Here is a 288,358-nt window from a genome sequence, read left to right on the forward strand (position 1 = left end):
TGTAGGTGTTATAACTGCAGATTTGTTGCTTTTATTGTTAGATAAATATACATCAGGAACAGAAGTTCAAAACCAGCCACAATCAGCATAAAAGTAAGTGGTTTTGGTCCTGATTATCATTACTACCAAACACCACAGATTTTTGAAGTTTAATTTCCCCATGGATAAATGCATAAGAATTAGGCATGGGAATTGCACATTTCTAAAGCAACCAGAACTAAAGAAGTGACATTCATATTTATCTAGCAGGATTTCACCACAGTATATTTATTTGACTGTCTAATGAGTCTCTCCACCCGGTCACCTGTTTAATCATGTGACAGCAGAGAGGCCCCTGACAACCTGGGTTGTACCTTATGTCTTACACCTCAGCAGCAGGAGCAGACCAAGCTACCAGTTATAATTAAAGAAGCCTTATCATAGGGCTACAACATTTGCAAGAATCAGGGGCTGACTAGTCTGCACATCAGGCTCACTAGCCCACTTCATTAACATTCAGTTGAACTGGAAGGGGAAATAATAGAGAGAATTGTGCTAGCTCATCTTGATGTGTGAAACCTTAATTTTTTGGTTTTTAGATCCTTCAACAACAACTGGATTTGTTTCAGGCACTTTGGCAACACACTCTGGAGAACATTAACATGGTAAAAGCAGAACCTAAAGTACACATACAATAAGGGAAAAACCTTTGATCTAAAACTCAGCATACTCGCCTAGTTCTTAGATTCTGTCCTCAGTATTTTAACTAGTTTTAAAAAATCAAACACATATTTATTTGACAAAACTCAATAAAGTAAAATAGCTTTTTAATAGTAGGTGCTGTATTCAAAATCAAAAGTTATACTGATTTGCTGAAAATGAATTTCCTAATTATTATAAAGTGAATACACATAACTATTGACACAGAGCATTGTCAAGAGCCAAAATATATATTTATCCCAAAACACTAGACCCTAGTATTTGGCTTACTATTGCTATTTTGAGCTTACTGTACATGTTAAATCTGCACTTATATAAATTTCATGTATGGTGATCACCAGAAAGTAATTTATTCTGTCTGTTTGTCTAGGACTTTGTACTGCTCCAGTCACTGTGGAGCCTGTGTGTCAAGCAGTACCTGAAAACAGGCCATTGTAGAAAAAGGAAGTGGATAACAAAGAAAAAGAGAGAGGATCAGTTTCTTCTTTCATTTGCATTGGCATAAAGGAGCAATTACTCCATTGACTTCAAATAAGTTACTCCTGATTTGCATCAGCATAAGCAAAAGCAGAATCCATACTGTAGTTTTAAACTGCCATGTCCCCCAGATGATGAGCCACTATTACAGAAACGGTTTTCTGACCTTTCAATAATTTTAGCTCATTTTGTCTAAGACCCCAATGCTGCACAGACTTACACATATACTTAATTTTATTTTCCAAGGGTAGTTGCAGTGAAATCAGCAATTTTCATTCCCATATGTCAGGGCAAAGCAGTGCACTGCTGTCTAACCCATCTTTCATGAGGAGAAAAACCCTTTGTTAACAGGATATTTTCCAAAAATGAAATATTTCTGCAGGTATGTTTTTATGTATGTCTTTGAAAGAAAAACAGTCTTAATACTTCTTTTTCAGGTACAGTCCGAAATCAGTGAGATAACGAACAAAAGTGTAATTGATGCGACAACTTCACAGGGTAGCTCAGAGAAGTTTCTGATGACCAACTCACCTGCCAAAACACTTGTGAGTATGTTACCCAACCCTTATCACCACAGAAGTTATATATAAAAAGACAAAGCACTACAATCAAAACCAAGGGTTAGTCTGTACATGAAAAGAAGCCACAACTTCCTCACTAATAATATATACTTACATGATGTCACCATAATTCTGTCTTAAAAGAACCGTTATTTAAGTCAACAAGGAAGATACAGCCAGGCTGAGGGACTTAACAAGGTTTTTCTCCAATATGGTGAAAGCTCTGTTCCTTTTTGTTGTAGATAAGACTTCAGCCAGGTCATCCAAACTATGTTGAAGCCCTAGATCCATAGATGTTAGGGTCGGAAGGGACCTCAATAGATCGAGTCTACCCCCCTGCATAGGCAGGAAAGAGTGCTGTGTCTAGATGACCCCAGATAGATGCTTATCTAACCTCCTCTTGAAGACCCCCAGGGTGGGGGAGAGCACCACCTCCCTTGGGAGCCCGTTCCAGACCTTGGCCACTCGAACTGTGAAGAAATTCTTCCTAATGTCCAATCTAAATCTGCTCTCTGCTAGCTTGTGGCCATTATTTCTTGTAACCCCCAGGGGCGCCTTGGTGAATAAAACCTCACCAATTCCCTTCTGTGCCCCCATGATGAACTTATAGGCAGCCACAAGGTCGCCTCTCAACCTTCTCTTGCGGAGGCTGAAAAGGTCCAGTTTCTCTAGTCTCTCCTTGTAGGGCTTGGTCTGCAAGCCCTTAACCATACGAGTGGCCCTTCTCTGGACTCTGGACTCTCTCCAGGTTATCCGCATCCCTCTTGAAGTGCGGCGCCCAGAATTGCACGCAGTACTCCAACTGCAGTCTGACCAGCGCCCAATAGAGAGGAAGTATCACCTCCTTGGATCTATTCGTCATGCATCTGCTGATGCACGATAAAGTGCCATTGGCTTTTCTGATGGCTTTGTCACAGTGCCGACTCATGTTCATCTTGGAGTCCACTAGGACTCCAAGATCCCTTTCCACTTCCGTGCCACCCAGCAGGTCATTCCCTAGGCTGTAGGTGTGCTGGACATTTTTCCTCCCTAGGTGCAGCACTTTGCATTTCTCCTTGTTGAACTGCATTCTGTTGTTTTCTGCCCACTTGTCCAACCTGTCCAGGCCTCCTTGCAGCTGTTCCCTGCCCCCCGGCATGTCCACTTCTCCCCATAGTTTTGTGTCATCCGCAAACTTGGACAGAGTACACTTCACTCCCTCGTCCAAGTCGCTGATGAAGACATTAAAGAGTATCGGTCCAAGGACCAAGCCCTGCGGGACCCCACTGCCCACACCCTTCCAGGTCGAAACCGACCCATCCACCACGACTCTCTGGGTGCGACCCTCTAGCCAATTCGCCACCCACTGGACTGTGTAGTCATCCAAGTCACAGCCTCTTAACTTGTTCACCAGTATGGGGTGGGATACCGTATCGAAGGCCTTCCTGAAGTCTAAGTATACGACATCCACCCCTCCTCCTGTGTCCAGGCGTTTCGTAACCTGGTCATAAAAAGAGACTAGATTAGTCAGGCACGATCTGCCTGCTACGAACCTGTGCTGGTTTCCCCTCAGCATAATTTGTCCTGCCGGGCTCTCGCAAATGTGAGCCTTGATAATTTTTTCAAAGATTTTGCCCTGGATTCTGTTCAGCGAACAACTATTATGTTGTTAGGGTGGGATGGTCAGATAGGTGGCTTTAATTCTGTAGCATGATAAGTAAACCATTACATAGACTCAGAACCAAATCCTGGTTCCATTACAGGATTGTCATGGGTTCTGTGGGTTCCCTAACCATTCTAGTCCAGTAAGCTGCTAGGCATGAGTGGACATTTGACCTCAAAAGACTCTTAGCTCACTAGTTAACTTGTCTTTCCCCAGCTGCAAATGTCCCTAGAGAACTCAGTGGGATAAGTCAGTACTTTAGGCTTATTCCAATCCCAATTAGGGTCATTGGAAAAAACAGGCCATGGAATAGGCCTTTTTCTAAAGCAATGGTTCACCTCTCAAGGTTCTGATAGGGTCTTTGCACTCTAACAACATTTTAGCATCTTAACAAATATTAGTAGGCTTCAGGAAGAAAACAAAAGACCTAATTAAATGAAATATGGCTCATAATATGGTTTCTTAAATTTATTGACATACTCAATTCTCTCCTTATTCATTTTCTTTTCCTTATGTTAGAGATAAATTATATTGGCATATATAATCGGTAACTGTTTTGCAAGATGCATCATAGACTTGGCAACCATTTGGCTGGCTCTTACCTCTAGAATTGTAAACAACAGTTTTTACAGAATGACTGTTATTGGATTATTTTAGTTTACAGAGTCCACAATCACCGTTTTCTATGAAGGAATTTCAGTAGGATCAGAAACACTGCACCAATCAGCCCCTGGAAGCAAATTCTAATATTTTCCTTGAAAAATGCAGTCAGTGATGTAAATATTTCTCATCAGATTTCACTAAAAACTGTAACAGCTGGAAAGATTGAAAAACCATTAGGACCAACTGAAATCAAAACTATGAATACTCCAAAAAATGAATATTTTTGAGGGATTTTGCCAAACCTAAATGTGTTATACCTTGCTCTAGTATGGAAGCTGAAAGTATTACTACTGCTAATGACAAATCCATTTTGGATGAACCTAAAGCTCCTATGACTTTCCTTGAATATGATGATGAATTTCATTTAACAGACTTTAACTATTCTACCAAACAATTGAAACAAGATCTCCAAAAGCCTGATGAACAGAAACTAGGACAGATGATTGAACTTCAGAAAGTTTCCTGTAGTCAATATAATGATTCTGGTTATATGTCAAAACAAGAGCCAAAAATATCAACTCTTTTTTTTATCTTGCAAGAAATTAAGTGGGGACTCAAAATCAATAGAAATTTCAGAATCTGAAAAAACAGTAGACACATCACATATTACGCTGGTTGCTCTTCAAGGAAATAATCTGAATCTTGATAAAGAATTTAATAAAGATTCTAAATATGAAACATTTTGGAATTTTGCCCTTAAAAGTACATGCAGTACCCAAGGAGAAGCTGAAAGCAAAAAGAAAAATGAATTTTATAGCACTGTCAATGGTGTTAAAGGGTTCCAGTTCAATGTCTTTTCCAAAACAATAAAGGATAAGTTACAAATGTTTGATCACATAGAACAATTGCAGAGAGAAAAAGAAGACCAACTGCATATAGTAAGCCAACGAATACTAGAGCCTGGAAATCCTCAATTCAATGACATCAAAGCTGTGTCACAGTACTCTGGAAAAACTGAAGGGTCACAAAATTCCGCCAAATATTCTGAACACTTGCAGCATTTTATTTTGCAACTTGAAAATGAAAACGTAACTTTCAAGGCAGAAGTGAAACATCTTACTATTATAATATAGTCTCTGAGAGAAAAAAGCTCAAAATATGAAAAGCAAATTAAAGCTCTGGCTGAAGAAAAGCAAAACGTGAAAGGCAGGTTAGTTAAATCAGAAGAAGACAGCAAGGAATGTATTAAAGAAGTGAAAAGGTTGTTACAAAAATGAAAAGAATTTGAATTTCAGAACCACAAGAAAACTCTCCAAGAAGAGAGGAGCCAACTCTGTATTGAAACTCTGTATGAGGCAAACATTAGACGACTTTAAAATTAAGGATCAAGAAGCACAAGAACATATGAATGCTGCTACCAGTGAAAAAGATAAACTTACTGTGGTACTGGATTCTTTGCTAAAGGAATCTTCAGTCTTTCGAGAAGCACATCGGAAACTAGAAACAAAAACATCCCAGCTCATGCGAGAAAAAAACCTCGCTTGAAAAAGAACTTGTACAAAATCAGATTGAAATAAAGCAGCTGAAAGAAAAAGAAAATGTAACAAAATCCGAACAGGAGACTCTTCTTCAATCAGTGCAGTCACTTAAAGAAAACAAAGTTTAACCTTGAAATGACATTGCAGGAATGTGCTAAAGTGAGACAAATGCAATAGAAGGAGCTTGAGAAAGTCCAATCAGATAAAGTTTATGCCGAGGAGAAACTCCTTACTGAATTTAGAAATGCAAAAGCAGGAATTGACTCTTTGAAGACTAATTTGGCCAATGTGGACAGAGACTAGGAGAGGTTATCAATTGTTGTCAGAAACATCACAGAGGAAAATCAGCTACTTAAAAAAAGAAATACAGGACCATAAACATGATGTTTCCAAATATCAAATTAGCATCAGAAGACTAAATGAGGACCACTTACTAATGGAAAACCACCTGGAAACTACAGAAAATGAGAGGGATGTATTGCAATTTGAAGTCCACCATTTGCAGAAGGATTAATGTGCAGGACCAAATCACTGCCCTGCTTAATGAGGAGTGTAAATACAGGTATATTTCAGGGAGTCAGGAGAAAGTTTGCTCTACATATTCCACAAAAATTTGTGAAGAAATTTCTGATTACAAGTGTACAGCTTTAGTATATAATCCACGAGGTGTGCATTATACTTTACAACATTTTACCACGCTAGTAGTTTTTTATTACCATTATTTTTATTTATCCAAGTTTGAACCTAAGTAGCTTTTCAGATAAAATTATTGACTAAAAGTATTAACATATCTGAATACTTGAGTTTTCTGACCAGAGAAGTTAAGTTCTAAGACCAGTATAAGATTTGTTTTTCTAATTTTAAGAATCTCTTGTTTCTAAAAAAAAAAAAGATTCTACGTAACACAACATTTTTTTCTTCTGATACAACAGACCCACAATGAGGACATTATCCAAAACTTCTTGAAAGCCTGGGAGTTTTTCTTTTGATGTAGATGGCCCTTTGAATGGACCTTTAAAATGATAAATTGTGCTTTCAAGGCCATTCCCCATTTTTGTCCTAATTATGACCTGAAAGAAATTCTTGCTGCTATTTTAAAAAGAAAACTGTCTTTCTTTTTCAGGCAATTCCAGCTAAACTGCAACACAGTCTCTTGATTCAGAGAAACTGTAATAAACATTCCTTCTTTTAAACCAATTAAAATTTCTACTGTCCAGTTATTTCATTACCACAGTGACCTTTTTGTTTAAAGCTTTTGTTTACAGTCAGCATTTTCCCACATGCTTTTTTTGAATGCCGGACTCTTGGCTGCATTTCATTTTTACTAAAAGAGATTTGCTGCAGCTGTAAATTGTTATAGCACCAATAAAGTCAAAGAAGCCATGACTATTTATGCTACCTATGGTTCTCACTCACAAATTTTAAGCCTAGAAGGGAGTGTTAGCTTTTATAATCTGACTAACTGCTTAACAGAGTCCAGAACAATGTGCATAGTTATTCTGGCATCTCGCCCAATAACATGAATTTGAACTATGCATCTTTCATTAAGACATTCAGTCTTTCTTATGGTTAATGATACCTAACCCACACTTTTAATCAACATTTTCTTTGTTTTCACAAGTAATGAAGTCATATTTACAAATGTTTTAATTAACAACTGGAGATTTAAGACATTTGCTAATACATCTTATTTTTCCAGTGTAGATATATGTAGGCAGAAGGACATAATTTTGTAGGGAGATTAGAGAGAAAAGTAGAATCCATTACTGCAGAACTAGTCTCCTCATCCTATGGAGCTGGGGAAAAGAGGAATGTCACAGAAATTTTTCTTATGTGATACTTCATCTATGCGGATTAGTATAATGGCTCTGTAGCCCCAGAAGGAGTACTGTAGTTTACTTCTTCACTCTACTGTATTTTTCAAGGGATCATTTTAGTTACCTCAAAGGCACTACTGCCAAATCATTTCATGAAAGAAAAATAAAACAACAAACTGGAGTTCCCCGAATCCCTTCTATAGACTTGTATTTGCTTTAGTAGGATGAGATACACTCATTAGGGTACATCTTTCACAGGCCAGAGGCATGAGAGGTAACTTCCTAATGTTCAATAAAGCATCAAGGCACATAACAGCTCTTTTCTAGCATTTGTGACTGCGCTTCCCATATAGATGAGACGCTGCAGTGCTGCTGAGTCTAATAGCATAGACAGAAGCTGTGCAAACAGTTCTATACAGCTCCATTATTGTACCTTAACCCTCACAAGAAACATTATTGATCTTGCCTGGGAATTTTTTCCTAGCCATTTATAACAGTTGCATATGGTTAGGTCACGGGTGGGCAAAATGCGGCCCAGGGGCCAGCTGTGGCCTGCCAGGCCATTCTATCCGGCCCATGGGGCCCCTAAAAAATTTAGAAAATTAATATTTATCTGCCCTGGGCTGCCTGTCATGCAGCCCTCGATGGCTTGCCAAAACTCAGTAAGCAGCCCTCTGCCCAAAATAATTGCCCGCCCCTGGGTTAGGCTCTTCTAGTACATGGTTGTATAGCATGAAAGATCAAGTGGAGTTGCTGGGCACAACTGTAAATGTAGTCTGCGTATATTTTAGAATGTTTTTTGTACAAATAAAGTCTGCCCATTCCGATGTAAATATTTCCACATGCTTAGGAGTACTATTTGTTTGGCTAGTGACAGAAAAGTCCACTGCCTTGGAAAGCCCAATTTAGAAGAGACCTTAAAAGATATATTAATTGATGCAGAAGGTCTGCTTTTATTTAATACTGTTGTAAATATAGAATAACTTAATTGGCTTCAGTGAAATTGCTCCAGTTTTTTTGTTGTGATACTTGGATCAGAATCTGGTCCAAAATGTGTTATGAACGTGCTATCAATTTTTAGTCAGAGGGTGAAAAGAAAAATTACTTATTGTTATTTTTTGTACTTTGTAGTGCCTTTCATCCTATCTACCCTGGATAACAATGAAGCCGTATTTAAAGACAGATTCTAAGAAAGTTCCAAATTCTACCATTTCAGTAAAATGGAGAGAAAAGAAGGGAAAGATTAGCAATAGAAATATTATTTTCTGTATCCCAGTAGCACCTACAGACCCTAACCAGAATTGGGCCCCATTATAATAACAATCAGGAATGACTGCTTTCTGCTAATACAAAGGCAAGCAAAGACACATTTTCTGCCCCAGAAAACTTATAGTATTAGGCAGAAATCTGTACCTCTTATGACTAGAATTGAGGCTAATCCACACAGCCTAACTATCTTTACTGACAAAGTCCAATGGAATTTTTAAACATTAATCTCTAATTAAGACTTACAGTCTCCAATGTTTCCGCTTTGTTAGAAAATGGAAAGATTGCTGAAATACAAAAGAAGCTAGAAGAGGAAGAGTTACAAAAAGGGAAGATGCACAAGGACCTGAAGAAATATTATAGCACTATTTCAGTCAGCTGTTCTACATCTGTAATCACTCAGGGAGTCAAGATTTAGAATTGCAGGCAGGAAGAAATGCAGCACAGTTTGCTTTGCTACCTAGTAATTTGAACCTAAAGAGTTAAGCAATGGAGAACATACCCACGTTATTGTGTGTATATATATATATTTTTCCTGGTATTTATTATGAAGAGGATGCCAAAACATCAGTTAGCACAATCACCAATACCTATTTCACAATATAAAACCAGAGAATCTAAGAAAAAAAAATCTCTTTAGAAAGGTCAAGTACAAAAACTATTATACAAATGAATTTTAAAAATATGCTGCTGGGGCATGTTTTGCAGTAACTTTTGAAGACAAAATCTCTATTGATCTCAGTGGGAATTTTTTAAGAGCTTGCCAATAATTTGATTCTCATTTCTATATTGTCAAATATTAGAAAATGCGGTGTTTAGTCAGAATATTAGTACAAATGTTCACTATCAGTTGGTGAAAACCAATTGGTAGGACATTCTTAGAATCTCTATGGGTACTAAAATGAGTCCACTAATAAAAGTTGTTACAAAAGCATTGCCTTAATGTAATATTATTTTATATTTAAGTGTTCAAAATGGAGCATTTTGTGAATTTTTTATACTAATTTAACCTTGATATACCAAAATGCTACTCTGAATACTTTCAACCTCATACAAGTGCTAGATAAAGAACTAATTAGATGGGAGAAGGCAGGGCAGAATGGGGTTAGGTATGTAAAGTGCTCCCCTGCCCGGTCTTCTCCCTAATTTCAGACTAGCACAGCTAACTAACTGCCTTTCTATTTTAGGATGGGAGTTATGGTTTGTATTTGTACTCAAGATCCTAGATTAGAAGAGCTATTTTTGAAGGCACATTAGATTCTTCATGAAGATGACAGAACTTCATGCCTTCAGGAGGCCAAGAAGAACAACGTGAAGTGCTGATTAATGGAACTACTGGCAGTCTTTACTAGGAAAAGCTTGCGGCCTCAATCCCTTTTGGATCTTTTTGAGAAAGCTGTCTTAATTGAGGATATATCCAGATATTTCTGAAGATAATCACAGAATCATAGAATATTAGGGTTGGAAGGGACCTCAACAGGTCATCTAGTCCAAACCCCTGCTCAAAGCAAGACCATCCCCAACTAGATCATCTCAGCCAAAGCTTTTTCTACCCGGGTCTTAAAAACCTCCAAGGATGGAGATTCCACAACTTCCCTGGGTAGCCTGTTCCAGTGCTTTACTGCCCTCCTAGTGAGAAAGTGTTTCCTAATATTCAACTTAAACCTCCCTTGCTGCAACTTAAGACACTTGTTCCTTGTTCTGTCATCTGCCACCACTGAGAAAAGTGTAGCTCCATCCTCTCTGGATCCACCCTTCAGGTAGTTGAAGGCTACTATCATATCCTCTCTGAGTCTTCTTTTCTGCAGACTAAATAAATCCGGTTCCCTCAACCTCTTCTCAGAAGTCATGTACCACAGTCCCCGAACCATTTTCATTGCTTTGCAATCAAAATACAACAATACATTTTGGCATCCTTAAGATACACGTCAAACTTCATTATTTCTACAGGAAAATGTTGACCTTATCTTCAACTTGAATAATATTTCTTCTCCTTGGTTAATATATTGGTGATTACTTCAAAAAAGGCAATGTCTGGTTATGGTTGCCACCACCATGAAGTGTATCAAATGTAACATCTAAATGATACACACTAAAAAATGTATTACATATATAAATTGTCCCAACAATATAAGCAAACTATATCATCCAGAGATCTTAATTTATATCAAAATAACTTACTTACAGATTTTATAAACATCTGTAAATAACATATGTATTTCTGTTTATAAATTTATAAAATATAGCCTTCAAACAGGATGCAGATAAACTCTGTGTTGCCTTATTTGACTAAATTCCATCTTCCACAAAACTTTTATTTACTTCATATATTCATTAATTACTGAATTGCTACAGTTTACAGTCTTAGAAGGGTGTTCTTAATCATGCTGCTGGGAGCTAATATTATGTCAGATGCGCAGTCTTGTAGTTCATTATGTTTAATGATCTGAAATGAGTCAAGTGAAAAGAAGTTTCCATTAGATTTATCATATTTGCTTGAAAAAGTTTTCTCCCCCACCATTTAATACGTGGAAAAATGTCTCTTGAATGGATTTGAGAATGAGGCAGTAGGAGGTAGAAAAGGAAAGGGGCTCTAGATCTGGCCCTATCCCAGGGCTGTGGCCTGAGTTACAACTGTGGCCCACCCACCCACGCCTCTTCCCCCCCTACCTACCCTGTTGCCTCTTCTCTGCCCCTCTCCCCTCCCACTGCTTACCCTCCACTGCCTGACCCCCTACCACCTGTTTACTGCCCTGCCTGCCCCACAACCCCTTCCCTCATCCTCCCTACTGCCACTCCACTGCTTGCCCTGCTACTGTCTGCCCCCCTCCCACTATTCTTCCTACTGTAGCACTGTGGGGAGAAAATTTAAGATGATCCTCCAATATTTATATTCTATACATGGAAAATTATAACAAATTTATAAATCTAACAGAATCTAATTATTGAGGGTCATGTTGAATTGGAGTAAATACAGTGTGTCAAATATCACTGTGCAAAATGAGTTTATGAGTTGGAGAGAGAACTTTTTTTAAACAAAATAAACTAGTCCTCTAGTTGCATCTACTATAGCAGGGGTCCTAGCACATATGCAAAGACCTTTTTATTTCAGCAGGATCCTACATGATTACAAGAATTCTAGGATATCAGACCATGGTCTGAATATTAGCATATAAGCTTTGCAGAAATAAAAATTGTGAAGAGCTGTAAAGCACTGTAAAAGTAGATGTTCTGGAAAAAAGTATTCATCACATTTCTTAAAGGTCATGAATTATGACTTCCATGTTTAAAATACATTCGGTTCAATAGACTTATCCAATTAACTCAAGAGAAATCACATTGAGGCAAATTAAAATTTGATTGTTTAAAATCCTAAGGAATTCCTTAAAAGGGATGTCACAGGGGGGGGGGGAGAGGGGGGGGTGTTCTGAAAAATACTGCTTTCTACTTCCCTCTGCAGGGCTTATCACAGATTTGTGAATCTATTCCATCTATTTCGGTATATAAAATGATTCAAATCATGACTGCTCTTATGTCACTACCAGTTATGCCCCCTTTCAAATTTAAGGCCTAGTATGCACACACACTTCTTATATCAATAAGTATGTTTCACTTTGGAACATGAATTAGTTATAAGTAAGTATACTGGTACAAGATCTACTGTAAACACAGTATTAATTACAAAGATGCCTTATGCCAGTATCTCTTATTCCTGTTTCTACTTTTGGTATATAGGTGGTTTGGTATCAAGGCACCTATATAACTGAGTAGACATTGAGGGGGGTTCTACCATTTCAACTATATTGGTACAGCTAAAGCAGTATAATTTCTTTTTACTGCAGACCTTGCTACTTGCTAATTTTGGGTGGCTCCTGGGGCTTTTAACCCCTGGACTGTCCACACATTAACACCTTAAAGTTGTTTTAAACACTTGTTACACAGGCTCAAAGCAAGGGCAACTGGTGCCTTCTGAGTCTGGGGGCGCAGTGGCTGATCGCTAAGCTCAGAATCACCACCGGCGGTGAAACCAATGACAGCAGAAGTGCACTTCCTTTGGCACTTCCAGTTTCGTGGCTGGCGCTTCCAGGGGGTGCACAGCCAAACTCAGGGGGTGCACATGCACCCCCTACGTGTTAATGGCTCAAAGTTATGCCACTACAGGGCAGGATTATCTCTGATCTGCACTACCCAGTTCCTGTTCCATTAAAATGTGTCCATCCAAGTTGAAGTCCTCCAGTATGCCAGGATCTCTCATGCACAGTGGCAATGCATAGGGGGTACATAGGAGTGCACGTGCACCCCCTGACAGCCAGCACTCCTCACTTAGGCGATGGGCAGGGTGCCCCCCCGTGAGCGCCAGCTGGGGAGTGGGAGCTCCAGGAGAAGCGCAGCTGGTGCTTCCCGGTTGGCAGGATCGGCCACAGGGGCACCCCCCCGGTCAACGAGATTGGCTAACTGGCCACTGGGGGGGCATGTGCCCCCCCCAACTCAGGAGGCACCAGTAACCCATGCTCATACACCCTCCTGCCCCTCCCGCCCTTCCTTTCCCCACCCTCCCACCTGCCCATACTTTCATAAACAGGGATAGCAGCATGAACAGGGATAGCAGCCTGTTCTAGCTCACCAGCTGTGTAGTGGCAACTCACAGGTACAGCTCCTAGTCCTGTCCCTGCTCACCAGGCCTCTAGTGACAAGTCACAGCTGTGCAGGTAGGGGGCCAGAGAAGATTTCTAGACTAAGGGTATGACTGCTTCAAACTCCAAGCTAGCACTAAAACCAATCAACGTTTGTGTGGCCCTTAAATACACTAAGCTAAGCCCTTAATTTCAATGACTAATAGATAATGTGGAGCAACAAATGGCTTATGGTTTGGTCTTGCCAGTAAAAGTCAAAACTTTAAAATTTAGCTCTGCAACCAAAAAAGTGCTGCTTAACTACAGCAAACAGCCACATAGTAATAAAAGATGGTAATCAGAACAGTGCTGAGGAGCAAGAAAATATTATATGCTTTCAGCATGTAGTTTAAAAAACAATCTAAATAACAGATTTGACAGAGGAAATTAATTTCAGGATTTACTCCTGGTATCTTTGATACGTGCAGATTAATTTAAAAGGAAATATACACCTCTGTGTCAAGTTCTTAAATGATAAGCAGGTAAGAGGTGCACATCTTTCAGATTCCGCTAAGTATGCAAAAGCTATAACTCTATGTGCAGTTCAGTGGTTTGTGTGTATTGTTATAGGTCTGTATTTGAAAATCTTTTCTTAAATAAAAAAAATATAAAGGATACAATCTAATTTTGTCCCCACAGTGTACTGTAACTGCTCTTGAAATTTTGGAAGATAAGAATTAGGAGACAAAATTGATTCCAAATATAAAAAGCCCTGAATTAAAAGGAAAAAAAAAAAAAAAAGGGATACATCCACAGGTACATTGAGGGGGGTGTATCCATATATAGGTATATATAAACACTGCTAAAGGAGTGTTAATATTGAAAAGCAAAGCAATCTTAACCTAGTAACTACCAGATCCTAAAATCTACCTATGTTCTAAACTGCACAGACTTTGCTTAGCTAGTATTATTACAGGTAGTATCTTGGCCACCAGAGGGAGCCAACTCTATTACAAAAATTTAGTAAAAGCACAAGTCTGGTTTTAGTAAGACACTTCCTGGGTTGTCCATACACTATAGCAGGTGCAGGGAATGTCAAAAAAAGTCAAAATCATTAGGTCAGTGGCATATATACTGTACCATTCTTAAGGCCAGTGGGGTGTATATTTCCTTTTAAATTAATCTGCACGTATCAAAGATACCAGGAATAAATCCTGAAATAAATTTCCTCTGTAGGTTTCCTATCCTTTTGTCATTTGCCCATTGGTTAGAAGAGAGAGAAAAAAGTTGTTTACATGTATTTAGTGTCATATTTTAAAAACAGGCAATCTTACTATTTTAAGCAGTAGTGAATTGCTTTGCTGTTGCTTGACAATAAGCATGAAATATCAATATACATGTCAAACACGAACCTTGTTATATTTAAAGCCATTATACTCGTAACTGGTCTGCTTTTTGGTCCAGGAGAAGGGTGAAAAATCCGTCCTTCTTTATTGGTTGTGATGGCTTTAGAACGTTTGATGACATAGGGATCAGCAGAATGGGAAGGATAAGGATCAAATGTGCCGGCTTTCATGCCACCTGGCTGGGTTAAAAAAAAGAAAAAAGTTCCCAAGTGTCAGATTCTAAAATAATTGTTATAATTAACATTTTTTTAAAATACGAGTCACACAGAACACTGCCTGGCAGATCACATCCAGCTGAGTAAATGTAAGATAAATATACCAAAAGTCAATCTATAACTTAAAAAATGTGCACATCAGATAATCATAGAAAATCATGGAAAAATAGAGTTGCAGAGGCCTTTCAGAGGCCATCTGGCCCCAACTGATTCTTCAAGGTAGGATTGTGTCAGACTGTCCCAGACAAATGTTTGTTTAACCTGGGCTATGAGTAAAGAATCTTAAATATAGAAAGAGAATTGTAAAAATCAAAAACATTAAAATGTGTGGTTAGATTGTAGCAAAGATGAAAACTCAGAAGTCACTACTGGTTTGAAGCAGTGCACCCTTGCTTGTGATAGAAATAGTAGAAAATGCAGCATATCGCAAAGCTCAAACATTATCATCATCTCAGGTTATCTAACAATGCCCACAGCAAGACAAGAAACACCACTGGCTTGTTTGTATAAGTCCTCCCTCTAATACTACAGAAATTGCCATTTTAACTAAAATTTCCCATGTTAAGTCAGTGTTTGTGAATTTTGCCCAGCCACCTAGTTTTGGAAGCTGTTTGAAACCATTAAAGGCCAATAGCCCTCTGTGTCAAACAAGTCCCTAGCACACAGCTGGACAAAATATGGCCTGTGGGACTAATCCAGCCCTATTGATTGCATCTGGCCTGCAGCTTTCCCTACAGTACTCCACATGGGACCAACCCCACCCGCTGCCACCTGGGGCAGCCCACACTGTACTCCAGCTGGCACCTGCTCTGCACCTGCCAGTGGCACGGCAGCCCCGGCCCCAGCCAGCGCACACAGCTTCCCAGTGGGGCTGCTCCCACTGCTACAGCAGCCACCCAGGTACTTCTCAGTTCCACCCCACCAGCAGCTCCTCCTCCTGCCCCCGCACCACCACTCTGGGTAGCATGTAGGGTGGGTAAGACACGGGGACGCATGCCAGGCACCAGATGCCTAGCCATGCCTGCCCCAGCATGCCGGGCTCCAGCTCCCAACCACCTTCCATCCACTCGGCTGCCCAGTACAATGAGCAGCCACCTGTAGGCAGCTAAGTGGGTGGAAGGCAGCCTGGCCAGGAAGCTGCGCATGCTGGCCAGAGCTGTGGGGCCATCAGCAGGCATGTGGCGGGGTGCAGGCAGGAGCGTAGCACGGGCTGCCCCAGGTGGGAATGGGTGAGGTTGGCCCCATGCAGAGTGCTGCGGGAGCAGCTGTGGGCTGGATGGGGGGGTCAAACCACACCTTCATCACACTGCCCAGGAAAGCTCTGCTGCATGTACCCTCTGCCCCTTTCCCCCCCATCCCTCTCCCCCTTCCTCCACCACCCCCACCTGGCTCCCGGGACTTAGTATGCAGGCAGCCCCACCTCTCCCACACATCCCCCACCCTTCCCCTCCATACCCCACCAACACACTCACCCTACCACACCCCTCTCCACATATCCCATACAAGAGTAAGACTTTATTTTTATCTATTATGCAATTGCTTCTATATACACAATTAAAAAAACAAAATCAGGACAAAAATATTTATTGAAATTAAAATATGTTATAGTAGATGTTTGATTCTTCATATGTGATTTGTTTTTTATCTAAAATTTATTAAAATGATATCTCCTGAAAGATGTTGTTTGCAGCCCTTGACAGCTCACCAACTCATAAAGTTGTCTGCCAGCTGAAATAATTGCCCACCTCTGCCCTAGCACAAATTGCAATGAAGCTTAAACAGAGATAAACTGGGCTTAAGGTATACTACTGCAGAAAGAAAAAAAAAATCTATAAATATATAGGAGTTAAGCCATTTATACTTGATTTTTACTGCCTGTGGAACACAAAGATGTAATTTGCTTTTGAATTTCAGTAACATTCTATCAGTTGTGGAAATTTTGCTTTGTCCTATCTATCATACAGCCTTCATTTTTAATCTTTTGTTTGGAATATGGTTATCAATAGCTTCTGCATCTGTGTAAGATCAAACTGGTTTTCATTGTTTCATAAATTGGAATCACAGCTGATAAAGTATACCCATCATACCTTGCATAGATGAGGAATATACATGTACCTCACTATATAAAGAATATGCATATTCCTCACTTAAACACCATCTTCGCCTAACCCACTTCAAAGAGGATCAACTTAAATGAATGGCTTGCATTCAAAAGCTTGTCTAATTCTATCCCAACTATGCAGTTAGTCCACTAAAAGATACCACCCTAAGAAATCCTTGCCTCTCACTACATAAAAACATTTCCAATAAAAGACCAAGAAGTTGCTTTGCATCTTCTACATATTATGAGCAAAATTTTTTTATGTGAACAGCATGAAATATTTGGATATTTATATTGTGCTTATAGCAGAATATAGTAGAATAGTAGGTGGAAAATAAACTCACCTTTTTAGAAGGAGAACTTGGTTTAAAGGGTGATGCAATTGGCTTTTCTGGGGGTGGCTTCTTAACTGGTGGCAAAGGTTTGTCATCATGATATGGATTCACATCAAAATACTCCCGCGGATAGAGACTGAGCTTGAAAGGCCCTCCTTTAACTAAATTCTGATGTACTTCATGGGCTTTCTGTAAATTAAATAATTATTTTACTCTTGCTATTTTCCTCAGGAAAAAAAGAAATTTAAATTTAGTCTTGAAGAACACCTGCTATAGCTTCCTCCGCTACTGGTTTGCAGTGGTTTTCACAAATCAGAGGGTCCACTATAATTCATAATGGCACAACCCAGTAAGCATAAAACATGCTATGGAACAATGGAGTACTTAAGATTTTTCTACACTGTGTGGCCTATCTGTCCTGCTTGCAAAGCCAACCACCAGGCAACCTCACCAAAGGGCTGCACATAATCTCTACCCACATCCATACTGGTAATGTAGTTATACAGGTTTCATGAAGCAAGGTCATAATTAGAGGAAGGGAAGCTATCTATTAGATGTCACATCTTTCATTTAATTTTAGAGCTTTGAAGTGATGCCATACTAACAACCCAAAAGGATGAGCAAGAAGCAAGATTTTTACTAATACCTTTTATTAGATTGCTGGAGATATTACACAAGCTTTTAGTCATAAAAAGTCACCTCTCATGTCCCGTAGCTGGTTCAGCAAGAGATATTACCAAGCAAATCCTGCTTCTCACATCCCCTGGACCATCACAGCAACCCTATCTAGTACAAGAGGATGAGGCCCTTTACTTATTCTTGGGCTTCTCCAAAGGACCAGCATGCAGTGTTTATCTTTCAAGGTCTGGAGGATGCCTCAGATTCAAATCCATTCATGGCACTTCCCTTTTCTGTTTTACTAGCATAGCAGAAAGTTTGTAAGAAGCAAGGTTTTGATCCAAGCCTGGGTACCACAATACTAATAAAAACTAATTTGTGTCTCCCTAAATTAGGTGTTTTGGCTCAAACTGAGTGATAGGACACATGCTGGAATGTTTCCTGATAATAAAAAGGGAAAAGAAAATAATCATATTCTTAATGTAATTTAAAAAAAATAAAGCCAATTATCTGTGGTCTGGTTTGCAAATAAATAAATACTGTTCACTTTTTGATAAAAAGCAATCCCTTGGGATTTGCAAATAACAAATAAAGAAAGACACAAAGTAATTTTACCTTTGCATTTATCCTTCCTATTTCATATACGTCAGCTGAGTGTGGATACTGTTTACCTATGGTAAGATTTGGATATCTGTATGAAGAAAATGAGTAATGAGGATCTCATAGCTCAAAAGCTTCAAAGGTTTTAAATACCATGAAATAGTTAATGAAATACCATTCTGGAAGTAATACTGAATGTTTTACCCATATCCAGTCCCTTTCTTTCCAGGATTTGTGTACAAATTCTTTCCAGGAGGAACATATCTCTCTATGGCTTTTAGCTGAGCACTGAAATATGGAAACGGACCTCCTATGGTTCCAAAATAGCTACCCAGTCCACATCTGAAATATAAAATAAATACCTAATTAATATTTATACTTTATAAATAATTAGCAAATATTTTGTGCTTTCTGGCTTGAAAATGAGGAAATTATAGTAAGTGAAAAATAAGCAAATAAACCTTGCAAATAAATTGTCCTTTTTGCATGTACAACACTGATTTAGTGTGTAGTGTGGCAGCAGCATACAAAAGAAGTAAATGGGGACAGAGTTAAAGTTTTGAGGTAATTTAATAATGAATGTCCACACTTAGCAGGTCTTGGCTGTCGGCTTGTTAATTTTAACCTAACCTTGTTTTCATGTTTTTTAATGTCGTATTTGTTTTGTAAGATTTTTCCCTTGTTAGATATCTACAGTTGTTACTCTGTTTTACCATTTTTTTGTCTTTGAATTTCCTACTCCAGTTTGTTCCAAAAGTTTTCAAGGTATCCCCAGGGCCAGCTACTCATTCAGGAGAATGTTGTCAAGCTTGCGTGAGGAAGTCTGCAAGGAATTAAGTTCAGCTATACATGTCCCCAAGATGCATTTTGCCAAAGAGCCTGTAGGCTTTGATGCATGTTTTACAACAGCTCATTCAGCCATGTGTGTTCTTATAAACTTATAAAAACGTATCTTAATACATATACACTTCCCCCAATACTCCCCAAACTAGTGAAAGGCACTACCTATTATCAAAGGCAATAGCAAACATTTAGGATTTTGCTCTTAGAGGAAGAAAATTTGGAATTATTTTTAAAAAGTGAAAAAACCTCTCTCATCATCCTACATTTCATTTAAAAAAAAACCCCACCAGGTCTAAATACTCGTTTTGAATTTGGCCTCATAAAGTTACCTTTTGAGAGAGTGTTATACGGCTCAGACCAAAAACAATTATATCTCTTCTAGGAGGAGGCAAGGAACACAAGCCAATCTGTAGTAACTGTTTTGTCTGTCTGCTCCTACCCTGTGATAAACTAAACCAAGCAAGTTACCCCTGAATGAGGCAGATGATAAATTTTTGTAGTTTAGCTTCAACTTTCCACAGGACATAGCAGAGGTGAAATAGTTACAGTGGATTCAGCTGACCCGCAGTAAGCCCTCCACCCTCCCCCTTTTTCAGCTCATATAATTGTTGCATCTATCTATGTCCATCCACAAATAGTTCCATGTAGCATGTACAGAGGACATCTAACACAGGTTTTAACAAAAACCTAATCCCAACTAAAACGGTATTTAAACTACAGATTTAAACACACACACAAAAAAATCAGAAGTCTTACAGGAAGCTTAATTTGCTCATACTGAAATCAAATGGTCTTAAGTAGTGGTGCACAACCTTCCAGTCTCACAAGCTTGAAGAGTGGATTGGGGCTGGTTTGTGGGCCAGATCCCATATGCAGGGTCAGCCCATAGGCCGTATCATGCAGGGTCAGTTTGAGTCAGATCCTGAATGGGGTTGCTTCACAGGTGAGATCTGATGTGCTGGCCCAAACCTGCATGCCTAGATGCAATCACACACTGGTCAATCCCCTGCACCTGAATCCAGCTGCAAAGCAAATCTATGTACTGGACCAATCTTGCATGCAGCATCACTTTATTGGCCCTCCAGAGCTCCCCGTAGGCATGGAAATTTGGCAGCAAGGGAGAAGCACTTAACACTACCACTACTCCTGCACTGCCAAATTCCAGACCTAGGGGGAGTCCTGTGGAATGGATGACATGGCTCCATGAGCCAGAGGTTGATTACTGCTGCTCATCTTTGTATATTTGCAAGCCATATGATATACTTAGTAATATAACCCCAAAATTTTCTATTGATCAGCCCTTAGCTAATAAATCAGCATAGCTCTATCAAACTGGCTGAGGACTTGGTCCTAGTTAGGCTAGTATAGTTTAGCTCAGTCCCTATCTGCTCCTGGCTGGCTGCCTCTCCTGGCTTCAACTTTAGTTAGTACCAAGAGCTGGCAGACATGTGGCCGGTGGCTGGAGCACCGCCCAGTGCCAACAGGGGCACATGGCAAGGTGCTTTGATCTGGGACTAAATTTAGTCCCAGGATGCCTGCACATGTAGATGCTGGCCTACTCCCACTTACTGTACAGTAAATTGAAGCCAGCATAAACGCATGTGTAGACAGTCTCACAGTTACCCAAATACCTATATGAACATAATGACCATCATAGGATGAGAAGGGTATCCCTTTGGTCTAGAAAAAGGAATAGCACACCATAGCTGGCAGAGTGGGAGAATTCTAGATTAATATAATGTGCACACTTCAGAAGCTATTCCATAAGGCTTTACCTGCCTCATCTTGGCCCTGAAATAGCACAAGGGAAGCAAAACCTGCTGCAATAAATCTGTGACTGACAAATTAAAAAAGAACCCCAAGTGAAATGGTTTAATGGGGGACCTCTAACCTGCTGGTGATAGAAGCTAAACTAAATAAAACTATGAACCAGGATATTCAGAAGGCACTATAAATGTGGAAACAGAAACTGGAGCATCCTTAAAGGTATTGGCGGTTCACTCCGAGGCTCAGGGCAATTCAATACGATAAATACATATTTATTTACATCTTTACAATACATAAAGAGCAAAGGCACACCTGGCATCATATTACCATATTTTCTCACAAACAACATGCCCTGAGATATAATACATATCTTGTTTTTGAAAGGTAGAAAGAAGGAAAAAAGACCTTTCCTTGTAGTAACTGAATTACAGTAGCTAGAAAACAAAGCCTGCTCAGTGTTCTCCTCCGAGTCATGTGCAGAAACTGTTTTTACTGTATTTCTCACATATAATGCACACTGCAATTTCCAGCAGCAGTTTTTTAAAAAAAAAGAAGTGTGTCTTGTACATGAGAATGTAGCAGAAAGCCCCCTTTTCCTCTTGCCTGCATTTGCTCTCCCCTCTTTGAATGTTTTTCCTCTTCTACCTTTTCTTCCTTCCTCTTTCTTTCACTTTAAGATAAGGAATTGTGTTTTAAAATTTGTGTGCGCGCATTTTGTATCTCCCCGTGTATTTTGGTATTTTTATCTATTTGTGTGCCATGGCATTTGTAGCTTATATTTTATACTCCTCACCTTTCAACTATAAATGTGTTTAGTAACAATGTTAACAAGGGCAGGAGTCAAACTGCCACTTCCCTGTATCAGGCGGGCCCTTGAAAGAGCAAGTGAATCAGTGATTGAATGTGTAACACTGTAGCAGCAGACAGCAATTAACACCTAAAGAAACCGCAGATCAACCAAGGGAAGAACTCAATAGAAGACAATGTAACAACCGGGAAATCTCTAAATGTCACTGATCAAGGGCTAGAAGCCCTGGCCTGAGTTAATCAACACCGGGGACCAACTTTTGGGCTGAATATCTCCAAATCGACCGCTCCCAGAGCCCTATTCAAAATTCATCAACAGACTCCCAAACCTGCACGTACATGCGGACAACCCCTGGGGCTGACAGATGCCATCCAGTAGCCACCGAGGGGGAAGTCCCACGAGGGTCAATGACCCCTGGATTGGGCAAACCTGAAAACTGGGGAGTCACCAAAGTCTGCCAAGGACAGATAAAAAGCAGTGAAAAGTGACCCGCAGTGGCACCCTCTCGATCTCCAACTTGACCAGCACCCTACCTGTCCAGCCAGAAGGACCAGCCGGTGACCCCCTTCTGGAAGATAAAACCACACTGAAAGAAGCCTCGGCGGCAGACTCCAGCGCTTGTAGGATAGGTATACCTGACTCTTGTAGCTTGCTACTGTGTGTGTGTGTGTGTGTGTGTGTAGACCAGCTCCAAGGTTTATGATTTAACTTCATTACAGTGTTTCAATCTGCCTAATAAACTAGAATTTTAAGGATCCCAAGTTGGACATTTGTAGCCAACAAGGAAATATGATATTCTGTACAGATGCATCACTACAGCAGTCCCACATCAGATCAACACAAACATAAAGAAAAGTGACAGTATCGGCATGGCTTTTTTTGGCTGATATGGCCAATAATTGTCCCATGCATGCGCACAGCCTCAGCACAGCACACAGATGGCAAGGAGCGCAGCTCAGCAGCATGGAGAGAAAGTCTGTTGTGAGGGAAAGGGTATAGGGGAAGGGAAGGAGTATGGGTCGGAGGGGGAAGATCGAGGCCCCACCGGTGAGGGAAGGAGTGGGGCTGGGGCAAGGGCAGGCACTGCACAGTTGGGGTGGGGCATGGGATGGGGCCGTGAGTGACTCATCCAGGGGCGCGGGGCGGTGGGCAGCTCCTGCTTCTGCACACACCCTGGGAGAGCATGAGGGCATGTGTCCCCAGATCTGTGTGTGGGGCAAGGGCGGGCTACCGCTGCAGGCTGGGATGGCACCGGACTCTTCCTGGTGGGGGGCTGAGCCAGGCTGCGCTAGGGGCGGGCAGCAGCAGTGCTGGGAGCAGAGGCTACAGCAAATTTGGGGGTGGCTGCAGCCCCCCCCCAGCGCCACCACCTATTATATATTTATATGTAATGTGTTTAAAAATTCAGTGGTACTGGAAATCTTCCAGTTAAGATAGAGAACTTCAAAGAAGCTGATTCTGTCAGTCCCCTTCCCCAGGATGTAAAACTGCACAGCAGTACTGTTAGCTTCATAAAACATTCCACCACAGAACTTTAATGTCCCAATACTGTGTTTTAATGTTTCTTCTTTACAATGTACTCTAGATATCTTCTCATAAAAATGATACTCTACTGTCATTAAAGGTTTTAATAGGGAATTTAGGAAAAAACTGTGTTTGAAAGATTTTAAAAATCCTTTTCTATCACTTACGGCAATTTGTCTCCATTATTGGGAAGAAAAGCTTTGCCCAAATTTTTCTTTGATTCTGCCAATCTATATCGCCTTCTTAGCTGAACACGGTTTGAATAGGCTTCACCTTCAAAAACCCTCACAAACTGGGGCTCAAAATAACCTGCTTGAAGAGCTGATAACATTTTGCTGCCTCCAGGTAATATCTGCTTGTTCTTGCTTGCAGCTTCATTAAAAGGACCTTTAAAGACATGAAGGGATCATAAATATTAACTCAACTATACACTTTTTCAGTTTTCATTTAAAAATGAAATGTTCTAAATAGAAACACTGTGGATCTCGATGGATCAAAAGAACTGATACTGCAATACAGAATTTTTCACCTGTAAATTCTATGGGTAAGTTGGTAGTGACAGAAGACTGATACTCAGTCAAGTTTCTAGGGAATGTGTACGGAACACAAAAAACCTTTTGGAATTAGTACCTTTCAGGGGAGACCATAACTATTTTGTATTAACATCACTTCAAAAGAGCAGAAGTATACTAAATGTCAAATGCTGTTACCCTTTACCATTACGAGTAATACTTTGAGTATCTATGATTAATTCTACTGAACAAACATAGTAAGGAAAGAAAAACCAGTCATAAATTTAAAAAAATTCTCTCTCATCTACATAGGTCAAATCAGAACAGAGGAATAAAACTGAATGCCCAATTTAAACTACTGAGAGTATAATCTTACAAAATAAGTTCCTGCTGAAACTGCACATTAATAAAAATACTACCCATTTTCGACATCTCCAATAGGACACTCCAAATACTGTAGACAATTTACAATGAGCCACTTAAAAAAAATAGCAAACTAACTTTTTATTTTCTGTAAGTATAATGTACAAATGATTTAAAGGGTCTACATTTCATAAATTATTGATTTCAGAAATAAGGCTGTAACTCAGAAATATTAAAATATTGTGTGTGTGCATGCGTGTCTGTGCTCTCTCTCACTCTATATATATACCATGTATATATGCGAGAAAGAGGGAGAACACACACGCATGCACACACACACTTATTTTACATATATCCTACAATGAAGGATAGGCTAATATAATATTGGTAATAGCTTTACCTCAGGGCTGTCCAACTGGAGGCCCCTGTGCAGCCAGGGAGGGCCCAAGGGGTGCTATGTGTGATGCTGGCGCTGCCCACACAGAAGGGGAAGTGTTGCGGACACCTGTCCCCACAGTTTATGACCCATGTGGCATGTGGCCTGGGGACTGCACACAGATGCCACATGCAGCCCTCAACCATATTGAAGTTGGACAGCCCTGCTTTACCTGGTGTATCTTGGAGGTTTCTTAAATTGCAACTGGCAGCCCAGTTACCAAATGTTATAAAAATATGTCTACATAGCTCAAAACTCACAGCTATTAATTGTATTCTGACTCATTAGGGTTTACCAATATTAAAAAAATGTTGCGTTATTTTTGAACGTGCAAGCCCTGGAGGTTGGCAGTCTCAGCAAACTGACATTTGTAAGGGAAAGAATGACCCAATACTGTACAAATTAAATCAGTGCTGATGCAAATAATAAAATGTGCTAATGTAAAATAAGTCCACTTGCAATATCAGCATGCAAAGAGCCACTGAACTATCACCACCGCCACCCTATATCCATCCCATTGTACTGGGGAAAAGCCACGGGAACTTTCCACAGCTATCACAAACAAGGGGAGGAGTCACTGGGGCAAGATTTACCCCCCACATCAATTGGTAAGGAAATACACCCTTGTAATTTCAGTATTATAATGTATAGGTAACTTAAACAACAGTCCTGCAACCAATATTGTTATTAAACTACATTTTTTTCAGTTTTGCCAGTTTTTCCTTCATTTTATATTTATTACAACACACACATCTGTTAAAAATAGATTATGCAAGGAAGAGAAAGAAAAAGGATTAAAAGATACAGTTGTCTCCAATAGGAAAATAGTAAACTGGAAAATCAGTATAAAGACAGACATGCTAGAACTTATCCTTACTGGTAAATAGTGAATGAAACATACGTACGCATATAATGCGAGGCATATTTATCACCAATGGTAACATATTCCATTTCACTGAAGAGGCCAATCCTCTCCATATCGGTTTTTCCTTCTGTAGGCATGGCTGGTTCTGTGTGACAGCACACTTGGCTAGATAATGCAGATGTTTCTTATGCTCTTCTTCAACTGCAAATGCCTAACAAATGAAGTTACCATCAAAAGCTGAAACAAAACGACTTCACTATTAAAAAGAACACCTACCACTTTCGGTACCGAATTTCTGTCATTCCAAGTATTAGCATTCCTTACTGGTACTTTTCTACTGTACTTACAGGAAGACTCTCTATAAAGCAAGTCATAGGTTGAATAGAGGAAATATAAATGGGTCTTCAGTCGGCTAGTCAGGATAAAGGCAGAATTTCAGCATACTTTACTAATATGAATGCTGCCTACTTACATAAAAGTGCATAATGCTTTGCCAGTCCCAATTTGTTTTCTGTTGCTTACATCCTATCAAACTCCTGCTATGCACATACCAATTCAATGAATGACAACAACAACTGCCTAATTACATGGCATGTTTCAGCCATCTACTTTAATTGCCCTCTAGTTAACTGCATGCAAACTCTGTCTCCTTTGAATGCAATTCCCTTGAACTGCACCTGAAACATCCCAGGGGAAGCAGCTTTCAAACAGCTGCTACCAGAAGCCTAAAAAAATGATACAGCAGTGTTAAGAGTGATGTTGTAGTCGTGACACTCCAGAAGTTAAGCAAGAGTTTCTTTGGGTGAGATTTTTTCTTGGATCAACTGCATAGGTGGGGTAGAGTTAGCCAAGCTTTTGAACACGTTGCATTGGACAGTGGCGTCTCTAACTCTATCCCACATATATGCTTTATTGGTCCAAGACAGGATCTCACCTAAAGAAATCCTGGCGGCTTTCCTGAACCGGTCGATTCCCAGCTGCTACCTGCCCTCATCCTCAAGCTTTCTAACAGCAGCTCCCAAAGGGTGGCCTGGAGAAGAAAGAGCTGGTGGGTCTCAGGGCTGGCAAAGAAGTGCCACGGGGCTGAGAGGGCTCACTGGCTAAGGAGCACCGCTTACAGACGAAGGGGGGGGGGGAGGAGCAGCAGCTGCCCGTGCCCAGCCCTGCAGCAGACCGCGCCCGCACCCGTGCCCGTGCCCAGGCCGCGCGCCCGCTGCCGGCTGGGCCCCACGACCCACGCGGAGCCGGGCTCGCCCGGGAGGCCGTGACATCACAATGCGAGGATTCGAGGCGCTGCTGTCCCCGCGCACACTCCTGGCCCGGCTGCGCAGGCCTCATTGTTGACACTGGTCGCCCAGGATTCGGGCAAGCCCAACCCCTCCTATGTCTCCACCCCATATCTGCTGAGACTTGGTACGGCCCAGGCCAGATGCGCCTGCGCCTTGCCGCGGTGCGGCTTGGGAATTGCAGTTTCTCCCCTTGCCCTCTCACGTGACCTGACCAGGCGGTTCAATGACGCGTCAGCTGTTCGGGTTGGTCTTGCAGCAGGGGAGGGGCCGGGCCGGGCCATGCAATGCAGCCGGGATTGCCCCTGCACGCGGCGCTGACGGACGTGGTGAGTCCGCCCTGCCGTGCTCTCGCGCAGCGCGGCTCCCAGCCCTGAGCTGGCTTCGGGGCCTGGGAGCCCCTGCTCAGGCTGGGGCAGCTGTTCAACATAGCTGCTGGCTCAGGGGCGACAGCTTTTATTAGACCAACTAAATCCAGTAGTAGCAAAACAATCCTTTCTTTGCATTTTGGGTACTGGGGCGCAGGGTTCTGCCTGGGAGCCAGGGGGGAGCTGGGACTGGTGCATGCTGGGATGCTGGGGAACTGCAACTTGCTTTCTCTCCTGGAGCAGGCTGGAGTCACCCGAACATGAGTGCACTGGCCTGGGCAGACCAAAGTTTGAGACTCTGGAGGGACTGGGTGCGAGTTAACAGCATCCATGTGCAGACTGTTTTAAATGCCCTTAGCAGTGTTTAAGGGTCATGTATAACTTCAGCCGCCAAAGTGGCCTCTTTCCTTAGCTTCCACCTGGCTTCAGACACATGCGACTTATGCCCTCGCTAGGGTTCGAATTACGGGGGAGCTTGAAGGACTGTACCCCCCATAATAGACAAGAGCCCCCCCTATAAGATTTGAAAATCATAACGTGGGCAGGTGTGTAATTTTATTGGGTCATTGTGATGGGCAGCCTAATTTTTTTTCCAGGATCCCCCCCTCCCCACAAGAATCAAAGTGTAATTCAAACCCTGTGGAGGGAAACACCAGCCCAGGGACTGCTTCTTGCAGCCCAGGGACTGCTCCACCTGCCAGCAGCTCACCCTCCCCTCCCTGCTGCTGGAGAGGCAGGTGTACACAGGGGTTTACTTCGCCTTAAATTGAAGCGGTGTTGTTAAAAACCCACCGCTTCAATTTAGGTGCCCCGTTTTGTCTACACATGCCCAAGAGCCAAAAAAGAATTTGAGTACCTAAAGCAGGAGGATTTAGGTGGAATGTAAGGTAGGACTCGCCTAGAATGGGGACAGGGGAAAGAGGGGGCTGGATTTTAGTTTATACAAATTAAATTTTACAGTATTTCATACGTAATGGTTATTGGATAAAATGCACACAATCTTTGAATCAAGAGCTGGTGCTCAGGCTTCCAGCCTCCCATATGAGTGGTGCAAGTGCTCTAACAGTGAAGCTGCAGTTATACTCATCTTTTTCATCTTTCTGGCCCTCAATCTTGGCACAATTTTGCTTCTTGTAGTAGCTGCCATAGTATGTGTTGCTGCTGAAGGCTAATCAGCTCAGGTGAGAGGCAAAACTAATTGAAATAGAATTGAAAGGGCCAAGACACAAGGCTGATGTTCCCTCTGTAAGTCTACAGTGCTTTGATCGGGTCTGTGCTGCACAGTTTTGCCAAAAGATCTGTAAATGCATCCATACTTACAGCTCCCCTGTGATGGGTTCTCCCCTGTGATGGGAGAACCTCTTCTCTTGGCTGGCAGAAAAACACCAGCTCTGAGTGGTAGGTTTCTGCCATGGTATGGCACCACAACAGAAAGGTGCATCCATCTATTTGCACTATGTTTTCTGTGAATTGCTGTGGCCTGTTTAACAGCTAGTGCCTCCTAGAGTGCTCTGTGCACCCTTCTGGTAGAGATGCTGTATTGAAAATGTACATGTGGGTGTGTGTTTGCTTCCCTGCTGTCTGAACAAAAGACTTGTATTGTAGCCAAGCCTTTTGTTAGCCAAGAGAGGTGTGTTAAAAGGTCTTCCTCTGACTACTCTTTGAAACTGTTTAGGAGCAGCTGACTGGCCGTTCCTTGGTTCTCTGCTCCACAGATTTTTGAGTTCCTTTTCCTTATTTGTTTTGTAAGTCCCATGCTAAAATGAACATTTAGAGACAATACAAGCAGAGCCAATTTTTGCTGTCTGCTGCAGTGTCCCAGCATAGAAAATTGATGTACTCAGCGCCTTATATGTTCTGCTAAGCTCAGCATAAGGAAAGCTGCTACAGTCCTTCCTTTAGCTACAAAACAGTTGGAAAAGATAGGAAACATAACATGTCATTTAAAGCAATAACCAAGACATTAACATGGTATTCAGAAATGCTTCTTAGATTTAAAGGGTGTGATCAATTATTTCCAGTTCTTAAAGCAATCCTGTCCTAGTGAGCTGTATTTACTTGAAGCTTTGCGGGGACTTAAGTAATATAAACAGGCCATTTGTTTCTATTAAATATATAACTTTTTCCTTTCTCCCCACAGGTTATTCTAGAAGCCATGGACATACTTTTTAGAATAAGAGGGGGCCTGGATCTAGCATTTCAACTTGCTGCTACTGATGGTGTGTTTATAAGAATACTACATGATCCTCTCAAAGAACATGAAATCTGTATAGAAAAGAATCAGCCAGCCACACCAGAACTCATTATTTCTTTACTTACTCCCCCAGAATTAAGGATTTCTCCCCTGGTCTCATAGGTAGGGATTTCTGTAAATCACACCAGAAGTGCCCCCCTACAGTGGCTCCTTTAATATTTTTTGTTTTGCTGCTTCCCCACCCCACTTCTCCCCCTCCCCCTATTGGTGGAGGGACCCCTCCAGCTTACTGTCCACTTGTATCAATCTGTATTCTTTCTGAGTCATACACTATAATTAGCAGTAAAGAGTCCCAAAAAATGTATTTTGTCTTTGTTGCCTTCTGTATAATTCCATTAAGGATCATGGGGTTGCAAAGATGCATGGAGGCCAAAATTTGATTCTGTTGTTGTATTAATATAGGCTATGATTCTGTAAAGGTTTAAGCATGTGTATAACTTTATACTTATGAATAGTCCCATTGAAATCAATGCAATATTTATCTGTGTGCTTGAGGCTTGCAGGAATTGCTCAGTAAAGAAAAGATAAGTCTGAGCACAAGTGTGTCTGGAATGAGAGGTTTGTTTAATAGTACTTCTATTACTTATTTGTCAACCAGAATAAAAGTGAGCTCAGTCTTTTTTTAGTAGCATTTTTGGCTCTGTAAAGCTTAGTAGGCATAAAAATTGATATTGCCTTTGTGTATTGTTCAAATACTGGCATAAGCAGAAATTATTTTGAAGACTTTGAGCAAAAGTTTGAATAAATAGCCGAGTGAAATCTTAGGCCCATTTAAGTTAATGGGTACCTTTTCCATTTAATTCAAAGGAGTTAGAATGTTCGCTGTATTTACCTGGCTATTTTTCTGATTATAACTTATCATCCAGGACAAAATGCAACACTTTTGTTTTTGTTATGTTTTGTAGCTTGTAGTGAAAGTTGGGGGGTTACCTGAACAATAACTATATCCCTCTTCTGTTTCAGAGGCATCAACAAAAAAGGCATTAAAATATGTTTTCAGTGACCTTTCAAACAAACTGTCCTCAAATGTTATGGTATTAAGAATTTGCCATAGTTCAGTGTACATATGGCCTAATAGCGGCATGAACACAGTTCCTTCAGAACTGACTGATGATTCTGCTTGTAAGGAGATAATGCGATTTATTCAGTAAGTATGTTTACACATTAGGAATAAGTTTTTCTTTTAATAGATTAATTTTTATATTATAGACGTTTTCTTTTTTTGTTGATATTTCAGATATGACCAGGAAGCTGAGACCAAACGCAAACTTACTAAAAAGAAGGATAAAAAATTACAAGACATGGTATATTTTTCTTCTGTATTAACAGATTATAGCAAGTAAAATGCAATTAAAATTCATCACACAAGTGGACCTTTGCAGCCATGCAGAAATTCTTTGAATCCTCAGGCTTATCTGCATAGATCAGTATGTAGGATTGGGGCCTTGGTCTTTAATGCTGTTGAGCTATCTCAGCCATTTGTTACTGGCCCTGATTTTGTTCAAAAAATGTATTAATAGTCTATTTTATTTTGAACTATTACCTTTAGCCATTTCATGGACCCTTAACGTTCATGAGACTTTTGAATCGTCTTATCCTTTCCCTTCTTGGTGTATATATTGTTGGACCTCTTCTATGTGCATTGCTAGTACATGTAACCACCTCTGTTCTTTGCAGCAGCAGGTAGTAAACATAGACTTTATGTTGGAAATGACATCACCTTCAGCTGCATTAGCCCCAGTCATTGAAAAGGAAAATGAAGAACACCACTACGTTAGCATGACCTTACCAGTTGATGTTGTTGTCTCTATTTCTCCAGAAGAAACGTGGAGGAAGTAAGTATGTTACCTCTGGAGTTGTATTTGTGAATTTGTTTTACATTTTCCCTTGTTTCCTTAGAGTGGTGCTTTTAAATAATATAATTTCATTATCCACTATTTTATCTGGTTTTTAGCAACTGTTAATAAAGTAACATACAATACTTTGTGACAAACCAGGAAGTAATATTTGTAATCTTCACACTGGGTGAAAGCTTTTAATAGAGATTCCATAGTTTTGATGAGCATTACTTTATGACACCTAATCTCCACTAGCTGCAATAAAGTCAATTTTATGCTGGGTTAATGTACTGGTATGTTGAAGTAGTAATACTTACAATTTATTTCACGTAAAGGTTTCTATTATGCCCAGTTAAGGGGGGCTGAACCCGATGATCTCACAAGGTCCCTTACAGCCCTAAATTTGTGTGAATCTGTGGTTATCCTGTTATTATCCAACATCACAGTGTTCCATCTCCATTAATTCCAAAAACCCTAAAAAGCATTTAACATATATAATGACTGATGGAAAGGTGACTTGTTATCATTTTTTAAGAAACGGAAAATGCCAGAAAAATTTTCAAAAGACGTACCAGATTCCTTTTAATTATAGTATAGATGCTGGGCTGTGTGTGTGAATGAGAGAGATGGTGACTGTGATTAACAGCCTCAAACTCCTCTGTAGGGACTGCTGGTCTTCAGGTGGCGATGAAGGGGAGTACAGAGGCAGACCCATAGATTTCTTTTTTTAGCGTTTTGACTTTGCAAGGTCCTCAGAATTCTGGACTGCAGCCAGCAAAGCACATGCTTAGCTTTACTTGCATGAGTAAATGGTTTAAAACACTTGAGTCATAGGACTGAATCATTGAAGAGTAGCTTCCACATGCAAACAAACTGAACAGAGCATGACAAGGCTGCGACCAGATCTGCTAGTGTGGGTTGAAAGAGAAATGAGAACAGCAGGTATACCAAACTGGTTGTGGAAGATGATGAGCTATGAGATTAAATCAGCACTGCTGCTATTGTAGTTCTTAAATATTTTCCTTTATACCTTACAGTGTACAAAATATCCTAGTTAACGCAGTTCATAAACAACTAACCGATATGGAAAGGTGCATTATGAAATATATGAAGGGAACATCTATTATGGTACCTGAACAATTTCACTTCATGTTGCCGGGAACAAGACACCTTGTAACAATTTCCTATCCAATGGGTGTTCCAGATGATCAACTGGAGAGTTACAGAAAGGTAAAACCTACCATTTAGTTGATGTAGAGCAAATACAGACAGATCCCAATTTCAGATTATAAAGAATACTGAATGTGTGCATGTGAAATTTTTGGAACATGTTTTTGCAAGATCATCAGATGCTTTTTCATAAAGGCTAGGGACAGACATTCAAAAAGCCTGAGCCTGAGTTGATTCAATCTTTGTAGGTTAGTCTAACCTGCAGAGCTTAAACTGATTTTGAAGTTGGATAGACACTCGCCTTAAATCAAGAGATGCAGGCACATGCATGCAGTGGCTCAGGATAGAAGCTGGTGGGCGCTAAAGCAGCCCTTCCTTCCCTTGCATAGTGCTGAGCTGTGGGAGGGTGTGGCCATGTCCTGACAGGATGCTCTGATTAGGTAGGGGTTTAAACTCCCACCCTGGCTTGCACAATCCACAGCCCAGTGTGTGCCTGGAAGGGGAGGGGGAAGCCGCCCTCACCAGGCTTTTCCCAGCTTGCTGCTCAAGGGGCAGGAGTGTTGCCAGACCCCAGCTCCCAGCTAGCACTCTGAGGCACTCCTTTCTTCTTCATACTGTCTTCAGCAAACCTGACAGGAAAGGGAGCCAGCAGGGGGCTGATAACGTAAAGTTTATCAGCCCGTCAAGAAAACAAAAGCCTTTCTCATTAGTTAAAGCTCTTAAACAGCTTTATCGAAGGAAGGAACGAGGGACATCAACCAGCTGACCTGTTGATTAGCTCCAGAAAGGCCCTAGTGGACACTATTGTGCCTGCCTCTCCCAGTGAAACTGGAGAGGGACACGGAGACCTCTCAGCATTAGCTAGCATGGGGGTGGCGTGATCATGACCAGATGCCAGCTTAGGGTCCATGCTGTGGGAGAGGAGAAGAGGGTGGGGATCCCTGCTTGAGCGCCAGGGGAAAGACAGGCAGAGACTGCTGTGCCTGTAGTCTCCAACTCCTCAGCTAGCCCTCACTGCTCCAGCTAGGGAGCAGAGGGGAGGGGCCAGCCCTACTCTCTGGAGCAGACAGCACAGCCCAGGCCAGGGCTGATTTAACTTAAACCAGGAAGGGGTCTGGGACAGGAGTTCCATAAACCAGTTTTGACTCAAATCAGTTTAGTCTGATACAAACAGTCCTCGGACTTAGGACACAATTCGTTCCTGAAAACTGCATCTTAAGTCAAAACATTGTAACTCAGAACTGACTTTTCCTTTTGGAAACAATGTTATAAGTGGGGGATTCGTTCCTGAACCAAGGCCCAATACCCTATTTTCACCAAAAGTAACCTAGGATTTTGTACTGAATCAATTATAGATGAGCAATATAGCTACATTAATGTATTTATATTGTAAATAGCAATCATATTGATTTGGCAGGACTTCTTTCAGGTGACTTTGCTGGATTTTTTTGAAGGGCTCTTGGTTGGACTTTTTGAAGGGTTCTTGACTGGTGTCTTCTCAGGAGTCTTGGCTGCTGGTTTTTCTGGAGTCTTGGCTGCTTTCTTAAAGAAAGTGTCCGTGGAAGTTTGGACAGATGTTTTCCAGGGAAATGGGCAACACAGCACACTTGTTCACTGATGTGGTGTCACATTGGATCAAGCGTTGTAAAGTCTAAACTGACATTAGAAAGCTGAAACAAGGTGTCAATTTATAAATGTTGCAAGTGCAAAGTGTTGTAACTCGAAACGTTGTAAGTCAAGGACTGCCAGTACTACATTCAACCAGGTTTATCTTAAGCCAGTTTCAGCCATTTTGAAACTGGTTTATGTGCACTGAACTTCTGTTCTGTTACAGGTTTAAACCAGTTTCTGATCACTTAAACCAGTTTATGTATAACTTCTGTCCCTAGCCAAAGAGAGTGTGCATTTCTAATGACTTGCATAAAAATTTACTGTAAATACAGTACGGATCTTCATTTGCTAGATGGTTGTGGTGTTCCCTCTTGACACTGGTATCTGAGTCTACATATCTCTTCCTAGTCCCGTCTATCTTTAAATTGTATTATATACTAGACAGTCTCTCTATTTTGGGTACACTGCTCCAAGTGCTTAAGGTATTTAAAACACAGAATTTGCTTAAGTTGTATGCTCAGTCTCTTGATTTATCACTACATGTCATGATTAGCAAATAGAGAGAGATTTTCATGTTTCTTTGTTCTCAATATAACTCAAGATTGTGTGATATTTTTATAAATTTAATTTCCTTTGATTTGTTTTCCGTTTAGGCCCCAGTTCTGCAAGGACACTTGTAAAACAGGGCTTTCTCTCACCACATTGACTTCTGTCAAGCTGTACACAAGCAAAGGAGTTCTGTCTTCCTAGAGCTCCTTGCAGTATTGAGGGGACTAGTATAAAACCTACTTGTTCAAAACTAATAATTTTAGAAGTTTTCTATGAAAAATGACTAACCAGTTATATTAAAAATATTATGTTATTAAAAACCTTCATCCTTATTTGGAGTAAAAAATAAATTGACTTATTTTGATTCTGCCATGTATGTAGGAATTGCATGGACTCTTCCATCTGCCATCTGATAGACCATATTTCAGAAGAGCAAACGCGTATCACTTTCCAGATGAACCATATAAAGATGGGTATCTCAGAAATCCACACATGCATCTCCATCCACCTGGTTTGGAGTCTGGTCTGGTGAGTTTGACTTGAAGCATGTATAGGAAAATGCTTATTTTTATGAGAGTCTTGTTATAAGAACTATCTCAAATAATTTACAAATCTAGTATCATGCTCAGCTTTACACTTTCATTCAGGGTGGATTTAATTTAAATCACTGGTCAGGAAGGCTCAATTTAATCATTGTTTTCTACAAAAAGTCTATTCTTGTTGTTTGATATCCTTTATTCATTTAACTTCTTGGAACTTTGCACTTTTAGAGAAATGTAAGGGCTTGGCTCTGTGTACACAAACTTGCAGAGAGACAAAAAGGCTGATGGGTAGATAATCAGGTCTGTTATCTCTCCTCTCCATATACTGCTGTTAATTAAGATGTTCTATCTGGAGACACAAATCCACAGTTCGAGAACTGAAACTAAGCATCACAGAGATGCTGGGATCTTCTAAACTGAACACTGATCTTTACTTTATAGAAGAACCTCTGGAAACCCCATAAGATTAGGCTCTTAATATAACTAGTTCATGGCCTGTTGTGATCTATTTATAAAACTTTTCTAAAAAGGTTACATGAATATATTGTCTCAAATAATATACAGTTAGAAGTTATTATCCCTATTCCATGATGATATCTTTGAGCTTTAACAAATCTTAAATTAAAACTATCTATATATAGGGGTGGGTTTTTTTTGTAAAAAGCTTCTTGAAAAAAAATATACAATTAAATAAAAACATTCTAATTGTTAAATAAAACATCCGGTTTTTAATTTTTTTTTTAAATAGTTGAGTTTTATCCACCCTGCTTTCATTTCATGTGGTCTATCTTGATTATCTGATTACTTGACTGAAATATTTTGATATCTAATAAAAAACAAAATTAATCTGGCAAAACAGTTAAAATAATGCAGAATCTGACTCATCATTGTTCACCTCTTCTAGAGAAGCTATTTTTTCTATGTAGGTTGACAAGCTTCACAAATTGGAGTTATAAGCTGAATCTAGAAAAAACTCGTTTTCAGTCATAGCAAGGAGTAGTTCATTTTGTTTTTAAAATATTTGGCAAGTTTGTTTTTTCCCCTATGACATGGATTTAGCTGCAGTGTAGTAAGTATATAGGAAAAACTATACAATAGAAGAACTCAGTGTAAGTATACAATTAAAAGCCACCCTTGACTGCTGCAGCTGAGCACAATCAAATGATTTGATCTGGAAGAGGCTTTGCTTGCATTCTCACACTGCTCTGCAAAGTGAAACCATGGCCAAATATGAGGGTGATTGTCTCAAACTTTATTAAGTGGGCTGCACATTGAAAAAGCTGGAGACCCTTGACCTCTGGCCAGAATTCTTATCCAGGGCAAAAAGCAGCAGTCAGAAGAGCAACAATTTTTAAGCAAGGTGTCACAGCACCCAGGGGTGCCTGGAGATTCTTTCAGGGGTGCTGTGAGACGTCAGACAATTTAGAACGATTAGATGTGCAAACACGATTCACAAGGTAAACCTAGAGATTTCAAATAAGAATCCTTAGTGTTAGAAACATTCTGACTTGTGATCTGTGTTATTTGCAACAGAAAAATTGCTCTGTTATTTTTTTCCATAGTCAAAAAACAAATGAAAGCAAAGAGCTGGCATTTTCTGAGGGCTGTGTTGAGTCTAGTTAGAGCTTTGTTAAGCCTGACAAGGGTTAATTTGAGTCTAAAAAAGAAGAAAACCATTGCACTAGAGGGAACTGAAAGGAGGAGTTGTCCCCACCTCTGTAGCATTATTATAAAGGATACACCACACCTTTAAAATCTGTTATATATTATAGTTTCTCCTCTTTTTATTTTAAATTCAAAATAGCACTAATTCAAATATGTTCCAAAGCTGTAGGGTATGCCTAAAAGTTAAGTAACAGCTGAAGAAAAATGGGTTTTAAGAATATTTGTGGCCCACTCTGATAAGTGTCTTTTCAACCAATTTTTTTTCAGTGACATACAGGTTTCATAGACATTAGGGCTGGAAGGGTCCTTGGTAGATGATCGAGTCCAGCCCCCCGCCCGAAGGGCAGGAAGTCAGCTGGGGTCATAGACTCCCAGCAGTATAAGCATCCAATTTTCTCTTGAAGGTGCTCAATGTAGGTGCTTGAACCACCTCCAATGGCAGGCTATTCCAGACCTTGGGGGCTCGGACAGTAAAGAAATTCTTCCTTATGTCCAGCCTGAAATGGTCTTGCAGTAGTTTATAACCGTTCAACCTCGTCATCCCTTGGGGCTCTCTGGTGAACAAACGTTCCTCCAGATACTGGTGGTCACGCCTGATAAACTTATAGGTGGCCATCAGATCACCCCTGAGCCTGCGCTTTTCCGGGCTAAAGAGCCCCATAGCTCTCAGCCTGTCGTCGTAAGGTCTGTTTTCCTGACCTTTGATCATGCACGTGGCTCTTCTCTGGACTCTCTCAAGCTTCTCCACATCCTCTTTGAATTGTGGGGCCCAAAACTAGATGCAGTACTCCAGCTGTGGCCTCACCAAGGCTGAGTACAAGGGGAGAATGACGTCCCAGGATCTGCTTGAGAAGCATCTATGGATGCAAGCTAACATTTTGGTTGCTTTACTAGTCGCAGCTTCTCATTGAAGGCTCATGTTCATCTTGTGGTCAATGATGACCCCCAAGTCTCTTTCTTCTGTAGTGCTAGCCGGCGTAGCACTGCTGAGCCTATAAGGATGCTGCAGGTTTTTCTTCCCAAGGTGGAGAACCTTGCATTTTTCAGTGTTGAACACCATCAGGTTCTCATCCGCCCATTTGCTGAGCCTGTCCAGGTCAGCCTGGATCGCCCTCCTGTCTTCAGGTGTGGATGCTTTGCCCCAAAGTTTGGTATCATCAGCAAACTTGGCCAGTCCGCTTCTGACTCCAATGTCCACATCATTAATGAAGATGTTGAACAGTATGGGTCCAAGGACAGAGCCTTGGGGGACCCCACTGGTCACAGGGCACCATGACGATTGACTTCCATCAATTACCACCCTCTGGGTCTGACCACGGAGCCAATTTCCCAGCCAGCGGATCATGATGGACCTAAGGCCACAATTGTCCAGTTTCGCCAAGAGGTGATCATGGGATACCAGATCAAAGGCTTTTTTTGAAGTCAAGATATATGACATCAATCTCATCTCCCTTGTCCAGGTGATAGGACACCTGGTCGTAAAAGGAAATGAGATTGGTCAAGCAAGACCTACCTGCAACAAACCCGTGCCGGCTATCCCTCAGGATGTTGGCATTGGCCAATCCGTTAAGGATGGCCTCTTTAATAATCTGTTCTAAGACCTTCCCCGGGATAGAGGTCAGGCTGATGGGCCTGTAGTTTGCTGGATCCACTTTCCTCCCTTTCTTGAAGATAGGCACCACATTGGCCTTCTTCCAGTCTTCAGGCACTACACCAGAGTGCCAGGAGTTCTCGAAGATCCATGCCAGAGGCTGGGCTATGATGCTCGCCAGCTCCTTGAGTACACTGGGGTGTAGGTTGTCAGGGCCAGCTGACTTGAAGGTATCCAGCCTCTCAAGGTGTTCCTTCACAAGGTCAGCATTGATGTAGGGCAGGGGATCTCCCTCACCTAGACTTCCCTGTCCCGTAGTGGGCATGGGCGTCCCATGCGACTGATGAAAGACCAACGCAAAGTACCCATTTAATAGGTTGGCTTTTTCCTGGGCGTCAGTTGTCAGATGTCCCATCTGGTTCAGCAGGGGTCCAGTGTTGCCCCTGCTCTTCCTCCGGCTCCCCACATATCTGAAAAAGGACTTTTTGTTGTCCTTGATACTCGAAGCTAGTTGGAGTTCAGTTGCAGCCTTGGCTTTCCTGGTTTGCTCCTTGCAGGAGCGGACCAGTGCAGAATATAACTCCTTGGAGGTGATTCCCATCCTCCATCTTTTGTAGGCCTTTCTTTTTAGCCTCAGGAGATCTGCTAGATCCCTGGAGAGCCAGGGGGGCTGTTGTGCCCTCTTGCTGCCTTTCCTTCAAGATGGAATAGAAATAGCTTGTGCGTTGAGGATCGCTCCCTCGAGGAGCAACCACTCTTCCTGAATTCCTCTTCCCCTGGGGTTGTGGTCCTTTAGGGCCTCACTGACAAGCCTCCTGAGCTTGTCAAAATCGGCTTTCCTGAAGTCAAGGACTTCTTGTATTGCTGACTGACTTGCCAGCTTTACGGCAGATGGTGAAGGTGATCAGCTTCTGGTTGCTGTCACCCAGCTTCCCGTTGATCACTAGGTCACCGACTAGGTCATCCCCAGTAGCCAGTACCAGGTCGAGCAGCACATTACCTCTTATTGGCCCGTAGACTTCTTGAGTCGGGTAGAGGTCATCCAGGCATGATAGGAAGCTTTGCGACCGCTCAGATTTTGCTGAGTGATCCTCCCACGAGATGTCTGGGTAGTAGAAGTCTCCCATGACAACCATGGTCCTGGAGCATGCGGCCTCAGCCAGTTCCCAGGCGAACTCCTGGTCAAGCTCTTGACTTTGGGTGGGAGGTCTGTAGTAGACTCCCACCATTGTGTCCCCTGTGCCGTGTTCCCCATGGATTTTAACCCAGAGGGTCTCCAGTTATCCACCCTGTCACCAGCATCAGCTTGCAGGGACGTGTAGCTTTCCTTAACTTAGAGAGCTACACCCCCGCCCCTTTTATCAATCTCTCCTGTACAAGGTATAGCCGTCTATACCCGTGGTCCAGTCATGGGTGGAGTCCCACCAGGTCTCTGTTATCTCTATGATGTCATAATTATTTGTGTTAAGCAGGAGGACGAGTTCCTCCTGAGCTTATTCCCCAAGCTCCTGGCATTTGTGTACAGGCAGGCAAGTGTCCCCTTGGGGGCTCTTGCCTTGCCCACAGATTGTACCAGAGCTGGGGCAGGGGTGGGCTCCCTTAAGTGGCTTGGCCTGCTGGCTTTGCAAAGGTTGCTCAGCGGGCCAGCAGTGGCAGTAGTCCCCTCGTCCCCCAGCGGGCTTAGTTTAAAGCCTGGTGGAGCAGGTCAGCCAGTCTGGCTGAGAAGAGCCTCCTCCCCAGTGGAGAGAGGTGGAGGCCATCTCTTCCCAGCAGCTCGCTGCCTCTCTCGCCAAAGAGCAGGCTGTGGTCATGGAAGCCAAAGCCTTCCCAATGACACCAGCACCGCAGTCTTTGGTTAACTACTTGGATCCTCCTCTCCCTCCTCAGCCCGTACGCCAAGACTGGGAGGATCAAAGAAAACACCACCTGTGCCCCCAGACCCTTTAGCCCCGCTCCCAAATCCCTGTAGCGCCTCATGACCCAGCTGGGAGTGCTCTGAGCCATGTCATTGGTGCCCACATGAATAAGGAGCATGGGATAGTGGTCTGTGGGCTGGAGGAGCTTAGGGATCCTCTCTGCAATGTCTTGGATGCAGGCTCCTGGGAAGCAGCAGACTTCCTGGGCTAAGGGGTCAGGGTGGCAGATTACCTCCTCAGTCCCCCTCAGGACGGAGTCTCCCACAACAAACACTTTATGTTTTGTCTTGGGGAGAGTGGGGGTGGTAGCTGCAGTTGAGCCTGTGTTGCCTGCAGGAGCTAAAAAATTGCATGGATTTGCTCTACAGATCTTGCAGCTCTTTCAGGTTCTGCTGCTGACATTTTACATTTATAAGTATACCTGACAGTTTTCATTTACAAGTATTTTGTTAAATGCTTGGCTAAATGTCTTTGTTAAATTTTTGCACTGTGAATAGGGGCTACAGTATGAAATAAAACATTCAAGCAACTGATAATGATTGGCCAAAAAGAACTGCAGGTGTAACTGTGACCTGTTAAGATAATGCACAGCACTTTGATCGACAGGGTACATGGTACCCTTATTCTAGAGCTGGATCAGAAATGCCTGTTCTGTCACTTAACTGGCCTCTAGAATTCATTAGACTTGAATTTTTCCTATAACAGAAGTCTTTAGCATATCAACTAAAACTATGCTTCACCGTTTCTAAGTTTACATAAAATTAGTTAAAAATTCAATGATAGGTAGACATTAAAGATCAATGGTATATTTTAAAGGATGAATATTGAATTATAAAGAAAAATACTAAAAGCATGTTCTTATAAAAAAAATAAAAACAACTCTCCAAGATATTACAGAGGATGGAAAAGTAAGAAGTCCTACACCTGATTTACACATTCATTATTCTTCTAAGAAACCTAATCCTTAATTTGATAATCAACAGCACAAGCAACAAAAACAAACAATGAATCTTTTGTATCTGTTTCCCCAGACTCTTATTTCCTCTGTTATTCAGTGATGTATTCTTTTTCTGTACAGGTGTGTGTGGTACATGGTGTGTATAGTTATCACCATTATATGCAGGATCGGGTAGATGATAATGGCTGGGGTTGTGCCTACCGGTCTTTGCAGACTATCTGTTCGTGGTTCAGACATCAGGGGTATACAGACAGACTGATACCAACACACCAGGAGATTCAGCAGGTACAGAAATGGGCTGCATTTCACAAGTATTTACTTATTCCTCTAGATAATGCTATAGAATTTGTTGTTAATAATATTTCATTCATTTTTATAGTGCTCTGTAAAACGAATGTTTAAATATTTTAATTTGTGATGGTAGTGTTGGAGTTATATTGTGACCATGATGCTAATTTGTGATGCTGGTCTCTAATTTTTTTTTTCATATTTGATACTCACCAGGTTATGTAAGACCTCAGAAGCATTACTTGTAGAAAGTTTTGTTACAAAGGTTAGGGAAAAATAATAATGATAATAATTAAAGTGTGTGTGTGTGTGTGTGTGTGTGTGTGTGTGTGTAATTTTATAGTAAATGGCATAAAAATAGCTGTCCTTTAGTTCAAAACAGACCTGTTTGGATTTAATTTATTTGGGATAATATTCTCTTAGATGCTCAAATTGTAATATAAAAGCAAAGCATGAACCTGCAGTGTTTGCGAGGTGTGAGGACAGAGGGGCCAATGCATCATGTTAAAATCAGTTAAGATACCTTTTTGTCCCACCATTGAGCATGAGAGGATTTTTGTTTCTTTTTAAATGTTCCTGGAATTAACATTCTTTCACTCTTTGAGAGAGATCTATATGCATGTCTTGATATATTTGCTTGTGTAAGCATTTTTGGAGAAAGAATACATGTTTAAGTAGCACTATTCATCCAAAGCAACACTTTGAAAGTTTGTCTTTAAAGTCTCATAAAAGTAGGGCTTTGTGATTTATTTATGTATGTAAGAAGCATGTAGCAACATGTGGCTAACTGCATGAAAGAAGGCAAGAGATTCACGTTCTGCTCGCCTACACCTATAGACAAGTCAAAAATCTCTGTTCAGTTGCTTCCTAACCCTAACAGCATCTGAGTTCATAGGAGCCTAAGTTTAATCAGTAAAGTTTTTTTTCTGTCAAAACGTCTGCTTCTGGGCACAGGAGTCCAGGAGTTCTTCATTCTTGATAGTACTGAGTTACTAGGTGCCTATTTTACTGTTTCCTTATTTTATTTTATGTTAATTGAAGCAGAAAACCAAACCTGTGTCTGTCTCTTTCACTAGTACATGCCCTAATCACTATACCCAGAGTGTCAAACTCATCTGGCCCTACAGGCTGGATGAGTGGTGTGGGACAGGCCAAATGAAAGGTGAATGGCTAGCCCTGCGGGCACTTGACCAGGGCCAGTGTGTAACTGCAGCACCCTTGGCTGTGTGTAACTGCAGCACCCTGCAGCGTCCTGGGCTCTGTATGTAGGGCTGATCCAGTGTGTGTGACCTGAGTCAGCTGTAGCCCAGGGGCAGCACCAGATGCAGCCCACAGACTGAATTTTGACACCCCTGTACTGTATTGTGAAGTCATTTTTTCTGTCTCCTTCCCTCATTCAGTGAATATTTAATTAGTCCTTGCAACATAGACAAGTTGCAATAAAAGGGGATGGTGAGAACTTAACCCTAGAATACCCTATAATTTGGTGATTGAAGTACGTGTCTGGGATATGGGAAATATGGATTGAAATCTTCTCAGGCAGAGGTGGGAGTCAAACCCAGATCTCCGTGAATGCTCTTGTCAGTGAATTATTGGTTAAAGGTTGGTGGGGAGGTGGCAACTGTGGTGGCAGCATGCTGGTAACCCCCATTTCCTTTCCTTCTGTAAACCCCCAGAGCAGACTGGGTCATGGAGAGAAGCATAAGTTGTCTTCCGCTGGCTGTATTCTAAAAAGAGCAACACCTGCTTAACTTTTGAAAGAAAGGGTTTGGGCACCTAGCTTCAGATGGATTGTTATGGTCTCTGAAGTCTGAGGTGACTATCTCTGAGCTTTGGATTCTCCAGTGGGGATCAGATGCCTGAAAGTTGGGAACTTTGCTGCTCAGCACCATAGCGCAGAAGTCCCTCGGACTCTACATGATGGTGACTTCAAAGTCTTCATACTCTACAATAATAGTTAACATTTAGGCCATCCTTTCTATCTGTATCTTTAGCTCCATCAGATTTAAAAGTCAAAAGCAGCTGAAATGTTAACTGTGAACCCACTGGACAATGAAATAGATCTGCTTTTGTTGGAAGGAATAAAAATGGGCCAGGGGCATCATTTTCAGTTTCTTTATGCACAGAAATTGGAAGCAAGTTGTACAGGGAATATAAAAATCATAGTGGTTTCTGTTTAAATATACAGTTAAGATTTTTAGATTAATCTGCAATAAGGTTACATGTACAGAATTTCTCATAGATTATAAACATTCTCAAAACAATGTGTTTGAAGGAAAGTCAAAGCAAAACTAGACACTGTAACTAGCATTCTCCTTATGTATAATATTTAAGATGGTATTCTAATCTATAGATATGTAGAAATTAAGCAATGTTGTTCTTAGGTGGTGTTTACATAATATTTCCAGACCTGAATGCAAATTGTTACTATATTTAAACAGGATGTTTTGTTGTTAAATCAGTCATACCCATATTTAATAGCTGTTTTTACTTTTGGCATGTTAGGTTCCAAAAAGGTTGTGGTATATAAAAATTAAGTGTGTATTATAGACAGAAACTGAAGAACTGTTTATTACATACTGTTTCTTTTTCTGGTGGTGGTTATAAAGGCCCTAGTTGACGTTGGAGACAAACCAGCAGCATTTGTTGGATCACGGCAGTGGATTGGCTCTATTGAGGTACAACTTGTATTGAATCAGTTACTGGGAGTAACATCAAAAATACTGTTTGTCAGGTAACTACCATTATTTACTAATTTTGTGGCTTGGTGTTATTTTTCAGAGGGAAGTAATATAGGAATGCTAATTTAAGAAAATATAGAGAAGTGAGATATTGAAACTTGCATTACATAGTCATGAATTCATATCCAGAGGAGGATTTTGGTCCTTCATGTGAAGGAAGTAGAGTTCTGTTTAAATGCAGGATGTCTGTTTGTGAAGTGCTTCCTGCAGGACTGGGACCTAAGACTGCATTTACTATAAACAGTTTAGTGGCCTAAATAACATGAGCTGGAAGTGTGTCCAGTTTCAGTGTGCTCCATCACAAGCACTACCTCTGAACAGATGCACTTGTTGACAATGTCATTTGGAGAGCTTAAGTGTATGAACATGAAAAATAATTTATTTTTTCATCTGTAGAGCTAGTTTCTTCAGTTCTAATTTGTATCATGTTTTGTAGGGGCATATGAATAGTTCTTACTATTAGTATCTGTCCTTAATTTGTGTAATAGAGGAAAAAAACAACTTTAGCTTCTAGGTCCAATAATCTGGCTAAATTTGGCACTAAACTAACTAAACATATTTTAGGAAAAGAGCAAGGATGCACAGCCTTCTAACTACCCTATGAAAGTGTTACTGTCATGCATACAAACTCCCCTAGATTCCACTTTATATAGTAATATAGTATGCAGGATGACCCCAGCCAGACAAACTTGTTAGTTATCTCCGTTTAGACTGATTTCTACTACAGCTCTCCTAAAAGAGCATGGTGGTACTAATTCTAAATGTCAGGGAATTAATTCATTTCTTCAGTAGTTTGTGCTATAAAGTTTTCTCTATCTTGTAGCACTTGTTCTTCCTTTAGATGCTCTGCATGCTTTCTAGATGCTGTTTTACCAGTTCCCAGAAATGGGACTTCAGCTCAGTTGCCTTAGGCCCTGATACTGGTGTTGATCACCTGCCCCCACACAACTCAAACACCCTTCCCCAGAGCTCTTACCTTGTGGGCAGTCTGGGTTTACAACTTCACCTTTTCCAGAACATGTAATGGTTCAAACAGATGGCTGCCTAGACTTGTGGGTTTTTTGTAACTTTACTAGTCACACAGAAATGTGCAGATCTAGATAAAATCATCAGATCTCCTGAACATGTTTCCTTGTCACAATGTCTTCACCATTCTTGGGTGTTTTATGGCCTTAAATTGTAGTATCCAGTTTTTCCCAGCTAAAACCCACTTCCATTGCAAACCTGACTCTTCCAATAGAACATCTAAGATGTTTACTGTAAATGCTACAACTCTTAGAAAATTTGCTGTAAAGTAGGGCAGTGTGACTTCTGAGTGGCAGAGGGCCATGCAGACCTCATCCCGCCCCCCACCCTCCCCCCCCAACCTCACTGTGCATAAGATGCTAGTAAGGATGCTAACAATAATGTGTTTCTTACCTAGCCAGGGTTCTGAGTTAGCTTCTCAGGGAAGAGAACTTGCTAATCATTTCAAGACTGAAGGAACTCCAGTTATGATTGGTAAGTATACTGATAATGAAGAATGCTTGCAAATGTTTGTGGACTATTTCTGCTCATTTTTTTTCTCACATAAAAACATACAACTACTTAGTGATGCAGTAAAACTTCTGAGTATCTAATTCAACCTGAATGCATTATACAAGAGTTTAATTAAAATGCCAGATTAACTGAAGTTTACTTATTCCCTGTTGCAGACTGGAGGACCATGAAAAGCTAGTGTGTTTGGTAGCTTGTCAGTGTTACCTAGCTTCCCAAGCTTAGTATAGAGCTGGCTTGCTGAGATCAATCTGATTTTTATTGAATTGTCATTAGAAAGACCACACAGTGGTAGCAGCAGGCAGAAACTAGGGCTCCCTCCTTGCTTTGCTATAGAGATAGGTTCCGTTTTATGTATCTCCTGATTTAGGAGTTGATACATTTCTAGATGGAACTAAATCACAACTGATCTTGGGTAGAGGCAGGTGTCTAGGATTGTTTTCACTTTGGATGGTTTTCAAGCATATATAGAAGGCTAGAAAGCCAAGTGTAGTTGCTTAGGGATCTTTCCAGATCAAAACGGAGATGTATAAGTAATCTCTGCATTGTAGTGGTTTGGTGTTGCTGTGCAGGGTGGAATAGGACTGAGATTAATGACTCAGATGCCTAAAAGCAGTATAAATGTCACTTAAAGGCAGAATAGAATTTAGGCTGCTATCTTCACAGAGTGCTGGGCAGAGGCCAGTGTTCCTCTGTTAAATTAAATCTGCAAAAAATCCCATTGTGATGCACGTTATACTTGGCTTTGTCACAGGAAGCATTAATGTTACCCTCTGACTGTAGAAAATGTTTTTAATATGCAGTTAAGTTCTGTCATTTTCCTCAAAGATCCCTGCTCCTTTACATTCCTTCTTGTGATATTTTAGTGGCAGTTAGCATACTGAATCACTGTGGCAGTAGTTAGAGGAAGGGGGTGGTCTACCACGTTCCTCTACATATAATCAATTGTTAAAAAGCTCATAAGACTGGAGCCAACAAACACCACGGAATACCTTCTCCTATTGTTGCAAGCTGGTGAAAGCAAAGTCCAAAACCATGCTTCCAACAAACTGAGTGAACTTCTTAGCTGCCACTCTCTCTGGTTCAGAAATTCAGCTCCTTCCCACATTCTCAGAAGAGCAATTGGAGGAGTGATGGAGGCAGGTACATCTGGACAGTAAAATTTATCCTTTTATGAAGGATCTAAGAACTGAAATTTATTTTCTCTGTTTCTGAAACCTCTACGGGAAAATCAGCGATAGAAGGCATTAAACATGCTATGTAGTTAAAGATGTTACCCCTCCATCAGACTTCTTGGCCTATTCCAGTAGCTTGTTATATAACTTTGGCCAAAGAGGGAGGTGTATAGCATTAGTGGAGAGACACTACATTTAAACTTTTTTTCTGCCTGTGTAGAGAAACATTGAAGTTTTTAAGGTATGCTATAGTCAAAATATGCAGAGAAGCTCCATGGCAAGTATCTACCATAATGTATTTGATTTTTAGATGCTGCTTTTGGAGTACAAGGTGTCTAGACATGTCTTCAAGTCAGTAGGAGAAAATAAATACTGAAATATAATTTGTTTTCTTCTACTGCATACTGGCCTCAGGCTGGTCACCCAGTTTGTAACCTCCTGGTAGAGAGATGAGGTGTAGACAGGTGCTATTTGCCTTTTGGTCCTTGAACACGTGTCCTTTTAAATACCATCTTAAATGTGTTTAAAAGCTAACCATGGTGTGTGCACAATAATGTTTGCTCCAATTTTATGTGTGTGTGTATTAGTTTTCTTATCTTTTTATTTACTGCTTACAATTTGTTAACTACCGTATTGTTTTGATTTTAGCATTTATTTTTGGGGAGGTTTCTCATGCTGGTTTCCCCTTAGAACTGACCTTTTTTACAGAGAATGGACAAAACAAGTATATTTGATAAGTTCTTATCTTTATCCCATAGAGCTGCTGAGAGTTATATTAGGTAGTGCTGACATAGGAGAGACTTTAAGAAACCAAATTAGTGATATGTTAAATTTCTTTTTTGTAGTAAGCTCTGCTTTTTTTGTACAATATTGTCCTCAGTTTGGCTATGTTTATAGTTTCAGTATGATTTTTTTTTTTAATACCCTTGAGAAGAAAGCTACACGTAGGTCTATGTCTGCAAACCTAAAGCATGAACATACCCAAATGACAAGGTAGAGCTGCACTTTATAGACTAACTGAATCAGAGCTTTCATGAGCCACAGTTTGCTTCATCATATGCTGTGATAGCATGCTTATGATAGTATCTGATGGTGAGCTCTTGCTCATGAAAGCTTAAGCATCTCTAATTCAGTTAGTCTATTAGGTGTACCTCTACTTTGACTTCTGCCTGACTTCAGACTAACACAACTACCTACCTCTCTATACATTGATAAACTAAAGATAAAATGCAAATCTATCGAAGAGTACAGTTCTGAATAATTCAATACATTTTTTTTTTTAATCCAGGTGGAGGTGTTTTGGCTCACACAATCCTGGGAGTGGCATGGAATGAGATTACAGGAAACATAAAATTTTTGATTCTAGACCCACATTACACAGGAGCAGAAGATCTGACTGTTATCTTAGAAAAGGTGAGAGTCTAAAGTTGTTTTGTTTCATTTTGTTTTGTTTTTTGGCAACCTATATATATTAACATAATATGACCAGTATTGAAAGAGATCTTCAGGCTTTTGACAGAATAATTTAATTTCTCTTAAAACTCTTTAGTGTACAACATTTAGATATATTTATAATTTATTATATGTTACACACGCACAAATATCTCTCTCTCTGTCCCTTGCACACTCTTGCATGCAAGCAATTTTTTTTTAGCCAGAAAAGGAAGTCATTTGAGATTTAAATGGTTTACGTATGAGTCATCCCTGCATAGGTTGCTCAAGACTTAGATGGAGAAGTGAGCTGTTACTGTGAAGGAAACACTGATCCTGTCTATAACAACCAGTCTGTAGGTCAGCTGAACACACATACCAGTTTAACATACAGTTTTAGACCAGTAATTATCAACCAGGATGTTGTGGCATCCTAGGGTGCCTCCATAACTTTTGAAGGGTTCCATGAGATGTGAGGAGATAAGTGAAGTGTTAGGAGATAAACAGATAGACTAAGCAGATAAGTCCTGGATGAGGCAGGTGCCTCAAGTCCAATGAGGGGTGCCTAGAGTATAAAAAGGTTGATAACTACTGGTTTAAATACTCCTGACCTCTGGAGCTTAAATTGGCTAAAGGAAAAGTGGAGGTTCTTAGAACAGTTAAGTTCACAGTAGGTGAAAATGTTCTTTACTTACCTACAGTCCCAGTGGTGCTACATTTTTACTGGGTGTTATGTGATCTATCATAATTTATACACACACAAACTAATACCAGTATTTTTGGAGAAATTTTACCTTAAATTAGGAAACCATCTTTTTTTTTTGCACTGATGAGACAAATCATTTATACTTTTAAAAAGAGCAAAGGGTTCAAAGACCCAAAACTATCGCTCCTCACCCCCTCCTTCCCAATTAAGTTTGTCTGTCCCCCAATACAAATGGATATGACCAAAGCCTATCCAAGAAACTGGTAAGGAGCCACCTTAATAAAAAAAAAAAAAAAAAAAAATGATGTGAAAACAGTAATAAAACTCTGAAGTTCCAGTATTTAAGAAGAATAAAAGTGATGACCCAAGGAACTGTAGGCCAGCTAGTCTGAAGTTAATCATGATCATTTGGCACACTTTTGGAATTAGAAGCAAAAATATATTAATACCAGTCAGCATAATTTTATTAAACTGATTTTGTCAAACAAACCTGTTTGTTCAGACAGGTATAATCTGGTTGATAAGAGCAACTCTGTTGATATGCAGTACTATATCTGGATTTCTCCAAGTCATTTGATTCTATGCCATATGGCATTTTGATCAAGGAGACTGCATTATAGGGAATTAATGGGCACATTTTAGATCAGCAGTTCTCAGCCAGGATGCCAATGCACCCTGGGGTGCCACAAGATCTTTTGAAGTGTGAGTACATAAGCAGGTTCAAGGAGATAAGTGCAGGTTCAGGCTCTTGTCTGCCTGGCCATTTTTCCACCCCCACTTCCTGCTCCCCTTTTCAAGGAGATATGCTCTGTAATAAGTTACTTTTTTTAATGGGGTACTGCTCAATTCACAAAAGTTATGATGGGGTGCATTGTGTCTAACAAGGGATGCCTTGAGTCTAAAAACTTTGAGAACCACTGCTTTAGATAAAGTAGACAATAGATAAGTCACTAACATCTCAAAATGCCGCTCAATTGGAAAATATAACTGGTTGGATTTGTTTCTATTTAGGGTTCCCCTAGGATTGAGTCTATATTATTTAATACTTCTATAAACAATCCAGATGATGATGCAGCATATCTTGGAGGATTTTTTACCAGGCTAGGGTGACAGGCATCTTCACGTATTTTGCTTTTCTAACTTGTTCCAAGCCTAGGCATCAAACTCAGGGCTGAGGATCCCAGGAGATGGTCTGGTAGTTGGGCATTTTGAGGTCAAATTCCTGCTGGTATGGTTCACTAGCTGGGGTCATGTGGGCATATCATACCTAGTGACTTCCCTCTCATTGTGGGGACTTTGGACATCAGTATCTGCATCTGACCTCTGTTTATCTGTATAACAGTGTGTAAAGATGAGATTAAAAAAAGTTAGGATCAAGTAACCAAATAAAGAAGGAAAATTCCCTGCTACTGCAAGGCATTTACTAGGGTCTAAATATTTACCAGAAATATCCACTAGACTCCAAGACCCCTAAGAGCTTAAGTATAAGACCCCTAAGATCTTATACTTGACCCTGTGGTGCTTTCAAACAGCTACCACTAAAGAACTGATCATACATCTGCCATGAATGCAGATATAATTTTACTTCAGAGTAAAATCTGAGGTAAATTACCCTTGGGCAGGTATGTCTTGGGTCTGCATCTTTAAATTGGTAGCAGTAGTTTATGCTGAGAAGCCCATTCAAATGCAGTTTTTCAAATGTTTCTTTAGATTTTTGCTAAGTCTTTGTTTTGGTCACTTTGGACCAGAACCAGCTTGGCCAAGCTGTTAAAAAAAAAAAAAAGGGTTCCATTCGTTAAAATGGGGTATGAAACAGGCCTTTTAGCTAAACATCCTTCCTTAAGAGAGAGAAGCTGTTAAGCATTCAAAGACTCTTTCAGGCAGTGCAAAAGAACTGTAAGACTGAGAATACTTGAAGAGCTTTTTCTTTTTAAAGCCAATTTGAGCAAGTACCCACAAAATTTTGTGGATATCACTTGGCTCTTAACTGTGTAGTCCTTATATCTCAGAACCTAACCATGTAATAGTGTTCTGACTCTGCAGACTGGCAGTTTTGGTGTCTTCGCTGTTTCTCTTAGCTCTGCCAAGTTGTAGCAGAGTGAAATGCATCAGTGGGTTTCACTTCAGTTCATCCTGCAGGTTGGATGACTGTGAGTCACGCCGTAGCTGTTCCGGAGAATTACAAGAAGGAGGGGTAGGAATTGGAACTATTCAGTAAGAAAGGGATCTTAAAAATGGGAGGCTGTGAAAATGGAAGGGTTCTAGAGTAGTATTTTCACTGTGGCAGCGGAAGACTCTGGACTTCAGGAGACGCAGTTAGAGCATATTTTTTGCAGCGTCAGCTTTAGTAAACCTATTTAAATAGGAGCTTGAGTTAAAAAACAGGACACCCGACTAGGGCCCAGAAAAAACACCTGGATAAGAATCCCAGCCTGCTCTTTCTGCCCAGAAGCTAAATTTGGGCATTGTGCTTCAACAAGTCACGGAGACCCACACTACTCTATTCCCCTTTTAGCATAGCAGGTTTTTAGGGGTTTTTTTCAAGCCCTGAGACTGGTCTGGTCATGGTATTGAACATTCATAGTTAACTAAAATAATAAAATACAATAGATCCATGGTTATCTGAACTACCTTGAAAAGCACTATCCTAAGAGCAATTCAAACAGCTGAATTTGTTTGGGGAAGTAGTAACAAGGTTTGTGAGAAGTGCAGCATCTTCCCTTCATTTGTCTTTGTCTATGACTTGCTTTCCCAGCATTTCCCAAACCTCGTGGGTTTACACCCCCCAGTAGTAAAATCAAGCACTCGCATGCCCCCCTACTTCAGCTACCTCCGCTGATTCCCATGTCTATCATTAGTTGGCAGTGAAGGGAATCAGTGGCAGGGCAAAGCAGGGGGCTACCACTGACTGCCGTCATGATTTGCATATGAATTTAAGATGTAGCTGTCATCAGCTGCACACTTAGCATGCTAACTTAAGGTGGCTTCTTACTTAGAGTACTAGCTGCTTTGGATGCTTTTTTGAAGTACCTAACTCTCCTGTGCCCTGAATCTAGATTCCACTCAGGACCAGACGCTCCTGTTGGGTGCTTTGAAATGCCTAATGTTTCGGTCTTTTTGGTACCTAGCTTTCTGTCTGTAGGCTCCATTTTTTGCATTTGGTGTAACTAGTAATTACTAATTACAACCCCAACCCCACAAGTATTTACTGGTGCTAAGTTTTAAGCAAGTGAGGTGTCTCAATGACTTGAATAAAACTTCATGTGATAAAAGTAACTTCACATGTAAATGTTTAACAGCTGTAAAGTTCCAAGAAGTTTCAAAGCAGACTTGTCTATTTTTGAAAACATAGTTTGGCAATACTTGATTTGATACAGAATTAAAAAAGAAACATAATATATGGTTTGAAATCATCATCTTCAGAACAGAAAGTAGCAAGTGGGGTTAATCAGCTTATTAGCTGTTGGGCCAATCAAAAGTAGAAACTTTGCAGTTCAATTCAGTATAGACATAATGAAAAATTTCAGATGTAATGACAAGGCCTTTTTGACTGTAAACCTGTCTTACAGAGAACTGTATTTTGCTTTTTTCTTTACAGGGTTGGTGTGGATGGAAGGGTCCAGACTTTTGGAGCAAAGATGCTTATTATAACCTGTGCCTGCCTCAGAGACCAAAAACAATATAAATTCCAGTTCTAAAAATCATGTTAAGCCAGACTTATTAGTCAATATAGTTACAGCTGGCTTGTTTAAAATGAACATGCAAGGTTTTTAGAAAACCTTCATTTCTTTTCAGCTGAAATAGTATTTTGTCAGTCAAAGCCAAGTTGAAGTAGAAATAATATTTGAATATTTTCTGTGGAGATTAGGCAAGCCTTTGTAAATAAAAATGTTTAAAAAGTGAAGAAAAATAATTTGTATTTAATTCTGTTTTTATTAAGAAGCTGACCTTTCCATTTCCACCTGGCTGGACTAAGAGAAAGTTATTCATAAAGCATTTTTCAACACAAAGCATTCTTCAGTGTTTTACAAAGTATCTGTCTGCTCCTTCAACCTTTAGCAGTGATACATAATATACTGCAGCTCCTGATTACAAGTGGCTCTTCACCTTAACCTCCTACAGCTTCTTGGAGACTATTTTATTGCATGCTCTGGCTAGGATTTTCCCAGAATTATGAATAATGGAATGTGTGACCTATTGCTGTCAGTCATGGTACAAGTGCTAGGGGTGCCATACATAATAATAATAGTTCCGCATTGTTATAGATTAACCAGTGAGGCTGCATTACTATACGTTTAGCTATTTAATTGTAGTAGTTTAAGACAAATAGATACATACATTTAGTAAACACTAAAGGGGTGTATTGCTTTTAAAAATATTTTCCTTGTTGGCCTGTACTAGAGGTTTCTCTTCGAACTGCCACAGTTGACAGGAAAGGTGTCTCCTTGCAATTACTGAAGTGGTTCTTGAGTCGGTAGGAACTGTCATTGCTTTACTTACATGAAAAATATTTCTATTCCTGATTACAGTGGACAGAACTGTGTAGACTAGCTTTGGCTCCATAGTGAAGTATGGCAACTTTTCAACAGCATCTAGTAGTATCACAAAACATGACAGATGGTAGAGCTGCTATAGTACACAATATTATTTTTCTAATTGTTATTACCTTGTATACAGAGCTTTGGATAGGAGGGGTAGAGGAAAACAGTTTAAGTCCTAAGTATTGTAAACTTAAAGGAAAGATCCAAGAAGAGAGTATGCTATACGTATAAGTGGTCTACACATACATATATACACATTTTACAGCTGTATGAATAGAAGTATTCTAGAAAAACAATCGGTCTTCTCCAAGAAGTAAAAAAAAAGTAGTGTTTCCTCCTTCTCAGAAGGGGATAGCAAAACTGTCTATATTGGGCTGCTTAGTTTATAGTCCAATACCATGTCTGCAGATTTCAGATTCTTCTTAAAGATTCCTTTCACAGTTGCAGGTTTCCCTAGTTGCAGTCGGACACAAGATCTGGTCAAATAAAATTAAGAAGTTTATTTATAAAAGGCTTCATATGAATTAAAACAGAATTGTAGTGTGAGATAGCTGCTCAACGCTTCTCTTTCTCCTTAACTATAAAACAACTTCTATAACAGTATATGGCTACCTGAGACTTCATGTAACCATTTTTATTTTCTGTGGGAAATATCTCCTTAGATCATTTATTTTTTCTACGGAGCCTAAGTCGTCTTTGTGTAAACGCACAGGAAAAGGTCTAACCATCACTACCACCACTATGTATCTATTACAAAAATTAGGTAATGCATGTAAGTATAAACTTGGGTTTATCCTAGCCCAAGGTGTCTTAATATTTAAGGTAGATAAAGCCATAAGGTACATACCATTTAATCTTCTTCTCTTCCTGTTTATTGGTCCATTAATTCCAGATTCTCTTTTCTGACCAGCTGGAGCCTCTCTTGGCAACCGACAATTGTCACTGAAGGAGTAGCCAGACTGTTCTCTCAGTTTCATGTTCCGAGTATGTTTAATTGTTGTGAGGAACTTGGCACATTCCAGAAATCCAGCAGCCAGTGCTATGTCTTCTGCTGTCTGCCCATCATTATTGCACAGGCTGAAACACACAAAATGAACAGCTAGCGGTCAATTCAAATTTAGAGTGCCTAGGACCAGGCATTCACCATCATTCCTAGCTAAAATCTTGAGAGGAACAGAAATAAAGTTGCAGATAAATTGGAACAGGAAATTATTTAAGGTATAAGGCATGAAGAAAAAATGGCTGAGAACAGAAAAATAGGAGATGGAATGGAAAGCTCATCTACTAAAGGAATAATGTATCGGTTAAGCTCCACCGAACAGCTGTGGCAAAGAGGTTTCTTCCTCTAAACCAGAACTGAAAAGGTACAATTAAACTGTGTGTATAGTACAATTAAACTATGTGCATATATAACGGCTATGGTGAATACACTTTTTTTTTTTTACTAATCTTTTTTTAAACATAAGTGTGCACAGGCAGGTTACACTCATGCTTATGGATCAAATATGAAGTTTGAACAGGAGAACTTGGAATGGGCTTCCAAGGGAGGTGGTGCTCTCCCCTATCTTGGGGGTCTTCAAGAGGAGACTGGACAAGCACCTGGCTGGGGCTGTCTGATCCCAGCGCTCTTTCCTCCCCAGGGCAGGGGGTTGCACTCGATGTACTAAGGTCCCTTCTGACCCTAAACATCTGTGAGAAATTTCTGCATTAAATTAATTTTGTGTTCATGTCTAAAGACCCTAGCAGAACAAGTGCTTTGAAGGCTAACCCATGAACTGGTTGGCTGTAGCTGTCTACTCACTCAATTCTGGCGTGGCTGGCCACCAGCAGAGCGAGACACTCCAGGCTCCCAACTTTAGCTGCCTTATGAATTAGTGCTTCCCCAAGGCAGTCCTAAACACCGAAGGAAGAAAAAAAAAAAAGAGCTTCTGGTTAAGAGGGAGGAAACGCTTACAAGCTTTTCCCTCAATACTTAAAGCTACAAGTCCGGGTGATCGTTAGTCCAGAAAGGGTCTAAAAGCCTGTCCCGAGCTGAGGCTGAAGCTGGTTCCTTTTTCCTGCTTCCCCTTACTTTGTCAGGGCTCATCTTCAGACGGTTCAAGTGTCAGCCCTGCTGGGAGGAGCGCAGGGGACTGAGCCCGGCCCGCGCGCCCAGCCTCCAGCCCGTGCCCCGAGGAAAGGGAGAGGCGGGGGGCAACGCCGGGCTTCTCCCCCGCCACGGCCGCCCGCGGGGGCAGCTGCGAGCAGGGCAAGAGCGGGGAGGAGAGAGAGGCTGACCCGGAGCCAAGCAAGGGGCACCGGGGGGGTGGGGGGCGGCAGAGGCGAGCGGCGGCCGCGGCTACCTGCTGGTTGGAGTCGGCGCCCGTGCGCAGCTGCCAGAGGAGCAGCGAGGCTTGTCCCCCGCGGGCCGCCAGGTGCGCCGGAGACTGGCCCGAGGTGTCGGCGGGCGCGTTCACGCCGCAGCCCGCCTGGAGCAGGGCCCCCGCGCCGCAGCCCAGCAGCAGCATGGCCCGTTCTGCGCCCGGGCGGCCCGGCCGGGGCGGGGCGAGCACAGGCGCACGTGTGGCGGGGCCCGCCCGCAGCAGCGCGGCCATGACGCACCGGGCGGCTCCACACGTCCCGCACACCCCGGCCGGGGCAGCCGCGGGGGGAGGGAGCGAGGGGGCGGCTGTTGCCCGCGGGCCCTGGCGCCGCCCCTGGGCTCCCCGCCAGCACGGGGCTCTGTCCTGTTGCACCCGCTCGGCAGCCGGGAGAGGGCACAGGAGCGGGGCTTGCAGGAGAGGGCTGCTGGGGCAGCGTCAGCCCTCACCAGACGGCCTGGCTGGGGCGAGAGGTGGGGACGGCCCTGCTTTGAGCAGGGGCTGGGCTGGATGCCGTCCTGAGGCCCCTGCCAGCGCCCCGCTATGATGCTGGGCCATAATTGAAACTCTGTGTAAGGCGCCCTCGGCCCTGACACAGCACAGTCCCCTAGCCTGAGACAGGATCATCCATAGCCAAACCGTGGCAAAGTTGCCATCTAGCTGGACTGGCTGGGGCGGGGCGGGGGGGACCCCAGAAGGCTGCAGCGCCATGGGAGGATCGAGGACTTCGAAAAGGAGGGTGCAGCTGCTGTGGGGGCTCTTCACAGACAACCCCGGGCTGCTTTTGTCTCCCCTTAGAAGAGAAACTAGAAGCGTTAATAATATGCTAGCAGCCTAGTCTTGTGTTATTCAGTTAAAGATCAAAGCAAAACCAAATATAACTAGTGGAATGGGCACTCATTTGCTAGATAATATATTCAGTTAAAAAAAAACAAACACAGCTGACTAGACAAAAACAATAGCCTCCAGATATTGTGTCATAGTTATTGTATGTCTAGTATAACTAGTGGTTACTGTTAAATGGACGTCTCTTATTCAGATTTGTAAAACAAAATCTAATCATCTTGGCGGTGCCTTCACTGTCAGTCGGGTCAGCAGCTGAATTAGCGTGAACGCACCTGAGTTATGGTTTGTAGCTAGAGTTAAAAACAGACTGCAGGGCTGTGAAACAGAAGAGAGGCATGCCCGGGAATGGTTAACAGCACAATTTAAGAAGAAAGGATAGTGGAACATCAAGACCATTAGAAAGGATAGAGGTGTGGGCAACTAGTGCCTCCTGAGTCTGGGGGGGGTCCCCCGGCCAGCCAGCAACTGAGGGGCAGGGGGATCCCCCAGCGGCCGGGTGCCGAGTGTGCCAACAGCACAGCAGCAGTGCTGGCTCTCTTGGGGCTCCGACGTGCCACCAGTAGAGCCAATTTCAGGAGGGGCACTAGCGCTCTCTGTGCCCTCCTACCAGCCAGAGTACCACTGCCAGGGGGGGAACCAGAGCTCTCAGGTACATGTGGCCCGCTATGCATCACCTGTAGAGAGAGGGTCATTAATACCTGTGGAGTTAAATTATCAGGAAGCAGGTAGACTTTACTGAGCCGTGAAGTCAATTGGCTCCCTTTGTTCTCCCTGAATAGAAATGCCACTGACCCTCTCAAGCAGTTGGTTTTAAAGGTTGGGTGGAGCAGGAATCAAAGAGGGGTGCAGCTGCACCCCGTCGCCATCCTGCCCCTGGATCTGCCCCTGTGCACATCCCAGCCTTTCCTCCCTTGTAGGTTCATGCCTTCTAAAATTCTCCCTTGCAGAACCAGAACTGTTGCTTTCACTTCCTTTGTTACCACCTTTGAGACTCTTAGATATTGGCACACGGTGAGCACATACATGCAGTCACATTCAGTGTATGGACCTGTCTCCATGGCAGGAGAGAGTTCCCACCCCCCACTGCCGCACAGACACACATGCACAGACAGCAGGTGCTGCCAAGCAGCACAGTTGCTTGACAACCACATTTCAAATGTAGGGATAAATTCCTACGCTTTCTCTGAGCACAGTTTCAGTGTCTGCTCTGGGAGGGATGTTTTCATACTTAAAAAAATATATATGGTAGACATTCTCATTATAGCTTTGATTCTTAACTAGGGTACCTTAAGATCTTTTCAAGGGTGAAGCTGGATGCCACACTTACTTTTTTACACTATATTAGCACTGTTAGCTGTGCAAGAATGTAATTCACCTGATAAATCCATAGCATTAAAAACATTCTGACCTGTTGCAGTCTTTCTGAGCTCTTCACAACAGAAGAATCACTATTATTTTTCTGTAGTCAAAAAATAGTGAAAACTAGAAGATTTTCCAAGGGGTGCCTTGAGTCTAAAAATGTTGAGAAGTTTGCTTCATAGGCTGTTTTTTGTGCAACTTTTTAAAAGTTGTGTAACATTATTAAATTAACTATATTAAATAAATGATCCTTTTCATAATCCTACTTGAAAGTTACTTCCTATCTTGTCTGTGCTATAAATTACAGCTCTGAAAGGAGATTCAGTTACAATCAACTTCCCTTCATACTGGTAATTAAAACAATCTTGCCATACAGGCAGGATTATCCTGTGATTTAACTGTGTCTATGAGCTATACCACAACTTCGGACATTTTTCAGACCTTACATCTTGAAAAAGAATTCTTAGCAAGCTTTTTTTCATTTTTCCATGACACATGCATACTTACTTGTTGTGGAAGTTATTTATAACTGTTCACATTGTATTATTAAAGGTTACTGAATCACTTGTGGGAAAAAATGAAAACTGCATGAACTTGATATTAGGAAGAGAAAGTAAAATATGGCCGCTGGGAATCTCAAAGGTACTTTTAAAATAACTAAATTAGTATTATGCTAGACCAGGGTGGCCAGTCTGTGGTATGCATGCCACAAGTGGCACAGGTAGATGGGTAGCCTGTGTGTATTTCACATAGCAGAGGGAACAGGCAGCACAGTGGTGGATAGAGCAGAAAGCAAAGTAGCAGATCAGGCAGGGACCAGAGGAAAGGGAGCAGAAAACAGAGCGGCCAAGCGGGCATTGGCAGAGGATCAGAGTGGCACTTGAGAAGAACTTTAAGCTAATATGTGACATGCCTGCCAAAAGAGTTGGCACCTAGTGTACTAGACAATCTCTCTCTCATTTGTCACTTCCTCCCTTAGAAATGTGTTCCAGAGACTGAAATACACAAAAGCTGTTTTTAAAGATGCAGAATTCCAGATACATATGTAATTTAGCTAGCAAATTTATTTCAGTTTGTGACCATTCATTTCTCTCATTTCAATACTGAAATGAACACATGCCTGTACAACTCTGAGATTCAGCCTTTTTCTACACAGAAACCCAAGCAACTTCATTACAAAAAAAAAAATCCTATCAGCTTTTTACCACTCATTGTTGGGATTGAAATATTGAATGCATAGGGGCCAGCAAATAAAGATTATGGTTTCCAGAGGAATGGTATAGCTATACTACAGATACATATAGCCAGAAAGTATTTAAGGCTAAATGTAGCCTGGATGACCCCAGATTTTAAAAGCCAATATTTTATCACCCAGTAATCACTCACTAGAATCCCAGTCTTTCATTCTGACCTGTTCAGGGCAAACTCTCCTAATGCTCCTGACCACCCAGAGTTGATTCACCTTCCTACTACTAATGGACCTAAATTATATGCAAGACCCAAACCACCCAAGTAGGCAGAAGTCTTGCTTTACTCCTCTGCAACTCTTAGTAGTTTTTCTGGTCATGAGACATGGATGCCAATGATGCTGTCCTAATTCATCCCTATATAAAGCCTAACACTATATTCAATAATACAAAATGCCTCATAGTTATATAGTCATACTGGCTTCTGTCCTATCCAGGAGAGCACAATACAACTGTAGACTCTCCCTCTGCCTGAAGAAGGGTGTTTGTATCCAAAAGCTTACAAAGAACAATTTTTCTTACAAAGAACTATTTAGTTGGTCAAATAAAAGCTATCACATTTACGCAAAGAACCTTGTCTGTTATAGTTACAAGAGCATGTTATAATCACTATTTTTAATCATTTATATATTTAAACTCTCAGCCTCAAGATGGCGTGAACATATTTTCGTATCTATAAAGAAATGAGGAAAATGATTTGGACGCTGGAATAGAATGCTTCTTGAGCAGATTTTCAGACAAGACTAGGATCACGTTGGAGGGCAGGAGCACAGTTTGACAGACTGGAATGCTGGGATGAAGCTAACAGGGAAGTTTAGTGCTGAAAAATGCAAGGTGCTACACCTCAGAAAGACTAATCAAAAACTCAGAAACAAAATGGGTGACAGCTGTATCGACAGAAACTTTGGGTGCAAGAAATACTTTAGCTGTATCAATAGAAACTTTAGGTGCAAGAAATGGTAGGTAGTAGTGCCCCTTTACTCAGCACTGGTTATACTGCGTGCACTTTGGGCTCCATATTTTAAAAAAACATATGGAGAAGTTAGGGTGCAGAGATGGGTGACAAAAATGATAAAAGGGTTTGGAAGGTCCACCACGCAAAGAGAGGTTGAAGGAAATAGGTATGTATGTTCAGCTGACAGAAAGGGGATATAATTCCATCAGAACGCATCACACCTTATTGCCACTGTAGGATCATATTGTGATCCTGGGTTCCCCTTGCACTGGCAAGTAACAAATACTTGAAGGCCTGCCATAAAGAAAAGGCAAAATACCTTTTCTTTCTTGCTACAGAGAGTAAGACATGGACCAATGGCTTGAAGCTGCAGCAGAGTAAGCTTAGATTGGATTTCAAGAAAAACTTCTTTGCTGTTAGAACAGTGAGGCAATGGAATAGACTCCGCAGGGAAGTTGTGGAGTCTGCATCACTGGAGTTCTTTTGGACAAACAGAGATCTAGCATGATCTAGGAGCAGCTGTTCTTATTCTTTTACTATGGGTATTTCCCATGCTTCTGAGCTTTGCTGGTTACCATGTGCAGCCAAGAAATAATATTTTCCACTCTTGTTACTACATGTCAGAGTCTTTTTTTCACTTTCCTCAGAAGCATTGGGTGTTGGCTGCATCCAAGACTGGAGATTTTGACTGAGGTATGCCAATGCTCCTGCTGGAACTAAAACTCAGAGGGTTCTGGCTACCAAGTCTTGCGCCTCTGCTCAGGGCCAGACAGATCACCACATGTGGGGTCAGGAAGGAATTACATTTCTTCCCCGAGATGAGATTGGTACAGATTGTGGAGTTTTTTGCCTTCCTCTGTTGCAAGGACACGGCTCTCTTCCTCTCTTCCTTGGCTCTCTTCAGCATATTTTAATTATCCTTGCTGCAGCAGGCCACTTGCCACCATATGGCATGTTAGGGTGTTATGCCTTGCAGCTGTGTGACAGGGTTGACTGTATAGTTTTACTAATAGGTTAGACAAGGATCTGTATAGGATGGTTTGGTTATGAAACAGTCTGCCTCAAGTAGGGGTTTGGACTAGATCAGCGTTTATCAACCCATGAGTCGCAACCCAAAAGTGGGTCACAAGAATATATGAAAGAATCACAAACAACCTTTAAAAATGGATTCTCCTTTAAAGGAGAAAAATGTGGGAAACAGTGGCTTTTCCTTTGCAGGCTGGCAGAGTTCCAACCTACAGGGGGCTGCTTGGGGCCCCCCATGCCACACACACTGTGGGGCTGGGTGGCAGCGGGTCAGGAGTGAGGGTCACTGGGTCAGGATGGGCCATTGTCATTTACAAATGGGTCCTGGTACAAAAAAGGTTGAGAACCACTGGACTAGATGACCTCTAGAAGTCTCTTCCAGCCCTACTTTTCTATGATTCTATGACTCCTACCAGGTAAAGGCACAATAGGGTCTGATGCATGATCCACACAATCACGCTTCCTGCCATGCCACACATACATGGCAGGAGGTGTAATGGTGGGATGGAGCATCAGATCCCATCCCACCATACTGCCATACTTCCAGGCTCCCCCTACATCAGCCAGTAGTGAACTTCCACGGCTGGGAGCCTTGGCAACTGCTGGGGCTCTGAGCTGCAGGGGCGCACTGTGTGTTCCTGCAGGTGGGAGCCCCATCAGCTGATTTGGACTTCTAGCTACAGGAGCGCACCATGCACCTCAAGCCTGGGAGCCCACAGCTGATGGACCTTCTGGCCATGGGGGCACCTCAGCTGCAGGTATCCAGCCATCATTCAATTAATGGTGTGACAGGAACCAGCCACAAAGTTATTACTCATTTTTTGTGGGATAACTTTGTGGCTTATTCCTTGTTTTATGAAGCCATTAATTGCTTTAACATGTGGACGGCTTATAACTTAAGATGCAATCAACCAGGGCCTATGTGACAAACTCTGTTATTGCTTAGGTAAATGTATTTAAGCAATGACATAAAACAAGTACAGTTGTATCATAGCACTGCACATGCATATGCACACAGACACACACCTTCAGCCACTCAGTTTATCTGTCCTTCCTGAAACAGATCTTTGCTTTTATAGAATGGTCTTCACATTCCACGTACTTTAAAAAATGTCTTCAACCTAACGCTCTAAAAATATCCCTTTAAAAATTAAAGGTTGCGTTATTTTAGGTATGTTGAACGGAGAAATTTCCACTGAAGTTAATGGGGATGGCTTTTAGTAACCTGTTGGAACCATTTAAAAACAACATGTGTAACCCTCAGGTTTAGATATCTAAATCTGCAAGAATTTTTGTAATATATATAGAAAAGATATATTAGAAAAGAAATACACATATATGTATTTATATGTTATCACATATATATTAGATTTATGTATCTTTCTCTTCTTATATTCATATATATATATATATATATATATATATATGCATATTTATATGACAAGAATAATATACATACATACATATATACATATTGTGGTGGGAGAAAACTCCCTGGGGTTCATTGTCTAGCTGCATAGGAACCAGACAACACGGGTAAAGTTTTACTGCAGTATATTTGCTCAAGCAATGACCATTAAGCCAGCAAAGAGGCAAAATGGCCCCCCCTAAGGGGTGGGGCGATCTTTTATAATTTTTACAACAAGGCAAGACTACAGGGTTAACAAAAGCAATACTTGGGCGGTGCTTCACAAATCTTCATAACAGCATATTTCTACTTAGCTGAACTAGCACTTTTTAAAAGCTAAAAGTTAAGTAACAGTAACATTATGATACGTTAGCAAGAACTTGCAGTGGTAGATACTTCTTAAGGACACGATCACTGTACTTAGAACAATGGCTTCTTTGTCTTATCTTGTTCCTTGCTCTAGCTGATTTTACAGCACACAGACACAGATCCACTTGCTGCATTTTACTCAGAAAATGCTTAACACAGTTAAAATGATTACTTGACACAAGCAAAGGCTTAGCTAGCGTTCTGCCTTGTGGTCAGTGGCATTGCTAGGCCACAGGTCATGCCTTGTATTCAGCTGCAAAGCTAATACTTCTTAATAATCCAAATTATTGTTAACCTAACAGTATGCTATCGGAAAACTATTCTATTTCAGAGTAATAACAAACATGCTCACCACGATATCTCAGCGACAAGATAAGAGTAACTTTCAAGCAGGATTATAAAAAGGATTGTGCATTTATTATCATTACACACCTCTAAAAAAAAAAAAAAAGGCCTATAATTATAATACAGTAGTTCTCAACCTTTTTAGACTAGAAGCACCCCTTGGAAAATGCCAGGTCTTAGTTTTCAGTTTTTTTCACTACAGAGCTAAGGAAAAACAACACACACACACACACACACACACACAGAGAATGCTTGCAGATTTATATGGTTAAACTTGAGAGTTACATGTTTTCCAAAAGCTCCAACACACTGTCAGATTTTACATACATACATACATACATAATATATACACAAGTATGTATGCATGGTATTATATGCTTGTGTGTGTGCGCTACTGCTGGCTGCTAGACGTGGTCCTCAGTCCTGCCGCAGGCACCTGGAAAGCTGCTAAGCAGAAGCTCCGCTCCCGGCAGCGGCCCCAGCACGTGGCGAGACTGGCCGCTGGTTCCCGAAGCCGGGGCCGGAGCTGGAGGCAGAGGCGGCTCCGGCTCACTCCGTTCCCATGGAAACAGATTGCGCGGCCAAGGAAGAGGGCTCCGCTCCGCTCCAGCCCTGGCCGGAGGGAAGGAGGCGGGGGACAAAGCAGCGGGGCTCGGTGGGGGCGGGCGATTCCCGTGCAGGCGCCCGCTACCCCAGGAGCGGGGCCGCCGTGCTGCTCCCCCCGGCGGCGCCCGAGCGCTGCGGCAGCGGCTGTCAGTGCTGCGCCGGGCGGGACGCGGGGCCCCGGGCCGGGCCGCCAGGGGGCGCCGGGCACAATGGTCACCAGGCAACAGGACGCGGCCGGGCCCTGAGCTGCGCTGCGCCGCGCTGCGCTGGGCGGCCATGCGGCTGGCCCGGGAGGCGCTGCCCCGGCGCGGCAGCGAGGCAGTGCTCAGGCCCGCGTGCGGGGCAGCCGGGCCCGGCGGGGGGGCGGAGGCGGGGCCGGGCCCAGGTAACGCCGGGTGGGCGGGAGGGGGCGCCTGCACCTGGGGCCGGCGAGGAGCGGGGCAGAGCCGCCTCTGCGAGTGAGGGGGGCAGCTCCGGCAGGGGCAGGGGTGGGGAGCCGCAGGGCATCAGGCAGAGCAGCCAATCAAGGAGGCACAGAACAGGGAGCAGGAAAAAGAGCAGCAAATCAAGATAGGAGCACGGGCCAGGGAGGAAAAAGCAGAATAGCTGCTCAAGCAGGGGGCAGAGGGCAGGGAGCCAAAAACAGAGCAGCAGATCAGGCAGGGAGCAGAAAGCAGAACAGCAGCTTGGGCAGGTAGCGGAAGATCAGCCGGAGCACAAGGCAAGGAGCAGGGAGCTGGAGGCAGAGCAGCAGATGGAGCAGGGGACACAGCATAGGAAGCAGAAAGTAGAGAAGCAGATCAGAAGGAGTAGGAAGCGGAGCAGCAGTTCAGGTAGGGAGCAGAAAGCAGAGTAGTGGATTGAGCAGGGAAGAGGATCAGAGTAGCACTCAGAAACATTGTGTGACACTTAATTTGTGATGTGCCTGCTAAAAAGGTTGGTGCCCACTGAACTGGCATATCACACGGCAGGTTTATAGGAAATCATTAGGGAATTAGGCAGTGGAAATGAGGAATAAACTTTTGAAAAGTCCCTAAATAGTTCTGAAAATCTGGCCTTTAGGTTTATAAGCATCCAATAAGACATTTAGAAGTGCTCAAGCAATATAGGCAGCTGCCTCCAATTGATGCAGCATTGATCCAGCTAATTAATGCCTTTGACATACCTTTGAGAATGCAGTTCTGAATCCCTTCTGAAATGGAATTTAGGAGTTGAAGTCTCGTTGACCGCCAGGGACACTCCGACTTCTAACACACTAATATTGGATTCTGAAAGTATTATCCCAGGAGTTCTTGTTTCCTGACAATGTTCTGAATCCTGGACAAACTTAGTTCACTGGGTATGAAAGAAGCCAGTTCCTTCTTCCACTAATGCAAATCCCAGAAAGTTTTTTATCACTGATTGTAGGATAAGCCTATTTAAGCTCCCCATCCTGCAAGTTATCATACATAGCTAGACACCAGTGCATTGTGCAACATATTTGCAAGGTCAGGGCTTTAGCTGCTACTCCCTGACTTGGCTTTAGGTTTTGCAAATAATTGTGTCATTATTAAGTTCATAACTTCTATTGCTTAACCTAGATATTTAACTATGAAATATTAACATTACCATGCATATTAATAAGATAAATTATTATTTGTATTAATAGTACTACTGCAACTGCAATCAGAATCCAATCATACAAATACATAGAGCTGTTTTAGTGGCAAACAAAACCATTCCAAAAGTGTAACTATCTTTATTTTAGATTTGTTTTCCTCTATATAAAATTGATCTATTTTAACAGTCTTTGGAACATGCAACAAAGAGAGAACTGTATCTCTTTGTATCAGGTATTGTATCCAGTAGTAAAAAAGGAGCTTTTATAACATCAGTTTGTGAATGTACTTACCATAGGAATCTAGCTGTCCTGTTTTGAAAAAACTATATTAATTTATTTTGACAGAAATGTATAGCCATGCTGCTTTGTTTAAGAAGGCAGAGGAGCTGTTGGCGAAGAGGATAAAAGAGGGAGACCCCCTGGCATATTTCCTAAAAGGGCAGCTGTACTTTGAAGAGGTTGTAGTTTAATGCTTTTTTAAGAAAACATTTTAAACTGATATTTTTCAATACAATTTCAGGGGGAAAATATTAACACTGGAAAGTGCTCCATGGGAAGATATAGAAAGTAACATAAAAGTAGTAAAAATTGATTAGTAACTTGGAAGCATGATTCCCTACAAGAAACAATGAAAAATCAAAAAGAGGGAGACAGTGGGGACATTAAACATATAGATACTATCTATTTGTTGCACATTTATTAATCTGAACTGAATGTTTTGGGCACATGCTGGGAAGGTGCAAAATGTTAGTTCCAATTGTTAAAAAAACCCCCAAAACTCCTCAACAGCAACAGCCCACAATCACCTACTCAGGACAGCTGTTTTATTGGGACCATTTCCAAGAAAGATTTAGCTTGATGGTGGTGGGTACAGGGTAATATTAGCATAAAATATTTTGCTACATAAGGCTGTTTGACCAAATGTTGATCAGCTGCTGAGTTCTAAATTCCTGATGTTTAATACTGTTGTCACCAGTGGAAGATTGAACAAAATTTTAAAAATTAAGAAGAAATATAACAAATGCCCTTTTTTTAATATGCTATTCTGTTTCATTAGGACCTTTTCCAATTTCTAATAAATTAAGCAGGGGTTTGGGTTGTAGCCGTGTTGGTCTAAGGACATAGGCAGACAAGGTTCCTTGGGTGAATTTGATATCTTTTATTAGACCAACCCAAATGGTTGGAGAATAGTTATTAAGCAAGCTTTCGGGTTCAAAAACCCTTCGTCAGGCTAAGGAAGCTTCAGCAGTTGGTGTGTACTCTTCCTGGATGGAATGAAAAGTAAACAAGCCAGGGGATATCTGCACAGAACCAGCAATCACCCTAAACACAGCAAATAAGCTGTGATATACAGCCAAGCCCTCAGATACCACTGCATCTGTACTGAAGAGAACACCCGGGATCGCCACCTCACCAATCTTAAAAAGGCTTTCACCCAGCAAGGACACTCCTCCAGAGAGGTAGGTCGCACGTTTGAAAGAGCCACCTGGATACCACGTGAAGAACTGCTGCAGTACAGAAGAAAAACACCCACAAATCGCACACTGCTAGTTATGACGTATCACCCATCCCTTGAACCTGTACGGAAAATCCTCAAAAAATTGCAACCCATATTAGAAAGAGACCCTATTCTTAAAAACATCTTCCCAGAGCCACCCATCCTAGCCTTCAGACAAGCACCGAACCTCGCCAACCTCATCACCAGAAGCAAACTTCCTCAACCCCAGAACACACCAAAAGGATCCAGACCGTGCCAGGACAAGAAATGCAAAACCTGCCAACACATCTCCACCACCCCCAATATTAGTACACCCCACAACAGAGCCATCAGCATCCCAGGATCTTACAGCTGCACCTCCAGAAATTTAATATACCTCATCCAATGCACCAAATGCCCTGATGGAAGACGTGTAGGAGAGACCAAACAACAACTGCGCACCAGAATGAATGCACACCGGAAATCCATCAAAGACAGAAATACCCAATTACCGATGGGGGCACATTTCTCACAGGAGGGCCACTCTCTCCAGTCTCTCAGTCCTGATCCTCAAGGGAAACTTACACAACACTTCCCAGAGACGAGCTTATGAGCTCCATTTCATCAACCTGCTGGATACTAGAGATCATGGACTAAACATAGACATTGGATTTTTGATACATTATAATCTGCCTGGCAACTGACTCCCCAGCCCAGCCCCTGGCTTGTTTACTTTTCATTCCATCCAGGAAGAGCACACACCAACTGCTGAAGCTTCCTTAGCCTGACGAAGGGTTTTTGAACCTGAAAGCTTGCTTAATAACTATTCTCCAACCATTTGGGTTGGTCTAATAAAAGATATCAAATTCACCCCAGGAACCTTGTCTGCTCTAATAAATTAAGCAACACTTTAAAAACAGGATGCCAGGGTTTTCAATTAAATCGTTTATATTATAACAATTTTACTTTGTATTTTAAAATAGCTTTCTTCTTCCATCATTGAAGTAGAAATTTAAATATTTTCTTTCTGAAAAGTATAAACAAAGTACAAGCAGCTACTTGCCTTTTAGTTATTCATTGGTAAAGAAACAGAGGAGACAAGACATTTTAATTTTACTGTGACGGTAAACATATGAGGTCAGCCCTGAGTAGGGGTGATCTGAATTTTGTGGTAGTGTTGACGTTACTAGTGTACTCTTGGTATATGCTGCATGTGCCTTGTATCACTTAGCTGGTTGTTATATTTGTGTAACAAAAAAACACCATTGTGTCAGTGAAGATAAAGTCATACAGTGGATATGTGGGAAGAGATCCAACTCTTAAGGCATGCCCAGCAAAAGACAGGGCAATGGCACCTCAGTTTCTAAGATGCCACCCTGTCCTGACTTTTGCCTGACTTGAAACTAATATGGCTAACTACCTCTCTCTACTATAGGGTATGTCTGTGGTGCGAGGTAGCACCATGTAGAGATTTTCCACAGTAGTTCTGCACGTGCTGGCTCCAGAACCAGAAAGACTCTTATGGCAGTAGCATGGTGCTACATGTGGGCTAGTTACTTCAGTAGATCATGTTGGCTTTTGTATAGTGCTGACTTCCAGAGCAATCACATGTACAGTTAGTGTCATCTCTGCAAGATGCTGCCTTATGCCATACAATAACAGTTGGCAACCTTTCCAGAGAGAAGGCCAGAATGACCCAGCTTAAGTCCAAAGAAAGCCAGCACTAGGACCTGGCCACTGCTGCTTCTGTCACTTCTCCCTGTCACCCAGCAATGGCACAGGTAAAGCCTTCTGTGGCCAAGGCTTCCCCTGATTGCATAGGCCAGATCCAATGGCACTGTATGCCAGATCCAATGCCTCGTGGGCTAAATTGAGCCTGCAAGCCAAAGGTTGTCAACTCTGCCATATAAGACTTATACTTAAGTTCCAATTCAGCAAAGCATTTTAGTATGCACATAAGTCCTTGCATAAGTTGTTTTATTGAAGCCCATGAGCACATGTTTAAAATTAACCATGAGTTTAGCTCTCTAATTGATGACTCAAAAGGCAGTAGAATAAAATAGTTTGCTTTACATGCTTTGTTGAATAAGGATAGGTATGTAATTTGAGGCCTTAGGAAGAAATGAAGACATCAGCTGATATCTTCTGCATGTTTATGTCTTGCTCAGATAGTAGCCCCTTGGATTTTAAACAGTCTTTGAGTACAACGTGCATTGTTAGAATACCCGTTTATTTCTGACCATAGTCTTTGTTATCATTGTCATTTGTTTGCAGTTTTTTATCTAACTAGCAAAGCTTGTTTGGAAGTCTTAAGCATTCCCTTCTAATTAAATAATTTTCTACTTTTGACTTACCCTATTTCAATTGTGGAAGCTGATTTTAGTGATGACTTTATGATATACATTCTTTTGTTCCTTTCAGCCTTTCTTCTGCTAAAGTATTTTTTTTTCTTCTTTACTAAGGAAATATTCACATTTGAAAAAATTTAAATGGCTATATACTGCTAAATTCAGCTGCTATTTAATTCTAAATACTTGATTATTCTGCTTATTGTGCCTTCTTCAGGGGTGGTATGCTGATGCATTCATACAATTCGAAAAAATCAAGGACACAGATTTTCAAGCTATGTATCAACTTGGTGTGATACATTATGATGGACTGGGGACCAAAGAAGACCCTGTAAGTTGTTATCTAGCTCCATGTTTTTAGTTTTTCTTAAAACCTTACTAGACAATCCCTTAAATAGCTTTTTACTATTTAATAATTGTATTAAACATTTTTCAGCATTATTGAGAAAAGATACAAGAAGGACATATTGTCAAAGAGAAGCCTCAAGAGTGCAATTTATGGCATAGAGGTAGAGCACTGTCTCATCATACAGTGACAACTAATGTGTTTAAATGGCCCATTTAAAAAATTGTCTCAAATCTTTTCCTACAACAAAATGGTTTTAATACATTTGAAAAAAACATTTTTTGTTCACTGGCTCTTTCAAGTGCAGCTGTTAAGGACAGAGAATGTGTCTTTGTATTTGGAAAGTACCTGACTGACTTTTCGTGCATTGAAAACGTAACAAACAGAATTTTTCATTTATATTTAAATTAATTAAACCTAGTGTTATTAAAAATAAAGCACCAATTTGCAGAGTTTCAAACTATCCCACAATCTTTAGCAAACCTGTTCTAGAACAATCAGTAATTAAGATCCTACAAACAGTATCAGTAAAAATTAATTCCATTCTATGACAATTCATTGACCAAAAATTAATTCCATTCTATAAATCTTTCTTCTGCCTCTGTAGAGCAGTAATATTTTTATATTACAGAGAGAATTACATTGTTTTTGAGAGAGGAAAAAAGCAATGTATTAGGTCTGCTGGACTCTTTCCAATTTGTCCACATCCTTTCTGTAGTGGGGGGCCCAAAACTGGACACAGGACTTCAGATGTGGCCTGACCATCATTTCTCTCCATCTGCTGGAAGCGCTCCTGCTAATGCAGCCCAGTGTTAGCCTTCTTGGTGACAAGAGCACACTAGTGGCTCATATTCAGCTTATTGTGTACCCCCAGGTCCTTTCCTGCAGAGCTGCTGCTTAGCCAGTCAGCCCCCAGCCTGTACCAGTGCATGGGATTGTTCTATCCTAAGTGCAGGACTTTGTACTTGTCCTTGTTGGGCTTCATGAGATTTCGTCTGGTTCAATCTTCCAGTTTGTTGCAGTCTCTCTGAATCCTAACCCTACCCTCCAGTGTACTCCAAACTTGCTAAGGGTGAATTCCATCCTGTCTTCCATGTCGCTGATGAATGTACTGAAGAAAAATGGCTCCAGGACTTACTCCTGGGGCACTCCACTTAAGATCAGCTGCCAATTAAACAGAGAGCAATTGATAACTAGCCTCTGAGCCTGATGACCCAAGTCAGTTTTCTATCCACTTCACTCATCTTTTCTATCCACTTCACTCATCCAACCTGTAGTCCCATAGCTTGCTTTCGAGAATGTTGTGGGAAACTGTATCAGAAGCCTTGCTGAAGTAAAGGTATCTCACATCCACTGCTCCTCCTGCATTCACAAAGCCAGTCATCACATCATAGAAGACTCATCAGGTTGGTCAGGCATGACTTACCCTTTGTGAATCCATGCTGACTGTTCCTAATCACCTTCTTCTCCTTGAAGTGCTTAGAAATGGATTCATTGAGGATCGTCTTCATAATTTTTCCAGGGACTGAGGTGAGGCTGACTGGTCTGTAGTTCCTTGGATCCTTCCCTTTTCCCCTTTTTTAAATATGGTCACTATGTTTGCCCTTTTCCAATCATCCAGGACCTCTCATAGCCATCAGTTTTCAAAGATGATAGCCAATGGCTCTGCAGTCACATCAGTCAACTCCCTCAGCACCCTTGGGTGCATTCTACCCAGCCCCATGGACTTGTATATGTCCAGCTTTTCTAAATAATCCCTAACCTGTTCTTTCACCACTGTTGGCTGAGCACCTCCTCCCTAAACTGTGCTGACAGGTGCAGTAGTCTGGAAGCAGACCTTGCCTGTGAAGACCAAGGTGAAAAAGGTATTGAGCACTTCACCCTTTCCTGCATCCTCTGTCACTAGGTTGCCTCCCCCATTCAAGTAAGAGACCCACACTTTTTCTCATCTTCCTCTTGTTGCTGACATAGTTGTAGAAACCCTTGTTACCCTTAACATCCCTTGCTAGTTGCAAGTTCAATTACACTTTGGCCTTCCTGATTTCATCCCAGCATGCCCAAGCAATACTTTTATATGCCTCCCTGGTCATTTGTCCAAGTTTCCACTTGTAAGCATCGTTTTGCGTTTTAGCTCACTGAAGAGTTCCCTGCTAAGCCAAGCTAGTCTTCTGCCATACTTGCTAGTCTTTCTGCACATTGGGATGGTTTGTTCCTGCGCCCTAAGGTTTCTTTAAAATATAATTAGCTCTCCTGGACTCCTTTCCCCCTCAGACTGGCCTCCCAGGCAACTTGCCTATCAGTTCCCTGAGTTAGTCAAAGTCTGCTTTCCTGAAGTCCAGGGTTCTTATTCTGCCCCTCTCCTTCCTTCCTTCCTTGAAGATCCTGAACTCAGTCATCTCGTGGTCACTGCTGCCCAACTTGACATGCACTACTACCTTCCCCACCACTTCTTCCATGTTTGTGAGCAGCAGATCAAAAAGAGCATGGCTTCTAGTTGGTCTCTCCAACATTTGTACCAAGAAGTTATCACCAATACTCCCCCAAAACTTCCTGGATTGCCTGCACACTGCTGTATTGATCTCCCATCAAATGTCAGGGTGATAGAAGTCCCCCATGAGAACCATGGCCTATAATTGAGAAACTTTCATTAGTTGTTTGAAGAAAACCTCATCAACCTCATCTTCCTGGTCTGGTGGTCTATAGCAGACGTTCCCAACCCCCAGGCCATGAACAGTCACTTCTGGACTGCAGTTTGCTGGTCCTCAGTTTGCTAGTGCACAGTTACTTCCAGTCTGTGGACTGGTCCACAGTCACTTCAGGTCCATGGTCTGCTGGTCTACAGTTTAAAAAGGTTAGGAATCCCTGGTCTGTAGCCTACCTAAAAGGGGTTGGGAACCCCTACCACGACATCACCCTTGTTACTTTCCTTTCTGATGGAACCCAGAGACTTTCAGCAGGCCTATCTCCAGTTTTATATTGCAGCTCTGAGCAATCATATGGCTCTTTTACATAAAGTGCAACTCCTCCTCTTCTCCTCTGCCTGTCCTTCCTGAACAGTTTGTACCTACCCATAATGGTGCTCCAGTCATGTGAGCTGTTCCACTAAGTCTCTGTTGTTCCAATCACATCATAGTTCTGGGACTATCCGAGGACTTTCAATTCTTCCTGCTTGTTTCCCAGGCTCTGTGCATTCGTGTACAGACACCTGAGGTAACTAGCTGGTCTCCATCACATGGTGAACCTACTTTAAAGCCCTCCTCAATAGGTTAGTCAGCTTGTCTGCAAAGATGCTCTTCCCTCTCTTTGTCCAGTGGATCCCATCTTTTCCTAGCAATCCTTCTTGGAACAACATTCCATGGTCAAAAAAGCCAAAGTCCTGCAGGCAACACTGTTTGCACAGCCATGCATTTATCTGCAGGATGCTTCTGCTCCTGCCCAGCTCCTTCCCCTTGACCAGAAGGTTAGATGAGAATACCACCTGAGCCCCTGTGCCCTTCACCATTGCACCCAGAGCCCTGTAGTCACTTTTGATCTGTTTAGGGTCGCCCCTGGTCTTGATCCTCCCAAACTTGGGGATGCTTGGCCTCTTCCACCAATTCTCTTCCTCCTCTATTGCTAGGGCTCTGTATCTGTTCTTCAGACAAACTGCTGGAGATGGAGATGAAGACTTCTGCTTGCTGCCAAGTTCACCAGCTTCCACCTTCTTAGGAGTCCATGTCCTTTTCCTTCTCTAGCACTGCCTCTGGCAGGCCTTCCTCTGGAGTCCTAGAGGTCTCCTCCAGCACTAAATCAATGAAGTCCTTGTGGCTGAGGATGCTTTTGAGGTTTGCCGCCACCTCCTCCTGTAGCTCTCGTCTGCTCCCTGAGGGACACCACCAGGAGGCACTGCTTACATCTCAGGCAGTCCCCCACCTGGCTGTCACTGGAAGGAACCTGCAAGCTGCAATCTCCACAGTGCCAAACCAGGACCTGGGTGGAAGCCTCGATGGGGAGTGGTCCTGCCTAGACAGCGACCTCACAGGAGCAAAAAGAGGAAGAGCTGGCAGTGCCAGTGGCTCTGGCATTGTGATGTCCTCAAACCATTTCTCTGGGACTCTTAATCCGCCGCCTCTCTCTTCCTGCCTGTAGGTGGTTGTCAACTACCCACTCCTTTTCCCCTCAGGACTCACCTGCCAGGACTAAGGAGATGGTAAAAGATAGGATGTTAATCCCTGAGGGGAGGGGGTGAGAAGTACCAGACCACCCAGGCGTTAGCTCTACCAAGTGCCTGTCTTTATTGGAGTTAATACAGTGTAGCAGACCGCGCTAATTGCCTCATTAGCGTGGAAGTGGCTGTTCAGCGGCTTGGCTGATTGCAGCTTCCCTATTGATCCTCTCCCAATTGTGGCTGCCTCTCTGCCATTCTGATCGGGAGCTGGTTGTCCCTGGGGTCTTTTCTCCAGGGTGCCATTCCCAGACTCTCAGGGATCTCACCAGCCACTCGCCGTCTACTGCCCTCTGAGTGAGTATCCCCCGCCACACCGGTCCGACATCAGCCTCCTGTGCCCCTGCTTGCAGTGTCTTCCGTTGCTCCGTCAGCCCCATGTCAAACCACTCTCTCTCACTCCAACTGCAGCCTGACCAATGTCATATAGAGGGGGAGGATCACCTCCTTGAAAACCTCTGCCTTAGTTTTTTCAGAGTTTGTTTTCTATGTTTGTTCAAGTGTACTGGTCCAAGTACTGAGCCCTGGGGGACACCACTGATCACCATGCACTTTGTTGACTCAGTTCCATCGACCAGCACTCTCTGGGTCTGACCACAGAGCCAGTTCCCCAGCCATTGGACCATAAGGTTGTCAAGGCCGCAGTTCCTCAATTTTACCATGAGGACATCATGGGAAACTAAGTCAAAGGCTTTTTTGATATCTAAATATATGACATCAACCTCTTCTCCTTTGTCCAGGTGATGCGTCACCTGGTCATAGAAGGAAATAAGGTTGATCAGGCAAAAACTACTTGCAACGAAGCCATGTTGGCACTCCCTCAGAACATTGTCTGCTGTTAACCTGTTGTCGATGGTTTCTTTGACTTTTTCCAAGATCTTTCCAGGGATTGCGGTCAAACTGATTGGCCTGTAGTTCCCTGGATCTTCCTTTCTTGAAGATAGGCACCACATTGGTCCTGTTCCAATCTTCAGGAACCTCTCCTGAGAGCCACGAGTTCTCAGATATCCTTGCCATTGGTCATGCTGTGATGTCGGCCAACTCTTGTAGCACTCGGGTGCATTCCATCTGGTCCAGCTGACTTGTGGATGTCTAGCTTCTCAAGCTGTTCCGTCACAAGATCTTCGCCAATTATAGGCATGTGATTGTCCTTACCCTGGTAGTCCTGCATCCTGTCAGGCAAGGTGATCCCCTTGGGCTGGTGGAAAACTGACACAAGGTAATCGTTGAGGAGATTAGCTTTCTCCTGGGTGTTGGTTGTCAGTTGCCCCATTTGGTTCCGCAAGGGTCTGATGTTGTCCTTGTTTTTTTTCCGACTTCCCACATATTTGAAGGGCTTTATTGTCCTTGATTTGTGTAGCCAGTTTCAGTTTGGTTTCTGCCTTGGCTTTTCTGGTCCACTCCCTACAGGTGTGGGCCAGTGCTGTGTAATTCTCCTTAGTGGTAGCTCCCAACTTCCATCCCTTATAAGCTTCTCTTTTCAGATTCAGGAGGTCCTATTGAGGCAAGAAGGTCTCCCAAGCCCTTTTGCCCCCGCTCTGTCCCCTCTGTCACCACCATCATGGTGGCACTCTGCACTCTGATTGGTTTCACTGACCAATCAGAGTGCTCCAAGAGCATTATGGACAGACAGAAAAATGGGCTAAGCCCTTTATTATATAAAGAATTGCCTGTATCAGAAATTGGCCTGATGTGGCCAATAAACACCCCATGCATGAGCACAGCCGCAGTGCAGCACATAGGCGGTGAGGAGCACAGCCCAGCAGCTTGGAAAGCTGCGTGCAGCTGGTAAATCTGTTGTGGTGGATGAGGAGGACAGAGGGAAGGGACATGGTGGGGCAGATCAAGACCTTTGCAGTGAGGGGCTAGGGCTGGGGCAGGTGCTGCCCAGCCAAGGCGGGGTGCAGGACGGTGCTGCAGTTTGTCTGGGGGATGTGACTCCTGCTGCTGCACGCACCCCAGGAGGGCACGGGGAGGGGCTGGGGCCTTGGATCTGCGCAGGGCGGGGCAGGCTGCAGCTATGGGTTGGACTGGGGCTGCACTGAACTCTTCCCATCAGGGGCTAAGCTGGACTGCGCTTGGGGTGGGGTGGGCAGTGGTGGCACTGGGAGGCAGGGTTGGGGGCTTATGACAAATTTCAGGGTGGCTGCAGCCCCCCCCCCCCCCCCCTCAGCCCCTTCCCAGCACTGCTGCTGCCCACTCCAAGCGCAACCCTGCTGGGAAGAACTTGGTGCAGCCCTGGCCCTAGCCCACAGCTGTAGTTTGCCCCTCTCTATGCAGATCTGTGGGGCACACGCCCCCCCATGCCCTCCCAGGGTAAACAGAATAGTGAGAGCTGCTCCACCCCATGCCTCCTGGATGAGCCACAGCTCCATCCCATGCCCCACGCTCACCCTGGCACCCCTAGTACATCTATTGCCAGGAATGCTCAAAAACTGGGCACACTTGAACAAACTTAGAAAACAAACTCTGAAAAAACTAAGGCAGAGGTTGTCAAGGAGGTGATCCTCCCCCTCTGTATGACATTGGTCAGGCCGCAGTTGGAGTGCTGTGTCCAGTTCTGCACGCTGCACTTCAGGAGGTATGTGGACAACATCAAGAGGGTCCAGAGGAGGGCCACTTGCATGATCAGGGGGCAGCAGAGACCTGAACCTGTTCAGCCTCCACAAGAGAAGGCTGAGAGGGGATCTGGTGGCTGTCTATAAACTAGCCAAGGGAGACCAGCAGGCAATGGGAGAGTCCCTGTTCCCCCGAGCACTACCAGGAATAACAAGGAATAATGGCCATAAATTGACAGAGAGTAGATTCAGGCTAGATATCAGGAGGCAGTACTTCATAGTCAGGGCGGCTAGGATCTGGAACCAACTTCCAAGGGAAGTAGTGCTTGCTTCTACCCTGGGGGTCTTCAAAAGGAGGCTAGACAGACACCTAGCTGGGGTCATTTGACCCCAGCATTCTTTCCTGCCCATGGAGGGGGTTGGACTTGATTATCTGCTCAGGTCCCTTCTGAACCTACCAACTATGAAACTATGAAACTTTTTTTAAGCAGGGTACCCCTTTTGGTGGGTGGGGGTGGGTGCAGAGATGGCTGGACGTGAAGCTGGCAGCGTGGGGAGCTTTTACCCTGCCTCCACCACCATCTGTACATTTTGCGGCCAGCGAGCAGGGTGGGGTTGCTGACGGCTGACCAAACGCGAAACCAGCAGCACAGAGAAGTGGGGGTACCCGTGAAGCGGAGGCATGGGGTGTGGGGCCACTGCCACCATCCATCACACTGCGTTGCTTTCCTGTGCCCAAGTATCTCCGCTTCTCCGTTCCACTGGCTTCGCATACAGCCAGCCATCAGCACCCCTCCCCCCTGGCACACAGCGACAGTGCTGAGAGTATAGATGGTGGTGGGGGCAGCCGCTGCATGCAAGCTCCCCACGCCACCACCACGCACTGAGTGGGGATGGGGTGCAGGAAAGTGGTGCATGGCCAATGGATGGTGGCAGCAGCCCTGCCCCCCAGGCTGCCACTTCCCAGGTACACGCTGCAGGCTTTGTGTCTGGCCATCTGTCAGGGGAAAGGGCATGGAGGGGCCCATTAAGGCCCCTGCGGTGAAGGAGGGAGTGCGGCTGGGGCTGGTTCTGCTCAGCCTGGGCAGGGCACAGGACAGAGCTGCAGCTTGTCCGGGGATGGGGGGGGAGGGGATGGCTCCCACTGCTGTGCACACCCCAGGAGGGTGGGATGCAGCCTGGTTCTGTGCAGGGTGGGCGGGTGGGCTGCAGCTGTGGACTGGGGCTAAGGCTGCACCAGGCTTTTCCAAGCAGGGGCTGGGCCAGGCTGTGCTTGGGTTGGGTGACAGCAGCCCCGGGAGGGAGCTGTAGCCCCCCCAGTATTGGCCATAGCCCCCACCCCAAACTCCCCTTCTACCACCACCAGCCCCCCACCCAGAGCGGAGTCAGCCCAGCCCCCACCAGGAAGAGCCTGGCGCAGCCCTGGTCCAACCCACAGTTGCAGCTCACCTTGCCCTGCACAGATCTGGGGGACACGCCCCCTTCCACCCTATGCCCTCCTGGGGTGCGTGCAGCAGTGCAAGTCCCTCCCCCCCAGCATAAGCCATGGCTCCCTCCTATGTTCTGCCCTGGCTGGGGAGTGCCTGCCCCAGCCCCACTCCCTCCCTCACTGCAGGGGCCTTGATCTGCTCCTCCCACGCCCCTTCCCTCCCCTCCTCCCCTTCCACCACAACAGACTTAACAGTTGCATGCAGTTCTCCAAGCTGCTGGGCTGTGCTCCTCGCCACCTATGTGCTGCACAGTGGCTGCACGCATGAACAGTGCATTTATTGGCCACATTATCAGCCATATCAGGCTGATTTCCAATACAGACAATTTTTCTGATATCGGTGCTGATCCAATTATTGGACCGATGTATCGGTGCACTTCTAATAGCAGTAGCTAAGAAACAATTTGTGAGCTGCACAGTACAGTAGTACTAATTTGAAATCATCATCCTTCACTGGGCACAATAAACTAGATCGGTGTTTTTGAACCTGTGGTCCCCCTGAGGATCTGCAGACTGTCTAAGAGGTCCACGAAAGATGAATTATCAATCAAAAGCATGCGAATACCCACATTTGCAATTCAGAGGGGTCCATACCTCCACTCAAAATTTCCAAAGAGATCTGTACCTCCATTCCAATTTTTTTTTAGGGGTTCACAAATGAGAGTTGAAAGCCACTGAACTAGAACAAGGAGTTATAGTATTTATTATCCTTATAAAACTGACATCCCACTCAGAATAATTTATTAGACAAATAGGTCAACATTCTCACAAAAATTAAAGCTTTAATTTATGCACACTTTTTAAGAAGGGTAAGTGTCTGAAAATGTGAGAGAATTAGAGTCAGAGCATCGTAATTGATTGCATCCAGGCTTCTTTCCATTTAAGTTGTTTTTTTTTTAGTCTAAAAGGTCTTTGAGTATTGTACAGGTAACTTAATAGACCTGCACACTTTCAGTTTTGTCCTTTTTATCTCTGAAAGTATTAAAATCTTTTAAAAGGAAAAGGGAGTGGAATATATGGAGAAAATCATCAACTCTACCTCCCCCAAAGCAAGGCACTTAAAATATGCTGCTGCATACAACCTTGGTAGAGCATATTTTGAAGGATATGGTGTTAAGCATTCAGCAGAAGAGGCAGAAAGGTAACCTTATTTAATTTTTCCTATGATTTATATGAGACACTGAATGGTAATATCATTTATTGCACCTGCCTTCTTTCCCTTTCACCCTCAATCTTTTTCTTTAGACTTTGGCTTATTGCTGCAGACCATGGGAATCCAAAAGCAAGTGTAAAGGCTCAGAGTACCCTTGGAATGCTTTATTCTACAACAAATCCAAAAGATCTGAAGAAGGTACTGCCTCCCTCCCACACCCAGCCAAATGCTGGATCCAGGGCATATGGCACCTGTTGTGGTTGCTCTGGGACACGTCACACACAGCGCCTGCCCCAGCCAACCCGGATGTGGCCGCATGAGGGGAGAGTGCCCTATGTACTGTACGTTCTGGAACAGCTGGGGACAGGGAGCACTGCATGTGGCATATATCCTAGGCCAGGGCGGGCATTTATTTCTGGTAGAGGGATGCTTACCCAGTTTTGGCAAGCTGTCAAGGGCTGCATGGGTAGCCCCACCCTTTGACAGGTGCCCCACCCCCTGGTCACCATCTTGGGACCAGTGTCCCAATGTCTTGGGACCAATGGCCCAGGGCCAGCACCAGCGGGGCCCAGAGCAGGGCGCAGGCTAGCAGGGGTCTGTGGGGCCGGGATGGGCTGCACCAGCGTGGAGAGGGGAAAGCTGGCCCAGCTCCATAGAGCCCCTGCCAGCCGGGACCCTGTACTCCTCCCACCCTGCTCTGGGCCCTTCTGGCACTGGCCCTGGGACACTGGTGAGGGCCCTGTGCTCCTGCCCCCGCTCACTCCTTGTGCCCCCCAGCCCCGCAGTACAGGTGGGGGGCAGCACACAGCCCCAAACCCCTGCTCGCCAGCAGGGAAGGAGCTGGTGCGGACTGTGGGGAAAAGCAGCTCTTTCCCACCCCATGGCTGGCACTCCCTGCTGCAGCCACTCGCAACCTGTGCGGGGCTGTCCTGAGGAGGCACAAACAGCCCCACGCGGGCTGTGAGCAGCTGCAGTGCAGGGTGCCAGCCACAGGGAGGGCGCGGGGCTGCTTTTCCTGCACTCCGCACCAGCTTGTAACCTGCCCCTGCAGCCAGCCTGGGCCCTGCACCAGCTCCGGGGTCGCCCATTGGGGCTGCGCCACGGCAGCAGCAGCTGCGGCCCCCCTGCTTGCTGTGCTGTGTTTGTTGCCGCCGCCGCTGCCCACCCAGAGCTCATGCAGCAGTAGGTTGCAGCGAGGCTGCCACTGCCACCTCTGGGCTGCCGAGTGCAGCAGCAAACACTGCCCAGCACAGCAAGCAGGGGAGCCGCAGCTGCTGCTGCCATGCAGTCCCAATGGGCACGCCCGGAGCTGACGCGGGGCCCAGGCTGGCTGCGGAGGCAGGTTACAAGCTGGTGCGGAGTGCAGGAAAAGCAGCCCCAACCCTGCCCCGTGGCCAGCACCCCACGCTACAGCCCCTCACAGCCCGTGTGGGGCTGCCTGTGCCTGCTCAGGACAGCCCTACACGGGCTGCGAGCGGCTGCAGCAAGGAGCACTGGCCACAAGGCAGGCGAGGAGCCGCTTTTCCCTGTGCTCTGCACCAGCTCATTCCCTGCCCTTCCCCCCCCACCTGACCCAAGCTTCCCATGCTGGGGCAGCCATGTGGTTCCAGGCAGGCGTGTGTGGGCCTTGCTGTTGCAGGAGCCTGCCGAGAATTCCCCTGGGTCCTACTGCCCCTGGTTCCTGTCATTTTTGACAGGAACCAAAGATAGAAATTTTAATTTTCAAAATTTTTTTTAGGGGCCCTGTGGGCCGGATAGAATGGTCTCGCAGGCCACATCCAGCCCACATGTCATATTTTGCCCACCCGTCCTGGGCCCTGCATGTGGGGCTGGTGCACAATGCATCATGTGACGTGTGCAAGTCCACTCTGGCCTGTTTGACTCTCATGTGCAAAGTACAGCTGGTGAATGCATAGTTATCCCCAAAAATTACTGCAGTCGTGCAAAATATTAATTCAGCTACATTAAAACAAACTTTGTGGCACTTCTTGTAGGCATTTTTCTGGCATTCAGAAGCTTGTGGCAATGGAAGTCTGGAGTCACAAGGTGTACTTGGTGTTATGTATCTTCATGGACAAGGTATACATCAAAATACAAAGGCTGCTTTGGAGTGCCTGAAGGAAGCAGCAGAACGTGGCAGTGTCTATGCTCAAGGCCATCTTGTTGAGTATTACTACAAAAGAAAAATGTATGCTACAGCTGCCACATCAGCCAAAAGGTGAACTTAATTTCAGTTAATAATTTTTAATACTTTTGTCAGTCTTGCCTACTAGAGACATATAAGATATTAATTGATAACTGCCAGACTTGATCTATAGAAAGTAAACAACAAAGCTGAAACAAAATTAAGAGCCAATTATTATGAAGACTTCAGTCATTTAACTCTGTTCTGTTCTTTCTGACCACATGAAGCAAAAATAATCAGAGGGGGGAAAAATGAAGGATGGAATATCAAAAGCAATTTTGGATGTTAATAAGCATCTTCCATGTCACCAAGTTAACTACATTGTGGTTGGGAGGGAAGCCAAACTCTATGGCACGTCTGGCACAGGGTATGTTGTTAATGTTGCAGGCTGCAGTGTTAAAAATATCCAGTCTGTATCATCTCCATTTTGCATGTCTTGCCTGTTTGCTTGCAGAACTCCATATGGTAGGTGAGCAGAACAATGAAGGAGAGAAGAGAGAAAGAGAGAATTGACTAAATTAAAAAACAGCTCTAAATCATCTGTAAATATTATTCAGGTTTATGCAACTCACACAAATATATTCCTGGAAATAACTCAATATACAAAAAGGGATCATAGGAAAGCAGGACTGGGAGGGACTTCATGAGGTCATCTAGTCCAGCCTCCTGTTCCTGGCAGGCTTATTATCCCTGACTAAACCATCTCAGCCAAGTGCCTGTATCCCTGCTTTAGAAAATTTCCATGGATGGAGAGTCCATAGCTTCTCTCTGTAGCCTGTTTCACCTTCATAGTCTGAAAGTTCTTCCTACTAAATTTTCCCTTATGCAGTTAGGGGCCTTTGCTCCTTGGCCTGTTCTCTAGGGCCACAGTGAAAAGCTCATCTCCATGCTCTCTATAATCACCCTTTAGATATTTAAAGACTGTTATCAAATCCCCTCGTAGTCTTCTCTTCTCAAATAAATAACCATAGTTCTTTAAGCCTTTGCTTATAAGGTTTGCTTCCCAGGCCTCTACTCATTTTTGTTGCTCTCCACTGGACTTTCTAAGCTGTCCGCATCCTTGTTAAAGTGCGGGGCCCAAAACTGGATACAGTATTCCAGGTGAGGTCTCGCCAGTGCTAAATAGGGCAGAAGAGTCACTTCCCTTGATTTGCACGTGACACTCGTCTTAGTACAATCCAGTGTGTTCTTGGCCTTTTTCTGCAACACAGGCTCACTGTTTGCTCATGTTCAGCTTATACTCTACTGTAACCTCCAGTACTCTGTAGTAGTGTAACCTAGCAAGTCACTCCCTAGTTTGTATTTGTGCATACAATTATTCCTTCCCAAATGGAGGACTTTATCCTTATTGCATTTATCCTTATTGAATCTCATATGATCAGTTGCAGACCATTTTTGCAGCCTATCCAGGTCATTCCAGATCCTAACCCTGTGCTCCAGAGTGTTTGCACCTCCACCCAACTTGATGTCATCTGCAGACTTGCTAAGCCTGCACTCAAGTTACACCATCCAAATCATTAATGAAGATTTTGAACAAAAATATGCTAAATAGATGACAAATAAAACAACCACCTCTCTTTTCTCCCAATTTCAGCTTCATACGGAACTTTCTTTTGGGTTGAAGCATTTGAAGGATCATATTATTCTGGTTTCTATTCAGAAGAGACGAACAACTTTCCACTTTCAATTTCCAATCAGCCATTTTCAAGTGGCCCCATCCTGTCAGATCTATCAGATACACCAGGCAGCCATCTGTTTACCCATCAACAAAGTATGACCACCACTTCTACATTAGGGTTATTTTTTTCTGAGAAAATGGAAAGAACCACCACTGGCTTTTTATTCTTCCTCTGGAAGGTTCCTTTAGGGGCAGCTTTCTGATCCTTTCTTGTCTACAGATCTGTTACACCTTCTCACTCTCTTTACTTGCATCTTTTTTGTAAGCAGCATCAATGCTATCCCTTCCACTTTCCCCAAGAATAGGCAGTTGTAGAGTTTGTATGGAGCCCAGCACTTTACAACCTGGCACTTGTAAGACTAAATGATGTTATGTGACAGTACACCATTGTGTTGAAGTAAATTCCAGTTCTCTCCATTCAAGAGAATTAATTAGGTTTCTCTATAAAACCCGACAACTTACAAGTAAATCATTTGACAAACTACTATGGCTTAGGATCAGTAATGCTTTCTAACTGAGCCCAGGGCTGAGGTGACTGACTGCTGTTTTGTTTACATAGTTAGTGAAAACTAGAATGAGACATTGAAGAAGAGAAAATTAAGTTGGTCCCAGTTCTGCAGAAGCTAGGCAACCAGGTGTAAACCATGAAATGTGTGTGCTGGTAAGGCAGAATCTTGAGTTGGCTTATCAGGCAGATCTTTCAGTTTCTGAAGACAAAAAAAGAAAAAAAAAAAAAAAGATAGGTAAGATGACCTTGTATACAAGCTGTACACAAAACTCCTCATCCTTCAAGTATTAATATGCTTCTTCTGCACTGTGTCTAAAGAACCATTAACAATATATAACTTTAAAGGAGACACTGCTGCTGAGGATGATTACCTAAGTGAGTCAGAGATCATCAAAAAAATTGTAGCTTGGATTCATTTCTGACAGTCCCAGAACTGAGATGTTTAGTCAGACAAATTTCCACTTTTATTTGAACCTAAAAATAATGCTTCTTGCTTCAGGCTGGACTTCTGTTTTTTTTCCCCCTCATAGAGCACTAGCCATTCACAGTATGAATCAACTAGCCTTATCAAGTGGGGTTACTGTCCTCTAAACGCTCTGGTATGACAGATTATTCTGACAAATAAGAGTGTGCCTTGTCAATAGTAGTCACATTTGCACCAAGCAACAGCAAAACTCTCTATCATAGTTAGAAGTGACAATTTCTACAGTCAACTGCACTGTCAGTGTGCTTAAAGCAGCCCCATCATATTGACATTGTAGTTGTCCTTGGGCCTAAAGTCTGTCCACAGCTCAAACAATTGTCATATCAAACAACAGTATCTTTTTGCTCACATCCCTGTGCCTTTCTACCTGCCTGTATGCCACTTTGCAGCACTTCTTACATGAAGACCTGCTACTTTTCAGCTCCCAACCTAGCACGGACAAATTGCCTGCAAATCTGGAGCATTTATTTAAGAAATATGGCAAATTACCTCCTTGCATTCTTGCATGTCACCAAAATAGGAGCACACTTGTATTTTCAATCATATTTGTGGCCATGACATGGTGAGGTGCCGAGTCATGGTCAGAACTAGGCCCTGTTTGAAATTTGAGTTGGATACTTTGTAGCCTTGTATCATGGAATACATCTTTAATAATCATGTCTTGCTTTTTGCTGTAATTTAACCCTATCACCATGGTACCTTCTTCAGCAAGATACTCTTAGTGACCTTGGGAATTGGACTCAATAGCCTATAGAGGTCTCTGCCAGACCTATTTCTTTATAATTCTATGACCTACATAATATTTTACTTGCTTATGATGATTTAAAGCATCTCTCTCTTTATTAGTTTCATCCACATCCTATTATGCTTTGAAAAAGAAGGCAAAATATATGCTTTTGTTTCTCTTTTCAGATGTTAAGTATAGAGAGGCATGGAACAGATTGTTGTTACTTCATCTGAGTTTTAGTTTTAATGAGTCACCACTTTTTTGGACTGTGCTACTGGTATTTTCTAAAGGTGGTGATATTAGGGTGGAAAAGCATTACCACTGACACACGTAAGTGATTTAGTTAGCCAGCACTAACATGCAGAGCTACGCTCAAGACAACCAAATTTACCAACAAGGGTTCTTCGACTATGCATTAAGCTATGTGCACTTAATTGTGAAGCCAGTTTCTCTGGTTTAAAGACACAATTGATATCTAATTCAGTGCAGGAAAAACATGGAATTCTTAATAGCAGATAAAAAGTGGTTTTGTGTTTTCTCCTTATTTCAATCTATTCACTTCATGCATTTGATGCATATTACAGCATATTACAGATAGCTGGTTCACTCTTGGTAATGTTAGTTGCACTTCCAGACTTACAGTTTGACATCACTGTCATACCCTGGGTAAGATGATGTTCATGCTCCTTCCTAGGCCCCTCAGAAGGGATGTTACCAGTAACAGCAATCCTGAAATTGAAGAGGTAGCAGGCAAACATGCATACACTGAAGGAAGAAAAGAATTGTGTTCAGTGTGTTACTATTCAAAAAAACTTCATCAGCATCAGAGCTTTAAAAAATATAGTAACCAAAAAATGATTTAAATACGTAGAGGTATTGCAGGCCATGGTATTCAGAAAGCTTGTATCAGAAGTTTGATGTTTAAAAAAAAATTTTTTTTTAAAGTTCAAATTATTATGGTCACTTTAAAATGCACTAGCAAACCATGCATAACTAAACTTCAGTAAAGACTGCCAGTATTCCTTGGAGAAGCCCATAGAGTGCAAATGGCCACTAGTCCTTTACATTAAATTTTCAGATAGTCCCCCTAGACTTTCAAATAATTGCAATTTACTAATAACTTAAGGACTTAGAACTCTTACAAAAATGAAAAGCATTGCTGTTCATTCAAATATCCGAATTTCAATAAACTAACAGCATTTTAATGGAAATGTATGATAAGCATGGAAAAAATGCTGTCTTGCAGTTAGCACAATTATGGTGAAAGTGACCAAAGTAATTGGATATTTGTTCAAGATTTAAGTATTCTGATCATGTTTTTAAATAATAATAAAATTTATCATAATAGAGTATCTTTGTTCAGTATGTTGAAGTCTGTGGGTAAATTTCACCCTGTTCTGGTTTGCATCCTTTCCTGTGACAATACTGCAAGTCCATAGCACTGTCCAGAGTCCCCAACTACTGTGACGTTGATCAATACATGTGCTTTGTGTCAACACATCCTTTACTGTTCATATAGCTGATTTCTATGGATGTATGAAATATCCACCTTTAATCTTATGTTATAACTTCCATAACAGGGTTGCAGAAAATGATAACGTTGATCTGTTAGCAAAGATAACAGATTGCCTTCCTGTATACATAGCCAAAGGTGTTGCTATGGCTACTTTCTACTATGCTAGATGTCTCCAGTATGGCCTAGGCATGCAACAAGATCAAGCTGCAGCTAAAAAATATTATTCTAGGGTAAGCTTAGGAGGCCCTCCAAACTTATTTTTAGAGCATAAGATCTTGAGTGAAACCTTGCATTTGAATCCTTAAGAACCTGCCTGCTGTGTTGGTTACATTAAGGGCTCCAACAATATTTATGAAAATATTCTGTATTCTAAAAAAAACACAAACCAAAAAAGACTCAATGAAAATGCTCTCTAAACTACTATAAACAGTATCTCAAGTTCCTGCTTACTAGGGCTGTGCAAAGCTTCGGTCACTGATTCGATTTGACAGAGATTTGGCCTGATTCAGTGGCCAGATCTCCGAATCAGAATCGAATCAGGAGACCCTTTAATCCATCTGAATCAAATTGGAATCCTCCAAATAGATTCAGAGAGATTCAGAAAGATCCAATGATTTGGACAGAGACAGCTTTAAACATTTTTTTCTACATACCTCAAGGTACCAGGAGGCTCATGAATGCTGAGATGCTGTGGTGGATGGAGCATCCCACAGGAGTGCAGGGGGTCCCCAGTGCACTCAGCAGCAGACCCGGAAGTGGACTAGAAGCACTTCTGGGTCCACCAGGGAGCACACGGGGGGCACCCCCCCTCCCATGCTCCCTCGGCCCGGTGACTGGTGCCGCCTGGGTCTGAGGGGGCACCCAGGGTCCACCCCACGGCCAATCGCCAAGCCAGAAGGGGGGGAGGCCCCCAGCACTCTCGGCAGGGGACCTGAAAGTGAACCGGTAGTACTTCTGGTCCACTTCCAGGTTCACTGCCGAGTGCGTGGGGGGCCCCCTCACGCTCCTGTGGGACACTCCATCCACCCCAGCATCACAAAATTCACGAGCTGCACCTGGTACCTCAAGGTATGTAGAAAAAACATTTAAAGCTGTGTCTGTGGCCGAATCACTGATTCTCTGAATCAGCATTGAATCTTCAGATTCAGATTCAGCCAAATCGAATCAGTACAGTGATCTGAATCAGTGGCGATGCGCAGGGTCTGTACGGGGGTGCACACGCACCCCCTGAGAGTGCCAGTTCACCCCGACAGGCTGCGCTCCCCACTTAGTCGATGGGCGGGGGGGCAGGCAGGAGTGCCAGTGCCCCCTCTGCAACTGCTAGCCGGGGAGTGGGAGCACTGGATGTAGCGCTGCGGACACTTCCAGGAGCGCTGTGGCCGTTTCCCAGTCAATGAGTTTTGCTGTGGGGGGCGGGCTCCCCCCAGGTCACTGACTGACCACTGTGGGGCATGTACCCACCCCGACTAAGGTGGCACCAGTTGCCCATGATCCGAATCAACAAATCGAATCACTGTCCCCAATTTGGGCCAAGTCCAAATCCAGTACAGCCCAATTTGCACACCCCTACTGCTTATCCATTTACTCAAGTAATTTGTTTTGATAAACAAGTAAAATCTTATTGTAATCACTACAGCAGATGTGTATGATTTAAGATTGGGTTGATAAACTTGCATGACCAATTTGTAAAATGATTAAAATAATATTTCTCTCTGATTTCTTTTGAAATAATCCTGGCTTGGTTTTTTTTTGTTTGTTTTCTGTGCAATACCACTGACAGAAACTCAGCTCTTGGGACAGAGTTTAGTCAAGGGCTCCTGCAAAGGAATGATCGTAGTTCCTAGATAAAAACTGCTTTTCTTTAAAAAGTGAAAAGCACCGTCATTAAAAAAATCCCAAAGAAAAGCTGATTTTCTAAAACTTTTGAAATCAAAAGTGCTAGACATTAGTTTTAAAGCAGTGCCATCCATTGCTCAAAGACATTGGTGCAGTTTCCACAAACTCCCATTATTTCCTCACCTACTTCAGAATAACTACTCATAGCAAAACATATTTCAGACCCTTTGCAAATTCAATGTGTGTGCTCCTCTCTGAGATTGCCAACAACAAGGGTGCCAAGTGAAAAGGTGCATTTTGGAGGTGAGCACCTATTCCCTAGATGCAGAACTATTACCTTGTTTGACACTTAAGAGCTATCAGAAAACTATAACTCTGTCATTGCTGGCCTGCAGTATATTTGAGTCAGTGACCTTGAAGTGAAAAGGCTTGGTTTCCCATTGCCAATCCTCATGTCCCAAAGAACAGCGATCAAGATTATCTATTTATTTTTTACTTTGTTTAGAAAGTAATTTGTCATTTAATTGAATAACTGGCCACAAATAAAGGGAAAATGTATAAATCCTAATTTGAACACTCCAGATGATATCTGCCTAACAGGAACAGATTCTCTATATAATGATACTGAATTTGGTCCTTGTGGTTTTATAAGGAGATATTAGAAAAGAGAGATCTAAGAACAGATTCCACAGCTAATAGAAACTGATCCCACTGTTTCAAGTCACCTGTGAACAGATTTGGTTTTTTGATTTAGGTGCCAAAACATGCCATACTTACAAGTGATTGAGGGGAATCAGCTTTTGTCCAATCTACATCTTGAGTGTGCTGACTTCACAGAGCAAAGCAGCTGAAATTTTTTTAGGTAGAATTAGAAAAAGGGATTTATCTTTTAGTGAGTTGGCTTTAATATTTTAAGAAGTTGATTATCTCAGACAAATAATGTTTATAGTGTAGACTGGTCAATGTACTGTACAAACTCATTTCAGGATTTGGCTTTAAAAGAAAACTCCCTTTTCTTTGTTTTCAAAGGCATGCCTTCTGGATCCTGATATAGTTTCTGACCTTGAATTGGCAGCTAATCATGGAAAAATTTAGAACATTTCATATTTAAGCAAATTCCAATCCAGTTGCTTCCAGTGTTGTGTAAAATTTCAGGTAGTAAGCCATCTTCAGTCTTCAGCAGCCAATGGATAATCAACTGTTTCTTTGTTTTTCACCCATCTGTAATCATGATGATTGTGCACAGTGTTTGGTGCTTAGAACAAAGTACATTTTGCTGACATTGATTTGTTTTTCAACAGCTCTAACTTAGCTTAGTTGAGGAAAATTATTCTCTTATTTCATTGTAAGAAAGTTTACTATGCACTCTAAATGTTTTGCTGACACAGTGCCAATGTTTCCTAAATTAAAATTGCTGTGCATAGTCCTTAAGGCCAGCTACAGTCAACTTAGCTAAAGTAACTGTAAAGGGCAGGTTCATTTACTTACAAATTCTAAAAATGCAGCATCAGCAAAATCTTGAACTGTCTGAATACTTGCACTTAAATAAAAGGTCCCCTTTTCTCACAGTCTGTTCACAAGCCATAATCATATTTTTAAATCCAGTATTGACTAGTAATCAATAATTTAAGATGCATGCTTTCCTTTCCACTCTTATCTTTTTGCCAGGTACTTTACCACATCTAGGCCTTCAGTTTCTCCTGGGAGAGTCACTGCTTTCTACTTAGAAGCCATGAGTAGTGTTCAGATATTCAGGATTTCTGTCCCAGAGCAAAAATGGCTACTTCCAGAGAAAACATTACCTTGAAACAACCAGAATTAAGTGGCTCCCAAGAGATTTTCTCCTGGGAGAGCAAACTTCTACAAATGTACCTTCTGAGAGAAGCTGCAGCAGTCTTCCAGCATCCCAGTGTGCTTTGCTCCCAGCCTCCCCTACAGGTCCAGAGATACAGTGTGTTACATGGCTTGGACTCTACTGCTCCAGTTGAACAGGGAGCCCCTTCATAATGCCCTCATTGTGTTGCAGGATCAGCCAGTCAGGGCTGTCCTGTGCACAGCTCTCTGTCACCAGACAGATTGGGCTGCCTGCAGAGCATGCTCAGATGCATACACACAGGCTCCTTGCCTGCACGGTAGCTTGGCATTCGAACATCTGGTCAGAGGTCTCTGGGTAAGTTTTTTTATGAGGAATACAAACCTGGGAGAATTTTCCCAGATCAATTGAACATGTGCATGCGGCCTGTGCCTCTGAAATGCAGCCAAACTTCCTAGCAGATTACAATTAGGTAGTAGCTGTACAGGGTTGGGAACTGGCATGCGTGGCAGATGCTTTGCTTACAGTTTAAATCATGGTAGCCTTTGGTAACAGAAAATCCAGTTTAGATAAACTAATTATAGAAAAAATACCTCCATGCTAATGTATAGATTCCTGCACCATAATTCCTTAATTCTTATCCATGCTGCAAGTTCAGTTTTTCTTACTGACATATCATCAAGCTCTTGCCCAAGAGAAAATATGTTGAATACATAGCTAAGGAGCAGAATTATGCTCAGTCTCCTAGCATGAGATACTATCAACCAACAAGTCTCATTGATTTCTACAGCAAAAAAACTTTTGGAACAATTTCGTTGCAACTTTTCATCTCCAAAAGAAGTCAGTTAGCTTTTTAGGACTGTGCTGTCAAATGAGAAATTCAAGGCTATACTGCAAAGGACTTCTTGCTGTGGTAAATAAAAAAAAAAAAATGTTGTCTACAGAACCTAAATATTGCCAAACTAAAGTGAAAGTGGTTTCTCAGGGAGCATAACTGTATTGATTTAGTTTAAAAGAAAAAATAAATGTCACCTACCAACTTTTGATGGCATTGAATTATTCATGTATACTGACACCATAATTCCACTTTCATACAAAAATGAAAAAGTGCTATGTAAAGATGCATTTCTGTTTCCCTTCCTTTGTATGAAATCAGAGACAGATTTAAAGGTTACTTGAAAGGGGGACATTCAAGTGAAGCAGCCCTGAGTGATATCAGAGTGCAATTAAAGTGGTTTAATTGAGTATCAAATAAACAAGGAAATGAGCAATTTATAATCACCAATCTCTGAGCAAACCAAATGCATTAGAGTGTGATGCCCCAATTTGTTATGCGTGCTAGACAGACTTCAGTACAATGTAAATATTCCTTGTAAGACTAGTCAATGTCCTGTCTATTCACTAGCTACTACAGCCTAACATCACGTACTGCAATCCCATTTCATTATTTATTGCTTACAAATGCTTCAAACTATGGGAAATCTTTGGTAAAAATAAAATAGATAAAATTTTCACAATAACTTTACATACGGTATTGCACAACAAGGCTCTTCAATGCACAAAAATTAAGGAATGTTCAAATCCTCAATGAGGAAATTAACTGTACAACATTCATTGGTTTACCACTAATTAAGCAAAACTTTTTTCATAAATGTTTAAAATATTTTCTAGATTTGTATAGCTTATGTTAACATTTACATTTCAATCTGTATTTTAAACAAAAAAGTAATCAAATATAACAATTTAAATAAAAACTGGCAACTATACAGCATTGTTTTTCTACCCTACTACAGCATCAGATCTTTTCAAGTCTGTTTACTTCACATAAACCTAGAGAAAAAAAACCTTAAAAAAAACCCAAACAAACCAATAGTCCTCAGTTGGTCCTCTATGTAAAAGAGGAAAATAAGTTTCATGTCTATTATTACACATAGACATTTATTTTGTGGTCCACTTGTGCAGATTCAAACTTGGGCAACTTTAAGCTGCTCTAAGTGAGCTTTTAGCTCAGGACACAGTTCGTTTAGCAGCAGTTCCAGCAGGACCTGAAGAGAAGTAAAAAAAAAAATAAATATATATATATATATTCAGATGAATGCAGACAACAAATGAGAATTTTCACTTCTTTTGTGAGGTGCTCAGAGCATCACAGATAATGAGATCCACCTACATTCAGTTAGTCCATTCTTTAGTCCACTATAATTAATTTCTTTGTGCCAAGGAATCCCCTTTGGTTTTGATATTCCTCAAACTGATTCCTCAAAACTAGGACGTTAAAAATATCAGGTTATGATCATCTACAGCAGGCGTGGCCAACCTATGCTACACATGCCACAAGTAGCGCAGGCACCCTCCATGCGTGGTGCACAGAAGGAGGGGACAGGCACACTGTGGCAAATGGGGCAGGGAGCTCAGGTCAGGAAGCAGAATAGCAGATCAGGCAGGGGAAGGGGATTGGAGTGGCACTCAGGGAGGGCACAGGACTAATCTGTGGCATGCCTATCAAAAAGGTTGGCCTCTACAGATATGAGGAAAGGAATGGTCAGAGTGCTGGGATCAGGTGCCAAATCACCAGGTAATGTATCTGAGTGCAATTCTGATGAAGCCAAAGTGACATCACTTAACACCACCTGAGAACCTGGCCTGCTGTATTTAAAAGTGCCATCAAACATCTCAAACAAGAAAGCAGCATTATGTTGGATTTCTGTCTCAAGAGGAAGCTTATTAAAACACCTTTTCAACGTGTAAAATTAGAAAGTCAAAATGACACAATAAATAAAGAATTTCACAGCTTCCCTTTAATGGGAGAAAAATGACATCTGGCCCCTGGAGCCAAGTTATCTGGCCTGCAAAACCAGGGGGGTTCAGGGGGACTTAACCCATGTGGTGGCTGGGTGGTGGGGTGAAAGAACAGCAGCACTGCAGGAATGGGAAGCAGCAACTGGCAGCAGTATGAGCCAGGTTGGAAGTGGCCTGCACTTGGAGCTAAGCTCTATTAAAGCAGCCCTGTTACAAATGTTGCCAACCCCTGTTCTAAAGCAGTCGTTTCCAAATGCACCTACACAAAAGTAACCTTACACAAGTTTCAAGCCTCACCTGTATGTCAGGCTGTGACCAAATACTAGCATGAACAACTGATTTTCTGGCAAGCTCACAATCCTCACTCAATCTCATGACCAACTTGGGGGTCCTCCCTAGTTTGGGAATCAACACTAAGCCTGCAAGAAAACGGCTTGTTTGTAGGTGTGAGTCTGAGCACACCTGGTTCTAATCCTGAGCATATTAAAATTCAGAGATTAGAATGATAAGTTTTTACAGGTAATTTTCCATTCACTTACATACAGTAGATGCTTGTTGGCCTTTGTTTCTTGCAGTGCATTGAACACTTTGATTACACCATGACGTGCATTTTGTTGTCCAACCAGGTTCAGCAGAGCATCTGAAACAAATGTTCCTTTAGCTTACTCTTAAATGTCATTAAAACTCTGCCCAAACATTACTAAATGGCAAAAGCAGTAGCTACACCACGTGACATGATGCACAGTTAATAATATGCACTGGGCCTCCATTCAAGAAAATATTTAAAATGCATGACTAACAGACACATCAGCAATCACTTATTGAGACTACTCATATGATTGAAGATAGGATGTGCATGACTAAATCACTCAATCCTATAAAACTCATCAGGCTAGCGTGGCTTATGTCAGTTTCTATAGCAAGCATATGTGGATGATATTCAAGTCTGGCCACTTCTGACTAGATACCCATTTACAGATGGGTCAAATGGGCGTGGCCCTTTAGTGCAAGTCCAGAGCAGGGCTAAAACTTATACCTCCAAAGCTATAAAGAGATGCCTTAGACACACTGCCACCATGCCCCCACAAGTGAAGATGGATTCCTAAAAAAAAATTAAAATGGATTTACTGTCTGCCTTGTCTCTCAAAATTAAAACACTTCCATATTGCACAACCACACACAGAAAAACAATGAATTTCTAAATGAATAATTTAGATTAAATCAAATAGGAAAAGAACTTTAATAAATGCCAATCTGGCCATGAAATTCAGCCTATTTGGTTTAGCTATATAAAAAAGGAGTGCTCTAAGACAATTTCTAGTTTTTGTTGAATAATTATGCTAGACTTTAAATAAATCTAAAGCCATTATAATGTGCTTTATAATTTATATGCCAAGTATTTGCTATGCACATCTTGTGCTGTATGTTTGTCTGTTGAAAAATAATACAGATCAAACCCATTAAAAGAAAAGAAAAAATACTTAACAGCATGTATAACAAATCTTTGGGAAGCAACCAAATAGATCACTGAAGCCTACTCTAATCTCAGAGATAAGGAGATTAGGAAACAGGATATTCAAATCACATTTGGATAAAAACTGAAGTTTATGGCTGACCATTAAGAGATTTTCTGTAAAATTCCAGATTCAATGAAGGACTTAAGTCAGGGGTGGACAATTACGGTTGGAGGGCCACTTAAGGAGTTTTGGTCAGCTGCTGAGGGCCGGGGGTGAGGAAAGGGGAAGAAAAGATGTCAGTTGATCCTACCCAGCCCATGGTTTCCTGCCATAAGCCTGAGGAAGGAGGGCTGAGCCCTGCACTGCTCTGCCACAGCAAGGGCCAGGCCAGAGAACGTGCAGACTCCTCCACCCCCCACCCCTTCCCCACATCCATTACCCCCAGCTTCCTTTTGGTGCTGTGCAGTCCTGGCACCATCGTAGCTGGCATCTAGGCCCACAAAGGACATGCTGAGTAGTCATCCTGCCTGCTGCAATAAGGTACTGCCACACTGAGAAAGTCAGGGGCAGCTACCCTGGGCCAAGCTCCTACTATGGCCAGCATGGACTAGTGATGCCAGTGGCTCATCGCAGCAGGTGGGTGGTCAGGAGGGACAGCTACTTGGCACACTGCATCACGTCATTCCATGCAGGCCCAGCTGCTGGCAGCTGCAGTGCCGGGACTGCGCAGTGCCAACAGGAAGCCAGGTGGGGGTTGGGGAAATGGATGTGGGTACAGGCGGAGGAGGAGTTTGTACACTGCACAGCCTGGTCCAGTCCCAGCTGTAGCAGAACGAAGCGGCACAGCCTTCCCTCCTCGGACTCCTGGCGGTGGCCAGTGGGCTGGATAGGTTCAATTGGTGGGTTAGATACAGCCTATGGGCCATATTTTGCCCACCCCTGACTTAAGTGCAAGTTGGGGACTACACCTATTTTTGAAGATTATTACATTTGCCTATACCACAATTTTGTGCAGGGCTTCAAGATGATGGTAGGAGGACCAATATAAAACCTCCCCAGAGAGTCAATCAAGTTTTATACAAACTCGATAGCATGCTTATTTTACAAGCTCCAGTCAAAAGAATCATCAGCCATTTGTGCCTAGTACAAAAGTAGAAGAGTTCACCTGAAGCATATTGATTATTCTGAGTTACGTATTTAAGTAAAGATTTTGGGTATTACGTATTTTGGGTTGCTTGATAAAACAATATTAAGCTAAAATTATACGGTGGGGTTAATTTTAAATAAAGTAATTACACATGAAAAATTATGCTATGTTAAAAGTATATTACAATTGCAAAGTCAAGCCCTCAAAATTTAGGAAATGCCAGCAATAAAGTTAACTGTTCCCAAACTGTTAAAGTTATAAGCAACTAACAGCAGAGTCTCTTAATGGGAAGTATCCAGGAACTTTAAAAATCTGCAGAGCTCCAAACTGTGCCCGTAATAAGGATTTAACCCCTGCACAGACATATTGAAAACATTAAGAATATTCAGGGATGGGTGTTTCCTGATGACCCCTGGAAATGAGAGTACTGGTTATTCCGACAGCCAAATGACATCTGTGCGCCTCAAATGGACTGAGTAGCAGTGTTGAAATGGAAGATTTGGGCAGGCTCCAAATCTTTAGAAACACATTTACATTTTGAACAGTGAGGATACTTGACATTAATAGAATTTCTCCAACCGTATCACCTCTGAAGAGTACCACGCTTGGAATCATGTGCCAAGCCATTTTGACTCAGGGCAATTAACAGCAATTAGAACAAAACCAGGATCATATGGCTAAATTAGAGTACTGAGACCAAGTCTCCATTAGGGAGCTAGTGGAAGCTGCAGGGTGTTCAGCGCTTCTGAAAATCAGATCACTTATTTTGATGACTCAGTATGGAATCCTTAGTTTAACTTCAGATACTCAATTTTCAAGGTAATGACTTACAGTGCTTCTCCTTTCGCTGAATGAAGACAAATCTGTATGAAAAGGTGAGTGTATTAACCTGCCAAGGAAGAGCCTATTCAGTGGTTAAAATACGGGTATGAGTGTTAGGATACTTCAGATACTCTTCTTGTTCTCAATCTCTAAATTGCAGTATTCTACCATGGAAAGGTGATCAAAAACACCAGGGCAAAAGGAAGAAGTCCACACAGGTGCACAGCCAATTGTGTGTGCAACCCAGTATTATGACACGATTAGGCTTTTTAAATTTTAATTTTTTTAATCTTTACTACTCTTCCTACCTTATTCTAAAATGACTACCTACTTACTCACAAAGGTCAAACGTCTCAATAGGGAATGGTGGGAACAGTCACTAAGTTTTTACTGGATATTCTGACCCATGGGAAAACTTTAAGCTAGCCCCAATATTATTTGAAGCTCAAAAAGGCTAGTCCTATGGGTAGAACGCAATCAGCTGAAGTTCAATAGGGATAAGTGCTGGGTCCTTCATCTGGGTAGGAAGAACCTTCACCATAACTATACAATGGGTGGTAGCCCACTGGCTGGCACTGCATCTAAAAGGGACCTGGGGGTGACAATTGACCAAAGGATGAATACGAGTCAGTGTGATGAAACTGCCAACCAGGCAAACACAACTCTGGCATCCATCAGCTGATGTGTTGCGAACAGATCCAGAGAGGTGCTCCTCCCCCTCTACTCGGCATTGGAATGGCCACAACTGGGGTACTGTGTCCAGTTCTGGGCACTGGATTTCAAGAAGAATGTGGATAAGCTCGAAAGAGTACGGAGAAAGGCCACCCGCATGATCAAGGGCCTGAGGGATAGCCCCTATGAAGAGAGACTCCGGGAACTGGGTCTGTTCAGTCTGAGCGAGAGAAGACTGAGAGGCTACTTGATAGACGCCTACAAGTATGTCAGGAGTGAACACCAAGATCTAGGGGAGCAACTCTTCAGAAAGGCACTCATCGGGAGGATGCGGTCCAATGGGCACAAGTTAGTTGAGGAAAAATTTAGGCTAGACATAAGGAAAAACTTCTTTTCCATAAGAGTAACTAGAAGCTGGAACACACTCCCAGCAGAGGTGGTGCAGCCACCATCCCTGGAGGTGTCCAAGAGGAGGTTGGACAAGCACCTCATGAAGTTCATTTGAACCCAATCACCTCCTGCCCATGGCAGGCGACTGGACTCTATGATCTTACAGGTCCCTTCCGGTCCTTCTATTCTATGATTCTAAGAAAAAACCCAAGTGTTAACCAAAAAAACCCAGCCAGGTCCCACTGATTTTGCTTCTGTTACACCAGGGCACAGAAGTCCCCTCAGCACAGAGCAGTGCTGCATGACACCATCCAGAGACACAAGGGAGGAAGGGTGGTACCAGTGTTGTAACAGGTTCCAACCTTAGAAGGCAGGGCAAAAACAGAAAAAACTGAGCTGCACCTTTATTTTTCTCGTCTCTGACTGTGATATTCTTACCTGGAATGTTTTCAAGTAGTTTTTGCTGCGCTCTCAGTTTGGTCTCCTGGCTTTGCTTATTGCTTCTGGATCTTGTTGGAGGTGCCAGTTTTCCATTTGGCCAGAAAGCATCTCGGAACACACCAATGTAGTAAACAAGCATTGGCTCGCTGAAAATCCAATTTACTGTGTCACGTATCTGTCTTCAAAAAAAAAGAGAAGAGGTCATACCTTCGTATTTCAACTCTTATGCAGCACAAGCCCTTTCACCCCGGATTGTCTCTTGAGATGGAAGCAATGACCTTCCATCTGAATGACAGCATACACCTGTACCAGTTGATTAAACTAGGATTTCAGATGATTTGACCAGGATCCAAACAAACAAGCTATTCACACTCCAACCAGAAATAGGGCTTAAATTGCTTCAATGTGTGACTGCGATACTGGGAGTGGCAAAAATCTGACTTCCAACAAAAGGTAAGGAATATGCATGTTAAAAGCAGTAGCAGCACAAAGGCTTAGTTAGGAAAAGGAGGAGAGTGAAGTGCTATATTGCAACTAGATACCATGGGCTTATGAAAAATACGGTAGTGCACAGGCAGTTCAGCAAGCTTTGCTGTGTCAGGGATAACTTTTTGGTATAGGTGATGAAAAGGCTTGCTGCTCAAACAGGGAGGAATTGGCTGAGAATGCGAAGGTGGAAGCTAACTTGGGTAACAGTAACTACAAATGAGAGAGTTCAAGCTCCTAACAGAAGGAAGGTGAAATCCTCATCTGTGATTTGTAATTTTACAGCTAAAGCAACAGAAAGATTCTCCAAAAGCCTTGTACATGGTCAGGGAGGATTTCTCCAGTGTAGCAAATATGGAAAGTCGTTTTCCAAAGACCACCTGGAAAGTCCTGGCCCAGGAAATGAACCAGAGACAGAACCAGCACACCAAACTGAAGAGATTCTAGGCACAGCTGTGGTTCATAGGGCAATTCAGAAAAACTGCTGCAACTAAGAGAGGCTCCCAATATTGATCTCAATAATGACAGGGACCATGAAACAGCCCAGAACTAAATGGGTCCTTTAGCTCCCTCTGCCCCAGGCAGCACTTTCGAGAGACACAACATGGAAACTTATCCTTCTTGTATTCCTCCTTGGGGGCAGGGAAGGAGGAAGAGGAAGCAGCATGGAAATGGTGCTGGTAGACTACAGGCATAAAGCCAGTAGAGGATACGGGAGTAACAGATTTTGCCAAGTCAGAAGTTTTTGAATTATGATTCATGGTGTACATGCTGATGTTACATCAGGAGTTAGCTGGCAATCTGGTGCTGACTCTCCCTCTTGTTACCAATTTCTAAAATTCAGGTCACCTGAAAAAGAATGCCCTACATTCAAAAGCTTGTTTAAAATTATCCCAAGCAATTGGTCCAATAAAAGATATCACCCACAAAAATCCCTGCCTCTCACATATTTCCTGAACTAGTATGGCTACATTGCTCCACCACTGCCACAATTTTACACCAAAAGTCTACTCTGAGAGTCGCACATATACAAGAGGCATTTGCCCCTGGCAGAAGACCTCCATTACTCGATACCTTTTGACCAAGGACAATTTTTTCAAAATATTTCTTGGATTTTATCCGGCTCTCAATATACCACACAGGCCTCTTTCCCTGTGAAATAAGCCTGATATTAGGACTGTGGTATAAATTATACATGCAGAAGGATAACTGACTGAATTTCTGTGCTTGTTTCTCCTCCAATTAACATCTGAATAAAATGAAACCGCAGAAAGACAACAATGGCTAGGTCACAATTATGCAAAGGGATTGCTACTAACTCTTTTGTTATAACTTATTTATTCACGGAGCATTGATTCTAGGATCAGAACTAAAGCAATAGCTACTTACTTGTTGATAGTTCTTCCAAAAGTGACTTGTACTAGTGCAATTAATGTCTTTCTGACCCACTTGAACACTAGAACAATGAAAGAGAAGAAAATAAAGGCTAAACATTCAGCAACTAGATCAGTCTGACAGTCATTACTCAAGAACACACTATAAAATATGTTGATCTAGGATTAGCTGTATTAATTTTATACCTTTAAAATTTTACATATACCATCCTCTTGTTTCTTTTGATTTTTTTTATCCTGCCTTTCCTGCCATGCTCTCATTTCTGGGCTACCTTAGTAGTTCCTTCACATTTCTAAAAGACTAAAGGGGTGTGGGTTGTAGCCATGTTGGTCTAAGCACAGAGGCAGACAAGGATCTTTGGGTAAATCTGGTATCTTTTATTAGACCAACTCAAATAGTTGGAAAAAATTCTTCTTAGCAAGCCCGAAAGCTAAGAAGATTTTTTCTAATTGCTGAGAATTGCCAAGAAGAATTTTTTTCAGCTATTTGAGTTGGTCTAATAAAAGATCTGAGATTTACCCAAAGAACCTCGTCTGCTTAAAAGACTAAAGGTCACTGCACAATCAGCAGGTTTCCAAGAAATAATATTCACACTTGGCACGGGATACCTGTTCTCACTTCAGATGGTTCTGATAGTGACATTTTCAGTTAATACAGTGCTTAGGACAAAATTTGAATTTAAGAGCTGTTGTGGTGGTTCATATTTGGCAGTCATTTAAACTTTTACAGCTGGTTGCCCAAAGCTAATGAAATCAGGAGTTATTTTGTGAGATTAATTCTACGGTCACTTTTATAAAAGTTAAAATGAATTTCAGAGGGCATGAGCACACGAATAATAACAGCATGTCTGTTATTCTGTGGTAACTATTGGTTCTTGCCCAGCAGTAGATACAAGCTGCTAGCCTCAGGCATTTTTGCCCCTTTTCATTGTTTGTGCGCCCATGTCTTAACATGGTGGGCTGGAAAAGCATCAACTATTTGCCCCACAGGAGATGTGAGCCCTTGCATGTGCGCACCTGTCAGATCGTTCCCCTTAGAGCTAAGTTTAGGAGTTTTGTGTGTTCAAAAGCTACACTGGCCAGGGAATAGGAGAGAAATTCAGTCCAGACAGTCCCCCTTTTGTCCAAGGGCTGAAAATGGAAAGGTTCAGCGATTGCTTTTAACTACCATATTTACTTGTTTAAGATGAAGATTTTTCCCCCCATTTAACATAGGTGGAAAAAGGCCCTCATCTTAGAATTGAATATGAGGGTGCGGGGGGCAGGTGCCTGCTGAGCTTGGGATATAGCCCCTACCTGGAGTCTGGTCATAGATGCAGCTGATGCCTGTCCCAGCCAACTCCTGCTGCCTCTGTATCCTGCCATCTCCTTCCTGCAGCCTCTTCCACCCATCTCCCTCTCCTCCACGCAACCTCTGCTCCCCCACCTCCTCACTCTTGCTCTGTGATGGCAGGTTCCACGCATGCTGCAGCCTGGGGCACTGAGTAGACCCCAAGCCTGGCCTATAGCAGTGGCATGCAGCCTGCACGGCTGCTACGGGGGCTGGGGCTGTACTCTGTGCCCCAGGCTAGAATGGGGATGGAACTAGCAGCATGGAGCAGAGGCTGTGTGGGGGAGCAGGGAAGCAGGCAGGCTGGGGGCAGAAGGCAAGCTGCTTGACCTGTCTACACTACCAGCCTCTGCCCTAGGGGTGGGAGAGATGAATTAAAGATGACCCTCCTCCAATAATTAGATTCTATACATGGAATATTATGACATTTATAAATATTCCATGTATAGAATCTAATTATTGGGAGCCATCTCAAATTCAGGGTAGTCTTAGATTTGAGTAAATATGGTACTTGCATCACATTTCTCAGCCCTGCCACTTTTTCCTCAAGTGACTGCTAGTGAAAGTTCATACAGATATAATGCAAGGATCACCAAAACATTATCAGTAAAACAAGCTACATAAAAAAAGCCAAGGCCATGTTTGAAAATAACTTTTCTCCACATCTCCTGTGCAGGCAGGTAGCTGCGCGCTCCTCTCTGGATCCGGGGTGAGATCAGGCCATGGTCAGCCTGTGTGTAGAGTAAGTACTCCTGTTGAAAAGTGTCGCTTTCTACCTCCTTCCAGACATGGAATAAGCAGGTAGACTCATGGCAATCTGACTCAAGTTATTGAGCGTGGAGGCCGGGTGGGGTGATGTTACGTGAATGCTGGCGTCCCGGCTTGTTTCCTCCTTTTGCTTATAGCACTTCATTCAAACGGAAGCAGGGACAGCTGGGAATGTGCGAGGAACTTCTTCCCCCTCCCTCCCAGTGATTGGGGTTTTAGGCAGATTAACTTTCTGCAAGCAAAAGCCGGACCGCTTTGCAAGCAGCTTCCATAGTGTGGGCAGGTCTCTTGGTCTGTCAAACCTCATGCATGGCTTTAAAGGACAGCTTTGAAAAGAAAGAGAAGCCCACTTGGCTAAAATGCAGATAACCGTCTAAGGGGTGTTATTGCACAAATGGTTTTGTCGTTTGCATGTTACAGAAAAAGAAACCCGGGAGTCACGATGGGAAGAATTGGCTTGCAGGGGGCATTTTGAGGAAGGTAGAATAAATGGTCACCGTTTCTCTGGGCCCCCTGCCATCCAGGAGAGTGGAGAGAAGATATGGCGCAGGACCAGGTGGGAGAGATTGGAAAGGCAGGTGGATGGGGGGCTGACGCTGACCCCTTTCCAGCGCTTTGATTGGAATCCTGTAACATTGCACGGGCCCTGGCAGCCCGACGGCAAATGAGCCCCTCCGTGTTGGCCTCTTTCTGCGTGAAATTAAACCAAGCACAGCTTCACATCCTTAATGGACTGGCCAACGCCAACATCTTAAGGGATAGCCAGCACGGGTTTGTTGCGGGTAGGTCTTGCTTGATCAATCTCATTTCCTTCTACGACCAGGTGACCTATCACCTGGACAAGGGAGATGAGATTGATGTCATATATCTTGACTTCAAAAAAGCCTTCGATCTGGTGTCCCATGATCGCCTCTTGGAGAAACTGGCCAATTGTCGCCTTGGGTCCTCCACGATCCACTGGCTGGAAAATTGGCTCCGGGGTCAGACCCAGAGGGTAGTAATTGATGGAAGTCACTCATCATGGTGTCCTGTGACCAGTGGGGTCCCCCAGGGCTCTGTCCTTGGACCCATATTGTTCAACATCTTCATTAATAATGTGGACACTGGAGTCAGAAGCGGACTGGCCAAGTTCGCAGATGACACCAAACTTTGGGGCAAAGCATCCACACCAGAAGACAGGCGGATGATCCAGGCTGACCTGGACAGGCTCAGCAAGTGGACGGATGAGAATCTGATGGTGTTCAACGCCGATAAATGCAAGGTTCTCCACCTTGGGGAAAAAAAACCTGCAGCATCCTTATAGGCTCGGCAGTGCTATGTTGGCTAGCACTATGGAAGAAAAAGACTTGGGGGTCATCACTGACCACAAGATGAACATGAGCCTGCAGTGCGATGCTGCGGCTAGTAAACCGACCAAAACGCTGGCTTGCATCCACAGATGCTTCTCAAGCAAATCCCAGGACGTCATTCTCCCCCTTGTACTCGCCCTTAGTGAGGCCGCAGCTGGAGTACTGCGTCCAGTTTTGGGCTCCACAATTCAAAAAGGATGTGGAGAAGCTTGAGAGAGTCCAGAGAAGAGCCACGCGCATGATCAGGGGTCAGGGAAGCAGACCCTACGATGACAGGCTGAGAGCCCTGGGGCTCTTTAGCCTGCAAAAGCGCAGGCTCAGGGGTGATCTGATGGCCACCTACAAGTTTATCAGGGGTGACCACCAGTATCTGGGGGAACGTTTGTTCACCAGAGCGCCCCAAGGGATGACGAGGTCGAATGGTCACAAACTACTACAAGATCGTTTCAGGCTGGACATAAGGAAGAATTTCTTTACTGTCCGACCCCCAAGGTCTGGAACAGCCTGCCACCGGAGGTCGTTCAAGCGCCTTCATTGAACACCTTCAAGATGAAACTGGATGCTTATCTTGCTGGGATCCTATGACCCCAGCTGACTTCCTGCCCTTTGGGCGGGGGGCTGGACTCGATGATCTTCCGAGGTCCCTTCCAGCCCTAATGTCTATGAAAAAGAAAATGTGTTAAATTGGAATCCCTTTTCCAGTTTTTATGTATTGTAACAGAATGTGTCATACTAAAACAAAAAACAGGAGGAAAAGAGAGTTAGTATTCTGGAACAATATGATGCTTAGTGAATGTCTATGTGGCCAGCATCAAAATCACCATGTCTTAATGACAAATTTTAAATTTTTTTTTGTTGACAAAGATATCATTTGATTTTCCAATGCATTTTCTCTCCACAACTTACAGATACCTCAGGACTTTGGCCAAAGGTGTATAAACAATTTTTTTAAAGCTATTTTCCCTTTTTTTATATCTCTTCATTTATAGGCAATTATCTACATGGTTAATTTTTGCTTCATATTGGAGAAGCATTTTTTCCCTTTAAGAAAATGTAAAAGGCTTACATTTCTAAGTCCAGCATTATAACCTAAGCCTTCCTTGTTTTCCAAAACTAGAGAACATGACTTACGGCATTCTGCTATTCTGGACACATTTGCAAACAAGAAAAAAAAGGCAGTTTCTCAGTTTAGAATGGGATGAAAGATATTGGTACCGAACAGGATAATAATTTCATCTTTATATTGCCTTGTATATCATGTACTTCTGCTATTTATAATAGGCCTCAAAGCCATGTTGTTCTGACACTGGTACGTTCACTGATAACGCATTTACATGTCTTTTCCTTATAATTTATTCAATTGAAAAATGCAGCACTCAACGAAAAGCTAATACTGATCCTATCTGCTTTTTGGAAACCTTTAAAAAACAGAAAGTAAAGTTATACATATTGAATTTAAAAACCTCAACCTGTTGCACTGTTACTGTGATTGAAATTTTAATCTCACAGCCATGAATTTCAGATTTATAAGTGATGGCAAAAATATTTACAATTTTCATAAAAATCAGTATTTTATACAGCAAAAAGGTCTCCCTTCACTGCAGTAGTATAAAAGCAAGCAGTGTGATAATTTCCTAGCTTTCTTGTCTAATGAAGTCCACTAGGAAACAAGCAGGTTCAAAACTTACTTCCTCGCAGCTCAAAAATCTCTCCAATCAGCATGAAGCATGGCTCAGCAAGAGCATCTCGTTTCCCATCCACCTCGTCTCCATAGTCAGACAGGTCACTATCCTCTTCTATTTCCTCCTAGAGGCACAAAATGAAAGGAAGTTGCTACAGGCATTAATTTTAGCTCTCCTTTCTCTACCACTTCATGCTTCTTGCCTCATTCTACATTTATTCCATGGTGCTTTTTTTCTTTTTTAAATACTTTGATACCTTGCTTATGAACTGGAGCCACCTTTCATCCCCAGTGGTGCAAAATACTGGTAATTTTCTTTTCCCCCCAACCCTCATTTGAATTTTGTCTTACCAGCTAAGAAATGGGTTATAAAATTTATAGCAACCTTCCCAAGGATGGTGCATGTGAACTGTAGAGACCTGAAATAGCTACACTACATAATCTTAAAAACAATAAGCAAGAGAGAATATTACCGTATTTACTCAAATACAAGACAAGATTTTCCTTCAAATTGGCATGAGGGGAAAAGCCCCTCCTCTTATAATCATATACAAGGAAATTTTGCTAAATACATTGGCTGTCATTAAACTGATGCCAAAAGCAGCACATGCTCAGCAATGGAAACCAGCCATGAAGTTAACTAATGCAACAAACACTGAGCATGACTACAAAAAACACATGGCCCACATTAGGCAAACATGCTGAACCTGTGTGTGGCCCTTAAAAAAAAAACAAACACAAAAAACCCCACAACAAGCAAGTTTTCCCTCAGCAGGGATTTGGCACCAGACCTGTAGACCTGGAGGTACTGCAGTGTGAAAGAAAGGGACATGAAGCCAAGGAGTGTGGGAAGGAATGGAAGTATAACCTGTGTGGAAAGGAGGGAAACATCTTTAAAGAGTGTCCCGGAGCCTATGCTAAGGTTGGAAAAGTGGAAAACGAGAAAGACCCCAGAAAGTGAGTCCCCCTCAACTGAGGTCAAGAAGTCAGAAAGTACTCCCCCACACACAATGCCCCACTGCAACTAAGGGGGCAGAAGCACCCCCCCCCCAGCAATGGAGGAGGCAGGAGGGGAATCTCTCTCTGAAAAAGAAAAAGAAACCCATGCTCAGAAAAATGTGATAGCCTTGAGAAGGATGGTGAAGGAACTCAGAAAACAAGAGGAGGACGATGAACTGGCTGTACAAATGGAAAGGACAGAAAAGGAGGAGAAAGGGAAGCCCAAAACTCCCAAGGGTGCAATCTGGAAAGAGCCCCAGAAGAGAAAGAAAATGAAGGCTCAGACATGGAGATCCAGGCAGGAAAGGGGGAGATCCTGGAGTTTGTAGAGGTAAACCAGAGTCCCTAAAGGAAAACCAGAATCCCTGGGTAACTCCCCCAACTATAAGAAGAGAAGTAGGTCCCCCTGAACACAGACCAGACAGCAGGAGAAGCCATGATCCTGGAAAGGGGCCCACAAACAGATGGAACAGATGGGTCAGAATGGAGAGAGCCCAAAAACCCTTAAGCTTAAACAAGGCTGAGATGCTTTTTTGTTTTCCAATTTATTTCTTATTTCCATATGCTCAGGGAAAGCAGGGACTGAAATTAAGGAGAGGGAGAAGGGGCTGCCAGGGGAAAAAAAAAACTTTGGGGGGAAGCCAAGAGCAAAGGGACTACCTGATCCCCAAATTTATTTTCCTTGCTGTAGCAGTGGAAAAGGGACAAATCAAATGCAAGTCTCCAATAATTAGATTCTATACCTGAAAAATTATGACATTTATACATTGTTCATGTATTCATTGTAGTTATTAGGGGATTGTCTTATAATCTGGGTGTTCTCTTCAAGTAAACACAGCACTGTCCTAACATATGTATTTGAGCAGTATGAGTGCTGACCAAGAAAGCAAAAAAGTCACAACACAGAAGCATATTCCTCTAGAAATTGTGAAGATGAGAAAAAAAACAGAGTATGTAGTAAATGATCATACTGTGCAAAATAAATGAGCACCTGAGATCAAGAACTTGAAATGAGCTTGGGTTGTGCACCTTTTTGGTGCAAATAAGAAAGAAACCCCATATTTTTAGCCCAGAGCTTCCAAGTGAAGGTCTATTTTTTTATTTCAGTACAATAAACAGCAGAAGAGACATTTCTATTTTAGCAATGCAACTGCAGTTAAGTTTGCAGTGAAACAAGAATTTTCCAGAAGACAAAACGGTTTCTGATCTGCCATCTCTGACATGAAATATTTGTATTCATTTAGTATCTAGTTACAAGTATGATTTAATTTATACTTTTAAAAGTAGAAATATGCAGAATTAGGTAATGCCTGATAAGTTGAGAAAAGACCTCCTTGTGTAAGTAAAACAGTTATGACAGTTGCCTACTACTATACTTTTCAGCACTACATTTCCCAGGAGTGCATTTATATCCAAAGACTGTCTACAACACACAACAGAACTGCAACTTTCAAAAGTGATAGCCTGAAGTGACATGCCTCATAAAGGGAACAGTAAGAAGAGGATGGAAAGGGTTTCTTGCAGCTGGTGTATCTAGAACATTTAATGCACAAAATAGAAAATCAAAACTGCTTGGCATGATGATATCATGTGTATTGTAATTCCAGTTAATGGGCTATTCTTTGTTTCATTCTGAAAGATGCAGACTTTTTTTTGTTTCATTCTGAAAGATGCAGACTTTTTATGGCTCAGTACAAGAGGTGACAGCTGAGTCAAAAAGATGGGCTCCCAAGTTCAAGACTTCCCAAGTTCTCTTCATGATGTTCTTTGTCAAAGCCAGTTTTGCATCAGGAGTTTATCAGTAGTTGTGAAAAAGACATGCTAGATCAGGGGTTGGCAATCTACAGCTTGAGGGGCAGATCCAGCCCTCAGAGCCATTGTATCTGGCCCTGCAGAGCTGAAAGGCTTTAGCAGTGCTGTGACTGGCAGCAGGGATAAGTGGCTATGGCAGCACTGAAGAGATGGCAGTGAATGAAGCTGCAGCAACATAGACTGGGTTGGCAAAAGTCCACACTCAGAACTAAGTTCTGTTAAAGCACCCATTCTGCTCCAAAACATTGCTGCCTCCTTTCCTAGATAGTGGGAAGGACCAGCAGAATTTCTGCAGGCTTACTCTCATCTAGGGCTCAAGCCAACTCTCACTGAAGTTTCCTACTGGGAACTGGCTTGCACCTTAGAGAGTGGTAATGGTCCTCTCTCTTCCTAAATTTCCCCCATGATAGATAAAATCATAGGGTACTAGAAACTTAAATGGAGCTAGTCATCTGGATATCTCCAGGACATATATCATGTGCACAACAGCTTTGATTTCTTTGTGAAATTTAATATCAGAGGGACTCTTAGAAATCTCAGATTCTTCTGAATGAAGCAAACTCTACACATCTCTGAAGAAACATGATCCTACTTTTTTGCAAATTTCCTTTGCCTTGAATAACACTTTGAACTTATTAGGAAGACAGTGATTGAGAAGGTTCTCAAAAAGCTGAAGGTCTTCCTCAGCACTTTAGTTCTGCAAGGACTAGCTTCAGGCAGCACTATCTTCATTCACTTTTGAAGGAATTGGCTTGGTTTCTTCATCCCCTTTCATCTCCATGGAGATTTCATTCTGGATTGAGAAGTACTGTAGATGCACCTCAGAAGCACAGAGAATATGGCACTGGCATCTCAGGACATCTCCAAGTTAAAGAACCTTCTTTCAGAGCCATACAGGGCCTCAGACACAGAAGAACTAATATAATTTTTTGCATGAAGGCAAGATTTGAAGAGCCCATTAAACAGAAGTGGTGATCTGCATCCTTTGCATGTTGCAGAGGCAATTATTTGAGGACACCCTTCACATTTTCACATATTAAGAGGTAGGGGATATGCATGAGGACAAGTTAAAAGAGCACAAGGCAGGTGACTGCCACTGTAGATCCACCAACCAGTGCCTCCTTGCAGTTCAGACATTTGAGAAATGAGGGTTACTGCAGTCCTGGAAGTGGGAGCAGAACAATTTTACAAAAAGGATGCTACATCTTATTTGCTTGATCTTGGGTCTGAAAATCCTTTATTTCAGAGGTATACTGCATCCCATTGGTTTGGGAAGACTATATGGGTGACAGAAGGAGGAAACTACAGGTGATGAAATTGAACAGCATATCAGGGAACCACGAGAGTCAAAACCATGATGGCCAGTTATAAAGAAAGAAAACGGGAAAACAGTTGATATACAGATTTGCAGAGATGTTTCACTTCATCAAAAATCATCTCTATTAAATAAAATGATGAAACCTTTCACTGAACTGGCCCTGCAGCATCTGAAATGGTTTAAGTGATTTTCTTCCTCCTGATGGAATTCACTGCTAAGTCCTGCATGAAGAGTAATTGATTTTGCCTTTCAAACGCAGATGACAGCAGAGTTGCCCCCAATAAATAAGGTCTCTGTGTCTGAAGCCTTGCTAGCAAGAAAAGGTCTCAGACTGATGAGATTTCATTAACTTAAAATATGCAATTTATACGACTTTCTATATTAAAGATTTGCCCACAGGTACAAAAACATGTTTATTCGTAAATTACTTCAAACTTAGTAGAGCACTCTCATCTCTTATCCCTGGTATGATTAGAGTAAATTAAGCAACATCTTCCAATATTAACTGTCAATCAAATAGACTATATTAATGACATGTCCTGCTTATTCTGGACAGATTATTAAATCTAGGAAGATTACTTTGCTACAACTCACCTCTTGATGAGAAAACAAATCACCAGGAAATCTCTCAAGAAATGATGAGAGTGAAAAGGAAGATTTCTTTCCCTGCACATCAATAACCTTGAGGTGCTCGGGGGAAGGACTCAAAAAGGCATAAAGTGCTTCACTCTGACATAATCTTTCATCGGAAAGAAGTTTCTATGGAAGAAAAAAAATACAGATTATTCAAAACATAGCAATTAAACATGATTTAAGCAATAAGGTGAGTTAGCCTGTCCAGAATAAGTGATGAATACACTCCTGAGATGCATAATGAGAAAAAGCTAATGCTTTGCATCAATGCTAACACATCTTACTGAAACTGTAATTTTTCCAAATTAATAGCATTTTTACATGATAAAATTCTCTTCAAAATAGATAGTATTCTTACACTAGGTAGATAAGTTTGTAGATAATTTGTTTGAAAATGTTTTTAATTAAAATGTAAAACTGAGATGACATTGCAGGGCTCTAAATTCATTCTCTCAGTCATTGACAGACCACACTAATTTGCCACTAGATGGACGTTTTCTAAAAACCTATATGCCAGAAGTTCAAATTTGAGATGTGACAGTTAAAATGATTTTTCCCCAGCTTGTACATCCCCACAAGTAAAGAAAGAAAAGCCCACAGAGACAGAACTTCCCCCACTTACACTAGTAACAGACTTACAGTTGCAATGGATTTACTATCGAGTTAGGCCAACATACATGTGAGGAGAACTAGGTTCTTGATTGACAATTCTGGTAACAATGCATGACCTAGAATAGAATCCATCTCGCTCTTGCACTGCTTTCTGGGCTCCTACACACAGCACATGCTGATTGAGTAAGAAGGAGCTATTTTTACATGATCACTGTTCTGAGCATAATCACATTTAAAGTAAAATTCTGACAAATAGCTTATTTTTGGAGAGCTGTGTGTGTCCCTTGACCTTCTTAGACTCTTACCAACAAGTCATTCCCTTAGCAAGCACTACTGTAATTCCCCACCTGCTAAACTCTTGCCTGCAGCCAGGCTGCCGTATCCATTTTATTTTGCAGTAGAAAAATTAATTTGGAGAAGCCTGACTGCCTTGTTTTTCTACCTAATTAAATCAGTCTGCAGGGAAACCTGTAAAGAATTGGCTCCTTGCATGGGATGTGAGTATGAGAAGAGGGAGTCTGCAGCAGGAATGATAAGCAGAAGAGCAGAATAGGCTGAGAGAAGAAATGTTCTTGTGAAGCAGAGTGGTGTGCACCAAAAGTTTACAAGGGTGGAAGACAGGGCATTTGGACACAAGCAATAGAGAGTGATGGGTAGCTAGACTATTCCAGCACAGAAGATACAGAAAGGGTAGGAAGGAAAAAACAGAAGTTCAGTATTAAAAACTCAAGTATTTATCAGGGCAGTGACAACATCTAAAGAAAATGCAGTAAGATTTGCAATTACAGTCATATTTCAAAACACCCCTGCTACTTTTTAATGATGCCTTTAGACAGAGCAATGAAAAGGCAAACACTGAAGGTCTGAAATCTGATCATCATTTCAAAAAGGGAGAGAGAGTTTGCATTAAATTTTAATAGTGCTCATCTCCAGTTCAGCAATATTCTACTTTTCAAAGATTATAAACATGCAATTATTTTACCTCTGGAGGGAAATAAACCTTTCCATTTTACAACAACTGATTGTATTAAAAAGCTACTGGAAAACCGAGCAAAAGCTAGGATTGTTACTCTAAGGTCCAAGAACATATTTTTCATACAAATGAATGTACTGATGTAATTGTCCTGACTCACAAGCGGCCTTCTACTCAAACTCTGAATTCTACCACAGCATTTTTAATCGTTAAATAGCATACTTTTAAACAAAACCAATGTAAACATAGGTGGGCCCTGAGGACTTGTAATTTACCTCTGCATGGAGTAACATCTTTTGTTTGCTGCTACCCGAGGACAAATACAATTTCACCTTGTGAAATAAAATTACAGCCACTTCTAAAAGCTGTGTTACCTAAAAGTATCTTTTATTTAATTTGTAACAATGGAAATGCTTATTGTAGGCTAACACAGGGGCGGGCAATTGAAGGGTCGCTTAATGAGGTTTGGTGAGCTGTCAGAGCCGCATGGGTAGCCCCATCCCTTGACAGCTGTCCCACCCCCCAAACCCTGACCTTTGTCACCGGAAGCCCCTCCCTTTACCCCCCAGAAATACTCCTGGGGGGTACCATCTTAGGACCAGAAGAAAACCAAATCAGACACTAAAAGTCAAACACCTACTATAACATTTTAATTTTATTGCAAAAAATATTTTTGCCATGATTTGTGTTTGCATAGTGTATATAGAGGTGATTGCATAACTAAAAAAATAAATTCTTAGTTTTGTTTACTGTGGGGAGGGGTATATGATGGGGTGTGTATGGTGTGTGTGTTATGGGTGTGTATGGGGGTGTGTGGTTGTGTGTGGGGGGACATAAGGTATGCTGGGGGGGATGTATATGTGGAGGGTTGTGGGGGCAGGGTGTGAGGGATGTGGGGACCTGCCCACATACCCCCATGGCATGGCACGGCACAGCAGCAGGCAGGGCACTCAGGGCTCAGATGCCCAGTGGGGTGCAGCTCCGGCCAGTGCTGCACATCTCAACGAGGGGCACAACCTCCACTGGGCTGTCTGTATCGCCAGTGCTCCATTCCAATCGCATATAGCCCCTGCACTCACACAGCACGGGAGGAAAGTCCCACATGCGGAAGCCAGCTGCCTTGCCTGCCAGGACTGCACAGCACCAAAGAGAAGCCTCAGGCACTGGAGCCAGCTGCCTTCCCCACTGAGGCTGCGCTGCAGGGGAAGTTAGCCCCAAGAGCCTTCCCCTGTGGGGCTCAGAAGCCAGCCAGCTCCAGTGCCAGAGGCTTCTCTCCGGTGCTGTGCAGCCCCAGCAGGGAAGGCAGCCAGATCCAGCCCATGGGGCTTCCCTCCCATGCTGTGTGACCGCAGGTGCTGCATGCGAGTGGCAGGGAATGCCAGCGATACAGACGGCCTGACAGTGGTTACGCCTCTTGCTGCAATGTGCAGCACTGGCCAGAGCCACACCCTACCAGGCACCTGTACCTGAGCGCCCCACCTGTTGCTGCTGCCACCACTTGCTGGGGCTACGCACCATGGGGGAAGAGTGTGGGGGCAGTGTTGGGGGGTCCCCACACCTCCGACCTTCCCTCACACCCACATGCTGCCCAACTGAGCTCCACACTGCCACCAGCCCCAGCCCCAACCCTGCACTCGGCACTCCCACTCAGCTGCAGCCATGCCCCTGCCACTTTCCTACCTGCTGCCCAGAGCCAGCAGGAGACTAGGAAAGTGGAGCAGGTCCCCGGGGCTGCAGCAGTGTCAGAGACAGCGGCAGCAGTGGCAGCAACAACCCCACGTGAAAGCTGCATGCTGGCCAGTCGGGACCTTCTGCCCACGAGGGTGGGAGCAAAGCAACCGGGTACTTTGGGGCTGTGTGTACATGTAGGCGCCTTGTTCCCATCCTTGTGGGTGGAAGGGCTGGGCAGGGCACAATTTGCTGGTGGGCACCGTGGGCCAGATGAAAGTTCTTGGTAGGCCAAATCTGGCCCGTGGGCCATATTTTGCCTGGCCCTGCTCTAACTTCATTAATCACATGATCAATGCAACTAATTTTAAATATGTCAGAAGTAAAATATATCAGTTCCACAGAATTCAGCCATGTCAGGCAGCTGGCCAACTACCCCTTCATTATTCAGGAAGCACACCCCAACCTCTCTGGAAACCTTCTCAAACAGGGGCCTTTTGATGTATTTGGGCTATTTTGGACAAAGCAAGGAACAAGTTCTAAAATCCTCACAGTGAAAATGCCTTGCCAGACCACTTATCTCTCTCTCAATGACAGAGGAAGGATCCCAATTTGAGTCTTGCTGTTGACTTCAGTAGTGGCAATATGGTACCTGAAAAGAGTCAGGCAGCACTGGTCCAAAGTCACTTAGGGCTTTTTTCTACCCAGGACCTCTTGAGCATATAATCGACAACATTTCATAGAAGCAGGATGTTAGTTGCTATCGTTTTCCTGCTTTACCTGTGGCAGGTTAGGGTGTTAAGCCTGTGTTGTGTCAAGGTTGATGGCAGTTGTATGTAGAGTTTAGATTATGGATTGTATAAAATGGTTTGGATAGGGATGATCCTACCTCAGGCAGGGAGTTAGACTGGATGACCTCTGGAGATCCCTTCCAGCCCTATTTCTCTATGATTTTAGATTTATAGGTCATAAGCCAGCACTTTAAACCTCACGCAGAGAGGTGCAGGCAGCCAGCACAGTTCCAATCGCACAGGTGTCATGTGCTGCCAGCCAAAAATGCTAATTAATATGTGAACTGCTGTACCCAACCCCAACTTCAGCTGATGCATGGTTTTAAGGTATGGAAACATATAGGACACGCTACAATAATCTAACTCTGGAGTGGCAAAAGTAACTAGATCACCATTTCTTAATCTGATGAAGATAGCTAAATGCTGTCTGGGTCAGCTGAGGTATGAGATATGATCAACTAACAGCAGCCGTGGTCCAAAAAACACCGATATGTTTTGACTCCTTGTAACTAATGACAAATCTACCTCCTTAACAATTCTGATGCATCCTTCACCATTTTTTCAGACTGCTTTCCTATCATCTCCTCTGCTTTCTCTGTGTTGAGTTCCTACCCCACTCTTCTCCATGCCTAGCTTAGACAACAGCTAAGGCCTTGAACTTCATCATTCAAATCAGACGAAGAGAGATATACAGCTGGGTGTCATCAGTACATTGAAAATGCCAATTTCCTGCACTCTCACTGACCCTCTTTGCAGGCTCCTATTCATGTGAAACAGGAACGGTTCCAACAGTACCTCAAACCCAGAGATCCACTTGGTAAAAGGACTCCATAACAATCCACTCGGGGTGGTGTCATATGCTCACTTGCAACAGTTGCAACTAACTGGAATGTAGTAACCTATTAAAATAAGGAAGTGTTTGGAGATTACCCTCACTTCAAATGGAATAACTTTGCAATGCCATGGGGGCATTTAACACACATTAAGGTGCTTGATAAGTGCATCTGCTCACATTTTAACTGAATTTAGTAAGTGTTAAGTTGAACGTGTGACACCACCCCAAATGCTCTCAGAGGAAATACCGTGAAGTGCAGATTTGTAGAAAGAGTCCAAGAAGGATGATGCATGCGGGTTTTCTGGTAACCCCAGGGAGGGAGATGAAAGGAGAGCAGTGACTGCAACAGGATTTTCCAGGGTTTGCATGAGAGTGATAAAGAAATAAGATTTTTTCCCCTAACATTGGAGGGTGGAGTTAAGTTCTGCTCAATTTACAAGCTACTTTGTATTCCAGGTCCCAGCAGCATAAAATAAGGGCAACCATAAATTGCTTTGAAACTCCGATCATTAATAAGAGTTTTCCTCTCTTCAGGAGTGCACACAGTCTGTTTCTTACCTGTAGAAAGTTATTTAACTGGTTCTTGGACTTCTCCATAAATTTCTGATCTACAGACTTGAAGGGCAGTTTGCTGAGAGAAGGCAACTGAACTTTCTTTAATGAAGGAAAACACTAGGCAGGAGAAAAGACAAAGAATGTTATATTTTTCCATCTCAATTTAAATACACATGTATAGACAACATGCAGACATGGTTTTGGATCAAAATAAAAATGAAAGAACTCCATCTAATTTACCTCTCTCTTTCCCATTCCTCTGGGTGCCCTGAGGAATTCTTTCCCTTACCCACCCAGAGCTGACATGGCAAATGTTGTGGAGTCCCCTAACTACCAATCCCAAATTCAGACAAAGGAGTGCTGCAAAGTAAGATGAACCACTTTCTTTCCCCAAGTGCTCTCTCGCAAGCTTCTCTTTCCTTTGCGAGTGAGAGACCAAACCTGGCATTCAAGCCAGGGTCTTATATGGCAGTGCAGAATACAAACGATTAGGATATTGGGTTAGTTCAGTTAGAGCAGACAGAGGAGTTGCAAGAAACAGGACAAGAGATTAAGCAGACACACAAGAGGAAAGAGAGACCTAGGCAGAAGCCCTTCCTTGCTACAAACAACGTCCGTAAGTCATGGACCATAAACACAAAAGTCAACTATGACATCAAGGGCCCAAGTCAGCTGGCATAAAAGGCAGAAACACCACCTACGTTTTGTAGCACCACATGCAGGAGCGGATCCAAAAGGGATGTAGTGCCTTGGATACCTCCCCCCACTTTTGGACTACACTAGAAGCAACAGTGAAGATTTTTAAAATCCAAAATTCAGTAAAAATCCCATCCCTCCATCTCAAATTCTTGGCACCCACCCACCCACCCCTTCCCCTCTATCCCCAACAGCACAGCTGCCCTGCTACTGCTGTTCTTGCTGTTGTGGGCACAGGCGGGTCAGGGAGGAGGTGTTCTAGAGCTGCTCCTGACTGCTCTGGCTGGGAATAGTGGCCACAGCAACAGCAGTGGGAGCTTCCTTCTCTCTGCCTGGTTCCTGGGGTGTTCCCTGCCAGCCTGGGAACAAGCATAGCTAAACTTGTCTCCTGCTGTCTTGTTCTGAGCCTGATATGAAATGAACTGGGAGAGTTGTGGTTTGAGAAAGTTGTGGTGGGGAGGGACTTCAGAGCCTCTGAGTTCAGGCTCAGCAGGGGACAGCAGCATGTGGGGGGACTGGGCAGAAAGAAGGATTCCACCTGCTGTCTCCGCTGCCTTCCCTGCTGAGCTGGGGAATCAGGATCCCCATTCCCACAACAACCCAGGACAGTGGCAGTCATCCTGGGTAGAGGAAGGGGCGAATGGAAGAAGAGGGGACATGATGCTGAAAACAGAAGGGAAGTGAAGGGATGCTGACAGCTGGGGAAGGAGACAGGGGACTTACCTAATTTGGATACTTAAAAGAAAGTTCCTGCTGCTGGTCCTACAAAGCAGTCTGCCTGCCTGGGGTGAAGAAGCTGGGATGCAGCCATCCATGCAGTGCCTATTGCTATTCCCAACCCCCCTTCAAAAAATCCTTGATCTACCCATGACCACACATAATGTCTGTACAGTCACATGCTACAGTCCATAACTACCCACTAAGGGTGGTATCACGTGTTCACCTGCAACAGTTGCAAATCATTGGAATGTAGTAACCTATTCAAAATAGGAGGTGTTAGGAGATAATCCTCACTTCAAATGGAATAACTTGGCAATGCCATGCTCTCACACCCAGCAAAATTGATCTGCTCTCCTCCACCCACTCCAAGAGGCTGGGGGAGGGTGGAAGGGGGTGAAGGGAGAGTGGCTGTTTTCATGGTAGCCTGCCAGGGAAACTAATCTGCTGCCCGCCAATTACTGACAGGGTCCCTTGGGGCTGAAGGAGCAGAGGAGCAATCCTCCATTGCCCCCTGGCTGGAAAGCACAATTTCAGAGCAAATTTGTAATATGCCAGCCAGGGAGCTCTAGACAAATGTACCTCCCTGATAATAGTACACTTCGGTAGCACTGTAAAGTGCTACAGAACTTTTGGCACTATAAATGTCCATGACTTCAGACTTCCTTTTAAGCACTGCCTGCCATCTATCCTCCCATCCCAAAATTTCAGCCTGTATGCATTGCCATTTCAGAAAACTAATCGTGTTCTATTATTTCCTGTATCACCTCTTACACAACCATCTCTTCCAAGTCCTACTCTTATTGCACCCGTGTATCAAGATAAACTTGTTCATCAAGAACCTAATAATCTCACCAGCATCCAAGGCTTATAAACCCATTTCCATCCACCTTTTAATATTACTCTTGCTCATTAACAGAAACAGTTTTACTTTGTAATAAAGTTTCATCATTTAAGTCAAGATCTCTATTTTTCAAGTTAAAGGTGGCAATGGTAACTTTTTTTTTTTTAAAGTACTGTTCTTCTTCCACATTTGGGAAAATCCTAGCATTTTAGTAGGACAAATCCACTTCTGACAGACTTTTTCATACCTCACTGAGTTTCCGGTGTAGATTTTGAAACTCGCTGAGCTTCCTGGGAACAGTCCAGTTCTTAGCTTCAGCTCCACCAACTTCTTGTAAACTCACCATGACAGAGTAGCAGGGCACTTGCTCCCCATTCTCTTCTACAACCTTGGATGAGAGAAGGAACATACGAATTACTAAAAAAGTAAGTAGTGAAACATTTAACCTGCATACAACTGGCATGTAAATTTATGATCATCACCACAGTTTAATGCTCTCCACTGAAGTTTAGAGGTCTCATACCAAGCTATGCTTCACTGGACTAAACCTAATCCGGGATATTGTGGGTCGGCCCTCAAATGTCTCTGTTAACCACCATTTTTTTTTTGTCTTTGTCAACAGCCTTGTGATACCACCTGTCATTAGCAGAATCCATTTTACATCTCTTCTTAAGACAGATGTATCCGTTTGTTACTTAAGTTCTTCAGTATTTGATTCAGCTTTCATGTGCAATTGCTCTCTTTCTCTCTCTGTCTCTATGGTGACATATAACTTTCCACTTTTTACTAAATAGGTTTCGACTTTTGCACCACCTTTTTTCTGAGCATCTTACTGTCATTTAAGTCACTGCAGGGATCCACTGTCGTAGTGTTCCAATAACTAGACTCTCCATTCAGGCTCAATTCCAGCTCAAAAAAATCCAATTGCCTTTTCTTATTCCTTACCAACACTTAACTTTTTCCTAGATTTTTCTTAATTAGTTTCTTGTTCTTCATATTTTAACTACTACTCTATCTCAGCTTGCCCTACACCTTGAGACATACACACACACACACACACAAGCCACAGCAACGTCTATACCGTTGACTGTGCTAGGTGAATGCTGCCATGTGCTAACTTCTGTTCACCTTTCCTTTTTGAGCTCTGCATGCGTGCAGAGCGATTGCTGCCTACTACTAGAATGCTCATATCCTATGCACCTATGAGGAATTGAGACAATACAACGGCCCCACAGAATATGTATTATCATCTGCATTTTACAGATGGAGAAAGAAAGGGCTTTAAATGAACTCTCTCAAGCAAATGGAGAAGATTGGCAGCAATGCTAGAAACAGAATTAAGATTTTTAGCTCTAATTCACTTGCATCAACCAAGATGCCACATTCCCTCTCCTAACCAACCGTTTTCTTTGTTTTTAATAAGTTTTTAAAAAGTACACCTATGTTATCTTGCCTTTATCTCACTAAGTATACGTTAAGTAGCTCCCATGTAGAAGCCTTTAATGAAATCACTATTTAAAATGTATGGTACTGATATGCCACACCAGATCAAATATAAATTAATGCCTGAATTTGGAGGTCTGGTTGGTATTGTGAAAACTATATGCTTTGCCTTTCCATGGCGATAACATTCAGTACATCTATATAAAAATAAAAGAACACAGCAAAATGGTTACCTTAGCTAGTGTATGAATAGGGAACAGGTTAAAAGGTAATTATAGCACATCCTCTCAGAGACTGAAGGAACTTTTATATACAATATAAATAGAAGAGGTTTTTTTGGCTTTTCAAGCAATTTTAATTGCTAAGAAGGTATCTTTTAACTAACCCAATTAAGGTCAGTAAGAACTATAACATTCATTTGATGACATCTCCTGGGAGAGCTGCAAAAGTATGTCAAATTTTATAAATGTTAATGGCAGGCAGGTCCCACAGTTACTATGCCAGGACTGTAAATGGCATATCGTTAAAATAGATATAAATCTTCATCTAAATCACACTAGGAAAATATTGTTTGTAATGCCTCTTCCTTGGGTGCACACACGATTCTTGGGAAACTCATCTTTGTGTAGAATGTCTATGAGACAAATATCTAACAGTAGCTCGCAATATCTCAATAAGCATCCAGAGAGAACTCAAGAGGCTGGTTTTAACTTCTAAGATCTTGCGTGGTTTTGAACACAGCTACCTGAAAGACAGCCTGTTTCCTCACACCACACTGTCACAGATGAGACCAGGAGAGTTCGTTGAACTGGAACTCCCTTGGTGCAAGTAAGAGGGAATGCAAGTAACAGGCGACTCCTAGGGGGTGCACGTGCCCCCCCGATGGCTGACACTGATGCTGTCAGCAGGGCTGGTGCCCCCCTGACAAGGCCGCTGCCATCAGCGGCTTCTCTGGGTGCCCTCCCAGATTCAGGAGACACCAGTTGCTCATGGATAGGAGGGCCATTTTCTGTGAGAGTCTAAGACTTCCTTCCTTGCCCTACCACAACATGTATCACTCTTCAAGCTAACAGTAAACCCGTTCTCTCACAGGCACTTTTAGAGGTTCAGTGATGAAAGACGGAAGGGCTCAGTCTGAGGTAGGACAATGAGCGATTATCCTGTATTACATATTCTCCAAAAGATGAAGCTCTCACACAGGTAAAGCAGCTTAAGAAGCATGACACAGGTGCTCTCAAACCTTCAGGGTACCCTTTAGCTCCAAATCCCACTCTGACATTTGCTACTTGGCCACTGAAAACAGACTGAGATGCTCCAAAGGTCATCTCCTTGATCAATGCTGCATTTGCCTTGGCCATCTCATCTAGGTCTTGCCAGCTTTTAGCAGAGGGGATTTTGCCAGCTAGAAGAATCACACCCTTGTCCAGTGCAAATCCACCCTTGTGCTCAGAAACAATAGATCCCCTCTTCCTTGGAAGAGGCCTGTCTGTATGGTAAAAGACTCTGAAATCACACTTACCAGAGACAGTAGTAATTTATAAAAAACTATGGGTTTTACTATAAAAAACAAATGCAAACATAAGAAATCTGCACCCATATGTTGAGATCCACAGATATAAGAATACACAAACAAAAGGAAATATCAGAAGAATTATCTGATTTTACACTGCATTTTAAACCTAAGAAAGCAGCTTCTACTCAGCTCAATAGGTTAGAAAGCAGCTTCTGCCTCTGACCTTCCTATCAGGACTCCATGAAACTTCTCTTTTTTCAGAAAAAGGGACATTTTGAGTGCTTAAAGTACTTCACATTCACTGTTTTGAACTAATGACTTACCTTGCAAATATACAGGAACGCCAGACTGAAAGAGACCTTTGGGGAGTTCACTCCCCTGTTATCTCGGCCAACCACTTCACATGATCCCTTTCATAAATTGATCAAATACCACCTAAACCTAGCTGCATAATCTGATCCCACTTTTTCTTGCCCCCTGTACCAGAATCTCACTTCTGTGATGGTTAGAAACCACCTTCTAATTATCTAGGCTAAAGTTTCTTGTGGCCCATATGTTCTTGTACCCATATCATCTTTTAGCAATAACGGCATTTCTTTCTACCTGGAGGTTCATCCTTCCTTCTCCCTCTTTGCTGTCTGTAAAGTTATAATGAGGGGTCATCAAATCCATCTCAGCCTTTGTTTTGCTAGGCAAAAGAAACCAAGATCTTTATTTCACTTGTACAGTCAGCTTTTTGTGTCCCTGGTCATTCTCATAGCCCCTCTCTGAACCCATGGCAGTTTGAGTTGATCTTTCTTGAACATGAGGGACAAGAATTGCACATGGACAAATGAGGTCTCACCAGGAACTGTGCAGTGATATTAACATTTCCCAATCTTTGAGGAAATATCTGGACTGATGCAATCCTAAAATCACATTTGTCTTTTTCATGGCTCATGATCAACCTATACTCTGGTCTTTTTTTCCACAATAATTTCTAACGTCAAATCATAGCAGAACTTCTTGCACTTGGTCCTTAGAGTATATGACCTTATGTTTTGTACTACTGATTTTAATCTAAATTTCTATTAATCTAGTTCTAAAATCACCCAACATCTCCTGCTTGATATCTCAATCTTGCTCCACCATGCCAGTGCCTCCCAACTTTGCCTCATCAGCAAGTTTTATCAGTATACCCATGCTTGTCGAGTCCAAGTTATTAATGAGGACATTTAGTAAAACTCATCCCAAAAGCAATCTCTGAGATAGTACCTCTTTCACTGGATTCTCTGCATACATGAGAATTTACACCCCCACCTGGAATGGAACCATGCATGGATAGAGAGGTAATTATGATTTAGGTGCCAGACTTTTCACTGTAAACGTAAGTGTAACTTCCTTATTATATAACCTGGGTAATTCCAAATCCTACAACAAGCTAGGAAAAACCATGCTAAGGAAATGGAATTCACCAAACTAAGGTGCTTCTTTTTTAGTAATATTTTAGATCTTGCTGTACACTTGGGATCTGGCAGTTTGGAAGAAGTGCTCAGATACCTCCATAATGGACAGAGTACAAAGACAATGATGGGAATGATTGGTGCTCTCAGAAACAGGCCCCAGTGGTAAGTTCTATAATTCTTTTCCTGACATAACATCACAGACCTTCAAGTTCAGAGTTGTTTGGATTGTATACATCTTTCAAGTTAGATACTGCTAGCTATAGTAAGAAGGACTGAATCAGTATTTAAAACTCAAGCACGTTAGACGCTTTTAGATGATTAATTCGCCTCCCTGGGCTGTGATCTGCAGCCTCAGGACACCACAATAAATTATTATTTTCGAACTTACAGTCTATCTGATTATACAGCTAGCCTACAAGGGGAAAGGATACATCTTTCTCCCAACAGGAAAGAAAGTTCAAAGGGTGACAACAAGAAAGGATATGATTTAACTGAAGTTCTGGCTTCAATTTTAGAAAACCATGTTAGCAAGGAGTCCAGGAGAACAATGAAAATGGGGAAAGAGTTCAGCAAACCAATATGCTGAAATCTATAGGAGAGAAGCATATTATCTACAAACATCTGAAGAAATATTCTAAAGTTGACAAAAACAATTTATTATTAGATACTTTGCGAAATAAATTCTGACCACAGGCTACAGTGACAAAAATATAATAAAAGCTTGGTAAGAGAACAGGCTACCAAAAAGGCTGTTGAATCATCTTAACTGAAAACATTCAAGACCTGTCTAGACATCCATTGGGAAGGATTTATTAACAACAACATTAGTTTTGTTACTACCCCAAAAGAACTAATTGGCTCACTAAAGATTCCCTCCCTTCCAACTGGTTCTCTGTAAAACTCAGAGCTGCATGGCCCTGAAGAGTAAGTTAATAACGACATGACTAATGGGAAGGCCTTTCACCAGCCCCTTGAAACATATAAAGAATATATGAAAGGCTTTTTGGCACAGAACATTTATTCTTCTTAACTCAAGGGAAAATAAGTACCACTTACCAAACTCAAGACTATTAGTCTTACCAATTCTAATGGGACTGCTCAAACAAACAAAGGAAGTAAAATTCACCCCATATAAGATTCGCCCCATATTCTAGGTTTATAAATACAATTCTTTGTGAAATCAATATTTTTAAAAATAAAGACTATGCTCCAGAACTGATCATTTTGATTTCAGACCAGAGAAAAAGTCTCTCCCCCAGAATATGAAGCACCAACAGACCAAGAAAGGATGGTCCTGGCTGTGGAGCTGCAGCGGTTTAGACCAGCTGAGAATTCAGCTCAGATTGTTGTATGGAATGCTATGACAAACCTCTCTCAGATAAGATTGCTTTTATACACCTACTAATTACACTAATCCCTCTTCTCAATTTCTGGAAAACAACCAAAATATTCAGGTCTCCAAAGACAGTGGTATCAGGACAGCAGCACAATGATGTGGGTGGGCATCCAGAGCACAGAGGCAATGACAACTTCAATTTGTCTTAGATCTGTAGAAAGTTAGGGTTGGAAGGGATCATCAGGAGATCATCTAGTCCAACCCCCTGCTCAAAGCAGGACCATCCACAGCTAGATCATCCCAGCCAAGGCTTTGTCTACTCAGGGCAAAAAAACCTCCAAGGATAGAGATTCCATCACTTCTCTAGGTAACTAGTCCCAATGCTTTACTACCTTCCTAGTGAGAAAGTTTTTCCTAATATCTAATCTAAACTTCTCTTGCTGCAACTTGAGACCATTGCTCCTTGTTCTGTCATCTGCCACCACTGAAATCAGTCTAGCTCCATCCTCTTTGAACCATCCTTCAGGTAGCTGAAGGCTTGGATTAAAATCCCCAGAAGTCTTGACAAGTGAGTGACAAACCACTCACAGCTCTGTCCTGCACCCTGCCCTGACTATGGAGCACCTGCCCCAGCCCCACTCCCTCCCTCACCACTGGGACCTCAATCTGTGCCCCCCATGCCCTTTCCCTTACAATGGATTTACCAGCCAGACCCGGCTGCTCTTCACACTGCCAGGTTGTGCTCCTAGCTGCCTGCAAGCTGTGCTGCAGCTGCGGATATGCACATGGCATTTATTGGCAACATCACTGGCCACATCAGCCAAAAAAAGCTGATTGCCGATACTGTCAATTTTCCTTATATCGGTGCCAATCCAATATGGGACCGATGTATCAATGCACCTCTACTTGCTAGTCTTCCTGTGCATCAGGATAGTCCATTCCTGCACCCTCAGTAAGGTTTCTTTAAAATGCAACCAGCTCTCCAGGACTCCTTTCCCACTCAGACAGGCCTCCCATGGTATCCTGCCCACCAGTTCTCTGAGTGAGTTGAAGTCCGCTTTTCTGAAGTTCAGGGTCTTTACTCTGCTGCTCTTTTCTTCAGGATCCTGAACTCAGTCATCTCATGGCTGCTGCTGCCACCCAAGTTGCCATCCACTTCTACATCCCCCACCAATTCTTCCCTATTTGTCACAGTGCTGCTGGTGCAATTGCAGTTGTGACTGCAGCTGCCAATGGAAGCTAGGGTTTGGGGGATTTGTTGTTGGGGATTTTTTGCTCCCCTCTCCAAAAAGTCAATAAACCTAGTTTACAGAGAAGAAAATGATGTTATCTTATGTACCCTATGAACTCTTATGTTCTTCCAACTTGGAAAATTTGGAATAATTCTATAAAACATGCTCATAAGAACTGCAACTTCAATATTTCCCACTCCTTTTGTTGCCAATTTAATGCAGTATAGTTTTCTCTGTGTACCCTGATAAGAAGCAAGTATGTGTGTTTGAATAATACAAGCTGCAAAAAGACATTCTGTAATGCTGTCTATAGTTCTTCAGCCAAAGATGGGTAGCCCAAGTCATAAACCGAGGAACACATGAATCTGCATCAGGACAGATAAAAATAATCATATTACCTCTATGAAATTCAGAAATTCCTTTTTGAGCCTGAGTGTATTAATCCTTTAAAACCTCATATCATAATATGAAATATAGCAAGTCTTCAGTACATGCCAGTAAGAGAACACTGCCTCAGTACATTAGTATCATATGATTACAAGGCATAGATGTGATGTCCTCAGTGACAAAACAACAGTGCTCCTTAGACACCACATCACTTGAACCTGTGCCTTAATTCACTCAAAAAGGTACTGCTGTTTCAACACCAAACAACATGAAGATCTAGAAACATCTGAAGATCTAGAAATATAAAAGAATGTGCAAGGGGTTGTAGCTGGAAGAGAGATTTTTAAAATAAAAACTGAAAAATGAGTGCAACCACTACATTTTTTTCATTACCCCATGAGCTGGAGCTAATCCAGAAGAAAAAGCAAAACCATACCTCTCCTGCCTTTATAAAAGCTTTCCACATGCCAAGGTTCTCACACCACCAATCTGTTCTTGCAATGTGTAGCTGAAGGTCACTGTGCTCTCTCTCCATAAGAGTGATTTCATCCTTCAACCTGGAAACAATCTGCCAAGGCAAAGCTACCAGTTAGGATCTGTAAGAAAATGTTTATGATACATATACATGGCCATGGGTGTCTTTGGTGATAATATTCAGGATATGGAAAGGGTGAGGGTAAAGCCTGGGAGGAAGGCAGAGAGGGAGAGAGGAATGATTCCTTAGAGTAAATCATTAAAAATCACAGATCTGTACCATCTATGCAGTCTGAAATAGGTTGGCTGAATCCACTGCATTACTTAAAAAGCAATTCACAGTACTAAAAGAGAAACCGAGTTTCAAATACATGCTGAATATCTCACCAGGCTAACGTACTCACTACTCACCAGGCTAAAGTGGTATTCAGGACAGGAACCTTTCCAAAGGACATTTTAAGTTCATTGCAAGTACACTTGCCCCTCAGTTGGGCAAAAAACTAAAATGTAGCAGATCCCACAAAAACTAGAATTATTTGTTGTTGGGCTTTTAGTGGTTTTTGGGGTTTGTTTTTTTTTAAAAAGGCACACAGATTTTAAAAGGCTTTCTGACTAGGTCAAAGTTCTTTTCAATGTGTTAGCTCTTAAAAGCAAGCAAAGCTGTGTCTTGCAATGACAGAAAACTGCATGTGTCATGTTTTTAAGAAAATTGGGGAATGTGTATAAAATATTGTGCACTTAAAGCAGTCAAGAAAACAAGACACTCTGTGTATTTAAGGTAACTCAAGTTTGTGGGGTATGTCCTTTTTGTACAATTTGCACCAATTGTAGTGCATCCACATCTACAGCAATTCTACTACCATGTATTCAAGTTTTTGAGTTCTTTTAAGATGAAGGGTCATTTAAATTCCTGGTATATAATGCTCTCTGTGAACAGCTATCTTCCTCTTGGGGTGGCATCTCTATTTTCAAGTACCTGTATATAGATCATTTTGTGATCACCTTATTTTAGCTAATAAGAACATTAATGAGATATTATGGAAAACATCAGCATCAATAAAGGATCCATATGGACTGCTATAGCCTGACTATAGGTAAACAGTTGTGGAGCTCAGAGAATAAACTGACTCCATTTCAAAAACATATAGCAATGCTAAAAAGACAAAGAATATCCAAATAAAGCCCAGAAGTATAAGCTAAATGCCACTGTTCACCAGTACAAAGAGGTATTTTTTCCTAAAAAAAAGAGCATGTGCCCAAACAGTAAGCTTTGTTAAGAGTGAAATGGCATAACAGATGTGAGTTGGTCAAGATGTGCAATGTATCACATAACAATGGTTTAGTTGCATAGATATTTCTGACTATTGGCAAAGAACCTTGAAAATATAATACCACTGAAATCAACAAGGAAATACATTTCATTCTCTCGAGTAAATACACTATACTCATAGCTATAAACTAACCAGTATATGAATTCATGCATATTTTACATAGCATTTACAGCTGTCCAGTTTACTTTTTTGTACATTTAAGGCTACATAGGAAATGGTGTTAGTAATAAATTGGCCATACCACTCTAAGGCATGTTTTGCCTGAAAATCTCGTTCTATGTTTTTAAGATACTTAATAAAAACATCAAAAGCTGTTGTCACGGAGCACTGAGGTGCCCTGCTCCCAAAGAGGGAAAACTGCTAGGGAGGAAGCCCTAGCAGGGAATAAGGAGCCTAGCTGTGGGTTGCCAGGGCAACCAGAGAAGGTCAGCTGACCAGTAGGGGCAGGGCCTGGCTCCCTTTATAAACCCTAGGGGCTGGGGCCAGAGGCAGTTCCCCGCCAGCAGCCCAAGAGGAAGTGGAAGAGAGGGGAAGCCTGACTGCAGGAGCAGCGTTTGGCACTGCTGAGGGATGGAGTAATCCCCGGGTAGGCTTGAATGTTCTTAGGGCCAAGCAGCTGCCATTTAAGTTATAGCCAGAGGGCTTGTGTTTATGTTGCTGTTTGTTACACCGGTGGTTTGGGAGAGGCTATCAGGGGTTGGAGGAGGCCTCATAGGGGACTCACAGTGGAGTGTGAGGACCCCAGCGCCAGTGAGGGCATGGTGAACCCCTAGGGGGCGGCGTGAGAGAGAAGGCCCCGAGAGAGGGTGGCAGTATTGAGGAGCGCCCTGAGAGGGGGCGAAAGCCCCAGAGAAGGGGGCAGTTACTGAGAAGCCCCAGTGCAGGCATGGTGAGCCCCGGAAAGGGGGCAGCACTGCCGAGGAGCCTCAGAGGAGGGGGCATTATTGGGGAGCCCCCGAGAGGGGGCAGCATGACTGAGGAGGCCCAGAGAGAACAAAAAGAGGGGGCCAGTGTATAATTAGATTGAGACATAACATCTATTCCATTGGCGAGGTGGGGACTGCGGTGTAGGGGAAGAAACGGAGCTGCAGACAGCGCTCCCTGGCAGCGGGGCAGTACAAGGGCAGCCTCCCGCTAATTAACACCAATTAATCAATTAACAACAAGGCATGGCAGGTGAGTAGGCAGGCAGTTGCCCCAGGAACAGGTGTGCGGGCCCTGTTTAGGTCGGCCCAGATCGTGTACCTGTCACAGCTGTATTTCTAAATGTCTAAGAATTTTTTATTTCCCTTACTAATTCATATCATTTAAAGGAAAATCATTTAAGAAAAAACAAAACCAGAATTTCCCTCACATTATTTATTCCAGCAGGTGGCAACGTTTTGTGGTGGCAGGACAGAATGGCACAGTTCAAGTCCTAGCAGGCTAGCATTAGGACCTGACTACGCCCACCACTTCTGCTTCTCCCTGTCAGCGGCTGCAAAGCGGCACAGGAAAGCTCCTTCCAGCCTGGCTGCCCAGCCATTCAGCTGCAGCACAGCATGGCACAGGCAAAGCCCCTTCTCAAAACACTGCTGAAGCCTTAGCTCCACACATCAGATCCAGGATGCCAACCTTAGGTTTAATTTTTGCACTGCTTCACAGCTTAGGGAATGAAAACAAAAGTAACAAGTTTTACTTTCCAGTCACTGGGTCTGGTGCATGGAGGTCCAAATGTGACTCACCTGGAAAATATTTATGTCCAAATGAAAACAAGAGCTAAGAGCAATTTTTTAGTTTGCATGTAACCTAATAAAAAGAAAGCTGGCTGTATAAAACCCCCATTTAGATAATATTGACACATTTATCCATAAGATTCTGCACTCGCACACAAGATATTTGGGCATCAACTGCAGAATACAATAACTGACACATACTCAAAGAGTAAGACTGCCTAGCATAGCAGTGGTTCTAGTTCTTGAAATGACATTTGCCAGGCAGCGCTTTGCATTACATTTTTGTGCAATCTCTGCTGCTTTTAATATGCAATATTGAAAACTGGAATTAAAAGCTGCTTTTTTTTTTTTTTTAAACACAAATTATTATTCGTCTCCCTCAATCCTTTCTTCCAGTTCCTAATGGATCTGAAATTAATGTTTTTTACTCCTTGTTTGCATAGCTGTCATTGAGGATATGACAATGTGGGCTAGGATGTTGGGTGAAATTAAATTGGAGGCCCAAATCCTACTGAGTTCACATATTGTAAACGGAATCTACACAGAAACAGAAAAAGAAGATAAAGAACCAAGTGGTAGATTTTAATAAAAAGGTAATCTAATGCAGAGCTTTCCCCAACAGACTACAAATACTTTAAAAGTAGGTCAAATAACTAGTTTTCTTACCCTTTCACATTTTGTCATTTCATTTATATAAAGTTCTTCCTCTCAGAGCATTAGTGGATTCATTTGCTTTCAACATTTTAAGAATTTAAACAAATGAGAAAACATCTGTCAAATTAAAAATAGTATCCAAATTGAATATGAAATTGAGGAGGGAATTTAAATAAATCTGTTAATACCCCACAAATTATATTTTTGCTATTCCTTATTTTCAGAGATGCTGAGCAACTGCAGCTCCCATTGATTTGTGTGAATTATGCATGCTCACCATTCAGAAAAAAAGAAAATCAGTGATAGATCAAAAACTGGAACCTGAAGTTTAAACCTTTCAAATTGCAGAATGAAAGGGGATTTAGATTTGAATACCTACTTCTCAGCTGCTGCCTGCATGGGAAATATTTATAGGAGTAGCCATTCTAAGAATAATTGGCTAAAGTTTGTAGAATTCTTGAAAGAAGAGCTTGACTTCACAAGACATCCACCATTTAGGGCTAAAAAATATCATAAGAACTCAAAACTCCGGCATGCTCTTAGCTGAACCACTGCACTAAATCATCTTTGAATCTGAACATTAGCCAGAATCTAATCAAGATCCACCACTTCAGACCTAAAAAAATAATAATTTGAGATAGAACTGGTGTAACACTACTAAAAGCAATGACGTTAAGGCACATTTTGTTCCAGTACTGTAGGACTTTTCACCTGCCTTCACCTTGAGACAGCGTGGTAAAAGAATGGCCTCTGGATTATAAATAGCAATTTGCAAAGCAATTTAGCTATTCTTTTGGATGTTTTCTTTAATTAAGAAAACGTATTATCATGCTCCATTTAAGCCAGCAGAGGGAGCACAAGTTAAGTAACAAACCAGATCCCCAAAGCCACAGTGCTTTTGGGGAAGCAAGAGTAGCTAAAACAGGCTTCTTTGCTTATGGTTGTATAAGCATTTAACTGGAGAAGAGTGAGGCACATGCACATAAAAAACATATTTACCAAATAGAAGAAAGTTAAATGAAACATTTTCAGGCTCTTATGCTTGCAGCATAGGTGCCACTTTGGCAGCCTATGTGGCATATGGTAGATCCAGGAGGTGACAATAAGCACAGTGGTGGACAGGCTCTGGAGCCACCCACCCTGCACAGAAGCACATGCCTGAATTGAAACAGAGTCTGTCAACCCAAGATTGGCCTTGTTAGCCCATCTTTGGACCTACAGATAAAGCAATCATGGAAGACAATCATCCTTGACAGTGAGGGATTGCACGTGCAGATGTATGTGTGGCAGATAGGGCAGAAAACAGAAGAACAGATGAGGCAGAGAGCACAAGGAAGCAGAAAGTGGGGCAGAAGACTGGATACAGAGAATAGGGCAGGAAGCAGAAATCTGAACACCAGGCCAGGCAGGAGAAGAGGATTAGCATGGCACTCAGGGATGTTGCGGGGGTAATTGGTGGCACACCTACCAAGAAGGTTAGCTCCCACTGCTCTAATGTATGTTTAGAATACAACTCCATGGAGCAGGAATTGTGCCTGCTTTGGAACAGTACCGGTGTACTGTTGGGATCATGCAACTGAGTGAAATAAAAACAGACTGAAAACAGTGAAGTTACCTTTTTGTCGGGTTTTGGTGAATTACATATGGAATTTAGAGCCTGTCTCTTATATTCAAGTTTGTCATTTAGCTGGCGAAGTTTATTTACAGCATAACTGGCCTGTTCATTAATTCTTGTGCTGCATTCATCAATAGCTTCTTCACAACTCCGGCTCTAGAAATAAAGATTTGGTTAGCAAACAATCCATATTGCTAATGTACAATAAGAGTAAACCTGTTATGCGTTTGCTATGCGTGTTTCATTATTTGCACTTTATATCCCATATACGAAAGAAACAACTAATTTTGTAGACAAACCCAGAAGTATGGAGTGCATGCTGTACACGTCAGTAGATTCTCTCTCACAGACATGAACAACTGGTGCCTCCCAAGACTGGGCGGGGGGGGAGGGGGGGGCACCATTTGTAGGCAGCAGCGTCGGGAACAAGCAGCTAGCGCCTGCAATCGGCGGCAGCAGCAGCAGGGGGGCGGGGGCAGGCAAGCAGTGAGCGGGGACTGCCCACAGATGCCAGTGGCGGTGGTGAAGGCAGGTAGGTGGAGAGTAGCAACTGCCCACAGAAGCCGGTGGCAGCAGCCAATAATCGGGGGGGGCACGTGTCTGCCCCATGCTCCTCCCTAAGTGTCGCCTATACTCACAGGTCTTTGAAAGCTCCATATCCATCATGTAATACACAATTAAGAAGTACCCAGACAACAATATTTTCAGTTAGATTAAGGCTCTTTTACACTGCTCTTGTAGTAGAATAGAGATTTCAACTGAGGCTACAGCGTGAGAGTAAGACTCTAAATTTCTAACACGAAAATAGAAGGGAGTTTGGTGGTTACACTCAGTATTTAACAGCAAGCAGTTGAGTGAATACTGTGCATCTGAAGCTGAATAACAAAAGTAAATGGGTGCAAATTTTATAAATAAAATCAATTTTAAAAAATTCTGAACTAACCTGAAACTTTTTAATATAATTTATTGTTATGACTGGATTTTACTTCTGTTTTACAAGTTTAATATTTTTCTTTTAAAAAGTACAATAATATATATATTACCATGACTGTGTGTTTCATTTTCTCCTAGTATTATAATGAATCAGCACATGGACATTCACTTCTCATGCAATACAAACGATAGGCATAAAATAAGCATGGTCAGGCACAAAGGTTTACACCTTTGGGAAACCTGGTCATTACACACCCCACCAATCATGACTAATGCCATCTTCCCTTGCCAGTTGGGTTGTCTCCATCTTGGAAGATGACCTAGAGATCCAATGAAGACAAGCAACCCGATTTGCACCTTCTCTTCAAGAGGCTCCACCCCTTTTCTAAATTCTTAGGGTTTATATAATTTTGTCTGTGGCAATCAGATTAATTTAACCCTACGAGAAATGTGCATAGACTCTCTCTGGAAAGTGCTCTATAAAATTTTATGAAAAAAATAAAATTTCTTTTGAATTAAATAAACAAAAGGGTTTCATTCTGTATTTAATTCTATACATTTTTAGGAAGTTTTTACAAAACCACAGTTTTCATATATGATCATTAATTGACCAGCAATCCTTAATCTGATCCTTCAAATACGGACGTAGATTAGTTTAGATGAGAGAGCTTCCAGTCTAAAAAACCTGGATCCTTTTCTCAATTCTATCACTTGACTACTGTGAAGTTGGACAACCAACTTCCAACTCTGGGCCCCGTTTCCTCCCACCAATTTTTCTGTTTTGTCCACATAGGTGTATGTGTACAGCAGTAATTCAGCGAGACTTGACTCGCTTGACATAGAGATGTACTACAATAGCACTGAACAGTATGCATGGACTCAATGAACATCACCACGGAAGAACAGACTGTATATGACAAGTGAAGAATGGATATGGAAAAACATGAAAGCAGCTCAACCAAAATAATTTAAATCACTGAAAGAGTAAGGTTTAACTAACTTTGGCCAAATAGAATACAATGCCTCAAAAGGATACCAATTAAAAAGAGGAAACTGTATTCATAGGGAAACAGAGAATGACACCTTGTTATTTTCAGCACCTGAGATACTTTTTAGACAGCAAATAATACTAGAATCACTAGATTTAACTCAAGATATTAAAACTGATTACAGTCTGCAACAACATCTGGTGAGAGTAACAACTGCTTATCAGCAACATTTTCCTGCCATTTATCTATTCAGATAACACTGTAAAAGCAACAGCCAATTAGCCTCTACAAGGTATGACCCCTGCCCCACCTTCATCCACCTGGCAACATTATGATGTCAAGTCACAGACATGCCACTAATAACAGGCATTGATTGTATTTTTTTTTTAACATTTATCTATACAATATAATAAAAGATGTGACCATTACTTTTGATAACACCATAGTCAAGTAAAAATTAAAGTTAAATGCTAAAACTAATTATGTTTTTATTGGCACATTAGTCTTTCGAAACAAGTTCTAGTTATTTCAGTAATATGCTGCCTTTAGCATTAACTCTTTGGCAAAAATGTTTGGTTCTTAAAGCAGACACTTGTTTCTCTTACATTCTTAATTCATAAAGCTTCAAATAAGTCCTCTGAAAAGAAGAGAAGCGGTGTGCTCTAGTGACTTAGAAAAAACATAATTACTGCCTTATAAATTCAAGATAATCTGTTCATTATTCATGAAGTCTTCATTTGTTTACAAATTGCATCATAGCACTATATATTTTGACAAAGAACTTGCAATAGTCTTTGCATTATTATAGCCATCTTCACTGGACTGCTGCCAGTAGCATCTATGGAATGTTTTGCTACTCCTGTTTGTCAGACAGAAAACATTAATGTGATAGTATAAAATTCTTCACTAATTAGCTACATGCTGCGAGCACTGTTCAGGCAAAGACATCTTAAGCTGAGGAGAATGAGAGTATAGATTGCAGGATTTGGCTTTTAATAAGCTTTCAAAAACAAAAAACAACAGAAAACTATGCATCCTGATAACTGAATCATGAATAAAATTTTCATCCATGCACTTATGCAGGCTTGGCAGAATTAATTTTTTTTTTAAATATCGATTTTAGCCATCAAAAAAAACTATGCTTATTTTTAAGCATTTTTTTTTGTTAATTTAAATTTTTAGGATTGAACGATATTAGGGATGTGGGGGCATGTGCGCACACACCCCATACACCCCTGCATCTTCCTCTGAGCCAGTACACAGGAGGCACAGGGGAAGCTCCTTTGCCCCCAGCCCCCCAGCCCAGGAGAAGGTCCCTACCCCACGGCACCCCCTGCTCCCCAGCAAGGAAACCTCTAGCTGAGGCAGTGGCATTTGTTCCCTGCAACCAACAGCTCATTCTTTCCATCAGCTCCTGTCTGAGTTTGCAAGGGAGGGCGCAGCTGGCTGGCACCTTGCAGGAACTGAGCTGGGGAGGCAGGGGACAGGGCAGACACACTGCCCAGCCTATCCCCAGCCACTGTCTGCCCCTCCCCCACCCAGACCCCTCTGAACATTACAGGGGCAGCCTATTGTTACATGCTCTTTCTATAAATTTTGATTATTAACGATGGAAACGTTTTGTTGTTAGAGTGTGAGGTAAATTCACTATTTATCAACATTTATGGATAAAAATTGAATCCTGACAAGGATACTATGCCATTGGCAGATACTAATCCGAGTGGGCCACACATTGGAAATACAGTATTAAGGGATATATTGGGGGGGGGGAGGGAAAGAGGGACAGAAGTCCCTGCAATTGAGAACGGCAAATGCAAGGCAGATTGACTAGCATTTCCACCAGCAGCAGAGGCCTCACAAAATCAGGGCCACAGCTTTATTTCTCTCTATATCCTGGCAACAGTACACTGAGGCTATAAAGAGAGATCTTCTTTGGAATGCAGTCAGCTGTCATGGGATGTGTCCCAGCACAGGTGATTCACTTTACTGGGCAACACAGATGATTCCCACTGTCCTGAGTCAGGGCCCACCTGCCCACAGTGGGTAGAGTATGGGCAGCTCTGGGCTGTGTACACTCTCCCACTATAAAGAAAACAGACATCCGCCACAAAAAAAGAGGCACGGATATTTACTACCTATTCGTGTGGCCATGGATTTGGACATTTGTGGCACAACAAGTGGCATGAATGTCTGTTTGCTTGAGCTTTGTGCCACCATAAACATTTTTATGGTGGCACAAAGGTGACATCCGTTTGCAGCCTTTGTGGGAAATGGGGAAAGGAAAGAAGCAGAGTTCTGGCCATATCTGTTATATTTCTGTAACAAACTTTGATGTGAAGTATATTCTACCACTCTGGCTCCCTTATAGACATTATAGGTTTACTTAGAAGGTGTGCTTCTTGCCCTCTATCCATGTTGTAGCTCTGTCTTTTACTCAGTTTTCAGAGGTGCTACATACCCATGCCTCCCACACTGTCTTGGAAAAAGTAGGCATTTACTAGCCAGAGGGATTTTTAAAAAAGTGAAACCATGAGCTTCTGCTAAGAGAATGAAACACTCCAGAAACAAACAATTCTGCTAGAGGAAATGGATTTCTCAGTTGCATCCTTTACTATAGATGAAGCCAAAAGGCCATTAGTCAACAATGCAATTTTTCCCCATATCTAAAAGCCCATGGGGAGCTTCTAGAGTTAAGATTCATTCCTTCTTATTCTCAGTTAAAAACCCTTGAGACACACCAGACGGCAGTTAGCTTGGCTACGTTAGAGAAAAGCGCTCTAATTGTACGCTCTTTGTTATCAATTTGTGATAAACAGTTAAAAAAAGACGACTTTTCCACATTGCAGCATAGCTGGCATATTGCTCTTTCCAAATTTCATGTCAGAGGCAGCCTTTAAATTCTGCATATATTCCCTCAAGATTTTAAAATGACACCTGAGGCTAAGGCTAAAGAATTAGATTTTAAAAACTGTGAAAGAATCCAAGATAGATATTACCTGATAGAAGAGAGAGAGCTATTCTTGAATTGTTATGTCAGTATCTCCAGAAAAATTGCTATGTATGTCAGGCTCTGGGTAAAATATATTAGGCGATTAATACTGGGGATGGGGGGGGGGGGGCGGGGGGGAGGGGCCCGGGCGGGAAGGGGCAGTGTTTAATCATTTGATTTCTCTGGGCTATACAACAACAGTGTTTTCTGAAAATCCTGGTGACTGCTTGGATCCCCAGGACACACCCTTGATGTGCCTACCATCTCCAGATTATTTAAAGCATATAAAGCTGAGCATCAAGAAGGGGAAGAAACATGTGCAGCAGGGTTCTTGAATCCATTATCAAAAACAATTTGAGGGAGGAACAAATGTTCAAAGAAGGAATATGCTGCAGAATTGTGCATCAATAGCATTTGCTTAAAACAGTTTCTCTCTCAAAATTATTTCTTTTTTCCTAATAGGTAGAACAGATAGAATACAATATTTTAAGAGTTTTCAATTATATTTAATTGATACATCTGCAAGTCTAACATTTTTAAAAAATGTTTGAAAGCTTTTAGGATTGTGGAATGCATCTCAATACATCCAGGTTCTAAGTTCCTGTTTGAGCGCCCACATTTGGCCTTTAACTTTTTTGTTTCTTAGCTTATCCACTTACAAACCAAAGATACTAATACAACTGGATTGATATTGGGATTTATTCATTAAATGTTTGCAAAAAGGGTTCGAGATTCTTGGACAAGAAGTAGTACTAGTTATTTTCATTTAGCTGCTGAATCGGTTTATAACGATTGCTGCTACAGAAATCTGGCCCAGGAGAGCCATCATTTGGGGGGGAAAAACATCTCTTTACGGTATTCTCAATTTAATTTTTTAATATCTTCAATTGTAGCCTTACTTTGTTTTCTAACATTATCCTCTAATATAGCATTAAAATGAGCTTCTCTGTGAAATTAATAAAAAACATTAAGATTCAGATATACTATAATGCTTTATCTTCATTTGAAATATAACCTGTTGTCATGGCGGGGTCCTACAGGAGGGCTGTGATCTCCTTAAGGCCCCCTCTCCGTGCCTAGTTGGCCCAAGGGCACCCTCTGTTTCTCGCCCGCCACATCTTTGATGGTTTAAATCAGTTGGGAGGCTGTCTTACACCCTCTCGGACACGTCTCTATGTTGACTCAGACCCCATGGTTTCCCGGACTCCTTGTGGGTCTTGTCCTGCAAATGGGCGCTTTGGGGCACCCTAGCCTTATGGGCTATGCATGGCTCCAACCACTCCTTATACCATGCCCCAAGCCTCGCAGTTGGAATGGACGTTGGACTGTCACTATCTCTCTCTCTACATACACTGCCGCCCCCTCCTGGGGCTCTCCTCGCCCTCTCTCGGGGTCTTCTCTGCGCCATCACCCATACTGGGGCTTCTCAATAACGCCCCCTCTCTGGGGCTCGCCACGCCCGCACTGGGCTTCTCGATAACGCCCCCTCTCTGGGGCTCGCCACGCCCGCACTGGGCTTCTCGATAAGGCGCTCCCCTCTCCGGGGCTTGCTGTGCCCAACTTGGGCTTTCCAATAATGTTGCCCCTTTTCTGGGGTTCTCCGTGCCCACACTTGGGCTTCTCAAACGTGCTGCCCCCCTATCTGGGGCTTGCTGTGCCCACACTCGGGCTTCTCAAAAGTGCCCCTCTCTAGGGCTGGGGTCTATACACTCCGTATGCTGCGCCCTCCTGGGCGCCAGGGTCCTCACACTCCGCTGTGAGGCCCCTTTGAGGATACTGTGTCCTCACTGGCGCTGGGGTCCCCACGCCACTGTGGGTTCCCCCTGAGGCCTCCTTCAACCCCTTATAGCCTCACCCAAACCACCGGTGTACTACCCAACAACAAAGCAAACACAAGCCTCTTGGCTACAACTTAACTTAAGGCCGCCTGGCTATAACAACATTGCCCCAGTGTCCCGGAGCCACCATCCTTTACTCGGCTTGAGTAGTACCAGCGGTTCTCGCATCTTAGCTTCAGGAGCTCCTCTCTGTCTGGATGCTGGCAGGGAACTGCCAGCCTGGCCTCAGCCCTGGGCTTTATAAGAGCCAGGCCTTGCCCCTTACAGCCAGCTAACCGCTGTCAGGTGTGGGTCATTTGCTGCCTCCAGTTGCCCTGGCAACCCACAGGTGGGCTCTTATTCCCTGCTAGGGCTCTTTTCCCCAGCAGTTTCCCCTCTCTAGGAGCAGGGCACCCCAGTGCTCTGCGACACCTGTATAAAAACTCTCAAACACTACTTTTTCTCTCCCTCTTATGCTTTTTTTAGTATCTATATTCTGCAGCTATTTAAGGCTTTATAGATTAGGACTTGTGAAAGTATCCCATTTATGAAAGTAACAAATTTAGTTATTTTAGTTCACCGTATTTCAGTTGTTTTAACAGACCCCTATAACTAGTAATAAATTTGACTATTAATAATAATAATAATAATAATAATAGTCAATTTCATTGCTGACTTAAAAATCATTTATTTCACCAATTATCATCACCTTAAAACAAAATGAAAGTGCATCTTCACTTCCTTCATAGAACAGCACAACTCAGCTTCTAAAGAGCATAAGAGATCACATCAAAAAATCTGAAACGTTTGGAAACCCAGAAGGCCTCGATAAGCTTTTGCTAATTTAACAAAGTCCAACTATTCAGCCATCTTAAAGATATTATCTCTCATTCAATTAAGGACTGTATCTTTTATAAAACATTTTATCACGTGTTCAGTGTTGTCATACTGATCAAAATAAAACAAAAAAATCAACATGAAAACAACTGGGGATACATAATAATACATGATAATGCTGAGTTTCACTATTACTATGACGATTTTGTGCTTGCATTGTGCTTAACAACTGCCCCAAAGACAACCCAGTGACTACCCAAAAACAGATGCGCTCAGATTTCTCTCTTTTAGATCAAAGAATGAAAACTGTACTTGGTAACTATAAAATACAAAGACAACACTCTCAAAATAGACTCAGCAGAGCTGGACAAATACTTTCCTTTTTAAGCAACAAACACTATGCGTCCTTGTAACTTAGAAAAAGGCCTCTGCTGTGCGCATGCTACCATAGCTTTAAGTCCCTGAAAAAAAAATGAAGCATGGATCCTTAGGCTCTGACTTTTTATTTTTGCTGGTGGATGCTTGCAGGCATTTAAAAAAAAAAACAAAACCCCAAAATCAGCACTTTAACTCAGCAGAAACACAGTGCACGTTACTTCTACTCGGCTCTGCAGTGTCTGTAAAGATTAGGTGCTTTAAGTGAGGGGTTTTTGGCACTTTTATCTAATTGCTGATTGAATCAGCTTTAGTTAAAAGCACCAAAAACCCTTGCTGAAGCGCCCAATCTTTACAGACACTACAGAGCTGGGTTGAAGTAACGCGCTGCTACTTCTGATAAAGCATGGGTTTTTTTCTTTTTCTTTTTTTAATTTTTTTTACATCTGCAGGCAGCTTTGTGGGTGCTGAGCGTCCACTTTTTTTCAGTGGGTGCTTGAACCCTAGAACACCCATGGAGTCAGCACCTATGCAGGGATTAATTTTGTCATGTTTGGAGGAGCAGCAGCAACTAGAAAACAGATCAAAGAAAGAAAGATCAATGCAGAACATGAAATTAGGAAATGCTCCTTAGTTTTATTCCCAGATCACCCACCAGTAACGTAAGCAGCAGGAATTGGAGATCTGACTCACCACTCCATGCTTGTCCTCAGCAGTTAGTTGAACAGCACTTCTTTCTTCTTCTTTCATAATCAGCCTCTCATACAAATCACTGACGATGAACGAGGGGTAGTATCTATCCTTCAGGGTTCCATAAACAGCAGTCTGAATTTTATAGAATACCTCAATGCCTTTATTACCCACAAGGCTTTGCTGTATTTCTTTGTAAAGTGATTTTTCCACAGGGATTTCTTTGCTTTCCACAAAAAATTTTTGATAAATTTCGCTCACCAGTTGAGGTATTTCAGTCTGAGAAATTAAGGGGTGCGGTGAAAAACAAACAAAAAACAAACCTTTAAATACATATCAGTCCTCAAAATCCTCATGCATTTAATATGAAAAAGGCTGAACTAACTAAACTCATGTATAGGCAGGTAAGTACACATCTCAGCTGCTTTGCTTGTGCACCCATGCAGAGCTGTCAGTTTTACAGGTGACATAAGTTTGCAAAACAGAGGATCTGCCAAGCCCTAATAAGCACTAATCTCTACATGAATTATGTGCATCAAATTTTGTATCATATTTAAAGGACTGTGTACCATACTTGCACTCTGCTTACTGTTTTAAATAAAACAGAAGGAACAGAAGGAACGTGCCATTATGATAGTTTTCTTAGCTTCTAGCTTTAACTGGGCAAACAAATTCTCTTCCCACAAAATATTTTGTTTTTCATATAACTATAAACAGTGGTTGGGGTTTGTTTTTTTTGAGAGAAAACACCATAATATATATGTGCACGGATACATATAGACACACATTTCCAGTGTGCACAAAAGAGGGTACAGGGATAAAAAAAAATTACGCTACCAAATAAAAAGGAAAAAAAAAGAGTGTGTAGGGAGATTAATCTGCAACCATTTCCCTGATGGTGTCAGATGACCCAGGTATCAAGTAGAAAAAGAGTTCCATGGACCATCATAAGCATAAAACGTAGAACTCCTTTTAAAATGAGTAGACATGAGTCAGGGCATTAAAACACACAAGGCCATCATAGTTAATAGGTCTGGGAGTAATTAGCAGCACTTCTGAGCTGTACACAAACAATTTCTGTGTGTGTGTGTGTTAGATACTTATGTTTTACGGACAAACCACAGTCTGTAGTCATCCAGTAACTATTCATTCCAACCATGTCTTATACTGCTCATTATTCATGGCATCAACTAACACCAGCTGAAGTTACTCACTTTCTACCAGGAGAACTACCATTCTCCTGGTAGAAAACAGATGCTCAAGGTTTTTTTTTTCCTTGAGCACCAAAAGTAGCCACTCCAGGCAAAAAATAACCCAGGGACAATTACGGTTAAATTGCTCCCCGTTTTTCCTGGGACACCAAACATCTGCACACTTTTCTCCAACTTAACTCTTCCTGGGGACAAGAAGGGTGGAGCTGGGGGAAAGGTTTCCAAGCCTTTCCAAGATCAGGGTCACCCTAGTCTAGAGAAGGTATGGGGGCAGCTGCTCTCCTCCTGCCCATCTACAGAAGAGGAAGGGAGGAGCACACCTAAGTGCTCCATGCTTACTTCTCACACCAGAGTTCTCAGTGTAAGAAGCTAACAGAGGCTCTGCCGTGCCATTCCCTCTGTTTGGCAGCCTGGTACCAAGTGAAGACCACATCTTCCCCATTCAGCTGAGCAGCAAGGGTGGCAATTGAAAATCTGGCATGGGCAGCAGCTCTTGGCTGCACTGACTTCCCCTTGCATGCCCACCTCACTGCTCAGCTGAGCTAAAAGGAGACAATTTAAAAACTGCAGGGACCAGGAGTCATTCTTGAAGAAAGCCTCCCAAGCCTGGGCCCCAAACCCCCACAGATTCCCCATGTCTCCCCTGCTACTCAGCTGAACAGCAGAGAGAGCAATTTAAAAGCTGAAGGGGCCAGCAGCCTGGCATGCAGAGACTTTCCCCAAGCCCAGCTCCCAGTCCTGCCAGCTTTCCCTTGCTGTCCAGAAGCAGAATAGGGCGAGACAGGCTGCTGCACCAGTGGCAAGGCTTGGGACTCTTGCCACCACAGCAAAATGGCCCTGCCTGGGTTAGTCTGGAGCAGGCTGCTGTGCCCCTGCACTAAGGATCCCCTTCCTGTGACAGTTGAGTGTATCCCTTGGCCTTCCTGCACTCCTCCAGGTCAGTCTGGAGGAATTCAAGGAATCAAGTTGCATAAAAATCAATGATAAAAAAAATCAGATTTTTATTTAAATCAGATTTCTTTATATGTATTTTTTTTATTTTAAAGGTGCTTTTGAAAAAAATAAACATATAATGATAGTTTTAATTTGAGATAGGTTAAAGCTTAAAGATATCATCATGGAATAGGGATTATAACTTCTAATTGTATACCATTTCAGACAGGATATTAATATAACCTTTTTAATAAGTTTTATAAATAGGTCACAACAGGCCATGGACTATATTATAGGCCCAATCCTATGGGGTTCCCAGAAGCTCCTCTATAGATTACTAAAGAAAACCTCTGTACCCAATGGGACTCGGTGCTCAGTCTAGAAAATCCCATTAAGCATCTCCGTGATGATTAGTTTCAGGTCTCAAACTGTAGATTTGTGTCTCCAGAGATCAGAGGCAGACAAGGTTCTTTGGGTGGATGTGGTATCTTTTATTAAACCAACTGAATAGTTGGAAAAATTGTTCTTTGCAAGCTTTCAGGCACAAACAACCTTCTTCAGGCACAGGGAGAGTTTGTCATCTCCAAAGATAACATCCTTGTTAACAGCATTATATGGTTATGAGAGATGACAGACCTGATTACCCACTCATCTCCCCTATTGCTCTCTACAAGTTTGTGTACACAGTCAAGCCCTTACCTTTCTCTAAAAGTGTAAATTTTCAAGAAGTTAAATGAATAAAGGATATCAAACAACAAGAATGCACTTTTTGTAGAAAACAATAATTGAATGGAGCCTTCCTAATCACTGCTTTAAATCGTGATTTAAATCTATTTGATTTAAATCATATTCACCCTGCAAGGAGTGGAGCTATTCTCCTGTAGGGGAAAGCTGGAAGGATTCCTATCATGGGAGAATGCCCACCCACTCTCTTGCCAATCAGTCGACTGGTGCAACTGGGGTGGTAGGGGGCATTCTCCCAGGGCTAGAACCCTTCCAGGGCTGTAACCCTTCTGGGAATGCCACCTGACAGCCTGCCCCCTTCCTAGGCAGGGTGGAGGACAGACTGTCAATTAATGAGCTGCCTTACGGGCAGGAGTGATTCAGGAAGCAGCCTCCTAGAGCCTCCTGGCTGAAAAGTTTGTCTGTGAAGCTCGCCAGCCATGGGGCTGGAGGAACATTTGAACAGTCCAGCTCCCAGGCTATTTTCCTACCTGAAGATATTTCTTCCAGTATAAATAAATGTTTGTATGTAGCCCAAGCTAAATGGTATTGTTTCTCCTACTCAACTTGTTGAATAAAAAAAAAAAAAACCAACCAAAACAGCATTCTAATAAAATGACAGTGAATAACAAGTGATATTTAGTGAAAAGTCATAGTTCATTTTGATATGAATCCAGAAAGCCTTACCAAGCAAGTTCACAACTATAAACCTGGCTGCCCCAAAATTCAAACAACAAATAAACCTAGCACGCTTGTTCTCACCATTTTTCAAAGCTGCTTCTTGTAAATTTAAGTGATATTTTCCTAGCTCCATTTATGCATCTACATACCCTGCTATTAGCAGACCCCAGAATACAGATTTTATAGTATACTGTTCTTCCCCTAACAGTAGATACACTACTTTTTTATTAGAAAAACTAATGACACTACTCATATGACAGCAAGGAGGAATCTTAAAGGAAAAACAAGCAAACCTCTTTTTATATGAATTAAATACAGTCATACAGAGTAAATATCCTTTTATTTATATTTATCCATATCCTTTTATTTATATTTATATATTTTATTTATAATGGACTAGGGACAAGGTAATAGCTAGGGAGGGCAGGAAATTGGGCCTATTCTGGTATATCTTATTATGATCTGGTATAGAGTTATATCAGGAAAAACTAGGATAACACTACAGTACAAGTATCATGCATTAGCTCTTGTCCAAGACTAACCATTTGCTCAATACAAACAAGCTATTACCTGCTCCCCAAAACCATTTAGTAGTGATGAGTTACAACAGCATATACTACAGCTGTCCTGGGTCATTTATCTGCTTTGTACACTGATGTTACACCAGTGTTAATGCACTGTGCATCCAGGCCCCTAAACTAGATACATCATAATAACTGACCTAGTAGTGAGGTAGGAATAGTTATAAATAAAATTCAGCATATTCCTGCAAATATTTCACTATGAATTAAGAAAGGCACCTAAAACAGGAATTCTAAAAACCAGGGCAATGACATAAATAGGTTGACATAATAAATTGTCTAGTCCCAATCTGTGCAGTAGGAGCAGTGCTAATTTCTAGACTGATGAAAAAAAGAAAATGTTAACATGGAAGCAATTTCTTATTAATTTAGCAGCAAAGTCTCATCGTGTAAAGTCTATTTCATTAACAAGCCCTCATTCATGCATTTGTCACTACTCTTACCTTGTTAGCATTCTTCAAATACTCTACAGATTCCCAAAGACTAATTAAAGCCCTCTTATCCATCCTCTCCATGTATACACGAAAGTGTTTTCGGTAGGACGGATTGGCCAAAATGTCCTCAAACTGAAGAATCTGTAAAAGGCAAAAATCAAGAGTAAAACATCGAAAAGCTAATTAGATGAGATTTATTGACAGCAACTGGTTATAACCAGTTTAAGTGGATACACGGTAACAAATCCTCATGTTGAAATGGCCACACATAATTGGTTTAGGGATAACAGGTATGCTGAAAAGTCCTTATAAAAGCAACATGAAAAAGATGGTCTACACAAAATTCCCCCTTGCTAACAGCTGGTTTTAATTAGGTTAGCTAACCTGGTGCTGACCACTGTTAAACTGTAGGAGAAACCTCCTCCTCTTAGAATGCAAACCTGAAAAGAGAAGCAGCTGCTACTGCCTAATCAATGGGGACTATGCCCATTTTAGATGGGGTGATGAAGAAGGAATTGCCCATCTATATATGGCATTCCCATAATTTCCATCTTTGGAAGACGCACTTGTAGCCATATTGTGACCAAGACAGAAAAAAAAAATCTTGGACACATGCATCATTCACTCCTTACCCCCCTGACAAATCACTCCACTCAAATGGATTTTATCAATTCTAATCTTCACCATTCAAGAGTCATGACAGACTGAAATTGTGTGCATTTTGAGGAAAGCAAATGCATTGGACCCCTAGATTCAAAATAAAGGAAATTATCTTATTCTCTACAAAGTAATGTTCAAGGTTCACACAAGCGTAACCAGCTTTCACAGCCAAAACCAGTAGCTTAAGTAGGACCAGAGAATGGCATCAGCCCCTGGGGCCAACTTTGAAGGGGTGCCAAAAGTCGTTCCCCACCCTCATGGAGGCAGCAAGAGCAGCTTCACAGCATTGCTCTTGCAGAAGCAGCAACTGGAGCATAGACGTATATTCACCAGTGCACAGAGCATGTGGCAGCAGCAGCTGCTGCCGCCACCGTCCCTGTCAGGGATAGTTTTGGGTAAGACACCTGCAACTCCTAGGTTCATGGAACTGCACTTCTTAAGACACTGTCCAAAATTTCATTTAAGTTTGATGTTTATAGGAATTTGGGGTATATAAATTGGGTTTTAACTGCAGCATCTAGTTCCAATGACACTCCTTATAATGGTTTCTCTTCCAGCATACCCAGACTAATTCCAAACATCTTGTGTCATTAACCACATTATGACATTAATTAGCAAAATACCAGAGTATGTCTTATCTGTAGGAAATTAGCTAAAATATAATCCATAATTTTGTATGAAAAGATTTCTGTAGTTAATCTGGATGTTTTGTACTCAGTTCACTTAGCCTCCTTGAAGAGAATTGATTCATAACCTTCATAAACACACCAAAAATTCTAAAAAAATCTTGTTCATAATTTTGAAATGATTGCAGTTCCCAGTCTTCAAACAGTATTTGTATTTTTTTTTTGTTTTCAAGAGAGATTTTGAAAAGCCATTTTAAGGCCCTGAGAAGAAAAGCTGATCTAAAGCAAATTATTGTACATTTTTATTCTCAATCATTGATAAAGCTAGCATTGGGTCAAGAAGAGATGTTAGGCTGTGAATAGTTTTAAATCTATTTAGGATGGGCTACACCGACTATATTGCTAATTGTTATAACAGAACCTAGATCCTGAGCTGTTTAATCTTACAAGAACACACACTGAGATTTGTAAATCATTTTTTGCTACAGCAGCCTTTACTAACTTCATTGCACTGGAGCAGTTCTGGTCCAGGCACAGTAAAACAGAGGGCCAGTGATCCCATGACATTGATGTAAAGCAGCTGCATGCCTAAGCACAAGTCAGCTGGTCCATTTTCCTAGACCACTAAGGACTTATTACTATCATGCTTAGAGTTTCTATCAGAGCAGAGTGGCACATTACAAGTAGCACATTACAAGCGAAGACATCAGTGTTACATGGCTAATTCTACCATTACATGAATTAAAAAATACATAAACTAGTTCAGTAGCTGAAAAAAAAAAAAAAAAAAAAAGTTTGTCATTTTAACAGCCCTAATTAATGGCACTAGCCCACATAAAAAATTGGCATTTGGACCTGAAAGAGTCCTTATGTCATCTACTCCAACAACCCTCTGCTCAAGGCACCACCATCCTTATCTAACTATCCCAGGCTAATGTTTATGTAAGCTGTACTTAAATATTTCCATTGACAGAGATTTCACAACCTCTTGGCAATTTGTTCCAGTGCTTAACAACCCTCTTAGTCTGAATCTAACCAAAATCTCCCTTGTTGCAATTTAAGACCAATTATTTCTTGTCCTAGCCTCTGAATAGAAAAAGAACTATCAATCACCACCCTACTTATAACAGCTGTCTCTGTATTTGAATCCCAGTTTTTCCAATCTTTCCTCATGTGTCATGCTTTCATAGGTTCATAGGTGTAGGGTCAGAAGGGACCTGAGCAGGAGACAATACTGGGTTCGCATGACCCCAGCTAGTAATTATCTAGCCTCCTTTTAAAGACCCCTAAGATAGGAGCCAGCACCACTTCCCTTGAAAGCTGGTTCCAGATCCTGGCCACCCTGACTGAATTAGCGCCTCCTGATGTCTAGTCTAAACCTACTCTCAATCAACTTGTGGCCGTTATTCCTTGTTACTCTGGGAGGTGCTCAGGGAAACAGGGTCTCACCTGCTTTCTAGATCTCTAATAAATTTTTTGGGGCTCTCCTCCTGACTTTACAAAAGATGTGGACATATTGGAAAGTGCAGGGCTCAAGTACTCAAGACAATGGAAGAACCACTTCCAAGGGCATAAGACAAAAGTGATTATGGTCTTTATTTCACCACCATATCATCAACAATTTGAAGTTTATTTATGAAATGATTCCTCGATAAATGTAGTTGACTACTTTTTTGTCTGTGCTAAACTCCTCAACTCTGGGCCAAGTGCTTCATGTTTGCCTCAGCAATTTCTAACTGACAAGGATGTGCCACTTTCTCTTTCCTTCAGTTTTTTAAACTATAATCTTCTGGAAGCTGGTTCTTGCATTAAAAACTATTCACATATTTAATGACCTGTCTCTTGGAGCTCACTTGATAAATCCTCATCAATCCACTTGCTTAAGCGGGAAAAAGGCTTTTCTTGCAGCAATGACGATCAGAATGTCAAGTAAGAGAATATAAACATGACATTTCAACGACTGGTCTTTAGGATTAGCTATAAACTCCCTTCATAAAACTCCATTCAATCAGTCTAATCTAGAAGAATAATTAATAGCCAAAATGGGAGGAGTAAAGTACATACAAAAACAGAAGATGCACATAAACCAATTTAAGGGATCAGAAACTGGTTTAAACCTGTAACACAACAGAAGTTCAGTGCACATAAACCAGTTTCAAAATGGCTGAAACTGGTTTAAGATAAACCTGGTTGAATGTAGTATCTTTGGGTCAACCTGGTTTATGCAATTTCTGTCCCAGACCCATTCCTAGTTTAAATTAACCCAGAGTCCCCCAGCATTCCAGCATGCTTTTCAGCCCTGGGCTTGGCTGTGCTGTCTGCTCCAGAGAGCAGGGCTAGCCATGCCCCTCTGCTCTCTAGCTGGAGCAGGGGCAAGAGCGTGCCCAGAGCCAGCCCAGCATGGCCCCCTAAGGCTAAAGGGGCATGGAGGAGGTTTATTCTCCCACCCTCTGGGAACTGCAGATGGGGTCTGCCTGGCCGGGTGGAGCAGCCCCTGTCAGGGTAACCTACCCTCTCCCCACTACAGTGGCAAGGGGGAGAGTGTGGTCAGAGCTGGCTGGCTACGATGGCCCCACGATCTGCCTGCCTCGCCCATGGCTGAGGCTGTGGCTGCGGGACTGAAGTGGACCGGCCCGTGGGTGCTGCTGAGGGCAGACGCGGAGGGGCCAGCCGGGCTGGGCCGCAAGAGCAGGGCCCTTCCCAGCCTGCTGCAGCTCAGGCTGGGGCGGTGTGAGCTGGGAGCTGTGTGGCCAGATTGCTCCCAGTTCCCCACGCCCAGGCCTGGCTGGACTGTCACAGAGCTACAGCCAGCTGGGAAGGGCCCGGCGAGGCCAGTCAGGCTGGGCCGTAGGGCCAGGACCCTTCCCAGCCGGCAGTGGCTCTGTGACAGCATCATCTGGAGGCACAGGTAGCTGCTGGCCAGGCAATGGCACAGAGGCAACACCACTGCAGCAGCTGGACTGGCCGCGTGAGATGTGTTAATCATGCCTGCAGCTGCCTGGGCCAACTCGGAGGCGCTGGAGGGCCCAAAGCCCGGCAACCGCCCTCCACAGGGGGCTCACATTTCTGCCTCTGCTGCTGTGCCCCCTGCCCCCTGTCCATCACTGTGCAGCACCCAGCCGGCTGCAGCCGCACCGGACACTGTGCGTTGGCTGGGGCCAGCAGGGCTGTTCTGTTTCCCTCGCCTCAAGGTCCTGCTACTGGCTGCCTCCCCTGCCCCATCGCGCCACTCTGGGTAGGCAGGTGGGAAGCTTAAACCCGGTGGCTTCTGCCCTGTGGAAGGAGCTCTGGCTCCAGCTCCCAGCTGCCTTCCATCCACTCTGCCCACTGAGCAGCCCTGCAGCCAGACTGAGTGGGTGGAAGGCAGCCGGGAGCTAGAAATTGATCTCCCTGCACTGGGCAGAAGCCGCCAGGCTGAAGCTTCCACCCACCTGGAGCAGTGCAGCAGGAGCAGGAGCCGCAGCTGGAGGTAAGGGGAGCAGAACAGCCCTGCCAGCCCCGGCCAGTGCACAGCTTTGATGGGACTGTTCTCAGTGCAGCTGCAGCCGTCCAGGTGCTGCTGTGCTCCCCTTGCCTCCATTGGCTCCACCTTCTCCCACTTCTGCCCCTGCTGCACCACCCCGGGGGGGGGAGGGGGGTGGGAAGGAAGCTTCAGCCTGGCAGCTTCTGCCCAGTGCATGGAAATCCGCCTCAGCTCCTGGCCATCTTCCATCTGCTCCCCGCACGTGCCCACAGGGGCTGCTCATCGCACCAGGCGGGTGGAGAGGATGGAAAGTAACCAGCAGCTGGATACAGAGCTCCATGCGCTGGGCAGAACTGCTGGGTTCAAGCTTCCTGCCTGCCCACCTAAAGCAGCGTGTCAGGGGCAGGGGTGACACAGGGGCAGCTGGAGGTGAAAGAGACAGAACAGCCCCACTGGCCCCAGGTGTGCACATCTTCTGGTGTGGCTATGGCCGGCTGGGTGCTGCATAGGTGACGGAGGGGTAGGGGGGGTGACGGATACATGAGCCCCCGTGGCAGGCGGCTGCTGGGCTCCTTGCCTGCTGGCAGTTCTGAGTTGGCCTGGGCAGCTGTGGGCACAATTAACACATCCCACATGGCCAGTCTGGCTGCTAAGGCACTTGACTGCAGCTGCAGTGGGATTGCCTCCGCGCTGCTGCCCAGCCAGCTACCATCTGTGCCAACAGGCCAGGCTGTCACGGAGCCACAGCTGACTGGGAAGGGCCTGGCGACCCCCTGCAGCCCTTCCCACCCAGCTGTAGCTCCATAACAGCCTGGCCCAGCCTGGGAGCAGGGAGCCAGGAGCAATCCACCCGCACAGCTCTCACTGCCACAGCCTGCTGGGAAGGGACCAGCCCCCACAGCCCAGCCTGGGCCAGCCCCTCCACATCTGCCCTCAGCAGTGCCCGAAGGCCAGCCTGGCTCAGTCCTGCAGCCCCAGCCCCAGGCAAGCACCAAGTAGGGGGGAAAGCTGGGCAGACCCCAGCTGGGTCCCCTGTGCCCATGCCTGAGAGGAAAGACAGGGGAATTTAATCCCCCTCCCTGCCCCCCTTTGCCTGAGGCACTGGTTGGCCCATGTCTAGCCATGCCCCACCCCACTCGGGGACAAGTCTGGCAAGTGCTGCTTCCCCCCTCCCCACTCCAGGCACACCCTGGCTGGGGTCCCTGCAGGCCAGACTGGGGGTTTAAACCTCTCCCCAATCATACTTAGCAGCCTGCCAGGGGGCCTGGCCACACCCCCCAGGTCAGCTTCTCTCCAGCCTTGGGGCTGCTGCAAAAGGGAAGGGAGGGCTCACTCTAGTGTTCTCCAGCTTTTATCCTGAGCCACTGCAAGCACGTGGCTGCATTTCTGGAATCAAAAGAGAATGTCTATTCACTTGCAAATCAGTTCAATCAACACAGGTTAGATCAGGGGTGGGCAAAATGCGGCCCAGGGGCTGGATATGGCCCACCAGGCCATTTTATCTATCCTGTGGGCCCCTAAAAATTTTTTAAAATTAATATTTATCTGCCCCTGGCTGCCTATCACGCGGCCCTCGATGGCTTGCCAAAACTCAGTAAGCGGCCCTCCGCCCAAAATTATTGCCCGCCCCTGGATTAGACTAACCTGCAAAGACTGAATCAATTCAGGCTCGGGCTTTTTGAATGTCTGTCCCTAGCCCACTTGTTTCCAAGGCAGTGCACGGTAAACTCCCACTAGTGAAGCCCCTGCCTCTAAACACCACTGAAGTCCCACATCTGTGGGCCAGATCAAATGGCTCTGCAGGCTAAAGGTTACCAACTATTGCAATTCTTATAGATATCAGCCAAGATGACACAGAAATTCAGGACTTCAAGTAAAAAATAAGAACTAGTAAAAATGGCATTTTAGGATACATTGTTTACATAAAGTCTAAATTTTGCACAAAAAAAACAAAAACAAAAAATAAACCACCCCTGAACTTCACATGCAGAGCCCTGCCTATTCTTGGAAATTCACAGTTTAAAAGAACACTAAGGGGGTGGGAAATAAAAATATCATTAATATTTTAATTATGATTCATCATGGTACAGGGCAAGAGAGTTGATTTTTTTGCCTGGGCTATTAAATATTTATCATGACTATAGTACACGAGGGGAATACAATATATACAATTCAAAATGTATTCTTCTGGAAGTCACCATCTTTCTGTTTTGAAACAGAATTCAATATCCTACTGCTTCAAAGCACATAAAGAAAGGTTCTCATAAATCACCACTGCTCAATATCAACACTGATTATACTACAGAGACCAAAGTTACATGCCCACATATGCATGGGTCACATGAACCAGCTCAAACCAAATATTTGGGGAGTAGATCTAATCTTAGAATTATCAGCCACAACCATTCCTTTAAGCCTTAAGAAACACCCTCCAAAACAGCTTCAAGGATGGAGAGAAAACTGCAAGCAACAACCTTTATCTCTGCCACCACTCAAGCCAAACAGCATGATAAATATGACACCCCTGGTAATCAAAAGGCTTTGCCAAATTCCATGGAAGGATTTTTTTAATTTGCACAATAAAAGAAAATTATTTTAAAAACCTATATTGATGGTATCTTACCCCATTTAAAATTAAATACATTTATGGTACGGGAGCAGGAAAATGTTGAAGGGAGTGTGGCCAGTTGGGGGGATTCCACCACATCTGGTAGACATGTCCCAGAATTCAAGTTCTGGAAGAAGGTGGGAGATATAGTGAGGAAAATAACAGGGTGCTACTTATCAGATAACCCCTTAGTGCTCCTATCGAACCTTCCTGAGAACACTGCGACGTATAAGAGTCGTAAGGAACTGATCACTCATCTTTTAGTGGCTGCAAGAATTACAACAGCAAAAGCCTGGAAAAAATGTTGCAGGGGTGTAGGTTGTAGCCATGTTGGTCTAAGGACACAGGCAGACAAGGTTCCTTAGAAAAAGTGTGACACCCTTAAAATCAGTGACTGGTTTCAAAAAGTTCGGAAACTTTTAGTAATGAAAAAGTTGCCCTATCAAGTCACTGTTTTGCAGGGGAGAAGGAACAAAGATACTTGGAAGTCTGCTGAAAATTTTTGGAATTTGCTTAAAAAAAATCTCCAGAGATAAGACGACAGTGAGATCTATATTATCTCTAGAGAAAAAAGGGGGGGGGGGGTTGAATTAATACATACAAATAAAGAAACATAAAAGATTAACATTGATGGAAATCTAAAGGAACTGTCAGAGACTGAAAGGAAGGAAAGAAAAGAACAAAAATCCTGTGGACATAGATTTGGATTAAGGGAGCACTGCTGATGGGATGATAAATATCTGTCTTTATGCATATTTTAGGAAATTGGATGCATATTTAAATGTCAAATCTGTTATTTGGTAAGCTGGATTCATTAATAAAGTTAAAAATACATTGGCATTAGTTGGAATCTGCACTAAAGGTTTACACATTCAAATTGCATTTTTTCCTCATTGAGACAAAATACAACCCCCAGTATTGCATAAGGGTCTGTTTAACAGCTAACTATAGTACATAGGCAGATCTACTAGATATTTATCATGAACACATTCAGTGATCTCTATCTAGGGCAATCTGATTCAGGACAGGGCAATAAGGTAAGATACAACTCTATTTAAAATAAACAAAACAAATAGAAGCCTTTAAAGTCCCTGAAATATTTATATTGCTCTGCGAGTAAAATCCAGCTATTTTATGACCAGCATTGCTTTTTCTGTGAAAGAAATTCAGCTAATTTTGGATTTTAGCCATTTCAGATCTTAAATGTGTGTTCTAAGAACAGGGACAGCTCACCTGACTACTTTCAGAAACAACTCTGTAAGCCAGTGGTTGTCAAATGGGGGTACACATACCCCTGGGTGTACTTAAAAAGGTCCTAGGGGATATGCAGACATAATGTGGCTGGTAAGTGCTGCATGAGCGCACACAGCTGCAGTGCAGCATGCAGGCAGCCAGGAGAGCAGCCGGGCAAGTGTGTGGCGAGGGCAGGTACTGGAGGGGGTGGGGGGGTAGACACATTGAGGCCACAGCGGTGGGGGAGGAAGTGGGGCAAGGGCTGCCCAGCCAGGATGAGCCATGTGGACTGAGCCATGTGAAGAATGGCTCCCACTTCTGCATGCATCCTGGAAGAGCACAGGAGCGTGTACCCCCAGATCTGCATGGGGCAGGGTGGGCTGCCTCTGTAGGCTGAGGCTGGGACTGTGCCGTGCTGTGCTCTGGGCGGGTGGTGGTAGCATTGGGAGGGGGCTACGGGAAGGGCTGCAGCCACACCAAAATTCACTGCCTGCCCCAGTGCAGCCCAGCCCAGCCCCCACCCTGAACAGACTCGTGCTAGCCCCAGCCTGTAGCTGCAGCCCACCCCACCCCACCCCACACGCAGATCCAGGGGCACATGCCCCCCATGCCCTCTCAGAGCCATGTGCAGCAGCAGGAGTTGAGGCAGAGTGCCGGATGGAATTATGAGCAGCTCATCTGGGGGGAAGGGGTGGTGGCTCCCGCCACTGCTCGCACCCTGGGAGGGCATGGGGGACATGTGCCCCCAGATCTGCGTGGGGCAGGGCAGACTGCCTCTGTGGGCTGGGGCTGTGCCAGGCTCTTCCCAGCGGTGGCTGGGCCGGGCTGCGCTCAGGGCAGGTTGCAGTGCTGGGAGGGGGCTACAGCAGTATCAGAATTCGCTGTAGCTCCTCCAACCACATCTCCCAGTGCTGCCGCTGCTTGCCCTGAACACAGTGTGGCCCAGCCCCCGCTGGGAACAGCCCAGTGCCAGCCCCAGCCCACAGCAGCAGCCTGCCCTCCCATGCGCAGCTCTGGGGGCACATGCCCCCATGCCCTCCCAGGGGTGCGCATAGCTGCAGGAGCTGCCCCCACGTGGCTCAGTCCTGCCCCCCGCCCCTTAAAAAAACGAAAAAATATAAAGGGGTACATGAGCTGGAACTTCAAGAGAGAAGGGGTACACTTGTTTTAAAAAAGTTGAAAACCCCTGCTGTAAGCAAAGCATGCATTACAATGAAGACACTTACAGGAAATGATATTACTCTCTCTCTACTGCAACAGAGAAAGTTGTCTGTATTGTATGGCTATGACAAAAGCACAAGACTAGGCTATTAGTTAATTCACTCTTCACTTAATGAATACAGTATATTCCCTAAGTCTATTAAAAGAATTCAGATATCTTCAATATGCTTAAATAAAACAAGCAGACTAAACACCATCAATAAATGTCTGTCCTTAAACTTCTTCACACATTACAAGAGGAGTAAAAAAACAAATTTTTCCTCTACTGGCTGTTCTGTAAACAACTTAGTACCTGTAAGGGCTTCTAGGACAACCAGTTTCCTTTTAAGAAAGGTGTGAGCAAGAAGCTAATATTAGTTTTGTTTAAGGAAAGACAAGTGAAGAAAAATGGGATTGCTCACGTACACAGCTGTCTGCAGGATCTGTTCCACCACAACAGTAGTGTAATTAGGGTGGAATGAGGGGGGCATCCATCCTGGACTGTTGACTTAGAGGGGGCACCTATATGGCCTACTCCCACCCAGGAGTCTTTTCCATGGCAGGGACAACCCTACATAGCCCAGCCATAGGGAGCTGAGCAGGCACAACAGCTCTATGCCCTGTAATATATCTGTGGGGGACAGGGGCATGTTGGGCTTTGCCGTGGGAGGTACAGCCCTGCACCAAGTGTATTACAAGGGGGAGTGAAGGGGGCACCAAGAGTGATCTCATGGATTCCATGTCACCTGGGCTGCTGTGCCAGTGTGTAGTGAGAGTGCTCTTCAGCTAAGCAGGAGCTGTAGCAGCTGCCACATGCATAGGCGCCGACTTTGGTTTTTGCCAGTGGATGCTTTTTTTTTTTTTTTTTGCGCGTGTTCTCGTGCCAAGCCCCACACATGCTCAGAAGAGGTAGTGTGTTACTTGAACCCGGCTCACCCAATGTCTGTAAAGATGAGGCACTTTACTGGGGCTTTATTGGCACTTTTATCTAATAACTGACTGAATTAGCTTTAGCTAAAAGCCCCAAAAAGCCCCGCTGAAGTGCCCAATCTTTACAGACGCTGCAGAGCCAGGTTGAAGTAACACGCTGCTGCTCCTGGTGAAGCATGGGTTATTTGTTTTGTTTTTTAAATGTCTGTAAGAAGCCACAGAGTTCTAACATGTAAAACCAAAATGGCAATGGCTCATGGATGCTAAGGACTTGCTAATATTTTTCAGTGGGTGCCTGAGCCACAGAGCACAGAGTCAGCACCTACGGACACAAGTGCAGAGAGCAGGCACAGGTAAGAGTCCCCTTTCCCTCCTGCTCTCTGGTGGTCAGCATGAAATTGCCTTCCATTTCCCCATGCCTCTGCCCAGGGCACTAACATATTTTGCTATACCTCTACTTTCCTGGCTTTGAAATAGATAAAGACTGGACTGCCATTGCCCATGCTGCTTTTCTATAATCATATTTTAAGGGAAAAGGGAAAAAAACTCTTACTTCAGGCTTTACCTATATATTTTGCTACAACTGCAATTACAAAGATTTTACCATCTTCAGTGTGAATGGCCTCCCTGAAATTCTGTTGCACAGCCAAGTAGCAATTATTAAAATGATCTCATGAGCTTGAAAAGGGACAGATAATGAAGCAAAATGCTAAGACATTTCAGAATTTCATTCTGACTATATACGATTCTTACCTTCTGGCTTGGAGGGCCATCCCCCTCGTCAGGTGTACCATCGTCCTGCTGGTCATAAGCAGGACCCCCAAGAAGCCTTATTCTCTTCTCACATTGCTTCTTTGCCACAGTCAACTGATTAATATACCTCTTCACGTTGCGGGCCCTCAAGAGGTCAGCTTTCATGGCAGCAGTCTCTTTACCTTTAGTATCTATGGTACAGAGTAGGTAAATCAGAAATAATTCTTCACAACATAAAACTCCAGTTTACTAGCCTTTGATGCACATGGCATTCAACAACTTGTTGGGTATTTGAATTAAAAACAAAACAAAGCAACAACAATCCCTGCTTCAAAAACTGACTGGCAACTCCCTGGGTATACTCTCAGAAAGTTCCACTAACATAAAGGCTTGGGCTGGATGAAACGCACTCAAGAGACAAAAAAAAATTAATCAAGTATTGCTAGGGTAATGGAAGGTTGTTAAATGAAGAGTGGGTCATTGTGGGGGCGGGGGGCATTCAGCAGAATGCATTTTGTGCACCAGCATCAGAAAGGCACAGAGTACATTCAATCTATTTTTCCCTCCAACCCCAATTTCTTCCTAGTTCTTTAAATGCCTATTTAACAACAAAACACAGATCAAAATTGATGCAGCAATGAGAATGATTCCTGGGTTATGCCCGATTGGGAACAATTCCTTTTCAGACATTCTGTTGGTTGTGTTTTGCTCAGTCATACTTCTTGTTCACACAGTTCAAGCTACTTGGCCTGAACTCTATCCAAGACCATTCAAGGCTGAATGCTCAGTTCTTGACCCAGTCAGACCTACTGGTTCATAACAGTGGACGTGCAGGATATTGTGAGAGAAAGAGTTTGGGCCCATGGAGAGAGGTAACATGAAGTTTTATGGGGACTCCTCTTATTTAGTAGCAGGTATTTGTCACAGGAAAGAAAAGAAGAAAAATCAGGCTAATCAGTTAAATGGTCACATTGTGTTAAATAATGTGAATGTGTTTTTGTTTTTATCATTATATTCATCATTCCCATTTCTAACAATAACAGATTGAATCTGGAGATGCCAAATCACTTTGTTCATTTGTACATTTTATAATTTGAAGAAGGTATGGGCACATTGTACCTTATATCTTCTCTCCCATCTCCTATTTGCCCTTCTTACAAAAATAGCAACCTCTAACCAGGAGAGTTACCGAATAAAGTGATCTGTTGACTTTTAGACAGAGATTACATACCAGTGAAACTAATTTTTTAATGGTTAAAATAGCTTTATCTTATAGTTAATATCATCTCTGTAATTTACTATTTATATGGCACCCTAAGTGTGTATGATACATTTCACATAAAACATAACATAAAGTCCCTGCACTAGAGGGTTTACCCCAGTGATACTCTCAACCCAGAGGCACTGCCAAATCCTTTGACGAGTGTCTTGAGGTAAGGGATGACAGGCTCAAACTTGTTTCTGCCTGGCCAAATCCCTCCCCACCCTCCGCCTGGGACCCTTTGCAAGGAGGTAAGCACTATAATATATAAATTAGTTTTTGAAATTGGGCGTCACTCAATTCACAAGCGTTATGGAGGAGTGCCTTGAGTCGAATGAGGGGTGCCTGGAGTCAGATGAGGTAGTGAACCACACTGGTTTACACTTACAAGTACACAGACTTTGCCTTTATACGAGGAGTGGGAACACAAAATAAAGGGAAATTATTGGGAAAATGTCTGTGCTTGTATTTTGTGTATGTATTGCACAAAGTATTCAGCAGTCGCATTCCTCTCAAATTGTCCTCTTAAATTAACTTCTTAGGACATTCAATATCACAGCTTGGAAATAGACTGTCAATGGACAGTGGCAGAATGGAGATGAATGGAAGCAAGTGGGAGGAAAAAAGCGTTCTGCAGAACAGCAGCATTCTTTGGAGGAGTAGGAATAAGGCACTGGTTTATGAAGAGGTGGAGTGAAGTTAAGAATGGGAAGTCATAAAAAAGACCATTACTTGAGAGACGGAGTAGTACCTGAGAGGGAGCAGTATAAGAGCTGTAGTGCTGGGAAGCTAATAGAAAGGTCTAAAAATAGTTACTTATTATTTAGGAATGTATCAACAGTGTTTAAAGGAGAAGTGAAAACTAGAATTAAAACAATGGGGGGAAATTGTTTTAAATAATTACCAATTATAGTCATTTGCATGAATCAAGTTAAGGAACATAGAAGGCAAGTGTGTATAATGAGCAGGTGTCCTTGAGCCAGTTGTATTGTTATAACCACACCTTCAGTTTGATGCAACTAGGCTAGGCCATGCCTTGCAAGAAACTGGTAAACATCTGCTAAGTGAGTCTCCATCAGACTGTTAGCAGTCCTGCTAAGGCTAAGCCTGACTGCCAGTTCCTGCCCTTAGTCCTGCCTGCTTGGATTCTGCTCCCACCATGACCTTGTCCTTGCCCAGCCTCAACCAGTAGCATAACCTAGGGAGGGAAGGGTGAGAAGGGCACCACATGGTGGGGGGAAAGGGTGCAAAAGCAGCAGTTGCTGCTAATGCCTGTCCAGCAGTGCCACCAGAGGTGACCTAGCCCCATGTTCTGTCCTGTGCTGTAGAACTGCTTAGTTATGCTTTTGGCCTCAAATGTCTACTACCTTTCAGATCTGTGACTCTTGTGTATATCGACAGCTTGTTCTTTGTCCCTGAAAGTTGGGGTGCAGAGGAAGGAGGGAGAGGACTAATTTAGCTCCAACTATTGTTCCATACCACCCATAGCCCCCTCCCTGAGCGTTTACCTGAGAAACTCTGTGGCTTTGTATGAAAGGTTCTAAAGAAAACAGACACTAAAATAGATACACCTCACAAAATCCTAGTAGGTCACAGTAAGCTGTGAAGCCCACAATATCATGTGCTAGTGATTTGTGCTTTTCTTTAGCCATAATACTTAGAGTAGCTGCTACAGATCTTTGGCAGGACAAGAAGAGGTGTTCTGCAGACACATCAGAGAAAGTGCCCAGTACTAAAAAAAATCAGTTTTTCAGATGGAAGCATATCTGGAAACAGGGACTCTTTGTAGCTATTAAGTTTTTTACAAAACGGAGAGCAAGCATTCTGTATTACAAAATACCCATCATCCCTCCTTACAAAAGGATCAAAGGAAGCAACTTAAAAATTTGCCCAGCATAAAGTGGACCAAAGGAAACAGGTTAAGGACATAAAAATATCAAGGGGTGGGAAAGGGTGCTCAAATATTTCAAGGACAACTCTTGAAAAAAGTTTTCCCACATCCCTGTTCCTGCGTGTGCACAATGTTTGTTAAAGCAGCAAAGCAAACTGGTTCCAAAAACTATTCTTTAGAAGCATGAAATGTGAAGACCAGAGACACTCCAAAATCAGAAGGGGAATATGCTAAGCAAAGCATATCTGTTGAATTATGGGGGGTTGCCAGTAACCTAAGGGACAGCTGGGAAGCCAGTCTGATATTGCAGGTAGGCAGTGAGCATAATGGAGCCAGTGGCTTCAAGAGAGACCTAAGGTGCACACCCTTCTGGGAGCTACCTTCTCAGACAGGACTAGAGGATAGTAGCCCTACAACCCCTCTTTGTCTACAGAAGTGTTTCCATATACCATATGGTATGGGGCTTCCCCCCGCCATACCAATTGGCATGGGAGAAAAAGGCCCTCATTTTATAATCACATACAAGGAAATCTCACTAAATAGAACAGGTTAGAAAATGAAAATTAGAAAATGTTAGGAGCAACAATGACGAGGCCATAAGGGAAATACAGAATGCTCGAGTGAGGGACTAACATAAGAGGGATGGGGGTGAGGAAGGGAACGCAACTAGGTTAAGTAAGTACAACGTTAGCCGTCTAAACCCAGGGGTGGGAGGGGGTGAGTTGAGCAAAAAAGTCACTCAGTCCATGGAGTCCTATCGCAGTAGTCCCTGCTGGGTGGAGTGGCGTGGCCCGTAATTGGGAGTAGCTTTGATCAGGTGCAGAGGGGGATTCAGACTATCCCCTTGGTGGTGGTTGATCTAGTGGGGTTGGTGTACTGGCGCTGGCCCATGATGTGTTTGACGTAGATGTTGTGGGATCAGTGGATGGCATCAGACATCATGGGGCACCGCATCAGTTTGGCGTAGCAGCAGGAGACGCAGCAGGCATGCAGGATACTCTCGTTGCTGGGGTCACAAGCTCTGAGCACTCCCACACTGAGCACATCTATCATCATGTCGTAGCTGCAGCTCTTCTGGATGTTGGCCAGTGAAGTGTACTTCTCCCGCTTGCGAGCCCAGGTGTCGGTGAAGGCTTGGTGCCAGTTCTCGAAAGGAATGGTCACATCCACCATCACAACCTTCTTGGCCTCCTTAGTGGTGATGACGATGACGACGACGACGACATCAGGGCGCATCTGGCTCTCACAGACCGGGATGGCATGGTTCATGGAGATCTCCCTGCTGTGGCTGAGATGGCCTTTGCCAGGCGGTCCTGGACAGCATTGTAGCAGAGCTGTCAGGCTCTGGTACGGGGCTTGCAGGTGTACAGTATGTGGGGGTGGGTCTCTGCCTTGTAGCCGCACGACCGGCACCTCTTGTCCCAGTGGCCATAGCAGATGTCCCAGTTAATTACGCTGCTGCCAAAATTACTATGCGTCAGCAATGGAAACCAAACATCAAGTTGATTAAATCCAGCCAACTCTAAGCATGACTATAAAACACATGGCCCACACTAGGCAAACATATTGATGGGAACCTTGTCTTTGTGTGTGCACATCTGACACCTAAAAAACAAAACAAAAAAACAGGCAGGTGTTCCCCCTGCAAGGAACTGGCACTGGGCCTAGAGGTACTGCAATACCACGCTGGCACCAGGAGGACCACAGCCAGCCTTGACACCCTTCCCTTGGTGCTAAAAATGCACCATTTCATCTTAGGCAAAAAGGCCAAGATGCTGATGGGAACCTACCACAAGGATTGGTCAGTGCAGCACATCTAAATAAGATATATGGTAGTGCTCATTAGGCACAGTACTCCTTCCTTACCACCAACTCTTTTTCAAGTCATGATGAGCCACTACTTTGCATATATTTTGACTTCCTCTTCACTTCCACAGCTGAACTGTGCCTTTCTTTCTCTTCTCATTTCCAATTATTCCCGTTTCTTTGGCAGCCTTAAATACCTAGTAAACTTAATGAATTTGGGCCCCAAACAGTTCACCAAGAATCCCCCTGTCAACCCCTCTCTCAGCCCTGCAGCTCATCTGCATATAAATTTTTGGAGCATCCCAGAACTCATGACAAGAAAACCTGGTTCCAGTCATGAGTGGGGCCCAATTACCCCCTACAAAGCATGCATGTGGTATCTGGAGTGTACACACACACACACACACACACACACACACACACACACCAGTGCTGAGCTGTAGGGTCACCATGACTTGAAATGCTGCTGACTCTGGGACAGCCCAGCCCAAAAAACTATATGCTAAATTATGAACCTTTGGCTTTGAACTAATATCATGCGCAGTTAGTATTACATGTAAGTAGGTGCCAAAAGCACTGCTCAAAAGCACGTTTATGGAAGCCTGTTCTAAAACTTTTAGCAGTTAAAAAAAAACAACTAACATGCATCAATTCTGGATGAACTAAGTGTATAGGTACTATATGCAAATTGCTACAGCCATGTTTCACTTCAAGGTTTTTGTTTTCAAATTTGCTCCTCACTTCTATGAGCTCAGGGAGACCATAGTCTGAGAGTAAGGAGAGGGGCATACAGCTGTCAGGAAAAAGTTGGAGGAAGCAGAGAGCAAAGGAGTTAATCAGAGCCCCCAGATTTATGTTCTCTGCTGTAGCAGTGGAAAGGAGACAAGTTCAGAGCAAACCTCCAATAATTAGATTCTATACCTGGAAAATTTATACATTTTTTATATATGGATATTGTAATTATTGGAGGGGGTCATCTTATAAATCAGGGTTGACGTCTATTCAAGTAAATACAGTCTTCCTCTCATGTCTGCACCACATTTGATCATTTTGTTACACATTTGTGCTCATTTATTGTACTTTGCAAGATCTTTCATTGTATATGTGCCTTCAAGCAGCGGGCATTGCAGCAGATGTTACATCGGCTCTGTGCCACAGTCACAGGTGGTTGAACCAATGGTATAGCCCCTTCTTTAGTTCCTTGGACCATCCAACTTTGTTGTGTAGGCAGTTGAGACACTGCCACCTTTGCCATGGTTTATCAGTCCCTTACCATTTTTCACTGTCAGGTATCTTTTTCAACCGCTCATTCCACATCTGTAGTTGTGTCTCCTTGAGCGTAGCATCAAAAGGTTGGGTGCTAGTGAGGAAGCTCCTGCATGACTTCAGTCATTTTTGTGCTCTGAGATGGTCATACAGCAGCTGTTTTACATCTTCAGTTCATCTTAGTCATTCTATCTTGCTGGCCACTGCTCTTCTGATGTCAGGCGGAGCAATATCAGCTAGTAGGTCCACATTGTTTCGGTTGTAGGCTTCAGACATACTGTGATGCACCAGCACCTGATTTAGAATGGGGTCAAGGCACTTAGCACGTACAGATCTCTATCACACAGGATGCACATACTCAACAGAAGAAAAGCTGCAGCCATAACAGTAGCTCAAATGGGGCTCACTCCCTATTTTGAGTTGGTGAGCTTGATGGAGGAGACCTGCACCACTGTTATATTACATTTATGCAAATTACCAACCAATCAAACTGGAAAGAAAATTTCATATATGCAGACAATCTGTATATAACAGCCCAAAACACTAGCTTTGACCATGTTGAAAAATCTCTAAGTGAGGCACTAACTGGCCTAACCTTCTACTATATGAAAACCAACTATGTGCCAACCCATCAAATATGTAAGTACATGTGCCTTCCATCTGAAAATCCACAAAGCCAACCACCAGCTCAACATTACATGGTCTCCACTATTCCACTGTTCAAATCCAATTTACCTTGGAGTCACCCTCAATCAAACCCTCTCATACAAAGAACACATCATGAAGAAAAAAGTAGAAGTAAAATACAGTATTATAGTGGTAGTGGTGTTTAGGCTGGCAAGGAATTCATTCCTTCCTTCTTCTCTCTACATTCTCCCCAGCTCCTGCTACATACACACACACACTCTCCAATGCCTCAAAAAACCAAAATCTCAAAATTCTCTGAAAAAGAAATTATTGTTTCTATCAGTTCCATAAAAAGCCTGACAGATCAGTCCTGTGTCTGAAACACTACAGTCCAGGGTACAGTGATAAAGTGTTATCCCTTAACTTCAGAGTCTATTTGGGCTGAATCTGGTATTGAAATTATTGGAAGTTGGAGAAGTTTTTAATATTTCCAGTCAGGCCCCCTATGAGAAATGGGATGTCAGGGAGATGCCTGGACTGATCTACCTACATACAAGGAAGATCTTCTGGGAAAGACAGATAACACCTTTCACTCTAAGTGAATTAAATTGTTTGGACTCTAAAGAAAGTTATGAATCAATGTCTTCATTTACTAAATTGGGTTTTAAAAACACATCAGTCCGTGGAAAGAGATTATGCTAGATCAATAAGAGCCCAAACTTCTTTACCATATAATGACTACTCAGTATTCTAAATGAAATGAATGATGGCTGCAGAGATAGGTCTGTAGATCAATAAAAGCCTCCTCAACTGGATACTCTATGAACTGACAAATGGCAAGGGAGCCAAAGTCTACTGGAGCTATGCGATTAACTGATATTTTGATTTGCTGGCAGCTCCAAAAACAAAACAAAAATATATAGTTTTGGTTCAACCTCCATTTTTAATTTTCAAACTGAAAAGACCAAAGAAATTTGTTTCAGGTCAAATAAGTGTCTCTTTAGAGATTTGTTTTTTAAAGTGTTAATAAAACTTAAGATGAACTTGAAAACAAAATCACATTTAAAATTGAAAAACTAGCTTTGAACATTTAAAATGAAAGAGTTTGGCCTTCTCTGAATTTTGTTGAATCTCCCCCTCCCCCACCCCAACTGAAAAAATGTATCAAATTAATGAAACAGGTTTTGATTGACCTGAACCTCTATTTTGAAGCAAAATACCTGTGATCATAATCTCTATACCCAGAAAGGACTCCTTCGTGAGTGATACAGAAAAGGCTGCATTGTCATTGTCTCAGCTGTACCCATTCCATGGATAAAAGAGGACTTCAGTCTCCAAGAAAAGGCAGACCATTGGTATCCAGCATCCTCCACAAGTATCAATGTATATTCTTTTAAAAGCTAAGGCAACCCTGAGATGTCAAAGAGGACCATAAATCCTGAAACTGGAAGGGAATTTTTTTTAATAAATTAGGGCATATAAGCTAGTTTACTTGAGGTCCTTAATGACATCTGAAATCCTCATATTAGAACAATTAAGATTTGAGAGTCTAATTTTTTATTATACTGAGTTTTACTGAAGAGTGATTCTAAACTTCTTGTTCCCCCCACCTTGATTCCAACTGTTCTTGAACTTGAAATTCCTTGTGCTCAGTCCCTGCCTATTAAGGTACTAAGGTGTAAATAGAAGTTCCCTCCTTTATAGTGACCTCTTTTTCTTCTGTTTTATTCATTTAGTGGAATTTGCTGGATTGTGACATCAATGAATTAATCAAGGAGAATAAACAGACTAGGTGTGAAAAAAAAGACTTCCATTTATCATAAATGCCTCAGTAAGATGCAACAACAGGGAGAGAAACATGCTGTTTAACCAGGACTTGTGAATACTTTTAAATGGCTAAGTAAGAATACTCCTTGAACAGTTTTAATTGGTGGTAACCTCCAAAATCTTTGGATTTTAAATATCCATTTATTTTGTAAAGACATCACTACCTGCAAAGAAGCAAGAAATCCACTTCTTTAGCATTGCCAAACAGGTTGAGCTCCATACCCTGCTCTACAAAAGTGGCAAAATACAAACTCAGTCCCATTGGATTCCCATGTAATCCACTGTAAAGTTTATTTTAGTGGTGAAAGCTGTCAAGCACTTTAATGGCACAGTGCCCTCCCACTGCACCATTCAAAAGGCACACAGGAAGCAGTAAGTCCCTACAGAACAGCTCCAAGATCTGTACCCATCAATTCTATTTGCCTGGCCCGAGCCCAGATCATTCTCATGGCTCTTTGCTAAAATCTCTCCATTACATGGACAAATATTTTTTAGAGGGCAGGCACCAGACTTGAACACAGTATTCCACTAATGTTGTGTTCAGTAATATCATCACTTCTCTACATCTACTGAGCACCCCTGTTTGTTCACCCAAGGATTACATTTACTCTCAGCCATTCCATCTCAACAGAAGTTTGTGGTTAGTTGATTATCCATCAAGTCTCTTTCAGCTATTTCTTTCCAAAGTAGTTTCCCATTCAGTGACTACAACTTACTCTATTTTGAGATTTATCACTACCTTGCATTTGTCTATATTAAAACCACATTTTGTTTTGTCTTTGAATTGAGCTGCCTTTTAATTATTTACCACTTTTGCACAGAATACACAAGCTTGATAAAAAAAAGAAGTTATATTTAAAAAAAACGTTCTGGATCACTAGTAAATATATTGAATAGCAATGGAGCAAAGGATCCATTTGGGAGCTCTACCAGAAATATACTCAATGTCACAAACCTGTTTGTGGTGTACCCTGACCTCCAAGTTTTTCCTTGCTATCCTGTTCCTCATCCCAAGGAACAAACCGAGCCTTGCCCTGGGAAAACTCCTTATTCGACAAACCTCAGCTCCACTGTCCTTATATTGGACCCAGTTGCAGCAGGGGAATCTCTGCTAGTTCTATGCAGCTTCCTCTCAGGTTGTGAAAGATTTTTAGATTCCCCTTTCTATAGAACGGGCAAGCCTAGAATATCACCAGCTCAGAGATCACTCTTTACCACAGCCAATCAATAAGGAGACAAAACAAAAAAAAAGGATTTACTGTATAGGACGAAAGAAGTATGAAATAAAAACTGACCATACAGTTTGAAGACTAGACAAGTAGTTAAGATTCTCATCTGGCTACAAGCTAACCCAGAATCCAGCCAGTATTGCTAGAGATCACCCTTCCTGCTGATCCTGCAAGCCATTACTACTGGGGACCTAGAAACCTCCCAAAGCCCAGGATAATCCAAAGATTCAGGACCTCACAGGTACCCCTAAATGCCTCTAAGCCAGCCCCACTTTCTTCCCTCCTCCCCCTCAGCACAGCCCTAATTCTTTACAAGTCTCAGAAATCTTGAAAAATTTCTTTCCTTCCTGGGACATCTGGAATTCCTCTAGCTCAGGGGCAGGCAGTTATTTCGGGCAAAGGGCCGCATATTAAGTTTTGGCAAGCCATCGAGAGCCGCATGACAGGCAGCCAGGGGCAGATAAATATTATTTTTTTTTAATTTTTAGGGGCCCCACAGGTCAGACAGAATGGGCTGGCGGACCACATTTTGTCCACCCCTGCTCTAGCTAATGGCCCATTTCAGTAGTGAAGGCAGCTCAGAAGGGTTGATTTTCCCATTACAGGCAGACTATACCTTAGGTGCCCATGTCAACAATAGCCCCGTCTTTCTGTGTGTGGGAATGGCAATTGCTCTTGCCCTAGTAACACACAATCATAACGGTATGTGCAGACAGTTTAAAATAATCCATCCTGAAATCAAAGTGACATAAATTAATACACCATTATTGGCTTTTCAATGAGACCACATGCACCATATATCAGTAAAATAAACTCAAAAAAAACATTCATGACATCCCACAAATACCTCAAACTATAGTGGTGGTTTCTGACATGCACTATCAAGCATATTCTCATATCCAAGCCTGTGGGACTTTTTTTTTTTTAACGAATTCATCATATGGTCTGATTTTAACCCACTAAATGTGCTACACTGAGTTTGCACAGTGCCAATTTAAAAAAAAAATAAAAAAAATATATACATATATACATATACATATATATATATACACATATATATATACATACACACACACACACCATGCACTATTATCACAAGTGTCTTGCATAAGTCTGTTACAAACAGACTTTATTCTTCAGATTCCACAGAAAAGGACGCAACAAAAAACACAGAATAAGATGGGTAAAAGTAAAAATTTATAAATACATATATAAATACTTAATAAAAGAACATAAACAAATTGTACTTTATTGCTTACCAAAAATATGTTTCTCTTTATAGAAAGAACATAAAGCAAAAGGTACACATGTAAAGTTACACTGGTACTAGAAATTTTACTCATCATAACACTGCTCTCTGAAACTATACATTTGTCACCTAACGTCACTACTTATAGACACCATAGGCTCCATTATAGAGGCTACAGATTTGTCACCTAATGTCACCATTTATAGATGCTATTAACTCAATTTGCTAATCTCTAAAAGTTTCATAAATACACAGTACTGTATGTATTGTTTGCAAGATTTCATGAGAGATTGGCAAAGGCGAGTACAAACAATACATACTTCCTGCCTCACAAAATTTTTAAGTGGTAAAAGCTACTTAATTTAAACACTCTTGCCTTTTCCAGTGAAAGTAAATAATGACTAATTTTCAAGTATTTACTGATCATCACACCTCTGAGTCCTGTGAGGCTGCCTAGAACCAAGGAAAGTATTTGCTCAATTTTGAAAGGGAAAATGGATTTAAAAGGTGAGAAGTACAGTACATATGGTTCTTTTACAAGCTCATGACAAAACCATGAAATGTGTAAAGACCAACTCAGTTCTGTGGTTAGCTAAGAGAATGGATGAGAAGTTAGATGTTACTTTTTTCTTCAAAAGTGTTTGCTGCAAGTCGGTTAATTTTAATTTTAGAAAAATATGATTAAGATGTAGATAACCTAAAGATAACTTTCAAGCCAAGGATTCAAAGGGAACTACACAAGGTAAACATTTCACAAGGCACCGAAGGTGGATATTTAAAACTGTTTCTTACAATTATTTTTCCATTTTTGAGAAACCTATTTAAACAAAATTATATAATCAGCTTACAGAATTCATTGTCACAAGATATAAATGATGTCTGAGTTTAAGCAAAATTCAAGAAACATTTAGATGCATATTTATATGGATAGTAGGGATGTCAACTAATCTTCAGGACTTCTAAAAGTATAGACTGTTTTCACTTGAATATTTAGGCTAAAGACACAAGTTTCCACATAAACTGGTATAAGTGATTGGAAACCAGTTCAAATCTGTAACACAACAGAAGTTCAGCACTCAGATCACTTTCAAAATGGCTGAAACCAGTTTAAGATAAAACTGGATGGATGTAGTATTGACTTCACTGATTTAGATTAAATCAGTTTACTGAAGTTCTGTCTCAGATCCTCACCAGATTCAAGTTAACTCTCAGTTCCCCAGCATCCCAAGGTGCTTTGCACCTTCCTTGCAAACCTTCCCTTGCAGGATGTATGGGCAAGCCTGGGCCCAAGCTGTCTAGTCCAGCTGAGCAGGGAGCTGTGCTCTGGTGCCCCCCAGCTTCTGGTCTGAACCACTGCAAGCCTGTGGCTGCATTTCCAGAATCAAAAGCAAGTGTCTGGTTCACTTGCTTATCGGTTCAATCTATGCAGTTTAGACTATCTTGTGAAGAGTGAATCAATTCAGTGTCAGGCTTTTTGACTGTCTGTACTTAGCCTTAAACAATTTTCAAAAACACACCATGCAAGTTCCCTTCTCCTCCCCTCCAGGCCTGTTACAATGATTTTGCATCTATGTCAGTCTTCATCTCTTTCTCTCTCTCTACAAAGGCAGATATTTTTCTGCTTGGTGAAATGCCCAGCATGAGAAATCTTCTTGTTCAGTACAGAGGATTTCTTATATAGAGCTCTCTTTCAGGTCGGTCTCTCATTCCATGCCTGACAAGAAGTGATTTTCTTTCAATCTGTGGTCAGTTAAGATGTAGTGCTTGGAAACCTCTGAAGAGTTTATCTGATCATCCTAGGACAGATGCTTCTGATCAGGCTGCAGAGTCATGTGGAAGGAGGGGCTCACAGCAAGTATGTGGGTGATCCTACAAGCCTTTCTGCAGCAAAGACCAATTAGAGATCCACTTGCTTTTGAGCTCTTTGAGGCAAAGATCATGCCTTCCTATTTATTCATATAACAACGAATAACAAAGACATCAGTCAGAACCTCTGGCTGCTGACAGATATGAAAAACACCACACAAAAATGTACTTTACTGGAAAATGCAACACATTAGTTCGACACAGCTCTGCAGCATCTGTATAGATTGGGTGCTTCAGCGGGGCGTTTTGCCGCTTTTCTCTAACACCTGATTCAATCAGCTATTAGATAAAAACACCAAAAAAGCCTCACTAAAACACCCGATCTAATGTGTTGCCTCTTCTGGGTATGCACTGGGCTCAGTGTGGGGGCATGTAGAGTTTAAAGTGCCACTGTTGGAAGGAGGGGGGGTCATGACCGTAAGCAGCCTCTGCACACTACTGCGATGTAATGAGAAAACAAACAAAGAAAAAATGTTTTAGAACAGATAAAGAAAAACCATCTCCATAAAAACAATTTTTGAAGTGCACAACATTTTCTAGTTTATATAAGCAAACGGCTAGATTATTAAAACAAATTACTTGAAAAAAATTACAATTTGCTATTTTGCAACCTTTTTCCTTTCTGCATCTCTTCATTTGGGGAATGAAAAAATAAGTTATTTTCATTTGCCTGTAGCCAGTTCCCAGTCAATTTTACTTTCAGGTTCTCTCTCACTTAGTGCTGCAATGCCTGGATTTAAAATATAGCAGATGAATATTTATCCGCTTATAAAACTATTTCTGCTAGGATTAAAATAAAGAGCAGATATTCACAGAGGCATTTCAGGTCTAACAGAAGTACTTCTCACTTTGAAAAAAACTGAATTTTACTAAAGCTAAATAATTCCTTCTCGATTGATGACATGAACAAGGGGTTTCATGGCTAGTGCTCAACTATAGGAAAACAGGAATCTTAAGACCAAAGCACAGGTTACAGTGGGAAAGAATACAAGCAAAAAAATCAGTTTTAAATAGAGAACGCAGGATGAGAAAAAACCAGGTACCCACCAACAGTCATTGTTGCAATTGTATGACCATGCAGGGGGAGAAGGGAGACAAAGGAAGGAGGAAGCAAATGAATGTCAAAACCAGGCCTGCCTCTGAGAAAATAAGGAATACAACTTTCACTGTAGTGTGACTAGTGCAAAACCAAAGCATCTATTCACAGTGGCTATAGGATGCTCAAAATAAACAAAACTGTCAGCACCTCTGCAAGCACTGATGCTACATTAGGTTGCCCGTCATTTAAATGTTAGTGATTACAAAAAACAATGCTCCTGGCCAAATAAATTAAATCGCCCACAACAAGCATCACTACTGTGAATCACTGAACCACAGAGTGTCCCTTTCTCTCAAAGCTCAAGTATGCGCCTCCATAGTATTCACATTAGAAGTCAAATCCAAAATGGAATGCTTAAAATGAACCAGCAGCTATGAACTCACATGCCGCAATTTTCAAGATGTGAAAAGAAATATTGCAAACCGTTTTCCACTGTTTGAGTGCAGCAGAAACACTGACAGGATGAAGTTACGTTACTTTCTGTCCATAGTAAGAGTAATCTGTTATTACACTGTCTCAGCAACAAACAGTATTAAAATGTTAGACTATTAACAGGGAAACAATTTAAAGTCTAACACATTTTTTAGCTATGATGTGGTCTGTCCATTTTTTCTTCTTTTCAATCAACTGCATAATTAAGCCTGACTGGGCAGCAGTTCCAGTTCCTGGTTCTCATGCACTAGCACAGGTCTCGTTATGATTCTTGTAAGTTATACCAACAAGTATTCAGCTATGGCACATTTGTTGGCCAGGCAAGGCTAATTGTTCCACCACCTTTACAGCTCAAGCTGCCCAGGTACCAAAGAAAAGTCACTCCTGCCAAAAACACCTAGCAAACACTTTCATAAAGACTGCTTCAAAACACAAGCAGAGACAAGAAAATGAGAACTAACTTCCCCAGAATCAACGTTAAGAGCTACACACAAGTTCAAAGCTAGGAACTTATTTAATGAGAGCTGGGAGAAGGAAAATAAAGGTCCAATGTGCTAGCACCCACAGAAAAGAACACCTGGCTAGAGATATGAGTGATGGAAGCACACTCTAGGAAGACAGCAGAAAAAGGAAGTAACGGTGGCATTAATTTGAGAATATAAACCATGGTATTTATAAAGTTCAAATTTATTCAGTCAGCAGATTCTCTAGCTCAGCTGTTCTCAGCCTTTCTAAATCCCCTGGCTGGGATACCCCAACTAGCCCCACCCCTCTACCCAGAGCCCTTCATTTCCCCATTTCTACCTGCCACACTGCAGCTAGCTTCCCCCTACCCCATACAGTCCCACAACCTTCCCCTGCCCAGTCCACCACCTGGCATGTTGCAGATACACTGAAGTATAGCCATGTTTGCTCGGTGTTGTATCTGGGCTCGTGAGATCCCTGGAAAGTGCCTGTGCCACTTGGCATCCACGGATAGCACATGCAAATCAGCCCAGCTTGTCAGCATAATCCTGCCTGGTATTACAGGAATGTTTTGGGTGAGGGCTGACTGCCCACCCCCAACATCATCTGGCCCAGTTTGCCCTTACAGCCCACCCAGAACACTTCTGTGACGTACCACCTGAGAACCACTGCTGTCACAGAGTTGGTGTAGTGTGGGATTGGGAGCAGGGATAGGGTGTTTAGGAGTGGGATATTGGTTATACAGTAGTCTGAACTATAACAGACTGATAACCCCTGCACTGGCACAAAGCTGTTCTGTTCTTTGGGTTTACCAGATTTCAAAGCAACTTGTGCTTTTTGCTCAGTTTGTTTCTGGATTATATTCATATGCATTTCAGAAAACAGATCTCTGCCCTTTGCTCAAACCTTAAATCTAAACTGGAATCCTGTTCATGCAGGGTCTTTTAACGCCCACCCAAGGAAGCTTAGGAGTAGGAAACAACCTAAGGGGAGGAAATTGTTATGGGAGTCACAGTATATCCTAGCTTTGGGTGGACTATAATACCTTTTGTTCTGTGCACCAATGTTCTGAACAATAATTAAAGGATAAGAACTGCTACCCAGAGTGCAACCTGTCACCATTCTGACCACGGGAAACCTTGCATATGCCACAAGGCCATAATATGAGTAGCACATTTACCCAGTACATTTTACTTAAAAAAAATGTTTACCCTAACAAAAAATATTTTCATGTCATGAAGATTTTATCAATAGTTCAACTCTAAAATTAAGTGTTTTCTAAGGCTACAAACTTAACATTCAACCTCACCATGCCATCTAGGAAAGATTGTGCTGTTGTGGTGGCCACTGTTGCCAGACAACAGCTAATGGCAATTAAACATTCAACAGAAAGATAGAACCAGCTCCACAAAAAAAAAAAAAAATATAGATTTAGATTAGACTTAGAACTGCAATGTTAAAAGAAAGTAATAGGTACTCATTCCATTTCAGTATTTTCAGTAAATTTCTCCAAGAAGGAGATCTTAAAACAATGAATGATTAGACAGACTCTAGTAAGCCAAAAAGCAGGTAAATATTCATATATGAATATTAATATCAAGCTCTAGAAACTGTTAAAGAATACATTTTGTATAAAATTGTGTACTGTATAATCAAGCCATGTTACAACAAAGCATGCTAGCTAATAGAAATGCAACTTTAAAAGGTATTGATTTTTTTAAAGTACTAATGGAGTTAGGTATCCCTTTCTTTATTACCTTACATAGCAAGCTTTCCAGTAAACTAACCTTTTATCTGAAGTACATTAACATTTCCTTTTCTCTAATGAACAGTGAACTTAAGCCTGAGTTTCAGGTTTTCTCTTGCCTCTTTCAGTATAAGTGATTTACTCTGTAACAGCGTGTAGATAGCATGGTTTTATGACAATGGTTCTCAAACTTTTTGTACTCAAAGCACAACTCATCAAATGCCAGCTCTTAGCTTTCATTCCTTTCTTGAAATGGAAAAATAATAGGGTAGTGTTGCAAAGAACACAAAGATCACAACAGGTCTGAAAGTTTTTGATGTTCTGGATTCCTATTTGAAATCTCTAGGCTTATCCTGCGAATCAGGTGTAGGTGTTGGCACATCTAACTATGCTAACAGAGTGCAGCAGTACCTTTGAATGTCACAGCACTCAAGGGTGCCATAACACTCGGGTTGAGAATCATTGTTTTATGATATCAAAGGAAGGATTTTGAGTGTTACCAGTCTCAAGTATTCAAATTATATGCCAGGTTCCAACACGCATAACATTGGCTTAAAAAAAAAAAACAACAAACCCTCTAATTTTAAATCCATGATATATGTTGGATGTTTTATTCATGCTCTAGTTTCTGACCACCTGGGTCATATTTAAAGACTTCCATCTGCTAGCCTGGGGGCTGGAAATTTCCTTTTTTTAAATGAAAGCTGAGATTCTTTGGCATCATTGAATTTTATTTTAGAAGCCTAGAGGAAAACCCAAAGAAATATCCACAGTGTGCTATACAAGTTTCTCTTCCATTTCAGGTTATAAATTAACTTAGACTTTCCTACTGTTTCCATTACATTTGTCCACGTCCAACTGAAAGCTGCATTAAAAAAACCCAACTTTTCCAGCCAGGCAAATTTCTTGCATATTTAGCAATCTTGACATTTGCTAAAAAATGTTAAATATAGTACAAGTAAGTGAGAATGTAAGCTGTACATGCATATCATATTTTTAAAAGGTATACAGCATCTGTCTTGAAATGTATTTTTAAAATTGCAGGGGTGGGAAGTACAAAAATAAAAAGAATATGACATTCCTTTAAACCACAGCTCATACAGTGCAAGAGTCAATGACAAAAGCACAATTTCAGTAAGTACCAAAATTATTATAGGAAATTGGTCTAGCTAATCGAGTTTGCAAATTAAAGACTTTCTTTCATCCACCAGCTCATATGAAGAGCAACTATGATGGGAGTGGAGCTACCCCTTTTGAAAGAGTTTTGAAGGACTCTGAGGGCAAATTTTCAACCTGTCTTTTATGTACAGGTAGACAACAGATCCTGTTGCTTTATTTCCCATTCTCCCATTTCAGTGCACAAGTGTGAGGTATGCAACACCTAAATTAATATGTTCATAATTTTTTCAGTGTATTAATAAGTGTATTTTCAATGTATTAACAGTTGGGTGTCTTAGGGACGGTTCACCCAACCTTCTATTCTGCAACATACTGCCCCAACTCTCTCCCCACACCTCACTTTTGCAGTGTAAAAATAATTATAACTACCTTCTAAGAATTATAATTCTTTTACTCATAATACAGCTGTTAAGCCAGACAGTCTCACAGTCTAAAACACTGCTCCACAAACCCAAAGACTTCAAATCCATCCTTAAAACTTCCTTCTCTTCTAAATTTAAGAAGATCTCCTCCAAAATGTTCATAATCAAACCTTACATGCTGGATTACAGATTATAGAAAGTGCTAATTCTAAATGCCTACTTAATAACAAGTATTATCCAACAAATACAAATTCAGTAACCTGACAAGGTTTCGCCAAATGTTTATTTTACTATCAATAAATACAATGCTATAGAAAACCTTAACAGAAAAGGCAGAAGTCCTAAACTAAAAAAAGAGTCCTATTTACCTTCTAAGCCTTGTCTACAAATAAAACTGTTAAAGCTTTGGCATGTAACTTTTAAGCATAATTGAACAAATTAAGCAAAATCTTAAGTACCTCTCTATTTCTAGTAAGGTATATGAAAACTGGAACAATGAACACTGAATTCTCAAAATCTGTCTGGAAGCCATATGCACACATCTTGAGGTCAAATATCCTACTCGTTATATTAAAAACAATACAGCCTTGACTCCTTAAAAAAAATGATACACTTACCTTTCTGTCTCTTCATTTGGGGAAAGCCGCTGATTGTGGTTGCTTGAACTATTTCCACTACAATCTGATACCTAGTTTTAACAACAGAGAGAAAAAAAAATAGGTCTTATTTTATTATTTGCCCCTCACAAAGTATACTTTAGAAGCAAAGATGTTAAACTAGCTGCTGGGAAATACAGCCATTTTTCATTGCATGTATATTCCCATTCTGAAAAGAAGCACAGGTCTGGGAGCAGAGTGGCAGAAAGTTTCACATGCAAGACAAACAAAAAATGAAAGTCATTCAAGTTCTTATTTATTACTTGAAGGACTAATTATTATTTTCCCTCTCTCTCATGACACTGTACAAAAGGTTCTTAAAAGCTTGATAAAAATTAAAGAAAGCTTAAATGTAAAAAAAGGTCTTAAAAAGTCAAAACTATAACAAAGTAATCTACTGTAATAAAAAGGAGTGAAAGTAAACTGTATTAAACGTGGGTTAAGAATGAAGAAATTTAAAGAAACCTCTATATGGAGAATGATTAAAGATGTCCTTGCAAACCTGGGAAGAGAAACAGATTTCAGGAGTAAAAGCCACATATAGCGCAACAGTACAGTACAGAACATTTTGTCTCCTGGAAGAGCTGGAAGGGACTGTAACAAGGGACCCCTAACCCCGTTACAAAGAGGGGGCCAAGGAAGGAAATGCAACAGGGCTCCTTAAGGCCCAAAAATCTTTGTAGCTCAGAGAAGGGGAGGATTATCTGCTGTAAGAAAAGACCCTACTGGCAAGGCCAGATGCAGGAGATCTCTGTTGTCATGGGAAACCCCAGCTGGGCAGGAGGGAACAACTTGTGGTAGAGAGAGAACAGAGACCCCTGAAGGGAGATGCCAGGCCCTGAGCTGGGGACTCGCACTCGCAAAGTCAGCCCACAACCAGCCGACTGCAGGACCCAGCAAAGGGAGGGGCGTAAGAGACTGACCACACCTGTGCCCAGGGAGCAGGATGACCAGTGACCTGACCAAGCAGGCATGGCTAACAGATATAAACTCTCCCCAAGGCCAGAGGGAGGGGAATGGCCACACTTAAGCTGGCCACTTTTTTAAAATGTAAAGGTGGGACACATGCATAACCCCCTACCCTAGCATATGGCTGGAGCAGAGCCCAGCAGGATGGGGGTGGATATGGGCTGCCCACTGTGAGCTCAGGGCTTCCCACTCTACTGCCTTTCCCCTGGGAGCCCCACACCAGCTACATACCTGCCATCCCCTCAGGGGATGTGCACAGCAGTGGGGAGCTGCCCTCCCCCCCCCCCATGTCCCCTGGATCAGCCACCTAGGGCTCCATCCCGCTTCATGCCCCAGTCCCATGCACCACCCTGGCTGGGCAGCGCTCCCAGCCCTTACCCCATTCCTGCCCTCGCAGTGGGGGCCACAATCTGACCCCCTTCCCTCCCCCCATACCTGCAGGGAGCAGATCTCCACACTACCCAGCTGTATTTCTGACCGTGTGCATGTGCGCGGGTGCACACATACACATGGCACCCCCTGCATCCCACTCTGGCAGCCCCAGGCAGCCCTTTGCAGGCTGGAATGCTGCCAGCCTGCAAGGGGAAATCTGGTACTTCCTGTGGATCCCTGCACAACACTGCGAATCTGGGATAAATGTTGTCCCAGAGTCATGCAGCCCAGGACCAGGACTTGAGGTTCCCATTCTGGGACCATCCCACCCAGTCAGGGACGAGTGGTCACCCTAGCCACAGTGACAGAGGAAGACGGAGGCCTGCAGGGGGGCAATGGCAGAAACCCCGCTGGCTAGGGGACCTGCTGCCTGAAAGGAGGGACTTCCATTGACCAAGAATAAAAGAATGAGTACTTGGGAAGTGTTAAGGATTTCCTTTTTTTCTTCTCTTTTTTTTTTGGTGTCTTGGGAGGCCCCCAGGAAGGAGCTACAAAGAACTGAGGGTTGTTTTATGTTCACCCTGAAGGAGCCCCAGTGTGGGGCGGAGGCACAGCGGAGTATACCCAAGCAGACAAAACTGTTTGTGTTGGCCCTGGAAGGGCTGGGGGAGTGGATCCGGGGCAGGGGTACCCCGAGGATCATGGACTGTTTGGGAGAGCCTGGTACAGGCCTACTCTTTGTTTTTCTTTTTTTCTGTCCACAATAGTCACAACACCTCATGGACTGCAATGGCTGCAAGGGGAGGCAAGGAGGCTACAGAGCAGTGTCCAGCACTCTGTTTTTTCCTGTGGGATTTTATTTTATTCTTTTTGGACTGACTGACATTTTCAGAGCAAGAGACCTGGGAGAGAGCCAGCGCCCAGACTGGTCAGAGCCTGGATTAAAAAAATAAGACAGGCTGGAGCCCAGCAGGGCTGGGCCTCCATCCACTAACAGAAAGGAGGCAGGAGAAAGAGAGAAGGAGCCGAGTCCCACACTGCCCAGTTAGACTTAGGGCCAGGAGCAGCATAAGGAGACAAGGCGCTTACACCCCAGGTTTAGGCAACCTAAAGGCAGTCTCTCAAGAAAATGTCTCCAATAACAACAAGGTGTAGCTGTTAAGAGAGAGAAAAAGGGCCAGACTAGGAAACTGGAGTAGGTAGTCAGGTACCACCCCACCACAAGGGGGAGTCCAGGTGTCCCCGGAGGAGCACCCAATTTAAGGGACCTCAGGTCACCTGGTCTAGACCCCAACACATGCTAGTCCTAAAGTATTCCTATCAAATGCTTATCTAGCCTCCTCTTGAAAACTTTCAGTGAAATCGACAGCTTCCCAAATACTGGTGAGTGCAGTATATTCTTAACAGTAAGGAAGTCTTTCCTGAGATCTAATCTAAATCTGCTCTCCTACAATTTAAAACCACTGACCCTTTTGCCCTGTGCAGCAAAAGAAAACAGTTGCACACAATAGTCCAGATAAGACTTAGTTGGCACTGAGCAGAATGGTACTATCACATCCTTACACCTAGCAGTCTTGCTAATTCAGCCTAAAATAACGTGTATTTTTGCAATTGTGTTACACTGCTGACTCTTATTGAGTCTGTTGTCAAACAAGACGCCGAAAATCCTTACCAGTAACACTACCACCCAGTCCGTTGTCTCCTAGACTGTTTGTGCATTTGATTATTCTTCCCTAGATGTAGCACCTTATATTTGTTTGCACTGAACTTCATTCTGTTTTCTCTATTCTCCAGATCTCTGAAGATCCTTTGGTATTACACTTCGACCCGCCAATGCTCGCCATCCTTCCCAGTTTCATGTCAACCTGACCAGGAAGCTCTCTATTCCAGCATCCAAATCATTAACAAACACATTAAACAGTACTAGATCCTAAAACAGACCCCTATGGAGCCCCTGCTTGAAACCTCCTACCATTCTGACATGGATCCATCTATAATGACCCTAGTAAAGTGAGCTCTTGCTCACAAAGCTTACACATTCCTGATTCAGTTAGGCCAGAGCTGTCCAACTTCTGGGCAGCTGGGAACCACATACAGCAGGTGCTGCATGCCACAAGGGCTGCCCCCACCAAACACTCAACTCAGCCCATTCTTCCCAGATGCACACATCATACAGCAGCCCAGCCGCTTCTCCCCTCCCCATCCTCCACTGCATGCACAGCAACCCTACTCCCTTTCTATCCATGTAGGTCATACAGGCAGCCCACATGCAGCATGCAGAACTGGCAGCTGTCTCCCTCCTTTGCAGAGTACACAGTGTGCACAGCCTGGCACCCTCCCCCACCACACACAGCACCCACAGCCTGACCCTTTTCTGCACAGTCCTGCCCCCTTGCTCTCCTCTGCAGGAGTAGGAGCAGGAACCAAAAGCCAGAAGAGGGAGGGGAAGCCCAGAGACCCCGACTGCCACTGCTGTAAGAGAAATGGGCAGAGTTGAGGCTGGTGGGAGCCTGTGAACTACCAGTTGGGCAGCCTTGAGTTAAACTATATGGTGCATCTCTACTCTGCCTTCCACCTTTTCTTGCAGTTATGGAGTCAATTATGTATCCAACCTTATAGTAATGTTCTAGCCCCCATTTCTGCAGCTTAGTTATGAGAGTGTCAAGTGGGACTAGAGCAAAAGCCTTATTGAAGTCCAAGTATACTGTGCTCATTGCATCTCTTTCATCCATCCAATTACTTACTTTCTCAAAGAAAGATGAAGTTGGTTTGGCATGACTTGTTTTTAACAAATCCATGCTGGCTACTAATAATCAGCCTTTCCTCTAGATGTTTACAAATTGACTTTTGTACAATATGTGACTTACATATAAAAGATAACAGTGAGTGAAGATACTCAAATCAGTGGGTCATCTGCAAGTGTCTGTAAAATACTGCTGAGAAAACTGGTAAAAAGAGAATTACAACAGTTGAGCACTGTAACTATGTGCGATTACTGCACACTACTCTGCAATGAGTTTTGACCCAGCCAGCCAGTTATAGACTCCAGCACTCCCCTGAAAAGAACAAATGTAAATAGCCTATGGACAAGAAACATTAGGCTTAGACCCCTGCCACATGTCAGTTAAAGGCATGATGGGATCTGAACTGCAGTCTCAACAGTCATGCACAGCAGGAGGCATGATTGTGGAATAAGGGGTTAGATTCCAATAGCGCCATACTGTCAGTGCAGAGGGAGCCAGGATCATAGTCCTGGGCTCCCCCTGCACCAATAAGCAGGGTTCCCGGTGCTCCTATAGCTAGGAGCCCTGATGAGCTGATAGGGGCTCCCAACTGTGCTCCTGTGGCTGGCAGTGCCGGCCATTTGACCACAGCTCCCATCCATGGAGTGCCTGGGAGCCAAATGTCTCCCATGCGTTCCCGTGGCTGGGAGCCTTAGTCAGATGATTGGGCTGCCAGCCATGGAAGTACAATCTGAGCCCTTGGGGCTGGCCACACATTCAGTTGGTGGCATGCCACATTACACATTTTTTGCATAATAACTTTGTGGCTTATTTCCTGTATTATTGTACCATTAACTGAATGAACATGTTGCCAGGTTATTACCCAAGATACGATTAACTGGTCAATCACATCTTAAGTGTAATATCTGCCAGGGGCCTTAGATTAGTTTGAAGCCCTGTGAATTATGCTTATTTAGACCAGATTTGTATTTATTACCCAGAATCATGAACTATCAGCAGAGTACACATGGTAATCTATCCTAAATTTTAAAGTACCTTGCTAAAACATTTCCAGGTACAATATGGGAGATAAAGGAGATCTTGAAGGACACTTTATATATGTTATCATTGAGGGACTTGCGAAATATTCCTCACAAACAACTAAGAACACAATTACACTACTATTTAACTTGTATTATCTAAGGTTTTAGAAAGGCCAAAGAAGAGGAGCTCTTGACACATTAACAGCACTCTTTCATGACCAAAGCAACAAATGTAGTCATCAATATCAAAACCTGCCAGAAGGTCAGCTGTGCCAGATTTAAAAGCTAAATCCTAAAAGTTTGGACACACACGGTCTAATGTTGCAAGTAAACAGGCAGGCAGCTTAAAGTAAGATATATAGTCTGTCAGATCCTAAATATGCCAGACCCAGACTCAAAACATGCCTATATATGCATCAGTGCTAAAGACCAAATCAGCTTGCTTTTCAAAAAAGTTGGAGCCCTTAGGTCATTTTCATGAAGTTTTTAAATAGACATGTCCATTTTAAATAGACTGGAGATGCACTGTATTATGTAGGCATAATGAATAAGCTCTACTAGAAAGAGAAATGAGAATTACCTTCCTTGGAAACAGTAAATGCAAGATTTGTTGAATAAGTTTAAATAAAAAAAGTAGGCCTTCCATAACCCAGATGAAGCAACATAGTTAAAAGAAAAATGATCAAAGGTTATCTCCCCAGTCTCTACAATTAAAACTACTACTGCTTGGTAATTTGTCATTATTCCTGACCTCTGTTACAAACTGAACAGTCTGAAGCTTGGACAGAACATAGATAATATCTATATGGAAAATTAAACAGACAGTTAAAAAAGAAAAAAAAAAACCCTATTCACAACTAGAAAAAAGAATACTTGCATGCATAAAATGATCATGAAAAATGTTGCTAAGGAGACACAGTATTTTTACTGAAGATTTTCACTACTTGTTCATTCAAGGCTTTCATAAGCCACTTGGTTCATTGACATTTTAATCATTCTCCTTAAGAGATATTTAGATACTTTTCTTCTAAACACATTTAATCCTTCTCTCTTGGCTAACATTTTTTGAAAATTTCAAACATTTGATGAAAATCATTTTTAAATTGAAATTTCAACTATATTAAGAGCCAATAAAAAAAAGAATGGTGAGCTGCTGCATTTCTGACTGGCACTACAAAGTGCTGTGTGATTCTTCAAGTTACTGCAATCTATCTAACACACAGAAGATTTGATTATTATGAAAGAACCTAAGTGCTAGACTCCATAAATAAATACATGTAAACCCATTTGTCACTTAAAACATAGAAGCAAGATACATAAATGCAACCTACTTAAACTAGATTGGATAATTGTATTTTATTTCAATGATATAAAATACATCTTGTAACACCATGAAAGACAGCATTTCCACAATAACAGACATACCACTTAAATCTTTTATAACTCCAGCAGTTTGGTTTGTAATGAACCCCAAGGTCCCTCTGAGAATGCAACCATACTGAGGTTAACCAAACACTACTGGGGAAAAAGACCTCATTCTAGTGAATAAACTCATTTTTATAGATGTCTTTGACTTCTCCCATTAAATTACCATCTCCTGAATGAAACGTGTTCAGTTCTCAGGACTCAATTTATGCAGATATTTTATTATCTGCTTTAAGTGTCTACGCAACTCAAATGTATAATTTTCTTCTTTTGAAACTATTTATCCTATTGATACATTATTCCTCTACCTACCTTTTGTGAACATGGAGTTCTAGATTTTCAGGCAGTCTCTGCCTCTTAATATATTTCTCCTGAAACCTCTCTGCAGCCAGTTTTAGAGTTTCAACTGCATTTTATCAATCTTTTGTTCCCCATGTAATTAAAAATGTCTTTGGATTTATTTTAACCTTCTGTGCAAGTTTCTTTATTCTACTTCTTTTGCCAAGTGTTTTTTTGCCATCTGTAATTTTATCAGACCTCATCTGTAAAGGTCTTGTGTCTTTTTGTACCCTATTTCTCAGTTTATTTTTGTACCTCTTTAGTCAGCTATACTTTCCTTTGTAACTCTTTGTATTTCTATACCAATTGGAACTTTATGTATTAATTTGCATTGGAATGCTTCCCCCATTTTCTCTGATGCTTCCTACTGTTACTTTACTCCACCTGATTTCAGCCAATACCGTTTTTTTCAAAATGACTAAAAGGAAGGATGGTCAAGTAGTAGCCTAGAACATGAGTGAGGTGGGTTCAATTCACAGACTTCGTGTATGACTTTGGAAAAGTTGCTTAGCCTTTCTGTGCCTCAGCTGTCTTACCTGCAAAACAAGTGCAACACTTCTCTGCCTCACAGGGATGTCGTAAGAATAAATACATTAAACACTGAGGTACTCACTAAGGTAAGGGTAGCAGATAAAAATCTCTATATGGATAATTGGTTTCCAATTACCTAGGATTAAAATGTCAAGTTGCTTAACCATGATTGCTTAACTGTTAGCACAGTTCATCATCACTAATTTATTTTCCAAAAGAAAGTCAATTATTGCTCCTTTTTTAGTCTTTCATTCAGAATATTAGGTAAGAAAGCAGCTCTATGTCATACCCTCAAAGATATTAAATTCATTACTTTCCAGTGAAGTGCCCCAATTTATGACCAAATTGGTAATATACTCACTGAATACCCTCCTTCATACACTGGTCTGCCAATCTACAGCCTTCTCACCATCTAGTGAAAATACTGATTGCTTAGATGTTCTGTCATGTATACAAATAATCACTATAGTAATTTGTAATTTAAGAAAAGAACAGTACATGACAAACTGTGTAATCACAGGTTTATACAGCTGTCACCCCCCATACTTCCCTCCCATCTCTCTCCTCTATCGTTTTTCATGGTCACTCCCTGCATCATGTCTAAAACAAAGGTATAAGCTTTGTGATAGGAACTAGTGTGTCTTCCATAAAGTGCTTGGTGCAACTCTGGTGACAAATATAAATAATCAAGTCATTATAAAACTATTCCAACTTCCACACGCCTCCAGTTTCTATCCAGAAAGGAAGTCAGCTTACTCCCTATACCATCTTTTTTTCCTCAGCCATGATTCTAAGCTGCCTATAAGTTCATCCAACTTCATCTCAAGCACATCTAGGGAACTTGGGCTCAACACATTCTTCCATATTCCCTTCACTTTTCCCCAGAAGAAAGGTAGTGGGTGTAAGCTGAGAGACGCTGAAGGTGAAGTTTCTTTGTATGACTGTTTTTCTCCTTGAAGAACAAGAAATTAACAAACAAAGAAACAAACCCCACCAACAGATACTGCATATACTTTGTAAAATAGGAATCAAAGCTTTCCCCCATAAGTAACTAAGCAGCACTGGGATCTTCACATTATTTAAAAATCTGTTAGGTATAGTTAACCCTTGATGACATGAGAGCTCATGCTTTGGAAGCTTTCAGTATTCCATATCAAAGGCTGCAACCTAAGGAAAGCACCTACTTTTCCATCAGAAATAGGTGGGTGCATGAATGAATGACAGCTTCTACAAAATATGAAACAGCAACAACAACAAAAATTAAAAATGTCAGTTTGTATGCTTCATTTATGGAAATGAAGGGATGTTTCCAAATAACAATAAAGCAGAATTTCACTAGGAAACCAGCTATGAATTAAGTGAACTAAAGGTGTATTACCAATACAAAAACTACCATTTGAAAAATCTTCCAAATACTAAAACAGGAAACAAAAGTTCTGACATTGTTTAAAAAGAACTCTAAAGAAAAGATGTGCAAATGACACTTAAAAAAAAATAAAAAAATGACACTCTTAGAAATACAGAAAACAAATACAAAAAAATATAAAGACAGACGCAGCCTTTTTAAGAGCTCTACTATTAAAATCAAGCCAACTGGGAATTCTTGAAATGGGGCAGAATACAGATCAAGCCAATAAAACAAGAATTATGCTTATTTACTAGAGGATACTGAACTGTTGCTAGAGGCCTGGGTTCCAGTACTGACCATCTGGTTGCAATGGCACAAAAGGCTTTAAATTTCCCTTGATGGAGCAATGAAGTAGTGCAGGGGAGTACTAAAAATGACAGACCAAAACATCCAGTTAGTTCTAGTTCCTAATCCATAAGATGCACAGGTACCTTTGATATTAAAACAAAAATCTAATTCTACACTGTAAAAATAAAAGGATCCATGAAATCCTAAACTTTCTACAAGTTGCATCTGAATCTCTCAATACAACTGACTTCAGAACAATGTTACTCCAATAAAATAAAACTGAATAAGACAAATTTAAGGGGCTTCCTCTCCATTCCTAAATTAAATTTTACCAAGGAGGACAGAAATGCTAACTGTCCATTCTTTAAAAGGCTTTTAAAAGTTGCTCCTATAATTTTAACATTAAATACTTTTCAAGAGTTGAGCAGCATATGAAGCACAACTATTCTGTTAAGGGGACAAGGTTCTTTGGGTAAATCCGATATCTTTTATTTGTTGAGGGAGAGAACTTTTCAAAGGATGTTTAAGACATCACCAAATGTAACTGTATCATATATACATTATAATGGAGGACTTGGCTTCCTTTGCTTTTGCATTTGTGCCAGTAGCTTACTGAGGGCTTAGCAGGTGTATCTGTCTGGCATATAATGATAAATCCCCATCTAAAAAGGTTTTGAATACAGAACGTAAGTGCCTGTTTTGCTGCACCTAGGAGCTATTAAAAATTCTGCTTGCCCAGCCCTTCTGTAAGCATAACATGAATAAATATACAAGGAAAAACCTGGTAGCCCTCTAGGGACGGTGGTCTGGGTGCAGATGATCAAGCAAAGTTTCTCCTACTTCAGTAGCCTTTAAAGGCTTAGACAATGTGTTTTTTTGTAAAGAAAACAAAATAGCCTGCTTTTAAAGAACCACATGGAAGTATCATTAGGCTTTTTATACTGTTCTAAACAGCTATTAAACCTGCCTTACATCAGAAAAGTCCAGCAGGATCTAGGAAGAAAAACTACCTGGATTCAGAACCTGTCTTCTCTGAAATTCTTGCTTCATCACCATTGTCCAATCACACTTGATTTTTTCTAGTAGGAAATTAACTCCCCACAGCTGAGACAGACTTCACCCCTTGCATATCTCAACCAGAGGAAGGCAGGTAGGTTCCTGATTTTTAAGGAGGGACCATCTTCCCAGAAAGCTTTGTTTTTAGCCTTGCTTGGTCTACAACCTTAGGCCCAGCTCTATGCCCCCCTTCCCCCAACCCAAGAAGAACTATATCCCAGTTTGCAAAAGCAAGGAAACAAGTAATAAAAATTCTAGCACCGTAAAACATCATCAAAAAGTGAAAGATCATGACACTTATCTTTAAACAGATTCACCATATCCAATCCAGCTATTAACTCTCTGACTACACTTCCAACTCAAGCACCCTCATCCCCTCTTCAGATCCTAAACCTAATACTACCCTCTTCCACCATAATTTCCCACTCTTCTCAGCTGTTAATCACTTACTTACCAAACAAGTATCAAGTTCCAATCCCCTTAAATCCTATCAAACGTTGGTTAATAACTCAACCTGACAGTAAGCCCCAGGAGAAAAAGGCGGCTATATATACAAACGTGTTACAGAAGACAATACGTTTATTACTTTGACAACAGGCAGACTCAAGAATCCAAAAGAAGTATCCATTAAACCCTGGAGGCTTCCCTTGGTGCAGGTATATATTCCCTTGACTTCAGGAAATGGGATATAATTTAGCTACACCTGCAATTACAGGATACCACTCTGGTATTTCAAAGGATTACAGAGTTTCCAAATAACTGTAGGACTTGAGAATGACTCTCCTCAACTATGCTATAAAATTGTTACTATGTAAATCTTTCTTGTTCATTACAGGGGCAACACAAAAACCTTGTTGTTTATAGTGGGTTAAAACATTTAAAATATGTTAGGACAAGCAATGTAAAATGACCTCCAAATTAAAACTAAGGCAAAAAGCATTTTAAGTAAAGAGAATGCTATTAACCATTGTGGAACTTGAAAGCAGGTTAATCAGATGCCATTGATTCATTTGTTGGAGAATGAGAACCAGTGACTCTTCCTACTCCTCCTATACTTCCAAACTAATTCACTTCCTAATTCCAAACACTCAATGACTTATTTTTATTTAACCTCTATGCTTTTCTGTGATTTATCATCATTAGCTATGAAATACCATCAACCTTGTTCATCCACATACAGATCTTTGTGTGGTTCTCCCCTCACTATCTCAACCCTGAAAATTTTCTTGGCCCCATTCTAAAAATATGCCCTCAAACCTTTACAAGGCCTTAAAATTTTCTTTTTTGTACATACTCACATTATGGCAATAAAGACCATGCAATAGATAAGTTAAATAGAAAACAGTGGGTTATGCCTCCTTCAACAGAGCATTTTGCTACCATAGAGCTGCAGAACTGAAATTAGCTGAATTCTGAAGGAAGAGTGTCACTGCTCCCCTGAAAGTCGCCTGAGGCCTCAGACAAATATGCTGTTTCAAGTGCTCCAAATGCCTTCAGACTCCTACAAGCAGCAAAGGTGAAGATGTTCAAGCCCAACAAAGTACTTCAGAAGTGACCATCAAAAGAAGAGGAATGTTTTTGAACCACTCCAGAAACATTTGCATCCTCCAGTAGAGTGCATAGGGAGATACTTGGCTCTCCAGAATGCCACAGGACCCCTTGCCCCAAACACTTTGCAAATCAAAATTTGAAGTGTTTCATTCAAAGTGCTCCAACTTGGATGTTTGTCCATGTCCTGAGATTTCTAAGCAGTGACTGAAACCCACATTACCTGAGGTACATAAAAATCCCAGCTCAAGACGATAGATCTACCATTCTGTCAGCTGGAAAGTGTAAATACAAGGGTTGTGGTACAAGACTGAGAGGGGTGTTAAATTTCCCATCTTACAGAACGCAATTTAAAGTGACCTGTGTATTAATAAGAGAGTGCAGTACCAGAACAACAACAACAACAAAGTTAAGTTTCAACTGAAAGCAGGCAGCTCAATTAGTGTTGTTAAGCTGATAAACTCTATGTCAATTAGGCTTTAGACAGCAGCTAATAGGGATAATTTATACTGTCAGTAACACAGCATACAGGACCAGAGTAAAGACCAATTTTACAGCAGATGAACAATAAGTAGCCAAGCAACAAAATCATTTAACACTATCACCTAAATGAATTTTCGTCTCTCAGAAAACGTAAGCTGATTCAGAGCTGGGTGCGTAAGAGGTGAGAGAACACAAAAAAGAATAGATATATATTCAGGCTCTTGCTCCATTTCAGAATAGTAGTTTATGGATAGCCTGACCAGGACAGCTTTAACAAAAAGCGTGTCTGAGGGAGGTCAGTACTCGTGTGCCTGAAAACTGCTTCATCAATGCCCCAAGCTTTGGTCTACATCAGGGGTTGGCAATATACAGCCTGTGGGCTGGATCCAGCCTGATAAGCCACTAGATCTGGCCCATGGAGCTGAAGGGCTTTGCCTGCTTCTGCGCTGCCGCCACCACTTCTCCCAGCTCCCACCCTAGTCCCTGGCTCGCTCGGATTCAGGCCGGTGGGAGCTGCATCAGGGCTGGGGAGCTATAAACTGCTACCATTGCTTCCCCCCCCTCCCCCCCCCCCCCCCCCGCATGGCCCCGACTGCTCCCCCAGGGCTGGAATCTACATGTGTGTTACAGTCGGGGGGCACTGTACACTGGTACAGGCACAGCTAGAGGCTGCATGGCCCCAAAACAGCTCCTTCTTTCTAAACAGTGGGCACAAGCAGCAAAGAAGGAAAGTGGCTAGGGAGCCATGAACCTTGGACAGCCTAAGCAGGGTGGAGATCCCCCCAGGATATTTAGCAGAAAGGATCTAGGAGAAACTGCTACATGGGACTTCTGCAAGCACCAAGAACATTTTAGTGGTGTAGAGTCCGCCCTTCCAGCCATTCAGGTTTCCTTTCCCCACAAATTTATTCATAGCATGAGACCACAAAAGCTTATTTACCCTTTATGACCATGTCCTTATGTCCACTGGGAGTAGTATATCTCCCTTTCTATATTTACACCTCAACTTTAATCCTCTCAATGTTACAGGGGTGTAGGTTGTAGCCATGTTGGTCTAAGGACATAGGCAGACAAAGTTCTTTGGGTGAATCTGATATCTTTTATTAGACCAACTTAAATAGTTGGAGAACAATTTTTAAGCAAGCTTTCGGGTTCAAAAACCCTTCGTCAGGCTAAGGAAGTTTCAGCAGTTGATGTGTGCTCTTATTCCATCCAGGAAGAGCACACATCAACTGCTGAAACTTCCTTAGCCTGACGAAGGGTTTTTGAACCCGAAAGCTTGCTTAAAAATTGTTCTCCAACTATTTAAGTTGGTCTAATAAAAGATATAAGATTCACCCAAAGAACCTTGTCTGCCTATATCCTCTCAGTGTAACACTTATTCATATAAACAACCATTTCTTCCTAGTGTTGCCCACTTCTTGGTTTATTAACACCCCAAAACCTGCTGTCTGCTACAGAAGCACAACTGGAAATATAGAAGAGATGCTATCTGTATGTACCATCTGTATGTATTAGAGATGCAACATACCAAAATAATATTGAAAAGGTAACATACTATCCTTACTGACTTCTATGATAAATACAAGCAGAGAATAAATGCAGAGAAACCTCCTATATGCAGGGATGGGGGGGGAGTGTACAGTGGTACATATGCACCCCCCCTTCTGCTGCTGCCACCAGTGTCCCTGGCTGATGAGGGAAGAGAAAGACCCTGAGCTGGTCCTGGCCTGGTCCAGCCAAAAGGATGCAGCCGTGTGTGTGTGTGGAGGGAGGGGGACCAAGCTCGGCAGAGGACAGCAGTAGCAGTGTGCAGCTTCCACCTTCCAGTGCCTGCTCCCCATCTGCCCCTCCCCACAGATGTCCCTGGGAGCAGGCACTAGAAGAAGGAACCTGCATGCTGTTGTCCCTGTCCCAGGCATAGGGGGATGCCCAGACCCACCCCTGACCCACTCCTTTCCCGCATTGCAGGGAAAGGCTGTACAGGAGCCAGGCTTGACTGGGGACAGTGCCACACATGTTCCTCCTTCTAGTGCCTGCTCCCAGCCAACAAGGAACAATAGGGAGGGTGGGAGAGGCAGACTGGGAGCAGGGGCTTGAAGGAGGAATCTGCATACTACCGCAGCTGCTTCACAGAGAAAAATAAATAAAACTGTACTTTACTTAGGTCTCAGTAATGGACTAGAAGGAGATGCCTGTATATATATAACCATGCTATAATCAAACATCTGATACCTTAGCTGTTTCAGGAATTCAATGTCAGCATTGCTGTTGATAAGTTTGATGAATTCCTCATAGGAAGGAGCATATGTATAGTCTTTCTTGTGATGCTCATTCACCTGTTCTCTGTACTCCATCTGGCTGAGCAGCATTTGGTTGATGTAGTCTGGATCACTCAGCAATTCTACCACAGGCTTCAGTACTGGGAAAGGAAAGATTTGAAAACAAAAAAACAATCTTTATGCAACAGAGTGAATTGTCATCTGTAAACTCAAAACACAAAGCAGTGCCACATTTTTATAAATATTAAAACCATGCAGATCAATACAATTCCAGGTAATTATACTCCCAAATTACACAGACTAAAATTTACCTTTGTCATACACTTGATATGTTCATTATTGTTAATGTAAACTGTCACCAAGATTCCCATTTTTTTCCACAGGCTCATACAAATTAAAAGACGATGAACCCAAACTGCATCCTTTCACAAGTTTGTTTCTGAGTTATTTCTCTCAGACTCTGTTATACTATGGGGTCTTGGAAAATGAAGAACTGCTAATTAAAGACATTCTGTAATACATAAGGATTATTTAAGTCTAATCTCAAAATGTTGTCCCCAGTTCCAAATTAAAGTATACAGTGATTAGTGGTTTCATCATGAAACACTACTTCTAATTAGATAAGATGAACAAGCAAAGTAGGAAACCTGCAATAAAACAAATTCAAAAGAATAAATCACAACCTACTACTTAATATTTGACTTCTTACCATCATTCAATCACATCCACATCTTTTGATCAGTATTTGGCATGTCTGTACAACACATAATACCAGGGCAAGCCAAGTCACTTGATTATAAAATGCTAAAGACTCAATTTCACTTATGCTATAATGAAAGGATGGAAAGGCAAACCAGATGCCATCTGCTAAGAAGCTCTCCTGCAACAGAGCTAGACTGCTTATGCTCATGCTTAATTCTGGGCAGGTGACTGGTCCCATTAATTTTATGTGCTCAGAGTTAAATGAAGTAGTTTTCGTTAAGCACAGAGAGTGCTCACTGCCTTACAGAATCACGTCCTTAATTTTCTAATGATATGAACGGAAGTTTCCCAAACATGTTCATGAAACACTAAGTCCTTAAACCAATGTAATGTTAAACCCTTTTAAAGGGAGAGGGGAACTAGCCCCTGGGGAGCACACTCATCAGCTGAATGAAGGATTAAAGTTAAAGGACTTTCACTCCACTTATGCTGCTTTAAAAAAAACAAACAATTGATATTTATATTGGAACACCTTCTACTGATAATAATGTAATTCCAAAAATATACCATATTTTCTTACATATCATATAAGATATATATATATAATAAGATGCACATCCTTGTTTTTGGAAGGCAGAACATAGAAAAACAGATTTTTCCAGACTCGTGGACTAGAGCTGGCTTTTTCATGAAGACGCTCTGCTCCAAGGTAGCCGCCAGCCTGAAGCACAGTGTCTTCCTGCTTCACACTCCTGCATGCTTCTATTCTGGCAAGAAAAAGCCAGCCTTCCTACTTGAGACATGCACCGCAATTTTAGAGGCCAATTTGGGAGGTGAGGTGGGGTGGGGGTGGCGGCAAAGGGGGGAGGGAAGAAGATCCACGTGGTATGCAAGCAAATATGGTAACGATTACATCTATCCACACCCTATCTATACCAGTCTCTGTGCAAGCAGGCTGTGATAGAAATTTAAAATTTAGAGCTTAAAGTATAATGCAGATATATTAAAGGGTTTGAAAATTATTAGTATTGTATATATGCAAGTCTTTAATCATCTCTGATCCATAATCTACCTTTTGTTGCAAGTATTTCTGCAAGGACTATGCGCAAGCTGAGAGACTGGGCATCCTTTGAGGGTAGGAGACAACACACCAGAATTTGAGAACATTTTTGCAGGAATCTTACTTCTTCATCAGAGTTCCTCAGGCATGGGTGCAATAAAAAAGGTCTTGGCTGCTCTTCCTGCCTAGAAACAAAAGGAGAAAAAAGAAAGAAAAAAAAAAACAGCAGTATTTTAGTTCTCTTCATAGTACTGGTTTTAGTTATCATTATTAAAAGAGCAAATATATGAGAAATCCATCATCAGATACAGTCTTCAAAGAAAAAAAATTAAATAGAAACTAAATATTTTTTTTTAATTATGTGAAGTCAAGAAGACATTTTCCCCATTTCAATCCACTATCCTATCTTCTCTCTATACCTACAAAGCTAGAAATATTATTTTTAAATCCATATCCATATAGAATAAGCTGTCAAATATCAGAGCAAGCCCTCAAGGGTAAAGATCAAATATAGGAATCCCTGACATAACTCTTACTTTGACACACAATGAAACTTAATTTATTCAAACAAATGACAAGACATGAATAGGTAAATATGAATCCATTTTTATCCCTCTCATAAAAACAAAGAACAAAAGGTAGGTTGAAAACAGACAAAAAGATTTGTATGTAGTACATAGCTATTTGGTGTCCTCAGATATCATTAAACCAGAAATAAAAGTCAAAGGCCCACCAGGCTAGGGTGGTTAAGTCATGCCAGTTTCTGTGACCAAAGTGAGGTTGCCTAGCATTGCATCCAGTCACCTTTGATCTTCAGCTTGAATAACCAGGTACCTTTTTACAGCTCAATCAGCTGGGGGCAGTCTTCAGCACAAGTCCAGAGTAAGATTCTATTAATCACTCTGGCAATGGTGGTTCCCCACTGAAACCAAAGTACAGTAAACATATACAAACTAATTAAACATTATATAAGCAATGAAGTGTAAATCCTTATGCAACCAACACTAATGAGAGCTGGCAAGACTTTTTCCCTATGGACATGTTACTCCATAACTGTCCACCACAGGACTTCTTAGACCTTCCTGCAAAGCATCTGATTTTAGCTTCTTTTAGGGACACAAGAGTAGATTAGACCACGGCTTTGATGAAGAACGGCATTACCTATGTTCCTAAATAAAAACATTATTTCCCAATCCTCTCCCCATCACACATAGGGGTCTCCTGGACAGAAAGAATAGACTAAATGCTCTGTTTGTTGGGGAACAATCTTCTGTAGATTAAAACTTGCGTCTAAGTAATAGCTACACAAACAACACTAAAAGATCATTACTGCAGAGAATAGTAATTACTGAATCTCAACTGCAGAATGCACTGTTTTAGGTTGATACAATAATTAAGAAATTCAGTAATCAATTGTCTGTTGAAAATAATTTATGATGAGGTGATGAACCCTTCTGACCTTGCTGCACTTCTCTCTAGTCATGGATAATTAGATGTTACGTACCTTAGAACAGTAAGAAGCATGACATAGATACTCCTGCAGTTGAGTAAAAAACCTGATTCTTCAAATCAACCAATTATTGTGAGCTAAAGAAAGATGGAACTTTGTATAGTGCTTTTGTTCCTAGGTAACTGCCCATGTATATAGTAAATTAATATTTACATGCAACAGCTTGCTCTTTTTTCACTACAGTCCTTCATTTATCTGCCTTCATTCATAGCAGAGCTAAAGTGTATGCACAGACAGTTACCACAGAGTAGCTGATGAACAAAAAAGCCCCACCCATACATTCGGTAACTTGCTTATGCTCTAACTTAAAGAAACCCCAGTAGGGGTCAAGATTTCAATCAAATCACACGTACATCCGTTGGGGAAAGGGTACCCATTCAGAGCCTACTGCTATTATGGCTGTGAGGACAGGCACCCTGAAGGAACAAAACAGAAAAGAAAGCCTATCCCATATGCCTGGATGATCAGGGCTTTAAGCATTTACCCTTTGATCTAATCTACATCAGGTTACATCTACAGATCCTAGCCAACCCATCAATGGTTTCTGTCAAACTAAATGTAATTTATGGAGATAGCAAAATGATAACTGGAAGAGAGAAGCCCTTTTGGCTAACATAAACCACATCTCCACTGGAAAGCTCTGACAAAATAGCAAAAGCATCAGTGGTTCTGTCTTTCAGACAAATCTTTTGTTGCCATGGTTAGGAGCGACTGTCAGAAATCGCCAAGGAAGCCAGCCATAGCTGGAAAAGAGGTTTTACAGAGGAAATGTATAAGTGAGACACCAAGGAAATTGTGTCAAAGTGTGGGGAAGGGAACACGCAAAGAAAAAAAATGGGGGAAGAATGAGAGAATTGCAAAAAATATATATCCTTGCAAGTGTTGTTTTCTATGCATTCCCATAGGACAGTTCCATGGTAGACATTCTCCCCATTCCACTTTCTCACTGGGAACTAAGCTGTTCCACTGCAAGTAGTAGCATGGGGTGCATGTGATGGGATAGAGGCAGTGTAGTGGGTGAGCAGCTATCTGAAACTATCCAAGTAGTCTGTGAGCTTGCAGATTCCCTAAGAGCCAGCCACTCTAGTCAGAATATAGAGAGCCAGACACCACTTTCTGATGCTTTGCTTTGTGACTACAGAGTCAGGCCCAGAAGCTGCTTACTGCCAGGCTGGTGGGGACACAGAGCCCAGGTCGGGACAGAGATCAGAGCCCACTCCAGCAGCAGGTACCTCCTGGAGGCAGCAATGCCCCAGCCCCTGCTCCAATTTCAGATCCAGAGCCAGAAGCTGCCTGCTGGCAGGGCAAAGGGCATTGTCCCAGTCGGGGTCTGCAATCAGAGCCCACCCCAGCAACCGGCAGCTCCCAGAAACAGGAATCAATGTCCCAGCCCTCACTCCGATAGCAGTCAGGGCCAGGAGCTGCCTGCTGCCAGGGCAGGGGGACTGTCCCAGCCTGGAGCCGGCCCCAGAAGCAGAGAACTGCCAGAGGGCAGAAAGCAATGTCCCAGCCCCGTTCTAATCACATATCTGGGGTCAGGAATTTCCTGCACGAAAAGGAGTTCCCTGCCCAGCCCAGAACTGGTTGGGATCTGCACCACAACAGGACAGTTCCTGGCCAGCCCCGGGATGTGTAGGGAAGGAGCTAGCTGGGCACTCTCCCATTTCAGGGCAGGTCTGTCAGCTCCAGGCTGCATGTGCAGACTTCCCCACTTAGCCCAGGGCTGGCCAGGAACTGTCCTGTTCTGGGGCAGATTCTGGCCAGCCGGGGTGGTGCAGGGAAACCCTACTGGGCACAGGGCTTGTCCCCATGTGCATGGGGTGGGAGAGCTCTACAGCAGCAGTAGTCCCAGCCTGTGCACAACAGGAACTCTCCCAATGTGTACAGGCTCAGCCAGGAGACAGCTGTTGCTGCAGCCAGCAGAGCTCTCCTGACCCTGTGCTCCCTGCCATCCCTGCAGGAGGCCAGACCAGGGTGGGAGGAAATCTGCTCCCAAGAGGGAACACATGTAGACATGCTCACTGGTAGGCTTACTACACGGTATTTTTACTGCACAGTAAGCCTACTTCAAATTAAGAGCATGTGTAGATGCGCCCTCTGTTCCCCAGTCTCTTTACAGAAGTCTAAGGGGAAAAAACCTTCAGTGGATTTGAGCCTGGATAAGTTCTACACAAGCATCTGTGTACATCAGTGCCAACTTTCCCACAGAGAAAGTAGTTTTCCACGGTACTGAGCCAGACACAACAAGTGGTACTTGACAACAGAAAGGGAAAAGAAAGAAAGTATCAGCTGCAAAATAAATAAAACAGACATAGGTAGCAATTAACTGTATGCACATGCAACAACTGTATTACTATCAAAACATAGATACAAGCTATTGTGACTGAACTGTTACATCGGCATGATCCTGCAGCAATACAAGTGTAGCAAAACCACTCCAACTTTAACTTGGGATTCATCCAGAGTCAAAATTAGGGTCCAAGTTAGTGACAGTTAATCCCTATGAGCCCTGCTACATGTTTACATTAAAGCCGGATAGAAATCAGCTAGAGAGTTGTTACACATTTTTCAAGCACTAACTCTATAGCTGGTTGGTTCTTTTTATAGCTGGATAGTCATTTTTATCATGTGATAATTATTTTGTGCGTGTGGCTGGTCTAAATTTACTGTGCAATTTACCAGTTAATTGTGTAATATATGTAACGTAGCAGGGGCCTATGGGATCATGCCAATGTAAAAGTTAGGTCATAATAGCTACTGCATGCTCCTGAGCTGTGGCTTCCTTCCAATCTTCAAAGCAGCTAAAGGGTACTTTTGTCTATACCTGTTGTTTCTGGACTCCATCTTCCTCCAAACTCCTGCTGGCAGAGCAGGAATCTTTATTATCTGCTTACCAATAGAACGGCTGACAATCTCTGCCCCCTTGTCTGATACAGTGCTTCTCCAAAGTGACAAGTATATGTACCTTTTTCTTTTGAACAGCTCCAGCACATAATTTACATGATATCCACAGAATGTACTGAAGAACATCTCTTGAGGCAAGGAAATTAACTGAAGTTTTTGTTTCTTCCAGCCTCCATTCACTATCTAGTCACTAGCTTCTAGACAAATACATAGCATATCTGAGTAAGGCGTGTCTAGCAAACATCTCAAGTCATCCAAAATCAGTTAGAGCTCTTATCACTAAATGACAGTGCTTGACCCCAAAGCATCATTTGAGGGGGTTTTTTTCTCTAAAGCTCCTTTATAAAAGTTGTGAGAAAGAATATGGAGAAGGCATGAAGAAGTTCTGATTAAATGGGTTTTAAGACCAGGGGTGCACTGACAGAGATTTTTTGGACCGATACCAACGGTCAATTATTAATGAGCCATATCGGCTAATACCGATCTGATTGCCAATATGCACCCGGGCAGCGTGGGGAGCAGCTGGGTCTCCCTCCCCCACTTCAGGGGCCTCGATCTGCCCTCCCCATGCCTCTTCCCTCACAAAAAACTTACCAGCCAGACCTGGCCGCTCTCCGCGATGCTGAGCTGCGCTCCTGGCCACCCATGAGCTGCGCTACAGCTGCATACATGCACAGTGCATTTATCAGCCACACTGGCACACCAGCCAAAAAAAAAAGCTTATTGCCAACACAGTCAATTTGCCTTATATCGGTGCCGATCCGATATGGGACCAATGTATTGGTACACCTCTATTTAAGACATTACAGATAAACCAGTTAAATGGTCACATTTCTCTATTTGTAACAAATCTGGTAAAAGCTAAAGGAAGGTACTGTTCATTTTGTTGCGACAAGAAATAGGAAACTTACCTGCAACACATATACAAAGAATCAGAGTGCTATGACATATATCCAAAATCAACTTGTAAAGATATGCTACTTACCACAAACCCTTTTAAGCAACCCAGCTTGGTGCTCAAGTATTAGCTGCTCCTTCCACTCAGTTTCCACTTATATGTTCCCTAAGATCTATTGTTTTGACTGTGCAACTGGATTTTCTTTGAAATGTTTTAACCAAGGCTACACACTAGTATTCATATAGTGTTTTCACAACTCAGCTAATTACCCATAACATTCTGAGCTCACCTGTTCAATGAACTAAAATATAAATCTCAAACTGTAGCAAGTGATTCCCAAGATAGGTAGCTTCCAAGCTTCTAATTCAAAGCTTTGTTTTATCTGCTTCAAACATCACAGAGAAACAATGACAAATGGCATCTTAACTCAAGCGTGTCCTTGTCAACAATCAAGATTTCGGTGGTTCTGACATATACTGACATAACAAGATGCAGTAGACATAACTAATTTAATACAGCTAGCACATAACATCTGTACTTTACACAGCATCACAGGTTATTACTTTCCCTTCCTTTTAAGCTACAAAGCCAACATTAATCTTGCAGAAGTTTAGTTTCAGAAATTTCCACTTTAAGTCCTTCAAACAGACATGGAATTGTAAACATTATACAGACAAACTTGCAGTGTAACCATTAAGGAAAGCAAGTTACTTTCCTCTGGCTATCAAAAAAATAGTGCAAAATTAGTAAATATAACCCTGAAAAAGTTAAGAAGAGGTAAATAATTTGCAAAATATCAAAGCAAACCCTTTCACCATTGAAAGCCAAACACATACAATACAGACCTTTGTTAGCCAGGATCCTCATTCTTAGTAATCTGAGAAGGACACATACACAATGTATTATTTGGCACATATTGTCAAGTGTCACAATATTTGGTGCTTTTTTTCCCCAAAGCCCTATCTTCTGCTGTAATTTGATTATGTGAAGTATGCTTTTAACAATTTTTTTATATTCTTCTGTTCCACCCCCCCAAGCACACACACACACACACACACTCTTCCTCTGAGACACTGGGGAAATTAGAAACATGAACCCAGAAGTCTAAAACAAAAAGATATCAATACAAAGAACCCAAAATATTATTTTGGTATGGTCAAATTCAGGAATTTTTTGAATGTTTGAAGTCAGCAATACTACAGGTCATAAGTGTAAACTTAGAATTTCATCTCTCACATCTGGGCTGACCAAGAAACAGGCATGGTTCAGATAGACAAATGCAGGGTGCTGCACCTTGGGAGAAGGAATCCACAGCATACATACAGGCTGGGGAGTTCCCCTCTTGAAAGCACAGAGGCAGAAACGGATCTTGGAGTCATTATTAACTCCAAGATGAACATGAGCCGCCAATGCCAGACCACAGCCAGCAAGGCCAGCCATACCTTGTCATGCATCCAAAGGTGCATCTCAAGTCGGTCCAGAGAGGTGATACTCCCCCTCTATGCGACTTTGGTCAGGCCGCAGTTGGAGTAACGCGTCCAGTACTGGGTGCTGCACTTCAAAAGGGATGCGGCCAGCCTGGAAAGGGTTCAGAGAAGGGCCACCCACTTGGTGAGAGGGCAGCAGGACAGGCCCTATGAAGAGAGACTGAAGGACCTGAACCTGTTCAGTCTCAGCAAGAGGAGGCTGAGGAGGGACCTGGTGGCTGCCTACAAGCTCATCAGGGGAAATCAATAGCAAATAGGTAGAGCCCTTTTCTCCCCAGCACCACCTGAAGTGACAAGGAACAATGGTCATAAGCTGATGGAGAATAGGTTTAGGTTGAAGATCAGAAGGCAATATTTTACAGTTAGGGTGGCCAAAATCTGGAACCAACTTCCCAGGGAAGTGGTCCTCACCCCTACCTTGTGCAAATTCAAGAGGTGGTTGGATGATCACCTGTCTGGGGTCTTGTGAACCCAGCATTCATTCCTGCCTGTAGCAGGGGGTCAGGCTAGATGATCTGTTCAGGTCCCTCCTGACCCTAGCTACTATGAAACTATGAGATGTATGACCTTCACAGAAGGCTCTCAAGTGTCATACAAGTTCACCTGTTTGTTTGGAATATGGAAGAAGCTTTAAAAAAAAAAGTCCACAGGAAAAAAAGCACAGCCTTCTCAGAATTCTGGAAAATCGTTCCTTTTGAGCTTTGATTAGTTTGCCAATAAAGCCCCACAACGTTACAATTAGCTTTTAATTACCTTAATAATGCATTGGTGAGTTGAAGTGTGCATGAAACAAATCCTCAAAAGATTTCTACAGCACATTCTTTGCTCAACACTGTTAAAACAAAGAAGCACCAGCAAGTACCACGGGATAACATACAGCCTGCATCTCTTTACCTGCATCACCCTCAGATCTTAATACTCCTTGACATTGCAACAGAATTAAGACTGCTTGATCTTTGTGAAACTTTGAAAAAAATAAAAGTGGATATAGACTTGTATACAAGCACCACAACACAAGACAGAAAAGCAAGCTCCCTGCTCTTAAATAATTAAAAAACAAACAAACAACCATGCTGATTGAAGCAAGCCAACCCAAACATTTTTATAGCAACTATGTTGTCACTTTACATAGAAGCCATCATCTCAATACTCCAATCATTCTAAAATATGGTCATTAGAAATGTGTTTCCCAGTTATTTGTTTGTGCAGAGGTCTTGCAAGAGAAAAAATTCTATGTAGGACTTGATAACAGACTCAAAGAAGGTATGGATTAGATTACAAACTCTGCTTATACAGGTCTAAGCATGAGGCCTGATCCTGATTAATGCACTGTTTTTTTTCTAAATAACAGAACATTAGGACTTTATGAACTCTTCTTGCAAGTTTATTAAATATTCAGTGCTTGCACTAGCCCAGAAGTACTTTAATAGGCTCATATCCCATCTTGTTATCATTTCTTCATTCTCATCCTAAGTATCAACTCTCATTACAACCCTCTCAGATTCACACCAATCCTCTCACTGTTAGCTTCCAAAGGGCTGGTGTAACAAGCCTCATCGTCTTTCCCAAGTTGTGAAAGGCAAACAGAATTGTAGAATTGGGAGTTTTAGTCTAGCCTACCTTGCGGCTGGTTGTGTGTACACTGTAGGCCATCATCAATTTTAGCTCTCAGGAACTCAAATTCTCTTTGTGCCACTCTGCTCTGTCTAGCTTCATGGTAATAACATGTTTATTTCATTTGAAATGCTACCTTATGCTCTGCATTAAGTACAGAAAGTATAATGTGTATATTTATTAAATATGGTTACACACACACAAATACAGTTGATTCTACCCCAAGGGGCCAAGAAGAACACTGCCCCCAGACAGGTGAAAAACAAACTTTATATTGCTGCTGGGAGAAAAAGGAACTAGTAACCTTTGTAATGAAAACTTGTTTCGGTTCTTAGGTCGGTTGTTCCCAGAAAGAGAAAGGAAGTATATACCTTTGTTCATAAAACACACTCTTCTTTAAATTTGTTAATAACTAGAGACTGCCCTAAAACAACCTTCAACACGAGTCCCGAGTAGGGACTGAAATCAGTCCTAAGGGATCAATTTCACTAAGTGATAACTCATGCTGTCAATCAAATGTCAAAGGCCTACCTCACTGATCATCATATCAGGAGTTACGAACAATCAACTTGGCCAAACAGCAGCCCATCACACTATATATTCCTTAGAATATATATGTTAGAATTTACATTCTTAATCACAATACCCCCAACTGTAAATTAGAAGTGATGAAAGAATAAATCCCTTGTTTACTCAAAGTCTGCAACACAAACTCCCTCCTGTTATACTTTTAGCACCCTTCCTCACAGGTGTTCAAAAGGCATCATTCTTATTAGGCTGAAGAACAGGTGAGGGGTGCCAGTTGCTATACCATGGTAACTCTGGGCTTTTCGAAAGGGAAGTTAGAGTGCAGTAAACTATAGTGTGAAGTAACTGCATGCTCTTATGTACTTTCAAGGGTGAAATAAGCCCCCTCACATCCAGCCTTACTTTGCCATGTCCTTTAAAGTAAAACTTGACAATTTCATCTAAAGGTATTGTTGTTTTTTGCCTCCAGGAAAAAACAACTATTTTGCATTATGAAACAGAGTGAATTCCAGAAATTAGATAATTTTGGCCACACTAGAGAGGATGCTTCCACAATAGATGGTACTTATACCAGATTCCTTTAGGAAAGTTTCAAGCAATTTAACTACCACCCTTCTCAGCTCACAATCCATCCTAGATCATAAAATATTGCGATTAGGATTCAACATTTCTGTTTTACACACATGAGCTTAGGTAAACCATCTGGATGAGACATTAAGCAAATGAAAACAAATAAATAAAACTGAAGAAAAAAAACTGAGGTTCACCAATTACGTCACCCCTAAAATTACAGGGAATCCAGAATGTGGGATGCCTGTTTTATTCTGTAATAGACACTTTCTACTCAGTACACAAAAGAAGAAAAAATAAAAAATCATTATGGCTAATACTAATAAAAGTCTGAGGCAAGATTTTTTCCCCGACCTCAAGTGTGGAAGTCAGTTGACTAGGTGAATGTAAATAAAAATGTCTCTGGTCAAAGTATGTAATCTCATTTATGCCGAGAAATTACATTAGCAACCAAATAATTTCCCCTGTAAACATTTCTGCAGCATTACAAAGTATTTAGCTATATAGGGACAGAAAGCTTTTCAGCTTCAGTTGGACCTTTGTCACTCAGTGGACAATTTCTGAGGGAAAAAAAAAGATCTCTTGCTCTTTTTCACCGCTATAGCAGTTACTTGGCATTTCAGAAGGCTCTACACATGGCTAAAACAATTCCCCAGCCCTCAGTTCATCAAGGAGTAGCAGACTGGCCCCATGCCACATATAGCACTTGTATTGTTGGGTCCAGCCCATGGGTCACATGAAGCACACACCAGCCCTGCTCCAGGACTTGCACTGTGGCACAAGCTGAACGTGATGCTGTAGGCACTGCCCACAGCACAGGGTGCTGGAATAGGTATGCACTGCATGCTGGACCAGCTTTGCATGATGGTTCTGGCATGCACAGATGACCTGGGCCCCACCCAAAGCCAGTGTGAGAGGCTAATCCAGCAAGGAGCTGCATGCAGCACAAACCCCAACCCCTGCATCACACCCATTGTGCTGACAGTGCAAGCCCCAGAGTAGGGCCAGCACATGCTGCACACATCACCCTGACAGACCACTCTTGCACACTGGCTCTAGCATAACCCAATCTGATCCACAGACTAGCCCAAAGATCTTCACCCAGCCCACAAAGCCAGATGCATTTGATACCCCCGAGTTAAAGGCCTAGCATAAGAGAACAATGGGAGTAAGGGAGGGTTTAAATGGCTAAGAGATGACCTGGAATGAACTGGATGCTAAAATACTGAACCTCACACTGAACAGATTAGCGTATTTGGTTTTTTGGAGGCAAGAATCTCTCTCCTCTACTGGACTTCTTTGTCAGCAGATAACAAGGAAACACAGATGAGTAGATAACCTCTTCTCAAAAATGGAACACGATGCATTTAAAACTGCATTTAAAATACTTGCCATACTTGACCAATTAAACTCCTTTTGTTGTCACACTGCATAAAAATTGAGACATGAAAACTACAGCACTTGTGTGGGAATCAAAACACAAAAAAGTGTTAGCTTTATTTATGGTTTATTTAAACATTTCACTTGCTCAAATTAGTTGGTTTAAATATCATGACAAATACCCAAGCTCAAATCTAAATTTATTGTAATTTGTGAAATTTAGACAGAACCAAACTATTAGCAAAATCTCAGTTCAAATGCTAGAGCACATTTAACACAGTTGGATCCTGTATTCCATTTCCTTTTTAAAATCACAATGACATATAAGCAGAGATCTTGGTTTTTTCTGATAAAAGAATATCCTCAATTTTCAGGTTAAAAAGAGTAACCCAAAATCCACATTTTTCCATGATTAATAAATATCCCGAATTTTCAGGTTAAAAAAAAAAAAAGTAACCTAAAGTCCATGTTTTTCCATCATCAAAATGAAACACCACTATATATATATATATATAAAAAATTTACGTATTGTATTAGTGGCATTTCATTTTAATCGGAGAAAACGAGGATCCCTGCATATAAATGAATGAAAGTTTTTCACAGTGCCCCAGCTTCAGACATAGAAATGATATAATCCAGATACCCAAGGGTCTCACACTAGAACCCAATGGTGTACATTACAGCCATCACTAAAGGATTAAACAATTCAAGCTACACAAAACAAAGAAAAGCTTTTACACCAAAAAGGGGTCTCAGAATCACAATCTTAGCTGTAGCAGGAGCAAACATGTCCTGTATAAATTTTTTTCAATATCAGCATTTAAATTTGTTCTATCTGTAAATTAAGAGGTGGGATTATCACTGCACAAAGGGATGTCTAGTATGTGCAGTTCATTTTTATATTAATGTCTTCTTGCCTCCATAGGAGCTATCAAGGTGCATTTAACATTTCAACACAAAAATGAATCAGAAAAACATACAAAAGATTTTCACTATGCTCAATAAATATCATGATAATGTGTGCCGTTGCCTAATACAAAGATCTGGTTGAAATGGACCCAATTGTAAAAAAAAGTAATAAGCCTGCTAAGCAAGAATCAGTAATAAATGGCATCAAAAGAAAGGAAATTATAATTTGGAGTATTTCATCCACCTTCAAATGACCAAATGTTTTCAATTAAAGTGTGCAATGATACTTCAGGAAGACAACAAATATTTTTTCAGTGAATACCTGGCAAGCATTTTAAGTGCATCTTGTTCCATTTCTGAAAAAGAGGTTACCTACTCACCTGTGTCTCCTTGTGTTATTTGCCAACAAGGAAGTCTGGTACAGGAAAGATTCTTGCATCTAAAAAAACCAAATACGCTAATCTGTTCAGCATGAGGTTCAGTGTTGTGGCATCCAGTTCACTCCACATCATATCTTAGCCATTCAAACCCTCCCTTACTCCCATTGGTCTCTTACGCTAGGCCTGCAGTAGAGACTCGAATAGCCCTACATCTCTGTTACAGAATACTGCATTTCCTTGCATCCAGCATGCCCCTGTATATAGTATATACCTTGTTTTTGAAGGGTAGCCTAAATCAGGAGAAAAAAAAAAAAAACCCCACAAATCTTCCTTTGTGGTAACTAAGTAGCAGCAGCAGCTAGGGAAGCCAAGCATGCTCCTGAGGCTGCTGCCAGCCCTGCATGCTGAGTGGGACCTATGGACCAATGCAGTGTGCCAGTTCTGGGGCCACCCATCAGGTTTAGCCACAGACCAACCCCACACACTGGCCTAATCCAGTGCATGAGGCCATGTCATCCAGCTGGAGGGACCCCCTTAGGTCCAAAAATTCTGCAACAAGAGAATGCAGAGGTAATTAACTCTACCACCACTTCCCTGCCACCAAATTTCCAAACCTGTGGGGATCCGTTTTTCTTGCATATAATGCTCACCCCAATTTTTACCAGCTGATTTTAGAGGGAAGGGTGCAGGTAGTATGCAAGAAAATACAGTACTTGCATTGTAATTACTTCTCAACATTGTTAGAAATGTCTGGCCTCTAACACACTTAGCTATAGTCTCTAGTACAACCATGGTGCTCCCACTTGACACACTTACTTTTAAGCAGAGTGACACCTTACAGAGAAACCTAGATGTCAACTATCTTTTCCTTAAGGTCCAATTTAAAAAAGGAGGCATTGAGTCTTTATCTTTTCCTTCTGGATTGAAACCATCAATAACTCTTTTTGGTTTTACCTGTTATGTATTGCAGAAAACCCATCTGACAACTGCTAGGAAAATACCAAGTCTACCTCCTTAAGGAAAGTAACAAGCCAACCTATCATGGAAATAGGAAAGGTTGTCTCTTCCTTATAGGCACCTGAATAAAAGACTAGTAGATATCAGCACGGGCAAAACAGCTTGAAGGTACAAATTCTCATTCATGATGACAAATAAATTGAAAATTTAAAATTATAGTTTTTTAGAAACCAATTTTCTAAAGTGGACAAAAAAAAAAATGTACTTAATCTTCAAGGAAAAACCTGAATTGTGCACCTAAGCTAAAAAATTCCAGAGCCATATAACAAGCTAAAGATTGTAACCAAGTGACCATTTCCCATTACCAGTTAGCGTATAATCATGGTATTACAGAACAGAATCAGGCCTCTTTAGTCCCCAGACACCATATAGACAGCCCTATAAAAGAAGAGACTCCCTAGAATTAAGCCAGATAATGCAAAGGTGACGGGGGGGAGGGGGGGGGGGAGGGGAGAGCAGGAACTGTTCTATATTACTTTGCCAGGAGAACTTCATATCATAGCAAGAGAGATTTTTGACAGAGGAGCCATGGGACTTGAGTTGCTCATGCCAGACAGAAGAACGTAATGGTATTTACACTTTACATTTTCTGGAAAAGAAACAACCTGGCTGCATATTCCCATTTCCTGAATCCTACTATACTGCCCCCTCTACTCTTGCCACCTCATTGCACCTGTAGAGATTGCTCCCATGCATGCACGCAAGTAAAGAATGAGTAAATAAAACAGTCATGAAACCAAGCTCTGGGAAAAAAAGGAATTATCCCCCATTCACATACCCAACAGTTCACTAGGAATTTCACAAATACTAGTAAGGTCTGTGTGTGCGCACCACTTCTCTCTTCACTGTGTAGCTATCAGGAGCATACGCTCTTTACTGCATCAGTACAGTCCATCCAAAGGGAAAGAAACAAGCAGAAAGCTCTTTTCAAACAGGGGTTTGGGGAGGTTATTTTACCTGGCATTGGCTGCTTTAAGGTCACAGAAGTGCGCAAGTAAAGCTTTCACTACATCACTGCAGACAACTTTAACTACATCAATGTGACTCAGCCTATGTCGCAGCTGTTTGGCAATTTCCCAGAAGTCTTCAGAGAGCAAGTGGTACAGCTGCCCTTCATCTTTGCTGAGTTGCCCATACCAGGACAGGATGTAATCTCTATAGCTGTAGTCAAACACTAGAAAGAGAAAAAACACATGTAGCAAACAAGAAAACAAAAACACAATTAGCTCAGTGACAGCTTGCACATTTTCTCCTTGGGATTTTAAATTCTCTTTCTTCAATGAGACCAAGGTTGGCAAGGTTAAAGAAATCTGATCCTAAGAGAGATTACTAGAGGTCACCATGGAAAGCCCATAAGTGGATTTGGTCAGTCAGGTTGCTGGTTAGGTAGAAACCTTGTATAAATACCTGTATCTTAAAGAATAGGAAACTACCACATTTTCAGAATTTGCCAAGTCTGCTGCAAACTGAAGAACTTTCTCTTAAAATCTGAATCAAAACAGTCTTAGTTTCAAAGACACACTTCAAAGAACGTAAAGGCAGGACTGTCATCTCCTACATGAAGGACTGTGACCCTGAAGCACATTTAAGATTCATTGCAATCAAAGACAGGAAAGCTCTATTAAATTACAGGGACACCATAAATTTCATGATACTTCAAATTTACTTCTCATGATATATATACTTTTCATGAAATATACTTCTTATGATACTTCAAATTTATAATTCTGACCCATACTTACAAGCAATACCTAAGATTTCTAAAAATGAACGTTTTGGGAAAATTCCCTGTTTTTCACCACTTGGACTTTGTATTTTGCGATACATTTTTTGTAGGTAGTCTCACCATTAAGCTGCTGGTCATCTGTATTTTCTGTTACATGCTGCTATAGGAATCATTACTGCTCTAACAGAAGCTTAGGAAGTATGTATAGCAGTTCTGTTCACAGGTACAAGCAAAGTGTACAAACGATAGTCTGTAACAGTGAGACAGAGAACTAATAAGGAGAAAAGGGAACATGTATGAAAACCTATGCAGGTTCTTTAGCAGCTGTCATTTATTACAGCCTGACCTCAGGTTAGTGACCTAGAGAAGCACACCCACTTTGTCAGCATAATCTCATTCATTTGAAACAGTCACATGACCAAATTGCTTTCTACTATGTACTACTAACAGATGCTAGACACTCTGTAGCATTGGAATACCTCTCAGTAGTGAATTAAATAATGAGCAGTACAGTATCACAAACCTACACAGAAATCTACTGCCAGCCTAACAAAGCAGTGCTTACTTTTTACCAGACCTTTAAAAATACTTTTTTTTTTTTTAAATATTAAGCTTTTGTATTGTTGAATCTGAGTTTTTTGGCAAAGGAAAGCATCAATTTCATCAAATTTTCAACAATGAAAAGATATCAAAGCATTTTGTTTAGACACATTGTGAAGTTGAAATGAAGCTCTTCAACAAAGTTATTTCATTTTTTTTCCAAAAATGATCTCTTTTAGGATTACAGGGCATTTATACACATGCTCCGGGAGGCAGTTGGGGGGGGGGGGGGGAGGAAAGCACTTTTAATTAGCACAGCTCACTAATTAAATTGCTTGAGCATCATGCGTATCAGCATCCCCACGCTGAAAAAAAATGGTGGCGAGGCACTCTAAACTAAAGCTCATTCAACGAACTTTACCTCAAAGCGCCTTGCCGCCATTTTTCAGCACAGTGATGCTGATGCACATGATGCTGGAGGCTGCTGGAGCGTGGTAATTTCTACACTCCAGCAGACTCAATTAATCACCTGCTCCGACACACTGGATTTACAGCATGTCAGAGCAGCCTCCCTACACATGTATACTAGCCCAAAGTTTCATGAGAAGTGTCAGAATGAAAGTCACCTTTTGAAACCTGAGGAATAAGTTCAAAAATGCCAGAAGTACCTCCAGAATCAATATTCCAAATTTTGACCAGAACTAATTTAGAAATTTGTCCAAAGTGCTCATCTCTTTAGCAGCTGACTACTTTACATACATTAATGAATGTATCCCCATATTCAATGATTCAGGTTATTATTTCCATTTCATAGATTGAAATGAGGTACAAAGATTAAGTAATTTTCCCCAAGGTCAGACAGGAAGCCTATGGTAGAATTATAAAAAAAATAGGACTGGAAGGGACCTCATCAAGTCATCTAAGACAGGGATGTTCCTGGACAAACTATCCTAGACAAAGATCAGTCTAACTTGCTCTTAACTTCCAAAGATGGAAATTCCATAACCACTCTGGGTAGCCTGTTCCAATGCTTAACTACCCTCATGAGAAAGTTTTTTCTTAATATCCAACCTAAATATCCCCTGTTGTAATTTGAGACAATTGCTCCTTGTCCTGTCCTCCAAGTACCTGAGTACCAGGGCCCAATGCCTGAACCATCAACCCTCTTTAAATCTCTCTATTTTAGATAAAAATAAAGACAGATATTTTACCTAGTAGTCTAAGTTGATATCTAGTCCAAATACAACAAAGAACATAATAGGAACAATACAAGCATCACTTTAAGCAAACAATCTAAGCACTGCCAAAAATTATCTTAAAAGGTGGCTACTTTCTGATAATGGTGGTAAAGAGTTCTGCCAGTACCTCTAGGAGTACCCTGGGACAGTTTCTTAAAAATGAACAACTAATTGGAGTAGATTCTTGTACACATTTCTCACGTAAGAATGATCACTTGCCTATGCAACTATTCTCTTTTAGCTTTTACCCCATCCTCCTTTTAGGAGGGCTTTTTTGTTCTGGTTTTAATTTTATGATGTGAAGAAACAGGAAATAAATTTATGCTCTTTATGGCATAGATCTTCTCTCTTCATCTGTTCTGTAAGGACATGTAGCAGTTGCCTGATGTTGCAGTTTGACTCTAATTGACAGGTACCAACTTCCTTATTGTCCTACAGAACACTAAAATTATCTTAAAGATATGTTTTCTGTCCAAGAATGAACATGATAGTTCAATGCATGGTATTTTTTAGCAACAGTCTTAGTAGTGAAGCATTATGGGTAATTATCCTTACTATATAAAACTATACAATAAATGTAGTACCATCTTTTTACCCCATTAAGGTATTTTCCTCTTTTGAAAAAAAGCTTGTATAGGTACTTAATCTATAATTATATTTTTAGCCAACTTCTTTCTAAAAAAACCTCAAATTTCTAGTTTTTTCTTCTGCAGCTGCAGGAATGCACAACATACCCTTTAATTACAGGCTGCTCTACTCTTGAAGTTAGACACAACATTCAAATATACAGCACTGCTGGTCTCTATATTACTTGAAGAACAGGATTCTTACAAATGTAACTTCTGACAAGTCACGTGGATGCAAAACATAACAACACGCAGTGCAAAATTAAGAGATTTGCTCAATCCTGGACAAGGTGATGCCCTAATTTGAGTTATGCACACTGAGAGCCAGATCTAAGAGAGATCCCTACATAATGCAATAATTATCTGCATACAATTTCCTATACACACAGAGTAGGGCTGTCAGTTAATCACGGTTAATTTCCACAATTAATACAAAAACAAGTTAACATGTTAATTTTTTTAAATCACATTAATCGCACACATAGTTTTGACCAGCAAAGCGGACCAGCTCCAGACAAGCCGAAACCTGTGTGCACAGCTCTAACCCTGGCCTGCACCACGCCTACTCCAGACTCACCTGCCCACATTGAGCAGTGGCAGCAGCCAGGCAGAAGCTGCTACTCAGCACAGGGGAAAAGCAGCCCCTCTCCTTCACCACTGCTGAGCCCTTCTATATATAACACACACATATATATGTATGTGTATATATGTATATATATGTGCACAGAACAAGTACAACTGCATTTTTGATTGTAGAATTCCTAAATCTCTGATTCCTCAGCTCAAGTTTCTTTCCTTCTGGTCACACATGTAACCTTACTTGTATTTTTTCTATTTAGTTCAACTATTTTTCTGTTTGTTGCTTTTCCTCTCATTCATCATTTTTTAAACTCTCTTCCTCTACATCTTTTCTACTTTTCTGGAATCACCTGTCACTTGTCCTTCCCCCAAGTCCAGTCAATAGGAAGCCCAGAAGAAAGGAGTATATCTGCTATTCTGTTTCTCTCAAACTTAGGTGGTACTCGCATATCTCCCTGCAGTGCTCAGTTACACACTTATATCATACTGGAATTCACAGCTTGAAATCCCCACCTCCACTTACATACTTCAGTTATCATGCTTTTGTGAATAGCTGACTTGTGGCATGGCTGTGTTCACCTTTTGCACAATGGACTAATGATTAGATACTTGCCCTGGAAGTGGGAGATCTGAGCTCTAGGTCCACATAACTGAAGAATTTTATATTCCCCCTAACCATCTCACTGAGGAAGACTGGGCTGAGGATGCTCTCTACTCCTGCAGTTAAAGCTGGGAGGCAAGGAATACAACAAGTGGGAAGATGGGGAAAGAAAGCAAACAAAAGGATATTGAGTCTAAGTCCTACAATTTCCCATTACATCTTTTTGATGATGTAAACTTCTCTTGCCACACATACAGTTTATTGACATATTTACTGTTATGAAGACAAAGATAACACAATAGGATGTGAAATCTCAGATATACAACATTATTTGTGTATACAAAACGGCATTATAAATGTATAATTGTTCACATACTCTTACTCTAGCTAGGAGCTCTTGATGTAGTTTTAAAAATCCCAAATATCTGAAGAAATATATTGGAGAAATATATAAAGGTTTACAAATCCCAAATATCTAATTGCAAATAGTAATTAATCAGTAACAATGGTACACAAGGACATTGAAAAATCTTTTCAATTTTAAATCTCCAGCTCACAAAAATATGATAGAGAAATGTTTAGAAACAAGAACAGTCAACATTTTCCTGTTGAAGAAATGTATTTCCTTATTGTTACTGTAACTGCTGTTCTCACTTACATACTTTGCACATAGTGTTTTATTCTAAACGCTAACCCGCTTGTTTTGTGATTTTCCCTTACCTGGTTTCTACAGTTTATAACAAGCTGTATTAAGGATTTAAAGGAAGCAATCAAAGGTGATGGTTCGTATATTGTGACTATGTTGTCAGTGGCAGAACAGGACACAAGCTGGCATTTGGTGAGCATACAAAGGATACAAGGACTTTTTGGCATAGTAAAGTATTATGTTTTCTTTTTTGAGTTCCTTTGCTCTGCTTGGCATTGTGATGTGAAGGTAATGTCAAATACAAGTGTGACTACTGAATATTACCACTGTAGTGTTGCAAAAACATTCCATCCCATTGCATCGCATAGACCTAGTATATGCCATCCTTTCCAATAAAGGGTCAAGGCAGCTACAGGAAGGGAACAAAATAACTTAGGCCCCTAGAATGTTACATTTATCATGCAATATACATGTTAATCACACAATAAATTGTAACATGTCACACATTCAACCAACTTATCATGCAATAAAAATGGCAAACCAGTCACAAAGATGTTTCACATTAAAGGATGAAGCTAGACCACTCTCAGTGGTGGCAGATGACAGAACAAGGAGCAATGGTCTTGAATTGCAGCAAGGGAAGTTTAGATTAGATATTAGGAAAAACTCTCTCACTAGGAGGATAGTAAAGCACTGGAACAGGTTACCTGGAGAAGTTGTGGAATCTCCATCCTTAGAGGTTTTTAAGACCTGGATACACAAAGCCTTGGCTGGGAGATATAGTGGGGATGATCCTGTTTGAGCAGAGAGTTGGACTAGATGACCTCTTAAGGTCTCTTCCAACCCTAATTTTCTGTGACTACTTTTGTATTTGGTTCGTATCATGCTTTAAATTTTAACATGTGGCCTGTTAAAGCCACAATATGCAGCCTGATGCTGGGCTGCATGGCATAGCTTTGAACAGTGGTCTCCAACCTTTTCAAGTCAGAGACCATTTTTGGAATTTAAAAGAAACCCAAGATCTATCCTGTGCTGCTGCCACCCTGCTCCCCCCATGCCCAGCAGGTAAGTCTGTGGGGTTGGAAGGGGGGGAAGATGGAGGCAAAGGGAGAAAAAATTATTTGGGGGCAAACCTCCCCAGCAGGTAAGTCTGTGGGGGAAGGGTCAGGGGGGGTGGAAAGGGCTGTGGGTGGGGGGGAAAAAACGGGGCAGATTGAGGCCCCAGCCCTACTCCCTCTCTCACCGCTGGGGCCTTGATCTGCCCCTCCCCAAACAGTGGTAAGTGAGGGACCAGGGCTGGAGCAAAGGCAGGCCCAGCACACCCGGGGTGTGGCAGGGCAGGACAGCCCCAGCCCCAGCCCATCCTCCCTCACTCAGATCCTGGGCACATGGCCCCCATGTCCTCAGCTGGGGGGGGGGGCCGGCGGGAAGCAGCACTGAGCTGTTCCCGGCAGAGGCTGGGGGCTGCAGTCAAGCTGGGAGGAGGGTGGGGGTAGGGGGAAAAGGCTACAGTGAATTTTTGGGTGGCTGCAGCCCCCAGTATCCCTATTCCCAGTGCCGCCACTGCTGCAGTGCAGCCCCAGCCTCTGCCAGGAACAGACCGCCAGCTGCACCCCTCCCTGCCCCACCCCACCCCACACAATTCCAGGGGCACGCATCCCCCCCGCCCCATGCCCTCCTGGGGTGTCTATGTCCCACCCCCCGCCCACGATGAGGAGCTTGCGGCTCTGTCCCGCCTGTGAAGGGCCTGCCCCTGTTCCAGCCCTGCACCCTGCCTCGCCACTGTTGCAGCTACCCACGCTGCTCCATGTTTGGAGGTGGGGCATGTGCCCACCCCAATCAGTGTGCAGCAGAGACCGTTCCTGCTATGGGCTGGGCTTGCACCCCGAGCCTCGCTGCAGATGGCCCAGGAGTGGCTGAACACGTCAAAAAGCAATACACATCCTCAACTAGCAGGATAGGGTCAGAGGAGGGGCAGGCTGAAATGCTCTGGGTCAGGATACAGTGGGGTCGTGGGGAAAGGGACTCAACAGTGGGGGTCTACTACAGACCTCTCAATCAAGGGGAAGAGCTGGACTGCAGATTCTTGGGTCAGCTTGTGGAGATACTTAAGGCAAGGGATGTAGTTGTCATGGGTGATCTAAATTACCCAGACATCTGCTGGGAGGAGCAGTCAGCCAGGTGTGACTGCTCACGGGGGTTCCTGGCTGAGATACAGGACCTCCACTTAACCCAAGAGGTGCACAGTCCTACCAGGGGGAATACCCTGCTGGACCTGGTCCTGGCCACAGGCGACAACCTGGTGAGGGGACTCCAGGTCCTTGACCACCTGGGCGATAGCAATCATCACTTGCTGGAATTCACCATCCAGTGCAGGGTGTCAAGGGCCTGCAACAAGGCAGTAGCCCCAGACTTCAAGAGGGCCAACTTCAATGAGCTGAGGCAATTAGTGGGGGAGGCACTAGGGTCCTGGAGAGTAGGGGAACTGGGTGCCCAAGATGAGTGGTCATTCCTTAAGGAGACAATACTCAGAGCCCAAGGGGTGACAATCCCAACAAGAAGCAAAGGGGGCAAGGGTGCCCAAAAGCCCCCCTGGCTCTCCAAGGACATTCCCGAATGCCCGATGGCCAAAAAGGAGGCGTACACCCAGTGGAAGGGAGGGGCTATCACCAAAGAGGAGTATACCTCCACCACTCAGGTCTGTAGTGGGGGCTGTTAGGAAAGCTAAGGCAGATACAGAACTAGGGCTAGCATCAAGGATCAAGGATAACAAAAAGTCCTTTTTTAAATACATAGGGAAAATGATGAACATGAGCCTGCAATGTTATGCTGTGGCTAGTAAAGCGACCAAAACGCTGGCTTGCATCCATAGATGCTTCTCAAACAAATCCCGGAACGTCATTCTCCCCTTGTACTCGGCCTTAGTGAGGCCGTAGCTGGAGTACTGTGTCCAGTTTTGGGCTCCACAATTCAAAAAGGATGTGGAGAAGCTTGAGAGAGTCCAGAGAAGAGCCACTCGCAAGATCACAGGTCAGGAAAACAGACCTTACGATGACAGGCTGAGAGCTATGGGGCTCTTTAGCCTGGAAAAGCGCAGGCTCAGGGGTGATCTGATGGCCACCTATAAGTTTATTGGGGTGACCACCAGTATCTGGGGGAACGTTTGTTCACCAGAGCCCCGCAAGGGACGACGAGGTCGAACAGTTACAAACTACTGCAAAACCATTTCAGGCTGGACATAAGGAACAATTTCTTTACTGTCCAAGCCCCACAAGGTCTGCAACAGCCTGCCATCGGAGGTGGTTCAAGCGCCTTCATTGAACACCTTCAAGAGTAAACTGGATGCTTATCTTGCTGGGATCCTATGACCCCAGCTGACTTCCTGCCCTTCGGGCGGGGGGCTGGACTCAATGATCTTCCAAGGTCCCTTCCAGCCCTAACATCTATGAAATCTATAAATGAAGAAGGCCCCAGGTAATGTCGAGCCCCTGCAGGATATGCTTGGCAATCTGGTGGTCGCACCAGAGGAGAAAGCAGACCTCTTTAACAATTTCTTTGCCTCTATTTTCTTGTGCAGGGACCGGGACTCCCCTACTGAGATTCAGGACGGACTCGGGAGAAACTCCACCAAGCCTAGGGTCAGGGAGGACCGGGTTAGAGAACTTCTGGAGGGGATGGACGTGTTTAAATCAGCAGGTCCAGATGCTTTCCACCCCACAGTGCTGAGGGAATTGGCGGGTGTTATTGCAGGGCCCCTGGCATGGCTTTACGAGCACTTGTGGTGCTCTGGCCAGGTGGTGTACGACTGGAAGAGGGCCAATGTGGTCCCCATCTTTAAAAAAGGGAACCTGGGCAACTATAGGCCCCTTAGTCTTACTTCAATATTGGGGAAGCTCTTTGAGAAGATTATCAAGGAGCACATCTGTGATGGGCCAGCAGCGGGGATGATGCTCAAGGGTAACCAGCATGGTTTCATTAGGGGCAGGTCCTGTCAGACCAACCTAACTGCCTTCTACGATCAGGTCACAAAATCACTGGACGCAGGTGTCACAGTGGATGTAGCCTTCCTGAAGTCCAGAAAGACCTTTGACACCCCACCCCACCCCATTCTCATTAAGAAGCTAGGTGACTGTGGCATTGATGCCTACAGTCAGATGGATTGCAAATTGGCTGAGGGGTCGCACTCAGAGTGGTGGTGGACAGGTCATTTCCCGCCTGGAGGGAAGTGGGCAGTGGGGTCTCCCAGGGCTCAGTCCTTAGGCCCGCACTGTTCAATTTCTTTATTAGCGACTTGGAACAATGGGGTGAAGAGCAGCCTGTTTAAATTCACAGACAACATCAAGATTTTTGGTGAAGTGGGCACACAAGGGAAGGACAGATTACAGCAGGACCTGGACAAGTTACAGGGGTGGGCAAATGAAAATAGGATGGGATTCAATACTGACAAGTGCAGGGTGCTGAACTTGGACAGTAGGAACCAGAAGCATACCAATAGGCTGGGGAACTCCCTTCTCGAAAGCACAGTGGCAGAAAGAGATCTTGGAGTCAGTAATGACTCCAAGATGAACATGGGCCGACAATGCGAGAACATGGTCAGAAGGGCTAACCGTACCTGTGATGCATCTGTGGATGCAGGACAAAACAGGGCCAAGGAGGTGATCCTCCCCCTCTATGAGACACTGGTCAGGCCGCAGTTGGAGTACTGCATCCAGTTCTGGGGGCCACACTTCAGGAGGGATGCGGACAGCGTTGAGAGGGTCCAGAGGATGGCCACTCGCATGATCCGGGGACAGCAGGGCAGACCCTATGAGGAGAGGCTATGGGACCTTAACCTGTTCAGCCTTCGCAAGAGAAGGCTGAGGGGGCACCTGGTGGCCATCTATAAACTTACTAGGGGGGACCAGCGGGGTTTGGGAGAGACCTTGTTCCCCCGAGCGCCTCCCGGAGTAACAAGGAATAACGGCCATAAGCTGCTAGAGAGCAGGTTTAGACTAGACATTAGAAGGCACTACTTCACAGTCAGGGTGGCTAGGATCTGAAACCAACTTCCAAGGGAAGTGGTGATGGCCCCTACCCTGGGGGTCTTTAAGAGGAGGCTTGATGTTTACCTGGCTGGGGTCACTTGAGCCCAGTTCTCTCTCCTGCCCACGGCAGGGGGTCAGACTAAAGGATCTACAATGTCCCTTCCGACCCTACATCTATGAATCTATGTGGCATTGGGCCACTCTCAGGCCAGCTGCAGTGGGATTCAGGGTGCAAAGCCCAGCCTGCAGCAGGAGCCACCTCTGCCGGACACAGATGCGGGGGGGGAGCACATGCCCCCTGGGGCCTCTGCCAGGGCGCACCTAGTGGCAGGAGCCCCCCTCCACCACTCCTGGATGACCTGCCACTTACCAGGCTGTTCCTATGCTGTGTCCCTTGCTGCAGGGGCCCTGATCTGGCCCCCACTCCTTCCCGTCCCTGCTGGGCTGGGAAGGAGCGCGCATGCGCTCAGCCCCTGCATCCCAAGACCAAGTGCAAGAAGCTCCAGGATCAATAGGTCGATCCCAATCAACCGGTTGATGACCACTGGCTTTGAACACGCCAGTGGCACAGCTTTAGAAGGGACTTGCATGTGAGTAACCACAGTGGTTTTAAGCATCTGTGCATGCAATGGAATCTGAAGAATTTTATCTCAGCTCTCAAAAATTGTGCATGCTGCCATGCCAGATCCTGAATATCTGGAGTGGCAGGACACATGATTTTTTGGGATCCGAGATAAAATTCCTCAGATCCCATCACACATTTAAATTAAAGTTTGCCAGGGGCCTTATAAAACAAAAGCTGTTCTAAAAGAAAGAGTAGATGTTTATCTATGGTAAATCTACACAAGCGATTCTAATACTTTTTGATCCCACAGCCAACCTTAAGCCTTCAATGCAGCCCCACGGCTCATCTCCATGTACATACCCAAAGGCCATTTCCAGTTTCCCAGAGACACCTTCCCTCTCAACACCATCCCAAGCCCCACAAGCTAGCTCTAGCTAGTGGAACAAAAGTTTGCATAGTACTGTCCCTTTCCTAATAAGCTCTAGTGAGAGGCAGAAGTAAATAGCCCACTCATTGCACAGCCAGCACAAATGCAGCTCTACTACTACTTGTTGGGTAGCTTGGCATCTCAGTGCAATGCTGCCATAGGAAATTTTTGGAGGTAGCTAACCCCTACAACCTCTCCCGAGCGTGCTCACATGGGGAAGCCTCAGTGCCTAGGTATTTACTCTGCTTCAGACTGTCGATAATGGCTTGAAAAGTGTCTGATTGACTTGGGAATCCAAGTCCTACTGATTTAGTTCCATTCCTGAACCAAGTCCTGAAAAGAAAGCTGGGGGAATAAGTGATCTGGGCTCTTTTCACATTTTTTATACTGCAACTCAGAGGGAACTGGGGAAAAGGCTGAAATGCATTGATGTATCTACCAGAAAGGTTAATATTCAAATTTGGACTATTTCCTCTATTATACTCATTCACTTCTGAGTGATGCCAGATGTAACAATTCTGGCTTAAATTAACCATGAAAGTTGATTACGTCCATCAGCCAATTACCATATTATACATCCATGTACCCAAATACAACATCAACTGCAATTACTTTCAGATTATTATTGGGGCAAGGATAGTCTTAATTTTAATTAATTGGACAGCAGCCAGCACGTTATCAAATTAACAAATAGTTTCTACAGTTTAGTGAACAGCTTTCTTATGTTGTTTCATAAATAAAAAACCCCACTTTCTTTTGCATAACTTTACTTTCATTAATCACATGTGGTAACATAGAAAAATAATGCTTTCTTACTTGGAATCTGAAATTAGTACATTCTCTACAGCAGTGCTTCCTAACCTTTTCCCCAGCACAACTCCATTTGGTCAACATGGCCCCTCACTCCCAACCCACAGCTCTGCACCCCTGCAACTCCATCCACTGATACTGCAAATCCATTTGGGGCCCTGACACACAGTTTGGGGACTGATGCTCTAGACACTTAGCAATTTTTTTTTTATTTGTTATGTTTCTCAACATGCTGAGAAAATAAGGGACTCCCTTCGAAGCCCAAAACATTCAAAATTTTACTGGCCATAAACATTCAAGGGAATAAGGATGAACTGAAAAATGTGCTTACGTGTCTTCCTGAATCAAGGCTATAGATTTCAGAGAACAAGCCTAACAACCTGGGTGTGCTTTTACATTTGATATTCCTTATTCCACTCTGCTTTTCAGCATGCCTTAAGGAAAACCAGGGATCTAACAGATCATTAATCAACTCTGTAGTAACAGTATTGCTTGTAGTATGTGTCATGGTATCCTATTAATGTACACTGACAGAAACAGGAATGTGCTATTACATATAAAAAAAATTTTATGAAGATTTGCACTGATTTTCTGCATAAATTTATGAACAATGTTAAATAATGAGAAGGTCATTTTTACCTGTTAAATAATGAAAAACCTCAAGTGAGTTGAATGGGCTACAAATACATTTAAATTTAAGCATCTGCAAACATTTGCAACATTAGGCCTTTCTCGGTAAAAATCCTAAATACTCTATATTCAAATACAGGGCTAAGTATAGACAATCAAAAAGCTTGAGGATAAATTGATTCAATCTTTGCAAATTAGTCTAAGCTGCGTACATTTAACTGATAGGCAAATGAACAGCAGGGATCTCCCACAGGGAAACGGGAAAAACACGGATTTCCCCTTTTACCCGAGGAAAACACGGATTTTTCATTTTAACAGAGAAACCCACAGATTTTCCACTTTTACAAAGAGCTTCCTGCAGGCTGGCAGAGTTTCAGCCTACAAGGGGCTGTGGGGAGTGGGAGGACGGCAGTCGGGCAGGGAGCGCCATATGCACGTATATGTACGTGGCAGCCAGGCAGCCTGGAGAGCAGCTCCCGCAGTTAAGTCTGGTGGTGGGGTCTTCAATCCCCCTCCCCCCATAGGGATAGAGAGAGCAAGCTGAGAAGGTCTGGGACTGCTGCCCAGCCAGGGGCATGTGAGGCTTCGAGCCTAGGGCAAGAATGTGTGGCCGCAGGGCCCCAGCAGGGAGCAGGATGGGGCCACGGGCAGCTCCTCTAGGGGGTGGGGTCTCTGCATACATTCCTGGGGGAGGAGTTGGGGGCATGTGCCCCCCAGGTCTCTACATGGGGTGGGGGTGGGCACAGACTGCCTACTAAGGGCTCAGGCTCCCTCCCCAAGGGCCTCCGCAGCCTGGCAGGTGCAACCCAGCATTGCAGGGCAAAATGGGCCTGCACAGGAAAGCTCATTGCCACTGCGAGCTCCATGCTGCCATGGAGAGGCGTCCCCTGCCCACATGACAGCAGCAGCGGGGGCAGTGGCACAGGGTTGTGCTCCTCGATGCTGCCACACGTGCAGGGAATGCCTCTTCAGGGCAGCACAGGGCTTGCAGTGGCAACGAGCTTTCCCACACAGTCCAACTCTGCCCTGCAGCACAGGGGCACACCTGCCAGGCTGCAGAGGCCTCAGGGGAGGGCAGGAGGGCAGGGAATCCAAGACCACAGCAGGCAGCCAGTGCCCACTCCTACCCTGTGCACAGATCTGGGGAGTATGGGTCCCTCCTGCCTCCCCGGGAGAGCGCACAGCAGCGGGGAGCCAGCCCCACCCACCGTAGATTTTTTGTAACAATTGTTTCCATCCTAAAAAGAAGCAAGGAAAAGGTATTCTGGGCCTAATCCTGGCAGATACTCAGTACTCTTAATTCACTGGAAGTGAACAGATACTGAATATACTGAACATCAGCTTGAGGTATCCATGACACTGAAGAATTGATCCTAATTAAAGTCAACAGGAGTTTTAGCACTGGCTGTTAACAGAAGCAAGAAAAGACCATTGATGTGTACAACCAACTTACTCAATCTTTGCTCCCAAATTTAAGATGTCATGAGCACCTGCAGCTCCTGCTTCATATCAATGGACAGTGCAGATGAGACGCTGCTCCATGGATCTGGACCTTTTATGTTCCAGTTGCACAAGAGCAATTAAGTGTTGTCTTCATATGTTCTTGCAATATACAAAAGAGCTTCAATAGTCTTTCTATTTTTGTTCCTAGACTATAAAGCCAGGAGACATTTTGATCTCTCTGTCTAACCTTCAGAATAACAGACTATAAGACTTCCCTGAATTAATTCCCATTTCTACTAAAATGTATCTTTGGGAAAAAACATCTGCTCTCAATTTAAAAGCTTCTAGTAAAGGGTAACTACAAGGAAGATGCCAAGTAAGCTGTTCCAACAGTAAACTGATCCAAAGGTTTATTACCATCATTATTAAAAATATTAGCCTTGTCTAAATTGGTCTCTTTACAGCATTGGATTTCACTATACCTTTGTATACAGCAAAAAAAAATCTTCTGATCAAATTTCTGTTCTTCATACAAACACTTCGAGACTGGTCAAGTCACCCTTTAAACTTAAGTCTGATAAGCTAAAGAGTCTGAGCTCCTTCAGTGTGGGTTTTCCAAACTTCTAATAATTTGTAAAGCTCTTTCTGAACATTCTCCAATTTTTCAACATGTAGACCAAAACTGAATGCTGTACAGTCACACCAGTGGCAATACTGTACAACCTTCCTACTCTCACTAAGCACTGTCCTAGTTATACATCCAAGAACTGCATTACCCTTTCTATTCAAAGAAGCATGCTAGCATCACATCTTCATCTAATTATCCATTATAACTCTCAAGACCTTTTCAGGCTGGAAACAAAACCATCATCTTTGTGCCATCATAAAAAGTCTCATGGCAGCACAAAGCCCAAGCAAATGGATGCCCATGCCCCTTGTCTCACCACAATTACCCAAAATTGCAGCCACAGCAATATATGGTAAAAATTTGTGCTGTTTCTTTTTTTTTTTTTTTTAGACAGATGCCCATTTTCTTTATGATAGGAGAGCACTTTCTGGCTGCCCTGGGCAGGTGGTCCCAGGGCTTCAGGAGCCCAAACCTACATACTCTGGTTACTTCCCTGCAAGATCAGATCCCATAAAGTCCTGGGAGTGCCAGCTCAAGTTTCCCCACTTGGAAGCACACCCTGGGAATCCCCCTGCAGAGAATTACCTGGGGCTCATGAACTCTTGTGCCCCAACTCAGAAAAATGGGCAAAATCTGTGTCAGTCACTGAAGTGGATCAGCTATGCCAAGACACAGCACAGTTGATCCTGCTCCAAGGCTGATGTCTGTTTATAGCCTCAGTGCCACTGGTTCCCATAATAAAGTCTCAATCCTAAAAGTATAGCCTATATCTTTGTTTCTAAAGTTATAACCTTCTAGTCAGTTGTACTATTATCATTTTATGCTTTCCATCTATGACTTACCAAAAGATAGAAATAGCATAATGCCAAGACCCTATTAGATACTATAAAAATAAGATATCAAGTGTCATGTAAGATTCATCCATTCAATTCCTAATTAATAACAAGATGCATCAGTTAAAACTGCAGTTTTCAGCAAGTTTTCTGATGATTCAAGATGAGATTATCTAACTGCAGTCTAACAAGCTCATAACTGTAGCATTTTGGTTTTGAATGCCTTCATAATTTTACCTTCTCTGCAGTATCAACAGCAGTAGAAAATGTTTTATCCTTATTGTAGATGCATCTCAAACACACCAGGAAGTAAGCATGAAAAGCAAAGAACATCCCTTGTTGACTATTTCAAACCACTTGTCATACTGAATAGGAATGCTACTGAAATTTATTCCATCTCAGCGCTCCCGTCTTTTGTATCTCTTCTTTTTTAATCAATTATATTGTGACAATTATAACTGATCTCTTATTCTAATTCCGTTCACAGGAGTATCTTGTGGAGATTCCCATTCCATCTTTTTGTTTTAAATAGAGAAGGGGGAAAAAAACTCATCTTCAAAAGACTTCTGAGCAGGTTCTAATACCTTACACTGTTGAATAGCACTCTGTTCTGCAAGTAATGCCTTGGATAATGCTAGAACTACTTGTACATGTAAAGGTTTGCTAAGGAGACTATAAGGTTTACAATCTAACACTTTGCTCTCCCAGTTAAGACTCACCTTCTTTCAGGGCTTTATCCATGTTGTGAGAAATTACCACTCTTCTTGATTGCACCAATTCATGCGAGTTTCCAGACAAGTGACTCTGAAATAAGAGAATATTTATAAAACAGAAGTTGGTGGAATAAATAGTGTTAAAGAACCTAAAAATACTACTGCATCACTTCAGACCTGAGGAAGGGTACAGGAATACTCAAAAGCTCATCTTTCTCGCTATCCCACAGGTGGTCCAATAAAAGATATCACCCATAAACGACTTTGCTTCTCCCATTTTTCCCCAGACTCTCACAGCTACACTTGCCTTTTACATAAGTCACTGCTTTACTTATATACACACATACATACATATACACACACATTCATGAAAAAACACATATACAAAACAATGATCTTTCCTATAAGTGTGGTCTGGGCACTTTAAAGTAACAACCTCAGGAAATACGTGGGTTTAATTTCTTTGATTAGCAAAATGTGATTTTTTTAAATTTTGTTTTAATTGAGATGGGAAATCATCCTTTATTTACAATCCCATAAATCAAGAATAGGACACCTGGCAGGTCCAACACCCTAAGCAATTAAAATCATTCTAGTAAACAGCAATGTTTTTTATAGCTTTATAAGATCCCAACAAGACAGATTTAATGGATCAGCAGTTCATTTAGATAGAAAGAAAAATGTTTCACCCTGCTATTCCACATCAACAGGCCAGTAGCAATTACAAAACCTTTGCAGCATTCTGTTAAAACATGTTTCATTCAGCTCAGGAAAGTATTTTAAAATTAAAGTGAAACATTAATTTTTTTCTAGAGCAGTGGGTTTCAACTTTTTCTCATTTGTGGATCCCTAAAAATTTTCGAATGGAGGTGAAGACCCCTCCAAATTGTAAGTGTAGGTATTTACATACTTTTGATCGATCACAGCCATCTTTCGTGGACCCCTGGGGTCCACAGCCCACAGGCTGAAAAATCACTGTTCCAGAGTATACTTCATGACTAGTCCAAAATAATACTAGCCATAAGCATCTATGGACTGCTGATTTTTAAGCTGCCTTCCTAAAGGGATATTTGAAAATACAGTATTATAAAGGCATAAGAACACATGAGTATATGAAGGAACACTCTCCAAAGTGTGATTCTAATGGTGTACCAACAAGAGATAGATAAAAGGTAAAATTTAAGCTCTCTCTATATGTAAAGCAGTTTTAACTACAACAAAAATAGAATGTGCCCAAATTACCATCAATCCAACTTAATTCTTATTGATATGGGACTGGATCAGTGGCAAACCAGTCCAGTATATATTGATTGGAGTCCACATATCTATTGATAGGAGACTGTTTATGCACGGATAAAAGAGTCTCAAGTTAAGGGAAGTTACACTGGTACAACTTCTAAGTATAGAAGAAGATTCAACCCTATGTTGCAGAGGACACTTCAGAATTGCGTGACCAATAGATATTTTGAAGGGAAAAAATAGCAATAAAATGTTTCCTATAAAGTAAGGCCAAAATCTCCCTTTCAAACAAACAAAAAATAAAATGACATCCCTATTAAAAAAAACAACCCAAATGCTTAGTATCTTCTGATGTGAAACATGACCATCCTTTTATTAAGATATATATGCATAATGTTCAGCACAATATATTTCTAATGAAGTTATGATCATAGCATTAAGGTGCTAGCATTCTAATAATAATTATCAAAAAAATTGGATAATCAATTAATAAACCTTACAGTATTTTGGCATGCCCTTTCATCTAAATCCTAAGACTGTCAGGACTACTAAAGGTCATGCACAAGAAAATTATTTCTTTGACTTTCAAAAAAGCAGCAGGTTCGGATACCTGAGGCTTTTCTGGACACCCTCTCAAGTCTGAAAAATATTGAAAATATCTGCAGAATTCTGATTTGTTATTTTTAACAGTTCATTTCACTAAACATCCTTCACAAAGCAAATTTGTAATGCTGGACAGGATCTCCATGCTTTGTTTACAGAAGGAAAGTAAGAAGAATCTAAAGAGAAACTGGGGAGGGTGCTGTCAACTACATAATATTTACAATTTAAATAGTTCACTTAATTTAGCAGAATAGGACTTGGGAGAATCCTACAAAAAAAAAAAGTTATACCAGGTCTTTTTTCTATACCCAAAGTTACAATATCTTGTTCTCTAACACATATACTCATCTACATCAGAAACTTCCACTGGGTATGTTTTCCTATTCTAAAGTAACCCCAAAGAGCAAATGCCAAATTTCTGCTTCCAAATACAATCTAAAATAATAAAACTATAAAACAGAATTCCTACTTTTTCCCCTCCATTCAGTGCCTCCTCTTTACAAGCAGAAGAAAGAACATCAGATAAATCCTTTAAGAGGAGAGCCATTATTGCAACTGGAATTGCTCCATATCTCAAGCACAATAATCCAATATACCCAATCTCACAAAGTGAGTTTAGCTCACAATTTGATCCTTTTATATTTCAATCTTAAAAATCCTCTGCTTAGGACACAAAAAGGTTGTCTCAGTACTCAATGTGCAGTATTTCAATGAAATGCAATCTTACTTTCAACTTGTAGAAATGCGTTTTACTGAAATTTATTCTATGTTATTAGCAGGGTTATCTTCTGCATGGCAACAAGTTTTCCACTTAAAATCAAACACAGTCAACCAGAAGGGAGAGAGTGATAATCAGTCAGGAAGACATCTTAACAAAAAGGTGCGACTGAAAGAACTCAGGTAAGGAATGAATACAGCAAGTAACAATGATGATAAAAGGATACCTACATAGTGATAAAACGTACAATTTAAAGGACACAAAGTAGAGGGCATTGGATAGAAGCTGCATTGTGCTGGATTTTCTGAGAAATACTGCACAGCAACACAGGAGGCTGTGTAGGTGATAGACAGGGCAGCAGTGCCAGTTTGAGAGAAAACAACTTCAGACTGGCAGGGAACAAATAGAAGAGTAAAGTAAATCTTAGCTCAGCTATTTTTAAATGCAATGTTCGGAAGACAGCAGGATGGAATTCTAGTCAATAAATGAACATGCATGTTTATTCATATTAGCAAGAAATGCTTTTCCATTCTTACCCTTAAATGAGATTCTGCTATGTGTTCTCTTCATTATTTAATACGATGAAGCAAAACTTAAGAGCACATCCACAACAAAGCAGCTATTAATTTTGATACCAAACATCAAACACAAAGGCCCCCAACCTCCAGACATGACAGATAAAGGATACATAAATATCCCTTCTAGCACAACCACTGAAATGTTACCTTATTTTTTAAATAAGAACAGTTTAGCTCTGCTGATGCTAGCACAGGTGGGAGGCGGCATAGGCATTCTCAGGACACTATGATAAAGTAGCTAGAACATATCCTAACATCAGCACCGATATCACTGCTAGTAGAAGTCAAAAAGCACCCACTCTAGAGCAAGAGTGGGAGGATTTTAGAAAATCCATGGCTCAGATACAGCCTAAGAAAACCCAAACGAGTGAGGAACCCAACACATGCTGCTACAACATACACTGAACAACTGATAATGTCCATGAGAGATGGATAGACATCTGTAAAAATTCGTTTAAGGATGAGGGAAAACAGAAGGGAAATTCAAAAAAGCATATGGCTGTCAAAACAGCAGCTTCTCTAATACAGATGGGGCTCTGAAATTTCTCCTACAGTAGTTGCTGTCAAGGTACCTGCACCCCTCTTTTACAGAACAAAAGGAATTTTGATTGTCAGGTTTCACCTGGAGAAGACTTATTGTCTTCTTGGATGTTTTCAAATTTTTCTGAATGTCACTCATCTACAGGAAAATCGTGCTGTATTTCCTGAAATGAGAGAAGTCACTCTCTGCTTTAACGAAGATGCTTTTAAACTGACAAACTACTGTAGTATGAATCCTTTTACATGTAAGTAGGCATCATTAAATTCAACAGACAGGCTAAAGCAGATATTAAGACCATCTGTGGATGTTGTGCACTGGAGCCCACTACCTAAATCTTTTGATAAAACAGGTGCTTCCTCTCCTCCCCAGATCATTGTTTCCTGTGGGACTGATTGTCCCATGAGAGTTCAGATAGCCCCAACCCACATAAGCAGGAACTCTGTGTGTAAAAGCCTGTCCTAAAATTGTTATATATAGAAGTACCTGAGATTTTAACATTGTATAGTTACAAGAGCCATGTCCCAGGTAAAAAGACCAAAAATATCTCTGACACAATCCATGCCTCTATATTTAAGAACAAGGTATGAGTAACTGAAAATCATGAACTATAACTAAAACTGTTTTATATGCTCCTTCATAGCAAATGATAGACGACAATGTCCCCAAGCCACATACACTGGTTGGATTTGCATATCTGGTAGATTTTAGAAGTCAGACATTTCTCTTTTTTCTAAGACCCTAATTCAGACAAAGTTCAGCTGTCCTACATTCCGACATCTAACAAATGCAATGGACAACCTACTGTACTAAAAATAAATATCCTGCAGTTCTTTACTAAAGACCTAAATTTTCCTCTCATTGAATAAAAGGCTTAATAGTTGCTCACTGAACAATTCTCAGTTAAATATAAACCATGCATGCAAACGGAACACACTGAGGCTAGGTACAGACATTCAGGGAGGTTAGATAGCTTTAAAAAAGACTACCTGATCTAACTTAGTTTTCCCAGGCATGAACCTTACATTTAGAGTAACTAAACTAGGGATCTAGGGGCAAACTGTACAGAAGTTTAGAAAGTCTGGATCAGTCTAAAAAACAGCTGACCTGATCTAAGTTAAGTGTACCTCCAAGGTAGTCTAACTTAGATTGGTCTCTCTGGACCCGATCTAACTGAACTTCTTCTGTACAGTTCCTTGTGCAGCCCCAGGGTTGGGAAAGCCCAGCTGCTGGCTCCAGCCCCAGGGCTGTGCTTTTGCTACCTGCCCCCCTGGCACCAGGCTATTTTTAGCCCCATGGCCCCTCCCCCAGATGGACAACCCCCCACAATGCCCACCAAACCCCCATCCCACAAGCTACTCTCAGTACTGGTTTTACTGTCGTTTGCCAGTGCCAGAAACTGATCAAAGTAAGTCGGGGGGTGCGGGGAAGGGCAGGAAGGAATGGGGGGATGCAGGGGTAGATTCACTGTGAGGGTTGTTCATCTGGGGGTGGGGAGGCAGGGTGTTAAAATAGCCCCTAGACCTGAGCAGCGGGAAAGCAACCCCATCCCACCCACAGCCCATTACCACCCCCAGCCCTCCCATGGATCACACTAGTCCCCTCCTGATCCCCCCAACCCCTCCTTCAGACCCCACTAGCTTCCTCCTGATCCCCCTCCACCTCCCATAGACCCAGCTTGCCCCCGATCCCCCTGAAAGTGTCCCGCTAGCATCCCCCATCCTGATTTACCATAGATTTGGTGGCCATTTTTAACGCAATCTAACTTCCCTAAACATCTGTATGTAGCCTGGCACTGATCAGAACAGTAAGACATGATACATCAGCATCCATGAAGACAGATTATCACGTTTCTGATCCTTCTATAAAATTTGGGGACAGAAAAGGGAAAGAAGAGGGAATGAGAACATGGCTACTTACTGGGAACACTGGTCTGAGGAACATTTCTAATCTTTAAAGCTTTTTCACACTTGTTTTTGTTTATATACCGAAAGGAAGCACGTATTTCTTGAAATGTTTTGTTCTGTTTCCCGTTTGTTACACTTGGGAATAGTACTACATACAGACAACAATAGCCTTGGAGGCTTGAAACAAAATCCAAACTGGCATTTAACCAGAATCCTGCACTGTGGGTTTTTGTTTTGTTTTTACTATCTTTCAGTCTCCTACTGATGCAAAAATTATGAAGCCAAGACCATTTATTGGTGTAAAACAATTTTGTTCACTAAAAACCATCTTTAAAATAACTCATGCATAACTATTACATGGCAAAGAATTAAGTAGCTGTATTTACATAACTTTTTAAATGGGGGTGGGGAGAAATGGAAGATAAAGTGAATGAACAGCAGCATCAGCATAACAGTTTTCAACATTCAGGAATCAAAGACAATTTTCCAAATGTGACCTGACAGATAGTTGCTTGTACTGTGTGTGTTTGTTTAACTTCAGCCCTACATCTACTTAATTCTACTCCCAAGTTTACCCAGATAAGCAGGATAATTAGCAATAAGTTATGTTATACTAAAACAAGGAAAGCAAACCAGAATGCAAGTAAGAATATAACATACTGTAACTGTACCTGGTGCAAAGCATTTTAAATTTTAACTACTGGTCCAAAAGATAAAGTCAAATCTATTTTAATGTGCAAAAACCAAATATCCAATTACTCACATATATGCTTGCTCTATCCAATACTGTAGTCATTAACATTCTTCTTTATGGCTGTCAATCTCCTGCTGTATGCTACTGTCAGACTGAACCTTGGTAATCAAGAGTTACTGCTTCTAATGTTTTACTAAATTTTCCATGACTTCAGCTTTCACTGAGCAAGTTGTATTTTCCGACTATTAAAAAATATTATTTCATGCATGTTCCTGGCTGTTTCCAAAGGAACTACCATAATAACGGATTTAAAATACCTAAGATTTATTTTGGTTACAAATTATGCACCAGTCACTCTTAGGACTAGTCTGCATGCATTTCTGAAGTGATATCAGTTCTAAAACTACAGGCAACCCATGCTTAACGTTGTTTCACTTGGCACTAGTTTGCTATAATGCTCATTTTAAATTGATGCCTGGTTTCACTTAGTGCTTAGCCAGTTTCATTATAACATTCATGGTCGCCATCTTGGGTCATTAAAAACCACTGTGGTCGCCATCTTGGGTCATCAAATACTTTCAGTTTCGTTTAACATTTGTTTCACTTAACTCTCCGTTTTTCAGGAACCAATTAAGAGTGCCAAGCGGGGGTTGCCTGTATCAGTTTAGAAATTAGGGATGCACCAATAGAGATTTTGAGGGTCGATACTGCTAGCCGATTTTTAAGGAGGCATATCAGCCAATACCAATCTGATTTCGGATATGCAGCCCTGCAGCTTGAAGAGCAGTGTCCAGCTGATAAATCTGTTGTGGTGGAAGAGGAGGGAAAAGGGAAGGAGCGTGAGGGGGGAGGGAGACGGGGCAGATCAAGGCCATATTAGGACAATTTCTGACAGTCAATTCTGTTTATATTGGTGCCGATCCGATATCAAACTGATGTATTGGTGCACCTCTAGAAATCAGCACAAGTAAAAAACTTTCAAATAGCCCGAAAGCAATTATATCAGCATTCAACGATTAGATATATTTTTTGTTTCCACAGAACAGGAATTCTCAACCAGGATGTCAAGCACCCTGGGGTGCCTTAAGACATTTTCAAGGGTGCTGCAGAGTATCACACAATGTTAGCACTGTTATGTTATCAAACATGTTTCACAAGATCAACAAAGAGATTTCAAACAGCAGTCCAAAGTGTCAATAAAATTCTGACGTTGTCTTTCTGAGTTCTTTGCTAGAGCTAGAGGTAGGCACCCACCACTTTAGAGGTGAGCAAAAGAAAAAAAAAAAAATTAAGGACACCTTAAAGGCCAATCTGAAGAAATGCAAAATTAACATCAATACCTGGATGAGTTGAGCACTGAATCATTTCCCAGGGGCATTATGCCAAGGCACTCATCATTTCGAGCAAACTCACCTCACTATGGAGGGGGTGGATGAGAGAAACAAAAGAGAAAGAGCTGTGACCTGCCAGCACCAGAGTCTACTCCTTCCTGGAGCTATTTGCCTCATCTGCAGAGAAACACGTGGCTCTCAAATCAGCCTCCTCAGTCATCTACGGACTCACTGATGATTTCCCTATTTACTGAAAGACTGTGCCCCAGGGACACAAGCACAGGGGTGGGGCAAACCGAGAGGAGAGACCCCAAAATTGGAAATTACTAACCTCTCTCAGGTTGTCCGACGCCGACAGAACAACACAGAGGAGAAAAGCCCGTGCAGTTCATCAGCTGCGCTCGTATACAGCTGAAGCCGGAGGGTGACATCATGGATGTCTGTCAGCCAGCTGAGTTAAAAGCTGGCACTAACAGGGTGATGGGGAGAGCGGGAGAGGCAGCAGAGGCTGCAGCCGTTCTCCACACCGGTGGCAGGTAGCGCCGGCAAGTTGAAGGAGACCCTGATTGGGTAAGGACGATCTGCGCAGCAGCGGCTGTCCAAAGCCTTCACAGGCTGCACCAGATTGCCGGGAGAAGTCCCGTCAGGGAACGAGCGGTGAAAGTGGTGGAGGAGAAGGCGGCCCCACACCCTGGGCTCCAGCTGCATAAGGCGGTAGGAGGGGAGCAGACTGGGAGAGGAGCAAAGGGAGCTCCCACTAGAGACAAGGAGGGGAGCAGCATCGGGGGACGCAGCCAGGCATTGGCTCCAGGGCAGGGAGAGGAGAAGGACTGTGTGTTCTGATCTCCTTCTTTTCTACCTGCCCTCCTTTTTATTTTCATTGTGTCCCGTTTTCTTTTGTCTCCTCTGACTGGTGTACTACACCGTGTCATTCTTTTCATTTCGTTTTCTTCTTAGTCTTGTTTTGAGCGGTAACGTGGAGCCGTGAGGTCTGGAGGACAAAACGAGCCACAAGGGCCACTCACAGGAATTAGGCGTCAGTAGCATCGAGCATGAAGGAAAGAGCTGGAGGAGAAGGCGAATGTCCTATGAACAGAAGAAAATAGGACCAGGTACCTTAGAGAGAGTGATGAGGCAAGACCATCAAAACCAGAAGGCACGTAGTATTGACATCAGGTGGCCTGTCTAAGGCTGGCATATGGATGGGGTGTAGGGGAGGTGGAGCCCCACAAATATCCGTCAGGAAGAATGACCGATCACAAGGGACCTCCAAATGGGAGACCCCACCACTGAGGTTACATTCAGGTGGCAGGAGAGTTCTGGGGTACTCCCCAAGGAGACTGAGGTCCATACCAGAGGTCACACAAAGCATCTCTGCATCCATCATCAGGCGCCTGCGCCAAGGTGGCGCGTGAATGGATTTTCGAAACAAGATGGGCGCAGACTGTTATACTTGTACTGAAATACTACTGACCGCGATAACAAGTTCTTTGCAACAGAACTGCTCTATTATTTTTCCTTAGTCAAAAACAACTGAAAACAAAGAGCTAGTATTTTCTGAGGCGTGACTTGAATCTAAAAAGGTTGAGAACAACTGTTGTAGAAGCAGAATCATTTCTGTGCCAATGTAACTGTCTATAAGAGTCTTCCATTTTAGGTATACTGGTTTCAAAATGAATATAGTTAAAGCAATATTAAAACCACATTGCCAGTCCTAATTTCTGTAATGAGGAGTTTTCAGTAAGCAACACCTTACAAAAAGTTAAAGGATGCTTAAAATTCGGCAGACATGACACTTCAGCTTAAGGAAAATATTCTGAATTACATGTTTATTCCAATTTCAAGTTATAATTTATCTTCAGGAAAATTAGCATTTTAATTTATGTTCCCAAATAAATGAGGCTTCATCCATGAACACTTCTATTCCATTTTTAATACAAAAAAAGTTATTTTACAACTACAGTAGAAGTTTGCGCGCACATCCATAAAAAATAAAGTTTTATCTGCCTACAGAATAGATACATGTTTTTCTCCTTTGTAAAAACACATGGAGAGAAACAATTAGTCCTGTCTACCTGCACTGCAGAATCAACAGAGATATGCTGTGAGGCCAAGTGAATCTCCATGGGTTAGGAATCAGGAAAACTAACCCCACCTCCACCGATCCTCAGCTTGACCAACCAAGAAACCTCCCCTGCACACTTGCCTCCAGTCCCATCCACCCCGAGACTCCCTCTTTCTGAGCAGTCACTGTGCTTTACCTCTTTCAAAGGGAGTGGAATGACCTGGAAACACAGAACATGAAGAAGGAATCTGGGAATCTGTGCTGCTTCAATCAGAATTAAGTTTGCCTCTTAACTGTACAGGCTGAGTCTAGTTCTCTTCAGGGAGATATGCTACCCCTATGATACACCTAGTTGCACACTACCACTTTCTTTCATACAACCCATAGGCTATGTGGCCGTTTTATAAACGGCTAGCTAAGCCATGTTGGAAGAGAGGAAAAAAGGGAAATGCATGGTACTCCAGATAAAGTAGCTTTTTCCCTAGAAAAAAACTGTTCCCCTTTGCACGTGGAAGGGTAACAGACATCAACCAACAAGACAAGGGACTCAGTGCAATTTTTCTGGCAGAAACATTTAAAACCAATCAAATGTTTCAGCAAAAGCATTCCTTAGTCCAAGAAATACACCTAACACAAGACCCAGGTAAAATCTCTTTCATTACCAGGTTTAGCCTTCTTAAAATTTTTCTGGGATTCCCCTGCCAGAGTTTTAGCCAGTGACATTGCAGTTATCCAAGTTCTTTGGCTCTTTAATGAGGAGGTCATTTTTCATGAGAAGGGAGGCACCTCTAGTGTTCTTTTTGTCAGTCAATGTGCAGCCAAAATATAATATGTCAATTTAATGTAATATTAAAAAAATGTAACGTCAGACCAGTTGTATGGCAGAGATAAAGATGACAAAGAGGTTACATGAGCAGGGAATAGCAGAGGATAGCGAGACAAGACAACCAGAAAGTCTTTAAGGGTAGAAATAGACACTGCCAAATGAAGCAGATCAGTAGTGCTGGGATGAATCCTGGCACAGCTGATCCACTTTACTGGGTGAAGTGCACGTTGCCTGTTGCCCCACCCATTGATCTTGTGGATAACAGGTGACATGTTCCCCAGTTCCAGAGATGTACCCTCAGCAATCTCCAGGACTCCACCAGTAGCGCCCTGGCTTTCCCTGCTTCCAGATACACCCTGGGACCTGAGGCATGTTCCTGGAAGTGGGAGAAGTCAGCGTTCCTCACCAACAGAGATGCACCCCCAGCAATCACCAAGAACCCTAAAGATTGTCAAGGGGCATGTCTATGAAAGTGGGAAACACGTCAGCTGCTGTTCCACAAGTTCAGTGGGCTGGGCAACGGGCAATGTGTGTTTCGCTCAGTGAAGCAGATCAGCTGTGCCAGGACTCGTCCCAGCACAGCTAATTGTTTCATTTGGCAATGTCTATTTCTAGCCTTAGAGACTTCCTGGTTGTTAGCTGTTCTCTACTCATGCAACCTCTTTGTTATTTCTATCTCTGCCCGAGGCACATTTCTGGAAGAGGGGAAAGCCATGCATGCACTCTCAGGACTAAACTCTGCACAGGAATTCCTGGGGCATGAAGGACTGAGCCCCTCAAGCCTTGGGGGCACCTACCCAGGGAAGCAGGAGAATACAGGCAGCGCTGGATGCCCAGGCTCTTCCACCATAAAGCAAACAGATGTCCGCCACAATAAAATAGCACAACTAATTACACACTGTGTTGCAACAAAAGGTATGGATGTCTATTTGCTGTTATTTTGCCATCGTAAACATTGTTATGGTGGCACAAAGGCGACAAGAGATGACATGTTTTCTCCCTCTCTGTAAAAAGGCCGCATGCACAATTGCAGGTCCACTCAATCACTAAGGAATAATGGGGAAAATAAACAAGACAAAGGGTTTGCAAGTTATTTAATTTCCTTGCAACAGACTTCACTGAAGAGGAACTTAGCATCCCAAGGTTACCTTGTAGCAATCAAGGCACACAATCCTGCTCTTAAGGAAGTCTTATAAGTTTCTAAGGACAAACAATATTCAAAAGAGCTTTAGAATAAGATATAGATATCTATATCCCAATATAATGTCTATATCGCTATTGATATAGATATGTATCAAGCAGGGGATCTGTGGAGTCAGTATCAGTTTTCCTGACCTCTCTCTCACAGAGATTCACCTAGCTCCACAGCATATCTGTTGGTTCTTCAGTGCAGGTATGTGTGGGGTATGTGTATGTGAGAGAGCTGTTGAAACCTGACTCCAAAACTGCAAATGCTCTACTTAGGAAACTCCAACTGTAAGATCAAGATCTGCATAATACAGTCTTAAAAATTATCAACTATTCCTGAAAATTGGCAGATTAAAATAAGTTTAGAAATAGATAATTCCTGAGAGGAGTGGAAAGAAGTGCTATTGTGCCTTTTATCATCAGGAAAGTTAGCCAACTGCATCACTAAAGGCAGATTATTGAACCCTCTATGTAAAAACAAAGTAGCATACCTTCAGATGCCAACCACAGATAAGGAAAAGCAAGTGAGCATTCCTAAACAAAAACAGTTTGGAGTCCTTGGTTAACAGAAACAGAAATTTGGTGATCAGCAATGAACAGCACTGGAACAGTAAAAAACAGATTCTCAAGATGTGAACACCATGAAGCTTAAAAAAAAAAAAAAGTGCTTTTTGAAAAGTGTCCTGATGATTTGGGAAATAAGTTAGGCTGCAGCAAGGTATTACATTTTGCATTAAACAAAAAACCCCCCCAACATCTAACTGTTTTAAGCCAGCAGAAATTTTGGATGTTCCAACGGAACTTCTAAAGATTTAATCAAAACGTGACTAGGATGCTGTTGTCATTCACCAATGTACCCAGCCTTTTAGCCCTCTTCATTCCCCAATGCTTCTCACAGCATTTGACAAAGCAGCACATACAGCAAAAAATCCCCCATCTGATGGGGGATCTGTGGCTCTTGCCAACTTATCACCACAAATCTTTTCTGACACAGAGAATCAAGCCACAAAAGAAAGAAAAGCAGAAGACATTTCTTCCCCAGAAGAGAAGAACTCTCAGCTTTTTATAACATATCAGGTAACTGGCTAATGTAATACTGCCATCCTGTCTGAATCCCACGGGACCATTTCCTATAGTCCTGCTACAAATTCTTCTACCATTTAAATAAGACACAGAAAACAAACTTTATTTTCCTCAACTCAGCAACTCCAAAGACTGGACGGTGGTTACATACAGACAGTCTGAGAAGGAATATGTGTAATATTCCCCTTGGTGCATCAGGGGGCTTATGCACATACTCCAAGGAGTACGACTATAATCACATGAAACAAAATGTGTTAGAGAATATCTTTTATTAGACCAGTTATATTAGTTGGGAATAACATTAGCCAAGCCTTCTGGCCCAACATGGCCTTCCTCAATTCTGGGACAGAAGCAGATACAACCTAACCTAAGTATCAGGTCGAACAATTACTTCTGTTTAATTCCATTATGTAAATGAAAATTCACAAAAGAGGAAGAGAAAGAGGACAGTAAACCTGTGGAACAAAGATAAGTTATCAGAAGTAGGCACAGACAAAATAAAGATCAACTGAAATATATCAGCCTAATTCTGTAAAACAGAAAGACCATTCAAAAGGAAGAATGTCATTATTACTTGAAGAGGAGAAGTTAACAAGCAGAGCAGGTAACTTGTAACAAGCCATAAAACCATCATCCGTGTTAAGTGCATGACTTTAATGTCCAATAAAGCTATGAATTCTTGCTCCCAGGCCACTCTTCTGAAGATACTGCATAGGTTTGCTTTGAGTATCAGGCCTCTGCAGTCAGAAAGAGTGATCTTCCTCCAATATGTCATTGGTTCAATAAAATATATTATCGAACGAACAGTACTTCCTACATATTTCCTAGACCATCATGGCCACAACACTACACAAATAAGCCAGGCATCCTTACTTTTGGCATTACTTAAAGCAGGGCTGTCCAACTTCTGGGCTGCCAGGGGCTGCATGAACCACAGACTTGGGGGGGGGGGGGGGAGAAGATGTCACCCCCTCACACAAGCTGTTCACCATGCCGGCAGCCCTCCCGATTCCCACAAATGTGAATAGCCTCCCCTCACCCCAAGCAATCCCTGAAAGCAAAAGCAGACCAGCTCCCTCACCTTGCACAAAGCCCCACCTCCACCTCCCAGCTAGGCATGCTTCGTGGCAGCTCTTCCCCCCTGTTGCACAGCCCAACTCCTCCTTTTGCCACACATACAGCATGGCACCTCAGAGTCCCTGCTGTGCATGCGGCATGGACAGCCTAGCTCCCTCCTACTCTGCTGCCCCATCCCCTCCCCAGAAGCAGGGGCAAGAAACAGAAGCTGAAGAAGGAATGGGGGAGGCCAGAGACCCCAGCCACCACCTCAGTAAGAAAAGGAACCTCATGGCTGCAGCCCACCATTTAGAAAGCCCTACCGTAAGAGAAGTACAGCTATCCAGTCTACTCATTAAGAGTTATTGCATGATTCAGAGTCAAAGCATGTGTTAGGAAATAAAAGAAAAACAGTGTGCCCTGCTAATTCTTTTGAAAGAAGAACCATTTACACAGCTACACTGCAACAGAAACCTGTGAAAACACAATTTTACTCTTTGTATTTTTTTACCCTCCCCAAGGGTTTGGGGTTTTTTTTAAGTCAATCAAAATTCTCTCTTCTGCAATTACACAAGTTAATTATGTGCTGTGGGGAACCATACAGAATTTGCAGAGATGGATGTTTCCCCACCTCCGCTCCCCCATCTCTAACCTCTGTGAGAGGATATGTTTGTTTGTGTTAAGTAAGGGAGCATCCCTTGGGTGTTTAAAGCATTATTTTTATTAATATTAGACTGTACTGGTTAAAGTAGATTGTACTGGTTTGTTGCTCGAGTGCGTTTCATTCTCTACAAATTATCTTGCCTAGAGCCAACTCATGTTACGTGTTAGAAATATTCCTAAATTGTTTTATTTTTTTAATATAAATAATTTGCATCACACAAACACAGTAGCAGCTGTCTCAGCACATAAACATTAATAGGAATTGTTTATTTATAAAAATTGCTTTCCATAACTAAACATTTAACACTGTTTTATTTATTTCCTACAGTTGCAAATGATCTACATATTTTCCAACATTACATGGGGCAGAACCAACAAAACCCATATCATTACCCCACAAAATTAAACCAGCCTATTGTCTAGACAGATCTGATCACTTAATATATCATATACAGGAACATCACTTTGATCCAGTGCCCTGTTGTGGAAGGTTTGCCAAACAACAGGATAATAAACATTCAGGTTTTGGTGAAGGAGGAAACCATACCATGAAGTCTAATTTACATACAATTTTGTGTATGTAAATTCTGATATCAACTAAATGACATACTTCTTTTCAAGTCCATAGTTTTTAAATATAGAACGTATTTTTCCCTTCCAATTCTCAAAATATTTCCAGTGCATTCACTGCACAATCTAAGCAAACAACAAGCCCACACCATGCACACCTTTCCACTCCCAGAGAGGCTAAGAGCACAGAACAATTATTTTACAGTAAGGATGGCTTCTCTGGGAAAAAATTCAAATAAAGCAAGAAAGGAAAAGCATAAATGTTGCCTTTTAAAGGGGCTGAACCCGCAGTCTTCCTTGGGTGAACCTACTCAGACAAGTAATTTTACTCAAATTAAAAGGTCCATTACAAGCAAAGATACGGCTCATGCCATAAGTATTTCCAGAATCAAGGCCTCAAAAAATAAATAAATAAATAAATAAATAAATAAATAAAACAAGAATTTGCCTCTGGGAGTCCTACTCAAGCATGGGGGTAAGAGAGGGACTCCTTCTGAAGTTAGTTAGAAATATTCCCACTGACTCTAAGCACTCAGTCTGACTCCTATTATAGTAAATATTTATTACCAAACATTTAGTGTTTCCTCATATGCTGAGCCCAAAATGGAATAGCTTGCCAAACACATTCTTTTTCCAAAGAAGGCTCTCCGCTGCTGCTCACAACTTTCTCTTCTTGGAATTTATATTTTTTATATATGGCAAATTCTTACATATTGAGCATTATTTCCTGTGCCTAAGGAAGGAAAGGTGTGTCAAATTTTTGGAAAACTTCAGCTTCAAAGCTACATAACACCACATGACTAATTCCTGAAAGGAAAAGAACAGCAATATAGGAAGGCTCCATGACAGATAAGAAAGCTGGTACAAATAAACAAAAATAAAAGGGATGTAAACATTATAAAAAACATGACCGAAAAAGTGACCTAATCTTAAGAATCGTTAAAGAAAGACAAAAGAGAGAAACTGGTAATCATAGTTATGCATATTGCCTACATTTACATGGCCCATGTAGGTGCTGATGTGTTTCCCATCTCCACCCTATTAAAGCACTGCCAGGAAAGTCTCCTATACTTCTGTAAAATCCTATTCAACAGAAGCATGCCCACAAAAAAAAAAAAAGAGTTGAGATTAAAGCTACTTCATGTCAAAAAAGCCACTAACAAACAATACAAAACAGCAGTTGAAAGACTTAGGCTACATACAGATGTTCTGTTTCTATTAGGAGAATTGCAATTCTCCTGGTAGAAACCACAAGTGCACAGATATTCTAACTTTTTCTCCAAAGACAAAAATGGCCATTCTGCAAGAAAAATAACCCAATTCCAACCAGGCAGAAGTCATTCCCAGGAGAATTTCTCTCAGAAGAACCTTGCACCTTCCCAAGACCAGGGACTTCTCTGCAGCTTAATACCTCCAGGGGCCCAGGAGTAGAAACATAGGGAAAGGCTCCTGTGTCTTCTGTAGCCGGTGTCACCCCATTCTGGAAAAAACATAGGGAGCAATTGCTCCCACTCCTTTGGGAGACTAGGATGGGAAGGGAGCCAACTCCTCATACGCTCACATACCAGAATCCCTGGCCCGTGTGAGAAACAGAAGGGGGCACTGTCCCTCCCAGAACAGGATGACTGGAGCAGCCCATGCTTTCCCCAGACCAGGGATTACTCCCGTCTCCTGGAAGGTGCAAGGAACAGGGGAAAGGCGGCAGATGCAAACTGAACATCTGTACTGCTTCTTCTCCCAGAATCATTCCTAGCGATGGAAATTTCCCAGTGCTAGAAATGAACATTTGTACACAACCTTAGAAATTTGGAGAACTAGGAGCAGGACATCTAAGCAGAAAGGATGAAAACCTTTACTCATTTATTTAACATTTTCTTTTGCATTCTTTTCATGTAGACAGCTTAAATTTTGCAAATTGTAACGTACTTCATTTGGCTCATGAAAAGGAATCTTGCAACTGAATCTTACAGGATATTAGATTTTACTACAAAAACTATGCCTGGACTAGAATAACTGTGCTATTATTGCTGTCTTCTGAGATTTGGGTCTTTTAATGTTTTATGTAAAATTGTTTTGAGAAATAATGAAAATAATACCACAAAATAAAAGCCACTAGACAGAGACAGGATAAAGCAAGTGTAATGGTACAGAAGCTATTCACATGAAACCAGCAGACAGGAACAAAAGAGGAAAATTTCAGAGAAAAATGGGAGGTAATACACCAGGAAAAGAATGTGCACATGGCATAAAAAATTAAAGCAATTGTATTTGTCTCTAGATATTTCTGCTGTCATTCCTGCCCAGCAGATTAATGTATTCTGTTGTTCAAAATGAAAAGATTAGCTTTTATGCTTTATTCAATCTCAGTCTTTTGGAATTAAAGCAGTTCCCATTTAGCGGTTTCTTTCACAACCCCAGTGATTTGTTTCTCCTTACAGTGGCATAGGGTGCTTTCAACTACTAGTTCACCTGGAGGGGTTTTTCACCACAGATACAGGGCATTCTTAAATGAATAAAATCAGCCCAGATCTTTAACTGGAGTACATAAGCATAACTGCATTTACTTCACTTGACCTATTCAAGTTAAAGTCACCTGAAGATCTGGCCCACAGAACTTTAATCCAGTTGGGATTGTTAAAATCTTTTCCAGCTTTTTCTTTGAGCATTATGTGGGGTTTTCACATTTCAACACTTAATTTATTTTTTTCACAAATTAAGGATGTTTAAATCCCAAATTCAGTTTAATAAGTATTCCCTTCCAAATACCTAGGTAAATAGTCAGGTTTCATTAGCCACAGAATTTGGAACACTTTTCCATGCAGGCTAGCTGACTGCTCTCTATTCACTCCACACACAACATTTCTTGCTTACTTCAAAAAGCTAGGCAGTGCAGCTTGTTTAGAATCAGATACAAGCAGAAGGCAGGTCAGGGTAGCACATTAGAGACAGACAGGTTTAGAGATCCAGAATCAGATACAGTATAGTATGTACCCATTATTTTGAAAAGCTCCCCAAAGTATCTTCTTGTGTCAATTGTACATACTAGTGTCACGAGCCTCCTTCATTCTGCTGACCAGGCCTTCGCTGTTGGCAATATTGTCCTGTCAGCTCAGCAATTCTTCTAGTCACAAATACTGGCTCCATCCTACCACTCTCCCTTTAACAATTCCTAGGGTGAAAAAATAAGCTGTGCCCATAAGTCTGTAGTTCATTGCTAGGTTGGCTGACAACAAAAGCAGAAAAACCACAAATGATAGGGGTGAGTAAATTATAAAAGCTTTTCTGCCCTCTCTTACAGCAACCTCCATATTAAAATAAACAAACAAACAAAATCACACTGCACAGCACACTAAGGAAATTCAGAAATTTGAGTTGCTGCTAACATAAAAAATAAAGCATTGTACGTAGCCAACTGGATCCTATTACCTCCTTGGTTTGGTACCAAAATGGGGATAATAATGTTTATCCTTCTTTAGTTTTAAGATCTGCTAATCAGGAGCACTATCAATGTGAAATTAGTCTCGGGTATTTCACTTGCTTACTCCATCCCTTCCCTGAAACCTGTGATTTGCTGGCATGCATGCCCAGACAGCTAACAACAGCTGCCGGTCAGAGTGCAATAGCAGCGTAATAGTGATTCCTCACGCCAAACCATCACTTGTGCAATCCTGTGCTTTTCTTGTTTGGGGGAAGTCAGGAAAGTCCAGTCCTTAAGATCCCGGTCGGTCCCTGAAGGAATAACGTAAAGGCCCCCGCAGAACAGGGCGCAGAGCTGAGGAAGTGAACTGTGGTGTTGCAGGGGTCTTTCTAAGAGGGTACACAGGATATAAAGCTGTCAAGTCCCTCTCCTCTAGAGGGCCAGAAGCAGCACTACACCACCAGTCTCCCCAAGCCCACGGGGGCATCATGGCAACGTGTCTTCCTGGCCACGATGGCTCTGCACAACTTCAGAAGTTTACACTGCAGACGCCTTACAATACACTCTGGATCTCAATCCAAGGCAGACAGCCGGGCAGGACACACAAGCCCGGCGGCACAGACTACCCACCCCTCCCAGGAGCGGGGCAGGCACTTACCCCGGGCGGCCGCAGCCTGGGCGCTTGGGCGGCGGGGAAGGCGGGCGGCGGCGGGCGGCGGCGGCCCGTGGCGGCCAGGGCGAGCAGGGCGCCCAGCGCGAAGGCGGCGGCGGCGCTGGCCAGGTACAGCGCGAGGCGGAGCAGCAGCAGGGCCAGGCTCGGCGCCCCCGCCGCGCCGCCGTCGTCCGCCGCCTCCCGCGGCTGCCCCAGGTGCAGGACGGAGGCGGCCAGCAGCCCCAGCCCGGCTGCCAGCATCAAGCGGGACCCGCCGCGGGCCGCCTCCTCTTCCGCCGCCGGGGCGCTGCCGCCGGGGCCCTCGGGCTGCCCGCTAGCGCTCGGGCTCGGGCTGGCGCTGTGGGCGCCCCGGAACATGCTGCTCCTGGCGCCGCCGGGACGCAGCGCATCTCCCGCCCCGGCGGCCCCCTCGGGAGGTCGCGGCCCCCCGGCGCCGGCCCCGGCCGCAGGCACCGCGCGGGCAGCAGCCGGAGCTCATGCCCGGCAGCGGCCGCCGGCCCGCGGCTCGAGTCGGGCGCGGGGGAGGCCCCGCCGTGCTGCTGCCGTCCAGCAGGGGGAGGAGGAGGAGGGTGGGGGGCGGCGCTTGCTTGACAGCGCCGGGGACTGGGCCATGTGCTGCCTCCGCCGAGCGGGGCGGGGCGAGCCCCGGGTGTTGCTGCCTCTGGGAGGGAACGCGACAGCGGGAGGTTTATGTCCGGGCTCCGGAAGGGAGAGCAGCCGCGGGCGCGGGTGTTCCCTTAGCGGGCTCTAGGCGAACAGACTCGTGGGCCCCTTCTTCACATAGGGCCCTAGGCATGTACTAGTTTGCCTAGGCCTTTATTCGGCCTTGGGCAGCGCCGCGCTTGGGGCAGGATGGGGCCTCAGCTTGGAAATCCACTGCAGGCCTCGGAAACCCCCAGCTAACATCGGGCCCTGCCACACTTACCTGTATTAGGCCAGTAACTGGTTACTTCTGCAATACCTTTAACTCTGCCATGCCTGCAAAGCAGCTGGCAGGCCCTCTATAAAAATGGCTAGTCCGCTATAAAAAAAAAAGCCAGCCTGCTACCAGAAGCAGTGCCTGAAAATGTAGCAACTCTATGGCTGGTTCCTGTGCAGCTTTAATTTGAATGTGTGGCAAGGCCCTCAGCATCATATTTAAAAACCGCGTGTGTGTGTGTGTGTGTGTGTGTGTGTGTGCGCGCGCACGCGTGTGCACACGCACACCCCCCCACCCCTAGCTGCAGCATACATGCACATGTGCACTTTTTAAATATGAAACTGACAACAGGAAGATCAGCTATTATATATGTATGTATTATTTTATTTATAATACACATTATAATAAATGTGTGCATATGTATATATACATCTATACATACATATACATATATACACACATATATACACACGTATGTATATGTAGATGTGTATATATATATACATATGCACACATTTATGTGTATTATAAATAAAATTATATATATATATATATATATATAATCGCTAGTCTTCCTGTTGTCACGCCCGTCCCGTATTGGAACACACACTGATGAAATTAGACATTAAAATCAATGCATTATTGATAAGTAAGAAAACAGAAAGGTAAAATAACAATGGCTCAAATGGTTATGAATCAGCAAAAAAACCAAACCAAACACCATTTTTCCTATCAGGTTTAACACTCTCTCCAGTATCTTTCATTATGGTCTAATATTTTATAATTGGTTGTTGTCATACTACATGAAAAAATAAACTAAGGCAGAAGACTTTACTTATTTCTATAATACTCCTATGGCAGACCTGGGGTGTTATATAAATAATACAAATAATGATTAATTATTATTTGTATTACAGTAGTACCCAGAGTTCCCCACCAGGATCAGAGTTTTTATTTAAACTAAGGCATCATCTTACAAACAATTCCTATATCAGTGGTTTTCAACCTATGGTTCACAGACCCCTGGAGTTCCACAGACTACGGTCCAGGAAAAATTACTATAATCAGTCAAAAGTATGTGAATTCAAAAGGGTCTGCCCTCCATTCCAAATTTTAAAAGGGATCCAGCACCTCCATTTAAAAATTTTTAGGGGTTCACAAATGGAAAAAGTTGACCTATATGCTTGATTTCAGTGGTGTTACTCATGGTAATGAAGTTACGTATCTGTGTAACTGCCGGTTGGTTTGGCATCTAATATGATGGCAAACCAAAACACATTAAACATTTCAGACCTCACTATCACTAAGGGTTTTTTTTCTGATCTTCACTGTTCTTATCCTCTTTGCCTGAGAAATTACCCTAAAGTTATATCTTTAAAGCGATGTTGCTTCATTGACAATTCAGAGTTGTTGTGATTCATAGATTTCATAGGCTTCATAGACATTAGGGCTGGATGGGACCTCGGAAGATCATTGAGTCCAGCCCCCTGCCCCAGAGGCAGGAATTCAGCTGTGGTCAAAAGATCCCAGCAAGTTAAACGTCCAAATGTCTCTTAAAGGAGTCCAGAGTAGGTGCTTGCACCACCTCTGGTGGCAGTCTGTTCCAGGCCTTGGGGGCTTGGACAGTAAAGAAGTTCCTCCTTATGTCCAGCCTGAAATGGTCATGGAGGAGTTTGTGACCGTTTGACCTAGTCATCCCATGGGGCACTCTTGGTGAACAGGTGTTCAACCATATCCTGATGTAGACCCCTTATATACTTATAGGCAGCCACCAGGTCCCCCCTGAGTCTGAGCTTTTCCAGGCTGAGTAGTCTCATAGTTCTCAGCCTCTCATCATAAGGCCTGTTCTCCTGCCCCCTGATCATGTGCGTGGCTCTCCTCTGAACTCTCTCAAGTTTCTCCACATCCTTTTTAACTCGTGGAGCCCAGAATTGGATGCAGTACTCCAGCTACGGCCTCACCAAGGCCTAGTACAGCGGGAGGATGACATCCTGGAATTTGCTTGAGAAGCATCTATGGATGCAAGCCAGAGTTTTGCTCACTTTACCAGCTGCAACATCACATTGGTGGCTCATAGGGCTAGGAATCTCTTGTCTCATCAGTGGATTGTCATTCAGAATATCTCTTTTATTACCATTTTATCATCATCATGGGTTCATTAGCTTGCTTGTTTTATAATTTAACATACTACCCTTTTCTCTGAGTTTTTCCATTCCTTTCTGTTTTTCTTAAAAGCTGAAGCAGAATGTAAAAAAGTATTTTGAAACCATGTGAAACATAAGTGCTAATGAAAGATCACCAAAAGAAATAGAAGAAAGAGCACTGTTGTAATTCATATGTTGTCTATAACTTAATTTCCCCGTCTGTGTTTCAATCTGTATCATATCAATACATTAACTTTTTGTAACATTAAGATCATTAAAAAAAGCACAAAGGCCCTGAGCCTGCAAGCATATATGCATATGCAAGTAGTTCCATTACAAAACAAGGGCATAAATCAGCTGAGACTTCTGGAGTAGAAAGAAAGCAGGCAAAAGTAATCAATGATAGAGATACCCCAAATAATCTGTCCAGTTACACTTAAAACATACACATTTGTAAGTTACACTTACAAAATACTGTGAAGAAAGGTGAAGTCTGAGTTTATAGTACAGTGTACTAATGGAAAAAGGCACAATGAAAAGAAGAAGATTGTTCTATTCCACACCTGATTCTTAGAGGATGGTGTGAGAGATAATAGATGTGTAGCAGAAAGCCCCCTTTTCCTCTAATGTAGCAGAAAGCCCCCTTTTCCTCTTGCCTGCATTTGCTCTCCCCTCTTTGGATATGTTTCTCTTTTTCTACCTTTTCTTCCTTCCTCTCTCTTTCACTTTAAGATAAGGAATTGTATTTTAAAATTTGTATGTGTGCATTTTGTATCTCCCCTTATAGTTTGGTATTTTTATCTATTTGTGTGCCATGGCATTTGTAGCTTATATTTTATACTCCTCACCTTTCAACTTTCAACTAAATGTGTTTTAGTAAGTTATACATTGTAACATTGTTAACAAAGGCAGGAATCAAACTGCCCTTCCCTGTATCAGGCTGGCCTCTGAAAGAATGAGTGAATCAGTGATTGAATGTGTAACATGGAAGCAGGCAGCAATTATCACCTGGAAGCTGAACTCAATAGAAGACAGTGTAACAACCGGGAAATCTCTATACCTCACTGATCAAGGGCTAGAAGCCCTGGCCTGACTTAATCAACACCAGAGACCAACTTTTGGGCTGAATATCTCCAGATCGACCACTCCCAGAGCCCTATTCTAAATTCATCAACGGACTCCCAAACCTGCACGTACATGCGGACGACCCCTGGGGCTGACAGATGCTGTCCAGTAGCCACCGAGGGGGGGGGAAGTCCCACGAGGGTCAATGACCCCTGGATTGGGCAAACCAGAAAACTGGAGAGTCACCAAAGTCTGCCAGGGACAGATAAAAGGCAGTGAAAAGTGACCCTCAGTGGCGCCCTCTTGATCTCCAACTCGACCAGACCTGTCCAGCCAGAAGGACCAGCCGGCGACCCCCTTCTGGAAGATAACACCACACTGAAAGAAGCCTCAACGACAGACTCCAGCGCTTGTAGGATAGGTATACCTGACTCTGTAGCCTGCTACTGTGTGTGTGTGTATGTGTGTGCATGTGTGCATGTGTGTGTGTGGACCAGCCCCAAGGTTTATGATTACAGTGTTTCAATCCGCCTAATAAACTAGAATTTTAAGGATCCCGAGTTGGACATTTGTAGCCAACAGATGTTTTGTTCTACTACAGTTTTTTTTCTCAACTAGCTTTTATCTACCCAGCCCAGACTGTAAGGTCTGTAGGTCCAGGGCCACCTTGTGTATACAGTTATTTGTCTCCACACAAAAATGCTATAATCCATTAGGGGTTCCCACTGCCATGTATTTCCCTCCCTGTATGGTAATATTCTACAAATGATTTTAGTTCTGACCTCAATCTCTGATCAGCATAGAGGTACTTCCTAAATCCCTAATCTGATCCACAGTCCCCTTCAGAAATTTAAATCTAATATCCAAGATTGATTATTAGATAATGTTTATAATGGATCCTATATTCAGTAAGGATAAATATTAGGAGCCATCTGAGAGCTAATATGTGCCTACATTCTAATATCCCAGCAGATTTGGAGAAACTCAGTTCTTCCAATAGATCCAATCCAAAACTAATTGAGATCAACTGAAGGATTTCTATAAACTCTAGTGGGCTTTGGGTCAGGCCCAAAGTGTTCTAGAAAGGTAAGTTATTCTTATTTCCCCCCATTAGGTGGAGCACAAACAGTAAAGATCCAAAAGCCACCATAAGTATGCATCTTCCACTCTTCTGAAGTGGTTAGCTAACGCACTGTTTTGAATCAGGTACAGTTTTCATTCTAGCATCCATGATGGGTCAGGGAGAAGGCAAAGGCACCATGAAAGCGTGACTGCTCTACTTCCAAGAAGTGTGTATATATGTGTGCATATATGAGTTATTAAGAACCTGACCATGACCTCACTGCTCTGCAGTTGGAGCTGCCAGTCTGGAGGATGCAGTGCATATATATGTGGTGTATATGTGTGTTTTGATGCTTACTTACTCATATAATAATCTTTGTTCACATGAAAAGTCTCGCCCCATTTAGTGGGACTACTCATGTGAGTGAGGATTATTTACATTACTAATGGCTTGCTGAATGGTGCCCTACATTCTAACAACTTTGACACCGGCAGAATTTTTGTCTTTGGATTTACTTTTTGTTATTGTTTCTACACCTTTAAACATGTTGAAGCAGAGGGTATTACATGCAGTTATAGAGTTTCTATCCTAACTTTTTGGTGAAATTCAGGCTCTGATGAAGTAAATGGAAACATTCAAAATTCCTATTTATATCAGAGCACCAATCTTTCACCCATTAAGAGCAGATTTCCTATGACTAGAACAAGGAAGTACACCAAGATCAAAACTATTTATTTTAATGAAGACACAATAATTGGTTTATCAGCATTTTTTCAGTTCCTGAATATGTTAATTTATTAATAAATATATAAAAATGCAGTATAAATTAATAGGTCATTTGTGCATTAATGACAACATGTATCACTTTGAAAAGACCATTTACTATATCCTTTTCTTTAAATAGTAACATTAATCTTCCTGTGAAGAGCTCAGCACTTCAGCTTGTGTTGAACCAATGGCATAATTTACACCCTTGGAAGGTACATCCCTGGTCCTTTGTGTTTGAACTTGTTCTCCTGAGCAGTGCTCAAAATCCTAACTTGTATGGTATTGCCAATCCCAAACTTTTGATAATCAGTCCTGAAAACATAGTAAAAATAGTTTTAAAATAGTGAGACTATAAAAAGGAGAGATTTTTTCCTATTTACATTCTAGTCTCTAAACCTTTACGATATGTTCCAATCGCATTTGAATGCTGTCTAGAAATTTTACATTTTTCTTAGTGAGAAGTGAGATTCTGACATAATCTCAGTGTCCCAGGGGTACAAACACAGGGGCTATGCCCCGCCCCCCCAAGACAAACCCCAAAATCAAAGAACACTCGCCCACTCTAGGAGTCCAGACTCCAGATGAGCAATGCCGACAGGAGGAAACCACGCAGTTCGTCAGCCACGCCTATATACAGCTGAAGCCGGCGGGTGACATCACTGATGATCACTGTCTGGCGAGGATAAAAGCTGGCACCAGCTGGGAGCAAGGGAGAGCAGGAGAGGCTGCAGAGACTCTCCACATCGGCGACAGGCAACACCAGCAAGAAGGGGGATATCTTTGTCACAATGGGTGACCTAAACTACCCGGACATCTGCTGGGAGGAGCAGTCAGCTAGGTCTGACCGCTCACGTATGTTCCTAGCTGAGTTACAGGATATCCACCTAACCCAAGAGGTGCACAGTCCCACCAGGGGAAATGCCTTGCTGGACCTGATCCTGGCCACAGGTGACGACCTGGTGAGGGGACTGTGGGCGCTCGACCACCTGGGCGATAGCAATCATTACCTACTGGAATTCACCATCCAGTGCAGGGTGTCAAAGGTCTGCAGCAAGTCAGCAGCCCTGGGCTTCAGGAGAGCGGATTTCAATGAGGTAAGGAGACTAGGGGAGGCACTGAGGGCGCAGCGGGGAGGGGAGTTGGGAGTCCAAGAAGAGTGGTCGTTCCTTAAGGAGACGATCCTCCAAGCCCAAAAGGTGAAAATCCTCACGCAGATCAAAGCGGGCAAGAGTGCTCAAAAACCCCCATGGCTCACCAAAGGCATCCAGGAACATCTCAAAGACAAACAGGAGGCGTACACCCAATGGAAGGGAGGGGCCATCACCAAGGAGGATTATACCTCCATTGTTCGAGATTGTAGTGGGGCTGTTAGGAAGGCTAAGGCAGAGACAGAACTAGGACTAGCAACCTGGATCAAAGATAACAAGAAGTCCTTTTTTAAATACATAGGGGGTAAAAAAAAAGTACCAAGTAATGTGGGGCCTCTGCAGGACGAGCATTACCGGGAGTAACAAGGAACAATGGCCATAAGTTGACTGAGAGTAGATTCAGGCTAGACATCAGGAGGCACTACTTCACAGTCAGGGCAGCTAGGAGCTGGAACCAACTTCCAAGGGAAGTGGTGCTCGCCCCTACCCTGGGGGTCTTTAAAAGGAGGCTACATAGACACCTAGCCGGGGTCATTTGACCCCAGCATTCTTTCCTGCCCATGGCCGGGCGTCAGACTTGATGATCTGCTTCAGTCCCTTCCAACCCTACCAACTATGAAACTATTCCGATTGGACAGGGATGCCCCAGGCAGCAGCAGCTGCAACAAGCCTCCATGCTGGTAACGGGCAGTACCGGCATGTGGGAGGAACCCCACTCAAGGAAGAGCAGGGGGAAGCCCCAGAGACAGAGGAGACTCACGGCACCAGGCACTAGAAGACTGGGTCAAGGGCAAAGAGTTGACCCAGAAAGAAATGGAAGAGACGCAGCCAAAATAGATGGTGGGATAGCATCGGGGACCACTGACAAGCACAGGCTCCAGGGCAGTTCAGCCTAAGCTCTTTATTTTTCCTTTATCAGTCTTTGTGTTCCCTTTTGTGTATCCATCTGTTTGTTGCCGTCTAACCTGTGCCTACTCTTCTTTTGTCATTTACCTTGTTTGTTGGTTTATTTTGGTTATTCTTTGATAACCTGCCACTGAGGGGTCCAAGCAGCAACTTAATCACAAGGATCACTCACAAGAGCTGACAGGCAGCCAGTGCTGAGTGGGAAAGACCTGTAAGAAAAAGTAACACCGAGCAGATCCGTAGTCCACTAAAGTGGTTGGAGAAGAACCGACACTTGAAGGTGTGCGATGGGTAAGGACCATCACAACCAGAGGGCAAGCCACGGTGGCCTGTCGGAGGCTGGCGTATGGCAGGGGTGTAGGGGAGGTGGAGCCCCATTAATATCCGTCAGGAGAAACAACCGATCTCGAGGGACCACCAACAGGAGACCCCACCACTGAAGATACATTCAAAGTTGTGGCAGGAAAGTTCTGGGGTTCTCCTTGGGATGATTGGGGTCCCTGTCTGATGTTACACGAAGCCTCACTTTGCCTATCACCAGGAGCACGCACCAATGCAGCATGTGAACAAATATTCGAAGCAAGGCGGGCACACTCAGGATTCCAGGAACTGAGACATTAAATAAAACACCAAATATCATAGGACTAAATGTGGTTTATATATCTGCATGACTGACAAAGGCTTTGTTGTTATCTCTTATGCCTGTTTCTCAGTGTACTTGTTATAAATTGAGGTAAAATTCTACATAAATAATATAAACATCCTTTGTACGAATACACCTCTCTCTCTCTGTGTATATATATATAAAAATTAATGGTTTGAAATAATTAAAACTCCTGCTTTACATATACATGACAAAAAGTAGTTTAGCATCATGTAGATACTGTGGGATACTGACAAGAACAGAATCCAACCTGATTGAAACACATAGCTATCTTAACAGCCTAGCCTGGCTCCCCCCAATACCCCAACAAGAGTAAATATTTGGCAGGGAAGGGCATGCATGGCAGGGATGGTTCGCTTCTCCCACCCTCTGCGCAAGCAACTTGACAGCAGCAAAGGCTACCATACCCGGAGGTGGGGCTGGGGGGAAAGCGGGGGGTGGAGAACAAAGCCCCCCACCCACTTCATGGGTCCAGCCCAGGTCCCCCAAAGACCTCCAGTGAATGCCTGTTGGGTTCAATGGCATTCTGACTCATGGCACTCTGCTGTAAAGTGCCATAGTTAGATTGGTTACCCAACAGATTGCCTGAACTTCTGTACGCACCCTAGGAGATGAGCTTTCTTTTCCAATAATATCCTGCCTCATTCCTAGTGTTCTGCATTTTCAGTTTTTATTTTGAAAAAAAAAAATTCCCATAATTTTTCGGGGTTTATCTTCCAAACATAAAAACTGGGCTGAAATCAGGATAAAAGGAAGAAAAGAAAAATTTGGTTTAAATTGAGGAAAATAATAATTTGTGGGGGAGGAAGGTCTGTGGGGGAAGGGGGGAGGGGGGAACCCGCCATCCCCTAGCCTGCCACTGGCCCTGGCTGCCTCCTTGGACCAGCCCTGACCCTGGCCCCACACCACCTAGGAGTCCTGTAGTGGGGGGCTGGGGCGGAGCCAGCCTTGGCTGCACTGCTGGGCTGGAGGGGATGGAGCTCCTGGGACCTCTGCACTTCCCAGCCGGGTTGGGGTGAGGCTTGGGACAGATCCATGCCTCATGCAAGCAGTGTGGGGAGGAGGTGGCAGCTCCTGCCGCCGTACGGGTCCCAGGAGGCATGGGGGACGTGAAAAACAGATGTAAATCAGTAAAAACTAAATAACTTCAACAAAAAATCAGGTAATTTTATCACTGAAATTTGGTAAAAACTGAAAATACAAAACACTACTCATTCCCTACACATCGTCAAACCACCATAACAAATGAAGACAGGAGCTAATAGACAACAATCTTTTTCACTAGACAACCCTTATTCTGCCTCAAAGTAGGTCCATTCTGCATCCTAAATAAGGCAAGGGGCCTATGGAAAAAGTAGTATCTGCTCATGTATTGGTAATTAAAGACTTTAGCATAATATGGTGCACAAAACACAAAATTAAAGTTGTACAGGAAAATTTAATTCTGGCATTTCCTAACTTTGATGTGCTTGATTGTTCACCTTTGCTACTGTTATTTCAACACATTTCTTTTCTAGTTCTTTAAACCAACAAACTTATAAAATAAAAAAGGTATACACACAATTGACATTATATCTAACATATGGATGCTGTTAGCAAGGCTGTAACCTTTATATCCGCAACAGACCTCTGCCATTTAAGCCAACAAGGTCGGTGAGATCAATAGGAGCTGTTTTGTATGTATTTGAACTAAGGAAGGATGGGCCACTTTCCTAGCAAGTTTTACAGATAATTGCCGGCAGCAGCGAAGAGTCAAAGTCATGGTTATTAGGTTCATATATAGGCTCTGGTGCATAGGCAACTGGTAGGGGTTGCACAGGGGTTCATGTGCCCCCCCCGATGGGGCTGGTGCCCCCTGATGGCCAACACTGAAGCTGACGGCAGGGCTGGTGCCCCCTCTGACAGGGCCACCGCCATCGGTGGCTTTTGCGGGCGCCCCCCTAGATTCAGGAGGCACCAGTCATTCATGCTCTGGTAGAAAATGTGCTTTAGTGTGAACAGACATTTCAGCCTGTTCCTCCCAAAATGTGACCTCTTCTCCTCCATCCCCTTTAGCATCTCTGGGTCCTATTCTCTTCCCCCAGCCAGTCTTAGTGTCCACTCTGATTTCTAATTGAAATTAAGCAGCTTGCCTGTACACTGCTTGACTCCACTTGGAGTAGACGCTATCAGAGGAAGAAGCCATTGGAAGGACAGCAGCCAGCTTTCAGTTCCAGTGCTCGGCTTACAGCAACCTAGGAAGGGTCCTGAGCAGATCCAGCTTGGAGTATGTGCCGTGCAGACAGAAATGTGAAATGTACATCTCCACAAAGCATACGCAAGCTGCAGCTAGTCAGAAGCTTATAAATTGGCCAGACTGCAATATTTTTTTGAAAGAGCATCTCGCGACACATGCCTGACACAGAGGCCTAGGCTAGATTTAAAAGCAAAGAGGCACAAGAGCATTTAGAAGACTCCGGGCATGATTTAACCAACGGATCTGTCTGTAGTCTCACTGCGGGAGGTGGATAGATTGCATTTGCTGGATTGTTCCAGAGACCGGGGGAGAGTCAGCAGGGCCTTAAACAGAAAGTGCGGGACGCTCCGAGCAAAGCACGAGGCTGTATTGAGAAGGAGATGTTTTGATGGAAAACTGTCATCTCTATAAAGAAATACTTGAATAAAAAGCGGAGTCTAGCACTGATGCCCCAAACCTCTTCCCGAAGCAGTTTCTGCAACGCAGCCCTTGGGCTGCTGATGGGCCAAACACACGGCCTTTCCCTCAGCTCTTTCCCCGGCGCTGCCCCTGGGAAGAGCTGGGGCTGCTGAGCCCGGAAGTCTCCGGAAGGTTGCCGCAAGGGCCGAGCAGCCGATAGACGCCCGCGCACAGCGGGGCGGGGCGGCTACGTCACCCCGGGCCTGTGCGAGGCTCCGCCCCCCGCCGTGAGCCCCGCCTGCCCGGCAGCGCGCGGGGCGGGGGCGTGCGGGCCGCGGCAGAGCCGAGAGCTAGGAGCCGAGCGCCGGGGCAGTGGCTGCAGCGCGGGGCCGTCTCCAGCCTGCCCGTGAGTACGGCGGGCCGGGCCTCCAGTGCACAAGGCCGCGGGAACCCCTCGCAGAGCGGCACGTGCCGGCCCTGCCCCGCGGGCGGCGGGGGTGTGTGCCGGTGTCTCCCGGCGGGGGGCGCTCGCGCCGCCTGCGTCATTCCCGCCCCCGGTTGCTCGGGGAAGCGGGACGCGGCCGGGGAGAGCGCCGCAGCCGGGCGAGGCCTCGAGGGCCGCCTCCGGCTCGCCCCGGCGTCTCGTTGGCCCGCGGGGCTCCCCCCGGCTCTCCCCCTGCTCCGGAGGTCGGGCTGGGGCTGGTCCTGGTCCTTCTGGAGGAGGCGGAGGAGAGGCTGCGGGAGGAGCAGGTGCGCCGCCCGGCTCCTTGGGAGGTCACCTGAGCGGGAGGCCTGAGCGGGGCAGGGAGACAGGAGCTCTGGCAGCGGGGAGAAGGCATGGCTGGGTGAGCGGTAGCCGGGAGAGGGGCAGAGGGCCCAAGCCCAGAGAGAGCAGGGTGTCAGCGGGTCGAGGCAGCGCAGAGGTCTGTAGCCCAGGAGGGGCACCTGTCAGCAGGGCCAGGATGCCCAAAGGTCTCTACTGGCCTAGGAGCAGGGCTGGGGTCTAGCAACTGCAGGTCAGGTCTGCAGCACTAAGCAGCCTGTAGCCCAGGAGGGACAAGGACTGGGAGTCCATGACTCAGGAGGCGCATGTGTTAGCACTTGAGGTGCACTGATATATTGGTCCCATATCGTATCGGCACCGATATAAGGAAAATTTACCTTATCAGCAATCGGCTTTTTTGGGCTGCTGTGGCCGATAAAAGCCTGTGTGGGCACAGCCACAGCACAGCTCACGGGTGACCAGGAGCACAGCCCAGCAGCTTGGAGAGCAACGTCTGGCTGGTAAGTCTGTTGGGGAAGGGACGGGGGTGCAGATTGAGGCCTCTGCGGTGAGGGAGGGAGTGGGGCTGAGGGTGGGACAGGTGCTGCATAGCCAGGGTAGGGCACGTAATGTAGCCATGAGTGGCTAATGGGGGGGCAGCTCCTGCTGCTGAGTGTACCCTAGGAGGGCATGTGGGGTGTATGCGCCTAGATCTGTGCGCAGGGTGAGGATGGGCTGGTGCTGCGGGCTGGGGCCGGGGCTGTGCCAGGCTGTTCCTGGGGTGGGGGAGGCTGCAGACAGAGCCAGCAGTGGCGGTGCTGTGAAGGGGCTATGCGGGGTAGGCTACAGCCACCTCAAAATTCATTATAGCCTTTGCTCCCAGCACTGCTGTTACCTGCCTTGAGCACGGCCCTGGCCTAGGCCCCCCACTGGGAAGAACCTGATGCAGCCTCGGCTCCAGCCCTCAGTGGCAGCCTGTGCTCAGCCTGCACGCAGATCTTGGGGGGTACACGTGCCTCATGCCCTTCTGGGGTGTATATAGAGGCAGGAGCTGCCTCCCCCTCCCTGCCGAACCGCAGCTCTGTCCCACTCTGGCTGGGCAGAGCCTGGCCCGGCCCTGCTCCCTCTCTCACTGCAGGGGCCTAGACCTGTGTCGTCGTCGCCTCCCCCCCCCAGCGCCACCCATTCCCTACCCCCTTGCCCCTTCTACGACAACAGATTTACCAGCTGGACGCTGCTCTTGAAGCTGCCGGCCACATATCAGCAATCAGATTGGTGTTGGCCAATATGGCTCATTAAAAATTGGCCATCCATGTCATCCCAAGAAAGCTTTATTGGTGCACCCCTAGTTAGCATGTTGCCTGTGCAGCATGGGAGTGGGTATTAGGGAAGATGCAGACCATGTAATTGCTTATGACCACAGGTGTCCATGGCCATTTCCTCAAGGAGCAAGACCAGGTTTGGGAAGCCTTGGGGCAGCCTCCCTTTTCTTCAGAGATAATAACATCAATGCTTGATGGGCAAGTGGAGGGGAGATTGTTCAAGGCAAGCTACAGTTTGGCAAGGGCTGGCTGAGTGGACAGCAGGGGGCATCACAAAAACCCCTGGGTTGAGCACTTGTTACAGGCAGTTCCTGGCTAGAGGGTCTTGCCTCCTCTGCTCAGGGTTAGACCCATCGCCATATTTGGGGTCAGGAAAGAATTTTACCCCATGGTCACGCTGGTACTGACTGTTCGGGGGTTTTGTCTTTCTTTGTAGCAGGGATGTGGCCCTATACCTAGTAACTCTTGAGCCATAGAGCATATATAGGCAGCATTTCATAGCAGCAGGACATTGGCTTTCGTTGTCCCCCTGCTTTGCCTGTGGCAGGTTAGGGGATTAGGTCTGTATTGTGTGAGGGTTGACAGCAGTTTTACATAGTTTAGGTTATGGTTTTTATGGGATGGTTTGGATAGGAATGATCCTGCCTCAGGCAGGGGGTTGGACTAGATGACCTCTGGAGATCCCTTCCAGCCCTACTTCTCTATGATTCTCCTACTCCTTCAGAATTCACCTGCAGTGGCTTTCTCTGTCTTACCCCATGCTATTTGCATTGCTCTCTGTCCCAAAACCTCAGTGGGAGCAGTACCAGCCTGGGTGACACTGAGTAGCTACGACATATCCATCATGTGGTATCTGGGCACCCCACAAAGAAATACCTTCTAGCATCCTGATTTGCCGCGAGCATTGGAAATGCACGTGCACGCTCTGTGCAGACCAGCTAAAATCAGTTGGAAGAGTGAAATTTGTGCTTTGATGAGCATTTCAGCGGAATGGGTGGGTGGGTGAGGCTATTACAAAAAGGACAGTGATTCCTTTTGTGCTTCTGATAGTCTGCCTGCTCTATAGTTTTTAAAGCATGTTGAGAAAACTCAGTTGCTTTAAGATGTCTCACATCTACATAGCAGCAACCATTTTGTGGCCATATGGTAGCATTTAACTCCTCCTAGAAATTTGGCTCTGTTTTGATTCTCTTAAACAGGGCTGCCCAAGTGCTAAGTGGCTGGGGGGCTGCATGTCCCACAGGCTGCACCAGCAGGCACCACCTGGATGCCCCCCCGCTACACTATACACCCACACCTCCTGACTCTACTGCAGTGTGTGCCTGCACAGACATACCCCCCATGACTAGAATAACCCCATGTAGATGCTCCTTACACAATTGCAGTGCACACCTGTGTAGGTGCTCCCCTCTACCACTGCTGTGCCATACCTCCTCCTAGGGCCGGTGCAGAACACAGAAACTGGAGGATGGAGGGGTAGCCCAAGACTCGGGTTGCTGTTGCAGCACAGGAATAGGGGAAGTGGTGGCTGAAAAGTAGTTTAGGGGGTTCTCCTTAACCTGTCATAGGCTACCTGTGGCCTGCAGGCCACCATTTGGGCACCCCTGCTCTTAAACATGGTTCTGCTGAAGCTGGTTTCTTGTAGCATGGAAAATGTCACTATCAAATAGTTCTTTGGTAGTGATTTGCTGCAGGGTATAACTTCATTCAGACTAGGATTTATATATGAAGGTGTGGGGTAATGTTTTTCATTTCTAATGTTAAGGTTTTAAACATGAGGCATTCAAATAGTTCCATTAAATATCGACCAGAAGTCAGCCTTTCAGGTGCCATCCTGCCCTAACTTGCTAAGAAAGGCTTAAGACAGTTGTTCCTGGCCTTTTTAGACTTGAGGCACCCCTTAGAAAATGCCAGTGCTGGGGGGGATGGGGGGTTAACTAAAGAAGAATTGCTTTGTTATTGTTCTGTTGTGAAGAACTCAGACTAGCACAGGACTGAACGTTTTTAATGCTATGGATTTTTCTTTGAAATCTCTGGGTTTATCATGTGCATCACGTTTGGATGCCTACCAGTGCTAATGTTGTGTGGCAGCCTTGAACGGATCTCAAGGCACTCCAGGGTACTGTAGCACCCTGGTTGAGAATCACTGGCATACACTTTTGTGGGCGAAAGCCTACTTCAGCAGATACTTTATACCTTGCCTTGTTCTAATATTGTTTGATATAACAGTAATATATGCTTTCATGAAGTAGGCTTTTGCCTCCAAAAGCTTATGTATTTCTGAATGAGTTGGCCTTTGAGGTGCCACCCTGCCCTGCCTTCTGCCTGATTTCAGACTAGCATGGGTAACTAACTCTCTGTTAAATATCAAGTGTCTGTATTTATCATAACAATGCTGCTCAGCAGGAGAAATGTCTTAATGAACAGGAAAAACAAATAGCCAAATCAGATAGAGGTCTTCCTCAGGCCCCTGGCAACCATCACACGCAGGACATGTTTAACTTACTAATCATATGTTGAACAGTGTTCCCTCTAAGGAGTAGCGGTCCATGAGCATGCTGCTTTGGTCCAGTCTCCCCCTTTTGGTGTGGTCCACTGGTAAGTGTCCCTAAGGAGAGTGTAATTGTATTAACAGTGCTGCTGTTTCCCTGCTGTCAAATTTCCAGACCTTTAGGTTGAGCCCTTAGGTTGACCTGGAGGTTGAGCGCCATTGAATTAGGGTAAGACAAAAGCATGAGACAGGCACGTGAAATGTGGTCTGGAGCCGAATCATCAATAGCTCTGCTCTCATTAAAAGTATCTCATCATTTAAAGTATTTGCTGATTCCATTTGTGTGTCATGGGTTTCTCTTCACTTTGAATGTCCAGATTAATGCCATTAAGTGTGGATATCAGACTGGGGAGAGAAAAATCAGCTGATCACTTATGATTACTGTTTTTCATCTTGTTCACCTCTGTATTCTCGAACGGCATATATTTCTGGGAAAAAATATTGGTATCTCGTCAGTACATCCCCTTTGTTGAGCTCTTGTACCTCTGTGTTGAAGTTTAGATAACCACAGTATGTACGTACGTACGTACGTACGTACACACACACACACACACACACACACACACACACACAGATGGGGCTGGTGTGGGCTCCGGTGGCTCCGGGGGACTGCTCTGCTCCCCAGCCCTGACACGGTGTGCCTCCTCCCTCCCCGAGGCGACGCGGGGGTGCGGAGCAGTTCCCCGGAGCCTGTGCCAGCCCCAGTCCCACCTCAGGGAGGAGCCACTGTCTGCCCTGGAGTGAGGAGCTTACCTTCAGTAAGTGTTCCACACCGGCACAGGTGCCTCCACCGCACTGTGCACGCAGCTTCTCTCTGGGCAGGTGCATGGCCTTAAAATTTTGTGCGCAGCAAGATTTTTACTTGTGCGCAGCCGTGTACGCACGCACCTTAGAGCGAACCTTAGTGTTAAATGGTACCCCAAGCCACATGTTCAGGCCATTAATGGTGCCACAAAATGTAAAACCAACCAGAAAATTATTCTACAAAATGTGTAGTAATTTTATGGTTGGTTTTCATTGTTCCATGAACTGAACTTATGGTATGGTCCCCCTGCCATAAAGCCTGAGTTCACAGGGCATCCAGCTTTCAATTTTCCAGTGCAGAGGGAGCTTAGTATCCTGATTCTGATCCTGGACTCCCCCCGTACCAGCAAGTAGTAGTGATATGATTGGGATCTGATACCAATCCCAGAATTGTGCATCCAGCCTTTAAATGAATGTGTGCCAGGAGCTTCAAAGTGCTACCTCCTGTATTTCAGTTTTGATCAGTCTAATACAAAGCCTCAGAGTCATGATCAAATTTATCCTTTCACGAAACTTAACTAATCCCTTTTCCTGTTGAAATACCGTAGAGCAGTGTTTCCAAATATTTGGCAGACCATTGCTGGCCTACAGATCGTTGCTGGCCCATGGAGCCTTGTTATCTGTCCAACAGGGCTCCCCCTGGGTCCAGAAATTTGGACCAGTGAGCGGTGACAGTGTTGCCCATTGCCAGTTGCCTAATGTAGAATTGTCTCTCTGTTCCCAGGAGGACTTTGTCACAAATGGTTAGGCCCCAGACCCTTGTAAGGGCAGTGGGCAAGACTGTTATTTCTCTAATGTAAGTAGTTCTTTGTATGAGTTCCTGTAAATAAAGTTTTCCACATCACAAGTCTCATCAAGATACTACCAGCAGCTCACTTGCTGCTTTAGGCACAAGCTACAGTGGTTAGCCAATAGCTATGTCTGGAGGTTTAACACCAGAGTCTGCCCCTTCAGCTTGCTGGGCCATCTTGGCAGCTGCATATCATGCACAGTGTCTCCAGGCATGCTACCTTTTCAGCAAAGAAAAGAGTTTTCCTGCTTAATACATGCACCCTAAGTTGTTGGGGTTTTGGGGTTTTTTTTGGGGGGGGGTGTTGTATGTTAGAAAATATGGTAGTTTGGATGCTTTTTGTAGTCCTATACTTCATGAAGGTTTTAAACAATATTATGGAAAAGTAATGTACAATCGCACAAAATAATTTAGTTACAGTGAAGATTGGGTTTCAGGCACACATCGGTTGTTTAAGATTACACCTCACTTTGGTAATATTTAATAGTATGCCAAATATCCAGGGGGATCCATTATTGGATCCCACCTCCAAATTGATCTTCTGAGGGGTAGTGCAGGTGACAGATTTATGAAAAACTTGCTACATTTGTGCAGTTAAAACTATAAAGATACTTCCAAAACTAGTCTGGATGGGATTTTGTTTCTTTTTGTTAAAATTTGGGAGCTGATAGAAGATTACTGTTTCTTACTAGTTGTTAGTATGAGCAACTGGTTGATGTATAATTTGAGGATATTGCGTAGAGCTCTGGTCCAACAAGAATTTAATGAGCATGACTTTACTGTACTCTCATTGACTTTTTCATTGACTATTTACTGGGTTCCCAAGATACAGGCTTGTATAAACATTTGATGTTTGATAAGTTGATGGATGGATGGACAAGTATACACCAGCAAGCATATTTTCTTTTAATATCTATTAAAATTGGAGATCTGGGATACGGACTGGGGTTTAGTTACAGTTTTACTACGACTGCAGATTTTGACTTATTTCTATAGTCTAACAGTTGAAACATTAATGAAAATGTGTACTTCACATGAAGTCTTACTAAAAAATAGTATGTTTAATTAGGTTACTATCTCTCTGAAAAATTCCTGGTTACTTACAATATGTTGATCCTGTTTGTTTAAAGGTAAGTGTCTTAGGTGGGTGAGGGCTTAAAATAAAAAAAAAAAAAATTTCTAACTCAGACTGTTCTCATTTGTTTTAATGATGGTATGAAATTCAATTAATGTTTAGTCTGGAAATGCCTAAACAGAGTGGTGAAAAAGGTGACCAATGACATCTGTTCTTAATATGAAGACTAAAGTATTTGAGAGATTTTGCCTGAAGAATGGAAGAGAATGATATTCTGCATGATGCTAGTGATGTTCTGAATGATAACGTGTTACCAGTACAGTCTCTTGAGTAAAACAGGATTGTGGAAATGCATTTAAACTGTGTTTTTATTGCTAAAATTAATTCTTCTGTAGTTCAAATATTCAGGGTATGTGTTCTTGAGATGGGAAGATCTGAATTCTCTCAGCCATGGGTTTTGACATTCTCAGTGACCATACTGTGTGGTAGATGCGATGGGTTAAATCAGGGTGGGAAATTATTTTGGTTGGAGGGCCATTGAATGAGTTTTGGTGAGCTGTCAAGGGCCTCTTGCGCACAACCTTTTAGGACAGGGGTGGGCAATTATTTTGGGCAGAGGGCCGCTTACCCAGTTTTGGCAGGCTGTTGAGGGCCACATGGGTAACCCCGCCCCCTTGACAGGTGCCCCGCCCCCTGGTCACCATCTTGGGACCAACGTCCCAATGTCTTGGGACCCATGTCCCAGGGCCAGCACCGGTGGGGCCCAGAGTGGGGCACAGGCCAGCAGGGGTCTGTGGAGCTGGGCTGGGCTGCACCAGCAGGGAGAGGGGGGAGCTAGCCCAGCTCCATAGAGCCCCTGCCAGCTGGGACCCTGCGCTCCTGTCACCCAGCTCTGGGCCCCACCGGCACTGGTCCCAGGACCAAAATGCGGGCGCTGTGCTCCCACTGGCTCCCTGCCCACTCACACCCAGTGCCCCCCAGCCCCACGGTACAGGCGGGGGGCAGCGCACAGCCCTGACCCCCTGCTTGCTGGCAGGGAAGAAGCTGGTGCTGTGTGTGGGGAAAAGTGGCCCCTCGCCTGCCCCATGGCTGGCACCCCGCGCTGCAGGTGCTCGTAGCCCACACAGGGCTGTCCAGAGCAGGCACAGGCAGCCTACAGGTGGCTGTAGCGTGGGGCGCTGGCCATGGGGTGGGCAAGGGGCCACTTTTCCCCGCGCTCAGCACCAGCTTGTAACCCGCCCCACTGCCAGCCTGGCAGTGGGCCTGGGTTACAAGCTGGCGCTGAGCGCGGGGGGGGGGGGGAGAAAACAGCTCCTCCCGGCCCCATGCCCAGCGCCCCACGCTGCAGTTGCTTGCAGCCTGCCTGGGGCTGCCTGTGCTTGCTCCAGACAGCCCCGCGCAGGCTGCGACTCCCTGCAGCACGGGACGTCGGCCATGGGGTGGGTGAGGGGCTGCTCTTTTCTCTGCGCAGGGAAAGAGCCCAAGGAAAAGCTGAGCGCAGGGGGGATGCACCCCCTTTCCTGCCCCATGCCCGGTGCCCCATGCTGCAGGCGCTCACAACTTTCATGGGGCTGTCGAGTGGGCACAGGCAGCCCCATGTGGGCTGCGAGCAGCTGCAGCACAGGGCACCGGGCATGGGTGGGGAGGGGCTGCTTCCCCCCCCCCCCCCCCCTCCCCCCCCCCCCGCCCTGTGCGCGCTCCTTCCCTGCCCGGGGTTCCCCCCCACTTACCTGAGCTTTCTGCACTGGGGCAGCCATGTGCTTCTGGCTGGGGGCCAGGGCCGGCCTGGCCCTGCTGTTGTTGGAGCCCACCAGGCTTCTCCTGGGTCCTACTGCCCTTGGTTACTGTCATTTTTTACAGGAACCAAGGGCAGAGAAATATTAACTTTCTACATTTTTTTTTTTAGTGGCCTCGCAGGCCGGATAGAACGGCCTTACGGGCCACACAGGGTGTATTTTGCCCACCCCTGTTTTAGAAGATTTTTTTTATCAATAACTTGTTAATAAATCAGACTAAAAATTGAACATCTATAGTAACATTTTATTTCAAAAAATAATTTTTATCCTGATTTTATATTTTTTTGAGTACTGTATGTAAGTTGATTACATAAAAGCTGGCAATAAAGTCTTACTTTTGTATATTGTGTGGGTGGGGGTCTGCCTGCACGCTAGGTCTGGGGAGCCAGCTGCGGGGGTGTGCAGCAGAGGTTGTCTGGGCAGTGCGGTGAAAGTGCAGTCCTCCCTGCCCCCTTTTCACCCGCCATCTGGCCCAGGGCTGCCCCCATGGTGCTCTGCATGGGGCCAGGTCCCACCTGGGGCAGCCTGTGCTATGCTGCCACCTGGTCCTGGCCCTAGTCCTGTCCAGTGTGCACAGCTTCTCAGTGGAGCTGCTCACAGTGTGGCTGCAGCTGCCCAGATACTGCTCAGCTCCCCCCCTCTCCAGTGACTCCTCTTCCTCCTCTTGCTTCACTGCTCTAGGCAGCAGGTGGCACTGGGAAGCAGCAGCAGTCTTGGGGATATGCTGGGCACCATGTGCCCAGCCGGACAGAGGGAAGCTGCATCTGGGCAGCTCCTGCCCCAGCGTATGGAGCTGCAGCTCCTGGTTGCCTTCCACCCACTTGGCTATGCGCAGCTGACTGCTCATTGTGCTGGGTGGGTGGAGTGGGTGGAAGGTGACATGGAGCTGGAGACCCACATGCTGGGGCAGGAACTTCTTAGCTACAGCTCCCACTGCCTGGCTGGGCACATGGTGCTCTGCACCTTTCTTCCTGGCCACTGCCACCATTTTCCAGCACTGAGTGGCGGAGCAGGAGGACGAGGAGGAGCCACTGGAGGCAGGGGGAGCTGAGCTGTACCTAGCTGACTGCTCGCATACTGGGAGCAGCCCTGCTGGGAAGCTGTGTGTACTGGCTGGTGCCAGGGGTGCAGATAGGGGTGTGGCATGGGCTGCCCCGGGCTACATGCAGTTAATTGGTGGGTGCCAGCCCACAGGCTGGGTCCAGTTACTTGATGGGCCAGATCCCAGCCCATCAACTGGAAAAGAAATCTCCTCAATTCCAGTATTTTGAACTTTGTTCTTCCTGTTATTCCAGACTGCTTAAAAAACAAAAAGACCCCCAGAATCTGGATAAAGTGTTGTTTGCTTGAGCAGATCACGAGATATGTATGTGTGTGCACTCCCTGTCTCTCGTTCTCGTTCACCTTCTCTTCATTATTGATCTATTCCAGTGGTTCTTAACCAGGGTACTGCAAAATACTTTTAAGGATGCTATGTAATATTAGCACAGCTCAGCATGCAAACCCCTATGCCTGATTTGCAGAATCAACCTGGAGGTTTCAGTTAGGAATCTGTAATGTCAAAAACTTTTGGCATGTGGTCTTTCTGAGTTCTTTGCAACAGAAGAATTGCTCTCTCTTTTTCTGTATTCAAAAAAACAAGAAAAAGCTAAGAGCTAGCACTTTCTAAGGAGTGCCTCAAGTCTAGAAAGTTTGAGAACTGCTGATTTATTTACATGCACACATGTAGCATATGTCTGTCTTCTTTCTCTACTGGGTAAAGTTTTAAAATTTAAATTATGCCACTGTACTTATTACATGTGTGTGTGTGTATGTATGTATGTATGTATGTGTATATATATATATATATATATATATATATATATATATATATATATTTAATAAAGATTATCATGCATCTCACATGCAACAAAGTCTTAAACAGGTGATTCAGTATCTTTATAATTTCTTAATAGTTAGGGGCTGGAAGGGACCTTATAAATCATCGGGTTCGGTCCCCCTGCATGTGGGCAGGAAAGACTGCTGGGGTCAGATGACCCAAGCAAGATGGGCATCTATCATATGAAAGCTGTCTGTAAATAAAAAGGAATCTCAATTCAAGTTGTTTTGGGACTATTGAATATGAGCTTTTACATATCCTGTTTTTTAAATATTTATTAAATATAAAGTAGCTATCGCTTTTCATGTTTTAAATATTTATTTATAAAGTTGTTAATATACTGAAGTGTTTTGCCATTACATTTCTTTTTTAAGAATACATATGGGAGCTGGGGGTCATAGATTGCATGAGGGTATCCAGGTTGGAGCCATATTGGTCTAGAGGCAAAAGGAATTGTAACTCATAGTAGAGTTGACATTTTTTATTAGACCAACTAGATTTTTGCAAAAAAATTGTTTAACTGCAATTAAAGAAAATTTTTGCAGAAATCTAGTTGGTCTAATAAATGAGATTGCAGGAGATGCTTGAAGCTAGGGTATGTAGAAAAAAATGCATATGAGCAAAACTCCTGCAGTCGATATAGTGGTTTAATGTTTTGTCCTGATTGTGGTCCTTATTTCTAATGCTCTGGGAGGAGTTCAGCTGTTTTTCAGACTTTTTTTTAATTGCTCCACAGCCTTCCCCCTGCTTCTTATTTGCTTTGCAGATCTTGAAAAGTTTAGGGGGCTTGTCTGGCTTACTGGGTCTCCCATAGCTGCCTTGGTTTTGTGGGCTTTAGAATCACGGCAAAATCTCCGATTTCCTGATGCTCCAATTCATAGAAAATTAGCGTTGGAAGGGACCTCAGGACATCACATCTAGTCCGACCCCATGCTCAAAGGAAGACCATACCCAACTAGGTCATCCCAACCCAGGCTTTCTCTAGCTGTTTCTTAAAAACCTCCAAGGATAGAGATTACACCATTTTTCTGGGTAACTTGTTTTAGTGTTTTACTACCCTCCTAGTGAGATGTCAGGAAGAATTTTCTAACCTAAACTTCTCTTCCTGCAACTTGAGACCATTGCTCCTTGTTCTGTCATCTGCCACTGCTGAGACGAGTTTGGCTCCATCATCTTTCAAACCCACCTTCAGGTAGTTGAAGACTGCTATTAAATCCCCTCACAGTTTTTTCTCTAGACTAAACAAGCTCAGTTCCCTCAGCCTCTACTCAGAAGTCATGTGCCCCAGTGCCCTCACCACTTCCATTGCCCTCCAGTGGACTCTCCAATTTGCCCATGTCCTTTCTGTACTAGGGGCCCAAAACTGACCATAGTACTCCAGATGTGGTCTCACTAGTGCTGACTAGAGGGGAATAATTACTTCCCTTGACCCTGTTGCCAATGCTTTCTACAAATGTAGCCCAGTATGCCACTGGCCTTCTTGGCAACAAGGCCAGACTGTTGGCTTATATTCAGCTTATTGTCCACTGTAACCCCCAAGCCCTTTTCTGCAGCGCTGCTGCTCAACCAGTCAGCCCCCAGCCTGTACTGGTGCATGGGATTCTTCCATCCTAAGTGCAGGACTCGGCATTTGTCCTTGTTTGAACCTCATGAGATTTCTTTTGGCCCAGTCCTCCAGTTGGTGTAGGTCTCTCTGAATCCTAGCCTTCCCCTCCAGTGTATCTTCTGCTCCCTCCAGCTTGGTGTCATCTGCAAACTTGTTGAGGGTGCACTCTGTGCCATCTTCCAGGTCACTGATGAGAATATTGAACAAAACAGGCCTCTCAACCAACCCTGGGGGGCACTCTACTTGATACCAGCTGCCAACTAGATATTGAGCCTCTGAGCCTGATGCTCCAGCCAGTTTTCTATCCACCTTGCTGTCCATTCATCCAGCCCGTATTTCCTTAGCTTGCCTGTGAGAACATTGTGGGAGACGGCATCAAAAGCCTTGCTAAAATCAAGGTATACCACATCCACTAGTCTCCCTGCAACCACAGAGCCAGTCATCTCATCATAGAAGGCAATCAGGTTGGTAAGGCGTGACTTGCACTTGGTGTATCCGTGTTGACTGTTCCTAATCACCTTCTTCTCGACGTGCTTAGAAATGGGTTCCTTGAGGATCTGCTCCATGATTTTTCCAAGTACTGAGGTGAGGCTGACTAATGTGTAGCTCCCTGGATCTTCCTTTTCCACTTTCTTAAATATGGGCACCCTTTTCCAGTCATCTGGGACCTCTCCTGATAGCCATGAGTTTTTGAAGATGATGGCCAATGGCTCTGCAGTCACATCAGTCAACTCCCTCAGCACCCTTGGGTGCATTCCACCCAGCCCCATGGACTTGTATATGTCCAGCTTTTCTTAATAGTCCCTAATCTGTTCTTTTGCCACTATTGGCTGAGCACCTCCTCCCCAAACTGTGCTGCCAGGTGCAGTAGACTGGGAACAGACCTTGCCTGTGAACACTGAGGTGAAGAAGTTATTGAGCACTTCACCTTTTCCTGTGTCCTCTGTCACTTGGTTGCCTCCCCCATTCAGTAAGGGACCCACACTTTCCCTGATCTTCTTCTTGTTACTGACATACTTGTGGAAACTTCTTGTTACCCTTCACATGCCTTGCTAACTGCAACTCCAGTTGCATGTTGGCCTTCCTGACTTCATCCCTGCATGCCAGAACACTACTCTCATACTCCTCCCTAGTTGTTTGCTTAAGTTTCCACTTCTTATAAGCTTCCTTTTTGTGATTTAGTTTACTGAAGAGTTCCCTGCTAAGCCGAACTGGTCCTCTGCCATGCTTGCTGGTCTTCCTGCACATCAGGATGGTTTGTTCCTGCACTCTCCGTAAGGCTTCTTTAAAGTACAGCCAGCTCTGCTGGACTCCTTTCCCCCTCATTTTGGCTTCCCAGGGGATCCTGCCCATGAATTTCCTGAGTGAGTCGAAGTCTGCTTTTGTGATGTCCAGGGTCCCTACTTTGCTACTCTCCATCCTACTTCTCCTCAGGATCCTGGACTCAGTCATCTTGTGGTTGCTGCTGCCCAAGTTGCCATCTACTAGTACACTCCACCAATTCTTCCGTGTTTGTGAGCAGCAGGTCAAGAAGAGCATGGCCTCTAGTTGGTTACTTCAGCACTTGCACCAAGTACTTGTCCCCAACACTCTCTAGAAGCTTCCTGGATTGCCTGCAAACTGCTGTATTGCCCTCCCAGCAGATGTCAGGGTGATTGAAGTCCCCCCTGAAAACCAGGGCTTCTGATGGGAAAGCTTTTGCTAGCTGTTTGAAGAAAGCCTTATCCACCACATCCTTCTGGTCTGGTCTATAGAAGACCTCCACCACAACATCACCCTTGTTGTTCTCTCTTCTGACCTTAACCAAGAGATTTTCAACAGGCCTGTCTCCAGTTTCATAGTGGAGCTCTGAGCAATCGTGGCTCTTTTACATGAAGTGCGACTCCTCCTCCTCTTCTCCCTTATCTGTTGTTCCTGAATAGTTTGAACCCATCCATGACAGAGCTCCAGTCCTGCTAACTCCCACCAAGTCTGTTATTCCAATCACATCATAGTTTTGTGACTTTGCAAGAACTTCCAGTTTTTCCTGCTTGTTTCCCAGGCTCTATGCATTCGTGTACAGGCATTTCTTCTGAAGAATGAGAACACCTCCCCTGTTGCCCCTTCCTGCTTGTTGCTTCCTCCAGGTCACCCACTTATATCAGGGCTTTGGTGTCCATCCCACAGTGAACCTAGTTTAAATCCCTCCTCACTAGGTTAGCCAGCCTGTCTGCGAAGATGCTCTTGCTTCTCTTTGTCAGGTAGATCCCATCTCTTCCCAGCAATCTTCTTGGAACATCATCCCATGGTCAAAGAAGGCAAAGCCCTGCTGGTGACACAACCTATGCAGCCAGGCATTGATCTGCAGGATGTACCCACTCCTGCCCAGGCCCTTTCCCCTGACTGGAAGGATCAAAGAGAACACCACCTGAACTCCTGTCCCCTTCACCCTTGCACCCAGAGCCTTGTAGTCGCTTTTGATCTGCTCAGGGTCTCCCCTGGCAGTATCATTGGTGCCCACATGGATGAGCAACATGAGGTAATAGTCAGAGGGCCAGATGAGTCTCTGTAATACCTCTGTGACATCTTGGATTTGGGCTTTGGGCAAGCAGCAGACTTCCTGAGATGACAGGTCAGGTCAGCAGATGGATCCCTCCATCCCCCACAAGTTCATGCATTTAAGTCATAAGTTCATACATTTCATGTAAACCATCTCTGCATATGGGAATTCATGATTTAAAACTCTGAAGCTTCACAGAAGCTGAAAAGTGTGAAGAGAGCTGAGAACAATAGGCCCTGAGGAACAGCGAATCAAAAAGCATATGAAGCAGGGGACTAGTTGGGTTTTCTTTTTAGTGCTGAGTCAAACTTAATAACATCCAGTTCTAACAGTGCTTCTGTATAACCAGTTGTCAGCAGCAAAAAATGCCAACAGAATTTTGTTTTAGTTTTATTAGTTAATCTGTGTATAACTCAGTGGTGAGAGTGAGTTTTTGTCTGATTCACAGAGGAGATTTGTGTGTTACAAGATAAGATAGGGAGCCTTGAGCTGGAGGTCCCCACTGACAGCTGAAATGTGACTGCCATGTGTGCATTGGGTATTTTATTCTCTAACTACAGTGTTTAAAATTATTGCAACAAGATAGTTCCAGAGTTGTTGGGATAAAAAGTCAGTCCTTTCAGTAATAATGAAAATGTCTTTTTAACTACAAAAAAATGTTAGAAGAATTTTATTTTAGCTTAAAGGGAGGAAAAAAAGAGAAAAAGCCACATTAGCTTAATAGTGACAATGTATGTTGTTAAATCAAAATATCTTGGTTTTGTATCTAGAAATCATACGGTAGGTGAAAAAGGTGTATAGTGAACCATGGTGGCATATTTAACTGTAGAGCAGTACCATGGTTCACATTATTACTTAAATAGAAATATAATAGAATTTAATACTCACAGTATACTTTCATGTGTTTTTTGTAAATTTTTAAAAATCCTTTCTTTCATTTGTAGGACCAGATTTTAGACACTAAAATAATTTTGAAATGGACCGATATGAAGATGTGTCAGAGGGTGAAGTGGACCATTCATTCTTTGATAGTGATTTTGAAGAAGCACCAAAGAAAGGTGAAGAAAATAGCGAGCTCATAGGAAAAGTAGGTACACGTGTAGCATCATCAGACTTGTCATCAGAAACCAAATCAAGAGAAGACTCCTGTCCTAATGAGGAAAGTGAAGAGAAACAGAGAGCTTTGCTAAAGGAGCAGTGCGTAGATGGCAACACTGTCCATCCTGGGAATGCTTCTTCATTGTCCCTTTCTCCTGATTCAGAGAATGCAGGTACCTCTGGGAGAACAAGTAGAATACAGGAAAATGTTCCAGCTGGAATCCCCAAAATAGTTAAAGAAGGTGAAGAAGACTATTACACAGATGAAGAGGATAGTAGTGATGATGGCAAAAAACAAAGGGTTAGACCTAAGTCAGCAAAGCAGTCTAGCGGCATAAAGAAAGTTAACAAAAAATATACCAATATCAGCTCCTCTTCCTCCTCCTCTTCCTCTTCTTCCTCCTCCTCCTCCTCCTCAAGTTCAGATACAGATTGTTCGGATACAGATTCTGACAGCTGCATATCGGATTCATCCCACTCCTCTTCAAAGAGAAATACGTGTACCTTGGCTCTTCTGTCTCCACGGCAAAAGTTCAGATCAGGAATAAAATCAGTGGGATTAAAACCGAAGCTTGGTGACTACACGGAGGAGTCTGAAGATACAGTGACTGACGTTACTCCTCTGTCAACACCAGACATCAGTCCTATCCAGTCTTTTGAACTCGCAGCATCAAATGACAAGAAACTGAAAATAAAACGACAGGAAAATGTGAGCCAAGAACTATATGGTAATTTTGAGAGATTTAAATACAGTACAAAATTTGTAGAGCCTACGAAACTAGAGGGACAAAAATGAAACGCAGTCTGACACCTGTATCTTTTTTACTAGATTCCGAGATTGATCGCAGATATAATCGAAAGGTTTTGCATGATGCTATGGACTTGAATCAGCTTTTGAAAGGTGATTTTTCTTTTTAATATTTACTAATTTATCTACGTAGTTAATGAGTGGGTTTTATATACACTTATCTTTTAAACCTGGGCTCAGCCCAACCAGTACCAATTTTAAAGTTGCTTTGAGTTTTTATGTATGTGAATGTAAATACCACTCTGACAGGAGTGGAGTATTGGAGTTGCTCCCATAACAAACTCTTAAGGGTAAAGGTGATAAATGAGGATGTCATAAATCCCATAATAAAATTTTGATGTCCTCACATATCTATTATAATTATACTTGAATTTGTTAAGCCATGATGCGTTAAATAGAAAATACTAGTAATTGTCTTTAAAAACAGAAACACTTCCAATAAGATATATGTCAAAGTAGATAATTGAGACTTTAAAAGGCCAGCAAAAACTACCCAGTACTGTAAATTAGAATGCAAATATACACGTGCATTTGAACTTTTTGTACCCTTGTGATTAACTAAACAAAATGAATTTTAAATAACTAATTACATTTCTAAGTTAAAATATAGCAATATCATGAAAACATCTATAAAAATAGCTTTGGCAAGAGAATTGAATTATAGCTTTTCCTCATCAGGTTTATGAAATGTCTTTACTGTTATTGGAATAGGTATGAGAGAGTTCTGTGTCTGTCTCACCGTTCTATTCTTCATAATCCTCAGTGAGATGGAGGGCATTGGCTGATCCATGTTTATGTCCATATGGAACCTAGCAGATTTTTGTCCAGTGATTTCTGTCTGCTTTTCCTCTTGTGGTCAGGTATTATTTTGTAGTGAGATGTGTGGGCTAATAGTGTTCTCATTTTAAAAGACCTTCTCATTTTAAGGTGGAAAGAAATTTACATAATTGCATCAAGACCTTGACTTACCTCTCTACATATTGTGCTTTTGCTTGTTCTTAGAGCTGATGGTTCTGATGTTGTAGAAGTAACAACAATGTTGTTTTAAGCTGTGATAGTGGTATGAGCACCCTCAACTTGTAATGCACTTTGAATCTTGTAGGATTAGCACATAATAAGAAATCCTTAAAATATATCTTTAATGTAAATTTAACATCTATAAAAGGAAATAACAGTGTTATCTTTTGGAGACTACATTGAAAGCAAGAAAAACTGAACCAATGATCAAAGCAGGCTATCTTGATTTAAAAAAAAAAGTCTGCTAATTCCTGTCAGTGGTCACCAACCAGTCATTTGGGATTGACCCGTTGATCCCAGAGCCTCTTGTGATCCTGGGCTGGGGAAGGGCGGGGGGTGGGCTGAGCATGTGCATGCATCTGTGCTCGCACCCCTCCCCCCCCCCCAAGCAGGTTAGTTGTTGGGGGAAGGGAAGAAGCAGGGGCCAGATCAAGGCCACCATGTTGAGGGACAGAGTTCAGGAGCTGCCCGGTAAGTGGGGCGTTGGGCAGGTGGTGGGAGGCTTGAGCCTGGGCACTCATTCAGGGGCAGGGGGGGCTCCCACTGCTGTGTATACCTTGGCGGAGGCCTCAGGGGGCATGTGCCTTGACCTGCCCCCTCCCTCCGCCCCTTCCTGCACAGACTTACCTGCTGGGGATCTGTGCCCCCAGATAATGTTTTCTCCCTCTGCCCCAATCTGCATCCCTTTCTTCCCTCCCCACAGACTTACCTGCTGGGGGGGGGGCACAGAGGGTAGATCTTGGGTTCCTTTAAAAAATTCCGAAAATGATCTCCAACATAAAAAGGTTGGAGACCACTGCCCTATGCTCTAGCAGCTCTGTTTCGTGGTGGAGAAACTCCATGCATTCACTGGAACATCCATCATATTAGCACAAGGTACTGCTAGGTAATTGAAAATGTTATGTTCATAGATGCCTGGGTCAGATTGGACTTCAGCAGATCATTGAGTCCGACCCCCTGCTTGGGCAGGAAAGAGTGCTGGGGTCAGACCATCCCAGCCAGATGTCTATCCAGCCTTCTTTTAAAGACCCCCAAGGTAGGGGAGAGCACCACCTCCCTTGGCAGCCCATTCCAAGTTATGGCAACCACCACCGTGAAGAAGTTTTTCCTGATGTCTAGCCTAAATCTGCTCTCTGTCAGTTTGTGACCATTGTTCCTTGTTACCCCAAGGGTGGTGAACAGAGCATCTCCAATCCCTTGCTGTGCCGCCCCCCCCCCCCCCCCCCCCCCCCGAAGAATTTGTAGGCAACCACAAGATTACCTCAGCTTCCTCTTGTGGAGGCTGAAGAGGTCCAGGTTCCTTAGTCTCTCCTCATAGGGCTTGGCCTCTAAACCCTTAACCATATGAGGTGCCCTCCTCTGGACCCTCTTGAGGCTATCCACATCCTCCTTAAAGTACAGCGCCCAAAACTGGATGCAGTACTCCAACAGATTTTTGGCCCCTTTCCCCACTTTTCCCTTGCACTGGGATTGTCTCTGTCTGTTCCCAAAGGATCACTTCCTTTAGGAACGACCACCCTTCCTGGACCCCCATCTCACCAATACTCCTATCCTGCAGTGCATCGTTGACTAAACTCCTGAGTCCACTGAAGTTAGCCTTCCTAAAGTCAAATATTTCCACCCTATTAGTTATCTTACCCACTTTACGCCATATGGTGAATTCGATTGATTGATGGTCACTGTCTCTAAGGTGACCACGAATCTGTAGCTTCCCCACCAGGTCATCCCCCATAGCCAACACCAAGTCCAGTAAGGCATTCTCCTTAGTGGGGCAGTATACCTCCTGCGTTAGGTGAAGGTCCTGTACACAGGTTAAGAACCCACATGAACGGTTGGACTTGGCTGACTGCTCCTCCTAGCAGATGTCAGGGTAGTTTAGGTCCCCCCATGACAACCCCATCCTTAGACCATATAGCATCTGAGAGCTGCCTCAGGAATTCCAAGTCTAGCTCTTCCTCTTGATGTGGTGGTCTGTAGCAGACCCCCACCACCAAGTCCCTTTCCTCTTGACTTCCATGTATCCTAACCCACAATGCCTCAACTTTCTCCTCCTCTGATACCATTTTGATTAGGGTAGATGTATAGTGTTGTGCATGTGTATTCACTATTCAATGGGAAATGACTCTCATTTGAGAGCTGGTAAGTCTGGGAGGATTCCATACCTGCTAAACTTGGGGAATTAAAACTTGATGAAAGTGTGTTCTGGGATGAAATGCTGTATGTAGGGCAAAAAGTTATTTTCACAAAACTGAAAAACTGTTGATTTTGGTCATCTTTAAGTAATAAAAGTTGAGTAGTGAAAAGTGGAATTTTTATAGAGCTACCATTTAGAGGTGCTAATTTGGAAACATGACTCCTAAATGCCTTCAGTTTAAAGCAGTTATATTTGCAAACATAAGAGGTATTAATTATTTTAGGTACTTTGAATCTTAAAGCAGGCAGGACATTGAACTTTCAAAAACTGCTTTAGGAATACAGAAACTACTATAAATTTTGTAAACCAGTTATTTTTAGTTTGTATAGAATGAATTCATGGGAAAACTTAATGTTTCTGAAGGAACAGATGAAGTGTGCACCAGAAATGTCTTTTTATCAGTTTAATGGGAGCAAAGTGTACAATTAGAGACAGGATTGGAATATCTTCAAAATATCAGAGCTGCTTTTTAGTACAATGTTAATTAAATCTTACTGATAACACTTTAAAAAAGACTGCTTTTATAACATTCTGGTACAAGAGAGGTTACAAGTATATCTGGTCATGAATGTCTTTCAGAATTCTAGAAGTACTCAACCTGTAGCCTGAAGAGTTCTCATCCAGCCCATGGGGAGCCCCGTGAGCTCATTACCCCTAGCATGTAGTTGGAAGTCGAAAAACCTTTACAAACCATAGCCTAATGGCAAAAGGAAATATCCATTTCATAGAGGCTCGTGCAGTCGGCTTACAGCTACCACTAAAATAGAAAGTTAGCTTGCTATCGTAAGATCTAATCTTTCTTCTTTAGCAAGGTTTCTGATAGCTTGCCTGTGAGAATGTCATGGGAGACTAAGGAAGTATGGGCTGGATGAATGGACTGTAAGGTGGATAGAATTCTGGCTGGAGTATCAGGCTCAGAGGGTAGTAATCAATGGCTTGATGTATAGTTGGCAGCTGGTATCAGATGGAGTGCCCCAGGGTTGGTCCTCAGGCTGGTTTTGTTCAGTATCTTCATCCATGACCTGGAAGATGGCATAGAGTGCACTTTCAGCAAGTTTGCAGATGATGCTAAGCTGGGGGAAGAAGTAGATACAGTGGAGGGGTAGGGCTAGGATTCAGAGTGACCTAGACAAATTGGAGGTTTGGGCTAAAAGGAATTTCATGAGTTTCAACAAGGACAAATTCAAAGTCCTGCACTTAGGATGGAGCAATCCCATGTACTGCTACAGGCTGGGGACTGACTGACTGGGCAGCAGCTCTGCAGAAAAGGACCTCGGGTTATAGTGGACAACAAGCTGAAAATAAGCCAGCAGTGTACCCGAGTTGGCAAGAAGGCTAACAGCATACTGAGCTGCATTGGTAGAAGTGTTTCCAGCAGGTCAAGGGAAGTGATTATTCTCCTCTATTCAGCACTGGTGAGGCCACATCTGGAGTAATGTGGTCAGTTTTGGGCCCCCGCTACAGAAAGGATGTGGACAAATTGGAGAGAGTCTAGCAGAGGGCAACAAAAGTGGTTCAGGGGCTGGGGTGCATGGCTTCTGAGGAGAGGCTGAGGGAACTAGACTTATTTGGTCTAGAGAAGAGAAGACTGTTAGGGGATTTAATAGCAGCCTTTAACTACCTGAAGGCTGTTCAAAAGAGGATGGAGCTAGACTGTTCTTAGTGGTGGCAGATGACAGAAGAAGGAGCAACAGTCTCAACTTGCAGCAGGGGAAGTTTAGGTTAGATATTAGGAAGAATTTTCTCCCTAGGAGGGTAGTAAAACATTGGAACAGGTTATCCAGAGAGGTGGTGGAAGCTCCATCCTTGGAGGTTTTTCAGACCTGGCTAGACAAAGCCTTGACTGGGATGATCTAGTTGGGGCTGGTCCTGCTTTGAACACCGAGTTGGATTAGATCACCTCCTGAGGTCCCTTCCAACCCTAACTTTCTATGGTTCTTCAGACCGACGTTTTATTTATTTCTATCTCTTGTCCCTTCACCTGTCAGTCTTCTGAGGTGAAGAGCACTCCCTATTTAGGCTGGATTGTGGGATTGGAGGGACTAATGTAATGATGTTATGTCTAGCTTAAATTTCAGGCTCAATGTAGGCTGATGGAGTCACCTAGAGAAGACTGGTGTAGGCTGGCATTCCAGTATTCCACTTCCCTAAAATACATCAGCTAAGGTGGGAAAACCATCTTGGCATAGCTGCATCTACACTGTCGGTTTGCAACTAGGTCATCTAGTGAGTTTGATTTTTTTTTTTCCTTACCGGCAATGTAGCTATGTTAGCATATGATTTATAGTATATATCAAGTCTTACTGTGACTTTCAGCAATTCTTGATCTGTATCGGCAAGAGCTTTCAAACATCTGGCCTGCGGAGCATCTCTGGCTGGATAACTCATCTAGAGATGCAGCCTGCAGGGCTTCTTGCCTAGCTCTCAGAGCTGCTGTGCCAGCGTGGTCAGCATCCAAGAGATTAATGACTCTTTAGAATCTTGCCTAGCATTTTAAAAGAAAGACCTGTAAAGTTCATAAAAAATCTACAGAATGTTTGGTATTTTGGTTAACATTTTTTCATGGCTAGGATTTCTGTTACCATTCCCAAAGGGGAATGAAAAAACAGCAGAAAATATTTTTAAGATGCACGGTTTTTCATTCATGTACATATTTGAGGGAAGGGGAGAATATGAAATAACAGATTTCCTGAAAATCTGTTTTTAAAAATGTCCACCATCATGTTTAAAAAAAAATCTAGAAAATAAGTCTGTTTGGCATATTATGAGATGTAGGAGTTTAGATTGAGAAGATAAACTCATTGGAAGAATGTGCCATTCTTGAAATATTCTTAAATATGTCTTCATAAATGTGATAGAGCAGCATAAAAGAGAATACCAGGCAAATCCTGAGGCAAAAGCACTGATACAATGCAATGGATTTTCCTGCTATGGCTGGAGTAACTGATGTAGTGATACCTGTATGGTTTAAATTTCAGCCTTGCCACAATTCATACAACTGAATTAACCTTATCTCATTCTAATTCATTGGACTCATTAATTATCTATTGTATTTTATATAAATTTGTAAGTTTTTGGTTTTTTTTTGTATTCTGCAAGATCATTTGAATGTTTAAGAATTGCTGAATTATTACTTTCATACTCCGTTAATGACTCAAAAGTGCCAGCATTCTCTCCATGGAAACCATGCTTTGTAGAAGGCTTTTATTACCAAAATATACCCTCTACTGCTTTACCTACAAATGAATATTAGAGGTACTTTCTGTGTGACTTCTTGTATGCAAGTACTGTTCCTTTTTCAGAAACTAAACTGGTTATACCTAAATTTCAGAAAATTAATAATCTGTATTTTAAGTCATTTAACTCTTATGCACTTCTAAAAATACTTCCATTCTTAATCATTTCAAAGCTGTATTTAGTTATTCTTTTTCTAATTCAGGAGAGAAGAGTGTAAAAAGCTCTATTCTGCATGTGAGTACTAAATTTAAAATGTTTGTAGGCATGAACAACAAATAAAACTGCCACTTAACTAAATTGCTTTTGGCATAATTTCTGTATGTGGACAAGTCCTAAATGTTTTAAGTAGATACCCCACCCTGACCCTTTATAGTAGTTTGCAGTATTCTTGCTGTCTGTCTCTGTAGCTGAAGTTCAGGGAGGGAGGTGAATGGAAGAGTTATTTGTAAGCTGCCTCTGGTTTCTCCTCAAATAGCATCTGATGAAGTAGGTTGTTACCTACCAAATGCCATGTGTTTGAACCTATTAGTCTATAAGGGCATCTTTACGTGTGGTGGGGAAGATGCTTTAATTAGAGCAGATCTTGGGAGCCTCTTTAAGTAAAGTGGCTGCAGTGTCCCGTGTATTCAGCATCCCATGCTTCAAAATGATGGTGGGGCGATTTAACTGAAGCTTGATGAGCTTTAGTTAAAGCGCCCTCACTGCTATTTTGAAGTGCGGAGACATTGAATACAGGAGATGCCGAGGCTGCTGGAGTGTGCTACGGTGAATTTTGGGGTGACTGTAGCCCAGACCATAGCCCCCTTCCCAGCACCACCACCACCCACTCTGTCCCTGCCCAGAGCACAGCCCTGGTGCAGCCCCCGAGCCCACAGTGCGCAGCCTGCCCTCGCTTTGTGCACTGATCTGGGGGGGCACATGCTCCCATGCCTTCCCCCAGGGGTGCATGCAGCAGCAGGAGCCCCCGGTCCCCCAGACAAGCTGCCTGCATCTCCTTCCTGTGCCCTGCCCTGCTCTAACTGGGCAGCACCTGTCCCAGCTCCACTCCCTCCCTCACCATGGGGGCCTTGATCTGTCCCCCCACATGCTCCTTCCCTTCCCCTGCCCCTTCCCCCCAACAGACTTACCAGCCAGATGCTGCTTTCCAAACTGCAGGGCTGCATATTGGCAGTTGGATCAGTGTCAGCTGATATGGATGGTTAATAACTGCCCATCAGTATCAGCCAAAAAAATCTTTATCGGTGCACCCCTAATGAGAAGGAAACTGAGCAGCCAAGCACTTTTGGAAGGGTGATCACCAGGGATCTGAGTTTCCTGTTTCCCATAGGAAAATGGAGAAAAACATGGATTTCCCCCTTTACCAGAGGAAAACACAGATTTTTCATTTTAGTGGAGAAACCCATGGATTTTGCAGTTTTGCAAAGAGCTCTTTGCAGGCTGGCAGAGTTCCAGACTGCAAGGGGCTGGGAGGGAGCGGGAGGATGGTGGTCAGGCAGGGGGAACCATGTGCATGTTACATGCACTTGGCCCCAGGCAGCCTGGAGAGCAGCTCCTGCAGGTAAGTGGTGGGGGACACATGATTGAGGCCCTCATAGGGAGGGAGGGAGGGAGTTAGGAAGGGCTGGGGCTGCTGCCCAGGTGGGGGGGGTGCATAGGGCTTGGGGCCCGGGGCTGCAATGCCTACCCGAAGGGCCCTGGTGGGTAGCAGGATGGGACCTCAGGCAGCTCATCTGGGTGGAGGGGAAGGGGAAACTGCCTCCCTGCTGCTGCGCGCACTCCCAGAGAGCAGGGGAACCTGTGCCCCCCAGATCTGTGTGGGGTGGGGCCAAGCATGAGCTGCTGGCTCAGGCTCCTGTCCTGCTGCCCTCCTTCAGGGCCTCCGTTGCCCAGCGGGTGCAACCCAGTCCTGCAGGGCAGAGCGGGGCCACATAGAAAAGCCGCTTGCCTCTACTAACTCTGCACTACCCTGACAACACATTCCCTGTGCACACGGCAGCAGCGGGGGTGATGGTGCAGGGTTCTGCCCCTTGCTGTGCTATGCACAGGGGATGTGCAGCCAAGGCAGTGCAGAGCTTGCAGCAGCAAGCAGCTTTCCTGCGCGGCCTCACTCTGCCCTGCAGCGCTGGGTCACACCTGCTGAGCAGCAGCGGCCCCAAGGGAGGGCAGCAAGGTGGGAAGCCTGAGCCTGCAGTAAGCAGCCCATGCCTGCCCCACACACAGGTCTGGGGGGTACAGGTTCCCTCTGACCCCTAGGACTGCACGCAGTGGCGGGGAGCCAGCTTCTCCCCCTACCCGAGCCAGCAGCAGGAGGGCGGAGAGGGGAAGAGGGGCAGTGCTCTATGCTCCACTGCAGCAGTTGCTGCCTTCTGTTGGAGGCAGGGGGCTGTGGACCTGGGTCCCTGGCCGCATAGCCTTGACATCTGGGGGCCCCTCTGGCAGGGCTGTGGGTGGAGTGAGGGGTAGGTATGAACAGGGCCAGGGGACTGTGGGGGAGGGGAGTGAGGAGCACCAGCAGGGCCAGGGAGGCTGGGGGTGGGGGGAGTGATGGGCCTTTCAGTTTAATCATGGATTTTGGGGGTTTTATCAGAGAATTTGTGATTTTAGGGAAAAGCAGGATCCCCAGTGATCACCCTTAGGAAGTCTTGCCTGCTTGTAGCACAGTTCTGAATCTTAATGCAAAACTCAAAGATCTTGTATGGCCCAGTTAGATACCAAGGTGTAGCGGATGGCAGTTCTGACGCCCCAGTGGCTTACCAGTGAGGTAGTGCCGAGTAGTATTCCATGGCAGAGCTTTCCTTGGAAACTTAACCAGTTTTTCCCCTTCAGCAACTAGCTGTTTCTCTCATGTTCATACATGTGCTGTGCTACTGTCAGCAACCCTATACCCTCAAGAGCCACCACACTACTGCTGGCAGAAGTAAGATCAATTTCTGCACTAAGGCAAAACAAATAAGAGCAGTAATAATAATAATGATGATGATAGAACTGCCAGGCGCCTGGGAGAAAGGACAAGAGCATCTATCTTTTGTCTTATAGTAACCATTCCATTCCTCTTGGTGAGGTAATAAAGGTAGTCAAGGCATTGATGTGAATAGAATGAAAAGAGAGGGACTGGGAAAGGGTGACAGCTGAGGAAGCGGTATGTAAAAGGAAATGAAAAATTTAAAAATGACGAATGGGGAGAGAGAGAGAAAGAAACTAAAAGGTAAGAAAATACACTTTGCTTAGTAAAATGTTTATGTACATTGAAAAATTCATAAGGATGAGTACAAGTTGGCACAGTCCATATGAACTAATGTAGAATTCACATTTAATTCTACATAAATTCATTCCCTATTATCTATTCATTGTGAATAGAATTCACATTAGATGCCTTGGCCTCCTGATGAGGTGTCAGTGCAGGTTAGTGCTCCAGAAGTTACACACTATTGTTGCATAAAAAAACCTCTGAAATAACTATAGGGTAATGTAGCAAGCTTTTTAAAATAATAGAATATTAGGGTTGGAAGTGACTTTAGGAGGTCATCTAGTCCAACCACCTGCTTGAAAGCAGGACCATCTCCAACTAGATCATCCCAGTCAAGGCTTTGTCTAGCTGGGTCTTAAAAACTCCAAGGAAGGAGATTCCACAACCTGTCTAGGTAACATATTTCAGTGTTTTACTAGTCTTCTAGTGAGAGTTTTTCTTTCTTAATAGCCGTTTGTTTGGCACTTGCATATAAAATAGTTGAGAAGCTTCTTGGATCTCTCTGTGCATTCCTAAAAGAATTTGCAGACCAGTACTGAAACCATGAGACAGGTATTTGCCTCTGTATCTTCCTTGTTTTTTTCACCGCTATATGCTGATAACGTCTTACAAGTGCAAGTGGTAAAGAAATTTATCAAGAGAGATGATAAATATTGATGTGCATTTATAGCTAAAGATTTTTAAATGCTTTGTCAAGTCTACTAATTGTGTACTTGTAGGATGGAAGAACAGCCACCTGTGGGATGGGGATGAATTGTGACAAACACATTAACAATGCATAATCAAGTTACACAACCAGTTAAAGCAGGAAGTGAGGAATACTGTGTTTTCATTGAAGTTATAAATGGAATTATTCAGAATGTAATTCTGAGAGTGGAATTTGGCCAGAATACTAGTGATGACACCTCTTTCTTCTATGAAAGCTGTGTTGGCATCTCCACTGACACATTTTTGGTTTTATGTCTCTGTTGAGAGATTTGCACCAACCACTTAGTGCCTTCAGTACCATAATAGGGGCTTAGATTGAATGGGTCTTTGTACAACAACTTGGTTTTTATCTCTTACCCTTCCATCCAAATACAGGGCTTGCTTGACTTAAAGGATCTTGGGTAGTATGGTAGAATGGCTGTAGGGCATGGGGAGCAAAAGATGAAATCTGTTATCTTCAGCTGCTTCTTGGTAATTAAGTTAGCAATTATGTTTGTTGTGCATGATATAATTTTCTCTTTCAAACTCATTCAAGTAACTTCCAGGTAGACTTTGTTCTTCCCACAGGAATATACTTGATGCAGTTGTGCTGGGCGCAAACAGTGCAGTTTTGTGTTTCTATGTGAGCTGTGTGGTTTTAGTTATCTTCTGTGTTTTTCCTTTTTGTCTTGTCCCCTGTAGGTTTATCCAGGTAAACCACATCACAGGTCTGTATCACTGAATGGCTTTGGTAAATAACTGCCTTTGTGTTTTTTTTAGAAATGACTTGCTAAATTGTAAAGATGCTTTTCAAGGTTTACACCTTTTAAATCTGTTTTATGTTTACTTGTTTTTTCACTAGTTTGATATGGTGACTCGCATACTATATTGGTAGTTATCTTTGTTGATATGAACTAATTTGAAGTTCCTGTTGCCAAAGTTTGGTCCTTAACTTATTAGGAGATCCTTCTGGCTGGTAAAGTTCACTAGTTCCCACAGGACAACTGTAGGAACTAGTGAAACATGTTAGGATCGGAGCAGAAGCATTTAGACCAGGTTTTTTAAAAATGATTAGTGTTTTGGGGGGGGGTTGTTTTTGTTTTTGCATGGCCTAGTTTTGGGGTGCCCAACTTGAGACAGGTTTGAAGCCTGATCTTTTGGGGGGGGGGGGGGGTTTCCTCCTTCCCTCTCCCCTTACCATGTGTGTGGTGCCCTCCTGACCTCAGTGCCCTGGGTGGTTGTTCACATCGACCACCCATAAGGCTGGCTTTGTGAGGGAGCATAACTGTAAAGGCACCAATTAGTAAGCTCTTGCTGCATGGCCCCTGGCTTGTACTGATCAGGAGGGTGAGCTGATCAATCAGAGGAGACAGCTTTGCAAAGTGTCAGTTTTTGTCCATAACAAATTCTACTGTTCCCTTTCTAAATAATAGATATGTCTATGAAAGTATTTACAGCATGTACTCCGTATGTGTGTCTGCATCCTGATGATCCTTTTTAAAAGCTGAGGTGACTTTATGGGGCCTGAGCTTCAGATGTAGGTGCTTGGCACTTCTCAACCCCATGACGATTGGGCATTGCAGATGCTCAACACCTGTCAAACACAGTTCTCCAGTATTTGTGGAAGTCTTGCTTCCAAAAGTGTTCAAGCTAAATAGGTGGCCTGATTTTTCAGAGAGGCCAGGCAGCTTCTATTAAAGTCAGTGGGTTGATGGTGGCTGGCACTGCTGATATTCAGGCACCCACGTTCAGAAATTCAACTTTGTATTTCTGTCTAAAATAAACCAGAGAACTGTAGAAAAATAACTTTTATTTACTGTTTTCATCTGAATGCTTTTTCTTTCACATTTTTAAGCTTTTCTACACTTGGAGAAGAAAGAGCAGCAAAAGATGGTCATTGATCCACCATCTAAAGGGTCAAGAAAAAATTACTCTTTCACAAATGAGGAAGTAAGACAAATTGATCGGGAAAACCAAAGGCTCTTAAAAGAACTGTCCAGACAGTCTGTAAAGCCAAGGAGCAAAAGTGCCACAATGAAGAAGTCTACTCTCCCACCTCCTAAGTTATACCACAGTGCCCTCAACAGGCAAAAGGAACAGCAGAGGATTGAAAGAGAGAATCTGGTAAGTTATGAAGTATTATAGTTTTGGATTGGTGAAGTGGGAAAGACTACCTGTTTAATGCTAACCAAGCTATTAAAAGAGTATTTGAAGCATCTCATTCAAATTTTTTTCAATTTTATTGTGGGAAGTTGTGGCGGTCGAGTGGCTTGCGGAGCTATGGCCAATAGCCCGAAATGGCAGGTGGGTACTTTTGACTGATGGAGCGGAATTAGGCACCAGAGCGTATTGGTTGAAACAAGATTATTTACTTACACCGTTGATGGACACAGTACAGGTAGAGAAACTGGCTTAGGTTACGGTTACAAATGCGACGAGAGCTCTTTGACACGAACGAAACGAGATGTCAGTGAACGGCTTATTGAGCATGCAGGGACAGGGTATGTCAGGTAAGTCGGTGACAGGGATTCGGTGGGTGATCAGTCCACCAAGTCTACTCCAAGGTGTATGTGGAGTTCTCCAACTTGGGCGGAAACTGCTTTAACTTTTATATGGTCCGTAAGCCAATTACTAGTCGCCAGGTAGGAATAATTTGGAACCAGCCAATGCGTGGCGCACGTTCAAACTATGCAGCCATTGGACTTGGCGGGATTTTCCCCCGTGCTGGAATTTTTCCACTATGATGTAATAGCGGAATTTCCCACTGTGGTATAGGCACCAAATCAATGGAATTTTCCACTGTGCCATAGGCATTCAATTGCTGGGTTCTGACATGCCCCCTTGCCGATGGCACAGTTGGAACTCTTATGTTTACAAGCCGGTTAAGTCGTCATCGTTTTGTTCGGGAGGCTTATATGGTAAACGGATATATACAAAAGCTGATAATGAAATAAGTTTGTTCTTAAGGTATTGTACAAAACAACAACCAACGCAAACACAAATGCAAATACTAAAAGGGGAATCAACAAAGTAATAAGGGGTGTTAAGAGGTTTAAAAGCCACAAAGATGCATCCCAGTACATTAATCATTCTCCCTTTGTCCCATTTGGGGCCTGTCCACTTAGTCGCGGTGCGACCCTCCGCTTCTAAATTTTCACGGAGCTGGGTGATCAGTTCATGACTGTACGACTGGGGTGCCAGGTTTGGACAGTTAAACTTGTCAGGGGGGGTGTCCCTTACCCGCCCTCTCGTACGTGTCGAATACAACAGGCAAACTCTTGGGCGGGGGTCGGGTTTGCCGCGTCTGTCGCCTTTACCCGCACCAAGGACAGTGTTTCTACTTCATCTCGTGGTCTGTACACGACCCGTGTTCCGCACATAACACACCCGAAGGAGCTTGGGCCCAGTTGGGCGGCCCACTCCCTTCTGTCTCCCTCTTCTCCTCTGAGGGAGAAATAGCCAGCGACCAAATTCGAACTCCTCCTGCCTGCCTGATGATAGGCAATGTGCGCCCGTAGGTCGTCCGAGTCGGACATTAGGCAGTCCACACTGCGCCATGGGCAGTGTTTAACTAGTCCCAACTCCATCATGTCTTCCCCGTATCCTGTTCGTGACGCCATGTGGCAGTCGAGTGGCTTGCGGAGCTATGGCCAGTAGCCTGAAACAGCAGGTGGGTACTTTTGACTGATGGAGCAGAATTAGGCACCAGAGCGTATTGGTTGAAACAAGATTGTTTACTTACACCGTCGATGGACACAGTACAGGTAGAGAAACTGTCTTAGGTTACGGTTACAAATGCAACGAGAGCTCTTTAACACAAACGAAACAAGATGTCGGTGAACGGCTTATCGAGCATGCAGGGACAGGGTACGTCAGGTAAGTCGGTGACGGGGAGTCGGTGGGTGATCAGTCCGCCAAGTCTACTCCGAGGTGTATGCGGAGTTCTCCAACTTGGGCGGAAATTGCTTTAACTTTTATATGGTCCGTAAGCCAATTACTAGTCACCAGGTAGGAATAATTTGGAACCAGCCAATGCGTGGCGCACGTTCAAACTATGCAGCTGTTGGACTTGGTGGGATTTTCCCCTGTGCTGGAATTTTTCCACTATGATGTAATAGCAGAATTTCCCACTGTGGTATAGGCACCAAATCAATGGAATTTTCCACTGTGCCATAGGCATTCAATTGCTGGGTTCTGACAGAAGTCTGCAATCATGATGTTGATGTATCATAAATTATACTGATACATCAGTGACAGGAACTGAAAAATGTTAGGAACATGGAATAATATCTAGACACTTGCATGCCACTATAGCATGTGAATGCATAATATTCATGTATATTTGATAGGAAAATGTACCTTTCCTTGATAAAAATGGAACTGTTTGCAGGATGTGAAATGCATTTAAAATGATACAGCATTGGTGTCTTGTATTGCTGTTCCATCTGAGGGGAATAACAGCTTCTGTGTTAACTCTAGTCAATATACCGTATCACCATTCTAATTCAACAAGTACAATTTCTTTTTCTTTAAGGCCAGGAATGAAGAAGAAAAAAACTTGAGCAATGAAACCCATTAAACACACAAAGAGCAAAATTTAAACTATCAGAAATAACTGAGTGTATAGCTAGCAGTCATTTTCAGTAACTCTAGCGCTCTTCTACTCCCATCATGTTGAATCTGTATGGTAACCATGGTAACATTTTAGTGGCAAAGAGAAATTTAGTTTTAATTGTAATGTGGCCGTTGATAAGGATAGTCAAATAATAAATGCATAAAAGTACGATTTTTATAATGATTATCATAGTGTTAGGTATTAGTGAAAATTTTGACACAAGACCTGTTTTATAGACGTTTACAGCCCAGCAGGTTGGTTTTTTGACTAGTACTTTTGCCAGGCCTTGCACCATGATTCTTGCCTCCAGGGCAGCTACAGGTTTGGGGAAACCTGTTCTATGATTCCTTTGGAAGCTGACTTTCAAGCACTCCACCAAGTGCTCTTGCAAATGATTGAAGAAGAAAAAAAGGTTACTCACCCATTTTGTAGCTTGTTCTTGGAGATGCATTTTATGTGGCTGTTCCGCATCCTGCCCTGCATCCTGTCTCTTATGGAGTCACACTTCATGTTGAAGGAACTAAGGGAGCCTCAGGACGACTCTGCCCTTTATAGCCTTAGAATGGAGGCAGGAGGAATTATGTGGGTCATTCATGGCCCCAGTGGTTCATGCTGCAAGGAATTATTCTAACTTGTGTGCAGACCTTCATTGCAAAGGGGTATGACATAGCTAGTGTTCTGCATTTTCATTTTTTTATTTTCAAAAAAAAGGTTCTGGTAATTTTTTCAGGGTTTATCTTCCAAACATAAAAAAAGGGTTGAAATAGGGATAAAAGGAAGAAAAGCAAAAAAATCGGTTTAAATTGGGGAAAATAATAAATTTTGGGGGGGGTGGAGGCTAAGCATGCGTGCTTGCACATGCACATCCCCCCAGATGGGTTCCTCTCCTCCCCCCCCCCGAGACTTTCCCACCAGCCCCGGCTGTCTCCCTGCACTAGTCCCAACCCTGGCCCCGCACTGCCTGGGGGGCCCAGAACAGGTGGGCTGGGGTGGGGCCAGCCTCAGCTGCACTGCTGGGCCAGAGGCAACTGAGCCTGTGGGAACCCTGTACCCACCCTGCCAGGCACTGCCTAGCCCCGGGGCAGGACGTGATGGGACAGAGCTGTGGCTCGTTCAGGGGGCGTGGGGAGGAGGTGGCAGCTCCCACTGCTGCACAGGTCCCAGGAGGCATGGGGGGCTTGTGAAAAATGCATGTAAATCAGTGGAAACCAAATAACTTCAATAAAAAAAAAATCAGGTAATTTATCGGTGAAATTAGGTAAAAACCAAAAATGTAGAACACTATACACAGCTCAAGCAACAGCAGTCAGAAAATGAGAGAGTATTTCATTCTCATGGCTGCCTTTTTCTAGTTTTACTCCCCACAGATGTCCAATTTTTCCATTAGCTGGTTGATCCTCTGTTTGTGTAAGTGAGGACTGGTTAATCATTTTTGGCCATCTGTTCAGATTGCAGGCTGCTGTCTGAATTAGCAAGAAAAATGTAACTTGCCAGCAGAGGACACTCTTGATTCACAAAATGCATTGCTCTTGGAAGTCGGTCATCTTTCTCTCCCTCAACCTATTTTTGCCTAATGGAAAGAGAAACAGAATGTTACTAATGTTAGATTTATTTTTTTAATATCTGCTGGCATATAACTTGATCTGTATTGACATAAATGAATCCACATGTTTTGTGTACCTAGGTATATAGTACACATGCATAGGCTTGGCATGTATTCAACACCTTACAAACCTTTAGGTTGTTTTGTGATGTAAAAGCTACTAGTATGCATATATGTGTATTTAGGGACCTCAAAACTCAAGCGTGCAAGTACTTAACTTCCCAGTCCTTGATTCATTTATGCATAGGTTATGATTTGTCACAATTAAGTCATTGCCATTGATAATTATTAGGCTACCCATGAGACCATATTACCAGTTGATAAGCAAACAATATAATTTAAATTGCATTGGAAGCTTCAGGGGAATGGCCCAAAAATGAACCAGTGTGTTTTTTGACATCCTTAGAAGTGATTCTTTCCAAAACTGTGTTCCCATGTACCAAGGGAGGACAGTGTGGAATAACTTTCATTACTACTGATCACAGGTGCATAAGTGTTCTTTTTATCAGAACTGATATGCAGAGTACTTCTATAAACAGATTATTTTGGATACTTGTCCTGAGATATTTGCAGTCTAATTTAGGCAGATAATACACTGATAATATAGCATAATAACTAGAGGGCAGGGAAGATAAGAAGTAATAATGTCATGTTAACATAGGTATTTGGATGGTGTTTATATTAAGTGTTTTTCTTGTAAATAATACATTGCTTTTGGGCTGTTTACTTTTTGCTAGTAGGTAGAACAGGAGGAGGTAGCCCGATTCCTACACTGGAAAGCCAGACAAAGGCAATTTTTTTAGATATTTTACAAAAGAAAACATTGTCTCATGAACAGAAGACAAACTTTTGTGGATGTTGAGGGGAGCATGGATTTAGAGACAAATGTATGAATAGGAGGGGAAAATAAAGAGAGGAGCAAGTAAAATATACGTTGTAGTAGGGGAAATGCAAGGAGGAATTCTTGAGGTGTAGATTCTTGAAAAGAGTGCTTATCAACTCTTTCAGACTCAAGGCACTCTTTCATAACTTTTCTGAAGTTAGCAGTCCCCAACTAATTTCACTTGGTTTTTTACTATAGAAAAATAATAGAGTAATTCTTCTCTTGTGAGGAACTCAGACTACAACAGGTCAGAATATTTTTGGCACTATGGATTCCTATTTGAAACTTCTAGGTTTATCTTGGGTAGGTAGGTGTTTGCACACTTAACAGCACTAATACTGCATAGCATCCCCCATCACCCTTAAAAGGATCTTGTGAACCCCAGTAGAGAATCCTTGCTTGAGAACAAGGATTAGGAGTTTGAAATTTGGGAATAGAAGGCCAGTAAAAGGTGACATTGCTGAGAGTCTGTTTTTTCTCTTGCATCATTTTGGGGATGCTGGACAAGAATAAACTGAAAATAGAGACTATCCTAGACCTTTAAGTTATATGTATATATAAGTGAGACTGACACTGCTCAGTTGGCTCATTTATCCCTATCTGTCTTGGGGGAAATAGTAACAGAATGTGTTTGTCATCACAGGAGAAAGTAATTTTCTAGTGTCTTGAAGAAACTCAGAAGATTACATGCAGACAGAACCTCAGAGGCTAGGACACATGGGAATCTTTCTAGCACCTCAGAATTGAAGTATCTTTACTTTCTGAAACAAGATTGATTTGAACTTGAAGATATAATAAAAAGCTGTGGTTAAAGAGAACTTTGTGACAAAAGTCCAGTATAGATTCTAGTGGCTCTGATCATTCGAAATAACCTCTCTACCCCTCAGAGGAAGGAGTCTCAGCTACAAGCTCCTTCTTGATCAGGAAAAAATACCTGGATATTGGATTGCTAAACATGTCCCTGAATACCTGCCACAGACAAAAGTCAGTGACATGTTTTGTTAAGTTAGACAATGGATCTGTATAGGATAATTTGGATAAGGATCATTCTGCCTCAGGCAGTGGGGTTGAACTAGATGAGCTCTTGAGGCCTCTCCCATCCCTACTTCTCTCTGATTCTACGAACTAAGAAAAAGTATACCATCATAGCATTTAGTTAGCATTTGCAGCGGGGACCATTTCTGTACAGATCCTAGTTCAGGACTAGTGGTCCTAAGTTCATCAATAGAACTTATAGTAATTATGGACTGGCTAAATGCACTGCCATATACACTGTCCTCAGGGAACATTTTCGTTATTTAGGGCAGGGGTCAGCAACCTGTAGTCTGCAGGCTAGATCTGGCCTGCAAAGGTCCAATCTGGCAAGGGGGTGTGGATCAGAGACATATAGCAGTGACCTGCTGCCCATCTCTGCCATGCAGCCTTCCGTGCTGTTCTTTCACACGTGTACTTAACTTTCACTGCAGAATTTCTCTTTTCTGTTGGGGATGGGCATCAGTGTTGAGGATAAGCACAGATGGCTTGGCCATTCCAGTGTGTTGAGATTTGGCAATGAACACAGACAGACCAGGTTGCAAGTGGCATCCCTTGGTGGCAAATGGTTGCTAAGCCTCGGTTTAGGATATCTGACCGGTTGTCTTTTTTTGCTTAAGCTGCTGTTTTCCCCTCAGCTTTGTCATTCAATTTCTTGGTGGATCTTGATCAGAAAAAAAAGACTTTCTAGAGTCCAGCTAGTCTTATGGTATGTGGAAGAACCCTGGATTGGGTTTTACAACTTAATGCATTTAAAATTATGTAATATAGCCATAACAATGGAAGAAAGTTAGAAATCCATCCAGGCACAAGAACAAAAAGACATCCTTGAATTCACTATTATCATCTTTCTTCTCTGCTCTGCAAAAGGATAGTGTAGCTCTAAAGAATGAAATTAGAGAAGGCATAGTATAAATAAATTTGAACAGCTGTCAAGGCATGATGGTCAGCTGTTTGGGACTTTCATACAGTCTAGAGTTCAATGGATGGTGAAAGTGAAGCCTGTACAAGCACCTAAGAGCAACATAAAACAAGGAAAATAACGTTGTAATCTTTACACTGAATGTTCTGGGAGGAGGTATTTGTTGTTACTTGGGAGTTTTCTCCCTTTCAGAGAAAAGGCTTCAGAGAAATGTTTACTGAAGAAAAGTGCTGAGACTTGTGCTTTCTTATTTTGTTAAACACTGCACTACTAGCATTCACTTTAAGCCACGAAATAGCAACAATCTCTTACATTGTTTTTATTACTGTGTTCCCCATTTGAAAAGAATGTTTGCTTCAGTTTCTGGGGTTGCTGGCAGATGTTAAGGCAGTCACGTGACTGGGGTCCAGGGACTTTTATGCCCCATTCCCAGAATCAGGTGACCTGCCATGCCATATATGGATGGGGGGATAGGAATGGCGCATAAAATTCCCCAGAGCCCAGTTACATGACTGTCAGCTACTAGGTCTCCACCATGCTGATCCTGACAATCAGCTGATCATTGGGATTGAGCAGGGGGCAGCACCAAGTCCAGGACATAGCAGCCCTGTGGCTGATCCCTGAGATCAGGCAGAGGGCATCTCTAGGCCCCAGACACAAACCAGGGCTGCCCCTTGCCTGATCCCAAGGGTATGGTTTCCCACAACCCGATAGGCTTGTTGCTTGCCCTGCTGTCCCCTCAGGAGCTCCAGGGCAAGGCTTTTTAGTGTGTAGAGAGCCCCAGGGCTCCCCAC

At 43.0% G+C, this 288,358-nt stretch overlaps 6 protein-coding genes across 19 annotated transcripts in view; 3 read left to right on the forward strand and 3 right to left on the reverse strand.

The window, feature by feature from the left end:
• Positions 1-789: 789 nt before the first annotated feature.
• On the reverse strand, positions 790-26,986 carry CFAP96 (cilia and flagella associated protein 96). Of its 5 annotated transcripts, none has more exons than XM_006276047.4 (8): positions 26,847-26,986; positions 25,649-25,819; positions 23,600-23,819; positions 18,695-18,832; positions 18,506-18,581; positions 17,282-17,461; positions 14,628-14,800; positions 790-11,048 (listed from the first exon to the last, which is right to left on the reverse strand). In XM_006276047.4, exons 2-8 carry the CDS (start codon positions 25,743-25,745, stop codon positions 11,006-11,008), a joined length of 927 nt encoding a protein of 308 aa, XP_006276109.1. In that variant the 5' UTR covers positions 25,746-25,819; positions 26,847-26,986; the 3' UTR covers positions 790-11,005. The 5 variants fall into 5 exon arrangements, with proteins under 5 accessions (XP_006276109.1, XP_019336868.1, XP_019336869.1 ...); XM_019481323.2 differs by having other exon boundaries at positions 10,879-11,048; positions 26,794-26,986; XM_019481324.2 differs by lacking the exon at positions 26,847-26,986 and adding an exon at positions 26,727-26,812 and having other exon boundaries at positions 10,879-11,048.
• Positions 26,987-27,091: 105 nt separating this feature from the next.
• Positions 27,092-53,146, forward strand: UFSP2 (UFM1 specific peptidase 2). 3 transcript variants are annotated; one of them, XM_006276050.4, is made up of 12 exons: positions 27,092-27,223; positions 29,403-29,481; positions 30,480-30,663; positions 30,754-30,820; positions 31,197-31,351; positions 32,392-32,584; positions 35,066-35,212; positions 41,477-41,641; positions 44,254-44,378; positions 45,809-45,885; positions 48,385-48,509; positions 52,832-53,146. In XM_006276050.4, exons 1-12 carry the CDS (start codon positions 27,182-27,184, stop codon positions 52,916-52,918), a joined length of 1,446 nt encoding a protein of 481 aa, XP_006276112.2. In that variant the 5' UTR covers positions 27,092-27,181; the 3' UTR covers positions 52,919-53,146. The 3 variants fall into 3 exon arrangements, with proteins under 3 accessions (XP_006276112.2, XP_006276111.2, XP_019336871.1); XM_006276049.4 differs by having other exon boundaries at positions 27,093-27,223; positions 31,194-31,351; XM_019481326.2 differs by lacking the exons at positions 27,092-27,223; positions 29,403-29,481 and adding an exon at positions 29,502-29,618 and having other exon boundaries at positions 31,194-31,351.
• Positions 53,147-53,517: 371 nt separating this feature from the next.
• ANKRD37 (ankyrin repeat domain 37) lies at positions 53,518-56,367 on the reverse strand. Its single transcript, XM_019477801.2, has 4 exons — positions 56,117-56,367; positions 55,576-55,667; positions 54,622-54,851; positions 53,518-54,250 (listed from the first exon to the last, which is right to left on the reverse strand). The coding sequence occupies exons 1-4, from the start codon at positions 56,279-56,281 to the stop codon at positions 54,228-54,230; spliced, it is 510 nt and encodes a 169-aa protein (XP_019333346.1). The 5' UTR covers positions 56,282-56,367; the 3' UTR covers positions 53,518-54,227.
• Positions 56,368-64,799: 8,432 nt separating this feature from the next.
• Positions 64,800-91,983, forward strand: LRP2BP (LRP2 binding protein). 6 transcript variants are annotated; one of them, XM_059721831.1, is made up of 7 exons: positions 64,800-66,353; positions 69,938-70,051; positions 79,316-79,458; positions 79,563-79,668; positions 81,465-81,688; positions 86,633-86,798; positions 90,073-90,178. In XM_059721831.1, the coding sequence occupies exons 1-7, from the start codon at positions 66,243-66,245 to the stop codon at positions 90,088-90,090; spliced, it is 882 nt and encodes a 293-aa protein (XP_059577814.1). In that variant the 5' UTR covers positions 64,800-66,242; the 3' UTR covers positions 90,091-90,178. The 6 variants fall into 6 exon arrangements, with proteins under 6 accessions (XP_059577814.1, XP_059577813.1, XP_019336874.1 ...); XM_059721830.1 differs by having other exon boundaries at positions 89,434-90,165; XM_019481329.2 differs by having other exon boundaries at positions 64,800-65,634; positions 66,241-66,353; positions 86,633-90,165.
• Positions 91,439-240,277, reverse strand: SNX25 (sorting nexin 25). The gene is made up of 19 exons (XM_014594848.3): positions 239,770-240,277; positions 220,641-220,725; positions 204,563-204,779; positions 190,421-190,593; positions 188,600-188,786; positions 174,141-174,211; positions 155,218-155,408; positions 143,754-143,885; positions 139,185-139,460; positions 130,552-130,707; positions 125,199-125,330; positions 117,654-117,794; positions 115,153-115,266; positions 109,677-109,841; positions 104,961-105,078; positions 99,821-99,887; positions 97,943-98,124; positions 93,556-93,656; positions 91,439-92,262 (listed from the first exon to the last, which is right to left on the reverse strand). The coding sequence occupies exons 1-19, from the start codon at positions 240,139-240,141 to the stop codon at positions 92,182-92,184; spliced, it is 2,961 nt and encodes a 986-aa protein (XP_014450334.2). The 5' UTR covers positions 240,142-240,277; the 3' UTR covers positions 91,439-92,181.
• Positions 240,278-251,380: 11,103 nt separating this feature from the next.
• The window catches only part of CFAP97 (cilia and flagella associated protein 97), a 42,506-nt gene continuing 5,528 nt past the window's right edge, over positions 251,381-288,358 (forward strand). The window contains exons 1-4 of one of the 3 annotated variants that reach the window (XM_006276051.4): positions 251,381-251,502; positions 267,166-268,047; positions 268,149-268,220; positions 280,365-280,633. In XM_006276051.4, coding sequence (XP_006276113.1) covers positions 267,198-268,047; positions 268,149-268,220; positions 280,365-280,633 — 1,191 coding nt within the window. In that variant the 5' untranslated portion in view covers positions 251,381-251,502; positions 267,166-267,197. Of the gene's footprint in view, positions 251,503-251,685; positions 251,847-252,285; positions 252,381-267,165; positions 268,048-268,148; positions 268,221-280,364; positions 280,634-288,358 lie in introns of those variants that run through there. The other 2 variants (XM_014594847.3, XM_059721834.1) reach the window with 2 other exon arrangements.

This window comes from Alligator mississippiensis, chromosome 2, assembly GCF_030867095.1.
Source record: "Alligator mississippiensis isolate rAllMis1 chromosome 2, rAllMis1, whole genome shotgun sequence".
Lineage (NCBI taxonomy): Eukaryota > Metazoa > Chordata > Crocodylia > Alligatoridae > Alligator > Alligator mississippiensis.

Bases quoted from the DNA above. Each gene is read 5' to 3' on its own strand.
- SNX25 (XM_014594848.3), bottom strand. From the start codon at position 240,141: ATGTTCCGGGGCGCCCACAGCGCCAGCCCGAGCCCGAGCGCTAGCGGG. The intron at 130,708-139,184 runs GTGAGTCAGATC...CTTTATTTCTAG, and splicing joins CTGAGGACAAGCATGGAGTG to AGCCGGAGTTGTGAAGAAGC. The intron at 98,125-99,820 runs GTAAGTAGCTAT...TTTTTTTTGAAG, and splicing joins TTTGGAAGAACTATCAACAA to ACAGATACGTGACACAGTAA.
- UFSP2 (XM_006276049.4), top strand. From the start codon at position 27,182: ATGCAGCCGGGATTGCCCCTGCACGCGGCGCTGACGGACGTG. The intron at 30,664-30,753 runs GTAAGTATGTTT...TTGATATTTCAG, and splicing joins GAGATAATGCGATTTATTCA to ATATGACCAGGAAGCTGAGA. The intron at 31,352-32,391 runs GTAAGTATGTTA...TATACCTTACAG, and splicing joins CCAGAAGAAACGTGGAGGAA to TGTACAAAATATCCTAGTTA.
- LRP2BP (XM_059721828.1), top strand. From the start codon at position 66,243: ATGTATAGCCATGCTGCTTTGTTTAAGAAGGCAGAGGAGCTGTTGGCG. The intron at 66,354-69,937 runs GTTGTAGTTTAA...TGCCTTCTTCAG, and splicing joins GGCAGCTGTACTTTGAAGAG to GGGTGGTATGCTGATGCATT. The intron at 70,052-79,315 runs GTAAGTTGTTAT...ATCTTTTAAAAG, and splicing joins TGGGGACCAAAGAAGACCCT to GAAAAGGGAGTGGAATATAT.
- CFAP96 (XM_006276047.4), bottom strand. From the start codon at position 25,745: ATGCCTACAGAAGGAAAAACCGATATGGAGAGGATTGGCCTCTTCAGT. The intron at 18,582-18,694 runs GTAAAACATTCA...TTCTTCATACAG, and splicing joins AAGAAAGGGACTGGATATGG to ATATCCAAATCTTACCATAG. The intron at 17,462-18,505 runs GTAAAATTACTT...TTTAATTTACAG, and splicing joins TAGGAAGGATAAATGCAAAG to AAAGCCCATGAAGTACATCA.
- ANKRD37 (XM_019477801.2), bottom strand. From the start codon at position 56,281: ATGCTGCTGCTGGGCTGCGGCGCGGGGGCCCTGCTCCAGGCGGGCTGC. The intron at 55,668-56,116 runs GTAGCCGCGGCC...TTCGGTGTTTAG, and splicing joins GCGCCGACTCCAACCAGCAG to GACTGCCTTGGGGAAGCACT. The intron at 54,852-55,575 runs GTGAGTAGACAG...TGTGTGTTTCAG, and splicing joins GCCAGCCACGCCAGAATTGA to CCTGTGCAATAATGATGGGC.